The sequence below is a fragment of the Pygocentrus nattereri genome, chromosome 17 (assembly GCF_015220715.1).
Source record: "Pygocentrus nattereri isolate fPygNat1 chromosome 17, fPygNat1.pri, whole genome shotgun sequence".
In the NCBI taxonomy this organism is placed as follows: Eukaryota; Metazoa; Chordata; class Actinopteri; order Characiformes; family Serrasalmidae; genus Pygocentrus; species Pygocentrus nattereri.
Window position 1 is genome coordinate 34,255,980 of NC_051227.1, and position 232,098 is coordinate 34,488,077.

General features: G+C 40.0%; 6 protein-coding genes across 9 annotated transcripts; all 6 read right to left on the minus strand.

Annotated features, from left to right (window-relative positions):
* Positions 1 to 2,619: 2,619 nt before the first annotated feature.
* LOC108411103 (alpha-2-macroglobulin-like protein 1) lies at positions 2,620 to 23,515 on the minus strand. Its single transcript, XM_017682491.2, has 34 exons — positions 23,398 to 23,515; positions 22,587 to 22,767; positions 22,341 to 22,497; positions 22,107 to 22,159; positions 21,211 to 21,231; positions 20,922 to 21,087; positions 20,755 to 20,836; positions 20,408 to 20,525; positions 19,705 to 19,825; positions 19,493 to 19,602; positions 18,824 to 18,994; positions 18,489 to 18,746; positions 18,158 to 18,370; positions 17,870 to 18,019; positions 15,444 to 15,569; positions 15,218 to 15,311; positions 14,004 to 14,103; positions 13,375 to 13,600; positions 13,161 to 13,287; positions 12,939 to 13,060; positions 12,798 to 12,849; positions 12,611 to 12,694; positions 9,857 to 10,033; positions 9,681 to 9,756; positions 9,361 to 9,517; positions 9,192 to 9,266; positions 6,520 to 6,682; positions 6,138 to 6,328; positions 5,815 to 6,030; positions 4,772 to 4,893; positions 4,512 to 4,593; positions 4,324 to 4,392; positions 3,954 to 4,059; positions 2,620 to 3,859 (listed from the first exon to the last, which is right to left on the minus strand). The coding sequence occupies exons 1-34, from the start codon at positions 23,481 to 23,483 to the stop codon at positions 3,819 to 3,821; spliced, it is 4,293 nt and encodes a 1,430-aa protein (XP_017537980.1). The 5' UTR covers positions 23,484 to 23,515; the 3' UTR covers positions 2,620 to 3,818.
* Positions 23,516 to 27,402: 3,887 nt separating this feature from the next.
* Positions 27,403 to 55,811, minus strand: LOC108411104 (alpha-2-macroglobulin-like). The gene is made up of 36 exons (XM_017682492.2): positions 55,605 to 55,811; positions 53,455 to 53,540; positions 47,586 to 47,749; positions 46,104 to 46,284; positions 45,867 to 46,023; positions 43,830 to 43,882; positions 43,521 to 43,541; positions 43,222 to 43,387; positions 43,049 to 43,133; positions 42,552 to 42,666; positions 42,334 to 42,454; positions 42,108 to 42,217; positions 41,820 to 41,990; positions 41,505 to 41,738; positions 41,127 to 41,339; positions 40,843 to 40,992; positions 37,799 to 37,924; positions 37,491 to 37,596; positions 37,257 to 37,386; positions 36,697 to 36,922; positions 36,483 to 36,609; positions 36,261 to 36,382; positions 36,114 to 36,165; positions 35,752 to 35,835; positions 35,018 to 35,194; positions 34,844 to 34,919; positions 34,496 to 34,652; positions 34,330 to 34,404; positions 33,461 to 33,623; positions 33,108 to 33,298; positions 32,780 to 32,992; positions 30,717 to 30,838; positions 29,588 to 29,669; positions 29,419 to 29,481; positions 28,400 to 28,505; positions 27,403 to 28,311 (listed from the first exon to the last, which is right to left on the minus strand). Exons 3-36 carry the CDS (start codon positions 47,669 to 47,671, stop codon positions 28,271 to 28,273), a joined length of 4,302 nt encoding a protein of 1,433 aa, XP_017537981.1. The 5' UTR covers positions 47,672 to 47,749; positions 53,455 to 53,540; positions 55,605 to 55,811; the 3' UTR covers positions 27,403 to 28,270.
* A 4,929-nt stretch (positions 55,812 to 60,740) lies between these two features.
* On the minus strand, positions 60,741 to 88,469 carry LOC108411101 (alpha-2-macroglobulin-like). The gene is made up of 34 exons (XM_017682488.2): positions 88,273 to 88,469; positions 86,906 to 87,086; positions 86,657 to 86,813; positions 81,101 to 81,153; positions 80,864 to 80,884; positions 80,590 to 80,755; positions 80,417 to 80,501; positions 77,845 to 77,959; positions 77,641 to 77,761; positions 77,403 to 77,512; positions 77,037 to 77,207; positions 76,718 to 76,951; positions 76,393 to 76,605; positions 76,138 to 76,287; positions 72,450 to 72,560; positions 72,124 to 72,193; positions 71,295 to 71,442; positions 70,100 to 70,325; positions 69,886 to 70,012; positions 69,664 to 69,785; positions 69,531 to 69,582; positions 69,249 to 69,332; positions 68,061 to 68,237; positions 67,886 to 67,961; positions 67,592 to 67,748; positions 67,437 to 67,511; positions 65,182 to 65,344; positions 64,854 to 65,044; positions 64,557 to 64,772; positions 62,345 to 62,466; positions 62,035 to 62,116; positions 61,848 to 61,916; positions 60,987 to 61,092; positions 60,741 to 60,899 (listed from the first exon to the last, which is right to left on the minus strand). The coding sequence occupies exons 1-34, from the start codon at positions 88,353 to 88,355 to the stop codon at positions 60,859 to 60,861; spliced, it is 4,275 nt and encodes a 1,424-aa protein (XP_017537977.1). The 5' UTR covers positions 88,356 to 88,469; the 3' UTR covers positions 60,741 to 60,858.
* Positions 88,470 to 91,966: 3,497 nt separating this feature from the next.
* LOC108411100 (alpha-2-macroglobulin-like) lies at positions 91,967 to 122,590 on the minus strand. 4 transcript variants are annotated; one of them, XM_017682486.2, is made up of 34 exons: positions 122,326 to 122,520; positions 119,178 to 119,358; positions 118,924 to 119,080; positions 117,633 to 117,685; positions 117,387 to 117,407; positions 117,097 to 117,262; positions 116,924 to 117,008; positions 111,763 to 111,880; positions 111,559 to 111,679; positions 111,322 to 111,431; positions 111,048 to 111,218; positions 110,729 to 110,962; positions 110,404 to 110,616; positions 110,149 to 110,298; positions 105,191 to 105,316; positions 104,885 to 104,999; positions 104,658 to 104,784; positions 102,940 to 103,165; positions 102,726 to 102,852; positions 102,504 to 102,625; positions 102,326 to 102,377; positions 101,834 to 101,917; positions 99,972 to 100,148; positions 99,801 to 99,876; positions 99,540 to 99,696; positions 99,384 to 99,458; positions 97,268 to 97,430; positions 96,709 to 96,899; positions 96,314 to 96,526; positions 93,685 to 93,806; positions 93,320 to 93,401; positions 93,164 to 93,232; positions 92,835 to 92,940; positions 91,967 to 92,752 (listed from the first exon to the last, which is right to left on the minus strand). In XM_017682486.2, the coding sequence occupies exons 1-34, from the start codon at positions 122,409 to 122,411 to the stop codon at positions 92,712 to 92,714; spliced, it is 4,317 nt and encodes a 1,438-aa protein (XP_017537975.1). In that variant the 5' UTR covers positions 122,412 to 122,520; the 3' UTR covers positions 91,967 to 92,711. The 4 variants fall into 4 exon arrangements, with proteins under 4 accessions (XP_017537975.1, XP_037402272.1, XP_037402273.1 ...); XM_037546375.1 differs by having other exon boundaries at positions 91,967 to 92,469; positions 92,666 to 92,752; positions 93,164 to 93,401; XM_037546376.1 differs by lacking the exon at positions 122,326 to 122,520 and adding an exon at positions 122,538 to 122,590 and having other exon boundaries at positions 93,164 to 93,401.
* A 4,080-nt stretch (positions 122,591 to 126,670) lies between these two features.
* On the minus strand, positions 126,671 to 168,141 carry LOC108416863 (alpha-2-macroglobulin-like). Its single transcript, XM_037546377.1, has 34 exons — positions 167,948 to 168,141; positions 165,218 to 165,398; positions 164,974 to 165,130; positions 158,019 to 158,071; positions 155,960 to 155,980; positions 155,684 to 155,849; positions 155,511 to 155,595; positions 147,351 to 147,465; positions 147,147 to 147,267; positions 146,910 to 147,019; positions 146,628 to 146,798; positions 146,312 to 146,545; positions 145,987 to 146,199; positions 145,713 to 145,862; positions 142,748 to 142,873; positions 142,467 to 142,557; positions 142,231 to 142,354; positions 138,526 to 138,751; positions 138,312 to 138,438; positions 138,090 to 138,211; positions 137,925 to 137,976; positions 137,723 to 137,806; positions 137,077 to 137,253; positions 134,175 to 134,250; positions 133,904 to 134,060; positions 133,741 to 133,815; positions 132,951 to 133,113; positions 131,512 to 131,702; positions 131,122 to 131,334; positions 130,434 to 130,555; positions 129,994 to 130,075; positions 129,786 to 129,854; positions 127,162 to 127,267; positions 126,671 to 127,079 (listed from the first exon to the last, which is right to left on the minus strand). The coding sequence occupies exons 1-34, from the start codon at positions 168,031 to 168,033 to the stop codon at positions 127,039 to 127,041; spliced, it is 4,287 nt and encodes a 1,428-aa protein (XP_037402274.1). The 5' UTR covers positions 168,034 to 168,141; the 3' UTR covers positions 126,671 to 127,038.
* A 9,510-nt stretch (positions 168,142 to 177,651) lies between these two features.
* Positions 177,652 to 219,931, minus strand: LOC108411098 (alpha-2-macroglobulin-like). Its single transcript, XM_037546709.1, has 34 exons — positions 219,797 to 219,931; positions 216,508 to 216,688; positions 216,254 to 216,410; positions 213,980 to 214,032; positions 211,541 to 211,561; positions 211,263 to 211,428; positions 211,090 to 211,174; positions 198,364 to 198,481; positions 198,160 to 198,280; positions 197,923 to 198,032; positions 197,649 to 197,819; positions 197,330 to 197,563; positions 197,005 to 197,217; positions 196,731 to 196,880; positions 193,773 to 193,898; positions 193,491 to 193,581; positions 193,243 to 193,378; positions 189,513 to 189,738; positions 189,299 to 189,425; positions 189,077 to 189,198; positions 188,910 to 188,961; positions 188,708 to 188,791; positions 188,061 to 188,237; positions 185,160 to 185,235; positions 184,893 to 185,049; positions 184,730 to 184,804; positions 183,950 to 184,112; positions 182,487 to 182,677; positions 182,097 to 182,309; positions 181,413 to 181,534; positions 180,973 to 181,054; positions 180,764 to 180,832; positions 178,139 to 178,244; positions 177,652 to 178,056 (listed from the first exon to the last, which is right to left on the minus strand). The coding sequence occupies exons 1-34, from the start codon at positions 219,880 to 219,882 to the stop codon at positions 178,016 to 178,018; spliced, it is 4,302 nt and encodes a 1,433-aa protein (XP_037402606.1). The 5' UTR covers positions 219,883 to 219,931; the 3' UTR covers positions 177,652 to 178,015.
* Positions 219,932 to 232,098: the final 12,167 nt, after the last annotated feature.

Consider the following 232,098-nt stretch of genomic DNA (forward strand, 5'->3'; position numbering starts at 1 on the left):
CCAAATCTAAATCCAACTTGCTTTTTGAATATATCAACGGAATCATTGTAAACACGTGTGTGACCAAACATGTTTGACAAAAAAGGTCATCCAACCCAAATGGCCTTCTTTCTAGATTCCAATTCCAATGAACTTGGGACGTTGTGTAAAACATAAATAAAAAACGAATACGATTGCAAAAAAGGATTGCAAACCTTTTTCAATCTATATTCAATTGAATGCACTACAAAGACAAGATATTTAATGTTCAAACGGATAAACTTTATTGTTTTTTGCAAATATTCAGTCCTTTTGAATTTGATGCCTGCAACACGTTCCAAAGAAGTTGGGATAGGGGCGTGTTTACCACTGTGTTACATCATCTTTCCTTTTAACAACACTCAATAAGCGTTTTGGAACTGAGGACACTAATTGTTGAAGCTTTGTAGGTGGAATTCTTTCCCATTCTTGCTTGATGTACAACTTCAGTTGTTCAACAGTCCGGGGTCTCCGTTGTCGTATTTTGCGCTTCATAATGCGCCACACATTTTTAATGGGAGACAGGTCTGGACTGCAGGCAGGCCAGTCTAGTATCCGCACTCTTTTACTATGAAGCCACGCTGTTGTAGCACGTGCAGAATGTGGCTTGGCATTGTCTTGCTGAAATAAGCAGGACGTCCCTGAAAAAGACGTTGCTTGCATGGCAGCAGATGTTGCTCCAAAACCTGTATGTACCTTTCAGCATTAATGGTGCCTTCACAGATGTGCAAGTTACCCATGCCATGGGCACTAACACACCCCCACACCATCAGAGATGCTGGCTTTTGAACTCTACGCTGATAACAATCTGACAGTCCTTTTCCTCTTTGGCCCGGAGGACACAATGTCCATCCATCCATCCATTTTCCAAGCCACTTCTCTGTCAGGGTGGCGGGGGGTGCTGGAGCCCATCTCAGCAGTCATCGAGCGGAAGGCAAGATACACCTTGGACAGGTCGCCAGTTCATCGCAGGGCAGACAGACAGACAGACACAGTGGCAATTTAGCATATCCAATTGGCCTGACTGCATGCCTTTGGACTGTGGGAGGAAACCGGAGAACCCGGAGGAAACCCACGCAGACACGGGGAGAACATGCACACAGAGAGGACCCCGGACAGCGCTACCCACTGCGCCACCATGCTGCCCACACGTCGTCCATGATTTCTAAATACAATTTGAAATGTGGACTCGTCAGACCACAGGACACTTTTCCACTTTGCAAGTAAATACTATTGCAAAAGTGCGAACTGAGATGACCTGAAAATGAAGAGCCGTAACAATTGATATGCAACATGAAATCTCTCCTACACTTTGGAGAATCCCACTTTATACAATAAAAAAAATAAAAAGAGGCTTCAACATCATCTGTCAAAGTTCCAAAGCTGCAACATTACATCAAAAGCACCATATTAGACCTTTTTTATGAAAATGTTCAAACTGGCCATGAACTCCAAGCTCTGAAAGCATTAAAAGGTCTGATTAATTAATAGACACTCATTTGTCCCACAATGGGGAAATTTCTCCTCTGCATTTAACCCATCCGTGAAGTGAAACACCACATACACTCTAGTGAGCGCACACAAGCCTGGAGCGGTGGGCAGCCCAATCCGCAGCACCCAGGGAGCAGTTGGGGATTAGGTGTCTTGTTCAACGACACCTCAGTCATGTGCTGTCGGCTCTGGGGATCGAACCAGCAACCTTCTGGTCATGAGGCTGGTTCCCTAACCTCCAGCCCATGACCGCCCCAATTCATCATGACTGATGAATGCAAAACCAGCCACTGGAATCTCCTACTAAAATTAGAGAAATTATCATTTTAGGGTCTAATATATATCATGTTTTAGAATGCTTGTAAGACATGATTTATACAGCACATCATCTTTTGGTGTTACTTACGGTCCTGAAGTTTGTCCATAGACACAGAGAAAGAGGAAACAGGCTAACAGTAGCCTTTTACGAAAGTGAACCCTGCTGACAACCATGATGAAGTCTGGTCACCACCAACAAGTCAATAAGCCCAGCTGCCTGTTTAAAAGATCATTCAGCCCACACGAGATGATTAACCCTTAAATCATATGTTTTGGCTGGATTGAAAACTGATACCATAAACAAAAATATTTTCATATGTAGAAAGTTGTCATGTAGTAGAGTCCAAAACTGTTATGTTCTCTGTAAAGGATGCATTATTTTCATTAGGAAAATCAAAAGAAACATGTCACTTGACATGTTGACCAGGGGTGCCCAAACTTTTGCATATGATTGTGGGCATTATGAGCAACATATGCATGCATGACAACTGTTTTACAAAGACTTTAAGCAGTCTTTTTCAAATAAAGTGCTATCGCTGACATGCTGCAGTCCTTCCTAGATGGTTCGTTTAGCTATTCTGTGAGAAATCTGTTGCATTTTGATGTCAAAATGCAGCAGAAACCCACCTTGCAGATCTACATAAGTTACATTATTGACTGTAACTGTTTTTTTTTAAATCAGTTACTTTCTAAACATCAACTAAATGATGTAACCTTTAGAAGTGCATGTATTAATACTGTATATACCATGAGATGTTAAATGTGTGGGTTAATGAAGGCACATGACCACTGTAATATTTAGAGTTTCAATAATGTAAAAATTGCCCTCTAATTCTTTTCACGTACAGAAACACACCATGTTATCCTTGGACTGTTTACTTAATTGTTTACCTACTTCACATGTACAAACATTGAGCAAATGTTTTACTAACACATTTAGAAGAGGAGGGTTTTCTCGTAAGTGACAGCACTGTGACGGGCACATTGCAAAAGTACGGCATTAATAATTTATAGGATGTCATTAGAGTGCACTAATGTTTCTACTGATCATTTTACTGCACATATTGCTTACAAGACTCTGCATTCCTCTTATCACACAAATACACTTGGGCAGTTATGTGGGCTAGTGAAATATTTCAATCCACACACTGAATATTGTTTAAGATTATGTGTGGCAGTATTTATGGTATTGTTTTCATTTTAATTCCAGAAATTAACTGCTAAAAAGACCTTACTGTGCTGAAACACATTACAAACACTAAAATGCACTTTAATCCATGCTGAAATATATTATAAACACTAAAATGCACTTTAATCCATGCTGAAATATATTATAAACACTAAAATGCACAGTTATCGATAAACTGAAATGCATTCATTAGAATGAACAACCATTTGTCACTGTGTTTGCACACTGTGAAATTAGACCTCTGCATTTAACCCATAGTGGCACGGTGGCGTGGTGGGTAGCGCTGTTGCCTCACAGCAATGAGGGCCTTCAGGATGAATTGTTTGCACCTATGATTCAGATGACATTATGATTTAGAAATGAAGTGCAGATCAGAAAAGTGTTAACCTGGATATTGTCTGAAGTGATGAATCTTTAGACCAGGAAAAAGAACTTGCTGTACAAGTATGTAGTTACCACTACATCAGTGTCACTGCAGTACAGAGAATGATCCCCCACTCAAATAATACCTGCTCTGTGGGGGGTTTGGAGTTGACCATTAATATTAATGCTTAATATTTTCTAATTTATTACATTTAGTTACATTTAAAACAGATACATCATAAAGGAAAACATTTCACCAAAATTATTCTAACAAGATGACAACAATTTTTTTTAAGAATCCTGAGCGTTTGTATTGGAAACATTAAATTGCTGTTTATATTTATTCTGATAAAGAACATGAAAAAAGTTGCAAGTCACAATCAAAACAAACATCCATGTGTTCCCTGTGCCCTTTTTCTGAGACTGCAGATTTGAAAGCTCAATCGCAGGGGGAGGAGTACTCTGTCTCAGACTGGTCACCTGAATGAAGGAGGTATTAAAGATAAGTACAAAACAACAACAACACAGCTGCAGCTATACAGTCTTGGAACAACACAGACTTGAAAAATCTTACTTGTTTGGTAGTAATCATAGACTTTGATCACAGCTGGTTTGAGGTTCTTGACCGGAAGCACCTGTTTAAGATGTAGCTCATAATTCATAGGAATATTTCTTGGGACCTGTTGAGCACAAACCCAACAATACTATGTAAAAAATTCCTTATCTATTCTTCTTCTGGATATGGAGTTCCTTGTGAATTTAGGCTTTTTACACAAAAAGCCTTCACGTGTAGTGAATGTAGAAGACTTTCTGCCGTTCTTGAACATAATTACCACCTTTCCTAAAGCTGACCATTAAGACAAAATGCAAATATATGGCTACACATGTTGATTATTGCATATTAATGTGTCCAATAATGAATGATTATTCATCGTTTGTCTCACCTCTTTTATATACATGATAATATGATCATCTTTGGTTTCAGCTTGCTCCACAAGTTCCATATATTTCAGCTAACAAAAAGAATATTATTACTTGTTATTACATGTGATGATTTAATAATGATCTAAGAAAACAGATCTAAACTTAAATGTACATGTGTTAGTAATGTGTATGAAACACTGCTACTTACAGCACTGGAATCTGCTGTAAATCCTGATAAGATTTTGATGTCCACTATGACCATATTGGTGCTGTTTAATGTCCCATTATATCTGAAAATAAAGTTACTTCCTTCAGACATGAGCAATACTCACTACAGTAATATGTAATACTAAGCAGTAAAATAATAATAAAAAATGGTTATTATTTATAAAATGTACTATTTTTAATGTTCCTAATATTGGGTTTCTAGCTATGTACTTTTCTTGTGAATCACAAATGAATGCTTACGTGACTGTGAAGTTGACAGACAGAGTTTTTGCAAGTGATTCTGAGCAACGCCCCTCAGTCGTAGCCTTGATGCTCAGTGTACTGGTTTCAGCAGGTGTGGGGATATTGTAGAAAAAAGCCATCTGCAGTTGGAAACAGAAAACAACAGAAACAGTAAATGTAAATGGATTCACTAACACATTTCAAACAGGTTTTAGCTCCCACTACAGTACTGAGATAGCCCTTATATGATTTGAAATGACAACGCTGAATATTAATTCTAGCAAAAATACGTTACAAACACTGAAGATCTTAAAATACTTCTAGCCAGGTTGAAAATCAATAAGACTTTCTGGAAATTTTGGTTCATGGTTCATGCCTTGCAAAAATGGTATAACTTTGTTGCCACTGGCAGTTACGAATCTAATAGGACTGTGACATGGAATTCCCCAGATTTCCGTTTTTGGGCCCCTTTTATTCAAAGCCCACAAGACTGTGTACGATTTGTGTAGATGATATGCAAATATACTTGTCTTTCTCACCAAATATTACATATAGAGGTAAAATGTATGCAACACTGAGAACATAGTATGAGAACATACTACTTGGCAGCAAAGAAGAATGTCTTAGAATTAGAACACACTTTAAATCCAGGGTGACCAAATTCACTATTTTGCAATTCCAATAGACCTAGTTCTTATGTTTCTTGTATCATAACTCCTTAAAATACTAGTCTTGTTACATACTAGGTCTTATTATTCACTTAACTACTTACTTTAATGCAAACTGACTGAGCTCCTTTAATGTGGAACAGGAAGATTTTAACAAGAAGCTGGGAAATAAGAGGCTAATCTCAGCTTTGTCAGAGAACAAATATAAGCACTCCTTTGAGTGTCTCTATCCTGCTCAATGCCAGTTTCTCAGATCAATAAACGGAAGTACAGCTATTCAGCTCTGTGACTTCAGTGGTGGATTCATAGTAGTAAATGTGCTACTATGTGCCTCCCAATGTCAAACTCACTCCTACGCCCCTGAACACATACAAAGGCTATACACACACTTACCTGCACAGACACGCAGATGGAGCCCTTTACTAAAATGCTGTATTTGCCTGGAACAACTTGCAGTGGTCTCTCCTGGTACAATAACTTATTGTCCTCATTCACATCAAAGTGATGAGTTTGTTTATCTGCTGACTGCACAGTTACTGTGCTGGAGCCGTCTGAGCTGAACACTTTGGTGGAGTACAGAGCCAGAGCCTGGAGGGCCACCACTGTGTCCTGATCCAAACACAAAACCAAAAAGGAATTACACATTTACAGCTCTGACTTCTACAATGATGTGATCAGAAAAGAAAGAGTTACTAAAATGACTCAAATTTGAGTACCTGGGTGGAGGAGAAGCCTCCATAGGGATTCTGCTGCCTCACCAGCCAGGTGACAATCCTGTTAGCATAGCCTAAATCAGCAGCAGTGACTTCAGCTGTAGTGAGAACAGCCAGTAGAACATAGGAGCTGATCTCCACTGACAAGGAGTCGGAGTCATCTGATGCTGACTGAGACCAGTGAAGGGGACCACCTAAATATAATAGCACAAGAAATAAAACTTGATCAAAAAGATTACTCTATGAATTATAGTCATATCAGTTACCTGGAGATTACAAGAGAAAAATCATAACCCTATGAACATCGGTATAAGCTAAAACCATGGTACTATATTAGTACTACAATATAAGTTTAAAGGTCCATGATATAAAATATATTTCATACCTCCTGAAATGGCTACACTATCCAATTTCTTTAGCAGGTGCTCTCGTGTGTCATGCTCTTTAGCCAGACTGAAAGTGTAGGCCAGCAGTGCAGTGGTGTAGGTGTTCGTTAGGTTACCAATAGAGGACTTCAAACAAAGCAACCCTTTACTCACAATAGGATCCTTCAAAAGAACACAATAATATTAACAACAATAACAATAACAGCAACAACAATAATAATAGGTCTTCTTCTTCTTTCGGCTGCTCCCTTTAGGGTTCGCCACAGCGGATCATCTGCATCCATCTTGCCCTATCCATTGCCTCCTCTACTTTCACACCAACCATCTCCATGTCCACCTTCACTACATCCATAAACCTTCTCCGAGGTCTACCTCTTCTCCTTCTACCCGGCAGCTCCATCTCCAACATTCTTTGCCCAATATATCCACTATTCCTCCTCAACACATGTCCAAACCATCTCAACCTGGCTTCTCTGGCTTTATCTCCAAACTGCTCCACCTTCACTGTCCCTCTGATCTGCTCATTTCTAATCTTGTCCATCCTTGTCACTCCCAACGAAAATCTCAGCATCTTCATCTCCGCCACTTCCAGCTCAGCCTCCTGTCTTTTAGACAGAGCCACAGTCTCCAAACCATACATCATAGCAGGATGCACTGCTGTCTTGTAAACCTTCCCTTTCACTCTTGCTGCTATCCTTCTGTCACACATCAGCCCTGACATCTGTCTCCACCCACTCCATCCCGCCTGCACCCTCTTCCTCACCTCTTTTCTACACTGTCCATTGCTCTGGATGGTTGACCCAAGATATTTGAAGTCATCCACCTTTACGACCTCTACTCCTTGCATCTTCACCTTTCCACCTGCCTCCCTCTCATTCACACACATGTATTCCGTCTTGTCTCTACTGACCTTCATTCCTTCCTCTCCAGTGCAAACCTCCACCTCTCCAGATTCTCTTCCACCTGCTCTCTACTCTCACCACAGATTACAATGTCACCTGCAAACATCATGGTCCATGAAGCCTCCTGCCTGACCTCATCTGTCAACCTTTCCATCACCATTGCAAACAAGAAGGGGCTCAAAGGTGATCCCTGATGTATCCCTACCTTCACCTTGAAACCATTTGTCACTCCAACTGCACACGTCACCACTGTCTCACTATCCTCATACATGTCCTGCACCACCCTAACATACTTTTCAGCTACACCTGACTTCCTCATACAGTACCACAGTTCCTCTCTTAGCACCCTATCATATGCGTTCTCTAGATCCACAAAGACACAATGTACCTCCTTCTGACCTTCTCTGTACTTCATAAGGGCCTGTTGCAATTTTTCCCTGAACTGCCTGCAACCATCCTCCTCCTTCAGCTTCCACCATCTAATCTTTGGCTCTGTCTTCACTCTCTTCCTCTTCTTTGTTTCTAATCTCATTCTACAGACAACCACCCTATGCTGCCTTGCTACACTTTCCCCTGGCACCACTTTACAATCTCCAATCTTCTTTAGGTGGCATCTCCTGCTAAGGATATAATCCACCTGTGTGCACCTCCCTTCACTCTTGTATGTCACCCTGTGTTCTTCCCTCTTCTGAAAATACGTGTTCACCACAGCCATTTCCATTCTCTTTGCAAAATCTACAACCATCTGACCTTCCGCATTTCTGTCTTTCACACCATACATACCCAGCACCTCTTCATCCCCTCTGTTCCCTTCACCAACATGTCCATTGAAGTCTGCACCAATCACTAATCTCTCCCCTCCAGGGACACCATCTACCACTTCATCCATCTTACTCCAAAATTCCTCTTTCTCCTCTAACTGACAACCAACCTGTGGTGCATATGAACTGACCACATTCAAAATGACACCATCAACCTCCAACATCAGGCTCATGATCCTGTCTGACACTCTCTTTACATCCAGAACACTTCACAAGCTGTTCCTTTAGGATTATCCCTACTCCATTTCTCTTCCTCTCTCAATGTAAATATAATTTATAATTATATAAATAAGAAATAAAAAGAAGGTGCAGATTTTAGAAAAAGTTATGTTACACAAAGGCAGTGCTGTATCTGCTGTGTCTTTGTGGTAGGAGAAATACACTTAAGAGTTTGGGATGGGCAGGTCCACATTATGAAATGCTCACCCTGGATGCTCGTGATATACTTAACATCAGTTACACATAGGACCACCTTAAAACTTTTTTTTCTGATGTCTGCTTTTGCATAAAACTAAAGCATACAAAATATTTTGATTGAGAATGTAAGTTTCAACAATTAGTGTGAATAACAGGAGATCAGTCTGTCCCAGTAGGAGATAACAAATCTCGTAGGCTCCAGCAAAAAAGTCACTTCCTAGCCTATGGAAATCTTATAGACCCTTCACAAAAGCATGCTTAACTTTGATTATTCATGTGAGCATGACCAAAACCATCTCTTCTCTTTTGTGCATGGTCCCTGACAAAATAAACCTAATAATGGCATGAGTTCAACAAGGTCTGAATTTAAATCACTCAGACTGTTGACATGTACTATGTGACTTTATAAATAATGAGGCTATGAGGCACATAGGCCCACAATGAAGCATCACTTTTGCACTCTGTCTAATAATTATGATGTTTTTGCTTACCCTGTCACAAAAACTTACACAGGCTCATGAATGTCCTCACCTTCACTGTATGGCCCAGTTCAATCAACGATGCAGTGATGTAAGCAGTCATGGTCACATCATCTTTTACACCACCCTACAATACATTAGGACATTGCTCAAAACAGAAACCAATTCATTTTATAGTATGCAGAATTTGTCTAATAGGATGCATAGCCCTCAAAACTCACCTTCATCCTGTTGTTGAACAGTCTTCCCTGTCTAATAAAGCAGCCATCTGGTCCCTGATTACTTAGCAGCCAATTCTTTGCACTGTCAATGTTTTGTGGATCAATAAAGATGTAACGCTGTGCTTTTCCAAAAGTCTTCAGAACAAAAGCAGTTAACCTGGTGGTGGAGATACATTTATATCTATTAACAAAAATGTCCCTGTAGATGCAATGTTATTCAGTAATTTATACCAACTGAAAAGAATTAAACGTATAAGTTTTCTAGTCATTTGCACGTCTGCTAGCTGCATATGTCATGAGTTGATTTGGGAAGTTCTCACCATGTATTTCCATCTCCTGTTCCAAATGTGCTGTATGCACCATCATCATGCTTGTAGTTAAGTTGCCTCTGATATCCTTTGTAAAGGAAAATGTATTTTAATTCAGGTTAGTTGAAGTGTATACTTAGGGCAGATGTGACCATGAAAAGATTCTTCATTAAGAAAAGTTCTCTCACCGCTCTTAAGGAAACCAGTAGCTCTCTCACGGATGGCTGCAATGAGCTGTCCAGTGTTCTCCAGGTACTGAAGAATGTAGATGTTGGGGGCAAGGAGAGCAATGTTTTGTTCTCCACAGCCATATGGCATCTTCAGCAGTCCATCAATGTTCTTTAGTGCACGGCCCAGTATGTCTCCTACAAAACAACACAGTAATATACTAGAACACCGAGCTAAGAATTTTTTTTCAAAGCCAAAATATTTTGTCAATTTTCTCTCCAACTACCAGGGTCCCTTGAGAGATCATGTGACTTTGAACTCTCGGGGCATCAGCCTATCACAGATCTGCCTCCTTGAACTACTAATTCTTTGTATCCAAGTTTAATACTATTTTAACGGCTTGATTTTCGACTCTGAATTCTGCATTTGCCTTTTAGCTTTGTTGGTTATTTTTGTGGTCTCTGTTTTTTGGTTTGACTTGGCCTGTGCTTTGATTACTCTCTGGATGTCCCTGCTTATTTTTTAGTCACTTGCTTTTGGTGTTGACCTTGGCCTGATGTGTCACTATGAGTTTGGATTGCCTTTTCACATTTGTTTTTTTTTTTTAATGCAAGTGTCTGACTTATTTGATCCAATTAAATTACCTTAGACTTTTCTTAAATTTGTCCTTGAAAAGGTTCGAAGGAAAAATCTATGTCAGATTCATGATGTGTGAGAGCTCTGCACTCTTGAGGGTGATTAGATTCTGTTCTTACCTAAGAATAAGAAAACTTTTGGTGAATGTCAGAATCTTTGTGAAAACTATATAAGTGAGTTTAACGAAGAATTATTTTTCTAAGGACGGTTGGTGAAGGAGGCCCAATAAGCTTGTGTACTGAACTAGACATTTTCAGCGTACTTCTTCTGTTACTTTGTGTCTTGCGGTAGTAAATGACATGCTCAAACTGTCCACAAAAGGATTCTTGTTACAATTAAATAAGGAAAATGCACAGTGTGACCTTCACAAATGTATATTTCCAGCAAAACTGAAAATGATCAGTGCCACAGATGGCAAGAAGAACTGACCATGGAATTGATTGCTGCTCAGTTCTCATTAGATGCAGCTCTTTTAGTCTGCCTGACAAATTGCAAAAACTAAACATCTTTAATTTAAACTAATGTGCAAGATCTAGACTTTTAAAAAGCATGGTACAGACTCAGAATGCAAGAATAAGACAGTTCTTGGAATAGCTGTGGACAAAGTTTATACCATTGCTCAGCAGCATATAATTGTTACTGTGATTTCAAGATATCACTCAAATGTCAGCAACTATCAGTCTAACAACAAAAACTACTAAATAGAGGTCAATAGATGAGGAGCTGCTAACCTTATAGCTAAACTAGCTCTATAATTACCAACCTATTCCATTGTACTGCCCTAATTAACATTTAAAAATTGTTTTAGACACTTGCTGGTTTAACATTTACTGGGTGATTAATGTTATCCTAGGAGATGTCATCAGATGTTGGCCCTGCTCCAATGGACACAAATTCCATGCCTTTCTCATAGATCTACATGTAGATGTCACTTCAGTCACTGTTCCTAATGAGAGTTTAGCACAATTACTAGCAGGACACATAAATATATAAAATACTACAACAAAACTTGGCCCAGTCTCTATTCTCTACTATTGTCAGCCAATATGGGGAAATTCCTACAAATGCATACTTGTGGAAAGAGCAGAGTCATTTCAAACAGTTTTACAAGACTGCATGTTTATGTTCAGTTTTTATTTATGTTATATTATAAAATGACTTGTAACAAGCTTTGGAAGTTTTATATGTAGTCACCCACCTATAATTACATGCTTCAACAGCATTACTGTATCCATATTCTGAACTATGTAACTAGTCCTTATTTTGTAGTTAACTGTTGTTTCACATTCTTCACACTTTAATAAAGGCAATGTAAAAAAACAATCTCACCAATTTTCCCACACTGATAATTTTCTCACAAATGTTGGACCATCAGGCCCATTCAATTTCTGCCATTTCAAAGATTTTTACTTTTGTTCTTTGATATGCTCGTTTATTTCTAATTCCATCTGAAATGTCACCTTACCCAGTTAGTGTCCGAACCTGCTATAGGTATGATGAGCGAAGAGTTCATGCAAAAGCCTCCTTTGAATATTCTACTTTTCATATTCAGAGGAGAATAGACAGACTTGTTTGAGCCAACAGAAAGGCTATCATAACTCCAGCAACCACTCACACTGCTCAACACAGTGCTCAACACTTCAAAGCTTGAGGTGGATGGACTACAACAGCAGAAGACTACATTAAGTCCCACTCCTGGTAATTAAGAATGGGAATCTCATGTTGCAGTTGCACATTGTTTGGTCTGAAGAACTCTCACTCACTGGTGCGGGGAATGTTTTCTAAGAACACACTGGGCCATACAAAACCAACTAAGCATCCTTTGAATGCCACAGCCTTTCTGGCCAGTTTTGCTGACCACATGTATCCCTGTATGACCACAATTCAGCCATCTTCTAATTATGACAATGTGGCTGGTCACAAAGAACAAATCATCTCAGATGGATTCTATGGACATGACAATAAGTTCCACATACTTCAATGGGCTAGTCACCAAATCCGAATGCAATACAGCACCTTGTAAAATAAAAGTGTCAGATAAGTTATCCAACTGCCAGCTGACAGATGCACACAATTTGCCATAGTCAGTAGGACCCCCATCATGTCATAATTTATTTAATTTATTGGTATTTTCTTACCAAGCACTGAAACAGAAGCTCTTGTTGATCCCTTTATCACATCTTCAGGAAGACCCAGCTCCATCTCTTCTGAGACACTGTTTTCTGTGAATCAAACGGGTAGCTCAATCTTCACTGAGCAGTGCAGTATTGTTATGTCAAGAAGAAAAAAAGACATAAATCAGCAGTTAAAATATGGAAGACTTACCCTGTGGACACAGCAACCAACTCTGGCTCTGGGTCTTTTCAATTCCTTCAGCCTAAATTAGAAAATGTAATAGTAATAGCAGCATAACTATGAATGTATGAAATACTTTCTATTTAAATAGGCTATTTTAAATAGTCCTACCTGTACAAGCAGACTGCGTGTGACTGTGTCAATGCGGCCTCTCTCAAGCACACTCACAATCTCATTGTCACACACAGTCTGTGACTGTTCTGCCTCAGCACTGACCGTCACATTCAGGACCCCTAAAACACATCAAAAGATGCAGAGAGGAGTTTATTAGCACTAAAAACAATTCAACAGAAATGTGAGGTTATGTCTGAACTCGAGAGGTTCAGAACTCACCAAGCACAGAGGGAACAAGAGTCCATTTGAAGGTCTTTCTACCATTGGCACACAGACAGGATGAATACTCTCCATCAGAGGAGGCTTTCAGAGTGTAGAGTGAGGAAGGAGCTGGAGTCACTTTAACCTGTCCATAAAGCACAGGAGATCAGCTTACTGTGGATGTGAAGTGATGAGAGACTGGCGAAGACACAAAATGTTGATCTTACAGTACCATAATGCACTTGGAGAGATAGCTGAAGACAGTGGCCTTCAGCTCAAACTCCTCTCCTCGGATGATGGAGTAGGGCAGGGAGAGCTCCAGGAAGAAAGGCTGGAAGACACGAAGCTTAGCAGGAGGAGCCACTCCCAGACCTTTAGAGGACAGACAGAAAGCATCTGTCTCCCAAGTGGTGATAGTATCAGGAACAGTGACAGGAACCTGTGCTGATCCAGAGTCTCTGTGGAAAAAGAACATTTTTCAGTCAACATAATTCTGAAATCCAAAGAATGTCAGTAAAACTGCTGTAAGGTTAGCAATAGCAGCAAATGTAATGGTCAGTATCACCACTTGACATCATTTAAGACCATGAAGTACAACGTAAATCTGTCTACTTAAATAATAAATATATTAACGCCTTAACAGACCATGGGCTCACTGGCAGGCCCAAGGTTTTATTACACACTTCTATAATCTAAGAATAGCTCAACCAGTTGGCACTGAAGTCACTGTCATTACTGAATAAAAAGCATTTGTGTCAAATTAGTCTGGGAATATTTTTATATCACACTACAAAATAGTAACTGAACAAAGAACAATAAAGAAACATCAAACAATGAAACCGTTTTTGTTGATTTACTGACCCCACTTCAACAAGCTGCCATATCCAAGTTTCTGGAAAGAATTTGCGAATCGTTTCAGTGGAATCAGAAAGCCAAGAGGAACCAACCAATGGGTCATAATCTGTTGAGCGATAAACATTCATGATTAGCATACATTGAAAGTATTTCAATACATTACAGTACACTAATACCCATTACAATATTTGGATTCACCTAAAATAAGGTGTTTAAACGTATCATACAACTCTAACACTTAATGTATTTTATTACACTGATCAGAATGAACTGTAATATCATAGCTAAACTTCCCTATATTTACCTCATTTTTTACTTACTCACTTCTGCTGAGTCAAGATGAATGTACAGTAAAAACCGCAATGTTACATAAACAGCAAACATGAGAATGTGACTTAATAACAACTTGCGAAAGCCCAGTTAGTAGCACTGAAATCCATGCTCATAAAATGCAGCCAGATGACTAACTGGCTTTATGCTGTCCTCACTAGATTAAGCTAAGCAGGTCAAAAGAAAGTTACGTGGTAAACAGTACAATAATAAAAGACAGATGTCATGTTCAAGCCTATACAGAAAGACTGAGGATCTACAAAGTAACCATGTTACTTTCATGGCTATTATGAGCTTTTAAAACTAGAGCAGACAGCAAAGTCCAATATAGCATCAAGTTAACCCCACTACACTGACACTACTACAGTGAACATACAAGAAGCATGATCAAAGCACAGTTTTTAAAATAGATAAATAAATAAACAAACAGACTTTTGCACTAGATCTTGCTATATAATGGCACTGCTTTACGGTTCTGTGGTTTTCTGCCTATACTTGACTGCGTGAGATGAAATGAGTTTATTAGTGTGATTCCTTTGTGTAGGTGGACTAATGCATTTCTCTCACACAGATCCAAGCTTCTGTTGACAGACTGATTACAGACATTGGCCCACAAACATTTTAATATCCCAAAAAACAAGATTACTTCTATTTTTACTTATATGGCAGGATGTTCTAAGCATTCAACATATCTATTTTCACTTGCCAGAAGTTCCATAAATGCATCATAAAAGCATCATAAGGTGCAATAATAAGGTGAATAACAGTTGTTCATAAGGAACACTTGATGTCACTTCTCATGGTGTCGCTTATTAGAAAGATGGTGATATTTAAGCATTAATGAACATGACCTTTTAATAATAAGATGAAAAAGATGAGACGGGACATACCGTAACTATCAGTGCGAATGTACTGCATGCCTTTGTACATCAAACACTGAGGTGGTCTAATAGCCAGGTTAGTCACCATCTTCAGACCTACTCTCTGTCAAGCAACCAATGCAAGGAATACATGTTTGACATAGTTAGCTTTAAATGATGTTAATTCACTATAACATGAGTATTCATAACATTTGAACACACATATTTACTACATGATAAGCAATCAGTTACTTACCTGTATGGTAGTATAAACATAGTCTGGCCATAAATAGCGTCGAGTTCGAACATGCAAGCACTCCTGCCTATCTACAACGCTGTAAGGATAATGTGACACTGATGACACTGGCAACAGATTAAAGACCTATGGCAGAGAAAAAAGGTTACTTATTACTACTGTCTCCCCCTCCCCCCACAAAAAAAACCTCATTTACACACACAGTACTGCACAACATTTTTCAGCATCTGGAAAAAAGCAGAAAATACCATGCAAAAGTCACCTAAGCACATTAATCACGAACAAAAGGAATTGAAGCATATTTCTTAGAATAGGGGTTTTTACCTTTTACAGGGTTAAAATATTTTGTACTTTTCCCCATTTGCACTCCATACGCACTAGAATAATTCAATAGTAACTCTACTCACTTACTGAGAATACCACAAATCTGCAACCTTGAACTGAAGAAGTGCCTTAAGTTTAGCACTCACTCATCTTTTAGTTCAATCAAGACCAGCCCTCAGTAACCCGCTCACCCCACAAAAATACGTAATCGACATGAAGCTGCAGTCACACCAGACCATAGCCATGCTTTTTCTTTATGGCTATGGAGCAAAAGAAAGGCAAGCACCAATGGTCCTGACTTGCGGTAGTTTTGGGGTGAATAGTTCAATAAACGGTAAACGTTTGACAGTTAACTAATTTGTTTTTTTGCAACTGTAAGTGACAAGTAATAAAGTACTGACTGAGGAAATTCCTCCATTAAGTACTTTTAAGAAGATACTCCATCTCAGCCTTTTATTTACTGCTGGCTGACATCTCCACCTTGGTGGGAAGAAAAATTTTATGTTACTGGAAAGAAATGTTTTTCATGTACTCATGTTCTTCCACCAGCCATTCATCAAAATTATTTTGTCTGTTTTATAAAGTGTATTTCTTTACAGCACCACTCTTGCAACCCTGTGGATCCTTGTTGGGACTCTTAAGAGAGAGGATACTATTGATTAGCCAAAGCAGTTGATGGATAATAACCACAAATAATACTGCATTGTCACAAGGAGAGGTTTGGAATGGTTCAATAACCACATTGACATATGCTGGGCTGAGATGTAATGGAATAGTAGTAATGGAAATCAGTATTAAGAACACAGAAAATAAGCATCTGCGTTCAGTTTAAGTTACATTTTATAAAGGCAGTTTACAGAATACATGTAAATACTTCACAAAATGTAAAAGAAAATCATTTAAAAAAGAAACGTCAGTATGTGTCTACAAACTCCTTTAAAATTACAGCACATGTAGCAAGCATTTGTTAGCTGGACATAAAGAGGAACTCAACAAACGGCTTCTTTACAAACACTAAATATAGATAGCAAAGATGAACACATGGCCTTTAGTACGTATTTTGCTAATTTGTTGCTCATTATTTTTAATAATATTTATTGTAATATTAGTTTTTCTGGGTAAGTGATAGCTTACTGCTCAGATAAAAGATTGTTCTGAAAATGCCAGCAGCTTCTTTGTTTGATTTTGATTCTGTATATTTTCTTTCTTTAGTAACAGCTTCTCCACAGCTGCACATCTTTTCAGATAGCACTGAGTTGTCTTCTCACAGTGGAAGGATGGACAGAAATGCGTGTGGATTTTCTCAGATCTCAACTAAGAGTGGAGCTTGATCTTCTCTTCTCTCTAAAAGATGAAAGCTTTAAGTGCTGTTTATCTGATGGTGACCGTTTTGGTGGTCTTCCAGGTCTTGCATAGTCTTTAACCCATTTTAGACCCATTTTCTCTATATCTTTTTATCAATTTTTGAACTGCTTTGGAAAATCTGTTTTTGTATGTATTTTCTTTTCACTTCATTTTGACTAGAAACTAAATATATTAAAGATGGTCTTTGACTTTTGTACAGTATTGACAAGACAGAAAAAATGCAGTACTAAACACTTTCTGAATGGTTTCAATTAAAGGAAATTGTATTTAAAAATGAATAATATACCAGAGACAACAACATAAGCAGATGCATATGTTATCAAACCTAATCACCAAGGACCCTAATAGTCCACATTGTCCTTGATTCTGATGTATTGACATGGGTTGGATCAGAAATGTGGACTGTTTGGGGGGGGGCGGGGGAAAATGTGGACTGGCTTGAGAAAATTAGACTTCTGCAACTGTAATAACTAACATGACATCAGCATTACACAAAAACATGCAGCTTTTTAAATTCAAGGCTATTAAAAAGTACAAAAATGAATGTATAAACACAAGTATGATAACATGCCATTATAACAAGATATACAACTCAAATAGTTCATATTCTGGAGTTTGCATTATACATTTAATTTTCCTAGTACCAAAGCTTTCGAAGGGCACTGCAAATTAAAGCACATACTTTTTAAAGCCAAAAACCTGCGTTTGTTAAAACATTTAATAGATATGAACTTCACCTGGTCAGCATTCAGGCGCTTCCCTGGTTCCATGATGAACACACTCTGATCCACAGCACTGAGTCCACACAGTGAACCAGGATCAGCTGAGAGCTGGAGAGTGTTTTCCTCACCAGGAACTGCCTCAGTGGGAGAGAACTGCAGTGAGACCTGAAGATCACGATGGAAACAAGTTGATACAGCTTTATCTTTGTGCATGGTATTCATAAAACAGTGACTAATTGGAAGCCACCAACTATCTAGAAATATGAAAATAAAAATATAAACACCAATGTGTGCCAGTATTACCTTGTTTCTGAAGCATTTCTCCACATTAAAATTCTTGCTAGCAGTGATGATCTTCTCACTGGGCAGCACACAGTACACCAGAACCTGCACTACAGGAGCCAGACCAACATCAACAGACAGTCTGAATGAGACTTTTCCCTCTATGAACTTTTTGGATTCTTTCACTTCAACTTTCTCATATCCATGATGGACTATGGCTCCTTTAGACATGACCTGCACCAAAGAACCAAAATTCATCATACTGACAAACAAATCAACTACATTTCATTTAAAACGGTCTCAATAGAGGAAATGTGAATGTTAATTTTAGAATATATGACTATATACTCACTGTGTATATAATATCAGTACTGTAATTCTCAGTGGTTTCTCCAACAATATAGTATGTAATATTTAGGGTAATTTCAGTACCACATGGAATAGGTTCCTTTAAGCGCCCTATTGATAAATCACTCTCCGGTGAAGGGGAAATTGGACTGTTAGGTGGACTGAATATTGTAGGTGCAGGATGGAGGAGATGTATATTAACATCATCAGTTGAAAAGAAAGGCGTGTATTCATCATATCGGCCGTCTGGATAGACACTTGCCTAGATGACAATGGACAAGAATTAGTTGTAGAGATAAATAGAAATTCTCAAAAAATTTCGATAATCATACCACATACCTCTAGTAAAATCTGTGTATGAGGGTGATCAGGTGCATTAATTGTGAAGTTAGCCAGTCCATTCATATCTGTTGTAAGATTCTGAAGAAGCTTTGCAGACCAAAGTGGACCTTCCAAAAGATATACTTTTTTGTTAGGAATCAGTCTTCCACTAAAGCTTGTAACTTTGATCTGTTAATAAGTGGAAGGAGATCTGTTATCAATTTCAAAAGTGTAATGCCGCTTTACAATAATGGCAGGCAGTACAGAACAGCATGGTACAGTTACAAATCCAAACCACTCCGGCTGAGTACCTGTGTCTGTTTCCTACCACATAACAGAACCAGGAAAGTTGGCAAGTTCTCAGGTTGTGTGTTAGCGTTACCAGTAAACACAAACCACAGCAGCCATGGAGGAGCTTCAAATGGTCAATTAACTTTTACTCTGAATTTGGTTTTATATAGGAGTCCGAGACAGAGATTCTGGCTATCTAAAATTTCCCTTATTATAACAATCATTTGACTACATTGACATTTTGTGATTCTATGACGACTGCATTTGTCAAATTGCTAGCCCATACAGCAGAAATGCACCATTAGGGATCTGTAGCCATACCATACTGTACTGCTCAGTAGAGAAACACCATAAATGTAAAGAGTAAAAGAAAAGGGAATGCAAAAAAAGACTCACCGCTCCCTTTATAACTGTGTTACGTTCAAAGTTGTGTGGTACATCAACAAACACAGTTTTACCAATTTCGTAAATGAGTTGTATCTCTTCAGTTTTTACCATGGAAATTTCTTTTAAAATGAAGTGACAACATGTAAGTTATTAACTACATACAACTTAAGCTTATTTTAAATGCTTGACTGTCTATTTTCTGTCTAATGATATTCACTCACCCATTCCTTCCTCTGTCACTGTAATAGTAGCATCAAGATTATCTTTAAAAATATGTTGAAATTCAGGATTAGTGAAAGCTGACATGTTGAAGACAGCAGAGGCACAGCCAGTCTCATTCATCTATAGAGAAAAAGACAAAAAAACACACACATATATATATATATATATATATATATATATATATATATATATATATATATATATATATATATATGTATATATATATATATATATATATATATATATATATATATATATATATATTCAAAAACAATACTACACTTAATTTATCAGTTGTTTGCTTTTGCCAGACAGATGCATTTTGGTAAATTAAAGTGTTTGGCTTTGTGTTTAAGGTTTTAAAAAATACATAGGAAGTGTGATTAGCAGGTGTAAAAAAGTATGTAAGTAGCTAGAACACAAAAAGGTCCTGTACACATACATTTTCGTTAATCATGGCATGAAAAGTGTAAATATACCCTCAAAGGTTAAATGCCCTTAAGGTCCAAATATGTACCTTACATAAGCACAATTTTGTCCCCTAACTAAAAGGTATTGAACTCATACCCTTGAGTGCACAACCCCAGAGACCTGGGCGGTACCAGCCCAGTGACAGTTTAGCACCTTACTTTCTGAGAAGGAAAGAGCTGTTTCACCACAAGAGAAAACCAACTGCTTTATGTTGTTATAGTACATACACACCTGTACCGTGTTATCCAGGCATGGTGAGATCAATGAGGCATGCTCCTCACTATATGTGAAAAATGCCCGGCACACTTGCACTAGTGCTTTACCAGGTACTGGGTGTCCATAAGTGTACCTTCAAAACATACACAATCTTTGAAACGAGCACATAATAAATGGGTCAAAGCCAGATGCAGAATTTGGTATTGTATGTTTCTTTGTAGCATGAATCATCTACATGTTAAAATCAGTTAAATAGCCTAAAATGACACTGTTTCATTTTAAAGTGAGCAAACAGATTCAGTGCCTAAAATGAAGAAACTAAAGGACACTAAAGTTTCTCTACTCTTCAAACAGTCACTCACTTTGCACAAAGCTCTATCTTCAGTTCCTCTCCAACACTGTGCTGTTTTGGTGCTTTCACTGTAACCTCAAACCTGGGTAAAACTAAAAGACAAACGGAATCTGTTATTACAGTAATTGGTGCTGATTATAATCACAGAAAAGCTAATGTTCTAGAGCTGTCACTTACCGTACTTCTTCACCTTAAAGTAATGTCTGGTCTCTCTATCCCCAATGTAAGCCTCCAGTATATACAGGCCCTCAGGAGCCTCAGGATTCAGTTCGTGAGAAAGCTGCACTATGAGGCCTGTTGAGGACACATTCGTCCACTGACCGATCCTGTTACCATTATTGTCCTGTTAAACAGATATTATTTTTACTGTAAAAATAATAAGCCCTACACATTTTTTACAGATATTAATCAAGGAGTATAATGAGAAATGAAATGCATAATATACTGTGTGGATCCATCTCCTTACCTCAAGAGTCAATAGGCTGTACTATAAAATACAGTGAGATAAAAAAAATGTTTTTTAAAATTTGATTAATACAAAAAACCTCTAAAATCATTAAACACATTAAAAAAATTACCATGATTTGATAAAACACCTTCAGTACAAAGGGGATTAGTGTTCAGTTGTTTGATAATATTATGTCATTAAGTGGCACTAAGTTAACTAAAATTTTTAAGGCAGGTTTCCTGGACTTGGATTAGTAGTCGAGAAACAAATACCACTGAAAATTGATATGTGGCTCCTGAAGGTAGATCAAAGCACCAAAGTATGGTTGTATAGATGTACTGTACATTAAAAGTAACTTCTTAATATAAAAAACATTTATGAAATAATGAGATCTTGATACATGGACACAATTTAGTCAAGCTTGGGAACAAGACAATTCAATCAGGACTATGACTTATTAAGGCAAGGGAATGAGACTATGCTTTATTAAGCTGTAGTCAAGGCTTAATTATTTCATTCCCCGTGCCTTGCTAAGTCATGGCTATGCATTATTTTTATTTTTCAGGATGTCATCAGAAAGGCTCCATAATTTTACAGAGTAGAGAATGTGTCTCCATTGTCCCTCATAGAAAGTAGAGAGGAGGTAAAATCTGCACTTTTTTTGGTCCAAATGTTAGTGAATTACACAACTTTTGATGTAACATATTCTTATACAACTATCCTTTAAACAACTAAAGATGTTAATTGTATAAAAACAGGTGTGGAATTTGTTCTACCTCAGGGAGGTGTATCTAACTAAAGCCTCTCAGGGAATGTGTTTCTATAAGTCTAGTAAATCACCTTGGAAATTATCTTTTATTTATTTTTTTTAAAAATGATTTTACAGTGGTTAATAGTCAAGAAAAAGCTCTTACCTCTAGTTTAAGGGGGACAAAATTCAAATCCATAGTGACAACTCTGAAATTCACTGCATAGGAAAAATGGTGAATATCATATCTGAAACTGTACAGTCAGTATTAATTTTACTGCACTAATAATAGGATTACTAATACTAATGTACAAATATTCACTAATACTAGTGTATTTTAGTGCACAAACCAAATGGTGACAGTTAAGTGGTGAGACATATTGCAGAAATGATGGAGTACCTGTTTGGCCGGGGTTGTAGATTGGTTTATCAGTCTGAATGAATGTCAGTGGTTTGTAGGATTTAAACATAACTCTTCTTTTCTCCGTCATCTCAAAACTTTCACCTTTAACATCTACTCTGATCTCCTGCACTGATTCACCCTCAACCTGTGGAGCCTGTAGAGATCACAGTATATGTTGAGCTATTTTCCATTTTCAGACATATCAAACACTAATGCTAAAAATTAGAAATGGTGGTTTCTGACCTTAAACTTAGAGCAGCGGCGAAATTCTTCCTCCACTGTCTCCTGTAGAAGTGTTCTGTTCTGGTTGTCATGAACCAGATAAATGGTCATTTGCAGAGTCTCATTAGGCTTCAGAAGACTTGTACACAGTGTAGCCTCAGATCCAGACTCTATCACTGCAGGAAACGTCACCATGAAATACCTAAAGACAAAAAGCAGGGAGTTATGTAACAGAAACCACTGTACAAAGATCAGGGCAAATCTCATTGACTGAATCGACTGAATCATTGACTGCAAAATTGTAGACTGAGTTAACCTGAAGATGCACATGAAATACCTGTGTGCTGTGTCATGGTTGTGTTATCTGTCCTATGCTGTAATGGGGAAAACACTATAGAAGTCATGAGCTTGCTAGTCATGAAGAACACCGCAAACTCAAAGCTTCTAATAAAAAAAACGATGCTTGTATCTCGTTTTACACTCAGGAACAATAATGTCCCACAGAACTTTAATATACTAGTGCTTTCTGGCATTTATGTCATAAATACTGGCTGATAATTGTGTCCTATTCTGAGCTGCATTACTGTGGTTGCTGTGTTGATCTAATTCTACGTTGGCTGCTCAGCTGCGGTTGTGCTTGTTGTATCGTGTTCACACACTCATAATTACAACATGAAAATATTTAAATTTGCTAAAACAAAACATTCAACGCTGGTAAACTTGTGTTGAAAATAAAGCATGTCTACATAATCATCATATGGTTACATTACATTGTAACACAAAACAAGCCAGTGTTTTTTGCCACAAACCAACATCTTTTTGTATTACTTACGGTCCTGAAGGTCGTCCATAGGCACAAAGAAAGAAGAACCAGACTAACAGTAGCCTTTTACTAATGTACATCCAGCAGACAACCATGATGAATTTGGTAACCAACAGCAAGTTATGAAGTTTACCTGCCTTTTTATAAGGACATTCAGCCCACGGATTCTCTGCAAATATTTGGACCCACCATCTGATAAATGATTAACCTCTTTCAGCAACATATTACTCCTACATTTTAAAAAATGTGTGCAAATGAAGTATAACTTTTGGTGTGTGGTGTAATTCAAAAAACAAAATGCACAAAATAACAGCTAGAAACTGTTCCAAAAACATTTCCAGAATGTTACCCTGCAATGTTCTATTAATGTTTTCAGCAAGAAGCTGTTTTTTTTTTGTTCCCAGAATGTTCTTCTTAAAGGTAGAATAAAAACATTCTAAGACGGTTTAAGATTAATATCCTTACATTATGCCCTAACATTATTAAAACAATAGTAGAAATGCTGGATGGGATATCAGACTCAATTCTGTAGCAAACCCATCCATCCATCCATTTTCTAAGCTGCTTCTGAAATATCGTTCACTCACACGGTGTGGTGTCATGGTTTTAGCTGATCAATTTAATTAAAGTGGTTAAAGTCTCAATTTAAGCCTTGCAATTTAAGAAAGGATTTGGATTAGTAATAATTAGTACTAAAGGTTAAATGATAAAGTGGTATTTTGCCATCTCTAGTCAACAGTAAATGCATCATTCAACATTTCTGCATTTGGGGTTCCTCCAAGTACCATGACAAGGTAAACAAAACTATGTAGTGTAAACACAGCTTCTTAATGTATAGAATAATGCTTAATGCTTAAAGGTGGTGTTTAGCGCCTAACAATGTACTACCTGCAATGACGTTTTACCCAAACCAAATTTCAAACTTGTAAACCTTGCTGCAATTTAAATGCTTCAGTCCAATATTAAAATTAGGAAAGTTTTATCAGACTGCTTCCACAAACATTTGTGAAAGAAAGGGTCACAGTGATATGCAGTAAAAAAAAAAGAATGACTTCACCGACTTGGCAGGTTTTGACTGGCCACTATTTTCATATAAATAAAATTAATTAATAAAACATACAGAGCCAAAAATAGTACTACTCTCTCTCACCAGCTCTGCATCAACAGTAAACATGTATTTTGTCCTTACTATAAAATAATCACAAGTCAATAACATTTTTTTCTTATTCAAAGTTTTTTCCCGCAAGCTATTATAGTAATTTAGATTAATAATTGATATAAATCCTGCATAAAATTAACTTTTCAGTTGAGAAAATATATATTTACGTGTGTACAATGAGATATGAACTGGTAGTTATAATTTTGATTAGTATATAGTCATTTTTCTTTTTGAATGTGATATTTTGACTAACTAAAATAAGTGAAGTTGTCTGCTGAACTTGGCCATTTCCTCCCTTTTGCTGAAATGTTTTTAGCATTCATATGAGATGTTAAATCAAGTTAAGCTTAAATATTTGTCATTTTAACAGTTTAAGAAATAATTATTCTTTTGATAAAAAAGTGTATGCATGTAGGCCTTTCATGTATCCTGCAGCCTCACACAAACCTGCAATAGTGATTGTGGGTGTTAAAACAACAGGATAGTGTCTGGACTACGGCAGTGAATGATTCCTCTAAAATTCTTTATGTTAATTCTATACAAATTTATTTATTTACACTCACAACTTATAGATTAACCTAACAGTTGAAACACCATTCTAGTCCAGGGCAAGACACCTTTGAAGTAAATTTTTCCTACAAGTTTCTTTGGTTTTGACAAAGGCAAAATTAATATGAAAACATACATTATCATCTTCAGAGTCACCAAAATGCAATTTACACCTTGGAACTTCACAGTTTTGTCAGCTGGAATGACACTGCAAACTGTTAAGATCACTCCCAGGGAGTCAAAAGAGGTTTACACTGAATTTGTTTTATAATCACTTCTGTTTGATGGTAAAGCATTTGGGCTCAAACCTGGCTTGTTTTTTTTGCAGTCCTCTGTAAATAAATCTGAGGCCTCACCATGACTTCATAGTCATAGGACAGGAACTAGTATCATGCAGGACTTCCTCTGGCCCAGCAACTCAACGTGGCATTGATTCCACAAGTGGACAGAAGACGTCTGGAGGGATGTTGAGCCATGCTGTCTGGATAGCCACGCACATTCATCAGACCTCTCCAGTATGCTCCTCAAACCAATTCTGGACAGCTTGAGCCTGAGGGCATGGTGCATTATGATGCTGGAATATCCCATCTTTGTAGGGGCATGAAACTACCACCACCATGCACAGTGCCTTGTTGCCAACTGGGGTCCATGGCTTCATGGGTTCTATGCCACACATGAATCCTACAAGTCAGTCTGAAATCATTTGTACCATGACTCATCAAACCATGTTACATGTTGCCAGTCCTCTACGGTACAGTTAGCAACCTCACAAGCCCCATCATGGTGTTAACAGAGGCACTCTGGTGGGTCTTCTGCTCCAGTATCTCATGGAAGCTAAACCACAGTGTTACACTAGCTGTGACTGGTCTAGACAGTTTGTCCTACCTCTAAACATTAAAGTCGAATCAGCACCAAGTAATGTTCTGTACAGTACCACCCTTTTTGGGCGACTTGCTCGAATGGACTCTCATATTAAGGCAATTTATTCATAAATGTAGGCAATGCAATGCAATCCGTATGGGCTCTGGGAGGACTGACACCAACATGTTTTCATCATACACTACCTGGGCTGCATTCTGCATTGACAAAATGTAACAAACCTTTATATAAATGGAAATAGTGGTGCATTGAATTGCAACTATAGCAGCTGTGAAGGCCATTGTTTTTTATTTATTTCAAAGAATTTTCAGAGAATGGTGAAATTTAAATATGGTTTAAATATGTGCTTAATGCTTAAAATTCTAAAGGTCTTCTAAAGTCTTCAGTAGTTGTGTACACCAAGCTGTAGTGGCCACATTTACAGAGGACTTTAGAATCCATTGTGTGCAGAGCCTTTTTAACATGGCAAAGTTTATATACACATCGCTGCTGTTTGGGTAACATCTCTGAAAATGTACCTCAAAGCCAGGTGCACACCATTCTAACAAAACATTTCATTCAACCCAGGAACTGTAGCGCAATAATTTGACATTGAATGGACCCCTGGTGCAGGGGCAACTAGGGCAGCTAACGATTCGGTTCCATCTAGTGGTTAGTATGTAATGTGCACTGTAAGTGCAGTAAGTAGGATTAGGCTATGCCTACATTCATTTAACCAGAGCACAACTAGCTACCAAATAAATGTTCTAGATTTGCTGCACCTGAAATAGAATGTTATCTGATGAAGACAATCAAATTATTGTGATGTGAAGACTTCACTCAATTTTATTTGATTGCTAAAACTGGCCTCTCTATGTTCAAAGGTATTTGTGAGGGCAAACTGACAGATGACCATTTATCTGTTGAAGACCACTGTTGATAGTTCAGTCATTGTAGAGCCAAATTCATTTTATTCAAGAAGACTTCCAATGAAATCCTGGATACAGCTGTCCACAAATGCTGTACAGTATGTAGCTGAAAGACAAACCTTTGTTTGCTGGTAGCTTGTGGTGTGGCGGCATTACTACACTTATAAATGTCAAATAACTTATTTGTATTGTTAGGTTTGCTGACATCCTATACGAAGCTCATTCTAACCAACCGTCTGGATTATATCTTGTTTTGGGTTACTCTTTCTTCTCAGTTAACTACCCCATCAAATCAGGCACCTGAAAAATTGAGGCCAGATTTCTGATTCATTTCAGACTCTCTATAACACTCTATAGAGGCCTAGACACAATACTGACTGTGATGTCAGTTCACAACTGTATTTGCTGAAACACGATACACCTACTATACACCAAAATTTAATTCTTATTGGGTACCTTATTCCTCTTTGTTGGAGGATGGGAAACTAGCTCAGGCACAGGCCTCAAGCACAACAGGAAAACATGTTCAGTGTTTATTGTGAATTGCTTACATTACATGTCCATTTGCTACTGAGAAAAACAGCGGAAAATATTACATTTGAAATTACTAAATGAAATGAAAAGAATAGCATAAGCTAACATTATCAAGAATATCATTTATCAAGAACATCGCACACTTCTCAGGCATCCCATATAAGAATCTATGTAACGATTAGAAAATACATTTGTAAATTCTAGAAAAAAGGAGGTCTGAGCACAGTGGGCAGAATATAATCTATTTGTTTAATCTGGTAAACAATGAAACTTGCATAATTCTAATAATAAACTAGTTTTTTTTTTACTTTATACGCTTGTTAGCTACTTGTTTTCCTAAAGTATTAAAACGTTCTCAATTTTATTTTTGATGAAAGTCAGGCTTCATGTAGGAAGGCATTAGATTAGTGACTGATTTGATGGCATCAACAACAAGATTGTCCAATGTCTCCATTTCTTTTTCTTTTGCCAGTGGTGCATTTAGCCTTAGAGCAGTTACAACGAATTCATACATACTGGCAAAAAGGCTGTTTTTATTAGCATGACACGACTTGGTTTTACAAAGTAAGCAACAAATTTATGTGCATTTTCGTCAAAATATTGTCTGATGCATCTGGTCTATGCGTTAATACGTGTGAGCCAAGCCTGCTACTGAAATTTGCCGCAGTTTGCCTCTCACCTAGGTGAACAATACAAGTTGAGCTGAACAGCATACATGTTGTTTGAAGTTCCTCTTTATTTCAATGAAAAACAAACAAACAGAATCTTATTCCATTACCTCTGATTTAAGATAAACAAAACAAACATCTAAGCCTTTTCTGTGTCTCGTACTGCGAGGCTGCATAGTGAGTGCTCACACACAGGGGGAGGAGTACTCTGTCTCAGACTGGTCACCTGAATGAAAGAGGTGTTAAAATCAGTAAATAAAAGCAATAAAATTATAGTAATAGTGATAGAATTGTGTACCCTAGGGAAATCTTACTTGTTTGGTAGTAATCATAGACTTTGATCACAGCTGGTTTGAGGTTCTTGACTGGAAGCACCTGCTTAAGATGTAGGAAATAATTCATAGGAGAATCCCTTGGGACCTGTTGAACACACAACACATATTATAATTTCATAAAAATAATTACTTTAGTTATAGAGCACTGGTAGCAGCTCAAAGTGCTTTACAGACAGTGGATAAAGGTTAACAGCAACAGAAGAAATTGACGAGTATTATATACATATAAAAAAAAAAAAAATCAAAGAAATTGATTTCCAAATGATTCTTAAAAGTATGTACAGAGCTTGACTGTAATAAAATGCGGAATTTAGGTTTAGAGTTTAGAAGAATAATAACAGCACTTAACTGAGCATTGAAGTGCTGTTTGCAATATACTGTGCTGCATTTATATATTTTATTATATTGCACTGCGTTTTGTAGTTTACTTTATTGTTGAATGCACTGTGTATTGTAGTTTACTGTATTGTATTTTATGGCACAGAGTTCTGTGTTCAACTCCATTCCTTTTTCTCTCTGTATCTACACTGACTTGTTTCTAGCAGTATCTGAGCTCAGGACCGTCTTTTCTCTAACCTATTGGTAACTAGCAAAGATACTTTCTCTAGATAGACAAAGCACTTCTTGTAAGTCGCTCTGGATAAGAGCGTCTGCTAAATGTTGTAACTTTTCTGTATTTTACAGAAAGTACTTGCAGAAGTCCAGTATCTGCAGATCTAAGATCAGGTGTTGGAATGGAAATAACATAACATAAATATTGTCCTGTAAACGTGCTTCATGATGTCTATTGCTTTTGGGCTGTTTCGCGTGAAATGATGGGTGTTTTGTATTCTCAGTGTGGACCTGCAAAAGGTTTTCCAATTTTATGAAACATGACTTCATAAAGCCTATCAGTAGAACAAAACAACGCACTAAAAGAATATATTTATGAATGAACGATTTCTGTGCATGATTGTAAACAATAACTCAGGAGTACTGAACCTTGTCTTTTCTCTCACCTCTTTGATATACATGATAACATGGTCATCTTTAGATTCGACCCGTTCCGCAAAGAACTTTAGCTGTAGGAACATAAACATTTGAATGTAAGTAAACGTTCATAAACATTTGAATGTAAGTAAACGTTGCTACATACCAAAGAACTGGCATATATAGCACATTACTTACATCACTGGGATCTGCTGTGAATCCTGACAAGATCTTTATATCCACTATGACCATGTTAGTGCTGTTTAATTCCCCATCATAACTGAAATAAACAAGCAAAATTTAGCCACTGCTTAATAATTGCTTAGTCAATCATTTTGCACAAACAGTAATGTACTACACATGTAGAAGAAATCATCAGATTAATAACATTAAATTGGGGGCCAGGTTGCTGCAGACATTATTGGACATAGTCACCTTGTAGAAATGTTGCAGTGTTTAACTGTAATTGTTTAACAGATTCAGTTATGCTGGTGCCTAAATCTTATATTTGCAGTTGGCATTGATTTTTATTAGAATGGCTTAAAAACATTATAGGCATACTACCAAATGCACTTCTGCACTGGCTTCAGGTGCAAATTGGATGCATTCTACCTGTGTGTTATGTGCAAAACTGTTGCATGGGCCTAAGCGTGCAGTTTATGCACATGCATTTGAGGGAGAATCGTGCAGAATGTGTGAGGATCGCAGAGAGAGCAGGTGGAGATATATTTCAGACTAAAGTTTGAGCAATTTTCTCTGTAAATCTGTGTTGGAGTTACATTTTTATCAAGTAGAGTGACTGATTTGAGTATTTAACCATTTGTAAAAAGGATGTCAGTGTAACTTTCACGCTGCACCACTCTGTAAATCCACCAATGTATGTATGAACAGCTGGCACAAGCAAGCTGTAGCAGTCATGCTTCACTTAAAAAATGCAGAGGTTGTGTGTATGAAACGGGCCTTAGTGTCTCACAGGTCTACTGCTGGGAGACTACATGCAGTGGTGGCAGTGCACGCCGTGGCTAGATAGAGGCAAGGCCTCAAACACATGCCGAAAGACTATTTACCAAGAGTCCGTGTAACGCTGATCCAGTTAAAGTTAGATCCAATATTTTATTAAATTTATAGTTTATGCCTCAGCACCAATTAAGGCATTGTCAGATATGTACACAAAAAACACTGGTTTTTAGCATCAGGACCTCAAGTCCTATATTGCTCCCTAGCTCATATGGCCCTAAAGGTTTTCAGGTAATCTGGATTTATTATTCCCTAGACTCCTCACATTAGGCACATGTTGCTTGTTTCAAAATGACAAAAACATTCTTACGTGACTGTGAAAAAGAGGGTAAGAGTGTATCCAAATGATTTTGTGCAATTTCCCTCAGCCTTAGCCTTGATGCTCAATGTACTGGGTCCAGTAGGTGTGGGGATATTGTAGAAAAGTGCCACCTGCAGTTGAGGACAGAAGAGATCAACCATAGGATCAGCAAACAAAGTGTCTTTTAAAACTGCATTATGTTCCACAGACCTCATTTTTAATGTCTGATTTAATTACAAATACAGTACTTGCCAAAGCTATTTGCTCTGATCTCTTCGGATTTCTGAAATCATTTTCAGATCTCATGTCTGTGTATGGGACTTTGTCATCAAATGTTAACTTTGTTTTGTTTATCATTCAGACTAACCACCAGATGTGACCTGAAAGTAATGTGCCAGAGGTGGTATGAATAAAAACTTTAAAATGATGATACATAATGCATCTTGCTCATGCTCTGTCCTCTTCTCGCAATGATAGAGCCTTCAGTCAATACTCCAGTTCACTACAATACCTTCAGGTGGACGACCAGTGTTCTAAATAAGCTGTGACCCTATGCAAACCTGCATGGCGTCTCTGGGTTTCTCAGATGAGATGTATAACAACCTGTGATGCCCGAGTGTAGAGTGCACATGTGTGCATAAGACTATAATGAAGGCCCAGGACATTGTACTATGCACTGTGGTATTGCCCCCATCTAAGGATATGCATCTGCAGACAAGGTACAGGAGAATTTGTTGATGCTTCCTTTCAGATACTGGCAAACCTGTGGCTTCTATGGCTTGTAGCCATCACTCAAAGCAGAATGACACACTTACAGATATACTACCAGTATGTTTTAACAAAGCTCTCATGTTACAAGGTCCCTACACAACAGCTCCATTTTAGAGTCTTTTCAAGCTTAATTAAATCATATAACACTTGTCATATGATGTACTCATTGGCTCTGACAACAGGCAGAAGCTCTGCCCTTCACCTTATCTGAAGTTATTGACTAGATATTTGTGCAGGCAACACCCACAGAGTACAAGAGCATGACAATCCTCCACTGTGTAAATAATTGGTATGCCTTGAACCCACAAGGAGCAGCATCATGACGGACAAACTTGCACACCTGTAGCAGGTGTCAAGTTCAGAGTTATGCTGTATACCTGTACTCATAAGGTTAGACCTGAAAGCACTCATGCGTTGTTCGCCTTGACAGTTGCTTTGTCTTCTTTCCACTATCCCTTGTCCTGGAAACCCTACACAGGTTCAGGCACAAAGCACAGTTTTTCTACTGACCCCACGATGAACTGCCACACAATGATTCCCACTGTTCCTGCTAAAGGGTTCACCACGGCAGGTTCCACTCAGAAAGAACCTTCTGTCTTGGTAGGCAGGTTGCGGGTGGTACCCTCACGCTGGATTGTCTTCAGGTATGGCTGTCGCTGCTGGACCAAATCTGTGGCTGATGGACTATGATTCGGACTATACCAGCAATCTGCAAGATCTTCCAACATGTAAGGCCATGCATGCTCATCACTAAAAAGCTTTCTGTTCATTGTTCATATAAAAGTATAAGGTCACTGCCAATACAGTCTTCAAATGTATGTTGCCACAGGTGTAGTTTAGCAACATGGTTGATATTGTTGCTTAGGGTTGTGCAAATACTTTGATTAGGGTGCTCCTTAAAGGTTGGGATTTGGCTTTAGTGCTAGTCTTTTTGTGTGATTCAGTTTTAGGACCAGTGACAGAAGTAGATTTCACCGAAGACCACTCCACTACCGATGATTATCTTGACATCTTGGAGAGTAGCATGGATCTCTCCAGAGTGTTTCTAGATCCTGACCTGAGCTGAAAGATCTTCTGGTGAGCTTGAGCCACTTGATCATTGCCCAGCATATTCCCCCAGTTTCACAAAACTGATGTGGTCCATGGTCTCCCCTAACAAAGTGAGCTCAGGAGAGCTACTGGTGGCTTCCTCAGCTCATCATTTCTCATGGCCGTATTGGCATTTGTCATTCAGTTTGCTTTGCACCACCTCAGGAACATTACCAAACACTAGATACAAGATGCCTACTAGATACACTGACCTGCACAGATGCACAGGTGGAACCCTCCACTGAAATGCTGTATTTGCCAGGGGCTTCCTGCAGTTGTTTCTCCTGGTACAGCAACTTGTTGTCCTGATTCACATCAAAGTGATGACTCTCTTTATCTGACTTCACAGTTACTGTGCTGGAGCCGTCTGAGCTGAACACTTTGGTGGAGTACAGAGCCAGAGCCTGGAGGGCCACCACCGTGTCCTGATCCAAACACAAAAAATTGCAAGCAATTATACATTCACAACACAGATTTCTATATGCATTTTTCAAATGAAAAAAAGAAACATGAAAAAAGAGATAAAATTTATTTGAGTACCTGGGTGGAGGAGTAGCCTCCATAAGGGTTCTGTTGCCTCACAAGCCAGCTGACAATCCTGTTAGCATAGCCCAAATCAGCAGCAGTGACTTCAGATGTAGTGAGAACAGCCAGTAGAACATAAGAGCTGATCTCCACTGACAAGGAGTCAGAGTCATCTGATGCTGACTGAGACCAGTGAAGGGGACCACCTACATTTAAAGAGACCAGAGATATGATTAGGCCAAATAAGTTCAACAAGAGATAAGTGAGAAGTCATAACATAATGAGCTAAACACCATAATACCATATTGGTCATGAACTATAAAATTTCAGGATTTAACCATGTTACCAGTATTCTCATTGTTCCATACCTCCTGAAATGGCAACACTATCCAACTTCTTCAGCAGCTGTGCACGAGTTTCATGCTCTCCTGCCAAACTGAAAGTGTAGGCCAGTAGTGCAGTGGCGTATATGTTTGTTAGGTTGCCAATAGAGGACTTTAAACATGATAACCCTTTACTCACAACAGGATCCTTCAAAACAAAACACATAAGAGAAAAGAACAAAATACAAAGTTTAGATGTTTTACCTTGATACAAATTGCGTGGCATCATAGCATAAAATCGCCTCCCCGCTTTGTAATTCAGATGGACCGTTTATATAGATGACTGGGTATACCAGTGTGTGGGTATGGCTGAACTGACACTGAGATAATGTACTATTTGCACAAGAATCACTGACATGTTTGAAATGTAATGTATTAAGTCATTTGGGCGTTTATATTCTGAATTCTGAAGCTATGAGTTTCATTCATTCATTCATTCGTACAGAGGTCATAGGACTATAGAGCAAGCATCACATTGAAAATGCTGTTTAATAATTAAGACGATGTCAACCTGAAATCAAAAGTGAGTAGTTAGTCATTAGGATTTTTTTCTGGTCATATTAAGCATCATATCAACATCGATAAAAAGACAACATTTTTGTTTTCCATAATTTTCTTTCAAAATTTCTTCTAATTCTTGATTACATCATGCTTCACCTCTCCCTCCAACCACCCTAACATATCAACAGGCCAAACTGCTCAGCTACCTACTACATCTACATCAATACTACATCTACTACCAACTACATCATGGTACAGAGAGAAAATTGATCAACTTTAAAATTATGATGCATTTTGCCCATCTTCCCTATAGAATTTATGTGGATATAACACAGGCTGAACAGTGTCCTTACCTTTACTGTATGGTCCAATTCAAGCAATGATGCTGTAATGTAAGCAGTTATGGTCACGTCGTCATTTACACCACCCTACAATACAGATTGGGATATTAGTCAAAATAGAAACCACTTCATTTCATTTACTTAATACCTATAAAGTACCTAGAATCTAATAACTCACCTTCATCCTGTTGTTGAACAGTCTTCCCTGTCTAATAAAGCAGCCATCTGGCCTCTGCTTACTTATCAGCCATTTCTTTGCACTGTCAATGTTTTGTGGATCAATAAAGATGTAACGCTGAGCTTTGCCAAAGGTCCTCAGAACAAAAGCAGTTAACCTGGTAAAATAGACATATAGTATTGGATTCTATATTCAATTCAGTATTAAATTCCAAATCTGTTTGTATAATAATTGTATAACAAGTTTCAACAAAATATTGCCCTCTATAGCACCTGACAATTATTGATTTAGTTTAGGTTTTCAAAGAAACCGTATCTACTAGCTGCATGTGCTCTGAGAATTTCTTACCATGTATTTCCCTCTCCTGTGCCAAATGTGCTGTATGCACCATCATAATGCTTATAGTTTAGTTGCCTCTGATATCCTGTGTAAAAGAAAAAAATGATCCTGGTTAGTTCAGGAAGGTTGCCTCATGATGCCCAGTGTCATCACGAATAGGTTCTTTATGAAAAGATCTCTCACCGCTCTTAAGGAAACCCGTAGCTCTCTCACGGATGGCTGCAGTGAGCTGTTCAGTGCTCTCCAGGTACTGAAGAATGTAGATGTTGGGGGCGAGGAGAGCAATGTTTTGTTCTCCACAGCCATATGGCATCTTCAGCAGCCCATCAATGTTCTTTAGTGCACGGCCCAGTATGTCTCCTACAAAAGAGCACAATAATATTAGTTCATTGATCAGAAAATATGTAGTTACGCCTGGCCAGACACATATTTAAGTCTGTTTCCTGTAGAGAATGTATTAAATGATTTTCACTCAGAAAATCATATAATTTGACTGAATTTGACTATAAACAAAACAAAATCAATTTTAGCGTTGTTCAGTGATATGGAATAACGTGATCAATCAGGGCCTCCTCTATACAGGGGAGGTTGCTATGGGTTTGCCCTTCATGCTGCTTTTCTAGGCTACTAACACCATATCTACCACCATGCTGTAAGAATGACACTAATTAAGGTAAAAATGTTAAACTTTTCTTTATGGATAAAATGAAAGTAAAATCTTGAAAGTCAGCTGAGGACGCACATAGCATGACTTTTGAAGCTTGATGTTTCTGATCTCAAGCTTTTCTGAAATTGTTGTTGGCAAGGGAAGACCCTTGGCTCACTACAGTCCCAATTAATCAAAATAGTTCATTTTCAGTTGTCATTTTTAGTTACTAAAAAAAACATTATCCCTAATGTTTATTACGTAATCTTACCAAGCACTGAAACAGAAGCTCGTGCTGATCCCTCAATCACATCTTCAGGAAGAATCAGCTCCATCTCCTCTGAAACACTGTTTCCTGTGAATCAAACAGGCATATTTACTGAGCAGGACTCTGCTTCCTGTAAACTCCTTAGTGCTAATATCATCTTAACTGGTTGAGAGAGTGTTCAGTGTGTGATGCTTGCTCTACCATTTAATAATAATAATCTTTGTGCTTGAAGAAAACTCACCCTAGTCCAGTATCATGTGTGCTAGCAGAACATGATTACTGACTGATCAGTAGGAAGAATAGATGGAACAAAGATATGAGGCAAAAAAGTAACTTAAAAATTTTGATAAAAGTGTACCACTGACCCTGTGGACACAGCAACCAACTCTGGCTCTTGGTCTTTTCAGTTCCTTCAGCCTACATGAGAAAATTGTATGATTAGCTTATAAGAACATGAACAATGTTCCGTTTTTAGTGCTTTTCTTTTTTTTTTTTTTTTTTAATAGTCCTACCTGTACGAGCAGGCTTCGCGTGACTGTGTCAATGCGGCCTCTATCAGGCACACTCACAATCTCATTGTCGCACACAGTCTGTGACTGTTCTGCCTCAGCACTGACCGTCACTTTCAAGACCCCTAAAACACATCAAAAGATGCAGAGAGGAGTTTATCAGCACTAAAAACAATTCAGCAGAAATGAGAGGTTATGTCTGAACTCGAGAGGTTCAGAACTCACCAAGCACAGAGGGAACAAGAGTCCATTTGAAGGTCTTTCTACCATTGGCACACAGACAGGATGAATACTCTCCATCAGAGGAGGCTTTCAGAGTGTAGTGTGAGGAAGGAGCTGGAGTCACTTTAACCTGTCCGTGAAGCAAAGAAGATCAGCTTACTGTGGATGTGAAGTGATGAGAGACTGGTGAAGACATAAAATGTTGATCTTACAGTACCATAATACACTTGGAGAGATAGTTGAAGACAGTGGCCTTCAGCTCAAACTCCTCTCCTCGGATGATGGAGTACGGCAGCGAGAGCTCCAGGAAGAAGGGCTGGAAGACACGAAGCTGAGCAGGAGGAGCCAGACCCAGACCTTCAGAGGACAGACAGAAAGTGTCCATCTCCCAAGTGGTGATAGTATCAGGAACAGTGACAGGAACCTGTGCTGATCCAGAGTCTCTGTGGAAAAATAGCATTGAATAGCATTCATCATCAACAGAAATCCTAAACATAATCGATTTTTCAGTTTACGATATTGACTTTATTTTAAATTATACAAAGCACTCCACTATACAAGACACTATAGAAGACAAGAGTTTAAATACTTCTACAAGCCAGCAGAAGTGATTAAAGAAAATCTATGACAGCGTTGAGGCTTATTAGGGTCACTTATGAGAACAAGTACATAAAAACCAGCCTTCTATATTTTATGGCAGCTGAATTGTTTAATCATCAAATACAATAAAACACACTTAAATATAAGTGCATGAAATAATACAGCTGATTCACTAACCCCACTTCAGCAAGCTGCCATATCCAAGTTTCTGGGAAGAATTTACGAACTGTTTCGATAGGTTGAGATTCTCCCTTCATTAAACGATCTCCAAGTGCCATAGGAGAGGCCAGGGCAACTGTGTGCCGCCCTGAAAATGCACAAAACATGAACATTTAGCATATCATGCACAGTAGCTGGTAAAAGGTTTTTTTTTTTATTCAAATAAATAGCTAGCAGAAGAAATGGATTTACATCCATGACCGCCATAGACATAGCCGTGGCGATACACTAGGCCTTTGTAGATTAAACACTGAGGTTCTCTGATAGCCAAGTTAGTTGCCATCTTGAGCCCCACATTCTGTCAGAACATAAAAAAAAAATTGTTCAATATAGTAATAATTATAACATCACATGAAACATTTTTGACATGGCTGCAAATTATATTAATTCACGTTCACATATACCTCTTTACGTACTAAATACAATGATGAAATAAATGAGCATTTACACAATAATGTGTACACAAACCTTAATACTACATTTTCTAAACAATCAGTTACCTTTAGAGTATTGTAAGCATTGTCTGCCAGTGCATGCCGTCTGGGTCTAACGTTCAAACACTCCTGCACATCTTCAACTTCATAGGAATAATCTGATAATGATTTCACTGGCAACAAGTTAAAGACCTAAGACAAACATAAATGAATGTATTATTAAGTCTCAACACACATAACTGTTTATGCCCTTTGTGTGCATCATTTTATTAACGTGACTGAAAAAATTTAACTAGCAACCACACTTTCAATAGCTTCATTCAATTTTATGTGCAATGAAAACAAAAGTTTACTGCCATTGTATTAGTGCAATATTGCACTATTTAAACTAAGCTCTGTGGTATCAAGTGTTCTAGTGTAACCGAGGAAGGTGTACAAATGAACAATGACCAGAGTTGTGTTTGATTCCATAACTGAGAAAGTTGTATATCATTTTGAATGCCTCATATTGATAACCTACAACCCCAATTCCAATGAAGTCGGGACGTTGTGTAAAACATAAATAAAAACAAAATATGATTATTTGCAAATCCTTTTCAACCTATATTCAATTGAATACACTACAAAGACAAGATATTTAATGTTCAAACAGATAAACTTTGTTTTTTGCAAATATTCACTCATTTTGAATTTGATGCCTGCAACACATTCCAAAGAAGTTGGGACAGGGCCAATAAAAGACTGGGAAAGTTGAGGAATGCTAAAAAAAAAAGCCTGTTTAGAACATTCCACAGGTGACTGTCATGACTGCATATAAAAGGGAGCATCCCTGAAAGGCTCAGTCGTTCACAAGCAAGGATGGAGCGAGGTTCACCACTTTGTGAAAAACTTCGTGAGCAATTAGTCCAACAGTTTAAGAACAACATTTCTCAACGTGCAATTGCAAGGAATTTAGGGATTTCATCATCTACAGTCCATAATAACATCAAAGGATATAGAGAATCTGGAGAAATCTTGGCAAGTAAGAGGCAAGGCAGAAAACCAACATTGAATGCCCGTGACCTTCGATCCCTCAGGTGGCACTGCATTAAAAACCGGCATCATTCTGTAACGGATATTCCCACATGGGCTCAGGAACACTTCAGAAAACTACTGTCAGTGAACACAGTTCATCGCTCCGTCTACAAGTGCAAGTTAAAACTCTGCCATGCAAAGCGAAAGCCATATATCAACAACACCCAGAAACACTGCCGCCTTCTCTGAGCCCGAGCTCATCTGAGATGGTCTGACGCAAAGTGGAAAAGTGTCCTGTGGTCTGACGAGTCCACATTTCAAACTGTTTTTGGTAATCATGGTTGTGTCCTCCGGGCCAAAGAGGAAAAGGACTGTCCGGATTGTTATCAGCGCTTCAAAAGCCAGCATCTCTGATGGTGTGGGGGGCTGTTAGTGCCCATGGCATGGGTAACTTACACATCTGTGAAGGCACCCTTAATGCTGAAATGTACATACAGGTTTTGGAGCAACATCTGCTGCCATCCAAGCAACGTCTTTTTCAGGCACGTCCTGCTTATTTCAGCAAGACAATGCCAAGCCACATTCTGCACGTGTTACAACAGCATGGCTTCGTAGTAAAAGAGTGCAGGTACTAGACTGGCCTGCCTGCAGTCCAGACCGTCTCCCATTGAAGATGTGTGGTGCATTATGAAGCGTAAAATACGACAACGGAGACCCCGGACTGTTGAGCAACTGAAGTTGTACATCAAGCAAGAATGGGAAAGAATTCCACCTACAAAGCTTCAACAATTAGTGTCCTCAGTTCCCAAACGCTTATTGAGTGTTAAAAGGAATGGTGATGTAATACATTGGTAAACATGACCCTATCCCAACTTCTTTGGAATGTGTTGCAGGCATCAAATTCAAAAGGACTGAATATTTGCAAAAAACCATAAAGTTTATCCGTTTGAACATTAAATATCTTGTCTTTGTAGTGTATTCAATTGAATATAGATTGAAAAGGATTTGCAAATCATCGTATTCTGTTTTTATTTCTGTTTTACACAACGTCCCAACTTCACTGGAACTGGGGCTGTTGAAAACAGACCAAATCTCGCTGGGTTATAGAGCAACGTTTGGGTTTTTTCTATATAATAACTTATTATTCTAAAAATACTTTAAATTGTGAATACACCATCAGTTAACAGTTTGATGATTGTAATAGTCTAATCTAAAACAGTCTAAATTATTATTGAATATTGTTATTGAATTTAAAGTAACAAATAAAGATCAGTTAAAAGGGCTTAGGAATACAGATGAGGTGTAATAGCATTTTATGTCTCATAGCAATTTAGGCCCTGGTTTACTACAATCTCAAATAATGAGTCCTAATCCATGTGTGCAGTGCAGTAGACTGTGCAAGCAGTTAGTGGCCGTTTTGCAGGTTACATACAGAGAATAATTGCACAGATGTTGTGTACAAAAAGGTGGAGAAAACGTAATACTTAAAATGAGGCTTCTGTATGCGGTAAATGTTCTTGATAGCTATGGCATGTTAGATTTTCTAAAATGTGTTAGCTGAAGGGAATATGTAAAAGAACTATACCTCCACAACCCCCACCCCAAAAAGAAGAACAGAACAAGAGGGTGTGGTAAAGAGAAAAAAAATACACTAAGGGCCAGTGAGCGCAGAGGGAGCAGTTGGGGATTAGGTGCTCTGCTCAAGGGCAATTCAGTCAGTACTGTCAGTTCAGGGGATCGAACTTGCAACCTTCCGGTCACAGGGCTGGTTCCCTAACCTCCAGGCCACGACTGCCCCCACTGATTTACTAACCTGTACTATACTGCTCACTATTTTTGCATGCTTTGGAAGAAATGCCCCAAGTTGCATATTCATTAAGGCAACCACACACAACTGCCCAGACAGCATGTGGTATTTTGCTCATTTGAAAGACTCAGTTCTCTTCAGACCCTGTAGTAGATCAGCTTGCACATTTTTTGCACACAAAACCTTAGTATATCGTAAAGCTTTTAAAATGTCACCTCATATTAAAGCACATACTTTTTAAAACCAAAAACATGCGTTTGTTAAAACATTTAATACATATGAACTTCACCTCGTCAGCATTCAGCCGTTTTTCTGGTTCCAAGATGAACACACTCTGATCCACAGCACTGAGTGCACACAGTGAACCAGGCAGAGCTGAGATCTGGAGAGTGTTTTCCTCACCAGGAACTGCCTCAGTGGGAGAGAACTGCAGTGAGACCTGAGGATCATGAAGAATACATGTTTAGACAGTTTTATCTTTTTCACATTAACTAACAGATTGCATGTTGCAACTAATAATTATCCAATAAGTATTAAAAACAATGATATGAAGGAACATATGTGCTACATTACTTTGTTTCTGAAGCATTTCTCCACATTAAAATCCTTGCTAGCAGCGATGACGTTCTCACTGGGCAGCACACAGTACACCAGAATCTGCACTACAGGAGCCAGACCAGCATCAACAAACAGTCTGAATGAGACTTTTCCCTCTATGAGCGTTTTGGATTCTTTCACTTCAACTTTCTCATATCCATGATGGACTATGGCTCCTTTAGATATAACCTTAAAGTAAACAATAAAATTCATGATATTGATAGACACACACACACACACACACAATTTTATATATATATATTTATGAGAGAGAGAGAGAGAGAGAGAGAGAGAGAGAGAGAGAGAGAGAGAATATATCAATGTTAATTTTAGAATGTATGACTATATACTCACTGTGTATATAATATCCGTGTTGTAATTCTCTGTGGTTTCTCCAATAATATAGTACTTGATGTTAACAGAAATTTCGGAATCACATGCAATCGGTTCTTCTAAGCTCTCTATTGATAATTCGCTGTACACTGGACTGTATGGTGTTGCAGGTTGAAGCAGATGTATACGTGCATCACTGCTTCTAATGAAAGGTTTTTTTTCATCGTGGTATTGGCTGTCCGGATTTACACTTGCCTAGAAGATCATTAAAAAAAGAATTAGTTTCAGATAAACACAGAGTACACACATTCTCTCAAATGCTTGGTCATAGCATACCAGCAGTGATATGTCTGTTTCAGGCTCATTAGGTGCATTAATTGTGAAGCTGGCCAATCCATTAACATCTGTTGTAAGATTCTGAAGTAGCTTTGGAGACCACCTTTCACCTTCCAAAAGATACACCTTCTTGCTAGGAATTGGGCTCCCACTGAAGCTTGTAACTTTGATCTGTTGGTCAGTGAATGAAAATATGTTGTGAGTTTATCAGGTTGTTCAAAATGCTTTAATTGTCATAGCATAAGAAATGTTAGTACTAAACAAAGACTGCATGTAAAAAAGACATACCTTTCCCTCTATAACCGTGTCCCTTTCAAAGTTTTTGGGTAAATCAACAAACTCAGCTTTACCAACTTCATAAGTAATCGCAGTAGATCCAGATTTTACCTTGGAAATGTCTAGAAAAATGTGACGCAATATGCATCTTACCACATAATAATGAAGCACATTAATTCAATAAAAAGTGGGTTTTTCTGTCAAGTACACCTTTTCTACAGTGTACAGAAACACTTACCTGTTCCTTCCTCTGTCACTTCAACAGTAATGTCAAGATAATTGTCTAAATGTTGTTCAAATTCAGAACTGATGAGAAGTGACATGTTGACCACAGGAGAGGCACATCCGTTCTCTTTTATCTACAGGAGAAAACAAAAAAGCAAATACATGGCGAGAACAGTTTCATTAGTAAGTAAAAAAATGCATCTTCTAATATAGTATGAGATACATACATACCTCCACACTTTCAACCATGCACGGTGCAACCATGTTGATCTGATGATAATAGCGTTGAAATTTCCGGCACACTTTTAACAGTACTGTACCAGGCACTGGCTGTCCATAAGTGTACCTTTAAAAATACATAGTTTATAAAGTAAGTACAGTCTGTGTGTGTGTGTGTATGTACATTATATAAATATACACACACACACACACACACACACACACACACACACACACACACACACACATACATACATACATACATACATACATACATACATACATATATATATATATATATATATATATATATAGAGCAATGGTGTAGCTGAAACATCTGAACTCATTTGTTAGGAAGGGTGTTAACATACTTTCAGCCATACATTGTAGTTCTGAGTTCAAGATATGTGGTTCTGATATTTTTGACACATCAGATGTATTATTTTTTAAGTCTAAAAATTAATCTGATGAGATGAAGTTTGTGAATTATTATTGAAACCAGAACTCACTTTGCACAAACCTCTATCTTCAGGTCTTCATCACCAACACTCTGTTGTTCTGGTGATTTCAGTGTAATCTCAAACCTGGGTAAAACTGAAAGTCCAAATCAAAACTTGTTATTGCAGCAAATTACATTGGTTACTTCATCATCAACAGAAGATGTCTAAGTGATGTCACTTACCGTACTTCTTCACCCTAAAGTTATGTGCGAGAAATCCATCCCCAATGTAAGCCTTCAAATTATAAAGTCCCTGAGAAGCCTCAGAATTCAGTTGGTGAGAAAGCTGCACTATCAGGCCTGGCGAGGACACATTTATCCACTGACCGATCCTGTTACCATTATTATCCTGTTTGGATCCACAAAAGAAACTTGGATCTAATTTATTGCAGTGACAGTTAGGGGAGCACTGACCAATGTTTACAAATGTTAAAACCAAGACGTTTTCATGAAATGTGTAATAATGTGTTGGTCCATCTTACCTCAAGTGTTACTATACTGTACTGTAGAGGGGAGTCAGATTACACATAAATTTGTATTAGGAACATATGAAAACATCATACAACCATCATACAACCAAACAATCATTCAACACATTAAAAACAAGTAGAATGTCTTTGATACAAAGTGGTATGTACAACTTCATTAGGTGTTCATGAAAATGACATTGGATGTAAAACCACATAATCAGCTTTTCTGAATTTAGCGTTATGACTTACTTCTTAGCACTAAGAGGTTAAACAGATAACAATGATTTTATTAAGTAAAAAATAACCAAAAAAATCTCTTACCTCTTGTTTAAGTGGGACAAAACTGGCATTCATAGTGACAATTCTGAAATTAACTGCAAATGATAAATAAATATCACATATTGAACTCTACATTTTATAACTTTGCCATTAAAGGAATATTGCAGCATGTTTCAACCTAGTCTGATGTGTGTGCTACACCTGTCAGTTACCCTAGACAATTTCACTTAGAAAAACCTGTTAACATACAGTATAACACAACAGAAATCTCTGGAGAGTAACTGAATTTAATTACGAATCGTTTATGCTAAACATATTTAGCATAATCAACATCATGTCATGCTCCGCTATCATTCTGCCATATTGAAAGGGGGTTTATTCTTTGTTTATATGATACAAATACTTACACTCACAGCAAGAGCTAAAAGAGACTGTAAAAGTGCTGTTTCATTGTATTTATTCAGGCTTGTCCTGCTTAAAAAGTGAATCAAACAAAAAGAGTGCATCTTAACCAACTCCAAAATGACGTCAATCAACATTACACTGATTAAAAAAAAAAAAAAAAAAAAAAAAAAAAAATCTTAAAAGTCTTATTGTTGGGGCGTGGATCCATATGAAGTCCCACAACAGAGTGGAGTCATGATCTGAATATGCCTCACATACATATACATACACACACACACACACACACACACACACACACACACAACGGCATTTAGGCATTTAGCAGTGGTCAAGACAACTTACTGAAGTGCAAATCGAGCACCAGAATGGAGAAGAAAGGTAATTTAAGTGACTCTGGTCTGAGTATTTCAGAAACTGCTGATCTACTGGGATTTTCACGCACAACCATCTCTAGGGTTTACAGAGAACGGTCCGAAAAAGAGGAAATATCCAGTGAGCGGCAGTTGTGTTGACAAAAATGCCTTGTTGATGTGAGAGGTCAGAGGAGAATGGGCAGACTGGTTCCACATGATAGAAAGGCAACAGCAACTCAAATAACCAACCAAAATCTCTGAGGAATGTTTGAGGAATCACTGGATGCCCAGTTTACAAATGAATTTTCCATTTCACACAGTTAATGGCATGTTTACCTCAGCTATTGGCATATTTCAGTCAACCACTGACATGCTTACTTCAGTTACCGGCATATTTCACATGGTCTCTGGCATTTTCCACTGTAGGTAGTTACACTGCTAGCTTAGATAGTTAGGGACTTTATGGGACTATTAATATATTATATTAAAATCCATATTAGATCAGTCTAAGAGAAACCAATGTTTAAACCTCAGCTAACGGTACTAGCCTATTCAAAGCATGTCTGACCGCAGACTTAAGTTCTTGGCTAGAAAAAAAATCAGCTTTGTTTGTGAAGTTAGTTAGCCACTACATGACTTTAGAAATTTTATTCAGTAACAGTATTTTTTTTTTAAGTTGAATAATTTATACAACCCTGTTTCTAAAAAAGTTGGGACATTATGCAAAATGTAAATAAACAGAAAATGCAGGGATGTGCCAATCATTTAAACCATATGTAACTGAAAATAGAACAAAGACAACATTTCAAATGTTGAAACTAAGAAATTTTATTGCTTTTTGAAAAATGCTTATTTAGAATTTAATGCCAGCAACGCACTTCAAAAAAGTGGGGACACGGGCAACAAAAGACTGGTAAAGCTATGTAATTCACTACTTTACAATAAAATATTACTGTATTTTTCTTTTCAAACTTTTTGGTGCACAAGATGCTACTGGTTAAACACCTGCTTGAATTACTTTATGGTTGCCAAATTAAACGCAGGTATAAAAGGAAGATTCTTTGCTCTACTCAAAAGCAGCCAAGGTTGAGTAAATATCCCACAATGGCAAATTGATCACAAGACACTGTGTCATTGCATCACATTCCCAAGCCCTTTTTGAATCTATAGAGAAATGTATCAAAATGACTGTCTGTAGTACTTGACCTTGCTATGCAGTTGCAGCAGAAAGAGATTACATTGAAAAATGCTACAATATTCCTTTATGCAGTGTACTGAAAGTGGTGACACATGGAAGAAAAATGATGAAGTGATGGAGTACCTGTTTGGCCGGGGTTGTAGATTGGTTTATCAGTCTGAATGAATGTCAGTGGTTTGTAGGATTTAAACATAACTTTTCTGCTCTCCGTCATCTGAAAACTTTGACCTTTGACTTCTACTCTGATCTGCTGCACTGATTCACCCTCAACCTGTGGAGCCTGTAGAGATCACAGTATATGTTGAACTATATTCCACATTCATCAAACCTTAAAAATACCTGACAGATAATCTTTCTGACCTTAAACTGAGAGCAGCGGTGAAATTCTTCCTCCACTGTCTCCTGTAGAAGTGTTCTGTTCTGGTTGTCATGAACCAGATAAACAGTCATTTGCAGAGTCTCATTAGGCTTCAGAAGGCTTGTACACAGTGTAGCCTCAGATCCAGACTCTATCACTGCAGGAAACGTCACCATGAAATACCTAAAGGATTGATGAACAATTATCAGAGCTAAATGAAACATTACTAAGACTGTGAGTTATGTAACAAAGCGCTGTAGAAAGATCAGGGCAAATCTGAGTAATTGATTGAACTCAGAAACTATTACTATTGCAAAACTGTAGACTGAGTGGCTCAAGATATACAGGCCTAAATACCTATGAAGTCAATAGTACGGTTGTGCAACGTAAGCAAGAGCTCCTCCACTTCGGGACATACTAACTCTCTCCTGACCGACTTTGAGCAGCCTCGAAAAATAATTGGTCCGAAATACTAAGTCATTTCATATTACATCAAGCATGTTTCAAAAGTATGATCTCAATATATGAACCAGAGCTCTGAAAGTACTAAAAGGTCTGAGAAATGCAGAATCTCACTTCTGAAGTTCAGAATCTCACAATATACAAAATGAAATGTTTTACTGCTCTATATATTTAATTACACAAAAATTATAAAAGAAGCTTTTTATTTTTAGTGTTTGTTTAGTATTTCCTATAGATCATTTAGGCTTTGCTACTATAGGGGGAGTGTCATTTAATCCAAAAAGGGGCCAGAAAATGTAAACAAATGGCACCTCTAGCTTTAAACATACATTAGGTTTTCAGTTTTTAATTACATTTGGTTGAGGGCTTCAAATCTACCTTGGTACTCAACATTTTCACAAATCAAACTTCTCATAGTAGCATCACTGTAAAGAGTGGCTCCAAGACTGATAATGATCAATTTCTGTGATTTAAAGGGGAATTCCACTGGTCACTGACCTCAAAATCTTTGCCTTTGCTACTGCACAAAACATATCTATACGATCACATTATGTACAGCCATATGCAAATGCTTGAACAGCCCTGTTCCGTTGATTTTCTAGGTGAAAATAAGTTATATAACACATCCTCCAAACAAACAGACCTCTGCACATTCTACTGCACAATTACTATTTATTTGCTGAATAAATAAATATAAAATGTGGCCAATGCAAAAGTTATGGCATGTTTTATATTCCACGTTTTATTTTTTCAATATCTTACACACACACAAAAAAAAAAAAAAAAAAAAAAAAAAAAAAAATATATATATATATATATATATATATATATATATATATATATATATATATATATATATATATATATATATATACATACATTGAAGTGTGTTTTCAGTTATTTTATTATGAATTAAAAATAGATGTATTTTGAGTATTCAAACTTCTGCATATGACTGTATTATGTTTCAAAAAATAGACTACAACATTTTTTAACAGCAGATATCTTTTTGGATTACTTACGGTTCTGAGGTTTGTCCATACACAGAGAGAAAAAGGAAGCAGGCTAACAGTAGCCCTTCCCGGAGGAGAAACCCCGGGACCACCATGATGAAGTCTGGTCACCAACACCAGGTTAAGGAGCTTGACTGCCTTTTTAAAAGGATGTTCAACCCACAGGAGGTTCTCTGCAAACATTTGGACTCATCACCTCATCAATGATTAACTCTTTTGAGCAACACATTTTGGCCACACGGAAAACTGATAGCGTAAGCAAAAAACCAAATGTGTCCAAATGTAGTATTTTACGGGCAGCATTTGTTCTCTTGATCCAAAGTGGAAATTTGGAGTGAAAACAAAGGACAACTTTCTCTCCCTTTTAGTACAGAAACTGATGAATGTTATTGACAAATAGGTAATCATTACACGTGACTATAAGCATTCAGTACGATTCACAGTCAGCGAAGCATGAACAGAATCTTATCATTTGGATTTATGATGAATAGGAGCCTATATAGAGTTTAAACCTTTAGAACAGAATTGAAGCATTAAAATATAACTGTATTACTCTCGTGTGAAAAAGTAAGTACACCCCATGAAATAATTTTTATTTATGTGTAGATATATCAGTATTTGATCATCAGCTACAGCGTGTATAGATAATATAGTAATATATACATAATAGTATATTTAAAAATACAGTGAGATCTTTTTTTCTGTTGAAAAATTAAGTACAGCACCGACTTCAGGAACTGGTATTGCCTTTTTTGACAGAAACAACTTTATGTAGGCATTTCTTATAACTGTCTACCAGTTTCTGACATCTACTGAGTGAAATTTCTACTCACTCCTTTATGCATAATTATTTCAACTGCAATGCTTGAGGGGCTTCTCACGTGTACAGCCAATTTGAAGCCCCCCACAGCATTTCAACAGGATTTAGATCTGGGCTTTGAATAGGCCATTCCGCAGCCCTCCATTTCTTCCTTTGGAGCCATTCCTGGGTGGATTTACTTGTATGTTTGGGATCTTTATCTTGTTGGAAGGTTCACTTCTTCAGCTTCAACTTTTTGGCACATTCTCCTCAAGCATTCTTTGGTCTGAAAGAGGCCTTCAGGCAGCAAAGCAAAAAAACATAACATTTCCACCACCACACTTTAAAGCTGGTTTGAGATTCTTCTGTTCAACTGCAGTCTTTGTTTTTTTGCCAAATATGGCTTCTGTACTATGGCCAAACAACACTGTCTTTGATCTGGTCCTGATCTTTGCCTAGATATTGTCTTGCCCCAATTTTTTTTAAGCAGCAAATACACCATCTACGTAAAATTTGTGCAGTCTTGTTCTAATGATAGATGTGTGTACTTTGACATCCACAATAACAAGAGCTCTTTGCAGAATATGTGGTGAACGTTTGGGCTTCTTAAAGACCTTTTTTAAGCATCTTATGCTCTACTCTTGGGTTAAATTTACTGGGGAGGCCTGGCCTGGACATGTTAACAGTGGTTTTAAATCTCTATTTATAGATGATCTTCTGCACAGTGGTATGATTGATTTCCAATATTTTTGCATATCTTCTTAAAACCTTTCCCAAATTTGTAGGCATCTGCCACGTTCTTTCTGAAGGCCTCAGAGAGCACTTTTGATCTAAGCATTCACACTCCAATAACAAAGAGCAAACCAGACCAGCTTTCTGAAGTTAAAAAAAAACCAAGTTCCTCCAAGATATTCTCTAAAGGTGTTCTAGTCAGTAGCACCTAGTTTGACATATCTGAAAACATAATATATGTAGGATTGTACTTACTTTCTCCAAAAATTGCATTTCTGTTTATTTCAATTATATTAAGTTTGACATACAAGTGTATTTTTGGTGTCAGCTGTTAAATTATATCACTTTTATCTATATCAACAGTGTTTAAATGAAGACTGGATACCTGTATGTGCAAATATGCTGGATAAGTGTGAACTTTACAGGGGTACTTCCTTCTTCACATGACCGTATGTCTGCATTTACTGGCAACTGTAAATATCTATAAAAGCTTTATGAGAATGAGATGCATGCAAGCTCAAAATTGTAAGAGAAATGTGCTGCAAAATGAAGAGTAAATCTCCTTACAGTGGAATCACTGAAAAGCGACGCACTATTAAAAAGGCCTGAAATGGTGTGTTAATAAAACGCCTTCAGAGAATGAGTTATAAAATAACTTCAACTAGAGTGAATTCATACAATTATTTAGATACTGAATCTCCTGAATTGCCATATCACACAGGGTTTAGATCTAACACATTACTTTTTAAATGCCTGTTAAAAGACCTGATCTTTTGAAACACAGGATTAATACGTACCAAATGACCGCGCTGTGTGGGCTGAAATGAGTGTAGGTCACTAGCATGATATACTGATTTTTATTTTTTTTCCACGTATATCAAATTTGCCCTCTTAGACTGTTTACTTACAGAAAAACGTATGGTCACTGACCTGTATCAGTTGTACAAACTTCAAACAAACATCTCCCTCTTGCGCTTTGAGTGAGCCTTATGCATATTGAGAAAAACTCTAGGAAACCCTTCACATGAACCCGGTTACATAACATTAGCATAATCATGACATAAACTTGTCATGGCAGATGTCATGCGTCGTGACGAGCTGTCATGATAGATTATGGCAAGCAATATAACACTGGACGTCCTTTATTAGTATCTAATAAGCCTGGGATTTTAAGGGGTCCAGACACTCCTTGTCAAATGATGTCCTGTTGACTTTCTAAGTGAAAATAAGTGAACACATCGCCTACAGAGAACACACTTCTGCACATTTTAATGCACAATTACTGTTCATTTGCTGAATTTAACTTACTGGGGGGAAAAGCTGAGCTGTGTAAAAGTTATAGCCCATCTTTTTTTTTTTAATATGCTACACTTAGTAAATAAATAGAAACAATTTGTAGAAAACTGTTGTTTTTACATTTGTTCCCTGTAAAGAGAACAAACAAGGTAATCTGACCAGAGACATATTCTTGATATAGATGTATTAACCTCATCTCTTATGTTGTAAGTAGGGAAGTTTATAACAACTGGGAGGCTTAGGCAGAATACAAACACAAAGTTGCTTAATTGTGGACAAGCCAACACTCATTTGTGATTACAGGGGAGGGTCAAGGGTCTAAGAAGGGTCAGTACACAGGGAGACAACAACAGAGGTGACAAATCCATAATAACAGCCAGGAACAAAGCTGGATTCAGCAACAGAAGGTTCAGAACAGAAAAAAGGAACATGACTCAGCGCTCAGTTACCGCACCAGAGACTTAGCAATCAACTGACACAAACAATGTCCACATGTGTGACCTAATGAATCCAGGAATACGTCCAGGGAGGAGCTGGAATGTTCCAGGCTAGGTAAGTCCATGTGGACACAATGACAAAGCTACATTAAATCACTATCAAGGGAATAAAAACAAACCATATTTAATATCCTTGGGACCACGTTCTTTATGATTTAATTATGTTAATCATATTTTGCAGCCCATGTGCCAAATGCACTGCTTTGTTATCCTTCTTTGCTTCCCTGCTGTTATTAGAAGCAGCTTGGTCAAAATGTGTCACATGTAAAAATCAGTGGGAGAATGTTAAAACATGTTAAAACAGGCAGATGCTGCAATAAAAGAAAGCAAGCTCTGCTTTCCCTCAGACCCCTGCAGAACTGTACATCCACCACCAACCAACTGAACCAAGGTTCACTTGGAAAAGGTCCACAATTCATTTGTTTGGCACGCACCTATGTGTGGGTGAGGGGTTGCAGGAATGAACCGAGCTACAGAAAAAGCTTGAGAAAGTAAGTGCTAAATTGCCCTTAATCTCATGTACATCTGCATTGGCTTATTGTAATGACTGATTTCTTTGTTCGTTGTAGCCAGTTTTCCATAAATTCTGTGGGAAAAAAAACTCATCACATTCCTAAAAACATTTCTAAAAGAAATGTGGGCTGCAGAAAACTCTCAGATCTTGAGCAGCTTCTCGTTGTTACGTTTCACATCATGACTGTATTTTATATCTTAAGAGAAGACATGATACGATGACAAACACAATGACTAATGTCTATTAACGGACAGCAGGAACATGTCAACGTCTGTTTATCTTTATTGTCCGATATCACTGTGATTTTTTCTTTGATAAGATAAAAGTATGTTTTAATTTCTTTATCAATTAATTGGTATTTGCCTCCTTCTGCCATGTTACATAGCTAATCAAGTGATCAAACAGCTAGGCCATGTTCTCATTTTTGTTTTGCCTTATAATGCTCCTCCCAGCTCCACCCATCAGCTGATTTTCACCAGGAGGTCCGCTTGTTCCTAATTCTAGACCCATACACTCCAGTACTATATGGCCAAAAGGACATGGACAACTGCCCGTCACACCTATATGAGTTTGTTGGACATCCCACTCCAAAACCATGGTCATTCATAGAGTTGCCCAATGCCCCCCCTCCCCTGCCCAACAACTACCATTGCTGTAATAACTCTTCTGGGAAGACCTTCCACAATAATGTGGAGTGTATCTGTGAGAATTTTTGCCCATTTGCGAGGTCAGACGCTGATGTTGGACGAGAAGGCCTGGCTCACGCAGACATTCCGTGTTCGATGGGCTTGAAGTCTTGGCTCTATGCAGGGCACTGAAGTTCCTCCAAACCAAACTCATCAAACCATGTCTTTAGCATGAACATTAACATTCACTGGACCTAAGGGGTCCTCCTCCATCAAACAGTACTATTGGCATTATGCATTACAGAAGGTACTGCTTTCCTGGCATTCGTCAAACCCACATTTGTCCATCTGTATGCCAGAGTTATTACTCCAGAAAACATGTTGCCACTGCTTCAGATCTAGCAGGGGCAGAACTTTCCCGAATTGACTTGTGGCATCATTTTAAGTCACTGAGGTCTTTAGTACAACTCATTCTACTGCCAATTTTTTTGGTTTATGGAGATTGCATGGGTGTGGCTCAAACACTAATTAGTAAGGGTGTCCTCATACTTTTGGTCATATAAGCATGGTGGTCACAAAATCTCTGTTTGTTAGTGTGTTAGCTTCTATGTTCTCTTAGTTAGGTATACTCCTAGTCTGCTTTTGTTCTGCGTTTAACTTCTTGCCTATTTTTATCAGTTTCGTGTAATCAGTTGTTTCCTTTTACTCTAGACTCACAGAGTTACCTCTCATTAAACTGTACGTATGGGTGTATTTTCAAGATGAAACTATATTGCATTCACAGTATTTACTCGGCAAAATTTTTAATTCTATTTGCCGAATATGCATAAAATTCATGGATGGAAACCTACACACTCTTAAAAAAACATGCTACTTCAAGGGAAAAGAAAGGAAGACTCAGTTTTCCATAACATGGGCCCTTTAAAGTTCCCGCTGGAAAGCTTAACCAGTAAATAGGTCAAATCAGGTTAAAGTTCCTGCACACAGTTCCCGCAGACTAAATCAATGCTGCAGTCTGATATGTGGCTGACAGAGTGGGAGGCATCATAGTCCAAGGTGAAGGTCCATGTAAACTTTGCCTGCTACTGCTAGAGATGCTGTGGCATGACAGTTGAGAGGTTCACTACAGGAAATCTGTACCTACAACTGGAAAAATGACTTAATCTCTTATAGAAAATCAATAACGTGCAATGGTTTTACAACACTCATCCACTGATGTTCATAACGATTTGTTGTTTTTGCTTCTTTTTAATCCCAAACCCTTAACGTTTGCTACCCCAAGTCTGTGACCTTTGAAAAGGGTCAGAAACTTTAACACTGGCCAGATAAAGCAGATACAAGACAATTATCAATTGGTGCAATAAATGCAACACACACAGAGCTTTAAAGAAACACATGATCAGTGACTTCTTACCTTCTCAGGAGCTCTCACACCACACAAAGTGTCACGGCGTTCATACAAGAAAACTTTTCCTTCAATATCCCAGTGAGTCAAAACTCCTGAACACACATTAAAACATTAGAGTCAGTATCTTGGCTTGCACAAAGAACACACCAACTCCAGCAAGCAAAGTGAGAAGAGACGTGCTATAGACAGCTGAGGACGGCATGATGGGACAAATATGTGGACGCATCATGCCACGTCAGTCTCGCTGGGCCAGATGTGATCTTATAACAAGAATACACGTCTGTGGAAACGTTATTAATCTACTGCTGCTGAATTGTGGCAAAATTCACAGTAAACAGGGACATGCCCCGTTTAAAACCCACCCCAAATTCCTCAAGTGCCACAGATAAAATATTAATAACATTTTATTTGAAATATTTTATATAACATTTCTAATGAAATGCTACCATTGGCTAATATTTATTCTAAAAAAATAAAGCTTCAGGAACAGAGCTTGCTTTTGTTTTGTGTGTGTACTGAGAACTGCAGAGGCCGAATACAGCCTCAGCTTTTATTAGTAGTCCAATGCAGTCCTTTGCAGTCTGGTTTAATTCAACTGTTTTTCCCCAGCAAAAAGATGTTTATTTTTACTGTATGTTTTTATGTGTTCTCTGCAAACACAACACATCTGCACACACAATTTCTGGGGGGACTTTTCAGCCATGCTTACTTACGTTATTCATACACTAACAAACAGGCTCGTTGTCCGTCTGACAGTGTTACTGAGCGCAGCATCGCCCCCTACTTGAGTCACGCTTCCACAACTCATTTGACTGGTTTAGAAATTCCACACTCACTTTGTTCCCACCCCACATTCAGCCCAAAATAGCTTGTTCTATTAGAACTCAATTTAATTAAGAGTCAGTCATTCAAAATATTTATTTACACTGAATAAACCTAGTTAATTTACTTGGTACTGCATAGTTTTTTTGTTTTTTTTTGTATTTTAGGCTGAACAGTTTTTTTACAGTGTTGACTGGCAGTTAAAATGATTCAAATTATAATCAATATCATCAATTATATCAGCAATAACAATAAAAATGGATATTACAATGATAATGCTAATAATAGTGCACATAGCAATCCTTAGCAATATATATTTCTTTTTGTATGAGAACATCATTAATATTCAATTTAATTATGAGCTTTTGCTTTACAGCACTGATACAGTGGATAACTACTACACAGAAAATATAAAACCTAATCACACTACACAATCACATCACTCAGATATCTTACATAAAGTTAAGACAATTCATATTTAATTATTTTCAATGTAACTGCAACACTAAGCTGTTTAGCCTTATGGCCACTAGGGGGAGGAGTGCACCTATAAAACAACCACTGGCTCATGAACCTGCTGAATGCTTTCCTCTTACTGGCTCAGTGCTGAATTATCTGCATGAATTGAGGCGAGTCGAATCTACACGACGTGTTTATGGCGGCGTTTGCTTCGCAAATGACACGATACAGTTTCTAAGCACTGAAGCTGATTCGTCTGGAGAGCTGCACTCAAATGACCCTTTGTTTTAACGTGCTGGGACTGACCCCTGTATGAGACCCGGAGTACTTCAGGACAGCCACGTTTTCGGACTTTTGATGAAGAAGAGCCAATAAGTTCACATTCTTTTCACAACTGCTTTTCGTAAGGTAGCTTTTAGACGCATTAAACATCACCACCTGCACTGTGAGCAGTTCTTACTCGACAAGTTTCACACTTTACATCAAAACACGCTGAATGGCTTGATGTACACCTTACTGTTTAACCATGGAGCGGTTCTGAAAAATCGACAGAAGTCCCCTTTAAAGTACATCAGTGAAGCTCATACTACACTAAAACAGCTCTCAAACGGCATAAACGGGTAATACCTCAAAATAACGCTACATAAAATGACCGAAACCATCGCATATCCGAAGCAGTAGTTTACAGTTTACTCCACATCAGCTGGGCAGCGTCTCAAGCCCACCTAGACTGTACCTGGTAACGTAAACCGGAATCTGGAATGATATCTGGAGCTCAGGGAGCTAAGCTGTGACATGCCTGATAAGAAAAGCTGGAAAAACGCAGCAACCGGTGGACTCGAGCAGCGTCAGATCAGCTCAAAGCAAAATCTCACCTTCTGCATCCGAGTAGCCTTTAAATTAAACTGTGCCAGACGTCACGCTAAAGCGACCAGCGTACTGTGCTCACTAGTTATGGAAATTGCAGACTTTTGCACCTGCAGTGGACCAGACTGTGTTGGGTCGCTGTCTCGCCCTCCGGGTTTTAGGGAGAGCGTCGCTACACCCACCGGAGCTCGTCACGGTCTAAGAATGACAAACAGAAGCGCTTCTTAGCCCCGTGTTATTGTGAGGAAACTTCTGGAAATCTTAGCCCGAGAGGCACAAAAATGCGGAGTGGATTCGTCCTGGGACTCTGAAAAACGCGGGATGGACTTAAATGTGTTTGTTGAGAACTCTGCAGTGCTTCATCACACACAGGAGGCCTCTTCATATGCAGCCCCTCACCAATGAATCCACTCTGTTGTGTGAAGAAAGGGCTGGAGTTCATGTGCTTGACAAAAACCTGGCACACACACACACTTTCTAAGCTGCTTGTCCTTCTGGGGCACGGCGGCAGCTGGAGCCTATCCCAGCGGTCAGTAGGCGAAAGGCAGGATAAGCCCTGGACAGGTCGCTAGTCCATCGCAGGGCAGACAGACGGACGTGTACAATCACACACACACACACTCAATTTAGCATGATCGGCCTGACTGCATGTTTTTGGCCAGTGGGAGGAAATCGGAGCACCGGGAGGAAACCCACGCAGACATGGGGAGAACTCCACACAGAGAGGACCCTGGACAGGTGTTTTTACAGTTTTACAGAAGTTTACAGTCTTCTAAATGAAGCAGACCCTCCTGCGTGGCAGTTGTCTGCTCCTGAAGGACAACTGAACGATTGTGTTGGAGAAGGTAAAAATAAACAAACCGTCTAACAAATTATTTTACAAAGCAAAGATAAATGTATTCCGAGAGGAGTCAACACATTTCTGTTCATCCTGAAACTCACGCACAATGTGAAAGGCCAACAGGCATTCTTTAAAACGGTCAAAAAAGGAAAAATGACAAAAATGGACACAGGAGGTTTTGTTCCGATTCCTATACAGTTCAGAAAAGCTTTCCCACAGAATGTAATGGCGTGTTTGTATTCTACAGTCTACATTTGCATTGTTCATACAGTTTGTTCGACTGTCGATGAAGGAAAAGTTACAGACATGGTTTAAGTTTAACATGTTGGACTTTTGCATGGCCCATTTAAAATATCCATCTATCCATCCATTTTCCAAGCCGCTTCTCCATCAGGATCGCAAGGGAGGGGGGTGCTGGAGCCTATCCCAGCAGTCATCGGGCGGAAGGCAGGATACACCCTGGACAGGTCGCCAGTCCATCGCAGGGCAGACAGACTTATACAATACACACACATACACACCTAGGGGCAATTGGCCTAAATGCATGTCTTTGGACTGTGGGAGGAAACCCACGCAGACATGGGGAGAACATGCAAACTCCACACAAAGAGGACCCGGTCACCCGGCTGGGGAATCAAACCCAGGCGCTCCTTGCTGTGAGGTGACAGCGCTGCCCACCACGCCCCATTTAAAATATGTTATTATTAAAATGTATAATAGTGTTTTCTGTACAGAATGTGTAATAGGTACATTTTACAGCCATGATGTTATTTCATGATACCACATTCCCTCTCGTTTTCTATTGCTTAAATATACACACATTGAGCGCATATGTATGCAGCCATCGTAGTTCACATTGGATGTTGTTGATGAAAATTAGAAACTGTAATCACTCTTCTTTCACGTTGACCCTGCATTCATGTGATTTCACGATAACAGTGTTCATCTGTTATTCTGTGTTTTCTCCTTCCCAGGCCTCTTTCACCACATCCAGAGGGCCTCTGACTTCTCTGCCATAAAGAAGATGGAAGTGTGAGAAACCAGTAGAAGCCTGTGGTACTTCTCTATAGGCAAATAGCAGATAAGGTAGCCACACATCCCAGTCAGCTCCAGTGTCAGGCAAAGTGTCTCTAGTAAACCTAGAACCTCCTTTAGCTGTCGAGAAGTAAAATTAATGCCTTGATGAGGTAAAATCTCTTGGTACATTAACAATCTGGCATTTCTTTACTTTTCAGAGTGGAAAAACTGCAGGATATCAAGTGGCATAATTGGAAATTACCAAGGTATAGCAGCTCTTTTCCCTGGGTTCCTCTTAGTAAAGGCCCCACTACATCCATAGCCATCTGTAAAAACAGGCAAATTTATATAGCTGGAATACCTGACACTCCCTGCTGTAGTCTGTGACAGCTAGGTATTGGTGAGGCCAATAAAACCTGCTTGCTAACCTACTTTTTGGTGGGCCCATGGATCAGCATGTCCAAGTTTAAGAATTTCCTGTCTCAGTCTTTTCAAGACTACAAACTGTTCATGTTCTGCCTTAACTCTATACAGTTTATCATTCTTTAGAACAAAGCAGGTCTCCACACCACACTGGTTTTAGGGTCTCATTCTCTTTTTGTAGCCCTATATCTGTTGTGAGGGTCAGCGTTGTTAAATCTGGGTTAGTTTTTCTTCAACCACTATGTCCTTAACTTTATCTTTCCTTCTTTCTTTTTCAGAGTCCTTTCATTTAATAATTTAGTAGCTGCTTATTTTCATCTGCTGCACTCTCTTACATAGTCTGTTGTCTAGTGACTACAATTGCATCTGCATTTGTAGATCAATCAGTACTGGAATATGCCAGTATTACTGTGTAAAGATCTTTATCAACCACTCCTACATTTAACAGGTACGCATGACCTTCAATTTCAATGTTAGTTTCAGAGGTTGAGTATTTACTCATCTCCATGAACACACCTCACTTTTAGCTTGCCTGACTGACTACACTGGTTCCCAGGTAAACGTTGTCTTCTCACTCACTTCCCGCTTCCTTATGAATTCATTGCACTGCTGGAGCCTTCCTTGGCGCCATTCTTTGTTCTCAGGATTGGTTTCTGTTAGCTAGAGCCTTTAACTGCCTTCTTTGCGTGAGCCATTTTTGATGACGTATTTCAGTCATCCAGCTTTCCTGCTGCCATTCAGATGTTTTTTGCTGCCGCTGTTTGAGATTGTTGTGTGTTGTGGTAAAAACCCAAGGCTTATCTTTAAAGAGTAACTACACCCTAAGACCTTTTTTTCATTAACAGGTGAAACACACTTCTCTGTAATGATAAAATGTACCAGCCTTGCTTAAAATGTGAGTACATCTTTCCAAACTGTAAAAATATAGTTTTTATCATGGTCAGCTCCACCTCTACAGTCCCTCCAGTTCAACTCTGCTATAGGTGCGGATGACATGATTTGGTACCAGTGTTACCGCCACCTGATGACATAGCATAGGATAGGAGCATAGGAGCCAATGGGTTTCCAAGCCTTACATCACCAAGTGCAATGCAAAGCATCCAAGTCAGTAGTGTAAAGCGCCGCCGCAGGACTCTAGAGCATTCACATGAGCTCGCAGCAACATCTCTGGCTTAGAAAAACTAGGCTAAATGCCTTAAATGTTTCATCCAAATTACCTCAAGGTCATTTGTCTCATACCTGCACCCCGTACACTCACACTTACACCTATGAACATCTCCCTGCTGAGTTAAAAAAAAAAAAAGACATTCAGACACATTTTGCATCTATGTTGTGACATATTAAAATATACAAATGCCAAAAGAGACAGAACAACAATGATGTGAATGAACTATTTTACTTTCTGAATGTCTTGAATTTTTCAGGATAGCTCATATTTGGCTGTACCCTTTGTCTAGTTTCTCCTATTGTCATACAATGAACAGGTATGAGGCGCATATGACACTGAAATATGCTGAATCACTTGTTTTCTTCATCCTGTTCTTACCATCTCATCTCACCTGTGGTCTTCCTCTGGTCAGTGCTTCCTCTGTTCAGCGAAACACCAACATAGCTCTCCTGAGTTTTTAAGCAGGATTTATACCTTGTTCTTTGAATTTACCTTTAGGACTATATGTGAACAAAAAAGGCTTGTAAGTGTTAAAATCAGGACAAGTGGGTTAATTGCCTTTCACTGTAGTGAGTGGAGCTTTATTTATTGAATAACTGGACTCTCTGCATGACCACTGATTGTACTTTTTAATTGAATTTTTTATTTGTTATGCAAAATGAAGTTAGGACAGTGGTCAGCAACACTGGTCCAGGAGATCTAATTTCCTGTGAACCTGCTCCAGTGAATTATCTTTAGGTGATTGGTGCATGTTAAATGCAGGTTGGAAATAAAATCAGCTGGAAAGTAGATCTCCAGGAGGTTGATGACCTCTGATTTAGGAGATACACAGTATGTGAGTAACAGGAGATTATTGACTGAAGTTTGCAGAAAGCATTTTCCTTTTAATAACAGAACAAAAGGTTTAAGGAAATATATATATATATATATCTGCTGTCAGAACAAAACCTTGTTTCTCCAAAATGGTAACTTTACAGGAGAAGGAAAAAACATCCCTTACTTTTAATGTAAGTCAATGGAACCAGACGTTTTTCCAAGTAATTTTGGGCCATTTCTTTTGATCCATTCATCATGAAATTTACACACAATGTAAAGAGCAACAGGCACTTTTAAACTATGACACAATCTGAAAAACAACAAAAATGGACATACAAGGTTTTGTTCCAACAGCAGCAATATATACTACTCACAAAAAGTTTGGGATATTTGGCTTTCCGGTGAAATTTATAGCACTACAGTGATATTATATCATGAAAGTAGAGCATTTAAGTAGAAGCACGCCGTAGTGATTTCCTCATCTCAAACAATTTACTGAAACAAAAGCCAACAACAGTGATGGGTATACCCCAACAAAAAACGTCAATGTCTCAATAACCTGTCATGTGCCCTTGAGCATCAGCTACAGCTTGACAACGACGTCTCATGCTGTTCACAAGTCGACTTATTGTCTGCTGAGGCATGGCATCCCACTCTTCTTGAAGGGTGGCCCTCAGGTCATTGAGGTTCTTATGGGAATAAGGTCTGGAGTGCAGGCCACTCCATTTGAGGTACCCCAGTCTCCAGCAGCCGTTCCCTAATGATACAACCTCGATGAGCTGGAGCATTGTCATCCATGAAGATGAAATTATGCCCGTGTTGTTCATGCAGAGGCATATATATATATATATAAAAAGATAAAGAACAGCAACACATGAGTTGCTTGAAGATCTAATTTATTTAACCAGAAGGACGCATTCTGCTTGAGTAAAGGAACTAACATTAGTATACAGAAAGTGTTTCCATGTCTCATACTGTGAGGCTCCACAGTGAGTGCTCACACACAGAGGGCGGAGTACTCTGCCCCAGACTGGTCACCTGAATGAAAGAGGCGTTGAATCAATAAATGAAAGCAATACAATCACAGTCATAGTGTAAGAATCATGTAGCCTAGGGAAATCTTACTTGTTTGGTAGTAATCATAGACTTTGATCACAGCTGGTTTGAGGTTCTTGACTGGAAGCACCTGTTTAATATGTAGCTGATAATTCATAGGAGAATTCTTTGGCACCTGTTTTACACACAAACACCAAACTCTGCATTGAAATGCTGTAGAAATAAGCCTTGGTATTTTAAAAACTTTTTTTGAGATCTGCCATTCTGAAACATGATTCATATATTCAAACTCTTAAAGCTTTTATTTAGTTATTAAGACGTAAGACCTGTAACTACTGTCTAATTACACTGTAACTACTATGTAACTATTGTATAATTTCTGTAAGTTATGAGAGTGAGGAATTGAAGAGTGGACATACAGACGCCTTATAGGGTTAGGCCATAATATACTCAACACAAGTACACAAATGCAAATGACGGTCAATAAATTCCAAATCCTTCTGTACAAACCCACTGTGCTCTTATGTTACTGTGCCAGTTCAAACACTCAGTACTGAAGAGGGTGAAATAGAACAGATGAAAGATGGAGTTAAAAGTGCTGAAGTTGAAGAGAGTAAACTGTTTACTTCTGTTTGAATGGGAAGGTGATAATATAGTGTTTTACATTTATGTAAGCCATCTTTGTAGGAGACTCAACTGCTTGTTTGCTGTGGCAGTTGAGAAAGCATGGTGTTACAAGGTCACTTGGACAGATCACTCTCGCTATAGCCCCCCCTTGCTGTAACGCTCAGAAAGCAGCACATGCTTTATATTATGAAATGTGTCGTGACACAATTTTGAATTCAACTACACATGAAACCCCATCTTTGTAGCTCAAAGCACCTGCATTCTCACCCTTGTATGACGTATGTTACTGTGTTTTTTTCTCACCTCTTTTATATATATGATAACATGGTCATCTTGCGAATCAACCCTTTCCACAAGCGGACTGTTTTTCAGCTAAAGAAACAATGTGATAACCATAATAAGTTGCATGTATGAGACATAAGACCTGACATCCTAACATTGTATAAAAACAAAATGACTTGCATGTGTTAGAAAAATGAATATTACTTACATGACTGGGGTCTGCTGTGAACCCTGATAAGACTTTAGCATCCACTATGACCATGTTAGTCCTTTGCAATGCTCCATTATATCTGGGAAAAAAAAAAACAAGTTAGACTCTTAATTTAATCATTAATCAATAAAATTCACATGTACATCACAATCATCAGGACAGATACCACATACTATTACAGTTCCATTAACAATCAGTTGAGCCACCTTGTGGACAGCTTGCAGCTGTATGGCAATAAAAAGTACATACAGTAATGATTTTATAGTTTCCCCATAATAGATTGGTTAATAGATTGATACAATCTTACGTGACTATGAAGTTGATGGACAGAGTTTGTCCAAATGGTTTTGTACAATCGCCTTCAGTTGTAGCCTTGATACTTAATGTACTGGGTCCAGTAGGGGTGGGGATATTGTAGAAAAGAGCCACCTGCAAGTGAGGATAAAACAGAACGAATCACAGAAACAGCTTACAAAAAAAAAAAAAAAAAGATTTTATTGCACATAGTGGACACTACACAACTTTCAAAACCTCAGTATTACTACACTGCTCACACTTCTCCTGTTTATCATTTATAACCTACTGTTTATCGATGTAATGGTTAATAATGGTCACTACTCCCTGGTAATAATACCACCACTCCCTGGTGGTCTAGTGGTTAGGATTCGGCGCTGCCACGGCCCGGGTTCGATTCCCGGTCAGGGAACTAACAAACATTGGAGGGCAGTCGTGGGCTGGAGGTTAGGGATCTGGCCCTGTGACCGGAAGGTTGCCGGTTCGATCCCCAGGGCCGACAGTCCATGACTGAGGTGTCCTTGAGCAAGACACTTAACCCCCAATTGCTCCCCAGGCGCCGTGGATAGGGCTGCCCACCGCTCCGGGCAAGTGTGCTCACTGCCCCCTAGTGTGTGTGTGCTCACTAGTGTGTATGTGGTGTTTCACTTCACGGATGGGTTGAATGCGGAGGTGGTTTTTAATCCCATTTGTGGGATCAAAAAAGTATCACTTAACTTAATAAGAACAATATTTGGAGAGATAATAAAGTAATCTCAGTACAAAATTCTGCTTCACAGAAATAGATGTGAAAGGTGTGTCACATGTCAAATTGAGGCTTGAGAAGCTTGCTTTCGTTGTTGTTTATGCACCAATTTGTGCTGACAAAATAAAAAGGGCAAAAAAAATCAAAACAGTATTAGAAATCATGATAGCAAGTCAATTTGAACCATGATAGGGGTGTCCAGTTTTATCTGCAAAGGTGTGGCTGCAGCAAAGCAAGACCAAACTTGATCATTTGTTTGATGGCTGATTCACTGATCCAACTAGTGGAATCAGATGTGCTCCTGCTTGTTTGGAATGAAAACCTGCAGCCACAGCAGCCCTCAGTGGATAGAATTGGACACCCCTGATGATAGAAAGTGCTGATGTGAAAACTGTGTAAATGTATCGAGAAAATTGTGTAAATGTATTGGTTTTCAACTCCTGCACTGTCTGCTGATGTAATATTTATGTTGTAGTTAGAGATATGGGGAGATATCATGGGTGCGTGGGCAGATATTTCATGTCATTGCAAGAAACAGAAACACTTCTCAAGAGCAGCTCCTGAAGCTAACACCAATAATTAAAAATGAATGAATAGTAATAAAAATAACCATTTTAGCAGTGTTCCTTATCAGTCCAGTAGCCACACACAGACATAAAGCATGCAGGTTATTTACAATAGTAAGTGTGAGGCCATACTCATTAACTGAACTAAAGCTGATAAATGCCTAATTACATTACTTTTTTCCAAAGAAGCAGATTTCTAAAGTTTTGCTGTCAATGTGTAAAAGTCCAGGACGCTATGAAGCCCACCAGAAACGTACTTCATATTTTAACATAGTGTTTGTTGTAATTATGTCTTTTTATGGATTAAGTCTTCAAAATTAGGTAAGCAATTTCACATGTGGTAAGAAAAGAAACTGAACTGCAGGGTAAGTTCATCTTAAAAACTGCAGAAATATTACTGTTCCCATCTACAAATGATAAAGTACTTTGGTGTTGAAAATTTGTCCAAAAATTTAGCGATACAATACAATGTTAGAATAACATTTTGAGAGGGACTGTGTTTTATCCCAGGAAGGGAATGCCAGGACCCCCCTGTCCCCATGTAATTGCCATGTATGCGTGGCTGGCGATAAGGAAAAATCAGCAGTCACAGACAACTTATCACTTCTGTATCAGTCAGTATCTTCAATCAAACTGATACGTTGTTCAAGCCATAGATAATGCTGAGCAGATGCCCAGTAGACAGCATGTAAACAATATGGTGGCAGGACACTTTCTGTATGCTTTGCAAATGCTATCTATCACTAGTAACATCTGGTCACTGTGTGACTTTGTCTGTATAAAACATTCACTGAGCTTCACAGTATCTCAGACAGTCATACTGAATGACAGGAATGCAGCAACATGAATACTACTCACCAAATGGTACTTTAGCGAGATAGTCTGTTGGAGCAGACAGAGCTATACACACTGACCTGAACAGACACACAGGCGGAGCCCTTCACTGAAACGTTGTATTTGCCAGGAATGTCCTGTAGTGGTCTCTCCTGGTACAGTAACTTATTGTCCTGGTTCACATCAAAGTGATGACTCTCTTTATCTGCTGACTGCACAGTTACTGTGCTGGAGCCATCAGAGCTGAACACTTTGGTGGAATACAGAGCCAGAGCCTGGAGGGCCACCACCGTGTCCTAAATCAAATGCACAAAAATAAAGAATTACACATGCAAATGGCAACACTGAAGACATGAGAAGAACTAAAATTGGTGTACCTGGGTGGAGGAGTAGCCTCCATAGGGATTCTGTTGCCTCACCAGCCAGCTGACAATCCTGTTAGCATAGCCCAAATCAGCAGCAGTGACTTCAGCTGTAGTGAGAACAGCTAGAAGAACATAGGAGCTGATCTCCACTGACAAGGAGTCAGAGTCATCTGATGCTGACTGAGACCAGTGAAGGCGATCATCTGTAATTGAAGAGATAAAAAAGACCAATTACATTGTTTAAGTACTATAAGAAATGATAAACAACACTGCATGACACAAATACAGCCCAGCTTGTAAGGTTAAAGGTTCATGATGTAACCGTTCCATCATTCCACACCTCCTGAAATGGCAACACTGTCCAACTTCTTCAGCAGCTGCTCCCGAGCATCATGCTGTCCAGCCAGGCTGAAAGTGTAGGCCAGCAGTGCAGTGGCATAGGTGTTTGTTAGGTCACCAGTAGAGGCCTTTAAACATGATAACCCTTTACTCACAACAGGATCCTATAAAAAATATGAAACAGGGGTAGAAAAATATAGTGACAATTAAGGCTTAAGTCCTAAAAAGTCCACTCCTAAAAACTTCATGATATATTCCCCAGGGGCCCCTGCTTTAAGACTGCATGCAAATCACAGCTTCACCTGTGTAATCATAACATGGCATTCTTAGAGATTATCAATGTTCTTATCAATTCAACACGTATTTAATGAGTTCAACGTGTGAAATATCTACACTACATAACTACACTCTGCCACTGCTTGCTTACTTAACGCTGAAAGACAGCAGAGTCTACATGAATTGGTTTGAGGAAACCAGTGGAAGTACAGTCCTGTGCAAAAAAAACAAACAAAACAAAACTAACAAACAAACAAACAAAAAATGGACCAAGCCCCTAAATGGCAAAACATTAAGCTTTTGGTAGCATTAAACGAATCATTAGTCAGCAAATTAGCTCAAATTAAAGAAGGCAAGTTTATTTATATTGTACCTTTCATACACTGCTGTCATTCAGAGTGCTTCACAAATAAGAAAGCACAGTCATTTATAAAGTAAAGTAAAAGAGAACAGACATTAAAAACATGATTTAAAATGTCACGGGAATTCACTGTGATTTGCTGCTGATGAGTGCAGATAAGTCATCTCTGCCATACAGATATGAAACCAATGTAGGACCAAATTAGATTTATTCCAGAGAGTCCTACCCAGTTTCCCAGTCTATCTAAAAGAATACTATGGTCAAATGTGTCAAAGGCAGCACTAAGGTCCAAATGCACCAGAACCAGAGTTGGAGTTTAGATGGATGTCATTTAGGACCTTTACTAAAGCACTTTCCATGTTGTGATATGGGCGAAACAACTAAAGTAACTTATACTAAGTTTTTTCTGTTTGATTTCTTAAAATGTTGAAGTCTTATAGGAAAATTGCAGACAGACTTTTACAGAAAGAAGAGTTATTAGTGTTTCACTCAGCACTGATGGCTACAAACAGTTAAAAAAAACATTGCCAAGCTAGTTTGTGTTTAATGCGAGACCAAATAATCTCTATAGGAGTCTAACCAGGCATAAACATTAGTAAAAAACATTAGTATTTTTTTTTTTTTTTTTTGCTGAAGAACGCACAAAGAATCTCAACAAGACGCAGCTAGAAGCAATGATACATGTAAGAGAGATGATGAGAGGGCAAAACCTGGGTGACAACACGACTCGACAGAGGACTGAGAGTAGGTGTAGCCTGACTGCTTAATCTGGACGTAACATGGACACGCATACATATAATGACTGATGAGTTAAGCAGGACCAGGGACCGGAGATGGTCTGGCTATTGTGGTGGAGTGGAGACGTGACACGGGGACAGGAGATTCAGAGGCCACCAGAGCCGGAACTCATTTGGCCTCTTAGACTGTGGCATCCTTGACTGGTGGCTGAGTCTCCTATGGGAAGTCTTGCTGAAGGAGAGTATTCAGCTCTCAGGAGAGTGAGGTATTGTCTTCCAAAGCAAGTTTGGGAACAGTTCTGCTGGATGAAGCATTACGACAGGAATGAATATGGGTCATTAGATTAGCCATTAGCATGGGATTAGCCATGGTGGTCCAGCTAGAAAACAGAAGCTGGAGGTGGAGCACCATTCCCCCTCTTCACACCTCCCTACAAAGACTTTCTCCCGAATCATCCATTGGTGGCATAACATTCTGTAACACTCTGCTGCAGCCGAGGCAACAGGATGTATTAGTGAGCTCATTTTATTTGATTCGAGGTTTTTGACAGAAGGAGCAAGTGGATTAATTAAGACATTCAGAAACTGGGAGCAAGAATCTAAGACTCAAACTCAGACTCATGACACAGAAAATAACAAATCCAAAGCTGAGAGGCAACAAGAACAAAACTTAAACTTCAGAACTAGACTACACAAACACAGCGGCACATCACAATAATTCCATGCAATGAACACAAGTGAGACAAGAGCTATATACATCAGTGAAATCGTACGTAATACTTAAGAACTAATATTATGTTGCTTTTTGCTGAGCTTCGATTAGGAATTTCAGCTCCCTACAGATATAGACTATAATTTATACTAGATCATCAGTGATGTCACCTTGGCAGTGTTTCCCAGTTCAAGCAATGACGCAGTGATGTAAGCGGTCATGGTCACATCATCATTTACACCACCCTACAAGACATTGGAACATTACATTACTATAACATTAAAAACATTTTCAGAATTCAGTGCTGTAGTATCTAATAACTCACCTTCATTCTGTTGTTGAACAGTTCTCCTTGTCTTATAAAACAGCCGTCCGGTCTCTGCTTACTCAGCAGCCATTTCTTTGCGCTGTCAATGTTTTGTGCATCAATAAAGATGTAACGCTGTGCTTTTCCAAAGGTCCTCAGTACAAAAGCAGTTAACCTGGTAGTGGGGATACATTTGTACATGTATGATAAGTGTCTGTGTACAATAGGTTCCAGCAGCACTCAGTGATTTACAACTCGTAGTATCTTGTCTAATGGCTGAGTGTATCCTGATTTGCTTTGGGAAGCTCTCACCATGTATTCCCCTCTCCGCTGCCAAATGTGCTGTATGCACCATCGTCATGCTTGTAGTTCAGTTGCCGCTGATATCCTGCTCAAAAAAATCTATTTTATCTTGGTTGCTTCAGCAGGGTCTATTCAGGATTGCTAGTGTCATCAGTACATTTTTCATTAAGCTAAGTTCTCTCACCGCTCTTAAGGAAACCAGTAGCTCTCTCACGGATGGCTGCAGTGAGCTGTCCAGTGTTCTCCAGGTACTGAAGAATGTAGATGTTGGGAGAAAGAATAGCAACGTTTTGTTCTCCACAGCCATATGGCATCTTCAGCAGTCCATCAATATTCTTTAGTGCACGGCCCAGTATGTCTCCTACAAAACAACACAACAGAATAGTTTAAGTAAACTTTTATTATTTACATTTCAGACAAAGTAATTTTTGCACCTGGCAAAATAAATCTGACTATCTGAAATAATCCATACCCAAACCAAATAATTAAACCCTAATATGTATTATGTGCTTTGAACCATTGAGCAGGTCAGCAGTTCATGCTGTGCTGTAGTAGTGACATTGGGGCTGAGACAGGTTGCAAGTGCAAAGTGACTTTATTAAGGGCATTCCTATGGTAATTGTCATAGGAGGCAGGGGTCAACATACAGGTGGGCAGGAAAAGATGCAGATCCATAATCAGACACAACATAGAGAGCAGCAGGGGACAAAAACCACTGAAAACTAAACACAAGAAAAGGCTCAGAACGTGGGTACTGAACACAGATAGCGGGGTATATGCAGAAGTCTTAGTGAGATCAACACAAGTTGCAAGTGTGTGGGAGGGGAGGAGAGTGGGCAAACCAGAAAAATATAAACCTGTTTTGCTCGTGTGCTTTATGTATGAAAGCCTGTTTCCCAGGCAGGAGAAAAAGAAAACATTATAGTGCTATGATTGGCATGCAAACTCATTAGGTCTAAATAATGATCTAAATTATATTCTCAGAATTTTTCCACATTGAGTTCACATACTGAAAACAATGACTTAGTCATAGTCATTTAAGTAAAAAAATAAAATATTACTCACTGAGGAAAGTACATGATTACTCTGACTTTCTGTTTTCAGCTGGGGGGTTGAGCTGAAACTGAGTTATGTGCTGAGTCCATATGGAAACAGTGATACTGAACTGCATGCTTATTAACTTGTGGAGAGGATAACTTCTCAGCTCTGCACAGTCTATCAAAAGCTGTGGCATTTCTGCAGCAAAGCCACAGTTAGAAAGTGTTTAGGTAACTTCAGTAATGCAGGGACTGCACAACCTAAAGAGTTGTGAACAGACCTCTATAAGCTAATCCCTACATTTTTCATTTCCTCCCAATATCTTCTGTCTTACCAAGCACTGAAACAGAAGCTCGCGCCGATCCCTCTATCACATCTTCAGGAACAACCAGCTCAAGCTCCTCTGAAACACTGTTTCCTGAGAAACAAACAGGCAGCTTCATCTTTATTGGTCCCAGTTTGCCATCTTAACTGATAGAGAGAGTTCAGTGTGATGCTCTACCATTCAAGAATTGCCTCTGTGTTAAGATGGTCTTAGAAAACTGTGCATGCTACACCTACGTGAATATTGACTAATCAATATGAAGGGTACAAGTAATAAAGATTTACCACTGACCCTGTGGACACAGCAACCAATTTTGGCTCTTGGTCTTTTCAGTTCCTTCAGCCTATGAAAGAAAATTGTATGATTACCAAGAATAAAAACAACCATCATTTTGTGATCTCTAAAGCAAAATTTTTAGTCCTACCTGTACGAGCAGGCTTCGTGTGACTGTGTCAATGCGGCCTCTCTCAGGCACACTCACAATCTTATTGTCACACACAGTCTGTGACTGTTCTGCCTCAGCACTGACCGTCACATTCAGGACCCCTAAAACACATCAAAAGATGCAGAGAGGAGTTTATCAGCACTAAAAACAATTCAGCAGAAATGTGAGGTTATGTCTGAACTCGAGAGGTTCAGAACTCACCAAGCACAGAGGGAACAAGAGTCCATTTGAAGGTCTTTCTACCATTGGCACACAGACAGGATGAATACTTTCCATCAGAGGAGGCTTTCAGAGTGTAGTGTGAGGAAGGAGCTGGAGTCACTTTAACCTGTCCATAAAGCACAGGAGATCAGCTTATTGTGGATGTGAAGTGATGAGAGACTGGTGAAGACACAAAATGTTGATCTTACAGTACCATAATGCACTTGGAGAGATAGTTGAAGACAGTGGCCTTCAGCTCAAACTCCTCTCCTCGGATGATGGAGTACGGCAGCGAGAGCTCCAGGAAGAAGGGCTGGAAGACACGAAGCTGAGCAGGAGGAGCCACTCCCAGACCTTCAGAGGACAGACAGAAAGCATCTGTCTCCCAAGTGGTGATAGTGTCAGGAACAGTGACAGGAACCTGTGCTGATCCAGAGTCCCTGTGGAAAAGCAACACTGACTCTGTTCATCTTTAATCAACAAAATAAGTCAATAATTATATATACTTAATTCACTCCGTACCTGTAAAGTTTATTATAAATCAAATTCACACCAAGATATCACTCTTAAGAGAAAAGCTGCCTAAAAAGTTCTTAGTTTGAACCTACGTTTCTAGGGAAAGCCTTTAATTGGCTGTAGGGGACCCTCCATGTCTAGGCCTTTAAAGATCATATAATGATTTTTGTATAAAGAATTTAAATTCAATCTGTGATTTTAGTTCATTTGGTTAATAAAAGGTTCATAAAAGTATTGTAATTCTCTTATTTCATTGTTTAAATTTATTTGGAAACAAAAGGGTTAAATTATTAAAATGCCCATTGGCAAATTATTGAGTAAGGATTTTTTTTATCTGGGAGTATCTGGGAGGTATAACCAAGCAAGCTCTCCCATTAATTAGGCCTTAAGAAACCGAACTTATATAATCACTAACATAATGAGGAAATTAAGTTTTTGAAAGAAAAAAATAAAAATTAAATTCCTTAAAAATCTATCCATGGCATCACGTCTATGTTACTGCTCCAAATCATTTTTGGAACCTTTATCTTTCATAAATATGCTAGTAACATTTTTTGAGGACTGATAATCACAGCATCATTTAACAACTAAATATGACCATGCAACACAATGCATAACATCAAGGCCAAGTGAAAATATGTCTGCATGAGATACATTAGCCCCAATATACATGCTTATTCCTCAGTTATTAGTCATAGTGTTTATTCAGAAACTACTATGAAAACTACAATACATGTTTTAAAGTTAAGAGAGTGAGGAATTGAAGTAGGAACATACACACACATTACATCCTTTTGGATTAAGAAATTAACCTTAATTAGTTTATATCACATCAAAGAACACATTAAATTGAAGTACACAAAAAAAAGTAACCATGAAGTAAAGTCACTAACCCCACTTTGACAAGTTGCCATAACCAAGTTTCTGGGAAGAATTTGCGAACTGTCTCGGACCGTGAACTGTCCGTCCGTAAATCAACTAAATCATAGTCCTCCGATGTGCTATAATAGGTCGCCGATATCAGATCTTCATATGCTAAATCTTCAAGTTAATAGCAGAAAAAGACCATACATCATATATGATTATACATCACACAGCTGTCAACAGTTCTCATTGTTTATTGCATCCCAGTTACTCCCTGTCCAGTCACTGCTTATCTTATGTCTCCACTACACCCTGTCTCCCCCCTAGTCCCACCTTGTCAATCATGCTTATCACCTGTGCTTTGTTAGTCTCCTGTGTATAAGAAGCCCCTGTGTTTCTTTATGTGCCTCAGGCCTTGTGTGATTATTACTTGTTTATGTCTTTATCTCTATACTCAATTCTATAGCCTGCTCTTATGTTTTTTTTCTTGTTCTGTTTAGTCTCTTTCACTGTTTATTGTTTGCTTCTTCAGTGTTGTTGCTCATTAGAAATAAATTCTGTTCTCGCCCTTCCTTCGGCTTGCCATCAGCACTCTTTTTGAACTCCTTAAATGGCCCACTGGTGGGCCCAAAGTTTTATTACATACTTAAATCATCTAAGAATAGCTCAACCAGTTTGTATTAAAGTCCCTGTAGTTACTGAATAATAATTAAGGATTTAAAGGGGTTAAAGTTCTTGTTTATTTCTATAAATCCCCAAAAAAATGAATAAAGAATGTTTTAATAGTTATGATGTTGCCCATTAATGAAACAATTAATGAAACAATTAAGGAATAACTTGAAAAAAGTCTGGACGTACCGTAGTAATAAGGATTTACACATCCAGTGCCTTTTATAGCCAAGTTAGTTGCCATGTTCATCCCCACACTCTGTCAGATGATGAAACGTCACTATTCAGTATAGAATGCCACATGACGTGTGTGACAGTTTCAAATTGCATTGGTTTATTTTCAAATGAATTAGTTATAATTAAGTGCATTAGTTAAGAAACTTTCATTCAAATGTCTTAAAAAGAGCATTAAACTGGATGTAAAAACAGACTTGATTAGGACTAGTTAAATAACATTTGTAACACACATATTTACACAATCATTTACACCACATGTGACAAGAAGATACTGTTACCTTTAAGGCACTGTCAGCAGGATGTTTCTCTGTCCCCTGGTAGTCATAACACTCCTCTTCAACTTCAGAGACATACTCTGATACTAATTTCACTGGCAACAAATTGAAGACCTATTAATATAGAAAAAAATGCATTATAGAGCTACACTATGTGTGAGAAAAGTTTTGTGTCAGTTTTACCTGAAAGAATCGAAACTTGAAAAAAAAATTCCACATCATTGCTAATGTACTAGTGTAATTCTTAATTGTTAGTCTTTCACATCTCAGTATCTGCATGCTATGGCTCCACATTTGTCCTGACCTCACTTCTGCTTTGTCTGATGTAAAGCTACAATGAACTTTTAAATGCTAATAGCAGAGGCCACAAACACCATCTAGCAGCAAAATGAGCTCTGCTCACTCCAGTTATGGAAAAAGATACTATAAACTGAAACAGACACATACGGAGAAACATGAAACATACGGAGCGCTGCTTCAAGTTAGCCAGCCGCTAAAAACAGCTAGCCTGTAAAGATAGTGTTCTCCTACTCTCCAATACCTCACAGCTTCCTCAGTTTACTTTCGTTTAAATCAGGGCTGTAAATAACATGAACCCAATTCTTTCTTTCACTTTCATTGCTTGGGAATGCACTAATACTAAAATATGGCTTTTTGAGCTCTGTAACAACACTTTAGTTGAGAGGGGCAGATGGGATTTAATGCTGCTAAAGCTTGTTGGGATGTACAGAAAGAAGTGAGTTCACTGTAGGTCAGCACAGCTACGCCACTTATCTTGTCACTCACACTTGATCACAGGAGAACAGATCGCCAGTCACTCCACTCAAACAGGGAATGTAGCTAATGTATATTATGTTCAGTGTTTTGTCTGATTCTCTGTGCTGTGATTCCCATTTTTGTAAAGCTGCTTTGTGACAACATCAGTTGTAAAAAGCGCTATATAAATAAATTTGATTTGATTTGAAATTTGATTTAATGTAACTCCACGTTTCGTACCACGTTGAAAAACTCAGAAGTGCGCCCTCTCCTGGCGACAGCAGAGTAGTGTCGCTTTCCTTGAAGTAAAAAACTCACCAGTGCTGTCGCTAAACATGGATGTGTGAGAATAAATCGAAAGGTTTGATAAATTTTCATATCGCTCTTTCGAGGAAATGTTATATCTTACTAATTATCGTTATGGTTTTATCGCCCAGCCCTATCCACGACCCACCTGTTCTGTGGTGGTCCTGTGAGGGTCCTGACTACTGCAGAGCAGGAAGAAAGGGAAATAACAAAAAAGGCAGAGAAATCAATGGAGAGTGTTTAAGCGTAGAACTACAAAGTGCACCTTTAAGGTAAATAGAGCTGATGAAATGGACAATGAGTGCAGAATCAAGGAGGTGGGTTTAATGAAGTGGCTGCTCAGTGTATAAGGGAAATTTATCATTAAGCGAAATTGTTAAGGAAACTCTTATTGTCACCCTTGAACAGGTGGGGAGGAAAGACACCGGGGGCAGGTGTGAAGGCAGAGAGCAGATTTATTCTTTTAAACACAACTTAAATGGCTTCTCCGCCTGTCAGATTAACGTCTCGTGGACTCTTTCCGTTTGGCTCCCACTTGCGCCTTGCCAGGGTCTCCTTCTCTCTCGAAGCTCTGCCGCCTACTGAAGGGAGAGATTACTATAAGTAGGCTGGCAGAAAGAAGGCACAGGTGAGCATCGTCAGCTACTTCACCTGCTGATTCAACTGGACTGGCCCTTCTCCACACTTATATACCACCTAAGGGATTTTGTGCAATGCACTTATTTCCTGGGGAAATACTTAAGCATAAATCTAAGGTAAAATTCAGCTTAAAGTGTTTTATGGAACTGGGCACAGGGTCTTTCAGTAAGCCTTCACAGTGTTGAAGCTGTTATATCCACAAAGGGGGAGGTCAACTTTGTAATGTACAAGATTTCCCAGGAGATGGTTGTGGAATCCAAGAAAAGCTAAACAGAAAACAAACTGTAATAATAAAACAATACTGAAACAAACACGAGAACTACAAAAAATGACTGGAAACTAGAAAAGACAGGCAAATTAGAAATGGAGAAAAAACTAAACTCAAACCAAAGGCAATGCTTCAAAAAGAACTGAACTGAATGGGGAACATTCATCTTTAAAGGAAATAAGAACCACCTGTGGATAACAATGAAATGGAAGAGCAACAAAGTGGAGGTGGAGGAAGTAGCACACCAGGAATTAGGGAGGCGCGAGGGTGAAGAATGGAATATAAAATACACATGGACAAAGGCAAAGAAGAATAGCAAGAAAATCTGATACAAAAGATATGAAAAACATTACAGGACCCCCTTCTTCAACGTGCAACTCCTAATGTGTGCAAACAAATATCAAAAAGAAATGCACACTAGGAGCTAGAAAAGAAGAGGGATACAGAAAAGTACACAAACATGAGAACAGAGTTGGCAGGGACTTAGCAGAGGGCTGGACATCTATGGACTGGGGCTAGGACTTAATGTGGCAGAATGGACAGCTTGGTAGAAAATGTACTAGTTTTAAATTTTTAATTATTTTTTTCTCTAAGCTGCTTCTCCCTCAGGGTTGCGGGTGGGGGTGGGGGGGTGGGGGGGTGCTGAAGCCTATCCCAGACAGACATACACAATCACTCACACACACATTCACACCTAGGGGCAATGTAGCATGTCCAATTGGCCTGACAGCATGTCTTTGGACTGTGGGAGGAAACCGGAGAACCCGGCGGAAACCCACGCAGACACGGGGAGAACATGCAAACTCCACACAGAGAGGACCCTGGTCGCCTGGCCGGAGAATCAAACCCAGCTGTGAGGTGACAGCGCTACCCACCGCGCCACTGTGCCGCTTAGTTTTCAAACTGGTCCTCAGAGTATCACCCCTTGGTAAATGGCCAAAGTAGTTAAAGTCAGGCTCTTGAATCAATAACATGAATTTTCATAAATGAATCTTTTCAGAAATGTCAACAAACCTGAAGGTATTTGTTGTCATAGGTGGTGTATGGCAAAAAGTCTGCTTCAGTGTATTTTAAAGCATCAACTACTGCTCTTCCCCTGGCCTCTTCTGGCCAACTACGTGATATTCTGGCCATGAATGACTGGATAAGAACTAACAAGCAGATATGGGGAAACTACAGCTAGACAGACATCACTAAAGAGACTAGGCCAAATGTCATACCTATCAGCACTCATAACACCTATGCCTTCCAGTGGCCATCCATATTTTGTTGACCCTATTTTAGATTTTTAAACAGGTTACTCGTGTCCCTTGTACACTTCAATTGCACTCTCATTATCTTATCTGGCCTGCAGCATTCATGACTTTCCATTGAAACCTGTTCTCAGCTGGCATGCAGGTTCAGATGTTGCTGTCACGGAAAGGATATTGGGCATGAGAAAAAAAGAGTTCACAGTCTGAATGCCTGGATACCAATATGTACAATGGCCTGTCTTCATGAAACTTCTCAAAGTTGAGGTACTGATTTAAGATCAGATTCCTCTTTTAATTACTATGACGTTACTAACAGGAAAGGATCCTAGATCAACAGTCCTACAACAGCTTCATTAATATGGGCCATTGTCTTTATTGGTTCCTTACTAACACTAACAGTGCCTGACACAACCCAGAATACATCCCAGAAGGTTTAGAACTATAAATGTTCAGGAAATGTGAACTTTACCTCATCAGCATTCAGGCGTTTTCCTGGCTCCATGATGAACACACTCTGATCCACAGCACTGAGTCCACACAGTGAACCAGGCTGAGCTGAGAGCTGGAGAGTGTTTTCCTCACCAGGAACTGCCTCAGTGGGAGAGAACTGCAGTGAGACCTGAAGATCATGATAGTAACAAATTTATATTACTTTTTCCACAGTAATGATGACATTGTAAAATATAAAAACAAAGATATAAAGTCCTAAGTGTGTCAGTGTTACTTTGTTTCTGAAGCATTTCTCCACATTAAAATTCTTGCTAGCAGCGATGATGTTCCCACTAGGCAGCACACAGTACACCAGAATCTGCACTACAGGAGCCAGACCAACATCAACAGACAATCTGAATGAGACTTTTCCCTCTATGAGCTTTTTGGATTCTTTCACTTCAACTTTCTCATATCCATGATGGACTATGGCTCCTTTAGACATGACCTGCACCAAAGAACCAAACTTAATGACACACAACAGCCAACTGTGCTTCATGTAAAGGTGTCTAGATAGAGGGAATGTAAATATTTACTTTACAGTAACTGTACATACTTACCATGTAAATAATATCAGTGCTGTAATTCTTAGTGGTTTCTCCAACAATGTAGTACTTAATGTTTATGGACATTTCAGAACCACATGGAATCGGTTCCTTTAAGCTCTCTACTGATAATTCACTGTACACTGGACTGTACGGTGTAGCAGGTTGGAGGAGTGCTATTTGTGCTTCACTGAATGTAAAGAAGGGTTTTTTTCGTCCACGGTGTTGGTCGTCTGGATAGACACTTGCCTAAATCACAAAAAAACAGGAATTTCCTTTAGTGAAAAACAGTGTAACAGAAACTCACAGAAAATATTTGGTCATTATACTATACCATTAGTGAAATCTGTGTTTTAGAGTGATCAGCTGTATTAATTGAGAAGCTGGCCAATCCATTAACATCTGTAATGAGATTTTGAAGTAGTGTTGGAGACCAACTATGACCTTCCAGAAGATAAACCTTCTTGTTAGGAATTGGTTTTCCACTGAAGGTTGAAACTCTGATCTGTTGATCAGGGAAACACACACACACACACACAGACACACACACACACACACATTTTCTAAGCGGCTTATCCTTCTGGGTTGCAGGGGTGAGAAAAAAACATTTGTTATCAAACTGTCAATTCCAAAAAAAAAAAAGAGCACCACACAAACACAAATGAAGGTACTAATGAAAGACTGTATGTAAATCACGCACCTTTCCCTCTAAAAGTGTGTCCCGTTCAAAGTTTTTGGGTAAATCAAGAAACTCAACTTTACCAATTACATAAGTGACCTTTATAGATTCAGATTTTTCCATGGAAATGTCTGGAACAAACATAAGAAATGTTACTAAATATATAAAAATCAAATGCACATTGTTTCTTTACAGTGATCTGCTATAAGCGCGTTTCTCCCTCAGGTATACTTTCTCTACAGTGTGTGTGAAGACTCACCTGTTCCTTCCTCTGTCACTATAACAGTAACATCAAGAGAATCTTTCAAATGTCGTTCAAATTCAGAACTGATGAAATGCAACATGTTGAATACAGGAGAGGCACATCCGTTCTCTTTCATCTACAGGAGACAAACCTGGTGAGAACTGTCTCATTAGTCAGAAAAACTACTGTCATCTAATACAGTATCAGATACATACACACCTCTACAGGTTCAACCTGGCACAGTAAAATGCAACCTGGCACAGCAAAATGATCTCTACATTTCCGGCAAACTTGCATCAGAGCTTTACCAGGTACTGGCTGTCCGTAAGTGTACCTTCAAAAATATACAGGCAGAGAGAATATATACAGTACAGTACTTATCTTATCACACCCATACACATATATACTTATTTGTATACACAGTGTACATTGTTGTTTGAAAATCATACTTCAATAATTTAAAGCAGTGGTATCCAAACTGTGACAGACATTCAGGTTCTGACTTTAATCTTAATTTTATTTAATTCTGTTATCTGGCCAAATTCTAACATGAGCCAATCTTTGGATGCTAAACTGAATCAAGTCTGAGTCAAGACCAAGGCCAGAAGTGTCTGGTCTTAGTCAGAGAGAAAAAGACTGAGACCCCAAACTGCCTTTCTATCATCTCAAACCAGTCTGCCCATTCTCCTCTGACCTCTCACATCATCAAGGCATTTTCGCTCACCCAACTGCCACTCACTGGACATTTTCTCTCTGTCGTACCGTTCTCTGTAAACCCTAGAGATGGTTGTGCGTGAAAATCCCAGTAGATCAGCAGTTTCTGAAATGCTCAGACCAGCCCGTCTGGCACCAACAACTACGCCACGTGTGATTGGCTGACTAGTTATTTGTATTAACAAGCAACTGAACAGGTGTACATAATCAAGTGGCCGATGAGTGTATATATACATGTATATTATTATTATTAGGCATCTAAGCAAATTTTTAAACAATTTACCTCATCAGTTAGTTTATCACAATATACATTAGAATAAAGTCATAATATTCATAATTCAAATAAACATTAAACAACAAAAAGTAACAAGAATTTCTTGGGTCCATATTTTTCCTTGACACCTTCACAGCCGCCACAGAGACTTGTTAATATCATCAATGACATCATGAGCTCAATTTACTGAAGCACTGATTGGTCAAACCAGGAGCTGCTCTTTAACTATGTATAATTTATTATTTATAATGTATTTTGTAAAGTATATAATTCAGTAATATATTTCCTAATATATATATATATATATATATATATATATATATATATATATATATATATATATATATATATATATATATATATATATATATATATATATATATAATTTTCTAAAACAAGGTATGCAATCAACATCTACTGAAGTTAGGCCATCATGGAAGGGATCATTCAGATTCTCAACCAGCAGCAAAACATCTTTATCAATGCTCAGCCAGTTTACTTGCTTCATCTTCTTCTTCTTCTTCTTCTTCTTATTATTATTATTATTATCAATTATCAAAAGCAGCATTTTTTTGTTTGTTTGTTTCTTTGGGCTACTGAGCATAAGGCAGGCTTCTTTTGTCCTGTTCTTTGTTCTTTGTTGGGGTTTGTGTTTGGGTTATGTCTAAGTTTGCATTTTGTTAGTGTTGGTGTCTAATCTGATCAAGCTCGGGTGGCTTATGTGAATGTCTTTATTCCCTAAACTTTCATAGTATCTCTCACACTATGACATACTACTAGGTCAGGGGTGGGTAAAAATTGTACTAAAAAGAGCAGACTTTGCTGTGCTTTAAGCTTCAGCTCAGTTATAGTCACTTTTCTCTGGCAGAAACTTTTCCTCAAAAGTGGAATAGTTTCTTGTAAAACGTATCTTAACATTCGTTTTTATACAAAGCTTCTCATTCACCAGCTTCTTGTTCGAATTTTCCTGTTCCAACTTAAATGGCGCCTGAGGTGGCAGAATGTAACTGCTGCACAATTTATGGTGGAACATTAAAATTCAAACAAGACAGTTTGACAGTTTTTCTCTGCAGTGTAGACACATCAGGAAACCAGCTAGATTACTTATAAATGCAAGCCCATTAGTCTCCAAATGATCTACGTTCATCTTAAATCTTGTTCTTTGTCTTTTCATTAGCTGTGATTTAGGCATGATTTCTGTCTGCGTTGCTATGTGACCAACAGTCTGTGTGCCAATTTTCAAGGTTAAAGGTTGGTGAATTAGCATTAACTCCAGTGTTTAAAATCATTTATTGTTAAAACTGTGCTAGAATGATCCGCAGAGCTTCATTTTACTTTATTTTACTTTTACTTATTTTACTTTAAGTCTAATCCTGCCACCACAGGCCAGTAAAAGAGTGACATGTTGCTGACCCCTGTATTAGGCGTACATTAGTGATGTAGCAGCAATCTCTTATAATTAAAGGGGAAATTCACACAATTTTCAAAAATTTTGTATAATTCAATCATTGAGATGTAAACAAAGTCATTCAGAGTGTCTTGATGTGAAATAGTTAATTGCTGAGAAACACACAGACTCAAATTTCTTTATAGTGGTGGTGATGTCACAAAACCTTCTCATAAAATTGTCATAAAACAACGCCTCAAGGTATCAAGCAGCGTATTTATAACCATTTGGTGTGATACTGTAAAAGGTTTAGGACACTAAAACTGATCACCAAATAAAATAAGAGACTAAAATAAAGTGCAGTTATTTCAGTTTCTGTTTTATGTTTGTGATTCAGTCTTGAAACCATCACTCACTTTGCACAAACCTCGATCTTCAGTTCCTCCTCACCAACACTCTGTTCTTCAGGTACTTTCAGTGTAATCTCAAACCTGGGTAAAACTAAAAGTCCAAATTGAATTAGCATTGCAAACAATTGCCCAGGTTACTTCATTATCAGTAGAAAAACGAATGTAAGGCTGTCACTTACCATACTTCTTCACTTTAAACTGATGTGTGATTGACCTATCCCCAATGTTAGCCTTCAGTATATACTGGCCCTCAGGAGCCTCAGGATTCAGCTTGTGTGAAAGCTGCACTATCAGACCTTGTGAGGACACATTTTTCCACTGACCGATCCTGTTACCTTTATTATCCTGTTTGGTTCCATAAAAGATGTAGTTTATTTAACTACGATGACGGTATGAAGGCAGCACTGAACAGGGGTTAGGAAATTTGTAATACAATGTGTGGATCCATCTTACCTCAAGAGTCAGTATGCTGTACTATAAAGGAGAGTAAGACCAAGCATGAGTTTTTTGTGCTTTTGAAGAACAAAATATAAAATCATTAAACAAAAGAGTGAGTAAAACTTTACTAAAGTGCTTATGAATGCATTGTATGATGCTTTTGAGCAATTAAATGGAAATACATAAACACACATCATTCTTTCTAAATTCATTGTTTGATTTAGTTAAAGGTCACAAAATTTCTTCCCTTACCACTTGTTCAAGTTGTACAAAATCAGCATCCAGAGTGACAACTCTGAAATTCACTGTGAATGGTAAATAAATATGAGATTTTAAGCTGCACATTGAGTAACAAACATGTTTCCATTAAAGGAATACTCCAGCGTTTTTAAACTTGGACTCTCTGGGTATCTCTGGGTTGGAGCACTGCCCAGTTCCAGCCCTTAGTTCTGCTGCATCTGTAAAATAATCAGTTGCTAAAAACAATCATTTCAATGTTTCGGCCTGTACTTCTGGTAAGTCTGATAACATTAAATACACTAACAGTAAAAACAATTTGGCAGTTTACTCCTTAAAGAAAGCTCTCTGTAAGTATATGTACAATTATCTTTTCCAGAGATGAGGCTAGCATGCTGGAGGGAAGAATTTGTGGTAATATGGTATTAGTCTGGTGGTGTGGGAGGGATTTTTGCAAACTCTCCTGATTGAGCATGCATACCAGAAAGCATTATGGAGGGTGATTCTGACCTCGTTGGTCTTTATTGTGTTTTCCCAGTGTTCAAAAGTCAGGAAAAACAAGTTGATTCAATTGTTAGAGTTTAATACTGCAGTCATACCTTTTCTCCTCATGGCTTAAATAGGCCGTTTTCACATTTCCACATTTTTTTCTGCTGTTTAGTTATTTGCCAAATAGTTTAGTGTTAACATGCTGATTAAACATCTCCAACATCTCCATGGCTCATTTTGGTTATAGTTATTTTCACCAATTAATTGTTTTATTACTCTGTAGCATTAGCTAACGTTATCGTACCCTGACAGCTTATTATTATTCTGTAAAGCATTTATGTTCTTTATTCAGCTTGGACTAAGGCTGGTGTACATTACATGGCTGCTCTGTCTCCGTGCTCTGCTGTTCAAACTTGTCTCTTTGCCTGTTTCTCCACTCTTCTAGCTCTCTGATTGACTACTGTCTAAATCACTCACTGAGGTCATCTGTGCTGTCAGTTGCTTTCAATTGAGCTCCCAACATGGAAAATCACTTGCAAATCAGATTGCGAAAATTTGTTGCAAGGGGCAAACTGGGCTTAAAATTGGGCAAACAATAATGTAGTGTAGGCCCAGCCTAACACATTGTTGTGTGTTTGATGCTCCCCAACAATTCTAAATACACTCAAATTTCAACTTGGTACAAAGATAAAGACAAAGATAAAGGCGGGCACTTTCCATGCTAAGTTCAAGTGACATGAAGGCCAGTATTTCTGAGGTTAATATTATCTGTAAGGCAGTAATGAAATTTGTTTAAGTGGGCATTTGCACACTTCCTTCTCTTGTACGAAAGGGCCTATCACTCACCGCTTGTCAGTGTCTCTGAACTCCAGCTTACTGCTAGTTGGCATTATTTCTCTTACAGGAACCAGCATTCATTCACAATAGAAACTGTGAGCTCTCACTGAAGGTGAATAAATTCCAGCCACTTTGTACCGTTGCATCACTGCTGATGTGAACGAAGGGTAAATTCACATTATATAGTCCAGTGGAGAAAATATATGGGAGCTAGGCCCACTGAAAGGTGAAGGACCATCCCATCTTAGGTTTGGATGACAAGAGCTCAGGTAAGCGCCTTGGGTCCACCTGGCTTGAGCAACGCTGCAGGGAGGAGGAACCTGCATCGCAAGTCAAGGTGAGAAGGAAGGAACAGTCAGTTAACCCTTTATATGGTACTTGGCTCGTTCTCAAGCGCCACTGTGAGCTGGCTATAGCTTGAGTGAGCCTTGGGAGCAGCCAAGAGGGTCCTGGGTCTGCCTGTTCCTCCAGGTTGGTGCAGCAGTCTGCTGCCCGAGGTCCTGATCCCGTGGCCGCTACCCACGGCGAGCCCAAGCCTCTGGACCCGCCACCAGTTGCCGCACCTCTGGACCCACCTGCCACCGTGGACGTTGTTCCTCCTGTGTCTGCTCCCCGTGGGCCTCCTGTTTCTCCTGCGTCTGTTCCCCATGGGCCTCCTGTTCTGCCTGTGTCTGCTTCTGTGTCCCCTGTTTTTCTGTTCCTTCATCTTTGCCCTCCTCTGTTCCTGGTATTGTCTTGTTCCCTTCAACTGTTCGTGTTTGTGCCTGTTCCCATTCCTGTTGTGGCTCTTGTCTCTCCTTATGTTTCTATCCCAGTGTCTGTCTGTGTGTCCGTCTCTGTGCCTGTGTCAGTTTTGGCTCCTGTTCCCCTCTCATTTGTGTGGTCTGTTTTACGTTATTTCCCTCATCCTGTTGTGCCTCCAGTCATCTCTTGTTCTGCGTCATTTTTCTGCCTCCTCGTGTTGCTGTTTCTTCTGTTCCTATGTCTCCTGTTTCTGTGTCTGTGCCCTTGTCTTCTGTTCCGCGTTCTCATGTACCTGCTTCTGTGCCTGTTTCTGCTTCTATGCCTGTTCCTGCTTCTGTTCCGGTTTGTGTTACTGCTTCTGTTCGCATTTTTGCTTCGGTTCCTGCTTTTGTGCCTGTTCCTACTCCTGTTACTGTTGTTGTACCTTCTGGTCCTGTTCCATTTCCTGTGTCTGCCCCTGTGCCTGTTCCTGTGTCTGCCCTGTTTCCTGTGCCTGTTCCGTCTTCTGTTCCTTCTGTTCCGTGTTCTGTCCTTGTTTAGTTCTGCTCGTTTTTTGGTCCTTGGTGTCTGTTTTGTTTTTTTGTTTTGGCACGCTTCAGTGCTGCGTGCCTTGGTGGGGGGATCTGTCACAATTGGCCCCTCTCAGTCTCCTCATGCGCTTTTGTTTCAATTTCTTCCCAGTCTGGCCCCCTGATTGGTCCCACCTGTGTTTTCCAACTGCGCCTGGTTATCCCTGTTGGTATTTAAGCCATGTGTTTTCCTGAGTTTTTTTGTTGGTCTTTGTTTGGATGTACAGTGAGGAAAATAAGTATTTGAACACCCTGCGACTTTGCAAGTTCTCCCACTTAGAAATCATGGACGGGTCTGAAATTTTCATCTTAGGTGCATGTCCACTGTGAGAGACATAATCTAAAAAAAAATCCGGAAATCACAATGTATGATTTTTAAAATAATTTATTTGTGTGTTACTACTGCAAATAAATATGTGAACACCTGTCAATCAGCAAAAATTCTGGCCCTCAAAGACCTGTTAGTCTGCCTCTAAAAAGTCCACCTCCAATCCACTTATTATTCTAAATTAGAAGCACCTGTTTGAGGTCGTTAGCTGCATAAAGACACCTGTCCACCCCACACAATCAGTAAGACTCCAACTACTAACATGGCTAAGACCAAAGAGCTGTCCAAAGACACCAGAGACAAAATTGTAGACCTCCACAAGGCTGGAAATGGCTACGGGGCAATTCCCAAGCAGCTTGGTGAAAAAAGATCAATTGTTGGAGCAATTATTGGAAAATGAAAGAAGCTAAACATGACTGTCAGTCTCCCTCGGACTGGGGCTCCATGCAAGATCTCACCTCGTGGTGTATAAATGATCCTAAGAAAGGTGAGGAATCAGCCCAGAACTACATGGAAGGAGCTGGTCAATGACCTGAAGAGAGCTGGCACCACTGTTTCCAAGGTCACTGTGGGTAATACACTAAGACGTCATAGTTTAAAGTCATGCATGGCATGGAAGGTTCCCCTGCTTAAATCAGCACACGTCCAGGCCCGTCTTAAATTTGCCCTTGACCATTTAGATGATCCACAGGAGTCATTGGAGAAAGTTCAGTGGTCAGATCAGACCAAAATAGAACTTTTTGGTCTTAATTCCACTCGCCGTGTTTGGAGGACAAAGAATGATGAGTACCATTGCAAAAACACCATCCCTACTGTGAAGCATGGGGGTGGAAGCATCATGCTTTGGGGTGTTTTTCTGCACATGGGACAGGATGACTGCACTGTATTAAGGAGAGGATGACCAGGGCCATGTATTACGAGATTTTGTAGATGAAGATTCACAGAGGAAAGCAGGTTCACACTGAGCACGTGACAGATGTGACAGAGTCTGGAGACGCCGTGGAGAGCGATCTGCTGCCTGCAACATCCTTCAGCATGACTGGTTTGGCAGTGGGTCAGTAATGGTGTGGGGTGGCATTTCTTTGGACGGCCGCAAAGCCCTCCATGTGCTCGCCAGAGGTAGCCTGACTGCCATTAGGTACCGAGATGAGATCCCCTTGTGAGACCATATGCTGGTGCGGTTGGCCCTGGGTTCCTCCTAATGCAGGACAATGCTAGACCTCATGTGGCTGGAGTGTGTCAGCATTTCCTGCAAGATGAAGGCGTTGAAGCTATTGACTGGCCCCAGACCTGAATATGATTGAGCACATCTGGGACATCATGTCTCGCTCCATCCACTAACGGCACGTTGCACCACAGACTGTCCAGGAGTTGGCGGATGCTTTAGTCCAGGTCTGGGGGGAGATCCCTCAGGAGACCATCCACCACCTCATCAGGAGCATGCCTCATTTTGACTTGTTTTAAGGACATCACATCAAAGTTGGATCAGCCTGTCGTGTGTTTTTTCATTCATTCAGATCTAGGATGTGTTATTTGAGTGTTCCCTTTATTTTTTTGAGCAGTGTACTTATTTTCCTCACTGTTTGTTTGATTGTGTGTAGTTTGTGCTGTTTGTTTTGTGGTTTTGTCTTGTCTGCACCTCATTCTCATCGTATTGGCTCACTGACCCTGGATTTGCCCAAAATAAAACTCGCTTATCTCAGTGTATGCGTCCGCCTTCTCACTCCATGCCATATATACATATATATATATATAAGTATTTTGGCAAAGACATATTTTACTTGCAAATTAGCATATTTACTTTGGGGCCATTAACATTGAATATTTCAATAAGGAGCTCTGGTACAGAGCTTCTACTGTTTTCCATTTCCAACAACCAACTGATTAGGCTGCTGGTTGTTTTCACTGTCACATATCTAAGACCTCCAAGAGGCCCAGCTTTACATTTCTTCTTCACAAAACTGGTCCTGCCTACTGTATATCTGGTCATTAAACATGATTGGTTGATTCCTCTGTCACAACTATGCTGATGGTTAATATAACATGTTAGGTCCTCTCTCCAGCTCTTAAAGTTACAACCAATAAGAGAGCTTACTGAGCTATATCTACCTAGTTACCACACATTAAAACAATTCTTTACTGGCCTTTTTTCCACTTAACATTTGAAGAATTCAAACCTTTTGTTTGCATCCTGAACTTAACACTGAAACAAGAGTAGTACTGTAACATTTATAGAGTTTAAAAAACAAGCATGATTCTACAGAATGCAAATAAACTAAAAATGACAAAAAATTACATATTTTTAGTTCCAGAAAACATACACCCCTCCCTGCAGGCTGGGAAGGCTACCCTGTTCCCTTCTGAAATATTCACATTTTCAAATGGTCATTCACAAAAGTCATCAACTGCCCAAATGAGTTTCAACTCAACTGCAAGTTCTGTGTTCTTTTAAGAGGAAACTCTTCAAAATGATAACCATAAAATGTGATACAGCTATAACAGAAAGAGCTTACATCGAAAAATGTTATAATATTCTTTTACCAGTGTTCTTTTACCAATCATGTTCTGAAAGTGGTGAGACATATTGCAGAAATGTTGGAGTACCTGTTTGGCCGGGGTTGTAGATTGGTTTATCAGTCTGAATGAATGTCAGTGGGTTGTAGGATTTAAACATAACTTTTCTTTTCTCCGTCATCTCAAAACTTTCACCTTTGACTTCTACTCTGATCTGCTGAACTGACTGACCTTTAACCTGTGGAGCCTGTAGAAATCAGATTACATGTTGAGCTATTTTCCATTTTCAGACATATCAAACACTGATAACACCTAAAAGTAAAAAAAAAGTTTTCTGACCTTAAACTTAGAGCAGCGGTGAAATTCTTCCTTCACTCTCTCCTGTAGAAGTGTTCTGTTCTGGTTGTCATGAACCAGATAAACGGTCAGTTGCAGAGTCTCATTAGGCTTCAGAAGACTTGTACACAGTGTAGCCTCAGATCCAGACTCTATCACTGCAGGAAACGTCACCATGAAATGCCTAAAGACAAAAAGCACTAATTAAAATAAATTAATATAAAAAGACATTTAAAGTGAAACATTAAAAGACACAACTGTACAAACATCAGGGTAAAACTGAGTGCTCAACTGAAACTTGCAATCGATAGTATTGCAAAACTGTGGACTGAGTGCCTCAGACTATATAGAACACCTACATAATCAGGATTATAAGAGGCCCAAGGCAAGAATGTATTTTGAAATTCCCCCTCCAGATGAACTGGTCCAACTCATTTCAGTATTTGTAAACTTAATCTGGTTATGCTTAATCCACAAGCATTCAGCTGATTTTAGGTGTAGACCAGTGCAGAAAATGTTTTTTAATAACTACATTTTAATAACTACACTTTAGAAATAAAGAACGGGTATTGTGGCCCAATAACATTAAACATAGCTACATTTACTCAGGAACAGTTTAGTCATTCTATTCTAATGTGAAACTCTCCACCTAAATTAATCAAATGTCAATTCAACAACGTTTATCACAAGTCAGGTTTTTAAGAAACTACCATTTACATTTATGGCGTTTGGCTGACGCTCTTATCCAGAGCGACTTACAATTTGATCATTTTTACACAGGTAGGCCAAGGCGGTGTTAGGAGTCTTGCCCAAGGACCCTTATTGGTATAGTGTAGGGTGCTTGCCCTGGTCGGGGATTGAACCCCAGTCTACAGCATAGTAGGCAGAGGTGTTAACCACTACACTAACCAAAATACCGACAAAATCACATCATAAACCTATAAAGCCTAAACCTGAGTGTGCTTACTTGAAAAAAGAAATAACCAAACATAGGTGAGGTTGCCGCACAGGCCAATCCAAACCTGATGTTATTTTTAAATCGGTTTCTGGCTTTGGAAATAAGTAGAAAGCTGTCATGGTATCGAATGTTTTTCACAAGACTCCTCTTGCCCAGCATCTGACAATATATTCAAATTTAAAAACTTTAAATAAAGATTGAAAGTTTAACTTTCAATAGAAAAAAAAAGAAAAAAAGGAAACCAAACAAAACGTGTGTGTGTGTGTGTGTGTGTGTGTTTGTGTGTGAGTGTGTGTGCACTATGTAATCAAAAAAGCCATATATACAAAATAACAACATATAAATATTAAAATATGTCACAGAGCAGGCTGCTACATGTTGCACCAGCAGACATCTTTTTAGGATTACTCACAGTCCTGTTTGTCCATATACAGAGAAAAAGAGGAAGTAGGCTAACAATAATCCCTCCTGTATGAGAAATCCACGGACCACCATGATGAAGTCTGGTCACCAAGCTTGACTGCCTTTTTAAAAGGTCATTCAGCCCACAGGAGGCTCTATCTAAGCATTAAATATTTGGATTCATCATCTCATTAATGATTAATCCTTCTGAGCAGAATATTTTAGTCACACTGAAAACAGACAGCAGAGGTGGAGTCAACAAGGGGGTAGGGAGGGGGTGGTGGTCTGACTGCATAACCAGGAAACTAGGTTACCATGCCACAACACCCAAACAAACCCAGCGAGAAATCATCAGTGCTAAAGTGTAAGGAAAGAAAACTCACTTTAACATTGCTTTCATTAACTCGCTCACTTCTTCCTTTGAGTCAACGACCACTGACCAAAAGAAAAGATACCATCAAGCAAGGGGCAGAGAGCATTCAACAGATGAGAAGATGGCCATACACATGAAACAGGATAAGGAAACAGAACAAAAAGAGAGGCAATGTGACCGTAGGAGAAAATGAAGGATTTGACAGTTAAATGTGCCTCATGGTTGACTAAGCTGATCACCCTATGCTGCAGCCTTTCTGTGAAGCATACTCGGTTGAAAAAGCCATCCACCTGAATCGATAAGAAAATGTTTGTCTAAATATCGGCTAAAGGACATGACCTTGTTTTTCTGATATGTACCAAATGACCATGCTAACTGTGTGGGCTAAAATGTCTCATACTTGCCCTTTAAATCTCACTGTTTGCAAGAACTCTGCCTCAAAGACTGAAAACCAACAGAAAATGCATACAGTCACTGACCGGTTTCAGTACAAACTTTAAACAAACATCTCAGTCTTGCTCTCAGACACCCGCAGCTAACAGGTGGATAAAATTAAGCACATAGCCTTAAAGTCTCGATAGAGAAACTCTGGCAGTAGTAGCTCAGCGACTTTAAACATGGCACTGTCATAGGATGCCACCTCTGCTGAAACACCTGAACTCAATAACTAGGAGCAGTGTCCACACACTTTTGTCCATAAAGTGTATATGTACACACATAATCAGATTAATGAGTAACTACTAAGTAATGCCTTTTGGCTACACTGCAACCTAATACCATAACAGACTTTTAATCTGTAGTAAAATCAGATCCAGGCTCCAAATGCTGCACTAATGTAAGCCACATTGTACGTCCCTTGTAAATGGGCCGTCAGAAAGATCTGGATCTACCCCACTTCTGCAGTCCCCAAAAATAATGCAAAAAATGTATGATGAACACAAAATAATGAATGTTTAATAAACACAATGTGACTCTAAAAGACATGTGTGATTATTTTATGAGGTTCACAGAAATTTTATTTACTTTATTTTTAATAATTTATAATGAAACTGTAAGAAGGCTTATAAAATACACTGTTTGGTTTTTGAAAAACTGTATTCTGTCCTGTTTTGAAATTTGTGCAAAAAGCATTCATTCCTTCTGCTGGCGTGGCTTCCTCCCTTTTAATGATGCACACAAATTAAAAAGTTAAAAAGCCAGATTCACCTTTTTTGTTACAATAATACATGCGAGTAGAATATGCAGTATACATGCAGTAACATACATGCAGTGTACAAAATAGAAATGCAGTCAGTACAGTCAGTGTCTATCTTCATAGCTGGCCATAACTAAGAAAGACTCGCCTACTTCATAAGCAGAAAACTGCCAGGAGAAAAATAGCACGAAAAGAGACAGATGTATTTTGTCCATTACATGAAGAATAGATTTTATTCATATGTAGTTGATATGTTTTAGGTAGAAAAATGTTTTAGCTAATTTTCATAAGTTTAAAAACCTAAGAATATACCTTTTGATGTCCTCTGTGCTGACCACTGGAACTAACAATCTGTTTTAACATTAAATTCATGGTGTCACAGAAGGCAGGAAATTGACTGAGGCAGTTCAAATGAAAGGATAATCACACACACCCCAGTTTGGGTTAGAAGCAACAGCATGAACGCGTAGCAGTTAAATACTGTGATATTACTGCTTTCTTTTTCTTTTTGGTCCTTATTTTCATATCACCAGTATTTTAAGTTGCATTCTTAGTGATAAATGGACAACTGGAATATGTGTATGAAGACATTTAAGATAGGAATCTAATATTATTTAAATTTAAAATTTATTAGATAATCTCCTTTTATATCATTGTACATTTAAAAATGAAAACATTAAAGAGAAATTTATCCCCTTTCCTCTCCATTTATACCTCATCCCCATCATGGAGCGGTTTGCTGCTAAATGACACGACCCAAAGCTGAACTGACTGTGTGCCCTGGAAATATTTAAACAGTACATTGATGAGGACTTTGAAACCTGATGACAAGTGTTTTGAAGTTGTTGCTGGCGTTGCAGCAGGGTTTTGGTCTGATGCAGTATAGGAAACCAGAAATATGACATTAACATAATTGATTTGCGCTACCATACTGTAAAATTGTTCTGCAGCTGCACACTTGGGAACTTCATCTCTGTTGAGTTAAAAACATGTGTAACATATATTATAACATGTAACCTATTTTAGCACATAGATTACCCTTTAAAACTGTTTATAACAGCAGCACACATTGTTTGAAGGTCATATTTACTTCAGTGAAAAAGACAACAAACATCTGATTAAGACATTCACGTAATTACTATACAACATCCTGTTGTCCACTATAAAGGATTTTGGTTTTTGAACTCAGACTGGTTTTTGGCTACTCTCTGGATGTCCCGTTTGTTTGGGTATTCTTGCTCTTTGGTTCTGACCCTCACCTGTTCTGCCTACGTGCTCTGTACGTCCATCAAAACCTCAAGTAAACTTTAGACCTTGTCCTTTTATCTGCAAGCGCCTGATCTGTGTTGACATCGTAACAATTACATAAACATGGTGTTTTGAAAAAAAAAAAATCAATGACGTATTTTTTCAACTAATAGACTTTATCTTAAAATCATTGAAATTCTCAAACTAATTTTTTCTGGGTCTCACAAGGTTATTTATAAATAATGAAAATACAGTCAGTTTTATCATAACAATGAATTACTGTATAAATTCGTTGAACACAGACTTAAAAGTGATTTTTTTTTTTTGCATATTTTAGTGAACTGTCATGATTGGCCCCTCCCTTTCCTGTAAGTGTTTGTGTTTTGGCATAGTCCACATGCTTCTTTGTTTTGGTATCCGTAGCCCTGCCCCTTGTTTTGCAACTCCGCCCCTGATTGTTTTCACCTGTCCCTCGGCTTCCTGGTGTTGTTTTTAAGCCCTGTGTTTGCTCTTTGTTTTCGCTGGTCTTTGTGCTGACCTTTGTTGTTTGTAGTGTTTGATCGTGCTGTTTGTTTGATGTATGTTGGCAGAACTGTTTGAATTTTTGTTTGTTGTTTGGTGATTAGGATTTGTTTTTGTTCCTCGTCATGTCTAACTCTTGTGCAATCCGTGTTGGCTCTATGACCATGGACTGTCTCGCCCCTGATTTTGGATTTGCCCTTAATAAATCTCGCTTATCTCCGCATATGCATCTGCCTCCTCGCTCCCCGTTACATGAACAATTTCTATTTGCTAGCTACTAGAAAAAAAATGAGAGGATTTTTTTAAATAGAGGATGCATTAATCTATTTTCATATAGATAGATAGATAGATAGATAGATAGATAGATAGATAGATAGATAGATACTTTATTGACAGATTGATTTATTGATAGACATTGCAAATCAACAAACATATCATGGGAGCTGAGGTGCCAAAACTTTTGCTACGACTGTATTTGTCTCTCTTTGCATCGTTCCATCACGTTAAAGGGAAATAAACTGGAAGAAAAGGCATGTAATGTAAATATTTCAAAATATAAACATCACAAGTCTGTTAATTTAGTATATTTTCACTCATACAGGTATGTGGTCTCAATGCTGAGGATGATTAATAAACACAGTCATGACAAGAGTGCAAGTGAAGGACATTTAACCAGAGGAGCTCAAGTGGCATCTAAAACTTGAACTTAACAGAAGAGACAGAAGAAACGCTGAGTATTCAGTGATTCCGTGTTTTTTTCTCGTTTTTTTTTTTTAAATGTTATCAATTAAAAGTTCCCCTCTGATTCCGGGACCTTGATTTGCTGTACCATGCTGTGAAATCCTCTGCAGCGAAGGGGAACTTTATCTCTGTTGAGTTAAAAACATAACATATTTGTAAGAAAATTTATGTCATAAAATGTAACCTATTTTAACACATAGATTACCTTTTAAAACTGTTTATAACAGCAGCACAGCTGTTGTTTAAAGGTCATGTTTATTTCAGTGTAAAAAAAACAACAACATCTGATTCAAGTTAAGATAAAATCAGGATAAAACAAGCAACCAAGTCTTCTCTGTGTCTCGTGCTGTGAAGCTGCAGATCTGAGAGCTCACACACAGGGGGAGGAGTACTCCGTCTCAGACTGGTCACCTGAATGAAAGATATATTACATTTCAGAAGCAATACAACCACAGTCATAGTGTAAGAATCACTTATCCTAGGGAAATCTTACTTGTTTGGTAGTAATCATAAACTTTGATCACAGCTGGTTTGAGGTTCTTCACTGGAAGCACCTGCTTAAGACGTAGCTGATAATTCATAGGAGAATTCTTTGGGACCTGTTGAGCATAAAGTAGATACCATCCTGTAAAAGGCCTCCTGTTTTTGAGTAACTCTGGATATGTAAAAGGGTTTTTTATGTGCTGTTCTCAAAGATGATAATCACTTACATCCATGAAGCCTCCCGGAAGAATAAAATAGGAAAGTGCTGAATGAATGTAATTATGAATGGCTAATTACTGTGTATGAATGTCCACAGTAAGAGAGCAGTTATTCTCTCACCTCTTTCATATACATGATAACGTGGTCATCTTTGGTATCGACCCGTTCCACAAGTAGGCGGTTTTTTAGCTGAAAGAACAAAATAATTACTTCTCTGCAAGTGTTTATTAAACATGGGAATAACAAATTGTTTATTAATCTTTCAAAACGACTTACATCACTGGGATCTGCTGTGAATCCTGATAAGATTTTTATATCCACTATGGCCATGTTAGTGCTGTTTAACTCCCCATTATATCTGTAAAAAAACCCAATAATAATAGTAAATAAATGTCAGCCACTAGTTAGTTAGTCACCAAGTTAGAATCATATATAGTAATAACTGATACTACAACTTAAAATAATCACTGGGCAAAGAATTCTCCAGATATCAAATTTAGCTGTGTTTAAATAAACCTACAATGTATTGTGATGATTATTTTTTCTTGGACTAAAAAAGTATTTATCATCTACAGTTATTCCCAGTTTCCTTATATTAAGTGTAAGATGTCACCATCTTTTAATCAAAAAGGCACTCTTACTTGACTGTGAAGTTGATGGAAAGAGTGTATCCAGATGGTTTTGTACAATGTCCATCAGTTTTAGCCTCGATGCTCAATGTGTTGGTTTCAGTAGGTGTGGGGATGTTGTAGAAAAGCGCCGCCTGTGTTTGAGTATGAAAGGAATTAAACCATAGAAACAGTGAATAAACAAAATGTCTCTGAAAGCTGCAGTTGTAATGCTGGGGAGCGATGATGAGACGCATGCATGTGCTGAGGGAAGCGAGATTTATTAGGGGCAAATCCATAATCAGGGTCAAAAGGGTCCAGGGTCAGAGAGCTAACATGGATAGAACGAGGGAGAGACATTACAAAAAAGGAAAACAGGCTAAAAAACAATGGCGGCCAGCAGAACAAACAACAAACAATACAACACATACACTACAAAGACTAGCAAACAACTAGGGAAAAACACAGGGCTTAAATACAGAGACAATGAGGGTTAATAAGACACAGGTGATAAACACAGGTGGTACAATTAAGGGCAGGGTCTGGAAACAAGGGGGCAGGACAGGGAAAAAACTAGGAAGCAAAACAAAAGCACATGGAGGACTGGGAGGGGCGAATCATGGCAGCATTATGTAGCTCATTTTTAATATTTAACCACAAAGATAACATTGGTACTAAAAACCGTCACTGTAATACTGGGAAAAACAGAATATTTCTATTCTCTAAGAAACTGGAAATCGTACTTTGTCTTTAGGTTGTTGCCACATATGTTGCCTTCTACAAAGACTGATGACCATGTATTGTAGTTAATAGGGTCTGCATTTATTTTGCATGCAGCGTTTTGTGTCAAAGACTTCAGTGTTTAACACATCAAGTGTTAATCTTGTGATTGTCATTTTCTTAAAGTTTCGTTTAAAATTACCACCAGTGGTGGCATGAAAGTGATGCATCAGATACAGTATATGTTATATGATGCACTTCACCTCTGTGCTGACAAAGTGATTGGTATTTCAACTGCAAAGTGATGTTGAAATTAAATAATGAGCTCAAAGTTTCAGCTTAAATCCGAGGGCATTTACATCCAAATCAGATGAACAGTGTAGTAATTAGATCCATTTGCATACATAACCCCCCTTTTTTAGTGGCTCAAAAGTATTTGGATAATTGGCTGCTCAGCTGTTCCATGGCCAGTTGTATGTTGCTGTTAACTGCTGTTAGGCTGAAAAATCTAAATAAACCCATGGCAGCAAAAACATTAGCTGTGGCCAAACAAATTATTTCAAATAACCACAGAAAACAGCTGTTTTGAATGACAGATGAATTCTTTTCCTAGTAAAGAAACCTCCTACACAACAGTTGGCCAGATAAAAAGCACCCTGCAGGAGGTAGGTGTGTCCAAGTCAATAATCAAAAGAAGACTTCACCAGAGTAAATACAGAGGGTTTATGATAGGATGATAATCATTGTTAAGCCTGAAAAATAGGAAATCCAAATAAAAGTTTGCCAAAACTATTTTAAAAAGCCAGTACAATTCTAAAACAACATTTGATGGACAGATGAGATGAAGATTATCTTGCTCCAGAACAATTTGAGAAAGCACACTACCTCATCTGTCAAGCATGGTGGAGGTAGTGTTATGGCATGGGCATGAAATCTAAAAAGTGTAAATCATCAAGTCTGATGAGCATTTACAAAGTGTTTAAATAATGCTATGTTTACAAAGCAGCCAACTTTTTATAGCAGCTAGCTAGTTCTCCAGTTCCCTCACATTTTAGGCTAAAGTTAGTTAGCTAAAATGTTATTACACTGTGAAATTAAATTGGCACAGTGTTTTCATAGGAAGGGTGATTACACTGAGAGAAATCAGAATTCATTACTGGAAAAAATGACTCGAAAGAGACCATGTTAGCTCCATGCTCTATATGGAGGATATGGAGAAAAATATCTCAACGCAGTGGCAGTTGTGCAGAACTTTCTTTTGCTTTGCTCTACTAGTGCCAGAATCAAACTGCATGTTACATTGCTGTGAAAAAGTTATTGTCCCCTTCCCAGTATCCACTTAAATTTTTCAGATCATTAAACTACATTTAATATTAGACAAAGATAACCCAAGTAAACACAAAATGCTGTTTATAAATGATTGAATGTCCGCCCATTAGCTTGTGACCTAAAGCTCAAGTACAGCTGGGTTATGCGGCAGGACAATGATCCGAAGGACACAAGCAAGTCCACATCTGAGTGGCTCAAAAGAAACTAAATTAAAGTCTGACGTGGCTGAGTCCAATTCTAGAATTGAATAACAAATGATCCCATTGAGATGCTATGGCAAGACCTTAAAAAGACTCATCATAAGTTATCGCAAATGTTTAGTTGTAGTTGTTACTGCCAAGGACCTCACAACCTGTTATTAATCATTTAATTACTATCAACTGTTAATCACATGGGTAATATAGATTTTGAATACATTTCTATCTTCAATAAATCAATTAAAAACTGCATTTTGTGTTTACTTGTGTTGTCTTTATCTTATATTAAAATGAGTTGGATAATCTGAAATATTTAATGTGACAAATCAGCCAAAACAGAAGAAATGGGGTGGGGCAAATAGTTTTGTACAACGCTGTGTGTCATTCGTTCACCTGTTCATACAAGACAAACTGACCTGGACAGATACACAGGCGGAGCCCTCCACTGAAATGCTGTATTTACCAGGAACCTCCTGCAGTTGTTTCTCCTGGTACAGCAACGTATTGTCCTGATTCACATCAAAGTGGTGGCTCTCTTTATCTGACTTCACAGTTACTGTGCTGGAGCCGTCTGAGCTGAACACTTTGGTGGAGTACAGAGCCAGAGCCTGGAGGGCCACCACTGTGTCCTGATCCAAACACAAAACCAAAAATGAATTACAAATATTGACAACACAATACTGCTTTCTATATTATATATGCTTTCTATATTATATATCTATATATCTATATATTTATATATATATATATATATATAAAACATGACCAGAAAAGAAAGAGTTAGAAATAGAGCTGAAATTTATTTGAGTACCTGGGTGGAGGAGTAGCCTCCATAGGGATTCTGCTGCCTCACCAGCCAGCTGACAATCCTGTTAGCATAGCCCAAATCAGTAGCAGTGACTTCAGCTGTAGTGAGAACAGCCAGTAGAACATAGGAGCTGATCTCCACTGACAAGGAGTCAGAGTCATCTGATGCTGACTGAGACCAGTGAAGGCGACCATCTATATTAAAGAGCACAAAATATATACAAAATATAACTCAAATAAGCTTAATCTAGAGATAATAATAGGCGATTCATAATCATATGAGCACAAGACCAGAGCATTATAGTTATAGTGAATGTGTCTTCACGTTTTAGATCTTTTATATCCATAATTGGTAGTAAAGTGACTCTAGGTTTAAATAAAAAAGCAGTGATGTCACATTCTTCTTCTGTGAAGAGGTGCTGAGCAGAAATCTAATTATTGTCTGACTCCTGTAGACTCATGTAGAGTTTTACCATTATCTGATTATCAAGTGCATATAAACACATTGAACAAAATCTTCCACACCCTCAATAACATTACCAGTTATTCAAATCATTCCATACCTCCTGAAATAGCAACACTATCCAACTTCTTTAGCAGCTGCTCTCGAGCATCATGCTCTCCAGCCAGACTGAAAGTGTAGGCCAGCAGTGCAGTGGCATAGGTGTTTGTCAGGTTGCCAATAGAGGACTTTAAACACAATAATCCTTTACCCAAAACAGGATCCTGAAAAGAAAATATATTGCAAAAACTTTCATGAAAAATAACTAGTTTAAAACTTCTCAGCAACACATCTCAAAAAGTTGGCACAGGGCCATGTCTACCATTGTGTAGCATTGTGTAACAGTCTGTAAATGTCTGGGAAGTGAGGAGACCAATTGCTGGAGGTTTTGGAGAACTTTTGGAGGAATTTTGTCCCATTCTTGTCTGATGTAGTATTCTACCTTTTCAACAGTCCTTGTTCTTTGCTGGATTTTTCTTTTCATGATTCATGATTTCTTTTCATAATTCATCATGATTTCCAAATGTTTTCTATTGGTGAAAAGTCTGGACTGCATGTCGGCCAGCTTAGCACCTGGACTTCTCCTGCAAAGCCATGCTGTTGTGATGGATGCAGTATGTGGTTTAGCATTGTCTTGCTGAAATATGCAAGGCCATTCCTGAAAGAGACATCATCTAGATGGGAGCATATGTTGTTCTAAAACTTGTTCAACATTGATAGTGCCTCTCCAGATATGTCAGCTGCCCACGCCATAGAAACTAATGCAACCCCATACCATGAGAGATGCAGGCTTTTGAACTGTGCGCTGATAACAAGCTGGATGATCTTTCTCTTAAGTCCGCAGGACACAGTGTCCATGTTTTCCATAAAGAAATTCACATTTGATTCATCTGACCACAGAACAGTTTTTCATTTTGCCTCAGTCCATTTTAAATGAGCTTTGGCCCAGAGAAGAAGGTGGCATTTCTGGACTGTGCTGACATCTGGCTTCTTCTCTTCATCAACTAGTGATACAGCATGATACAGCTTGATACAGCTTTATCGTACATTTGTGGATTGCACAACGAAGTGTGTACACAAACAATGATTTCTGGAAGTGTTCTTGTGTTACTATTCCCATGCAGTGATTTCCATTTCAGAATCATGTTTGTTTTGAATGCAGTCCTGCCTGAGGGCCCAAAGATCATGAGTATCCAATATTGACCGTCAGTTTTGTCCCTTGTGTTAAGGGATTTCTTCATTCTTCTTTTGATGATATTATGCAATGTAAATGATGGGATACTTCCACAATTTTTAGACGTTTTTTTGCTTCTAAGAGACTCTGCCTCTATAAAACGCTCTTCTTATACCCAATCAACTGAGTTACTTGCAAAGTGCTTATTTAGCTGTTTTTTTATTTTATTTTATTAGTGCCACTTACTTTTACAGGCTTTTTCCCCCTTCCCAACTATTTGCGATATGTTGCTGCAATCAAGTTCTAAATCTATATTTTTCATTAAACGGAAAAATGTCTCACTTTCAACATGTGATGTGTGTTATATTTTCTACTGTGAATAAAATATGGGTCGACAAGATTTGCAAATTATTGCATTCTGTTTTTATTTACTTTTTTACATTTTACACAGTGTCCCAACTTTTTTGGAATTGGGGTTGTATAATAGACTTTTTGCCTGTAATCTGCATTAAATCTTTTTCAAAGCCAAATGAAGAAGAGTTTGCAGAACTGTTGCAATAGTTTGCAGAACTGACATCTTTAAAGCACACTCTGTCCATCTGCAAAAAACCCAGTGTAAACAACAGGTTTAGCATAGAGGGCTTTATACTCTGTGTCTCCCCCTGAAGCTCTATGTATAGGCAGTGTAAAAGAACAGATAACAGATTTGGTTTTCTCAGGAAAGTCAAAATCTGGCTGTAAATAACTTTTGGAAACTGAATGTTTTAATCTGGATTTTTGGACGCATTAAAAAACGTTGCCGTAAAACTGTCGGAAGTGAAGTTTCAGCACTAATACTGCTTAACAATGAAGAATCTCAAGAAAAAAAAAATAAGGAAAGGGAATAACAACCACTACAGGAAAAAAAGCATAGAAAACAAGAAAATCAAACAAATTCCAGCACCTCCATATGGAAAATAGTCATGTATGGTCATAATGTACATACGTTGGTCAGTGTCCTTACCTCTAACGTATGGCCCAATTCAAGCAATGATGCAGTGATGTAAGCAGTCATGGTCACATCATCATTTACACCACCCTACAATACATTGCAAAGCCAGTCAATATAGAAACCAATTCATTTAATTTACTCAGTACTTAAAAAACCATCTAATAACACCTTCATTCTGTTGTTGAACAGTTTTCCTTGTCTTATAAAACAGCCATCTGGTCTCTGCATATTTATCAGCCATTGCTTTGCACTGTTAATGTTTTGTGGATCAATAAAGATGTAACGCTGTGCTTTGCCGAAGGTCCTCAGTACAAAAGCAGTTAACCTGGTGGTAAAGATAGATCTGTATTGATATTGAACATATCCTAAAACGATTATTTGTGAAGTATTTTTGTTGCATCTATCAGCTGCATGAATGAACTGTCTCACCATGTATTTCCCTCTCCTCTGCCAAATGTGCTGTAGGCACCATCAACATGCTTGTAGTTCAGTTGTCTCTGATATCCTGTTTAAAGGCAAATGATTTTTATCCTAGTAAGTTCAGCAGCTCACACTCTACTCATGATGAGTAACATTAATCATCAAGATAAGATCTCTCACCACTCTTAAGGAAACCCGTAGCTCTCTCACGGATGGCTGCAGTGAGCTGTCCAGTGTTCTCCAGGTACTGAAGAATGTAGATGTTGGGAGAAAGAATAGCAATGTTTTGTTCTCCACAGCCATGTGGCATCTTCAGCAGTCCATCAATATTCTTTAGTGCACGGCCCAGTATGTCTCCTACAAAAAGGATTTGCTTATCATAGAAGTTATTAATTCATAACAATTACAATTATTTTTGCACAAAAAAAAATACACATGCAGTTCATGAGCATTTTAGACCCCACAATAACAATGCCAGCGTACACCTGATTAATTAAAACTAATTAAAAATAATGAAAACTAATTCGATTAAAATTAAATCCATCCTTCGTGGCTAAGGCTTAAAGTCAAATTTTCTTCTCCATTTAATGGCTACTGCCACTTTCGGCCCACAGTCGTCCAAAACGGCCACACACATGGAGAAGTTGGCTCAGTGTTAAGGTACAAGCAATTTAACTCAATCACTTTGAATAAAACATTTCTTCAGTCAATGTATTTGTTGAATAAAACCACTTTAACTGCTTGTTATCATAAATGTAGTAGTGTATAGGTGTAAAGACTTCAACTGACAATGACAGGATTTTACTAAATAATTGCAAAGATAAACATTAGGCTTTAAGTAGATCATATGCAGCTTTAAACAGTAAGCAGTGACAGAGTAGTTATCTACTATAATCTAATATAATGTGGCCAATACCGCTAGATATTCAGTTTTAGGCTATAAAGCACTAATATGCTGATGAGCCAACTATTTCAATCTAAGTAGGAATTTCAACTCCACAGATGGTGGAACTGGTGAATGAAGAACGTTCCTGACAGCTCTTTTTATTCCTTTTTTCCTCACAGTCAAAAGTAGCCATGAATTGTTGTGAATGGTAAGTTAATGTTCATCATATCGTCATGATTACCAAACATTTAGTCTCAAATCTGGTGCAGCAGGTATAAAAGGCTGTACCTGTCAGAGAGTTTTAAATGATTGCTTTTGGACATTGAACAGTATAAGCAGACCAGAGGAACGTTAAAACAGAACAGGACGATTTGAAGCCAAGTTGAGTAAAAACAAGATATGTCATCTTGATTTTTTAAAAAGATAAACCATAAAAAAAGATAGTTAACACTAAAAATACTAAAACATGATTTTGTTATTTTGATTCTTTCATATCGAAACCTTTAAAATTAAGCTAAAAATCAAAAATTCTATTTCTATTAAACTGAGTTTTTCTGATATTGTCACGATTGGCCCCTCCCAGTCCTGCCCATGTGTTTGTGTTTTGGTTTAGCCCAGGTGCGTTTTGTTTTGGTCCAGCCCCCTTGTTTCATGACTCCACCCCTGAATGTTTCCACCTGTTTCCCACCTGTCCCTCGTTTACCCTGTTGTATTTTAAGCCCTGTGTTTGCCCCTTGTGTTGACTGGTCTTTGCTTGAATCTCTGTCTGTTTTGTTTGGATGTTTATGCCTGTGTTCATTTGGTCATGTCTGTCTCTCCTGCTCTCCGTATTGACTATTTGAACCTGGACCGTTTAGACTATGACCCTGGATTTGCCCATAATAAATCTCGCTTATCTCTGCATATGCGTCCACCTCCTCGCTCCCCTTTACATATATGCATTATCATCAATGTTGACTCATCAGTCCTAATAAAATACACTAGTAAGCACTAGTCGTTTGGAACAAGGTGAACCAGCTCTTACTGTTCCAAAACCAATCATTTGTGTACAATTCATTTAGTGCAATGTTCATCTGAAATGAGCTATTATAAAATCATGGAATCACAGAAATCTACTGTTTAGTCATTCTTCATCTTTAATTCTGTCTGTCCTTACCAAGCACTGAAACAGAAGCTCTTGCTGATCCCTCTATCACATCTTCAGGAACAACCAACTCCAACTCCTCCGAAACACTGTTACCTGTGAATCACACAGGCAGCTTCATCTTTCCTGGGCAGTAATAAATGTTATGTATGATAAGAATGTCAGTAGTAAGCATGTAATATAATAATACAATAATAAAATATCTTTTTTATAGGGCACTTTTCATACCAGTGGCAGCTTGAAGTGCTTTACAGACAATAATAGAAGAAACAATGAGCGTTAATTTTAAATAATTAAAAGGAAGACACAGATCAATTTAAAATGCTAAATACATAAAGATCTAGAATTTTAATTAAATGCTGAGTTAAAGAGATTTATTTTCAAGTGTTTCTTAAATGTATTTTACAAAAGGTATTTGCAGAAGACCCGTATCTGCACATGTAAGATCACATGCAAGATTACGTTTCTCATAAAAATCAAACAGCTAAAATGTTCAGGACTGACCCTGTGGGCACAGGAACCAACTCTGGCTCTTGGTCTTTTCAGTTCCTTCAGCCTACATGAGAAAATTGCATGATTAAGTGATAATACTACCACTACTACTACTGCTACTACTAACAACAACAATAATAATCCTCAAACTTGCCAATGAGTTGTCTAAAACTATGTTTAATAGTCCTACCTGTACAAGCAGGCTTCGTGTGACTGTGTCAATGCGGCCTCTCTCAGGCACACTCACAATCTCATTGTCACACACAGTCTGTGACTGTTCTGCCTCAGCACTGACCGTCACATTCAGGACCCCTAAAACACACCAAAAGATGCAGAGAGGAGTTTATTAGCACTAAAAACAATTCAGCAGAAATGTGAGGTTATGTCTGAACTCGAGAGGTTCAGAACTCACCAAGCACAGAGGGAACAAGAGTCCATTTGAAGGTCTTTCTACCATTGGCACACAGACAGGATGAATACTCTCCATCAGAGGAGGCTTTCAGAGTGTAGAGTGAGGAAGGCGCTGGAGTCACTTTAACCTGTCCGTGAAGCAAAGAAGATCAGCTTACTGTGGATGTGAAGTGATGAGAGACTGGTGAAGACACAAAATGTTGATCTTACAGTACCATAATGCACTTGGAGAGATAGCTGAAGACAGTGGCCTTCAGCTCAAACTCCTCTCCCCGGATGATGGAGTACGGCAGCGAGAGCTCCAAGAAGAAGGGCTGGAAGGCACGAAGCTGAGCAGGAGGAGCCACTCCCAGACCTTCAGAGGACAGACAGAAAGCATCTGTCTCCCAAGTGGTGATAGTGTCAGGAACAGTGACAGGAACCTGTGTTGATCCAGAGTCTCTGTGGAAAAGTAACACTTGCACTTAGGTTATCAGCAGGTCTTAAGTAACACACATTCTTGAGTTTATAACATGTATAACCTTTTTTTTAAACCCCAAAAAGCACACCACTGTAAAAGTGCTTGAAGAAAATTCACAATGAAAATCAACAGGTACAAATTTAACCTAATAACATAGAGTTGGTCACTTGTAGAGGAGTTTGATGAAGTCAAACCTCTACGTGTTGCACACATGACAACACAAACAAAACTGACTAGCTGCATTGAGTAACTGTATTTAGGGAGTTTCAAACAGGATGTAATGGTTTTGGTGAAGTATTATTTGTATTGTTTAATTTTGCTTATATGTTTATTATTTCTTTTTTTCAACATCAAATTCTTTGTATTTCTCCTATGGTGTATTGTTTTTGTCACGATTGGCCCATCCCAGTCCTGTACATGTTTGTTTTGGTTTATTCCATGTGCGTTTGTTTTGGTGTTCCAGTCCTGCCCCTTGTTTGGTTACTCCTCCCCTGATTGTCTCCACCTGTTTTTCACCTGTCCCTCGTTATCCCTGTTGTATTTAAGCCCTGTGTTTGTACTTGGTCTTTGCTGGTCTTTGTATTGGTCTTTGCTTGTTGTTTGCTTTGTTTGTATCGCTGTCTGTGTTGTTAGTTGTATTCTGGTTTTTTCGCGTCTGCTCCACGATATCTCTGTATTGGCTCAATGACCTTGGACTCTTTTGACAATGACCCTGGATTTGCCCTCAATAAAAGTCGCTTTCCTCTGCACATGCGTCCGCTACCTCACTCCCCGTTACAGTTTTATTTTTCCTGTTTGTCTTCTGGTTTTGCGTTTATTTCCAACATATTATCATTAAGCTGTGGTATGTTCCATTTCTGGTTGGTGGGGATGGGAGGGAGTACCTGTATAAGAGGGTCCAGCTCTCATTTTCAGAGCTTCACTCTGTTGATTCAGCTTTGTGAGCATGTATCTTGTATTTAGTTCTATTTGACTTTAGACTTATTCCTTTTTGTTGGCCTAAGTTGTTTGTTTCAGTACTTCTTGTAAACATACAAAGAATACTTCTTTTTTTGTGTGTGTGTGTGTGTGTGTGTGTGTGTGTGTGTGTGTGTGTGTGTGTGTGTGTAAATAATGTTGGGCAGGTTTATACTGGACTTTGGAAACTGAATCTATAAAAACTGAAACCACCTGAATTATATGTGCTCCCTCAGCATCCTCAACAGAGTACCTCATAATATTTTGTTCAAATCATTCAGCCCTAAATCCAATGTAACCCAGTAAACTCTCTGCTTATTATTCAGTTAGTATTATGCTTACTATTCAGCAACTGCTATAAATATTCACATCTTCTATGGAACTAGCAGTGTCTTTGGAAGATGAAGGGGCCAAGAAACTGGTGCATTAACCTTTGTTATTTTTTCACAATTTAATTGTTTAATTGTTATAAAACACAAAAATTAAGATCATGAAGTAATTTGCTGATTTACTAACCCCACTTCAGCAAGTTGCCATATCCAAGTTTCTGGGAAGAATTTGCGAACAGTCTCAATACGTTCAGATTCAGATTCAGAGGGTGAGTCAATCACACGCCGTGCTACAGCATAGATTCTGTGCTGTCCTTAAAATTCACAAAAACATGAACAGTCAGCATACCTTATGCAGAAACTGCTGAAAGTTGCTGGATATAGCAAGAAAAAGAAATGAATGTACAAGCATACCCTTCAACAGACGTTCGAGATCAAGACCACGAAAGCGGCTTTTATACCATAGTCCATAGCGCAAGCATTCCGGCTTTCTAATAGCCAAATTGGTCGCCATCTTGAGCCCCACACCCTGCCAGATAATGAATGTCATGAATCACCATCTTTAGTTCCAAATAACCTTAATTCACTTTAGCATTTACCTCTTCTAGTAATAAATGAATGTTGGTACTGGCTTTAGATTTGATTGTGATTGTCTAGTGTATTAACATTTGTACACAGTTATTTACACAAGCATTTACACTACATTTGACAAACCGTTACCTTTATAGTGCTGTAAGTGTGGTCTATCCGTGCAACCTGTCTGGGTCTAACATGCAAACACTCCTGCGCATCTTCAACTTCACGGTTATAACCTGACACTGATTTCACTGGCAACAAGTTAAAGACCTAAGACAGACAAAAATTTATTGATTATTATCAAATGTCTTTTGCAAAAAGTCTCAAACACATAAAACCATTTTTGTATATTTCACATTGATATTGTATGAAGGGTTTAGCTATAAAACACATTAGAGGCCATTATATCCTTTTAAGAATTTTCATTTTTCATGATGTTATTTTATGCTGTTAGGAGTGAGTTTTACACATAAAAGACATCAGTGACAGATTATGAAAACTGGAATTTTTTTTTTAATTATCTGCATATCTGTCCAAAAAACAAAATTGTTACATATACATAACATCTTGGAATGAAACACTTCATTCATACACACACATACATGAACACACACACACCTCTGTATCTACACTCTTTATCAATTTTATCATCTTATCTTACCATATATGAGCACTTTGTTGTTCTACAATTACAGACTGTAGTTCATCTGTTTCTCTGCACACTTCGTTTAGGAGATGCACAGATAAGTCAACTAGTTGACTTGTTGTCTTTAGTGCTTGCCGCCGATGCTGTGAGGTTGATGGTGATAAGTCACTGATCACATGATGACATTATGATTCTATGACACTACGACATGGATACATTAGAGAAGACAACAGGTAAGGAGTTTGGTGATTTCCATAGGCTTGTTGGAAAGGGCGATTACAATAAAAAATGTCTTGTGATTTTGTAGAGGCAGCGTAACGCATTATAATCCTGTAAAGTTTGATTCCTTTAATTTTCCCTGAGTTGCAGCGTTATAAATTTCTCTGGCTCTCCAGACCCCTGCTGTAATCGAGCACCTCGACAAGGCCACCTAGAGTATGCCTAACATGGATATAAATTTGTGAGATTCCAAGGTCCACATATCCAGTCCTCTGAAGGCTAACAATGCACATCACATTCTATTTACCTGTGTAGTAAGTGTCAATTTAAAAAAATCTCAAGTAGTGCAACCCCTAACTTTATTAGGCCCCTTTTAACCTGTTCTTCAATAATCAGGTTGTGTTAGTGTGTGTTAAATATCTCACTGTCACTGTTGGACTGAGAAGAGTCAACCTACCAAAAATTTCCAACCCACAGCATCCTGTGGGCAGTGTCCTGTGATCACTGATGTTGCAGGCATTCATTTCAAGAAGGACATACAAATTACACTAAATAATTACAAAAAATAAATATTTTTGTACCAGAGAATTACCCACATACTGTTTCAGTGATAAAATAGGTAACTGAGGTTGCTGGTGGAAGTGTCAGGACTACTTCTATTTAAATACAGGTATAAGGGGAATTATATAGTTCACTATACTTTCTGTTTTTTTGCAGTGCATAAAGTTCTTCTGGATACCAATAAGGAATACTCTGTTGATGGCTTGATAGCAGACGCTGTGAAATAAATATGAAGTGAATATGCATTTCAGAGTTCATGTTGTATTCCAGATTAGTCTCAGACGACACAGTTAATTTGACACTTGACATAACCTTACAAAATAAGCATGACCGCTGGTGGAACAGAATAACAGGGAAAAATCGTCCATTTAGGTGCATTTAGAAAGCTATCTAACTCTCCAACTATAAACAGTAGACACACAAAAATAAACACAAACATGGCCCATAATTACTCCCATACTGCTGCACACAGATTTGGTGTTGGTGGCAGTGTCATGAATGGTAGCTTAGCCAACTCACAAACCAATACAGCTAACTTAGCCTAATCTGCTGGTTAATGCTGGTTAGCGTTGTTTTATTTTAATGTTTCTGAAAGTATCTTTGTGAAGTACCCAGGCAGTAGTATTGGTCAGACATTTGTCCTGACATTTATGTATGGCTGTGCTCTCACAGAAATTGTTCTCAAAAGTGGTTTGCTGATTGTTTGCCACTATTCATAACAGTTTTCATTATCAAAAAAACATCTAAGCACTGAAATAAGTATGTACTAGTTCCCATGGTTACTTGTCTGCATGTGTATAGCCACATCCTCTGCATGGCGAGGCTTTAGAGACAGGGCCTGAAATAGAGGGGCTTAAGAGACATGGCCTGAAATAGAGAGGCTTTTCAGACTATGCCTGAAATAGAGGGGCATTAGAGTTAGGGCCTGAAATAGAGGGGCTTTAGAGCCAGGGCCTGAAATAGAGGGGCTTAGAGACAGGGCCTGAAAACAGAGGGGCTTTAGAGCCTGGCCCTGAAATAGAGGGGCTTTAGATAGAGGGCCTGAAATAGAGGGGCTTTAGAAAAAAGGCCTAAAATAGAGGGGCTTTAGAGCCCAGCCCTAAAAGAGAGGGGGTTTACAGACAGGATCTGAACCAGAGGGGCTTTAGAGACAGGGCCTGAAATAGAGGGGCTTTAGAGAAAGGGCCTAAAATAGAGGGGCTTTAGAGCCCAGCCCTAATATAGAGGGGCTTTAGAGACAGGCCCTGAAAAAGAGATGCTTTAGAGAAAGGTCCTGAATGAAATGGGGTTTAGAGACAGGGCCTGAAATAGAGGGGTTTAGAGACCAAACCTGAAATAGAGGGGCTTTAGAGACAGGTTGTGAACCAGAGGGGCTTCAAAGACAGGGCTTTAAATAGAGGGGCATTAGAGTCAGGGCCTGAAATAGAGGGACTTTAGAGCCCAGGCTTGAAATAGAGAGGCTTCAAAGCCCGAGCCTGAAATAGAGGGTCATTACAGAACAAGCCTGAAATAGAGGGGCTTTAGAGACATGGCCTGAAACTGAAGGGGTTTTAGAGATCAGCCTGAAATAGAGGGGCTTTAGAGACAGGGTCTTAAACTAAGGGGCTTTAGAGACAGGGCTTGAAATAAAGGGGCTTTAGAGACAGGGATTGAAATAGAGGGATTTTAGAGACAGTGCATGAAATAGAGGGGCATTACTGAACAAGCCTGAACCAGAGGGGCTTTAGAGCCTGGGCCTGAAATAGAGGGGCTTTAAAGACCAAGCCTGAAATAGAGCAGCTGTAGAGACATGGTTTGAAATACAAGGGCTTTAGAGAAAGGTCCTGAACGAAATGGGGTGTAGAGACCAAGTCTGAAATAAAGGGGCATAAGTGAAAGGGCCTGAAATAGAGAGACTTTAGAGACCAATCCTGAAAAAGAGGAGCTTTAGAGTCAGGGCCTGAAATAGAGGGGCTTTAGAAACAGGGCCTGAAATAGAGAGGCTTTACAGACAGGATCTGAACCAGAGGGGCTTTAGAGACAGGGCCTGAAATAGAGGGGCTTTAGAGAAAGGGCCTAAAATATAGGGGCTTTAGTGACAGGCCCTGAAAAAGTGATGCTTTAGAGAAAGGTCCTGAACGAAATGGGGTTTAGAGACAGGGCCTGAAACTGAGGGGTTTTAGAGATCAGCCTGAAATAGAGGGGCTTTAGAGACAGGGTCTTACACCGAGGGGCTTCAGAGATCAGCCTGAAATAGAGGGGCTTTAGAGACAGTGCATGAAATAGAGGGGCATTACTGAACAAGCCTAAAATAAAGGGGCTTTAGAGACATGGTCTGAACCAGAGGGGCTTTAGAGCCTGGGCCTGAAATAGAGGGGCTTTAAAGACCAAGCCTGAAATAGAGCGGCTTTAGAGACATGGTTTAAAATACAAGGGCTTTAGAGAAAGGGCCTGAAACAGAGGGGTTTAGAGTCAGGGCCTGAAATAAAGGGGCTTTAGAGGCAGTGCCTGAAATAGAGGCCATTACAGAATAAGCCTCAAATAGAGGGGCTTTAGAGACATGGCCAGAAATTGAGGGACTTTAAAGACTAAGCCTGACATAGAGGGGCTTTAGAGACATGGCTTGAAATAGAAGGGCTTTAGAGAGAGGGCCTGAAATAGAGGGGCTTTAGAGAAAAGGTCTGAAATAGAGGGGCTTTAATGACAAGGCCTGAATTAGCTGGGTTTTAGAGATAGGGCCTGAAATAGAGGGGCTTTAGAGACCAAGACTGAAATAGAGGGGCTTTAGAGACATGGCTTGAAATAGAAGGGCTTTAGAGAGAGGGGCTTTAGAGACATGGCCTAAAAGAGTGAGGCCTTAGAGAGAGAATGAAATAGAGGGGCTTTAGAGTCAGGGCCTGAACCAGAGCGGTTTTAGAGACAGGGCCTGAAATAGAGGAGCTTTAGAGACCAAGCCTGAAATAGAGGGAATTTAGAGTCAGGGCCAGAAATAGAGGGGCTGTAGAGCCCTGGTCTGAGAGATAGGGGCGTTAGAGCCCGGATCTAAAATAGAGGGGCTTTGGAGACAGGGTCTGAAACTGAGGGGTTTTAGAGACCAGCCTGAAATAGAGGAGCTTTAGAGACAGGGCCTAAGCACAGCAGAGGGAGAGAGAGGGTGAGTGACCAGGAAATTGTACTTCTTCAGTTATTCAAGAAAAGACCTCTCTCTTCTTACTCCAACCTACTGCAGCTAAAAAGAATCAAATAATTTAATACCTTTGGTGCTTCCTCCATTTTAGATATGCCGTGCTGCTCTATGAAACTGCTCACAATGTCATTCTTTAAAATGAATGCCTTTTGTCTGATGTATACTGTGTGCCAAAAAATATGCACTTCAGAATCTTGTATTTATTTGCACTTCCATGCACAAGTCTAAAACCAGGGCCATGCAGCTGGAATCTCTGCATACCAACAAACTTTTCAGATGAACTGCTCTGCTCTGCTCAGATGATCACTGCTCTGCACATTTTAGTGCTTTCCATGCTATAATACACCCATTTCAGCTGAGTGAGGGGTTGTTAATGAGCACATTATTTGGATCACATGTTTATGGATCAGCCAAGTGATAAACCCAGCATAGGAGGCTTCAGAACCAGGGTTGGATTAGATTTTAGCATGTGTTAATATTTTGTGCTGTACAACTAAATCTGTACTTCACCTCGTCAGCATTCAGGCGTTTTCCTGGCTCCATGATGAACACACTCTGATCCACAGCACTGAGTCCACACAGTGAACCAGGCTGAGCTGAGAGCTGGAGAGTGTTTTCCTCACCAGGAACTGCCTCAGTGGGAGAGAACTGCAGTGAGACCTGAAGATCATGATGGTAACAAATTTATATTACTTTTTCCACAGTAATGATGACATTGTAAAATATAAAAACAAAGATATAAAGATCCAAATATGTCAGCATTACTTTGTTTCTGAAGCATTTCTCCACATTAAAATTCTTGCTACCAGCGATGATGTTCCCACTAGGCAGCACACAGTACACCAGAATCTGCACTACAGGAGCCAGACCAACATCAACAGACAATCTGAATGAGACTTTTCCCTCTATGAGCTTTTTGGATTCTTTCACTTCAACTTTCTCATATCCATGATGGACTATGGCTCCTTTAGACATGACCTGCACCAAAGAACCAAACTTAATGACACACAACAGCCAACTGTGCTTCATGCAGAGGTGTCTAGATAGAGGGAATGTAAATATTTACTTTACAGTAACTGTACATACTTACCATGTAAATAATATCAGTGCTGTAATTCTCAGTTGTTTCTCCAACAATGTAGTACTTAATGTTTATGGAAATTTCAGAACCACATGGAATCGGTTCCTTTAAGCTCTCTACTGATAATTCACTGTACACTGGACTGTACGGTGTAGCAGGTTGGAGGAGTGCTATTTGTGCTTCACTGAATGTAAAGAAAGGTTTATTGTATCCACGGTGTTGGTAGTCTGGATAGACACTTGCCTAAATGACAATAAAACAGGAATTTCCTTTAGTGAAAAACAGTGTAACAGAAACTCACAGAAAATATTTGGTCATTATACCATACCATTAGTGAAATCTGTGTTTTAGAGTGATCAGATGTATTAACTGAGAAGCTGGCCAATCCATTAACATCTGTAGTAAGATTCTGAAGTAGTGTTGGAGACCAACTACGACCTTCCAGAAGATAAACCTTCTTGTTAGGAATTGGTTTTCCACTGAAGGTTGAAACTCTGATCTGTTGATCAGTGAAAGAACATTTGTTGTAAAATTGTCAGTTTCATAAGTGAGCACCACACAAACACAACAAATGATGGTTCTAATGTATGTAAACCACGCACCTTTCCCTCTAAAAGTGTGTCCCGTTCAAAGTTTTTGGGTAAATCAAGAAACTCAACTTTACCAATTAGATAAGTGACCTTTATAGATTCAGATTTTTCCATGGAAATGTCTGGAACAAACATAAGCATATTACTAAATATATAAAAATCAAATGCACATTATTTCTTTACAGTGATCTGCTATAAGTGTGTTTCTCTCTCAGGTATACTTTCTCTACAGTGTGTGTGAAGACTCACCTGTTCCTTCCTCTGTCACTGTAACAGTAACATCAAGAGAATCTTTCAAATTTTGTTCAAATTCAGAACTGATGAAATGCGTCATGTTGAATACAGGAGAGGCACATCCGTTCTCTTTCATCTACAGGAGACAAACCTGGTGAGAACTGTCTCATTAGTCAGAAAAACTGCTGTCATCTAATACAGTATCAGATACATACACACCTCTACAGGTTCAACCAGGCACGGTGAAATCCTGGCAGCACCCCGATCAAAATTACGTTTAAATTTCCGGCAAATTTGCACCAGAGCTTTACCAGGTACTGGCTGTCCGTAAGTGTACCTTCAAAAATATACAGTTTTAAACTAGGCAGGGAGAATATATACAGTACAGTAATGATCATATCACATATATACATTCATATACACAGCGTAGATATTCAGTTAAAATATACAACCCCAATTCCAAAGAAGTTTGGACGTTGTGTAAAACATAAATAAAAACAGAATATGATGATTTGCAAATCCTTTTCAACCTATATTCAATTGAATACACTACAAAGACAAGATATGTGATGTTTAAACAGATAAACTTTATAGTTTTTTGCAAATATTCACTCATTTTGAATTTGATGCCTGCAACACGTTCCAAAGAAATTGGGACAGCGGCGTGTTTACCACTGTGTTACATCACCTTTCCTTTTAACAACACTCAATAAGCCTTTGGGAACTGAGGACACTGATTGTTGAAGCTTTGTAGGTGGAATTCTTTCCCATTCTTGCTTGATGTACAACTTCAGTTGCTCAACAGTCCGGGGTCTCCGTTGTTGTATTTTGCGCTTCATAATGTGCCACACATTTTCAATGGGAGATGGGTCTGAACTGCAGGCAGGCCAGTCTAGTACCCACACTCTTTTACTATGAAGCCACGCTGTTGTAACACGTGCAGAATGTGGCTTGGCATTGTCTTACTGAAATAAACAGGACGTCCCTGAAAAAGACGTTGCTTGGATGGCAGCATATGTTGCTCCAAAACCTGTATGGGGCCTTTACAGATGTGTAAGTTACCGATGCCATGGGCACTAACACACCCCCACACCATCAGAGATGCTGGCTTTTGAACTTTGCGCTGAAAACAATCCAGACAGTCCTTTTCCTCTTTGGCCCGGAGGACACAATGTCCATGATTACCAAAAACAGTTTGAAATGTGGACTTTGCGTCAGTCCAACTCAGATGAGCTCGGGCCCAGAGAAGCCGGCGGTGTTTCTGGGTGTTGTTGATATCTGGCTTTCACTTTGCATGGCAGAGTTTTAACTTGCACTTGTAGATGGAGCAACGAACTGAGTTCACTGACAGTGGTTTTCTGAAGTGTTCCTGAGCCCATGTGGGAATATCCGTTACAGAATGATGTCGGATTTTAATGCAGAGCCGCCTGAGGGATCGAAGGTCATGGGCATTCAATGTTGGTTTTCTGCCTTGCTGCTTACTTGCAGAGATTTCTCCAGATTCCCTTAATCTTTTGATGAAATTATGGACTGTAGATGATGATAATCCCTAAATTCCTTGCAATTGCACGTTGAGAAATGTTGTTCTTAAACTGTTGGACTATTTGCTCAGGCAGTTGTTCACAAAGTGGTGAACCTCGCCCCATCCTTGCTTGTGAACAAGTCTTTCAGGGATGCTCCCTTTATACCCAATCATGACACTCACCTGTTTCCAATTAACCTGTTCACCTGTGAAATGTTCCAAACAAGTGTTTTTTGAGCATTCCTCAACTTTCCCAGTCTTTTGTTGCCCCTGTCCCAACTTCTTTGGAACATGTTTCATGCATCAAATTCAAAATGAGTGAATATTTGCAAAAAACAATAAAGTTTATCTGTTTGAACATTAAATATCTTGTCTTTGTAGTGTATTCAATTGAATATGGGTTGAAAAGGATTTACAAATCATCATATTCTGTTTTTATTTATGTTTTACACAACGTCCCAACTTCTTTGGAATTGGGGTTGTATACATTATTTGCAATGGTTCCCAAACTGTGGCACACAAACACGTTCTGATATTAATCCTGATTTACTTAAATCTTTTTTTTTTTTTTTTTTTTTTTTTGCCTGTCTTGTCTGGCAGATTTGCAATCAGAATTATGGTCAGACTGCGTTACTGTGCCAAACAGATTTACTTTTCCAAAATGAGCACTATAGATTATAGGCTCATTTTGTCAGTGTTTCTTTTTCTTTATTTATTTTTTAATTATTTGATTTTATTTTGTTTATACATTTGATATTTTAATGAAAATGTGTTAGCATCATGCCAGACTTGACAGGCCAGGGGAATCTGTAAAGAAGGGAGAGGAGAGATAAGCAGGGGGGTGGGGGTGGGGGGGTAAAAAAGGGAAATAACATAAGGGCAGAAAAAAAGAAAAACACAGCGCAAATGCCACGGCGATGGTTCACCAACTGCTGCTCCTGAGAAAAGAGAAGAAAGTGTACCTGAGACATACAGCACTTGGAAATACTGCACAAATGACTGTGATGTATGTGTATGTGAGTGTGTGTGTTTGTGAGTGCAGTACAGTATAAATTTGTCACAAGATGCACTCAATATCGGGGGCAGAAAGCTGCGACAACATCCCCCCAGAGGCACAGACGCCCACACCCACCCAACCATACAATGCCACATGACTGGCACCGCCATACAGGCCACCCTCCGCGGCGGGGGCGGCGGGGGCCCGGGCAGCAACCCCAGAACGCCAGGAATGCCCCCGGCCCAGCCCCTGTTCCCCGGTAGGGAGCAGGAAACGGGTGAGGGATGACCTTCCCACCCTTCCACCTCCAGTGAAGTGTTGAGTGCAGGAGTTGGTGTATATGAATGTGGGGTAGTGTGGGATACTATGCTGTAGTTAAAATTGGGGGGACAGGTGTGTGGGCAAACATGGGCTAAGCACCGGGCCACTGGTCTGCAGTGTCCATCTACACCGTCCCCTCAAAAGCCCTGAATGTCTAAAGTGCAGTAAAAACTGAGGGACAGACAGTCGTCAGGAGACGAGTGAGGCTATGACAGCGGGTCGACCTCATTGACCCCCGGCAACATGCCTGCCCCCAGGATCCTAAATGTATGAGTACTGTGTGTGTTTGTGTGTGTTTGCTTGGGTGGGGGAGTAATGTATGTATGTGTGTGTGTGTGTGTGTGTGTGTCTGGGGGTGGATGGAGGGGGGGGTATGTAGGTCCAGAGGCAATGATCCTCTGGAAGAGGAGAGCCAGCTGACTAGCTGGCTCATGAGGCTCCGCGTTTCACTGTCCCCCCGCTCGAGGCAGGATGAGGTCGGCCCGGGGAGGTCACGGAGACACCCTACGCCGCCACCCCGCCCAAGCCCCCACCTCCCCCACCGCAGAGAGCAGCCCGCCCAGCAACACCAACCACACAGCACCACATGCCCATGCGAACGCGGGCGTCCACACAACCCCCCCCCCCCCCCCCCCCCGCACACACCCCCGGACCCACACACAGCCCCCCCCCGCACACACACACCCGTCCCACATATACATCTACCCTCATGTGTACCCACACATTCAAATCTTTTATCTATCCAAGCAGTTACATACATTTGCCATCTACTAATACTGGGACTCCCACTAAACATGAGCAAAATAAGATGAAAAAAATGTTTATTTACTTTTCCTTTTGATCTTTCACTCAGAATATTAGCAAAGAATAATTGTTTATTTAGTGTATAAAGAATTTTAATTAAATCTATGTGTGCCACAATTGTTGGTACCCCTAAAAACACTTAAGAGTGAAATGTAACTAAAGTAAAGTTCTGTTCATGTTTCAAACTTCACCTGAGTAATGAGGAACCCTTCAATGGTCGGCCATTACTTCACTGACAATTTCATTGTGGGATATATATGTGATAAAACACAGGCCAAATGCCCTGATTCCTTGATTACTATGAGCAGACCAGCGACCAGGGAAAACGACAGAGATGTGTGACAAAATGTTGTTGCACAAATCAAGAAATGGCTACAAGAAAATAGCTAAACAGTTGAAAATGCCCATTTCACCTTTCAGGGCAATAAGGATTTTCAGGACCGTGTTCTGTGGTCAGATGAGACCTAAATAGAGGTTCTAGGCAACAAACACCAGAAGTGAGTTTGACATGGACAAATACAGCCATGCAGAAAAGTACCCCATCCCCACTCAGACGTATGGTGGTGGATCTGTGATACTATGAGCTGTGAGGGTATTTTTCTTACAAAGACCCTGGACAATTTATTCAGATACATGAAATCATAGACTCTATAAAGTACCAGCAGATATTAAATCAAATCCTGACTGCCTCGACCAAGAAGCTTAAACTGGGCCACCCTTTATCCTGGCAAATCATACTGTTAAAACACTAATGCCCTTTGTAACAGTACATCTAATGATACAGTGATGGCTGTATGTATATCTGTGACTAAAGCTTTATACATGAGTGATGAGTGAGTGCAACATTTGTAATTAACAGCACATAGCAAACCCAAAAGTTAGTATTTTTATTAAATGTAATTACAGGAAAATTCCACAGATATTTCAAAATTGCTGCATAATTAAATGGCTAAGATGTCAAAGTCATTAAGAATGGTTTGATGTGAAATGCTCTAGTTTTGCTTTATGAATTTTGCCTAGAAAACATACTGTTCATGGTGGAGTTACATGCAAGGCATTACAAGGCAAAATAGAAACATTTTTTTAGATTTTAGATGTTCTACAGACATGTAAATATCAGTAACAAGTCAGTGTCACCATATTATCTATTTAAATTTTTGTTTAAAAACATAGTGCTGTTGCTAGAAATAAAGAGTGGGAAAATATGCTATAATTTTTTACTCTACCTGTCAGGATTGATGTTCTAAATGAATGTACTTCTGAGCTGGCATGCCTTGATACTACTTAAATGTCATGTGTATAAACATTTATGACATACAGTATTAAGGGTCTTATTATGCAGCTGGAGGGTTAATGTGTTTTTGGCTAGTGTGGTTGGTTAGTGTAGTGGTTAACACCTTTGCCTTCTATGCTGTAGACTGGGGTTCAATCCCCGACCAGGGAAAGCACCCTACACTATACCAATAAGGGTCCTTGGGCAAGACTCCTAACACCACCTTGGCCTACCTGTGTAAAATGATCAAATTGTAAGTTGCTCTGGATAAGAGCGTCAGCCAAATGCCGTAAATGTAATGTCAGAGGGGAAACTGGACTGTATAAAGTTTGGGAACTGCTGCTTTAAAGCAAAAGGCTTCACTGACACACACAAAATCACTAATCAGAAGAGACTAAAATAAAAGACAAAATTTCTTTTTTCTGTCTTATGTTTATGATTCAGCCTTGAAACCATCACTCACTTTCCACAAACCTCGATCTTCAGTTCCTCCTCCCCAACACTCTGTTCTTCTGGTCTTTTCACTGTAATCTCAAACCTGGGTAAAACTAAAAGTCCAAATAGCCTTGTTATTGTATTACATTGCACAGCTTGCCTCATTAACAGTAGAAAAAGTAATGTAAGGCTGTCACTTACCATACTTCTTCACTTTAAAATGATGTGTGATTGACCTATCCCCAATGTTAGCCTTCAGTATATACTGGCCCTCAGGAGCCTCAGGATTCAGCTTGTGTGAAAGCTGCACTATCAGACCTGGTGAGGACACAGTTGTCCACTGACCGATCCTGTTACCTTTATTATCCTGTTTGGTTCCATAAAAGACACTAAATTTAATTTCATTGACAGTATAAAGGAAGCACTGAGCATTGCTACATATGTTAAAAACCAGTAAGATTCAGGAAATATAATGTGTGGATCCGTCTTACCTCAAGTGTCAGTACACTGTACTGTAAAGAAGAGTTAGTGTAAAGGAGAGTAAAATCACCAAACTTAGTAAAAACTAGCAGGATGTCTTCAACACAATTCTACAACTGGTGCAACTTTACTGTACAATGCTTATGCGAAATGAAACAGAAATGCATAGGACAGGATTTAACCAACTAAAAACACACAATAACTCTTTCTAAATGTATTGTTTGATTTAATTAAAAGTCAGACAAATGCTTTCTTACCTCTTGTTTAAGTGGGACAAAATTAGCATCCACTGTGACGACTCTGAAATTCACTATAAATGATAGATATCAGATTTTAGACTGCACAAAAAGTAACACATACTTTTCCACTAAATGAGTATTCCAACATTATTCAAGCAAGTCTCTATATCAGAGTGGAGAACTCAGTTCAGTTTCAGCCCTCAGTTCTCTGCATCTGCTCCATCTGTTGATTCTGTTACATTGTGCAAAAAATAATTCCAGTGTTGTCTGCCTGTAGAAAGGCTGCTGACGTTAAATATACTTAGAAGCTTTGGGGCAGTGACTGAGCTCTATCAGTAAATGTTTACTCTTTCATAAATTCATCAGTTAAGTTGTAAATCTGTAGTTTGCTTTTTAAAAATGGGACTAGTTTCTCAGAGAGAAGAATTCATGGCAATATGGTTTTAGTGTAGTGAGGTGGGGGGCATTTTACAGGCTCCTGTGTGATTTAGCATTAATACCAGAATCATTAAGGAAGAAGAAAATAACCTCAGCTGCTCCTTATATGTTATATGTGTTGATCCAGTGTTCAAAATTTGAATAAATAATCATAAGAACAGCTTCATTCCACTGTGAGCTGTACTTTGAGTTCACATTGTACAGTTACATATTTCAGATATGTATCCACAGAATTCAGCAAATAACATTATTATTACAGCCATATGCAAAGCCCTGCTCTTTACATACTTTGTGGATTTTTATAAGTGAAAATAATGTAACATCTTCTGCAGGGAACCAATTTAAATATGGTATTTTTGTTCGTTTTACTGCATAATTTCTACTTATTATCAGAGATTGGGGTACAGACATGATAAACAACACAGAATAAAGGGACAATATGCTTCAGACGCTAATAAACAATTCAAACAACAAGAGAACACAATACAACAAACAAAGACCAGCAACAAACCAGAACAAACATGAAGCTTAAATACAACAGTGATAACGAGGGACAGGTGGATAACAGGTGGTAACAATCAGGGGCAGAGTCTGGAAACAAGGGGACAGGACCGGGAAGAAACAAAACAAACGCACGTGGAGAGGACTGGGAGGGGCCAATCGTGACATTTAGCATTACTCAGAAAATCAACTGAATAGGTAATTTGCTCAGGGACATTCAAACGTTCACAAAACTCATCACAACGATTAGCATATTATATGTTACCTACAGCTGCAGCAGACAGAGATTAGGCGGAAAGATGCTGGAATAGTCATTTAATAATGAGCTAAAAGTGGTGACAGACTGGAGAAATGAGAAATGATGGAGTACCTGTTTGGCCGGGGTTGTAGATTGGTTTATCAGTCTGAATGAATGTCAGTGGGTTGTAGGATTTAAACATAACTTTTTTTTTCTTTGTCATCTCAAAACTTTCACCTTTAACATCTACTCTGATCTCCTGCACTGATTTACCCTCAACCTGTGGAGCCTGTAGAGATCACAGTATACATTGAGCTATTTTCCATTTACAGACATATCAAATGGTAATAAACGCCTGAAAGAAAAAAAAACTGACAGTAACTGACCTTAAACTGAGAGCAGTGGTGAAAGTCTTCCTCTACTGTCTCCTGTAGAAGTGTTCTGTTCTGGTTGTCATGAACCAGATAAACGGTCATTTGCAGAGTCTCATTAGGCTTCAGAAGACTCGTACACAGTGTAGCCTCAGATCCAGACTCTATCACTGCAGGAAACGTCACCATGAAATACCTAAAGACAAAAAGCAGTTACTGACAATTCAGAGATTTCAACTGAAGCATTACTGAAAGAGTCAGTTAAGTAAAGGAACCCTCTGTACACAAATCAGGGCAAAACTGAGTGAACAACTAAATACATTCATTCATCATCTTATGATGTTTTTACTTCGTGTTCATCCAGCTGATATACACAGATAAGCCACAACATCACAACCGTCGTCTCCTCATTTCCACACTTCAAGCTAAAGTTTACCACACAGGCGCACTTTATAGTTTCACAATTACAGACTGTGGTCCATCTGTTTCTCTATACATTTTGATAACCCCTTTCACCCTGTTCTACCCCCACAGGATCACCACAGTGCAGGTATTATTTGGGTAGGTGATCATTCGCAGCACTACAGTGATAGTGTGTGTTGCACTGACAGGAGTGGATCAGACACAGCAGTGCTACATGGTTTCTGCTCTGTAAACACCATCATAACATTAGTAATAATATTTGTAGTCTGGTTGAAGACGAGGGGTGTGACCTTGATAGGGTGTGTTCCTTCATACAGTCACACTGTGAATCAGTGACACTGGTTTAATGACCAATGAAACCAACCACTGTATCCATTAAGAAAATCCCAGTCACTGTCACTGTCTCTTCCAGGTCCCTTTCACCTTGCCCTTCCAATCCACTGTCCAGTCCTGTGTCCCATTCCTTGTCCGGTTCCATGTCCAGTCCTCTGTATTTAGTCCTTCCTTTTTTCCTTTTCCTGGCCCCTTTGCCCCAACTCCTACTACAGATTTGGTTCCTTCCATTTGTGGTTCGTTTTCATACCTCTGGAGCTGGTCAGGTTCTGCATTGATTTGTGTTTGTATGCTGCATAGTCATAAGTCTGTGGTTGTTTTGCTTGCATTTTTGCTCAGTGTTTTGTTATCCTACTAAATAATACCTAAACATGTTCATGAGTGCTGCATCTAATGCCTCTCCTTCAAAAAATTTACACTTTTTGTACTTTTTCACACACTACCAATTAAATGTTAAATCACATGATTTATAGTGTTAGTTGTTTTTGTAAGGGAGTAAATTTTATTTTTATAGCATTTTTAAAACAAAAGTGATTTACAATAAAATACAGTCCTCTTAGCAATAAGAGTAAGAAAATTGATAACAATCCTATGAAAATAATATAATTACAATAATTATTTCATTTGTCTTTTGTCTGTGCTTACTATAATGAAGTCGTGATGAATGTTATTACTGAGAAGCTAGAAAGCTTTGAACAGATGATCTAAGTGTCTTTGCGCTATTGACTGGGGACAACGGCTTGTAAATGTTCTGTAGGGACACAATACTGGTTTGCAGTCAGCTGTGGGAGGTGTGGCCATGCAGAGTAACATGTACAGAACTTTCACAGTTAATGTAACCATAATGCACAGATGTATAAGCTACCCATGCCATGATCAGTAATACACCCCTATAACATGACAGACCTTGACTTTTTAACTTTATGCTGGTAACAAATTGGATGGTCTTTTTCTTCTTTGACCTGGAGAACTCAAGGTCCATTATTTCCACAAAGATTCATCAGATCACGGAACACATTTCCAGTATGTGGAGTGCCGTCTGAATGATTGAAGATATGTTGTGGTTTTCAGCCTTTTCCTTTATTCAGAGGTAGTCAGGTTGCTGTGAATCTTTTGATGATAGTTTATTCTACATTAGAGGGTGAATTGCTCATAGAATGACATTGTTCTGAAACCAATTATTCACTGACACATTGTTTGACAAAGTGGTTAATCTCGACCTTTCCTTACTTATAAAGAACTAGGCTTGATGCTCCTTTTACACTCACGCATGACTGCATCACCTATTTATGCACCTATTAGATTAAAAAATAAAAAATAAAAAAAAACATAACACTCATTCTCTTAAATTGAACTGTTTCTACGTTTTTGGAACTTGTTAAAGGCATTTCAGATGGACCATACATATTTATGAAAAACAATGATGTTGATAAGGTAAAACATAAAATATCTTTTCTTTGTACTGTTTCGTTTAAATACAAGTCAAAAGGGATTTACATATTACTGTTTTCTGTTTTTATTTGTGTTTCACATGCACAAACAGGTGACATTTCAGTTTTTAGTATTAGCTAAATATAGTGATGAGCTTTTTACACCCTACCAGACTTCCCTGTCCTCAGTAGTGCAGAGAGCATTTCTGAAACTTTAAATTCTAAGCTTTAAGAAAATGACAATATTAGCATAATGGCCTAACAATAATAAAAGTAGTTACATTTTTATAAAGGGCAAAGGGGCATCATGCTCAGTTTAGAGCTAGTTTATGCATTATGTCCATTTCAGTTAATCAAATGTCTAAATGGTGCATTCACAGGTCAAGACAATTTTATCATCTTCTCCATACAATGAGATCATTTTACAAAATTGACATAAATATAAATAATATAAACCTCATATCAAGATTGTGCCTACTTCACTGAAATGAAAGAAAGTACTTGAATATGACCAGTCATGAAGTTACTGCACAAACAAATGCAATGTTGACATTCTATATTTTTACTTTTTGGCTTTGGAAATTAGTAGAAATCTCCCGGGGTATCAGGTGCCTTTAACAGTCTCCCCAGGCACATCATTTGGTGCATTATATTTAAATATCTTCACAGAAATTGATGATGTTCAGCAGGGTATTGGGAGATAACAACAGTTTCTAAGCAGTGGTTGGAGAACAGAGGCAGGGTTTGGAATTGGTCAATTACACACTGACAACACAAGAAGTAGAGCAGGTTTAAAAGAGCACCACCACCCCCACCCCCTCCCCCAAACCCGGGGTCTGTATACAAGTGCATACCGTGATGTAATGACACCACTACCACATAAAGCATAACTATATAATCCCAACATACTACAATACATATGTATAAGAAGAGGCTACTAGATTTTTCACCACCAGACATCTGTTTTGATTACTCACGGTCCTGAGGTTTGTCCATGCACAGAGAGAAAGAGAAAGGAGGCTAACAGTAGCACTTCTCGTACGAGAAACCCACGGGCCACCATGATGATGTCTGGTCACCAACACCAACACTTGTTGCTTCTTCTCTTTTTATCGTTACTGTCCCTTTGCTGCTGTAACACTGAGAATTTCCCCTGTTGTCGGATTAATAAAGGATTATTTTATCTTACCAGGTTAGGAAGCTTGACTGCCTTTTTAAAAGGTCGTTCAGCCCACAGGACATTTGGAGTTATCATCTCGTCAATGATTAATCTGTTTAAGCAATATATTTTGGCTACACTGAAAACTGATAGCCTGAGCAAACTATTCAAATCAGAGGCGTTTTTCAGAGGCCAGCAAGGGGGGGGGTGGGGTTGGGGGGTTTGGGTGGCGGGGGTGACTGGATAATGAAGAAAATCACACAAAATGGCAAGAAATGGATGATCATAAATCAGCAGCTCTGCAGAGAAAAGAAAACAAGAGCTCACTTTAGCACTTTAGCTGTTTCTCAAACATTATTCTCATCTGAGTTTCTGTTATTTTCATTAAAGCTCCCCAACCCCCACCTTCTGTGGGTCCCACTACTAAAGTTTGCCCCTCCATGTACAAGTGTAGCTCTGCCACTGGTCCAAATCTACTGTTTTTTCAGGCATTATTTACCATTTGATGCAAAGTCTGTCCATTCAACAGCCATCTAAGCAACTCTGCCAGGCATTTATTCCCAGTCATTCAAAACCAGACCCACATCTTTTTGACTAGGAAAATCCTATAAACCACAAACTAAAAGCGCAATTAACATTTCAAAAACACATTTGAAACCACTGGTGAAATCTACCAAAAACAACATAAACAGTGTGTAGAGTTTGGCTGCAATAACACACAGAAGCAATTTCAGCTTGTTGTGGCTTCTGTGAATGCACATATCTCAACAACAAAGGAGTGCTTCCCCCCTTTGCAACTTCACCAGCAAGCCGATTCACTCTTTTGATTGGAGGACGGGACTTTGCCCATAAATAGGCATCATGTTGAACATTTCCTGTGTCCTCCTTCATAATGTCTCTAATACTCTAATATAACTTTCTCCCTCTTTTAATAATACTCAAGCTTATGAAAGTTACTGACAATTCCATAAGCAATATACTGTGTGTCAGTTTAAGCATTCAATACTATTCATAGCCAGTGAAGCATGATCATTATATTAAGCTATGGCTCATGACTGATTAAAACCCAAAATAATGTTTGAACACAACCAAATTACATCAGTAAAATATAAGAAATTGTGTTATGTCTGCATTTGTTGACAGTCATATACACTATATTGCCAAACGTATTCACTCACCAATCAAAATCATTGAATTTCCAATGACCAATCACTTCCATGGCCACAGGTGTATAAAACTAAGCACCTAGGCCTGCAGACTGCCTCTATAAACATTTATGAAAGAATGGGACACTCTCAGAAGCTCAGTGAATTCCAGCATGGTACCATGAAAGGATGCCACCTGTGCAAGTCAAGTCCAGTTGTGAAATTTCCTCACTACTAAATATTCAACAGTCAACTGTCAGTGGGATTATAACAAAATAAAAGCAATTGGAAACGACAGCAACCATGAAGTGGTAGGCCACATAAAATGACAGAGCGGGGTCAGCAGATGCTGAGGCGCATAGTGTGCAGAGGTCACCAACTTCCAGCACAGTCAAACACTACAGATGTCCAAACTTCATGTGGCCTTCAAATTAGCTGAAGAACAGCGTAGAGAGCTTCATGGAATGGGTTTCCATGGCCAAGCTGCTGCATCCAAGCCGCAATGCAAAGCATTGAATGCAGTGGTGTAAAGCACCACCACTGGACTCTAGAGCAGTGAAGATGTGTTCTCTGGAGTGACAAATCATGCTTCTCCGTTTGGCTATCTGATGGATGAGTCTGGATGAGTTTGGTGGTTGCCAGGAGAACAGTAGTTGTCTGACTGCATTGTGCCGAGCTTGATGGAAGGGGGATTATGGTGTGGGCTCATTTTTCAGGAGTTGGGCTTGGCCTCTTAGTTCCATGAAAGGAACTCTTAATGCCTCACCTAACCAAGAAATTTTGGACCATTGTCATGCTCCCAACTTTGTGGGAACAGTTTGGGGATGGCCCCTTCCTGTTCCAGCATGACTGCACACCAGTGCACAAAGCAAGCTCCATAAAGACATGGATGAATGAGTTTGGTGTGGAAGAACTTGACTGTCCTGAACTCAACCTGATAGAACACCTTTGGGATGAATTAGACCTCACAAATGCGCTTCTTTATTCCCATAAAGACACTCCTAAACCTTGTGGAAAGCCTTCCCAAAAGAGTTGTTATTATTATTATTAGTACACATCTCTAATTATATTATACATCGCACGCTGTGTTTATTTTCTGGGGTAATATGAGTATTTGGTCACATCTAATTTACCGCTTTCTGTTTTTTTTGTATTTTACAGACAGAACATTTTTCCTCCTGGAATGTCATATCCTGTAGGGTTTTGATCTAATATCACTGTATAAATGTGCGGAAGGATGTGATCTTCTGAGATCCAGGATTAATATGTACTGAATGACCACTCTAACTGTGTGGGCTGAAATGAACTCAGGTCATTATTTGAGTTTTTGTTCAAGAATGTCAAATTTGCCCTTTTACTCACATCATTTACAGGAACTCTCCCTCTTTGACTGATTACTTACGTAAGGTTACTGACCTGTGTCATCTGCACAAATGTCAAACAAACATCTCTCTCTGGCACCATGAGTGATCAGAGATCAATCGCCTGCTCATAAGTGAAAGGGAACTGATGTATTGTAGGTCTGCAGCCTTAATGTTTCATTCATATGACTGGGTTTCAGTTAAAAGGCTACTAAGTAATGCAACCTTTCAATTTCTATTCATGATCATGTGGATCATGTTTATCAATGTCTGCATTTATTCTATAAAACACCAAATCATAAGAGCAGATCTTGATACCAAAAGGTTCCACGTGGCAATTTTGTCAAAAATTAGTCTGTATTTTTTTTAAATGAAAGGTTCCTGCTTGAAAATCACTTGCTAAGTCAGAGTTATAAGGTTATATCTGCAGTGCAGTCAGTGAAGCTAATGAATTTCAGGGGACCACTCAAAATTCTCTTTCACTCATGTCATCAAGCTTAGATGATGGCCGAAAGTGGCCAGGTAAAAACAGTATAAATAGCATAAACAAGATTAATGTGTGTTTTCCATTACATATGAAATACCAGTAGGTTTTATTCACATTCACATTCAATTGTAGACAGATGTCAGTTTCTATGCAGGATATGAAGTGGAATAAACTGCTGTTTAAGTACTAAAATACTAGTACTACATTAGCTACAGTTAGCTAACGGAAACGTTTAATGATTTGAAATACAAATCATATCATAATTCAGAATAATGTTGTTTATTGTAAGTTACTTTACTTTTAACTCAGATTTAATGTGCTGTTCTGCAAACAAGATGACTAAAAATCATGCTAACCTACTGTTTCAAAAAATTCAATAAAGTTACAGGTTCAGGCTTAAATAAGTACATTTGATTTATGGATACTTTCTATTTTTTAATGATGCAGCTAGTAAAGTTAACTCAAACAGCTCAATAATTTTCAATAATTTCAATTGAGCTCATAGTGCTCTACTTTTTCGAGTTCTGTTTAATCTTCTAGTTAGTTTAACTTGAATCAGCCATAACTTTACAGCCTACAATTACAGACTGTAGTCCATCCGTTTCTCTGCATACTTTTTTTTTTAGCACTTTTTAACCCCATTCTTAAAGGGTCAGGACCCCTACAGGACCTCAGAGCAGGTATTATTTTGGTGGTGGATCATTCTCAGCACTGCAGTTACACTGACATGGTGGTGGTGGTGTGTTAGTGTGTGTTGTGCAGGTACAAGTGGATCAGACACGGAGGTGCTGCTGAAGTTGTTGAACACATCCAGCCATTAAAGAACAGTGTGCAAGGGTGTTAAGAAAGTATGCAGAGAAGCAGGTGGATTGCATTCTGTAATTGTACACCTATACAGCAAGTAGAGCTGATAAACTGGACAATGAGTATATAAACAAGGAGTAGAAATAAGGCAGTTTCAGTGTTGTGGCTGATCGGTGTACATACTGCATTCTACTTTTAAAGAACTGCTTCACTATTAAACTTTGTGGATTGTTTACGTGTGTGTGTGTGTGTGTGTGTGTGTGTGTGTGTGTGTGTGTGTGTGTGTGTAAAACTCATTTCACAGACGTTCCAACAGAAAGAATTTCTCTTCAGAATTTCCCTCAGATAATGAGAAAATGATCACTATTCATGTTGTTAAAACAGTGAGCTTAGTTTATTTGGCTTTCTTGTTAAACACTTTTGCTACTTCTCTGGTTCAAAGCCCTTGATTTATTCTACCATACTGTGAAATCATTGTGCACAAATTTGACCTCTGTTGTGTTTAAAAAGCCTTGAGCTGACTGTCACTCAACTTTTTAAGGTATGTTGAATATTTCAGCACATAGACTACCCGTTAAAACTGTTTATAGCAACATCACGTGTTGCGTCAAATTCATATTTCTTTCAACATAAAAGAAAAAGAATCATTTAATTGAAGATAAAATAAAATCTGAGTAAAACAAGCAACCAAGTCTTCTCTGTGTCTCGTGCTGTGAAGCTGCAGGTCTGAGAGCTCACACACAGGGGGAGGAGTACTCCGTCTCAGACTGGTCACCTGAATGAAAGATGTATTAAATTTCAGAAGCAATACAACCACAGTCATAGTGTAAGAATCACATAGCCTAGGGAAATCTTACTTGTTTGGTAGTAGTCATAGACTTTGATCACAGCTGGTTTGAGGTTCTTGACTGGAAGCACCTGTTTAATACGTAGCTCATAATTTATAGGAGAATTCCTTGGGACCTGTTGAGCACAAACCAAAAATGCTCCATCATTTGTTGTTTGGACAGTTTTTGGTCCAATTCATTGTAAAATTTAGCCTTTTTGTGTTTTTCTGTCAATGTGAAAATGAAAGATGGTCTTCCATTATCAATGATTATGAATATGAAAGAAGGTTTTTTATTGGCGATTTATCAATGATTACGAGTTTTAAAACCTAGAAGGTTCTGTGTTACAGAAATTTCCTATGACATGTCAAGATGAGATTTTTTTCACAAACTCATTTAACAGAATCATATCTTAATTTAGGAATTACATCTTACAGAATCTTATTTTAAGTAAGGAAATTGTAAATTACAGAATCGATACACGTTCAGCTGAAACGTAAATACATAATCAAAACAATATCAAATGTAAGTTAGTTAGACAGCTACCATTACCGTGTCACGATTGGCCCCTCCCAGTCCTGTCCATGTGCGTTTGTTTTGGTATCTGTAGTCCTGCCCCTCGTTTTCTAACTCCGCCCTTGATTTTTTGCACCTGTCCCTCGTTTTCCCTGTGTACTTAAGCCCTGTGTTTGGCCCGGTGCTGGTCTTTGTTTGAATCTCTGTGTTTGAAGTGTTCGATTCTTGTTTGAGGCTCTGTTCCTTTTTGTCCTTACTGTCCTCCAATCTCTACGTGTTGGCTATATGACCCTGGACTGTCTTGACTATGACCCTGGATTTGCCCTTAATAAATCTCGCTTATCTCAGCATATGCGTCCGCCTCATCGCTCCTCGTTACATACCGATATATAAAGTAGCAAAACAAAACTAAAGTCTGAGAAATTGGAAGTTAGAACACTGTGACGAAGCCCCTGTTCTGTTTAACTGGGTGTTGCTGCTCCCAAAATTCCACCCAAAGTCTTTAGCTGCCTTGCATAACGTTATTCCTCCTAAAAAATAGCCACGTGTTCAGTTCTGTCTCTTCATTATTCACCCTCATCACTGTAATATTTTAACTTGGTTTTGCATCACCATTAACCCACCCAGACAATGAAAAGAAACAGGGGAGAACGCACCTGCATGTCCAGGATCATCATCATGCTAGGTATTGTGAACTTGTGATGCTGCCTGGCACAGCTGCTTAAAATTGATTAAAAACTGAAGTTAAGCCACTGCTGGGGTTTATCCTAAAGTTAGGACCTTATTTCAGAAATTTAGTCTAGCTAGGACATTTCTGTAATACTGTTTTTATTTATCTGGATTTAGGATAAGATTATGAACTTATGGGCTATTATTCTGTAATAGCTACTGTCTTAAATCCCCATCAGTAGCTGTCTCCTAAACTAATACACATCTACCTTTATGTGCATATCTTTGGTTGTTTGGTAACAGACATAATTATTTACCAAACTGATTCGAGTTTATTTAGGATTTCTTAACTCGAGATAAGATGTGTAAGATATAATTCTTAAATTAAGAGAAGATTTGCTTCTGCATTATGAACTTGTGAAAAAGCTTAACTTGGCCTGTCAGATCTGAAATTAAATGAATGAAAGATGACTCATCTCTATCCAAAGCTTGCAACATATACACACTTGCGAAAAGATTCAGCATGAAACTTTATACATTTTTCTGCCGCTCTGCTCCCAACTACAAAGTCCCAACTGAAGTGGAAATATCAGAGCCAACCTATGAGGAGCCTGGCCACTTCCTAAAACAGGACTACTGGGGGTGAATGGACATAAATGGCTAAAAACAGAAGGGTTTTTTTTTTTAATAAAATAAATTATAAAATAAAAAAGCGGAAGGTTAAAATAGTTTCTAATAATTTGCCCTGAACTTTTCTTTAATTTTAGAAAGTAGAAGGATGTATTGCACTAAAAGCTAAGAAATGCCACTTGTATGTTTCTTTTTTTCTAAAGCAAACTGGTTTTGGGCTTCAAGACTACTGCAGCATTATTACTACTAGGTGCTGCTTGGTTGAAGAACAAAGCAGCCCATTGGCTATTCATGTTCATTGATGTCATTTACGTAGAAGAGGCATCAAGTTCAAAACCGTTCAAAAGTGTAACAGCAGTGTTAAAGTATTTTATGCCCTTTAGTACTCATGAAATTATATTCTTTTACATTAAAAATGTTTAAATATTTATAAACTATGATTTTACTCAAATGTTCTATATGAACTGGACTCACTTGGGAGCTCCCTCTAGCGTTTGAGAAACCTGGAATACATCGCAGAGGGGTAATTCTCCTCCCTACAAGCTCTCTGGAAATATCACTGTACACATTGGTTAGCAAATGACCTGCACTACAGACTGTACCTACCTCTGGGTGTGTATAGAACACTAGGTGGAACAAACTGTAATCTGCACTAATCACTACTGTCTTTTCAAAATAAATAAAAAGCCTTGTGCATCTGGGAGTTGTTGCTTTTTTCCTGTACTGAACTTATACCAGACACTGGTGTCCAAACTGTGATGTGAACCAAACCTTGACTTGTGTGTACTGTTACACCCCTGCTCTGTATGAATGTCCACAATAACTGTGGAGTTTCTCACCTCTTTCATATACATGATAACATGGTCATCTTTGGAATCGACCCGTTCCACAAGTAGGCGGTTTTTTAGCTGAAAGAACAAAATAATTATTACTTCTATAATAATTATAAAAATAATTACTTCTCTGCAATGATTTATTAAACATTCGAAAAGCAAATTTAAAGTAATAATTACTGCATATGTGTAACAAACTTCCAGGACTACTTACATCACTGGGATCTGCTGTGAATCCTGATAAGACTTTTATATCCACTATGACCATGTTAGTGCTCTTTAGAGCCCCATTATATCTGTAAACAAATACATAAATAAAACACTGTTAGGTGGTTAGTTACTCGCTACATTATTGTTATATATTGTTATTACTGTTTCTACAATATAAACATTATAAGACCATATTCAGTTATTGATCTAAGAATTCTGCACATATCAAATTTAGCTCAGATGCCAGACTGCTACAGGCAATTACTGGAGGTTGGAGCTGTCTTTTAGACATGTTGCCATGCTCAACTGAACTGTAATTATTTATTATTATAATGTAATTATTCTGTCTTTGACTAAAATCATTTTCTTCCCATCATGTAAAGTTATCATCCCCAGCATTAAGTTTAAACCATTTTTGTCTTTTATTAAAAAATGCACTCTTACGTGACTATGAAGTTGATGGACAGGGTGTATCCAAATGATTTGGTACAATTTCCATCGGTTTTAGCCTCGATGCTCAATGTGTTGCTTTCAGTAGGTGTGGGGATATTGTAGAAAAGTGCCGCCTGCATTTGAAAGCAAAAAGAGACCAAACAAAAAACACTGAATAAACATAGTGTCTCTTAACCCCTTTAATGGCCAGGCCCCACTCGCAGACTGAGTTTCATTATACAATTCTATAACCAAAGAATAGCTTGACAAGTTTGCACTGAGATCCCTGCAGCTACTGAATAATAAGCCTAAGTATGTAATAAGCCTGAGATTTTAAGGGGTTAAAGCTGCATAATGTAGCTCATGTTTTATATTTGTAATTAACTACAAAGAGGCCTGCAAAAGAAACATTTGTTGTAAAAAAAATAAAATAAAAGTTTTGCTTGGCTTGAGTTTTTAATATATATGACCTAATTTGCATGTGGATTGTTTGGCTCGTGCTTTACAATTTGCATAGCACTGTTATTTCAGAGGTTCATGAACAGCTCTCATTGTGGTCTGTAGTCAGCTGTAAAATCCAAAAGTGTGAATATTGTTATCAGCCAGTTACATGAAACCAAGGGTGGCCAACCAGATTTTCTGGTGTAGCCAGTCCCACCCTAATTCCCCCTCTTCACCACTGCATACTAGACACACTGACCTGCACAGACACGCAGGTGGAGCCTTTCACTGAAACGCTGTATTTGCCAGGAACGTCCTGTAGTGGTCTCTCCTGGTACAATAGCTTGTTGTCCTGATTCACATCAAAGTCATGACTCTCTTTATCTGACTTCACAGTTACTGTGCTGGAGCCATCAGAGCTGAACACTTTGGTGGAGTACAGAGCCAGAGCCTGGAGGGCCACCACTGTGTCCTGATCCAAACACAAAAACAAAAAGGAATTACACATTTACAGCTCTTTTATTATATTACACATTTACAGCTCTTTTATTATATTATACATTTACATTTTTATGTATATTTATTATGTGACCAGAACATTTTGAGAAAAAGGAAGAATTGGGAAAAGGGCTGAAATTTATTTGAATACCTGGGTGGAGGAGTAGCCTCCAAAGGGGTTTTGCTGCTTCACCAGCCAGCTGACAATCCTGTTAGCATAGCCCAAATCAGCAGCAGTGACTTCAGATGTAGTGAGAACAGCTAGCAGAACATAGGAGCTGATCTCCACTGACAAGGAGTCAGAGTCATCTGATGCTGACTGAGACCAGTGAAGGCGACCATCTGTATAAAAGAACACAAGATAACTCAAATAAGCTCAATCTAGAGATAATAATAGATGAACCATAAGCCTGTGAGCCCAAGACCACAAGATACACAAATAATACGATCATTATTGGATTCAAGTGGTCGTATGAATGGCATACTCTGATTTCTTAGATTGGATTAAGGCTGAAGAAATAAAATAAAGAAACTTGGATTTTATCTCAGTAATCTGTTTTTTTTTTTCAGCGCATTACTTAATTTCAGTTTTCTTAAGTTGTGCATGTGCGCAAACTGAGGGAACAGCAACAGCAAAGTAGAATTTCACCCAGCAACAAAGCAACAAAATACTTTTGGAGTGATCCTGAAACAAATTACATGCTTGACAAAATGAAGAATTTATATATTGCTCCTATTCTAAATGAATTATATTCATACTAACAAGTAACAAATTCACATTTAAAAAAAACTGTGGCATGTTTGAATTTTACATCATGTCCTTCTTCTGTGAGTAATTGTGTAGTCAAGACACCTAGAAGTGAGTCTGAGACAAGATTGAGATCTGGACATATCAAGTCCTAGTCGAGACCAAGACAAGACTGAGATCTCATTAAGATTTTCTTCAGCCTCATATTGAGTTCTCTGAAACTGCCAAATTCATCTCAGTGGGTGAGTGTGAAAAAGACGATATGTGAAATCTTGTGGAACACTGAAGATTTGGTGGTTGCTTGTGTGGGCTGTGAGGTGCAAAAGTTTAGGACCCTCTGATACAGAGAAGGGACTGTTTTATTTTGTTCAAAGACATTGTTGATATTAAAATTAAATTAAAAAAATTCAGTTTTCCTAACCCCAAGACTGAGTTTATGGTCTCAACACTCAAGTACTACGACACTGTCTGTGAGTTTATTGCAAAGCAGAAATGTGATTATTGCCTGATTCATTTACATTTACGGCATTTTGCTGACGCTCTTATCCAGAGCGACTTACAATTTGATTGTTTTACACAGGTAGGCGAAGGTGGTGTTAGGAGTCTTGCCCAAGGACTCTTATTGGTATAGTGTAGGATGCTTACCCAGGCAGGGGTTTGAACCCCAGTCTACAGCGTAGAAGGCAAAGGTGTTACCCACAACACTATCCCAAATTCACAAAGCTTACATTTAAACACGTTAAACAGATTATTGACAAAATCTGACTTTCTGCACCTATCGGATTAAGTGCATGTAAACACATACAGTTACTCAATGACTATTTCTTGTAATGATTTCATACCTCCTGAAATGGCAACACTATCTAACTTCTTCAGCAGCTGCTCCCGAACATCATGCTCTCCAGCCAGGCTGAAAGTGTAAGCCAGCAGTGCAGTGGCATAGGTGTTTGTTAGGTTTCCAATTGAGGACTTCAGGCATGATAATCCTTTACTCACAACAGGATCCTACAATCAAAATGTAAATTAGAGTGCAGAAGAAAACTCAGTGGTTTGAAAGTCTTTCCATGGCTCAGGTGTTAAGACACACTGTACAATAATAGAGTGAAAAATCACTTCCCAACTTTGTAATCCATATGGACCATTTAAAGAATGTTCTGATTTACGGACCCTTGTGCGCTCTGGTGTTGAGCAGCTCAGTTGTATTTGCTAAGTCTACTTAACAAACAAGCTAAGTACCTTCATCAATCAGTGGCATCAAAATGTCAAACACTCTGGCAATTTCTCTGCAATTTATTTCCTGGAAGGATCATCGAGATCCCTCCTTTTCTCCTCTTCCATGGCAGAGATGCATTGACAATAGAAATGAGGAGGTCGTCAAATACGCCAGCACATCGCACTCTCCCAGCTGGGATAGACAGCTTTAATGATTATATTGGGAGTGTTTTGGTTTTATCATTGCCACTCTCTTCTGTTGCTTGCTTTGAGGGCAAGAGTAATGGTCATATGATTGTAACGTAAGCATCACACTGAACACACTGGCCTATAATTATGATGTGTTAGTCTGTCCTCCCTATAGAATTTAATCCTGTGCATGTAAGGTCATCATTTACACAGACTGATCAGTGTCCTCACCTTCACCTTATGGCCTAATTCAAGCAACGATGCAGTGATGTAAGCAGTCATGGTCACATCATCATTTACACCACCCTGTAAGGCATTAGAACATTACTCAAAACAGATCTCAGATCATTTCAGTTACTGAGTACCTTAAAAAACCTCACCTCCAAAAACCCACCTTCATCCTGTTGTTGAACAGTCTTCCCTGTCTTATGAAACAGCCATCTGGTCTCTGATTACTTATCAGCCATTTCTTTGTAGTCTCGATGTTTTGTGGATCAATAAAGATGTAACTCTGTGCTTTGCCAAAAGTTCTCAGGACAAAAGCACTTAACCTGGTGGTAAAAACAGATCTGTGTTGATATTCATATCTTTGTGTATATAATGGTAACTGAAAATGATCATTTTTTGTTACATCTTCCAGCTGAAAACTGGCTTGACTTTCTCACCATGTATTCCCTTCTCCTTCGCCGAAAGTGCTGTATGCACCATTGAAATGCTTGTAGTTTAGTTGCCTCTGATAACCTGTCAGGGCAAATGATTTTTATCCTGGTCAGTTCAGCAGTTCACAGTCTACTCACGATGGCTAAGGCCAGAAACATATTCAACGCAAGTACACGAGTGCAAATGACAGCACTCAGCAAACACACTGCAAACGCTCAGTTCTTCTGTACAAACTCACTGAGTTCTTACATTGCTGCGGTGGTTAAAACACTCACTACTGAAGGGAGCGTTAGAGGACAAACCAGTGAGCAATCTACTGTCATTCCAACAGCCTCAACAGCTAGGCTTGGCCGTCACTATAGCACCCTCTGCTGTAATGCTCAAAATGCAGCTCATGCTTGCCTAAATAGTTTCATAGTTTCAAGTTTATTTGTCATTTGCACAACATGTCAGGATATTTATGCACTGAAATGCTTGTGGTGAGGCTCAGGTAATCAGTCTACAGAAAATAAGTAAGTAAGTAAAAAAAATATATGTATATATATATATATATATATATATATATATATATATATATATATATAAATGTATAAATATGTAAATACAATAAATATACACAAAATGTAGAGAAAATATACACAAGACATAGAGACAGTATACATTTTAAAGTGACTTGAGTGACTGTGTTGTGGTTCTTTAAAGTGGCTTAGTGTTAAGCTGTTATTGTCCATAGCAGAGATGATATGATACAAAGTGACTGACTGAAAATGGTAGTTGAGGAAAGACCCACAGCTTCACAGCTAGTTCAGAAGCCTGACAGCCTGTGGGTAGAAACTGTTCATTATCCGGGTTGTTCTAGTCTGGATGCTGCGGAATCTGCTGCCTGATGGCAGGATGGTGAACTGAATAGTTAACATAATGGGTAGTTGCTGTCTGAACAGATGTTTTTGATCTTCCTGAGGCAGCTGGACTGGTAGGCGTCCTGCAAGGCTGGTAGTTTGTTGCCTATGATGGCTTCTGCTATCCTCACCACTCCTCTAAGGGCCTTGCGGTCGCAGGCGGTGCAGATGCTGTAACAGACAGTGATGCAGCCTGTGACGATGTTCTCTATGGTGCACCTGTAGAAGTTAGTGAGGAGAAGAGGAAGAAGAGATGCTGACAAGCAGATCTCACAATAGTGTTGGTGTGGTGGGTCCAGGTGAGGTCATCAGTGATGGTTAGGTGTTCCTTGGAGGTGTACGCCAAAGAACTTCACACTGCTGACTCTCTCCACTTCGGCTCCATTGATGAACAGGGGAGAGTGACCACCCCTCTGCTGTTTTCTGTAGTCTACATTCATCTCCTTTGTTTTGCTGATGTTGAGACAGAGATTGTTATCATGGCACCACTCTGACAGAGCGCTGACCAGTCTCTGTAGGCTGTTTCATCTCCATCAGTGATGAGGCCTAGGATGGTGGTGTTATCAGCAAACTTGAAGATGATATTAGATGTGTGTTTGGCTACGCAGTCATGTGTATACAGGGAGTACAGGAGGGGGCTGAGCACACATCCCTGGGGAGCCCCTGTGCTCAGAGTCAGTGTGGAAGGGAAGATGTTCCCAACTTTCACCACCTGGGGTCTGCTCATCAGGAAGTCCAGTATCCAGTTGCACAGATGAGAGTTCAAACCCAAGTCTGTGAGCTTAGGAATGAGTTTGGCAGGGATGATTGTGTTGAATGCTGAGCTGTAATCTATGAACAGCATTCGTACATATGTGTTCTTTCTGTCCAGGTGTGTGAGAGCAGTCTGCATCATTAGTGCAATGGCGTCTGTGGATCTGTTGGAGCGGTATGCAAATTTGTTAGGGTCCATGGTGGCTGGAAGTGTTGAGCAGATTTGAGCTTTGACCAGCCGCTCGAAGCACTTCATAACTGTAGATATCAGTGCAACAGGGCGTCATTCAGGTAGGCATTCAGGCAGGTGACAGAGGATTTCTCTGGGACTGGAACAATTGTGGCTTCCTTAAAGCAGTTGTGAATCACTGACAGTTTTAAGGAGAGGTTAAAGACGTCAGTGAAAACCTCAGCCAGCTGGTTGGCACATGCTTTATGTACCCAGCTGTGGATGCTGTCAGAACCGGGTGCCTTGCGTGGGTTAACTGCCCTGAAGGATCTAACAACCTCAGACAGGGGAATGGCTAGAGCATAGCTCTCCTCATCTACTGGGAGTTTCTCAGTAGGTGAGGTGTTAGCTGCCTCATAATGAGCATAATGAGCATTGAGTTCATCTGCAAGTGAGGATGTAGGCCCCTATCACAGATCACACCTACTTTGTTGTCAGTGATGTGGCCACTCCACATATGTCTGAGATCAGAGCCAAGATAGTTAGATTCCACTCTGTCCCTGTAGCTCCTTTTGGCCAGCTTGATGGTCCTTTGAAGGTCATATCTGGCCTTCTTGTAGCTAGCTGGGTCACCAGAGTTGTAGGCAGCAGCGCAAGCTCTTAGTTTGGCTTGAACCTCAGCATTGATCCAGGGTTTCTGGTTGGGAAATGATCTGATATTGATGTTTGGTAGAATGTCTTCAGTGCATTTACTGATGTAGCTTGTGATGGAGTCACATCACAGAACATCATCCAATCTGTGGATTCAAAGCAGTCGTGAAGTGTGAAGATGGCCGCCACACTCCATTGATAGACTTATCTGAGCACTGGTTTTGCCTGTTTAAGTCTTTGTTTGTATGCGAGCAGGAGAAGAATAGAGGTGTGATCAGCTTTGCCGAAGGCAGGACAGGGGAGGGGTTTGTAACTGTCCTTGATTGCGGTACTATGTGTGAAACCTTGTCTGAATAGCTTGAACCATCTGTGTTCATGCCCTTGCAGGAAGTGTGTATTAAGTCTAAGATTCTTCATGAATATAAGATCTCTCACCACTCTTAAGGAAACCAGTAGCTCTCTCACGGATGGCTGCAGTGAGCTGTCCAGTGTTCTCCAGGTACTGAAGAATGTAGATGTTGGGGGCGAGGAGAGCAATATTTTGCTCCCCACACCCATATGGCATCTTCAGCAATCCATCAATATTCTTTAGTGCACGGCCCAGTATGTCTCCTGCAAAAACAGTACAACAATTTTAATTACGTACTCAGACAAATGAAGCACCCAGGAAAATATATATGCTGTATATATAAAATCCAGACCAAACTATTAAATTAAATGAAGAATTAATCAATATTTCATGTGTGAAGCCTCAATTCTACAAAATATCTCCTCCATGGGTATGGTTCAAACTAAAATTTAGACATTATTACTGTAAGTGACACTGGTTCAGTGCTCTCTCAAGTTTTGTTTACAAATACCTCTGCCCAACATACACCTGACAAATCTTTGTCCACTAGGAAACATGATTAAGCTGTGTTTCACTAAGTCGTAGCTCAGTGAATTGCTCAAGACCAAGTTCTCCAACTTTGATGGCATGGATAGCATGAGGTCTATTTAGAAATCTTTGATTCTACAGATTCATGATAGAAATCCAATTTTATGTTACAAAATTCTTCATTCTTCATTCTTAATTTCTTACCAAGTACTGAAAGAGAAGCTCGTGCTGATCCCTTGATCACATCTTCAGGAAGAACCAGCTCCAGCTCCTCTAAAACACTGTTACCTGTGAATGAAATGGGCAGTTCCATCATTCCTGAGCAGTATAGTATTTAATTTTTACAGTATTAAGCATGTAAAGCAGGTATAAATGAGTTTAAAAAAATTAAATGTCTAGAACAGACCCTGTGGGCACAGCAACCAACTCTGGCTCTTGGTCTTTTCAGTCCCTTCAGCCTATGTGGGAAAATTAAATGTTCAGATAATAATAATAATAATAATAATAATAATAATAAAAAAAGAAGAAGAAGAAGACTCAGAATCCATAAACTTGACAGTTTATTTCCTACCTGTACAAGCAGGCTTCGTGTGACTGTGTCAATGCGGCCTCTCTCAGGCACATTCACAATCTCATTGTCACACACAGTCTGTGACTGTTCTGCCTCAGCACTGACCGTCACATTCAGGACCCCTAAAACACATCAAAAGATGCAGAGAGGAGTTTATCAGCACTAAAAACAATTCAACAGAAATGAGAGGTTATGTCTGAACTCGAGAGGTTCAGAACTCACCAAGCACAGAGGGAACAAGAGTCCATTTGAAGGTCTTTCTACCACTGGCACACAGACAGGATGAATACTCTCCATCAGAGGAGGCTTTCAGAGTGTAGTGTGAGGAAGGAGCTGGAGTCACTTTAACCTGTCCATAAAGCACAGGAGATCAGCTTATTGTGGATGTGAAGTGATGAGAGACTGGTGAAGACACAAAATGTTGATCTTACAGTACCATAATACACTTGGAGAGATAGCTGAAGACAGTGGCCTTCAGCTCAAACTCCTCTCCCCGGATGATGGAGTACGGCAGCGAGAGCTCCAGGAAGAAGGGCTGGAAGACACGAAGCTGAGCAGGAGGAGCCAGACCCAGACCTCTAGAGGACAGACAGAATGTGTCCATCTCCCAAGTAGTGATAGTGTCAGGAACAGTGACAGGAACCTGTGTTGATCCAGAGTCCCTGTGGAAAAATATCACTGACATATCATACATATGGTCATACATATTGGTCAGTTAATAACATTTAACTTTTTTAAATCACAAAGAGCACACCACTGTAAAAGTGCATAAAGACATGTACAAGCTAGTCAAAGTGCTTGAAGAAAATAAATTTAACCTAATAACTCAGAGCTTCTGGCCTGTAGATGAGTTCAGTGCAATCAAACCTCCATGTGCTGCACACATGACAGCACAAACAAAACTGACTAGCAACCTAGCACATTACACCCAGCATTCAAGCCTCAAGTGAGAAAAGTGGATATAATTGTCTTAACAGCCAGAAAAACAGGCCTGGACCTCAATATAAAGAAAATAATCACAAGTTTATATCACAGTCACAACATTGCTCAAAAAAAATTAACACTGTATATTGTGGTGTCATGATTTAAATCACATTAGCACTGCTTACCACATGTCAGCCACAACATACAGATGGTAATTTTAAAACATACACACAAACTTTTGGATTTATAATGAGGTGAGGGGGAGATCTATTCAGATAACACAGTGCTGTAGAGAAGCGTACTTGCCTGAAAAGGTGAATGTATAGATGGAGTTTCAAACAGGGTGTAATGGTTTTAGTGAAGCATTGTTTGTATATTTATTGATTTATTGGTTTGTTGATTTATTGATTTATTTTGCTTGTATATTGTTATGTTATGTTCTTTGAACAAAGACATGCAGGCTTCTGGCATGTCTGGCATGTCACCATTTCCCTGGTGGAAGTCACTGAGGTAGTTGGCAAGCTCTTCAGTAGCAAGGCACCGGGTGTGGATGAGATTTGTCCGGAGATGCTTAAGGCTCTGGATATTTTGGGGCTGTCATGGCTGACATGCCTCTGCAATATTACATGGACCTTGGGAACAGTACCCTTCGACTGGCAGACCGGGGTGGTGGTCCCTATTTTTAAGAAAGGGGACCAGAGGGTGTGTGCCAACAATCAGTGTATCACATTGCTCAGCCTCCCCAGGTAAAGTCTATGCCAAGATGCCGGAAAAGAGACTTCGAACGATAGTTGAACCTTAGATTGAAGAACAATGAGGATTCCGTCCTGGCCCGTGGAACAACAGACCAGCTTTTCACTCTCTCATGGATTGTTGTGGGGGCATGGGAGTTTGCTAACCCAGTCTATATGTGTTTTGTGGACTTGGAAAAGGCTTACAACCGTGTTCCACAAAATGTCTTGTGGGAGTTCCTCCAGGAGTATGGGGTGCCAGGGTTACTACTCCGGGCCATTCAATCTCTGTAATCCCGGAGTGTTCGTATACTCAGCATTAAGTCAGACTCTTTCAGTGTTAGTGTTGGATACTGCCAGGGTTACGCCTTGTCTCCACTCCTGTTTTGTGATATTCATGGACAGGGTGTCAAGGCGTAGCCGAGGTCAGGAGTATTATGGATGAGGCCGAAGGGTGGTGTCTCTGCTATTTGCAGTTGACAATCTTTTGGCTGGATTACATGGATGGCTTCAGCGCTCACTGGAGCGGTTTGCAGCTGAGTGTGAAGTGGTTGGCATGCAGATCAGCACCACCAAGTTTGAGTCCGTTGGCCTAGCCCGGAAAAGGATGGCATGCCCACTCCAGGTAAAGGACTTGCCCCAGGTGAAGGAGTTTAAGTATCTTGGAGTTTTGTTCACGAATGATGGGAAGAGGGATCATGAGATTGGCCACAGGCTGGGACAGGCGGCAGCACAAATGCGGTCACTGTACCTGACTGTAGTGGTGAGCCATAAGGCAAAGCTCTCTGTTTACTGGTCGGTCTACATTTCAACCCTCACCTATGGTCATGAGTTGTGGGTAATGACCAAAAGAATGAGATTGCAAATACAAGCAGTGGAAATGAGCTTTCTTCGCAGGCTGGTGGGCTACACTTTACTTGATAGGGTGAGGAGTTAGGTCATCTGGGAGGAGCTTGGAGTAGAGCCACTACTGCACCACATTGAGAGGAGCCAGCTGAGGTGGTTTGGGCATCAGATCCAGATGCCCCTGGATGCCTACTGGTGGGCGTGTACCAGGCACAGCCTACCTGGATAAGACTCCGGTGTCATCCTAAGACCTGCTGGAGGGATTATAACTCCAAGTTGGCCTGAGAGCGACTTGGGGTCCCTGGGAATGAGCTGGAGGAAGTTGCAGGGGATAGGGTCATCTGGGATTCTCTGCTGTCCCAACTGCTACTGGGACTCTATCTTGGCTAAGCGATTAATAATGATGTTTTTTTCTGGCCTTGCATTTATTTACAACATATTAGTATTAAGCTCTGGTATGTTCCATTGATGGTCAGTGGGGGTGAGAGGGAGTACCTGTATAGGAGGGTCCAGCTCTCATTTTCAGAGGTTCACTCTGACTCTGTTGATACAGCTTTGTGAGCATGTATCTTGTATTTAGTTATATTTGACTTTAGACCTATTCCTTTTTGTTGGCCTAAGTTGGTTGGTTCAGTCCTTCTTGTAAATATGCAAAAAAATATTTTTTACAATCAATAATATTGATCACGTTTATACAAAAACTGAAACCACCTGCGTTCCCTGTGCTCCCTAAAGACCCTTGACACAGTACCTTGTAATATTTTGTTCAAATCGATCAGCCCTTATACCAACATAACCCAATAAACCCTCGGCTTATTATCTCTTTAAGGCACAGTGGTCACTGTGAGAACCCACTTTGTTATTTCTCATTTCTCAAATTTGTATTGGTGGTTAAATAGAGAACCTTGAATAGGGAACCTTGGAACAGTTAAAAACGTAGAACATAGGAAGTGATGTAAGAACTGTAGTTTTTCTGCAAACCTGGGTTTGCATGGTTGTTGGAGCCTGTTCAAAACTGCTTACCAGGTGATCCAGGATTACAAACCATATATATCAAGGGAGAAGCACAAATCTGAAGCTACTCATCTCACTGTGTAAAGCACATCAAATTGCATTGCACACAATGGATGTGCACAGAGTGCAATGTTGGGCTGTGCATCAGCCAGACAAAGAACTGATTTTATCTTTGTCACAAAAACTGAAACAAAATAAAATCAGAGAGCAAGCTGAGTATTAAATGAAAAGGATAAATGACAAAGTCAGCGCCACTTGTGCGCAGTGGTTACTCAGAAAAACCACCTCAGAAATGACCATTGACCTTGAACCTACAAATTCTCACCCAAAATCTATTTGAGTTTAATGTTTTGTAACTTGATCATATCAACAAATCTGGTATTTTGTAATAAATTCTGCATGTGTGCCTGAAAGGGTTATTCAGTTAGTATTATGCTTACTATTTAACAACTGCTATAAATCTTCGGTATCTTCCATAGAACTAACAGTGTCTCTTGAAGTCTCTTGAAGACATCAAGAAACTGGTTTATTAACCTTAGTTTTTTTTCCTCGTTTTAATTGTTTAAATAGCAAATGCAATAAAACACAAAAAATATGATCATGAAGTAATTTGCTGATTCACTAACCCCACTTCAGCAAGTTGCCATATCCAAGTTTCTGGGAAGAATTTGCGAACTGTCTCAATGGGTTCAGGTTCAAATTCATGGTAGGCCAGCAGATTTGCAACAGGAGGGACGAATGTGTTCCATACTTAAAATTCACAAAAACATGAACAATCAGCATACCTTATGCAGAAACTACTGAAAGCTGCTGGATATAGCAAGAAAAAGAAATGAATGTACAAGCATAACCTTCAACAGACCTAGATAAAGACGATGATACTGAAGACGTCTGTAGAGCAAGCATTCCGGCTTTCTAATAGCCAAATTGGTCGCCATCTTGAGCCCCACACCCTGCCAGATAATGAATGTCATAAACCACCATCTTTAGTTCCAAATAACCTTAATTCATTTCAGCATTTACCTCTTCTAGTAATAAATGATTGTTGGTACTGGCTTTAGATTTGATTGTGATTGTCTAGTGTATTAACATTTGTACACAGTTATTTACACAAGCATTTACACTACATTTGACAACCGTTACCTTTATAGTATTGTAAGTGTGGTCTATCCATGCATCCCGTCTGGGTCTAACATGCAAACACTCCTGTGCATCTTCAACTTCATGGTTATAACCTGACACTGATTTCACTGGCAACAAGTTAAAGACCTAAGACAGACAAAAATTTACTGATTATTATCAAATGTCTTTTGCAAAAAGTCTCAAACACATAAAACCATTTTTGTATATTTACTTGATGTAAAAATGTATTTGCTGAATAGCAATGTGAATAAACTCATCGTTTACGGAACAGTATAACCTCAAAAATCACCTTGATATTGTATGAAGGGTTTAGTTATAAAACACATTAGAGGCCATTATATCCTTTTAAGAATTTTCATTTTTCATGATGTTATTTTATGCTGTTAGGAGTGAGTTTTACACATAAAAGACATCAGTGTCAGATTATGATTAATAGCACCAGACAACTACAACAAACAGATGCATAACATCTTGGAATGAAACACATAATACATGAATACACACATATACGTGCACACACACACACACACCCTTGTATCTATAACTCTCAATTTTATCAGCTCATCTTACCATATATGAGCACTTTGTTTTTCTACAATTACAGACTGTAGTTCATCTGTTTGTCTGCACACTTTGTTTAGGAGATGCACAGATTAGTCAACTAATCGACTTGACTTAAGTGCTTGCCGCCGATGCTGTGAGGTTGATGTTGATAAGTCACTGATCACATGATGACATTATGATTCTATGACACTAACAACATGGATACATTAGAGAAGACAACAGGTAAGGAAATTGGTGATCTCCATAGGTTTGCTGGAAAGGGTTTGTGAAGCTCGACCAGTCCGACCAAGTGGTTGGTGTAGTGTAGTGGTTAACACATTTGCCTTCTATGCTGTAGACTAGGGTTCAATCCCCCACCTGGGTAAGCACCCAACACTATACCAATAACAGTCCTTGGGCAAGACTCCTAACACTGCCTTGGCCTACTTGTGTCGCTCTGGATAAGAGCGTCAGCCAAATGCTGTAAATGAGTAGGGCTGCTTTCTAACACTTCTCTGCCAATCTACAGTGCTTTTAAGATCAGATATTGAATCTCCTTTTCTCCAGTTTCCCAATGATTACAATAAAAATGTCTTGTGATTTTGTAGAGGGGGCATAACGCATTATAAGTTTGAAGTCAGTTACTTCTATTTTCCCTGAGAATAGTTTCCCATTCTGTGGGCAGTGTCCTGTGATCACTGATCAAGGACCAACATCTGACCAACATTTTTGAAATGTGTTGCAGGTATTCATTTTGGAACGTGCGTGTGAAATATAGTTTATAAGTGCAAAAAAATGAATCTTCTCTTTGAGTTATGAAACAAAAAGTAGGTAATTGGCATTGCTGATGGAAAGTGTCATAACTAATTTTGTTTAAATATGACTGCTTACAGAGTTCATTTTACAGTTGACATCACCTTACAAAGAGGGCATGAACAGTGGTGGAACAGAGGAATGGTGAAAAATCTTCCATTTAGGTGCATTTCGCAAGCTATCTAACTCTCCAACCATAAATAGTAGGCACACAAAAATAAACACAAACATGCCACATAATTACTCCCATACTGCTGCACACAGAGTTATAACACACAAGTAGATAATTGGTGTTGGTGGCAGTGTCATGACTGGTAGCTTAGCCAACTCACAAACCAATACAGCTAACTTAAACTAATCATGAAACAATAAAAGCACAGGTATCCTAACTGACTGCATGATCTTACAGTCTCACTTTTATGTAGTTATGTATTCCCCACATGGGAATAGCTAAAAAGAAAGAATTAGACAAAGCCTGATAAAAAACAAGGGTAAGCTTTGGAGCAGATTTACAGATGTAGAGGGAGCTTCAAATCCAACGACGAGTCACATTTCTGATTGATTTATGATTTGATTTTTTTTAATTAACCCCAAAGCTATGATGGAAAGAGTAACACTCCGTAACACATGTCATGTTACTATGATGTTACAGCCAGGCTAACGTGAGCTTGTTTTCCAGTGCTATTGCTGCTGGTTAGAGTTGTTTTATTTGAATGCTTTTGAAAACATCTTTGTGAAGTTTCCAAGCAGTCCTACTGGTTTGATGTTTGTCTTGATATTTACATGTGCCTGTGCTGTCACAGCTAATTGTTCTCAAAAGTGGTTTGCTCATTATTTGGCACTATTCATGACAGTTTTTTATTATCAAACAAACATCTAAGCACTGAAATAATTATGTGCTAGTTGCCATGGTTGCCTCTGCGAGGCGGGGCTTTAGAGAAAGGGCCTGAAATAGGGGGCCTTTAGAGACAAGGCCTAGCACAGCAGAGGGGGAGGGAGAGGGGGAGCGACCAGGAAGTTGTACTTCTTCAGTTATTCAAGAAAAGACCTCCCTCTTCTTACTCAAACCTACTGCAGCTAAAAAGAATCAAGTAAATTAATACATTTGGTGCATCCTTCATTTTGGATCTGCAGTGCTGCTCTTTAAAACTGCTCACGATGTCATTCCTTAAAATTAATGCCTTTGGATGAAAATCTGCCAAAAAACACACACTTCAAAATCTTGTATCTATTTGCACTAACATGTACTGGTTTAAAACTAGGGGCATGCAGTGGGAATCTCTGCACAATAATGAGCTTTTCAGATGAGCTGAAAAATATTCATGTTACTCTTTTTTAAATGTTTTTTTATTATTCAATAATTTTGTTGACAAAGAGTGTTTGACAGCCCTGCCTCCGGAGACCCACTGCTCTGGACATTTTAATACTTTCCATGCTATAATACACCCGTGTCAGCTGAGTGAGGGGTTGATAATGAGCACATTATTTGGATCACGTGTTCATGGATCAGCCAAAATGGTAAAACTCAGCATGGGAGGCTTCAGAACCAGGGTTGGATTAGATTTTAACAGGTGATATTGTGTTCTGTATGAGTAAATCTGAACTTCACCTCGTCAGCATTCAGGCGTTTTCCTGGCTCCATGATGAACACACTCTGATCCACAGCACTGAGTGCACACAGTGAGCCAGGCTGAGCTGAGAGCTGGAGAGTGTTTTCCTCACCAGGAACTGCCTCAGTGGGAGAGAACTGCAGTGAGACCTGAAGATCATGATAGTAACAAATTTATATGACTTTTTCCACAGTAACAATGACAGAGTGCAAGCCACCAATTATCCTAAAATATAAAAACAAAGATATAAAGTCCTAAGTGTGTCAGTGTTACTTTGTTTCTGAAGCATTTCTCCACATTAAAATCCTTGCTATCAGCGATGACGTTCTCACTGGGCAGCACACAGTACACCAGAATCTGCACTACAGGAGCCAGACGAGCATCAACAGACAGTCTGAATGAGACTTTTCCCTCTATGAGCTTTTTGGATTCTTTCACTTCAACTTTCTCATGTCCATGATGGACTATGGCTCCTTTAGACATGATCTGCACCAAAGAACCAAACTTAATGACACACAACACCCAACTGTGCTTCATGCAGAGGTGTCTAGATAGAGGGAATGTAGATATTTACTTTACAGTAACTGTACATACTTACCGTGTAAATAATATCAGTACTGTAATTCTCAGTTGTTTCTCCAACAATGTAGTACTTAATGTTTATGGAAATTTCAGAACCACACGGAATCGGTTCCTTTAAGCTCTCTACTGATAATTCACTGTACACTGGACTGTACGGTGTAGCAGGTTGGAGGAGTGCTATTTGTTCTTCACTGAATGTAAAGAAAGGTTTTTTGTATCCACGGTGTTGGTAGCCTGGATAGACACTTGCCTAGATGACAAAACAGGAATTTCCTTCAGTGAAAAACAGTGTAACAGAAACTCACAGAAAATATTTGGTCATTATACTATACCATTAGTGAAATCTGTGTTTTAGAGTGATCAGACATATTAAATAAGAAGCTGGCCAATCCATTAACATCTGTAGTAAGATTTTGAAGTAGTGTTGGAGACCAACTACGACCTTCCAGAAGATAAACCTTCTTGTTAGGAATTGGTTTTCCACTGAAGGTTGAAACTCTGATCTGTTGATTAATGAAAGAACATTTGTTGTAAAATTGTCGAATTCAATAATGAGAACCACACAAACACAACAAATGAAGGTACTAAAGAAAGACTGCCTGTAAAACACTCACCTCTCCCTTTAAAAGTGTGTCCCGTTCAAAGTTTTTGGGTAAATCAAGAAACTCAACTTTACCAATTACATAAGTGAGCTTTATAGATTCAGATTTTACCATGGAAATGTCTGGAACAAACATAAGCATATTACTAAATATATAAAAATCAAATGCACATTGTTTCTTTACAGTGATCTGCTATAAGTGCGTTTCTCCCTCAGGTATACTTTCTCTACAGTGTGTGTGAAGACTCACCTGTTCCTTCCTCTGTCACTGTAACAGTAACATAAAGAGAATCTTTCAAATTTTGTTCAAATTCAGAACTGATGAAATGCGTCATGTTGAATACAGGAGAGGCACATCCGTTCTCTTTCATCTACAGGAGACAAACTTGGTGAGAACTGTCTCATTAGTCAGAAAAACTACTGCCATCTAATACAGTATCAGATACATACACACCTCTACAGGTTCAACCAGGCACGGTGAAATCATGTCACCCGGATAAAAATCATGTTTAAATTTCCGGCAAACTTGCACCAGAGCTTTACCAGGTACTGGCTGTCCGAAAGTGTACCTTCAAAAATATACAGGCAGAGAGAATATATACAGTACAGTAATGATCATATCACATATATACATTCATATACACAGTGTAGATATTCAGTTAAAATATATACATTATTTGCATTATGCATTATTTTAAAGCAATGGTTCCCAAATTGTGGCATACAAACAGGTTCTGATATTAATCCTGATTTACTTTCATCTGCTATCCAGCCAAGCAGTTACATACATTTGCTCTCCACTAATACGGGGACTCCTACTAAACATAAGCAAAATAAATTGCAAAAAAAATCAATCACTCATCCTTTTGGTCTTTCACTCAGAACTTTGTTGGCACCACTAAAAATGCATAAGAGTGAAATTTAACTAAAGTAAAGTTCTGTTAATTCACGCTCACCTGAGCTATGAGGAACACTTCAATGGTCAGCTGAAACTGATGATTTCACTGGGGGATATATATGAGATCAAACGCAGGCCAAATGCCCTTATTCATTGATTAATATGACCAGACCAGAAAGAAAACAGCAATGATGTGTGACAGTGTTGTTGAGCCGCACAAATCAGGAAATGGCTACAAGACTAAACATTCCCAATCTCAGGACAATAATTAAGAAGTTTCAAACAACTGGAAATGCAAAGAAGTGAGGAGTATAATTCCAGTGCACAAAAATTTCAGAAATTAGTTAGGTATATAACCACATGTTTTTTTTTGGGGGGGGGGTTTGGGGTGGGTTGTCAAACGCTACTGAACTTTCAGTGAGACTGTGTTCTGTGGTCAGATGAGACCAAAATAGAGGTTCTAGGCAAGAAACACCAGAAGTGAGTTTCCATCCATCCATCCATTTTCTAAGCCGCTTCTCCGTCAGGGTCGCAGGGGGGGTGCTGGAGCCTATCCCAGCAGTCTTCGGGCGGAAGGCAGGATACACCCTGGACAGGTCGCCAGTCCATCGCAAGGCAGACAGACAGACACAGACAGTCACTCACACACTCACACCTAGGGGTAATTTAGCATGTCCAATCGACCTGACTGCATGTCTTTGGTCTGTGGGAGGAAACCAGAGAACCCAGAGGAAACCCACGCAGACACAGGGAGAACATGCAAACTCCACACAGAGAGGACCCCGGTCACCCGGTAGGGGAACAGAAGTGAGTTTGATGTGGACAAGTACAGAAATATAGCCATACTGAAAAGTACCCCATCCCTACTCGGAAGTATAGTAGTGAATCTGTGATACTGAGAGGGTGATTTTATTACAAAGACCCTGGACAGTTTATTCAGATACATGAAATCCTAGACTCTATCAAGAACCAGCAGATATCAAATCAAAACCTGACTGCCTCGACCAAGAAGCATAAACTGGGCCACAGTTTATCCTGGCAAATCACACTGTTAAAACACTAATGCCCTTTGTAACAGTACATCTAATGATAGTGATTGCTGTACGCATATCTGTGACTAAAGCTTTATACATGAGTGATGAGTGAGTGCAACATTTGTAACTAACAGCACATGGTAAACCCAAGCTCTAATTTTTAGGTATTTTATTTTAGATTTATTATTAATGTATAATTGGCTCTGCTGGAGAATTAGAAATTTCACTCATTTATAGGTTACTGTTGCACGCATGAAAAAGTCAGTATCTTTTATTAAATGTCATTACAGGAAATGTCATTACCCTTCCTGATCACGAGTCCCCACCTGGCGGCTGTGCAGTTGGAGTTTGTCCTGGTGCATAAGAGGTCATCTTAATGCAAATTAAAATTGCAGAGAGGAAAACTGACTGTTGTGTGTGCTTATGCACCAAACAACAGGTCAGAGCATTCAGCCTTCTTGGCGTGAGTCAGCGGGGCTCAGGAAAGGGCCTAGCCTACAGACTCCATAGTCTTGTTGGGAGACTTCAATGCTCATGTTGGTAATGACTGAGAGACTGGGAGAGGCATGATTGGGAAGAATGGCCTGCCCGATCTAAACCCGAATAGTGAATTGTTATTGGACTTCTGTGCCAGGCATGGATTGTCCATAATGAACACCAAGTTTGAACACATGGATAATCTTAACTGTACATGGTACCAAAGCTCCTTGAGTCAAAGGTCAATGATCAACTTTGTTGTCGTTTCATCTGACTTGGGACCATATGTTCTAGACAGGCGAGTGAATTGAGGTGCTGAGCTGTCAACTGATCACCATCTGGTGGGGAATTAGATCAGATGGCAGGGAAGACTGAAGGTCAGACCCGGGGGACCAAGCAAATAGTGAGGGTGTGCTGGGAATGACTGTCAGAGGCCCCTGTTTGGAATGATTTTAACTCTGGACAACTGTCCGACGACTCAGGAATGGTCAGAGTGGCTTTGCCCAAGCTGTATTCGGCAGGGGTGGAGAAACTCTGACTACAAATGAGGATATTGTTGGTCGAAGGAGTACTTTGAGGAACTCCTTAATCCAGGAGACATGCCTCCCTCACGGGAGTCAGGGCCAGATGCTTCTGAAAGTGTCAAGCTCCATTTCCCTGGTGGAGGTCATTGGGGTAGTTGGTAAGCTCTTCAGTGGCAAGGCACCGGGGATGGATGAGATTCGTCTGGAAATGCTTAAGGCTCTGGATATTGTGGGGCTGTCATGGCTACATGCCCCTACAATACTGCATGGACCTTGGAAACAGTACCCTTAGACTGGCAGACTTGGGTGGTGGTCCCTAGTTTTAAGAAAGGGGACCAGAGGGTGGATGCCAACTATCTGTTTATCATACTGCTCAGCCTCCCTGGGAAAGTCTATGCCAATGTGCTGGAAAAGAGACTCCAACTAATAGTTGAACATCAGATTGAGAAGAAACAATGCAGATTCTGTTCTTGCTGTGGAACAACGGACCAGCTTTTCACCCTCTCACAGATTGTTGAGGGGGCATGGGAGTTTGCCAACCCAGTCTACATGTGTTTTGTGGACTTGGAGAAGGCTTATGACCGTGTTCCGCAAGATATCTTGTGGGAGATCCTCCAGGAGTATGGGGTGCCATAGTGAGAGCTGTGTTCGTATACTCTGCATTAAGTTGGACTCTTTCAGTGTTAATGTTGGACTCCACAAGGGTTGTGCATTCTCTCCACTCCTGTTTGTGATATTCATGGATAGGGTGTCAAGGTGTAGCCAAGGTCAGGAGGGCATTATGTATGGAGGCCAAAGGGTGGCGTCTCTGCTATTTGCAGACAATGTGGTTCTTTTGGCTGAATTACATGGTAGCCTCCAGTGCTTACTGAAGCGGTTTGTGAAGCGGTTGGTATGCGGATCAGCACCTCCAAATCTGAGTCCATGGTCCTAGCCCGGAAAAGGATGTCATGCCCACTCCAGGTAAGGGGAAAGGACCTACCCCAGATGGAGGAGTTTAAGTATCTTGGGGTCTTGTTCACGAGTGATGGGAAGAGGGATTGTGAGATTGGCTGCAGGCTGGGACAGGTGGCAGGAGTAATGCGGTCACTGTACCAGACTGTAGTGGCGAAGAGGGAGCTGAGCTATAAGGCAAAGCTCTCTGTTTACTGGTAGGTCTACATTCCGACCCTCACCTATGGTCATGAGCTGTGGATAATGACAAAAAAGAATGAGATCGCAAATACAAGCGTGCAGAAATGAGGTTTCTTCACAGGCTGGTGGGCTACACTCTATTTGATAGGGTGAGGAGCTTGGCAATCTGGTAGGAGCTTGGAGCAGAGCCATACCAGGCATGGCCTACCGGCATAAGACCCCAGGGTCGTCCTAGGATTACATCTTCAAGTTGGCCTGGGAGCGGCTTGGGGTCCCTGGGAATAAGCTGGAGGAAGTTGCAGGGGACAGGGTCTTCTGGGATTCTCTGCTCTCAAGTCAAGTCAAGTCAAGAGGCCTTTAGTCAAGTCAAGTCAAGTCAAGTCAGGGGGAGGTCTTGTATTAGATGAGTTTTTGTGAGTTTAAAAACCTGATCGCTTGTGGAACAAGTTACAGAGTCTAGCAGTGGTGGCACAGATACTCCGGTACCTTCTGCCAGACGGCAGCAGTGAAAAAAGTCCATGTGAGGGATGGATGGGGTTGTCCACAATGCTAGTGGCTTTCTGTATACAATGTTTGGTGTAGGTTTCTATGATGGAGGGCAGAGAGACCCCGGTGATGATCTCAGCCATCCTCACTATACACTGTAGGGTCTCGCGATCCAAGGCAGTGCAATTCCCAAACCAGATGATGATGCTCTCTGGAATCCCCCTGTAGAACATGGTGAGGATCAAAGGGGAGAGATGTAGTTTTGTCCACATTCAGAGACAGGTAGTTGGTTCGGCACCAGTACGTTAGCCACTGCACCTCCTCTCTGTAGCTGACTCATCATTCTTGCTGATCAGACCCACCACAGTCGTGTCATCAGCAAACTTGATGATATGATTTGAGCTGTACTTTGCCATACAGTCATAAGTCAGTAGAGTGAACAGCAGTAGACTAAGCACAGTGCCCTGATGGGCACCGGTGCTCAGTATGGTGGTGCTGGAGGTGTTATTACCTATGCTGACTAACTGTGGTCTCAAGGATCCAGTTACAGAGGGAGGTGTTCAGGCCCAGCAGGCTCAGTTTTCCAGTCAGCTGCTGAAGAATCATGGTGTTGAATGCTGAACTGAAGTCTATGAAGAGCATTCTGACATAGGTGTCTTTATTGTCTAGGTGGGTGAGAGCCGGGTGGAGTGTGGCAGAGATGGCGTTGTCTGTTGAGTGGTTGGGGCAATAAGCAAATTGCAGTGGGTCCAGTGAAGGAGGAAGCTGGTCTTTAATGTGCCTCATGACAAGCCTCATGACAAGCCTCATGAAGTACTTCATGATGGTGGGAGTAAGTGCAATGGGATGGTAGTCATTGAGGTAGGACACTGGAGACTTCTTCGGCACGGGGATGATGGTGGTCTTGAAGCACATTGGAATGACTGCAGTGTCCAAAGAGATGTTGAATATGTCCGTGAGAACATCAGTCAACTGTTCACTGCATTCTCTCAGCACTCTGCATGGTATGCTGTCGGATCCTGGTGCTTTTTGTGGGTTGACTCTGTGTAGAGTTCTCCGCACATCAGCAGTGAACAGACACAGTACCTGTTCACTTGGAGAAGGTGTGGATTTCCTTGCTGTTGTGCCGTTCTGTGCCTCAAATTGAGCATAGAAGTTATTAAGGGCATCTGGAAGGGAGGCATCACTGTCACAAGCAGATGGAGATGACTTGTAGTTGGTCATGGCCTGGATGCCCTGCCACATGCGTTATGTGTCAGCAGTGTTTTGAACATGATCGTGGATTTTCTTTGAGTAGGCATGCTTGCCTCTATGATGGCCTGGGAAGGCTTGACTCTTGCCACCCTGAGGCTTGCTTTGTCCCTTGACTTGAAAGCCTTGTTGCGGGTTCTCAGCAGCATACGCACCTCTGCAGTCATCCATGGTTTCTGGTTGGGGTGAGTTGTGACGAGTTTGGAGGCAGTAACATCACCAATGCACTTGCTGATGTAGCCAGTCACTGATTCTGTGTACTCCTCCAGGTTGATGGAGTCACCTGTAGCTGCTGCTTCTCTGAACATCTCCCAGTCATTGTGCTCAAAACAGTCCTGAAGAGCAGAGATAGCTCCTGCTGGCCAGGTTCTCACTTGCTTCTGGTCTGGTTTGGCACATCTGTTGAGTGGTCTGTATGCTGGAATGAGCATCACAGAGATGGGTTCCGAGTAGCCATAGTGGGTGCAGGGCTTGGCCCTGTATGCGTCAGGGATGTTTGTGTAAACAAGATCCAGCACATTAGCCCCATGGGTTGCAAAGTCCACATACTGGTAGAATTTAGGGAGTACTGACTTCAGATTAGCATGGTTGAAATCACCAGCAACAATAAAAATTCAGTCTGGGTGCATGTTATGGAGATCACTGATAGCATTGTACATCTCATTCAGTGCGGCATTAGCATTTGCACTGGGAGCTATATACACCGCTATTATATACAGCGTACTTAGCTCTCTAGGCAAATAAAATGGCCTGGATCTGACAATCGCAAACTACACCAGCGATGAGCAGTGACTAGAGACTAGTGCTCTGTTTTCACACCATTCAGTGTTGATGAAACACACAGTCCCCAACTCGAGTCTTACCGCACAGCTCAGCGTCTCTGTCCACACAGAAGCACAACAGTCCGTCGAGCTGAACGGCTAAGTCCGGAGTGATGGAACAGCTGGTCGTGTGGGGTTAGCCATTAGCCTAACACGCACCCCAGCTCGTTTGCCTCGCTTCCTCCTCCTCACGCATTGCTTTCAGCCTGCAGGCTCACATAGCGCTGTAGCAGGCCTAGCTCATGCAGCTCTTCCAGCAGTTGGTTTATGAGCAGAGATTATGGCTGATTTCTTAGCTGTAGCAGGCTCTGACATTGATAGATGCTGGTGCTGGTTGAAGTAGCCATGAATACTGGTTTTGGTCGGGTTACACGACAGACAGTAAACAAAAATAGCCAAAAAGCTAAATTTTGTTGTTCCTGAAGTGGTCAATGCAGCTACTTGCCACACCACCAGAACCAGAACTGCGACCCTATCTGGAATAAGCGACCCTAATTGGAATAAACAGTTAACGATGATGATGATGATTAAATAAGCAAGGCCTTCTCTGAAACAGACATTGTCTGGATGGCAGCATATGTTGCCAAAATGTGTATATATTGTTCAGCACTAATAGTGCCTTCATAGTGCCAGTCCCAAATGCCATGTGAACCAATGTACCCCTATACCATCATGGATACTGGCTTTTAACAAGCTGAGTGGTTTTTAGCCCAGAGGACATTGTCCATGATTTCCAATAACAATTTCAAATGTTAATTCGTCGGACACACTCCACTTCCCTTGAGTCCATTTCAAATGAGCTCGGGCCCAGAGAAAGTTGCAGCATTTCTGGGTTCTGTTTATATATGGTTTCTTCTTTGCATTTTAGAGTTTTAATTAGCATTTGGGCATGCACTGACAAACTGTTTTCATAGACAGTGGTCTTCACAAGTTTTTTCTGAGCCCATGCAGTGATTCCTTCCACAGAATCATGTCCGTTTTAATACAGTGCTCCACGAGGCCCAAAGATCACAGCCAGCAAATAATGGCTTTTGGACTTGTCCCTTGCATACAGAGATTTCTCCAGATTCTCTGAATCTTTTAATGTCATATGTACTGTAGATAATGAAAAGCAAAAGTTAATTGCTATTTTATGTTGAGAAATGTTATTTTTGAATTGTTACCCTATTTGCCTGTGCAGTCTTTCACAGAGTATATATTGTCTTTAAAGCATTTTCAATTAAACACTGGGTTTAAATGATTTGCACATCATTGCATTTTGTTTTTATTCATATTTTTCACAGCGTTTTTGGATGCTTTTTTGGAAATGGCGTTGTACTACTAAGATTACTACTACTACAGTTACTACTACTGATGCTACTACTGTTACTGCTGCTACTACTGCTACTATTATTACTACTACTACTACTTGGCAGCTCAAAGTGCTCCACAGATAGGTGAATCAGTGTCACCGTGCTATTTAGGAAGTCATTGTTTTGAGAAATTAAAACTTTAGTTTAAAGAATGCTGCTTATAGAAATAAAGAAAGGGAAAATATGCTATTATTAATTTTTTTAATTGCCAGGACTGGAGTTCCAAATGTACTTTGTTTCCATTGGAAGTCAAATTAATCATACTGACAACTGCCTGTGCTGTTGCATTTGGGACAACATATGAAGAAAGTTATTTCCTCCTCTGTATTCCTGACCAGCTCCTATAAGTGAACCACTATAAAACCTTATCAGCACCCCAAACATTTATTTTTTCACCTGGTGTGTTGTCATCACATCATAAACATGTATGACATTAAGGGAAACTGGTCTTATTATGCAGCTGGAGGGTTAATGTCAGAGGGGAAACTGGACGGTATAAAGTTTGGGAACTGCTGCTTTAAAGCAAAAGGCTTCACTGACACAAACATACATCACTAATCATAAGAGACTAAAATAAAAGACAAAATTTCTTCTTTCTGTTTTATGTTTATAATTCAGTCTTAAAACCATCACTCACTTTCCACAAACCTCGATCTTCAGTTCCTCCTCCCCAACACTCTGTTCTTCTGGTCTTTTCACTGTAATCTCAAACCTGGGTAAAACTAAAAGTCCAAATAGCCTTGTTATTGTATTACATTGCACAGCCTACCTCATTAACAGTAGAAAAAGTAATGTAAGGCTGTCACTTACCATACTTCTTCACTTCAAAATGATGTGTGATTGACCTATCCCCAATGTTAGCCTTCAGTATATACTGGCCCTCAGGAGCCTCAGGATTCAGCTTGTGTGAAAGCTGCACTATCAGACCTGGTGAGGACACATTTGTCCACTGACCGATCCTGTTACCTTTATTATCCTATTTGGTTCCATAAAAGACACTAAATTTAATTTCCCTGAAGCACTGAGCATTGCTACATATGTTAAAAACCAGTAAGATTCAGGAAACAATGCGTGGATCCGTCTTACCTCAAGTGTCAGTTCACTGTACTGTAAAGGAGAGGTAGAGTAAAGGAGAGCAAAATCATTAAACTTAGTAAAAACTAGCACAATATCTTTAATACAAATAAAGGGGGTAACTTTATTAAGTGCTTATGAAAATGACACTGTAAAATGCTTATGAAAAATTAATAAATACATAAGGGTTTATCCAACTGAAAACACACAATCACTCTTACTGAATTTATTGTTCGATTTAATTAAAAGTCACAAAAATATAAGCAAAATTCTATAAATTTTATATTCTATAGTTGTGATGCTGTGTAAAATGTAAATATGTTAATAAAGACCGAATGCGATTATTTGCAAATCTCATAGACCCACATTTGATTCCCAATAGAACACATGAGATGTTGAAAGTGAGATATTTTACCATTTCTTGAAAACCATTTACTTGTTTAGAACATGATGGCAGCAAAGCATCTCAAAAAGTAGGGACAGGGCCGTGTCTACCATTGTGTAGCATTTCGTCTTCTTTTAACAATAGTCTGTAAATGTCTGGGATGCAAAGAAACCGATTAGTGGAGTTTTGGGAGAGGAATGTTGTCCCATTCTTGTCAGATTTTTTTTCAGTTTCTAGCTGCTCAACAGTCCTGGGTCTTAGCCAATTTTTTTGTTTCATGATGCACCAGTAGTTTTCTATTAGTGAAAGCTCTGGACTGCAGGAAGGCAAACTCTTCTTACGTGAAGTCATGCTGTTGTGATGGATGCTGTATGTGGTTTAATGTATTCTTGCTGAAATATGAAAGCCTTCCCTGAAAGAGACACTGTCTGGATGGGAGCATGTGTTGTTCTAAAACCTTTATATACTGTTCAGCATTGTTAGTGCCTTTCCAGATGTGTTCAATTCATAGGCACTAATGCAGCGCCAAACCAGCAGGGATGCAGGCTTTTGAACTGTGCGCTGATAACAAGCTGGATGGTCCCTCTCCTCTTAAGTCCACAGATCACGGTGTCCATCATCATCATCATCATCATCATTAACCGCTAGTCCAGATAGGGTCATGGTAGCAGTTGAGCAAGCAGAGAATCCTAGACGACCCTGTCCCCCCGCAACTTCCTCCAGCTCATTCCCGGGGACCCCAAGCCACTCCTAGGCCAACTTGGAGATTTAATCCTTCCAGAGTGTCCCAGGACGACCAAGCTTCTCATTCTATCAAATAGAGCGTAGCCCTTCACCCTACAAAGAAAGCTCAATTCCGCCACGTTTCCGCCAGTTTCAGCTGCAGGGGCCTAGGCCACCAAGGGCCTCCTTGCAATCTCCCACTGCCTATACGGCACTGCACTGCTCCCCCATGCTGGAACTTGCGGGTGGTGGGCCCACATGGTCTCCCCACGTTGCCTCTTCAGGCTGAGCCCGGCTGGGTTACGTGGGCTGCCTGGCCACCAGGTGCTCGCCGAGGAACACTACCCCCAGGCCTGACTCCAGGGGTAGGTCCCGGTTACCCTCTCCCAGACAGAGCAGTTTTCCATTTTGCCTCAGTCAATTATAAATTAGCTTTGGCCCAGAGAAGACAGCGGCTTTTCTGGATCATGTTGACATCTGGCTTCTTCTTTGCATAATACAGCTTTAGCGTGCATTTGTGGATTACACAGCAAACTGTGTTCACAGACAATGATTATTGGAAGTGTTCATGCAGTGATTTCCAGTTCAGAATCATGTCAGGTTTTTAATGCAGTGCTGCCTGATGGCCCGAAGATCACATGCAATCAATATTGACCATCAGCCTTGCCCATTGCATACAGAGATTTCTCCAGATTCTCAGAATCTTTTGTTGATATTATGTACTATAGATGGTGGGATCTCCAAAGGCTTCACAATATATATTTAGGAATATTTCACTGAAATTGTTCCACAGTTTTTAGTTGCAGTTTTTCACTGGTGAACCTCTGCCCATCTTTGCTTATGAGAGACTTTTCTTATACCCAGTCATGAGAGTTAGTTGCAAATTACTCCTCCAGCTCTTTATTAGAAGTACATTTTACACAGCGTCCCATCTTTTTTGGAATTGAGGTTGTACTTTCTTACCTCTTGTTTAAGTGGAACAAAATTAGTATCCACAGTGACCACTCTGAAATACACTGTAAAGGATAAATAAATATTTTAGACTGCACAAAAATAAAAACAAAGCTTTACTATTAAAAGAATATTCCAGCCTTTTTCAACATAGTCTTTATCTTAGGGGTGGAAAATTCAGTTCAGTTTCAGCCCTCAGCTTTCTGTATCTGTTATCTGCAGTCAGTTACCACAGAACAATGTCATTGTGTCTGCCTGTAGAGAGCCTGCTGACATTAAATCCATCCTCCTTGAGCCTGGGGTCGCGCATGACATGTTACACACTTATAACAGAAGCTTTTGGGCAGTTGCGGAGTTTTATCAATAAATGTTTACAGTTTTCTGAATTCTTCAGTCAAAAGTATTTTTAAATGAAGCTTTGAATCTGTATGGTTTGCTTTTTAAAAACGGGACTAGTTTCTCAGAGAGAAGCTGTTATTTATATGTAACATGTAGTGAACATGTAGTGTTTAAAATTTGAATAAATATGTATATGTGGCCCGTAGTAATATAGCAAACCCGACTACGCCACCTGGGGAATTTCACCCCAGGACATCTGTCAATCTAAGCCAATAAAGGCACCTAGACACACAGGTAAACCTGAATAAATATCCAGAGATGTGGATTGAGGTAATCGGAAAGGTTTATTCGCAACCCACCTATAAAATCATTAATTTATTAATATTATTTAAAAATTTAGCAAAGACACAGTACAGAAGAAAACAAAAAAACATAATAAAGAAATATGAAAGCTCCAAAGAACTGGGATACTGGCCGGGGGTGTCCAATTACAGGTGGCCTAGACCTGTCTGTATTCTAAAGTCTCCAATACACACACCCACACACACGCAAGCAAAAGTGCAGTGCACGTGAACTCACACCACAGCAAGTAAGGTGCCAAACCACGAGTGAACAGACAGAAAGGGGGCATCCAAATGTCCTATCAAAAGAAGAGACACAATTAGAATTTCACAATTGCTCCGACTACTAGACCCACAGGACACCCCACAGCCAACGATGTTTTCCCAAAAATAACAAATAATACTTTAAAAAAAAACAATCCCACACTAAACCAAACACTGCTACCAAAGTAAATAAAACAGTAAGTCAATTAAAACAGAAAAACACGACATAAGGCCATCAATCGATAACCAAAAGCAAAATATCATCTGTTCAACTAGAACAAAACCACCAAGAAGCAACTTAAACAACAAGCAAAAGTAAATAAAAATAAAAAGAGAACGAAATAGAAAAGCAAAAACCCAACCAAGCAGCGTAACAAACGCTGCAAAACAGACACAGCAAAACAGCAGCGACTCCAATTTCACTATGTAGGTATTAAAATATTTCTTCGTTCCAATCACCAGGCGCCACCCGGACTGGTCACTGGCGACGCTCACACAGGACCTTCGGCTGTTGCTATACACAGCTCACACCCTGTTAGCTGTTGCCCCAATCCACATTACACCTACAATGAACAGACATTAGCAGTATAAGCTACCAGTACCCACCAAACTATGCGGAATACCGCGTACCTACCTACGGATAAAATGCAGTGAAGCCACAACAAACGGCTACAGCGTTTAAGCTGTTTCCGAGAGCACTGCGCTAACACACTGTCGACATAGAATGGGGAGAGAAGCTTTCCTAGACCAGCACACTTGCATAGGGACATTACCCATTAATGCTAAACCACAAGCCAAAGTAGCACCACCTTTAGGAGCAACCTACCGTTCGATGACCATCAGCCAAGTCACAACAGACCGGAGCAAAGTGAGGATATGCCTACACCCAGTACCATCGTACATCTATATATGCTAAAGCTAATGCTCACACCTAATTGTATCCACCTGGCGCTTCCATAAAAGGCGGGGGGGAGACAACGCATCACCTTGACTATGGTTGCTGTCACAACACACTCATAGCCAGGCACGGGCTTCACTGGCTACATTCTACCCCCACATTTTGTGGCAGCGTCCCGCAGACAGACCAATCCCATACGAACACAACTGACCATGGTCTAAAATATACCTGTGTCCAATTGCTCAAGCCAGAGACCTGAGAAGGTGCAGTCCCATTACCCCCCACTGACACTGGCAAATGATAGAGATTTCGGTGCTGGCCGGCATTGGCCCGAGGTGTCCGTCGCCTGGCCTCCAACTGAGGGCTGCATGCTTCTGTCAGGGACACAGTGGACCCTACAGCACCAACTACTACACTGGCCAGGGGGCTTACCTCCACAGGATTCCCTACAGTTGGATCAGTGTGGGAAGGCCGAGAAGGTCTAGGCGGATCCTGAGCAGTACCAATGACAACCCACTGCCCTGGATCTTCTCCCCACCTTTGATCACTCTCCACCCCTAAACTTGGGTTTACCACCTGAGGAACCACTACAGGTGGACTCTGAGGGACTGGCTTCAACATCACTCGATGTACTTGTTGCACTCTGTCAGGGTCTTGCAATGGGGACACCACCATATACCACCCCACCAGGTTCCGGTGCCCTCACTACCTTATGGACAACTGCACTCCAAGCATCCTGGAACTTATTACGCCCTCGAACAGAGTTGTCCCGCACATAAACTAACTGTCCCACTTCCAATGGGTTGGGCTTCACAAACTGGTCATAGCGTTCCTTCCTACGTTGGGCTGCAGCTTACAGTCTTTCACTGCCCCTTCAAAAGCCACTTGAAGGCGCCGCTGATGCTCCTCAACCCAGTCACAGATTCCCCCACCCTCTACTGCCTCTGCTCTACCTAGCAGAAAATCTATTGGGAGCCGAGGCTCCTGCCTAAACATCAGAAAATGAGGAGATTCCCCTGTAGGCTGATGAACAGCAGAGTTATACCTGAACACAAGCTGAGGCAAATAATCAGGCCAGCGGGTTTTCTGCTCATGGGACAAGGTACGTAACAGGTTATGCATTGTGCGGTTAAACCGCTCGCATTGGCCATTACCTTGAGGGTGGTAGGGGGTAGTATGAGTCTTCTGGACCCCGTAGAGATCACAAAGTTGGTGTACAAGAGCACTCTCAAAACTCTGACTCTCAGTCGGAATGCAAACGGGCTGGAACCCTATACCGATAAAACCAGTCTTTAACCAGTACACTTGCCACCATAGATGCCCTCTGATCACGTGTCGGTACAACTAGAGTAAACTTAGAGAAAACATCAGTTAACACCAAAACCTGTTCAGTGCCATCCCTAGCAGGTTCTAGGAAGGAAAAGTCAATAGCCACAACCTCATTTGGCCTTGAAGCTAACAGGTGCCCTAAAGGGGCCCGGGGCCTCACTTGTGGGGGCTTGGCAAGAGTACACCTCTCACATTTCTGACACCATTGTTTAATATTACTAGCCATCCCTGGCCAGTAACATCTTTCTCTTACCAATCTGGTGGTGCGCTCTACACCTTGGTGGCCAAAATTATCATGGAGTTGATGTAAAACCTCCTCCTGTAAACTTTCAGGGAGTAACAGCTGAAAAACCTCTTCTCCCCCTTCTGGTTTGAGTATTCTACGGTGCAACAGTCCATCAACAGCAACTATTCTCTACCACTGACACAAAAGACCTTGCGTTCGAGCAGGTAACCCTTCCTGGACTAATCGACTGGGCAACCTCTGCTCCTGCCAGAAGGGTAGAAATGCACCAGTACCCAAATCAGCCTCTTGTAGTTGCTTCAACTCAGCAGGGTTACAAGAGGGAACAGCAAAGGTTGCATACTGAGCCACTGGTTGTGCTTCAACTCTCCCCATAGCCTGCTGTTGAAGAGTGAACGGTAAGGACAACCCTCCTGTGGCTGGTTCCAAAGGCACCGCTAAAGCCGATGAACACTGCCGGGATAATGAGTCTGCATTTTTGTTTGTTTGCCCTGGCCGATACCGAACAGTATAATGGAATGCCGACAACTGAGCCACCCACCGTTGCTCGGTGGCCCCCAACTTGGCAGTATCCAAATGGCTCAACGGATTGTTGTCTGTCCACACCACACACTGCTGGCTCCACAGGTATTCCCTAAACTTTTCAGTCATGGCCCACTTCAGACCCAGAAACTCAAGCTTCATTGAGCTATACCTTTTCTCATTGGGGTGAAGGCTACGACTAGCATAGGCAATTGGGCGGACTCGACCATCCTGCTCCTGAGACAATACCAAAACCAAAACCAAACCAAAAACCAAAAGCAAAATATAATCTGTTCAACTAGAACAAAACAACCAAGAAGCAACTTAAACAACAAGCAAAAGTAAATAAAAATAAAAAGAGAACAAAATAGAAAAGCAAAAACCCAACCAAGCAGCGTAACAAACGCTGCAAAACAGCAGCGGCTCCAATTTCACTATGTAGGTATTAAAATATTTCTTCGTTCCAATCACCAGGCGCCACCCGGACTGGTCACTGGCGACGCTCACACAGGACCTTCGGCTGTTGCTATACACAGCTCACACCCTGTTAGCTGTCGCCCCAATCCACATTACACCTACAATGAACAGACATTAGCGGTATAAGCTACCAGTACTCACCAAACTATGCGGAATACCGCGTACCTACCTACGGATAGGTGCTGCTCCAGCACAACCAAATTACAGGAGTGATAAAATGCAGTGAAGCCACAACAAACGGCTACAGCGTTTAAGCTGTTTCCGAGAGCTCTGCGCCAACACACCGTCGACACAGAATGGGGAGAGAAGCTTTCCTAGACCAGCACACCTGCACAGGGACATTACCCATTAATGTTAAACCACAAGCCAAAGTAGCACCACCTTTAGGAGCAACCTACCGTTCGATGACCATCAGCCAAGTCACAACAGACCGCAGCAAAGTGAGGATATGCCTACACCCAGTACCATCGTACATCTATATCTGCTAAAGCTCACACCTAATTGTATCCACCTGGCGCTTCCATAAAAGGCGGGGGGGGGGGGGGGGGGGGACGACGACAACGCATCACCTTGTCTATGGTTGCTGTCACAACACACTCGTAGCCAGGCACGGGCTTCAATGGCGACACATAAGAACAGCTTCCTTCCACTGTGAGCTGTACTTTGAAGTCACATTGTACAGTTACACATTTCAGATATTTACCTACAGAATTCAGCAAATAACATTATTATTACAGTCATATGCAAAGTTTAAACAGCCCTGCTCTTTACATACTTTGTGGATTTTCTAAGTGAAAATAATGTAACACATCTTCTGCAGGGAACCAATTTAAATAGGGTATTTCTGTACATTCCACTGCATAATTTCTATTTATTTGCTGACTTTATTATACTTATTTATATTATACTTATATATATATATATATATATATATATTTCTCTCATTTTATTTTTAATAGTTTGTATTATTACTTTTAATTTGTATTATTACTTTATTAGTCTCTTATCTTCTTTTGATCTTAATTTTAACCTCAAGTTTTATTTTTATATATTTTTATTTTTTATTCACTGTTATTTTAAATTTTCTTTTAATTTAAAATGATTAAATGTAGTTTAATTATTATTTTCTTTGTCATGTCAATCCCTGTTTTTGTAAATGCTTGGCTACATTGAAAATGAGGGCTGCCCTCAATGTACTTCCGAGTCAAAATAAAGGTTGATTGATTGATTGATTGATTGATTGATTGATTGATACTGAGGAAAACAAAACACACAAATATAAAATGTGTCATTACTTTTGCACAAGCAACATTTTAGCTTTTATTTTATCTAATAATTTAAATTCAGCAAATCAACTGAGCTTTAAAATGTGCAGACATGTGTTCTCTGCAGAGGATATGTGTTTAGCATTACTTAGAAAATCAACTGAATATGTAAATTTGACCAGGAACATTCAACCTTTCACAAAACTCATCACAGTGATGAGCAGATTATTCCAAATGAAGCATCTGTGAGGAATCCATTGTAGAAAAACTGTAAAAATAGATTCTCCTTCAAAGTTTCTGTTTTATTCCTCATGTAAAACTCAATTTCTGTGCTCATAAACTTTCCTCGCTCTGTTTGTGGGCGTGTCCTCACACCAGTGCATTAGACGCGTCCAATGCACTGGTGTGAGGGCACCTTCAGAGTCTTTTAGTGCCCGTCCACCATCGCTAGAGTGACAGATTTCAAGTTTATATTATGGTCCATAGTTCTTTATTGTGTGTTTTCTACATAAGCCAGTATTTATCTCATCATTTCTGGAAGGATTCTTTATTATAATAGTATTTGTTATTATAAACAGCTGATAGTGAACACCCAGTGTACTAAAACAGTGCTTTATTTGCTGGAATATTAGCCATATTGACCCTGAACAAAAAACTCAAAGGTTTGGCTGCTGTGACAGTCTGTCACATGCAGGTTTAGCAATCTGCATGTATCCTACAGGTGAGAATATCAGGAAAAATAAGTCCACTGCTCATATACTGTATCACTGCAATAAGCCATGTAATGAACAATCATCAAAATTCTTATATTTTCAACTCACAGACATTTTATTCTAAAACTTTCTAATTGACATCTAAGCTGTGAACTGATTTTCTGAATAGATACACACATACACACACACTTTCTAAGCCGCTTCTCCCTCAGGGGGGGAGTGGGGGAATGCTGGAGCCTATCCCAGCGGTCATTGGGCGGAAGTCAGGATAAGGCACAGGAATAGATACAGTCAAAAAAAAAAAAATCAGGCACTTGGTAAAAGTTTGATCAAAATATGTCCAGTTTCATAAAAATATCAAACTTCTGTGGGCATTTACAACTCAGCTGATCACATATTTGAGAAGCCACATGTCTTTTGAAAAATATATATATAACATGGCTGTTTCATATATTTACTAGAGTTACAACAACTGAAAGAGGAACTGACAAAAAAGGGGGGAAAAAAACACACCTAATAGTGGTAGGCCCCTAATGAACTAAAAGTGGTGACAGAAATGAGAAATGATGGAGTACCTGTTTGGCCGGGGTTGTAGATTGGTTTATCAGTCTGAATGAATGTCAGTGGGTTGTAGGATTTAAACATAACTCTTCTTTTCTCCGTCATCTCAAAACTTTCACCTTTAACATCTACTCTGATCTGCTGCACTGATTCACCCTCAACCTGTGGAGCCTGTAGAGATCACATTATATGTTGAGCTATTTTCCATTTACAGACATATTAAATGGTAATGAAAGAAAAAAACTGACAGTAACTGACCTTAAACTGAGAGCATTGGTGAAATTCTTCCTCCACTGTCTCCTGTAGAAGTGTTCTGTTCTGGTTGTCATGAACCAGATAAACGGTCATTTGCAGAGTCTCATTAGGCTTCAGAAGACTCGTACACAGTGTAGCCTCAGATCCAGACTCTATCACTGCAGGAAACGTCACCATGAAATACCTAAAGACAAAAAGCAGTTACTGACAATTCAGAGATTTCAACTGAAGCATTACTGAAAGAGTCAGTTAAGTAAAGGAACCCTCTGTACACAAATCAGGGCAAAACTGAGTGAACAACTAAATACATTCATTCATCATCTTATGATGTTTTTACTTCGTGTTCATCCAGCTGATATACACAGATAAGCCACAACATCACAACCGTCGTCTCCTCATTTCCACACTTCAAGCAAAAGTTTACCACACAGGCGCACTTTATAGTTTCACAATTACAGACTGTGGTCCATCTGTTTCTCTATACATTTTGATAACCCCTTTCACCCTGTTCTACCCCCACAGGATCACCACAGTGCAGGTATTATTTGGGTAGGTGATCATTCGCAGAACTACAGTGATAGTGTGTGTTGCACTGACAGGAGTGGATCAGACACAGCAGTGCTACATGGTTTCTGCTCTGTAAACACCATCATAACATTAGTAATAATATTTGTAGTCAGGTTGGAGACGAGGGGTGTGACCTTGATAGGGTGTGTTCCTTCATACAGTCACACTGTGAATCAGTGACATTGGTTTAATGACCAATGAAACCAACCACTGTATCCATTAAGAAAATCCCATTCACTGTCACTGTCTCTTCCAGGTCCCTTTCTCCTTGCCCTTCCAATCCACTGTCCAGTCCTGTGTCCCATTCCTTGTCCAGTTCCACGTCCAGTCCTCTGTATTTAGTCCTTCCTTTTTTCCTTTTCCTGGCCCCTTTGCCCCAACTCCTACTACAGATTTGGTTCCTTCCATTTGTGGTTCATTTTCATACCTCTGGAGCTGGTCAGGTTCTGCATTTTTGTACTTTTTTTGATTTGATTTATATTGTTAGTTGTTTTTGTAAGGAAGTAAATTTTATTTTTATAGCATTTTTAAAACAAAAATGATTTACAATAAAATACAGTCCTCTTAGCAATAAGAGTAAGAAAATTGATAACAATCCTATGAAAATAATATAATTAATTACAGTAATTATTTCATTTGTCTTTTGTCTGTGCTTACTATAATGAAGTTGTGATGAATGTTATTACTGAGAAGCTAGAAAGCTTTGAACAGATGATCTAAGTGTCTATGCGCTATTGACTGGGGACAACAGTTTGTAAATGTTCTGTAGGGACACAATACTGGTTTGCACAGCTGTGGGAGGTGTGGCCATGCAGAGTAACATGTACAGAACTTTCACAGTTAATGTAACCATAATGCACAGATGTATAAGCTACCCATGCCATGATCAGTAATACACCCCTGTAACATGACAGACCTTGACTTTTTAACTTTATGCTGGTAACAACCTGGATTTTCTTCTTTGACCTAGAGAACTCAAGGTCCATTATTTCCACAAAGATTCATCAGATCACGGAACACATTTCCAGTATGTGGAGTGCCGTCTGAATGATTGAAGATATGTTGTGGTTTTCAGCCTTTTCCTTTATTCAGAGGTAGTCAGGTTGCTGTGAATCTTTTGATGATAGTTTATTCTACATTCGAGGGTGAATTGCTCATAGAATGACATTGTTCTGAAACCAATTATTCACTGACACATTTTTTGACAAAGTGGTTAATCTCGACCTTTCCTTACTTATAAAGAACTAGGCTTGATGCTCCTTTTACACTCACGCATGACTGCATCACCTATTTATGCACCTATTAGATTTTTTATAACCATAACACTCATTCTCTTAAATTGAACTGTTTCTATGTTTTTGGAACTTGTTAAAGGCATTTCAGATGGACCATACATATTTATGAAAAACAATGATGTTGATAAGGTAAAACATAAATGATCTTTTCTTTGTACTGTTTCGTTTAAATACAAGTCAAAAGGGATTTACATATTACTGTTTTCTGTTTTTATTTGTGTTTCACATGCACAAACAGGTGACATTTCAGTTTTTAGTATTAGCTAAATATAGTGATGAGCTTTTTACACCCTACCAGACTTCCCTGTCCTCAGTAGTGCAGAGAGCATTTCTGAAACTTTAAATTCTAAGCTTTAAGAAAATGACAATATTAGCATAATGGCATTATAATTAGCATAATATTAAAAGTAGTTACATTTTCATAAAGGACAAAGGGGCATCATGCTCAGTTTAGAGCTAGTTTATGCAATTTTATCATCTTCTCCATACAATGAGATCATTTTACAAAATTGACATAAATATAAATAATATAAACTTCATATCAAGATTGTGCCTACTTCACTGAAATGAAAGAAAGTACTTGAATATGACCAGTCATGAAGTTACTGCATAAATAAATGCAATGTTGACATTACATATTTTTACTTTTTGGCTTTGGAAATTAGTAGAAATCTACTGGGGTATCAGGTGCCTTTAACAGTCTCCCCAGGCACATCATTTGGTGCGTTATATTTTAAATATCTTCACAGAAATTGATGATGTTCAGCAGGGTATTGGGAGATAACAACAGTTTCTAAGCAGTGGTTGGAGAACAGAGGCAGGGTTTGGAATTGGAATTTTTCACCACCAGACATCTGTTTTGATTACTCACGGTCCTGAGGTTTGTCCATGCACAGAGAGAAAGTGGAAGGAGGCTAACAGTAGCACTTCTCGTACGAGAAACCCACGGGCCACCATGATGATGTCTGGTCACCAACACCAACACTTGTTGCTTCTTCTCTTTTTATCGTTACTGTCCCTTTGCTGCTGTAACACTGAGAATTTCCCCCGTTGTGGGATTAATAAAGGATTATTTTATCTTACCAGGTTAGGAAGCTTGACTGCCTTTTTAAAAGGTCGTTCAGCCCACAGGACATTTGGAGTTATCATCTCATCAATGATTAATCTGGTTAAGCAATATATTTAGGCTACACTGAAAACTGATAGCCTGAGCAAACTATTCAAATCAGAGGCGTTTTTCAGAGGCCAGCATGGGGGGTGGGGGGTGGCGGGGGTGACTGGATAATGAAGAAAATCACACAAAATGGCAAGAAATGGATGATCATAAATCAGCAGCTCTGCAGAGAAAAGAAAACAAGAAAGAGCTCACTTTAGCACTTTAGCTGTTTCTCAAACATTATTCTCATCTGAGTTTCTGTTATTTTCATTAAAGCCCCCCAACCCCCATCTTCTGTGGGTCCCACTACTAAAGTTTGCCCCTCCATGTACAAGTGTAGCTCTGCCACTGGTCCAAATCTACTGTTTTTTCAGGCATTATTTACCATTTGATGCAAAGTCTGTCCTTTCAACAGCCATCTAAGCAACTCTGCCAGGCAGTTATTCCCAGTCATTCAAGACCAGAACCGTATCTCTTTGACTAGGAAAATCCTATAAACCACAAACTAAAAGCGCAATTAACATTTCAAAAACACATTTGAAACCACTGGTGAAATCTACCAAAAACAACATAAACAGTGTGTAGAGTTTGGCTGCAATAACACACAGAAGCAATTTCAGCTTGTTGTGGCTTCTGTGAATGCACATATCTCAACAACAAAGGAGTGCTTCCCCCCTTTGCAACTTCACCAGCAAGCCGATTCACTCTTTTGTTTGGAGGACGGGACTTTCCCCATAAATAGGCATCATGTTGAACATTTCCTGTGTCCTCCTTCATAATGTCTCTAATACTCTAATATAACTTTCTCCCTCTTTTAATAATACTCAAGCTTATGAAAGTTACTGACAATTCCATAAGCAATATACTGTGTGTCAGTTTAAGCATTCAATACTATTCATAGCCAGTGAAGCATGATCATTATGTTAAGCTATGGCTCATGACTGATTAAAACCCAAAATAATGTTTGAACACAACCGAATTACATCAGTAAAATATAAGAAATTGTGCTATGTCTGCATTTGTTGACAGTCATATACACTATATTGCCAAACGTATTCACTCACCCATGAAAATCATTGAATTTCCAATGACCAATCACTTCCATGGCCACAGGTGTATAAAACTAAGCACCTAGGCCTGCAGACTGCCTCTATAAACATTTATGAAAGAATGGGACACTCTCAGAAGCTCAGTGAATTCCAGCATGGTACTATGATAGGATGCCACCTGTGCAAGTCAAGTCCAGTTGTGAAATTTCCTCACTACTAAATATTCCACAGTCAACTGTCAGTGGGATTATAACAAAATAAAAGCAATTGGAAACGACAGCAACCATGAAGTGGTAGGCCACGTAAAATGACAGAGCGTGGTCAGCAGATGCTGAGGCGCATAGTGTGCAGAGGTCACCAACTTCCTGCACAGTCAATCACTACAGATGTCCAAACTTCATGTGGCCTTCAAATTAGCTGAAGAACAGCGTAGAGAGCTTCATGGAATGGGTTTCCATGGCCAAGCTGCTGCATCCAAGCCGCAATGCAAAGCATTGAATGCAGTGGTGTAAAGCACCACCACTGGACTCTAGAGCAGTGAAGATGTGTTCTCTGGAGTGACAAATCATGCTTCTCCGTTTGGCTATCTGATGGATGAGTCTGGATGAGTTTGGTGGTTGCCAGGAGAACAGTAGTTGTCTGACTGCATTGTGCCGAGCTTGATGGAAGGGGGATTATGGTGTGGGCTCATTTTTCAGGAGTTGGGCTTGGCCTCTTAGTTCCATGAAAGGAACTCTTAATGCCTCACCTAACCAAGAAATTTTGGACCATTGTCATGCTCCCAACTTTGTGGGAACAGTTTGGGGATGGCCCCTTCCTGTTCCAGCATGACTGCACACCAGTGCACAAAGCAAGCTCCATACATGGATGAATGAGTTTGGTGTGGAAGAACTTGACTGGCCTGCACAGAATCCTGAACTCAACCTGATAGAACACCTTTGGGATGAATTAGACCTCACAAATGCGCTTCTTTATTCCCATAAAGACACTCCTAAACCTTGTGGAAAGCCTTCCCAAAAGAGTTGTTATTATTATTATTATTACACATCTCTAATTATATTATACATCGCAAGCTGTGTTTATTTTCTGGGGTAATATGAGTATTTGGTCACATCTAATTTACCGCTTTCAGTTTTTTTTGTATTTTACAGACAGAACATTTTTCCTCCTGGAATGTCATATCCTGTAGGGTTTTGATCTAATATCACTGTATAAATGTGCGGAAGGATGTGATCTTCTGAGATCCAGGATTAATATGTACTGAATGACCACTCTAACTGTGTGGGCTGAAATGAACTCAGGTCATTATTTGAGTTTTTGTTCAAGAATGTCAAATTTGCCCTTTTACTCACATCATTTACAGGAACTCTCCCTCTTTGACTGATTACTTACGTAAGGTTACTGACCTGTGTCATCTGCACAAATGTCAAACAAACATCTCTCTCTGGCACCATGAGTGATCAGAGATCAATTGCCTGCTCATAAGTGAAAGGGAACTGATGTATTGTAGGTCTGCAGCCTTAATGTTTCATTCATATGACTGGGTTTCAGTTAAAAGGCTACTAAGTAATGCAACCTTTCAATTTCTATTCATGATCATGTGGATCATGTTTATCAATGTCTGCATTTATTCTATAAAACACCAAATCATAAGAGCAGATCTTGATACCAAAAGGTTCCACGTGGCAATTTTGTCAAAAATTAGTCTGTATTTTTTTTAAATAAAAGGTTCCTCCTTGAAAATCACTTGCTAAGTCAGAGTTATAAGGTTATATCTGCAGTGCAGTCAGTGAAGCTAATGAATTTCAGGGAACCACTCAAAATTCTCTTTCACTCATGTCATCAAGCTTAGATGATGGCCGAAAGTGGCCAGGTAAAAACAGTATAAATAGCATAAACAAGATTAATGTATGTTTTCCATTACATATGAAATACCAGTAGGTTTTATTCACATTCACATTCAATTGTAGACAGATGTCAGTTTCTATGCAGGATATGAAGTGGAATAGACTGCTGTTTAAGTACTAAAATACTAGTACTACATTAGCTACAGTTAGCTAAGGGAAACGTTTAATGATTTGAAATACAAATCATATCATAATTCAGAATAATGTTGTTTATTATAAGTTACTTTACTTTTAACTCAGATTTAATGTGCTGTTCTGCAAACAAGATGACTAAAAATCATGCTAACCTACTGTTTCAAAAAATTCAATAAAGTTACAGGTTCAGGCTTAAATAAGTACATTTGATTTATGGATACTTTCTATTTTTTAATGATGCAGCTAGTAAAGTTAACTCAAACAGCTCAATAATTTTCAATAATTTCAATTGAGCTCACAGTGCTCTACTTTTTCGAGTTCTGTTTAATCTTCTAGTTAGTTTAACTTGAATCAGCCATAACTTTACAGCCTACAATTACAGACTGTAGTCCATCCGTTTCTCTGCATATTTTTTTTTAGTCCTTTTTAACCCCAATTTTAAAGGGTCAGGACCCCTACAGGACCTCAGAGCAGGTAATATTTTGGTGGTGGATCATTCTCAGCACTGAAGTTACACTGACATGGTGGTGGTGGTGTGTTAGTGTGTGTTGTGCAGGTACGAGTGGATCAGACACGGAGGTGCTGCTGAAGTTGTTGAACACATCCAGCCATTAAAGAACAGTGTGACATGCATTCTGCGAAGGAGCGGAACTTCATCTCCCAGAGTGCTAGGGGAGACCACATGATCAATCATGTGATAGGGGACTCGGCCTTTGAAAACTCCAAACCCCAAGATTCTCAGACAGGTCACATGGTTTCCCCATGCACCTATCAGCGCTCTCAGTCGCCGGATTATTGAACTCTTCACCTGATGCTCATCCCCTGCTAATATTTAAGCAGGGACTCAGGTTGAGAACTTCGCAAAGTATTGTTTAGACAATCACTGAGCGTTCCCTGATTCTGCTATTCTGTAGATTTTGTGTATCGAACCTTGGACGTATTTTCCCGTGTATGATTTGTGTTTTTGCCCCTTGGATACTGTTGCCCTGTTTCGGATGGTTTCATGTTATCGATTACTGGACTGGATATTATACTGTGAGTTGTGTTTTACCCTTTGGACTGAGTGGAAGATTAAAGTCTTCGCACTTCATCTACGAGCGTCTGCCAATCTGTCTGACCGTCACAGAATACTTCGCCACTATGCAGACGGCAGAGAAGGACGCTATCCAAAAGGCGCTCTCGGAGCAGGGACAACTCTTGGGACAACATCAGCTTGTTCTCTCAGGAGTAACACGGCCTTTGGAATCCCTGAGTAATCAACAGTCGGAACAGCAAGCTCAGCTGGTGCAGCTTGTGAATAGCATCAAAGAAATGTCCAGTCACTTCCGCGCCACAAATCTGACTGATCAGACGGCGGTGCTCACACATACTTCCCCAGCCGCTGCTACTCCACTAACTACATCCCGGTTAGTAAGCCCGATAAATTTTCAGGCGATCCGGATCAGTGTAGAGCTTTCCTGTTACAATGCTCAGTGTTTTTTGATAATTCACCCGTCGCTACAGACCAAGCAAAAATATCGTTTGTGGTATCAAGACTAGCTGGTAAAGCATTAGACTGGGCTACTGCTAGCTGGTCCTCGTTTAGTTACTGGACCTATGCACAATTTTTAAAAGAATTCAGACTCGTTTTTGATCACCCCTATGAGGGAAAAGTTAGTGGAGAACGTTTAGCCCAGTTACGACAGGGATCACATTCTGTGGTAGAATACTCCTTAGAGTTCAGAACTCTCGCTGCCAGCAGTGGCTGGAATGAAGCTGCCCTTTTGGTGACATTTAGGCAAGGACTGAAACCAGAAATCCTTAATGAACTTGTTAGCAGGGATGAAGATTTAAGTTTGGATCAGTTAATATCGTTGGCAATAAAGCTAGATCACTTATTGAACTCCCGTAAGAAGAAAGTTTCAGGAACCCCAAAAGCACATCTCACCATCTCCACCCCTGGAAAGCACGCAGAGTTCACTTTGCGTGCTAATGTGGTGAGTATACCCACAAAGGGGTTGGTCTCCAAATCTGTTCTACTACCGGTGCGGTTGTGCCTTCACCATAATGATATTATCGTTTCAGGATTGATCGACTCAGGAGCTGAGGGGAATTTCATCAATACTTGGATTGTGAAGAAGCTACAGATCCCTGTATAAAACCTACAACAGACCCTTAAAGTTACTGCTTTGGATGGCGATCCTGTGGGGCCTAGCCCCATCACCCAGGCCACTATCCCCATCAAAACGCAAGTCAGTGCCCTCCATTCTGAAAACCTATCGTTTCTCATATTGGAGCAATCAGATTTTGAAGTGATTTTGGGACTTCCATGGTTGGAGAAACACAATCCTACAATTTCCTGGACAGAGCGTACTGTAACAAAATGGTCAGACTATTGTGTGCAAAATTGTATTGGTATGCCGTCCCTTTCTCTCAGGTCCACAACCATTGAAAGCCCTGATTCGAATTCTACGTTTAGTATTCCTTCTGAATATCTGGATTTAAAGGAAGTGTTCGAAAAGAAAAAAGCCACCCAACTGCCACCCCACAGACCTTATGATTGTGCCATTGAACTGGTTTCAGAACCAACACTGCCCAAAGCCAGAATATATCCCCTAACGCAGGAAGAACAAAAAGCTCTGGATGTGTATATCAATGAAGCTCTGAAACAAGGTTTCATCAGACCTTCCACCTCCCCGATAGCCTCAAGTTTCTTCTTCATCAAGAAGAAAGATGGGGGCTTAAGGCCCTGTATAGACTACCGAGCACTCAATCAGATCTCTAAGGCCTACCCATACCCTTTGCCTTTAGTTCCAGTAGCACTAGAACAGCTCCAAGATACGCAGTACTTTACCAAACTTGACCTCCGGAGTGCGTATAATTTGGTAAGGGTGAAAGAAAGTGATGAATGGAAGACTGCCTTTGTGACCACTAGGGGGCACTATGAATATTTGGTTATGCCTTTCGGACTCTCTGTCGCCCCCTCTGTCTTCCAGACGTTCATAAATGATGTCCTTAGAGACATGTTAGGTAAATTCGTGATAGCATACCTTGATAATATTTTGGTATATTCTCCCTCCTGGGAAACCCATGTATCCCACATCAGAGAGGTATTGAAAAGATTGTTGAAAAATAACTTGTTCCTAAAAGGAGAGAAGTGTGAATTTAATTTGCGTTCGGTCACGTTTCTGGGGTATATTATTAGTCCACAAGGAATTGTTATGGACGATCACAAGGTTGAAGCAGTATTAGATTGGCCACAACCCAAGTCTGTAAAGGAGTTGCAGAAGTTTTCGGGATTCTCCAATTTTTATCGTAGGTTTATTAGAAATTTTAGTACTATCGCAGCCCCTCTGACCTCTTTGCTAAAAGGAAATCCCAAGAAATTAGCCTGGAATGAGGATGCAGAAAAGGCATTCCAAAACCTTAAAAAGGCCTTTACTAATGCCCCGGTGTTAACACATCCGGATCCAGAACAGCCATTTGTGGTAGAAGTAGATGCTTCAGAAACAGGAGTAGGGGCTATTCTATCGCAGAGGACCGGGTCTCCAATGAAGTTACACCCCATTGCGTTCTATTCCCATAAGATGTCCCCAACGGAGACGGGATTACGGAATCGGGGATCGAGAATTATTAGCCATTAAACTAGCACTGGAAGAATGGCAACACTGGCTAGAAGGTGCCAATCATCCATTCACGGTGTTAACTAACCATAAGAATTTAGAATATCTTAGGACAGCCAAGAGATTGAATGCACGACAGGCTAGGTGGTCTTTGTTTTTCTCACGTTTCCAATTTAGCATAACCTATAGACCGGGGACCCGCAACACAAAAGCCGATGCTCTGTCTCGGAAGTTTTCCACTGGAGGTATTCTGGACCCTGAAAAACGGTCACATCCGATTCTTCCCCCAGAAGTTAGAATCTCATCCATTCGTTGGAGGATAGATGAAGAGATTGAGGAGGCCCTATCACAGGTTACTATACCTGAGCAGTGTCTCCCAGAGAAACTATATGTTCCCCCATCTTTCCGAGCAGAGCTCATCACATGGGCACACTCCTCTTTGACATCAGGGCACCCAGGTGAGACTCGGACACAGCAACTCTTGGTCAATAGATATTGGTGGGAAACCATGCTCCAAGACATTCACACCTTTGTGGCATCGTGCTCCATTTGTGCTCAATGTAAAACACCAAACACGTTACCAGCAGGTAAACTGTTACCCCTACCGATCCCTAACAGACCATGGTCGCACATAGCTCTGGATTTTGTGACAGACTTGCCCAGATCGCAGAATTTTACCACTATTATGACAGTGGTAGACCGATTTTCTAAAGGAGTAAGGTTTATACCCTTTGAAGCCCTTCCTAGTGCCTTTCAAACTGCTGAAACTTTATTCCAGTTAGTGTTCCGGTTTTACGGGATCCCTGAAAACATAGTCTCCGATAGAGGACCACAGTTCACGTCTAAGGTATGGACTGCATTCTTTGAACACTTGGGGGTTTCACTTAGTCTAACCTCGGGTTACCATCCGGAATCCAACGGACAATGTGAACGGGTCAACCAGGAGCTGGGGAAATTCCTAAGGCTCTTCTGTCTAGACAACCCAGTAGACTGGTCAAGGTATTTACTCTGGGCGGAAATGGCACAGAACTCCTTAATCAGTTCTGCTACAGGTTTAACGCCTTTCCAGTGTATTTTAGGCTATCAGCCACCTGTCGCACCATGGACCGGAACCCGAACGGATGTTCCAGCAGTGGACAAGTGGATGAAGAGAAGTGAACAAGTCTGGGAGCAGACACATCAAAGAATAGAAGGAGCCATCCGCCGACATAAGGAACAATCAGACAAGCATCGAGGGCCAACTCCTACATACGAACCAGGGGATCGGGTGTCGTTGGCCACCAAGAACTTGCGACTAACTGAGGGAAGTTGTCGCAAGCTGTCTTCCAAATATATAGGTCCTTATAAAGTAGTCAAGAAAATTAAAGAAGTTACCTACAAATTAGATCTACCCTCACTGTCTCGTATGTCTAACTCCTTCCATGTCTCTCTTCTCAAGCCTGTGGTTACAGGTCCATTAGACGAGGAGACGCCAGACGCCACACCCCCGCCACCGGAGTGGATAGAAGGAGAGCCAGTGTACGTGGTTCGGAGACTGCTGGATTCACGCAGGCGTGGCGGACTTTTACAGTACCTCGTTGACTGGGAGGCCTACGGCCCAGAAGAAAGGACCTGGGTGCCGGCCCGAGACGTGCTGGACCCGGGCCTCGTCAGGGACTTTCACAATCGGCGTCCAGACAGGCCGGCACCCCGTCAACGAGGTCGCCCACGTGGGGGGTTCTCTTGTTCACTGCCTGCCCGTTTGCGGTCCAGGAGGGATGGTTCGGGGTTACTCCGATGCTCCGGTGATTCTGGTTTGGTTCCTGTTCCGGGGTCCGGTGGTGGTGGGAATGGTCGTCCTGGTCATCCCCGTCTTCAGGTCCGCCCGGACTCTTTGGGGGGGGGGGGTGCTGTCATGCATTCTGCGAAGGAGTGGAGCCCAGAGTGCTAGGGGAGACCACATGATCGATCACGTGATAGGGGACTCGGCCTTTGAAAACTCCAAACCCCAAGATTCTCAGACAGGTCACGTGGTTTCCCCATGCACCCATCAGCGCTCTCAGTCGCCGGATTATTGAACTCTTCACCTGATGCTCATCCCCTGCTAATATTTAAGCAGGGACTCAGGTTGAGAACTTCGCAAAGTATTGTTTAGACAATCACTGAGCGTTCCCTGATTCTGCTATTCTGTAGATTTTGTGTATCGAACCTTGGACGTATTTTCCCGTGTATGATTTGTGTTTTTGCCCCTTGGATACTGTTGCCCTGTTTCGGATGGTTTCATGTTATCGATTACTGGACTGGATATTATACTGTGAGTTGTGTTTTACCCTTTGGACTGAGTGGAAGATTAAAGTCTTCGCACTTTATCTGCGAGCGTCTGCCAATCTGTCTGACCGTCACACAGTGTGCAAGGGTGTTAAGAAAGTATGCAGAGAAGCAGGTGGATTGCATTCTGTAATTGTACACCTATACAGCAAGTGGAGCTGATAAACTGGACAATGAGTATATAAACAAGGAGTAGAAATAAGGCAGTTTCAGTGTTGTGGCTGATCAGTGTACATACTGCATTCTACTTTTAAAGAACTGCTTCACTATTAAACTTTGTGAATTGTTTACGTGTGTGTGTGTGTGTGTGTGTGTGTGTGTGTGTGTGTGTGTGTGTGTGTAAAACTCATTTCACAGACGTTCCAACAGAAAGAATTTCTCTCTAGAATTTCCCTCAGATAATGAGAAAATGATCACTATTCATGTTGTTAAAACAGTGAGCTTTATTTGGCTTTCTTGTTAAACACTTTTGCTACTTCTCTGGTTCAAAGCCCTTGATTTATTCTACCATACTGTGAAATCATTGTGCACAAATTTGACCTCTGTTGTGTTTAAAAAGCCTTGAGCTGACTGTCACTCAACTTTTTAAGGTACGTTGTATATTTCAGCACATAGACTACCCGTTAAAACTGTTTATAGCAACATCACGTGTTGCGTCAAATTCATATTTCTTTCAACATAAAAGAAAAACAATCATTTAATTGAAGATAAAATCAAATCTGAGTAAAACAAGCAACCAAGTCTTCTCTGTGTCTCGTGCTGTGAAGCTGCAGGTCTGAAAGCTCACACACAGGGGGAGGAGTACTCTGTCTCAGACTGGTCACCTGAATGAAAGATGTATTAAATTTCAGAAGCAATACAACCACAGTCATAGTGTAAGAATCACATAGCCTAGGGAAATCTTACTTGTTTGGTAGTAGTCATAGACTTTGATCACAGCTGGTTTGAGGTTCTTGACTGGAAGCACCTGTTTAATACGTAGCTCATAATTTATAGGAGAATTCCTTGGGACCTGTTGAGCACAAACCAAAAATGCTCCATCATTTGCTGTTTGGACAGTTTTTGGTCCAATTCATTGTAAAATTTAGCCTTTTTGTGTCAATGTGAAAATGAAAGATGGTCTTCCATTATCAATGATTATGAATATGAAAGAAGGTTTTTTATTGGCGATTTATCAATGATTACGAGTTTTAAAACCTAGAAGGTTCTGTGTTACAGAAATTTCCTATGACATGTCAAGATGAGATTTTTTTCACAAACTCATTTAACAGAATCATATCTTAATTTAGGAATTACATCTTACAGAATCTTATTTTAAGTAAGGAAATTGTAAATTACAGAATCGATACACGTTCAGCTGAAACGTAAATACATAATCAAAACAATATCAAATGTAAGTTAGTTAGACAGCTACCATTACCGTGTCACGATTGGCCCCTCCCAGTCCTGTCCATGTGCGTTTGTTTTGGTATCTGTAGTCCTGCCCCTCGTTTTCTAACTCCGCCCTTGATTTTTTTGCACCTGCCCCACGTTTTCCCTGTGTACTTAAGCCCTGTGTTTGGCCCGGTGCTGGTCTTTGTTTGAATCTCTGTGTTTGAAGTGTTCGATTCTTGTTTGAGGCTCTGTTCCTTTTTGTCCTTACTGTCCTCCAATCTCTACGTGTTGGCTATATGACCCTGGACTGTCTTGACTATGACCCTGGATTTGCCCTTAATAAATCTAGCTTATCTCAGCATATGCGTCTGCCTCATCGCTCCTCGTTACATACCGATATATAAAGTAGCAAAACAAAACTAAAGTCTGAGAAATTGGAAGTTAGAACACTGTGACGAAGTCCCTGTTCTGTTTAACTGGGTGTTGCTGCTCCCAAAATTCCACCCAAAGTCTTTAGCTGCCTTGCATAACGTTATTCCTCCTAAAAAATAGCCACGTGTTCAGTTCTGTCTCTTCATTATTCACCCTCATCACTGTAATATTTTAACTTGGTTTTGCATCACCATTAACCCACCCAGACAATGAAACAGGGGAGAACGCACCTGCATGTCCAGGATCATCATCATGCTAGGTATTGTGAACTTGTGATGCTGCCTGGCACAGCTGCTTAAAATTGATTAAAAACTAAGCTAAACTAAGTTAAGCCACTGCTGGGGTTTATCCTAAAGTTAGGACCTTATTTCAGAAATGTAGTCTAGCTAGGACATTTCTGTAATACTGTTTTTATTTATCTGGATTTAGGATAAGATTATGAACTTATGGGCTATTATTCTGTAATAGCTACTGTCTTAAATCTCCATCAGTAGCTGTCTCCTAAACTAATACACATCTACCTTTATGTGCATATCTTTGGTTGTTTGGTAACAGACATAATTATTTACCAAACTGATTCGAGTTTATTTAGGATTTCTTAACTCAAGATAAGATGTGTAAGATATAATTCTTAAATTAAGAGAAGATTTGCTTCTGCATTATAAACTTGTGAAAAAGCTTAACTTGGCCTGTCAGATCTGAAATTAAATGAATGAAAGATGACTCATCTCTATCCAAAGCTTGCAACATATACACACTTGCGAAAAGATTCAGCATGAAACTTTATACATTTTTTTGCCGCTCTACTCCCAACTACAAAGTCCCAACTGAAGTGGAAATATCAGAGCCAACCTATGAGGAGCCTGGCCACTTCCTAAAACAGGACTACTGGGGATGAATGGACATAAATGGCTAAAAACAGAAGGGTTTTTTTTTTTTTTTAATAAAATAAATTATAAAATAAAAAAGCGGAAGGTTAAAATAGTTTCTAATAATTTGCCCTGAACTTTTCTTTAATTTTAGAAAGTAGAAGGATGTATTGCACTAAAAGCTAAGAAATGCCACTTGTATGTTTCTTTTTTTCTAAAGCAAACTGGTTTTGGGCTTCAAGACTACTGCAGCATTATTACTACTAGGTGCTGCTTGGTTGAAGAACAAAGCAGCCCATTGGCTATTCATGTTCATTGATGTCATTTACGTAGAAGAGGCATCAAGTTCAAAACCGTTCAAAAGTGTAACAGCAGTGTTAAAGTATTTTATGCCCTTTAGTACTCATGAAATTATATTCTTTTACATTAAAAATGTTTAAACATTTATAAACTATGATTTTACTCAAATGTTCTATATGAACTGGACTCACTTGGGAGCTCCCTCTAGCGTTTGAGAAACCTGGAATACATCGCAGAGGGGTAATTCTCCTCCCTACAAGCTCTCTGGAAATATCACTGTACACATTAGTTAGCAAATGACCTGCACTACAGACTGTACCTACCTCTGGGTGTGTATAGAACACTAGGTGGAACAAACTGTAATCTGCACTAATCACTACTGTCTTTTCAAAATAAATAAAAAGCCTTGTGCATCTGGGAGTTGTTGCTTTTTTCCTGTACTGAACTTATACCAGACACTGGTGTCCAAACTGTGATGTGAACCAAACCTTGACTTGTGTGTACTGTTACACCCCTGCTCTGTATGAATGTCCACAATAACTGAGGAGTTTCTCACCTCTTTCATATACATGATAACATGGTCATCTTTGGAATCGACCCGTTCCACAAGTAGGCGGTTTTTTAGCTGAAAGAACAAAATAATTATTACTTCTATAATAATTATAAAAATAATTACTTATCTGCAATGATTTATTAAACATTCGAAAAGCAGATTTAGAAGTAATAATTACTGCATATGTTTAACAAACTTCCAGGACTACTTACATCACTGGGATCTGCTGTGAATCCTGATAAGACTTTTATATCCACTATGACCATGTTAGTGCTGTTTAGAGCCCCATTATATCTGTAAACAAATACATAAATAAAACACTGTTAGGTGGTTAGTTACTCGCTACATTATTGTTATATATTGTTATTACTGTTTCTACAATATAAACATTATAAGACCATATTCAGTTATTGATCTAAGAATTCTGCACATATCAAATTTAGCTCAGATGCCAGACTGCTACAGGCAATTACTGGAGGTTGGAGCTGTCTTTTAGACATGTTGCCATGCTCAACTGAACTGTAATTATTTATTATTATAATGTAATTATTCTGTCTTTGACTAAAATCATTTTCTTTCCATCATGTAAAGTTATCATCCCCAGCATTAAGTTTAAACCATTTTTGTCTTTTATTAAAAAATGCACTCTTACGTGACTATGAAGTTGATGGACAGGGAGTATCCAAATGATTTGGTACAATTTCCATCGGTTTTAGCCTCGATGCTCAATGTCTTGTTTTCAGTAGGTGTGGGGATATTGTAGAAAAGTGCCGCCTGCATTTGAGAGCAAAAAGAGACCAAACCAAAAACACTGAATAAACATAGTGTCTCTTAACCCCTTTAATGGCCAGGCCCCACTCGCAGACTGAGTTTCATTATACAATTCTATAACCAAAGAATAGCTTGACAAGTTTGCACTGAGATCCCTGCAGCTACTGAATAATAAGCCTAAGTATGTAATAAGCCTGAGATTTTAAGGGGTTAAAGCTGCATAATGTAGCTCATGTTTTATATTTGTAATTAACTACAAAGAGGCCTGCAAAAGAAACATTTGTTATAAAAAAAAATAAAAGTTTTGCTTGGCTTGAGTTTTTAATATATATGACCTAATTTGCATGTGGATTGTTTGGCTCGTGCTTTACAATTTGCATAGCACTGTTATTTCAGAGGTTCATGAACAGCTCTCATTGTGGTCTGTAGTCAGCTTTAAAATCCAAAAGTGTGAATATTGTTATCAGCCAGTTACATGAAACCAAGGGTGGCCAACCAGATTTTCTGGGGTAGTCAGTCCCACCCTAATTCCCCCTCTTCACCACTGCATACTAGACACACTGACCTGCACAGACACGCAGGTGGAGCCTTTCACTGAAATGCTGTATTTGCCAGGAACGTCCTGTAGTGGTCTCTCCTGGTACAATAGCTTGTTGTCCTGATTCACATCAAAGTCATGACTCTCTTTATCTGACTTCACAGTTACTGTGCTGGAGCCATCAGAGCTGAACACTTTGGTGGAGTACAGAGCCAGAGCCTGGAGGGCCACCACCGTGTCCTGATCCAAACACAAAAACAAAAAGGAATTACACATTTACAGCTCTTTTATTATATTATACATTTACAGCTCTTTTATTATATTATACATTTACATTTTTATGTATATTTATTATGTGACCAGAACATTTTGAGAAAAAGGAAGAATTGGGAAAAGGGCTGAAATTTATTTGAATACCTGGGTGGAGGAGTAGCCTCCAAAGGGGTTTTGCTGCTTCACCAGCCAGCTGACAATCCTGTTAGCATAGCCCAAATCAGCAGCAGTGACTTCAGATGTAGTGAGAACAGCTAGCAGAACATAGGAGCTGATCTCCACTGACAAGGAGTCAGAGTCATCTGATGCTGACTGAGACCAGTGAAGGCGACCATCTGTATAAAAGAACACAAGATATAACTCAAAACAATCTAGAGATAATAATAGATAATAAATAAGCCTGTGAGCCCAAGACCACAAGATACACAAATAATACAATCATTATTGGATTCAAGTGGTCATATGAATGGCATACTCTGATTTCTTAGATTGGATTAAGGCTGAAGAAATAAAATAAAGAAACTTGGATTTTATCTCAGTAATGTGTTTTTTTTTTCAGCGCATTACTTAATTTCAGTTTTCTTAAGTTGTGCATGTGCGCAAACTGAGGGAAAAGCTTTCCTCACAACAGCAAAGTAGAATTTCACCCAGCAACAAAGCAACAAAATACTTTTGGAGTGATCCTGAAACAAATGACATGCTTGACAAAATGAAGAATTTATATATTGCTCCTATTCTAAATGAATTATATTCATACTAACAAGTAACAAATTCACATTTAAAAAAACTGTGGCATGTTTGAATTTTACATCATGTCCTTCTTCTGTGAGTAATTGTGTAGTCAAGACACCTAGAAGTGAGTCTGAGACAAGACTGAGATCTGGACATATCAAGTCCTAGTCGAGACCAAGACAAGACTGAGATCTCATTAAGATTTTCTTCAGCCTCATATTGAGTTCTCTGAAACTGCCAAATTCATCTCAGTGGGTGAGTCTGAAAAAGACGATATGTGAAATCTTGTGGAACACTGAAGATTTGGTGGTTGCTTGTGTGGGCTGTGAGGTGCAAAAGTTTAGGACCCTCTGATACAGAGAAGGGACTGTTTTATTTTGTTCAAAGACATTGTTGATATTGAATAGTAATAGAAAAAAATTCAGTTTTCCTAACCCCAAGACTGAGTTTATGGTCTCAACACTCAAGTACTACAACACTGTCTGTGAGTTTATTGCAAAGCAGAAATGTGATTATTGCCTGATTCATTTACATTTATGGCATTTTGCTGACGCTCTTATCCAGAGCGACTTACAATTTGATTGTTTTACACAGGTAGGCGAAGGTGGTGTTAGGAGTCTTGCACAAGGACTCTTATTGGTATAGTGTAGGGTACTTACCCAGGCAGGGGTTTGAACCCCAGTCTACAGCGTAGAAGGCAAAGGTGTTACCCACTACACTATCCCAAATTCACAAAGCTTTGCTATCATCTGATTACCCAAGTACATTTAAACACGTTAAACAGATTATTGACAAAATCTGACTTTCTGCACCTATCGGATTAAGTGCATGTAAACACAGTTACTCAATGACTATTTCTTCTAATGATTTCATACCTCCTGAAATAGTAACACTATCCAACTTCTTCAGCAGCTGCTCCCGAATATCATGCTCTCCAGCCAGGCTGAAAGTGTAAGCCAGCAGTGCAGTGGCATAGGTGTTTGTTAGGTTTCCAATTGAGGACTTCAGGCATGATAATCCTTTACTCACAACAGGATCCTACAATCAAAATGTAAATTAGAGTGCAGAAGAAAACTCAGTGGTTTGAAAGTCTTTCCATGGCTCAGGTGTTAAGACACACTGTACAATAATAGAGTGAAAAATCACTTCCCAACTTTGTAATCCATATGGACCATTTAAAGAATGTTCTGATTTACGGACCCTTGTGCGCTCTGGTGTTGAGCAGCTCAGTTGTATTTGCTAAGTCTACTTAACAAACAAGCTAAGTACCTTCATCAATCAGTGGCATCAAAATGTCAAACACTCTCTGCAATTTATTTCCTGGAAGGATCATCGAGATCCCTCCTTTTCTCCTCTTCCATGGCAGAGATGCATTGATAATAGAAATGAGGAGGTCGTCAAATACGCCAGCCCATTGCTCTCTCCCAGCTGGGATAGACAGCTTTAATGATTATATTGGGAGTGTTTTGGTTTTATCATTGCCACTCTCTTCTGTTGCTTGCTTTGAGGGCAAGAGTAATGGTCATATGATTGTAACGTAAGCATCACATTGAACACACTGGCCTATAATTATGATGTGTTAGTCTGTCCTCCCTATAGAATTTAATCCTGTGCATGTAAGGTCATCATTTACACAGACTGATCAGTGTCCTCACCTTCACCTTATGGCCTAATTCAAGCAACGATGCAGTGATGTAAGCAGTCATGGTCACATCATCATTTACACCACCCTGTAAGGCATTAGAACATTACTCAAAACAGATCTCAGATCATTTCATTTACTGAGTACCTTAAAAAACCTCACCTCCAAAAACTCACCTTCATCCTGTTGTTGAACAGTCTTCCCTGTCTTATGAAACAGCCATCTGGTCTCTGATTACTTATCAGCCATTTCTTTGTAGTCTCAATGTTTTGTGGATCAATAAAGATGTAACTCTGTGCTTTGCCAAAAGTTCTCAGGACAAAAGCACTTAACCTGGTGGTAAAAGCAGATCTGTTCATTCATATCTTTGTGTATATAATGGTAACTGAAAATGATCATTTTTTGTTACATCTTCCAGCTGAAAACTGGCTTGACTTTCTCACCATGTATTCCCTTCTCCTCTGCCGAAAGTGCTGTATGCACCATTGAAATGCTTGTAGTTTAGTTGCCTCTGATAACCTGTCAGGGCAAATGATTTTTATCCTGGTCAGTTCAGCAGTTCACAGTCTACTCACGATGGCTAAGGCCAGAAACATATTCAACGCAAGTACACAAGTGCAAATGACAGCACTCAGCAAACACACTGCAAACGCTCAGTTCTTCTGTACAAACTCACTGAGTTCTTACATTGCTGCGGTGGTTAAAACACTCACTACTGAAGGGAGCGTTAGAGGACAAACCAGTGAGCAATCTACTGTCATTCCAACAGCCTCAACAGCTAGGCTTGGCCGTCACTATAGCACCCTCTGCTGTAATGCTCAAAATGCAGCTCATGCTTGCCTAAATAGTTTCATAGTTTCAAGTTTATTTGTCATTTGCACAACATGTCAGGATATTTATGCACTGAAATGCTTGTGGTGAGGCTCAGGTAATCACTCTACAGAAAATAAGTAAGTAAGTAAAAAAAATATATGTATACATATATGTATATATGTATATATGTATTATATATATATATAAATGTATAAATATGTAAATATAATAAATATACACAAAATCTAGAGAAAATATACACAAGACAGAGACAGTATACATTTTAAAGTGACTTGAGTGACTGTGTTGTGGTTCTTTAAAGTGGCTTAGTGTTAAGCTGTTATTGTCCATAGCAGAGATGATATGATACAAAGTGACTGGCTGAAAATGGTAGTTGAGGAAAGACCCACAGCTTCACAGCTAGTTCAGAAGCCTGACAGCCTGTGGGTAGAAACTGTTCATTATCCGGGTTGTTCTAGTCTGGATGCTGCAGTATCTGCTGCCTGATGGCAGGATGGTGAACTGAATAGTTAACATAATGGGTAGTTGCTGTCTGAACAGATCTTTTTGATCTTACTGAGGCAGCGGGACTGGTAGGCGTCCTGTAAGGCTGGTAGTTTGTTGTCTATGATGGCTTCTGCCATCCTCACCACTCCTCTAAGGGCCTTGCGGTCGCAGGCGGTGCAGATGCTGTAACAGACAGTGATGCAGCCTGTGACAATGTTCTCTATGGTGCACCTGTAGAAGTTAGTGAGGAGAAGAGGAAGAAGAGACGCTGACAAGCAGATCTCACAATAGTGTTGGTGTGGTGGGTCCAGGTGAGGTCATCAGTGATGGTGAGGTGTTCCTTGGAGGGGTACGCCAAAGAACTTCACACTGCTGACTCTCTCCACTTCGGCTCCATTGATGAACAGGGGAGAGTGACCACCCCTCTGCTGTTTTCTGTAGTCTACATTCATCTCCTTTGTTTTGCTGATGTTGAGACAGAGATTGTTATCATGGCACCACTCTGACAGAGTGCTGACCAGTCTCTGTAGGCTGTTTCATCTCCATCAGTGATGAGGCCTAGGATGGTGGTGTTATCAGCAAACTTGAAGATGATATTAGACGTGTGTTTGGCTACGCAGTCATGTGTATACAGGGAGTACAGGAGGGGGCTGAGCACACGTCCCTGGGGAGCCCCTGTGCTCAGAGTCAGTGTGGAAGAGAAGATGTTCCCAACTTTCACCACCTGGGGTCTGCTCATCAGGAAGTCCAGTATCCAGTTGCACAGATGAGAGTTCAAACCCAAGTCTGTGAGCTTAGGAATGAGTTTGGCAGGGATGATTGTGTTGAATGCTGAGCTGTAATCTATGAACAGCATTCGTACATATGTGTTCTTTCTGTCCAGGTGTGTGAGAGCAGTCTGCATCATTAGTGCAATGGCGTCTGTGGATCTGTTGGAGCGGTATGCAAATTTGTTAGGGTCCATGGTGGCTGGAAGTGTTGAGCAGATTTGAGCTTTGACCAGCCGCTCGAAACACTTCATAACTGTAGATGTCAGTGCAACAGGGCTTTAGTCATTCAGGTAGTCATTCAGGCAGGTGACAGATGATTTCTCTGGGACTGGAACAATTGTGGCTTCCTTAAAGCAGTTGTGAATCACTGACAGTTTTAAGGAGAGGTTAAAGACGTCAGTGAAAACCTCAGCCAGCTGGTTGGCACATGCTTTATGTACCCAGCTGTGGATGCTGTCAGAACCGGGTGCCTTGCGTCGGTTAACTGCCCTGAAGGATCTAACCACCTCAGACAGGGGAATGGCTAGAGCATAGCTCTCCTCATCTACTGAGAGTTTCTCAGCAGGTGAGGTGTTAGCTGCCTCATAATGAGCATAATGAGCATTGAGTTCATCTGCAAGTGAGGACGAAGGCCCCTATCACAGATCACACCTACTTTGTTGTCAGTGATGTGGCCACTCCACATATGTCTGAGATCAGAGCCAAGATAGTTAGATTCCACTCTGTCCCTGTAGCTCCTTTTGGCCAGCTTGATGGTCCTTTGAAGGTCATATCTGGCCTTCTTGTAGCTAGCTGGGTCACCAGAGTTGTAGGCAGCAGCGCAAGCTCTTAGTTTGGCTTGAACCTCAGCATTGATCCAGGGTTTCTGGTTGGGAAATGATCTGACATTGATGTTTGGTAGAATGTCTTCAGTGCATTTACTGATGTAGCTTGTGATGGAGTCACATCACAGAACATCATCCAATCTGTGGATTCAAAGCAATCTTGAAGTGTGAAGATGGCCGCCACACTCCATTGATAGACTTATCTGAGCACTGGTTTTGCCTGTTTAAGTCTTTGTTTGTATGCGGGCAGGAGAAGAATAGAGGTGTGATCAGCTTTGCCGAAGGCAGGACAGGGGAGGGGTTTGTAACTGTCCTTGATTGCGGTACTATGTGTGAAACCTCGTCTGAGTAGCTTGAACCATCTGTGTTCATGCCCTTGCAGGAAGTGTGTATTAAGTCTAAGATTCTTCATGAATATAAGATCTCTCACCACTCTTAAGGAAACCAGTAGCTCTCTCACGGATGGCTGCAGTGAGCTGTCCAGTGTTCTCCAGGTACTGAAGAATGTAGATGTTGGGGGCGAGTAGAGCAATATTTTGCTCCCCACACCCATATGGCATCTTCAGCAATCCATCAATATTCTTAAGTGCGCGGCCCAGTATGTCTCCTGCAAAAACAGTACAACAATGTTAATTATGTACTCAGACAAATGAAGCCCCCAGGAAAATATATATGCTGTATATATAAAATCCAGACCAAACTATTAAATGAAATTAAGAATTAATCAATATTTCATGTTTGAAGCCTCAATTCTACAAAATATCTCCTCCATGGGTATGGTTCAAACTAAAATTTAGACATTATTACTGTAAGTGACAGTGGTTCAGTGCTCTCTCAAGTTTTGTTTACAAATACCTCTGCCCAACATACACCTGACAAATCTTTGTCCACTAGGAAACATGATTAAGCTGTGTTTCACTAAGTCGTAGCTCAGTGAATTGCTCAAGTCAAAGTTCTCCAAATTTGATGGCATGGATAGCATGAGGTCTATTTAGAAATCTTTGATTCTACAGATTCATGATAGAAATCCAATTTTATGTTACAAAATTCTGAAATTCTTCATTCCTAATTTCTTACCAAGTACTGAAAGAGAAGCTCGTGCTGATCCCTTGATCACATCTTCAGGAAGAACCAGCTCCAGCTCCTCTAAAACACTGTTACCTGTGAATGAAATGGGCAGTTCCATCTTTCCTGAGCAGTATAGTATTTAATTTTTACAGTATTAAGCATGTAAAGCAGGTATAAATGAGTTTAAAAAAATTAAATGTCTAGAACAGACCCTGTGGGCACAGCAACCAACTCTGGCTCTTGGTCTTTTCAGTCCCTTCAGCCTATGTGGGAAAATTAAATGTTCAGATAATAATAATAATAATAATAATAATAATAATAATAATAAAGAAGAAGAAGAAGATTCAGAATCCATAAACTTGACAGTTTATTTCCTACCTGTACAAGCAGGCTTCGTGTGACTGTGTCAATGCGGCCTCTCTCAGGCACACTCACAATCTCATTGTCACACACAGTCTGTGACTGTTCTGCCTCAGCACTGACCGTCACATTCAGGACCCCTAAAACACATCAAAAGATGCAGAGAGGAGTTTATCAGCACTAAAAACAATTCAACAGAAATGAGAGGTTATTTCTGAACTCGAGAGGTTTAGAACTCACCAAGCACAGAGGGAATAAGAGTCCATTTGAAGGTCTTTCTACCATTGGCACACAGACAGGATGAATACTCTCCATCAGAGGAGGCTTTCAGAGTGTAGTGTGAGGAAGGAGCTGGAGTCACTTTAACCTGTCCATAAAGCACAGGAGATCAGCTTATTGTGGATGTGAAGTGATGAGAGACTGGTGAAGACACAAAATGTTGATCTTACAGTACCATAATACACTTGGAGAGATAGCTGAAGACAGTGGCCTTCAGCTCAAACTCCTCTCCCCGGATGATGGAGTACGGCAGCGAGAGCTCCAGGAAGAAGGGCTGGAATACACGAAGCTGAGCAGGAGGAGCCAGACCCAGACCTTTAGAGGACAGACAGAATGTGTCCATCTCCCAAGTAGTGATAGTGTCAGGAACAGTGACAGGAACCTGTGTTGATCCAGAGTCCCTGTGGAAAAATATCACTGACATATCATACATATGGTCATACATATTGGTCAGTTAATAACATTTAACTTTTTTAAATCACAAAGAGCACACCACTGTAAAAGTGCATAAAGACATGTACAAGCTAGTCAAAGTGCTTGAAGAAAATAAATTTAACCTAATAACTCAGAGCTTCTGGCCTGTAGATGAGTTCAGTGCAATCAAACCTCCATGTGCTGCACACATGACAGCACAAACAAAACTGACTAGCAACCTAGCACATTACACCCAGCATGCAAGCCTCAAGTGAGAAAAGTGGATATAATTGTCTTAACAGCCAGAAAAACAGGCCTGGACCTCAATATAAAGAAAATAATCACAAGTTTATATCACAGTCACAACATTGCTCAAAAAAAAATTAACACTGTATATTGTGGTGTCATGATTTAAATCATGTTATCACTGCTTGCCACATGTCAGCCACAACATACAGATGGTAATTTTAAAACATACACACAAACTTTTGGATTTATATTGAGGTGAGGGGGAGATCTATTCAGGTAACACAGTGCTGTAGAGAAGCGTACTTGCCTGAAAAGATGAATGTATAGAGGGAGTTTCAAACAGGGTTTAATGGTTTTAGTGAAGCATTGTTTGTATATTTATTGATTAATTTGCTTGTATATTGTTATGTTATGTTCTTTGAACATCAAAGACATACAGGCTTCTGGCATGTCTGGCATGTCACCATTTCCCTGTTGGAAGTCACTGAGGTAGTTGGCAAGCTCTTCAGTGGCAAGGCACCGGGTGTGGATGAGATTTGTCCGGAGATGCTTAAGGCTCTGGATATTTTGGGGCTGTCATGGCTGACATGCCTCTGCAATATTGCATGGACCTTGGGAACAGTACCCTTCGACTGGCAGACCGGGCTGGTGGTCCCTATTTTTAAGAAAGGGGACCAGAGGGTGTGTGCCAACAGTCGGTGTATCACATTGCTCAGCCTCCCCAGGTAAAGTCTATGCCAAGATGCCGGAAAAGAGACTTCGAACAATAGTTGAAGCTTAGACTGAAGAACAATGAGGATTCCGTCCTGGCCCGTGGAACAACAGACCGGTTTTTCACTCTCTCACGGATTGTTGTGGGGGCATGGGAGTTTGCTAACCCAGTCTATATGTGTTTTGTGGACTTGGAAAAGGCTTACAACCGTGTTCCACAAAATGTCTTGTGGGAGTTCCTCCAGGAGTATGGGGTGCCAGGGTTACTACTCTGGGCCATTCAATCTCTGTACTCCCGGAGTGTTTGTATACTCAGCATTAAGTCAGACTCTTTCAGTGTTAGTGTTGGACACTGCCAGGGTTATGCCTTATCTCCACTCCTGTTTTGTGATATTCATGGACAGGGTGTCAAGGCGTAGCCGAGGTCAGGAGGGCATTATGTATGGAGGCCGAAGGGTGGTGTCTCTGCTATTTGCAGTTGACGTTCTTTTGGCTGGATTACATGGATGGCTTCAGCGCTCACTGGAGCGAATTGCAGCTGAGTGTGAAGTGGTTGGTATGCAGATCAGCACCTCCAAGTCTGAGTCTGTTGGCCTAGCCCGGAAAAGGATGGCATGCCCACTCCAGGTAAGGGGAAAGGACTTGCCCCAGGTGAAGGAGTTTAAGTATCTTGTAGTTTTGTTCACGAATGATGGGAAGAGGGATCATTAGATTGGCCACAGGCTGGGACAGGCGGCAGCAGTAATGCGGTCACTGTACCTGACTGTAGTGGTGAAGAAGGAGCTGAGCCATAAGGCAAAGCTCTCTGTTTAACTGGTCGGTCCACATTTCAACCCTCACCTATGGTCATGAGTTGTGGGTAATGACCAAAAGAATGAGATTGCGAATACAAGCAGTGGAAATGAGCTTTCTTCGCAGGCTGGTGGGCTACACTTTACTTGATAGGGTGAGGAGTTGGGTCATCTGGGAGGAGCTTGGAGTAGAGCCACTACTGCACCACATTGAGAGGAGCCAGCTAAGGTGGTTTGGGCATCAAATCCGGATGCCCCTGGATGCCTACTGGTGGGGGAGTACCAGGCACAGCCTACCTGGATAAGACTCCGGTGTCATCCTAAGACCTGCTGGAGGGATTATATCTCCAAGTTGGCCTGAGAGCGACTTGGGGTCCCTGGGAATGAGCTGGAGGAAGTTGCAGGGGATAGGGTCATCTGTGATTCTCTGCTCTCCCAACTGCTACTGGGACTCTATCTGGACTAAACGATTAAGAATGATATTTTTTTCTGGCCTTGCATTTATTTACAACATAGTATTTACAACTTAGTATTAAGCTCTGGTATGTTCCATTTATGGTCAGTGGGGGTGGGAGGGAGTACCTGTATAGGAGGGTCCAGCTCTCATTTTCAGAGATTCACTCTGACTCTGTTGATACAGCTTTGTGAGCATGTATCTTGTATTTAGTTATATTTGACTTTAGACCTATTCCTTTTTGTTGGCCTAAGTTGGTTGGTTCAGTCCTTCTTGTATATATGCAAAAAATATTTTTTACAATCAATAATATTGATCACGTTTATACTGAGCTTTGGAAAATGAATCTACAAAAACTGAAACCACCTGCGTTTTATTATTTTATTATATTTTGTTCAAATTGATCAGCCCTTATACCAACATAACCCAATAAACTCTCGGCTTATTATCTCTTTAAGGCACAGTGGTCACTGTGAGAAGCCACTTTGTTATTTCTCATTTCTCAAATTTGCATTGGTGGTTAAATAGGGAACCTCTACATTTTCTGAAAATGTTTAATGTTGTTCTTGGAACAGTTAAAAACGTAGAACATAGGAAGTGATGTAAGAACTGTAGTTTTTCTGCAAACCTGGGTTTGCATGGTTGTTGGAGCCTGTTCAAAACTGCTTACCAGGTGATCCAGGATTACAAACCATATATATCAAGGGAGAAGCACAAATCTGAAGCTACTCATCTCACTGTGTAAAGCACATCAAATTGCATTGCACACAATGGATGTGCACAGAGTGCAATGTTGGGCTGTGCATCAGCCAGACAAAGAACTGATTTTATCTTTGTCTCAAAAACTGAAACAAAATAAAATCAGAGAGCAAGCTGAGTATTAAATGAAAAGGATAAATGACAAAGTCAGCGCCACTTGTGCGCAGTGGTTACTCAGAAAAACCACCTCAGACATGACCATTGACCCTGAACCTACAAATTCTCACCCAAAATCTATTTTAGTTTAATGTTTTGTAACGTGATCATATCAACAAATCTGGTATTTTGTAATAAATTCTGCATGTGTGCCTGAAAGGGTTATTCCGTTAGTATTATGCTTACTATTCAACAACTGCTATAAATCTTCGGTATCTTCCATAGAACTAACAGTGTCTCTTGAAGTCTCTTGAAGGCGTCAAGAAACTGGTTTATTAACCTTAGTTATTTTTCACATTTTAATTGTTTAAATAGCAAATGCAATAAAACACAAAAAATATGATCATGAAGTAATTTGCTGATTCACTAACCCCACTTCAGCGAGTTGCCATATCCAAGTTTCTGGGAAGAATTTGCGAACTGTCTCAATGGGTTCAGGTTCAAATTCATGGTGTGGGCCCATCACACGCCGTGCAAAAGCCACAGGAGTGAAGAGTCTGTGCCGTTCTTAAAATTCACAAAAACATGAACAATCAGCATACCTTATGCAGAAACTACTGAAAGCTGCTGGATATAGCAAGAAAACGAAATGAATGTACAAGCATAACCTTCAACAGACCTAGATGAAGACGATGATACTGAAGATGTCTGTAGAGCAAGCATTCCGGATTTCTAATAGCCAAATTGGTCGCCATCTTGAGCCCCACACCCTGCCAGATAATGAATGTCATAAACCACCATCTTTAGTTCCAAATAACCTTAATTCACTTCAGCATTTACCTCTTCTAGTAATAAATGATTGTTGGTACTGGCTTTAGATTTGATTGTGATTGTCTAGTGTGTTAACATTTGTACACAGTTATTTACACAAGCATTTACACTACATTTGACAAACCGTTACCTTTATAGTGCTGTAAGTGTGGTCTATCCATGCATCCCGTCTGGGTCTAACATGCAAACACTCCTGTGCATCTTCAACTTCATGGTTATAACCTGACAATGATTTCACTGGCAACAAGTTAAAGACCTAAGACAGACAAAAATTTACTGATTATTATCAAATGTCTTTTGCAAAAAGTCTCAAACACATAAAACAATTTTTGTATATTTACTTGATGTAAAAATGTATTTGTATATAAATGTTTATTATCTTTTGCTTCATCATTTAAGAAACAGTATAACCTCAAAAATCACCTTGATATTGTATGAAGGGTTTAGTTATAAAACACATTAGAGGCCATTATATCCTTTTAAGAATTTTCATTTTTCATGATGTTATTTTATGCTGTTAGGAGTGAGTTTTACACATAAAAGACATCAGTGACAGATTATGATTAATAGCACCAGACAACTACAACAAATAGATGCATAACATCTTGGAATGAAACACATAATACATGAATACACACATACGCGCACACACACACACACACCCTTGTATCTATAACTCTTTGTCAATTTTATCAGCTCATCTTACCATATATGAGCACTTTGTTTTTCTACAATTACAGACTGTAGTTCATCTGTTTGTCTGCACACTTTGTTTAGGAGATGCACAGATTAGTCAACTAATCGACTTGACTTAAGTGCTTGCCGCCGATGCTGTGAGGTTGATGTTGATAAGTCACTGATCACATGATGACATTATGATTCTATGACACTAACAACATGGATACATTAGAGAAGACAACAGGTAAGGAAATTGGTGATCTCCATAGGTTTGCTGGAAAGGGTTTGTGAGGCTCGACCAGTCCGACCAAGTGGTTGGTGTAGTGTAGTGGTTAACACATTTGCCTTCTACGCTGTGGACTAGGGTTCAATCCCCCACCTGGGTAAGCACCCAACACTATACCAATAACAGTCCTTGGGCAAGACTCCTAACACTGCCTTGGCCTACTTGTGTCGCTCTGGATAAGAGCGTCAGCCAAATGCTGTAAATGAGTATGGCTTCTTTCTAACACTTCTCTGCCAATCCACAGTGCTTTTAAGATCAGATATTGAATCTCGTTTTCTCCAGTTTCCCAACGATTACAATAAAAATGTCTTGTGATTTTGTAGAGGGGGCATAATTCATTATAATCCTGTAAAGTTTGAAGTCAGTTACTTCTATTTTCCCTGAGAATAGTTTCCCATTCTGTGGGCAGTGTGCTGTGATCACTGATGAAGGACCAACATCTGACCAACATTTTTGAAATGTGTTGCAGGTATTCATTTTGGAACGTGCGTGTGAAATATAGTTTATAAGTGCAAAAAAATGGAATATCTTCTCTTTGAGTTATGAAACAAAAAGTAGGTAACTGGCATTGCTGATGGAAAGTGTCATAACTAATTTTGTTTAAATATGACTGCTTACAGAGTTCATTTTACAGTTGACATCACCTTACAAAGAGGGCATGAACAGTGGTGGAACAGAGGAATGGTGAAAAATCTTCCATTTAGGTGCATTTCGCAAGCTATCTAACTCTCCAACCACATAATTACTCCCATGCCACATAATTACTCCCATACTGCTGCACACAGAGTTATAACACACAAGTAGATAATTGGTGTTGGTGGCAGTGTCATGACTGGTAGCTTAGCCAACTCACAAACCAATACAGCTAACTTAAACTAATCATGAAACAATAAAAGCACAGGTATCCTAACTGACTGCATGATCTTACAGTCTCACTTTTATGTAGTTATGTATTCCCCACATGGGAATAGCTAAAAAGAAAGAATTAGACAAAGCCTGATAAAAAACAAGGGTAAGCTTTGGAGCAGATTTACAGATGTAGAGGGAGCTTCAAATCCAACGACGAGTCACATTTCTGATTGATTTATGATTTGATTTTTTTTAATTAACCCCAAAGCTATGACGGAAAGAGTAACACTCCGTAACAAATGTCATGTTACTATGATGTTACAGCCAGGCTAACGTGAGCTTGTTTTCCAGTGCTATTGCTGCTGGTTAGAGTTGTTTTATTTGAATGCTTTTGAAAACATCTTTGTGAAGTTTCCAAGCAGTCCTACTGGTTTGATGTTTGTCTTGATATTTACGTGTGCCTGTGCTGTCACAGCTAATTGTTCTCAAAAGTGGTTTGCTCATTATTTGGCACTATTCATGACAGTTTTTTATTATCAAACAAACATCTAAGCACTGAAATAATTATGTGCTAGTTGCCATGGTTGCCTCTGCGAGGCGGGGCTTTAGAGAAAGGGCCTGAAATAGGGGGCCTTTAGAGACAAGGCCTAGCACAGCAGTGGGGGAGGGGGAGCGACCAGGAAGTTGTACTTCTTCAGTTATTCAAGAAAAGACCTCCCTCTTCTTACTCAAACCTACTGCAGCTAAAAAGAATCAAGTAAATTAATACATTTGGTGCATCCTTCATTTTGAATCTGCAGTGCTGCTCTTTAAAACTGCTCACGATGTCATTCCTTAAAATGAATGCCTTTGGATGAAAATCTGCCAAAAAACACACACTTCAAAATCTTGTATCTATTTGCACTAACATGTACTGGTTTAAAACTAGGGGCATGCAGTGGGAATCTCTGCACAATAATGAGCTTTTCAGATGAGCTGAAAAATATTCATGTTACTCTTTTTTAAATGTTTTTTTATTATTCAATAATTTTGTTGACAAACAGTGTTTGACAGCCCTGCCTCCGGAGACCCACTGCTCTGGACATTTTAATACTTTCCATGCTATAATACACCCGTGTCAGCTGAGTGAGGGGTTGATAATGAGCACATTATTTGGATCACGTGTTCATGGATCAGCCAAAATGGTAAAACTCAGCATGGGAGGCTTCAGAACCAGGGTTGGATTAGATGTTAACAGGTGATATCGTGTTCTGTACGAGTAAATCTGAAGTTCACCTCGTCAGCATTCAGGCGTTTTCCTGGCTCCATGATGAACACACTCTGATCCACAGCACTGAGTGCACACAGTGAGCCAGGCTGAGCTGAGAGCTGGAGAGTGTTTTCCTCACCAGGAACTGCCTCAGTGGGAGAGAACTGCAGTGAGACCTGAAGATCATGATAGTAACAAATTTATATTACTTTTTCCACAGTAACAATGACAGAGTGCAAGCCACCAATTATCCTAAAATATAAAAACAAAGATATAAAGTCCTAAGTGTGTCAGAATTACTTTGTTTCTGAAGCATTTCTCCACATGAAAATTCTTGCTACCAGCGATGACGTTCTCACTGGGCAGCACACAGTACACCAGAACCTGCACTACAGGAGCCAGACGAGCATCAACAGACAGTCTGAATGAGACTTTTCCCTCTATGAGCTTTTTGGATTCTTTCACTTCAACTTTCTCATATCCATGATGGACTATGGCTCCTTTAGACATGATCTGCACCAAAGAACCAAACTTAATGACACACAACAGCCAACTGTTCTTCATGCAGAGGTGTCTAGATAGAGGGAATGTAAATATTTACTTTACAGTAACTGTACATACTTACCATGTAAATAATATCAGTGCTGTAATTCTCAGTTGTTTCTTCAACAATGTAGTACTTAATGTTTATGGAAATTTCAGAACCACATGGAATCGGTTCCTTTAAGCTCTCTACTGATAATTCACTGTACACTGGACTGTACGGTGTAGCAGGTTGGAGGAGTGCTATTTGTGCTTCACTGAATGTAAAGAAGGGTTTTTTTCGTCCACGGTGTTGGTAGTCTGGATAGACACTTGCCTAAATGACAATAAAACAGGAATTTCCTTTAGTGAAAAACAGTGTAACAGAAACTCACAGAAAATATTTGGTCATTATACCATACCATTAGTGAAATCTGTGTTTTAGAGTGATCAGATGTATTAACTGAGAAGCTGGCCAATCCATTAACATCTGTAGTAAGATTCTGAAGTAGTGTTGGAGACCAACTATGACCTTCCAGAAGATAAACCTTCTTGTTAGGAATTGGTTTTCCACTGAAGGTTGAAACTCTGATCTGTTGATCAGTGAAAGAACATTTGTTGTAAAATTGTCAGTTTCATAAGTGAGCACCACACAAACGCAACAAATGATGGTTCTAATGTATGTAAACCACGCACCTTTCCCTCTAAAAGTGTGTCCCGTTCAAAGTTTTTGGGTAAATCAAGAAACTCAACTTTACCAATTAGATAAGTGACCTTTATAGATTCAGATTTTTCCATGGAAATGTCTGGAACAAACATAAGCATATTACTAAATATATAAAAATCAAATGCACATTGTTTCTTTACAGTGATCTGCTATAAGTGTGTTTCTCCCTCAGGTATACTTTCTCTACAGTGTGTGTGAAGACTCACCTGTTCCTTCCTCTGTCACTGTAACAGTAACATCAAGAGAATCTTTCAAATGTCGTTCAAATTCAGAACTGATGAAATGCGTCATGTTGAATACAGGAGAGGCACATCCGTTCTCTTTCATCTACAGGAGACAAACTTGGTGAGAACTGTCTCATTAGTCAGAAAAACTGCTGTCATCTAATACAGTATCAGATACATACACACCTCTACAGGTTCAACCAGGCACGGTGAAATCATGGCAACACCCCAATGAAAACGACGTTTAAATTTCCGGCAAACTTGCACCAGAGCTTTACCAGGTACTGGCTGTCCGAAAGTGTACCTTCAAAAATATACAGGCAGAGAGAATATATACAGTACAGTAATGATCATATCACGTATATACATTCATATACACAGTGTAGATATTCAGTTAAAATATATACATTATTTGCATTATGCATTATTTTAAAGCAATGGTTCCCAAATTGTGGCACACAAACAGGTTCTGATATTAATCCTGATTTACTTTCATCTGCTATCCAGCCAAGCAGTTACATACATTTGCTCTCCACTAATACTGGGACTCCTACTAAACATAAGCAAAATAAATTGCAAAAAAATCAATCACTCATCCTTTTGGTCTTTCACTCAGAACTTTGTTGGCACCACTAAAAATGCATAAGAGTGAAATTTAACTAAAGTAAAGTTCTGTTAATTCAAGTTCACCTGAGCTATGAGGAACACTTCAATGGTCAGCCATGACTTCACTGATGATTTCACTGGGGGATATATATGAGATCAAACGCAGGCCAAATGCCCTTATTCATTGATTAATATGACCAGACCAGAGAGAAAACAGCAATGATGTGTGACAGTGTTGTTGAGCCGCACAAATCAGGAAATGGCTACAAGAAAATAACTAAACATTCCCAATCTCAGGACAATAATTAAGAAGTTTCAAACAACTGGAAATGCAAAGAATCTCAAACGCTACTGAACTTTCAGTGAGACTGTGTTCTGTAGTCAGATGAGACCAAAATAGAGGTTCTAGGCAACAAACACCAGTTTGTTTCTATCCATCCATCCATTTTCTAAGCCGCTTCTCCGTCAGGGTCGCGGGGGGTGCTGGAGCCTATCCCAGCAGTCTTCGGGCAGAAGGCAGGATACACCCTGGACAGGTCGCCAGTCCATCGCAGGGCAGACAGACAGACACAGACAGTCACTCACACACTCATGAGAACATGCAAACTCCACACAGAGAGGACCCCGGTCACCCGGTCAGGGAACAGAAGTGAGTTTGACGTGGACAAATACAGAAATGTAGCCATACTGAAAAGTACCCCATCCCTACTCAGAAGTATAGTAGTGAATCTGTGATACTGAGAGGGTGATTTTCTTACAAAGACCCTGGACAGTTTATTCAGATACATGAAATCCTAGACTCTATCAAGAACCAGCAGATATCAAATCAAAACCTGACTGCCTCAACCAAGAAGCATAAACTGGGCCACAGTTTATCCTGGCAAATCATACTGTTAAAACACTAATGCCCTTTGTAACAGTACATCTAATGATAGTGATTGCTGTACGCATATCTGTGACTAAAGCTTTATACATCAATCAATCAATCAATCAATCAATCAATCTTTATTTTGACTCGGAAGTACATTGAGGGCAACCCTCATTTTCAATGTAGCCGAGCATTTACAAAAACAGGGATTGACATGACAAAGAAAATAATAACTACATTTAATCATTTTAAATTAAAAGAAAATTTAAAATAACAGTGAATAAAAGATAAAAGTAGATAAAAAATATAGAACTTGAGATTTTAAATGGTAAGAAATTAAGATCAAAAATAGATAAGAAATTAGTAAAGTAATAGTACAATATCAGAAATTTTAAAAAAGTAATCATAAAAACTTAAAATAAAATGAGAGGAAATAAATAAATAAAAAGAGATAAAAAAAAAACTAAGGAGAACTAATACAAAAATAAAAGTTACAAATAAATATAATTAAGTAAAACAGGTACAGGCTGTCTGTAGGTGGTTTGATATTAAAAGTTTAAAATGACTGAGTGACACCAGTGACCTGAGTTTTAGTGTTTCCTGTAGTGAATTCCAGCTCACTGGTGCACTGTAACTAAAAGCAGATTTTCCCAGTTCAGTAAAAACTCTTGGTACCTGGCAGCTGATCCAATTACTAGAGCGAGTCTGATAATTACTGTTATTTGTAATCATTAATGAAGTGATGTATTCTGGCAAATGACCGGAAAGTGTCTTATAAATAAAAATCAACCAATGTGTTTCCCTTCGTACCGTTAAAGAGGGCCACCCAACTTTTGCATACAGCTCACAGTGGTGAGTTCTGTACGGATCTCCAATGATGAACGATGGGCAGAGCGATACACGGGGTCCAGTAATTTGAGAGAGCTGGAGGGAGCATATTTATAAATAACGTCACCATAGTCCAGCACTGATAGTAAAGTTGCTTCAACTAGTCTTTTTCTTGCGTGCATGGGGAAACAGGACTTATGTCTATAAAAATAACCCAGCTTCTGTCGGCATTTACTGACTAGTTTATCATCCAGGCATATGCCAAGGTATTTATATACCGTGACTCTCTCAATAGTGGATCCTGCCAGGGTAGTAATATTTACAGCACTAAAATCAGTATTAAAAGATCTGGAAAACAGCATGAACTTAGTTTTCGTGGCATTTAAAACTAGTTTGTGCTTATATAACGCCACCTGCAGAGCATTAAATGAGCTCTGTAATTTTCTTGTTGCAGCATGAATAGAATCAGCTGAGCAATATAAAATCGTATCATCTGCATAAAGGTGAATTTTGCAGTCTGAGGTTGAAGCAGAGGTAGCAATATCATTTATGTAGATATTAAATAAGACTGGACCCAAAATTGAACCTTGTGGTACACCTTTAGATACAGATACCAACTCTGATTTATAATTATTCAATGCCATACATTGATTTCTGTCAGTGAGATAGTTTTGGGTCCAGTCCAGCGCAGTTGCATCAAAGCCAATCTTTTCTAAGTTCTGTAAAAGAAGAGTGTGATCGAACTGTGTCGAATGCTTTTGTTAAGTCAATAAAAACAGCTGCACAATGTTTCCTCTTGTCTATGTCTGAATAAAGATTGTTTAAAACCAGTGTCGTAGCAGAGATAGTGCTGTGACCTTCTCTGAAACCAGATTGATATTTAGATAAAACAGAATTTTCATGAAGAAATTATTTCAATTGCTGGTTTACTAGAGATTCTAACATTTTTGCTAAACACGACAGTTTTGAGATTGGCCTATAATTATTCAGATCTGTTGTCTCACCACCTTTATGCAGATTAATTACATGAGCTGTTTTCCAGACCCTGGGAATTCTGCAAGATAAAACTGAAAGATTAAAAATGTATAAAATGTATTCTAAAATAATCGGGGCTGTGAGATGCAATAAAAAGGGGTCTAGCCCATCTTCTCCAGTGGCTTTTCGTGGATTAATTTTAGCCAGAGCATTAGCAACTAAATATGGAGAAAATGGCTGGAGTGAGAAAAGACCATGCGTTCTCGAAACAGTAGAGCTGAGATCAGTTTTATTCAATGGGTTTGTGCTATTCTTATCAAAGATGTGGCCGGCTGCAGCAAAATGTGAGTTAAAGGCTTGACATATTTCCTTCTCGGCAGAAATCAGCTGATCGTCAACTAAAACACTTGTTGGAAAAAGGAGGGAATTATTTTTTAGAGAATTTACTATTTTCCAGAAGTTTTGAGGGTTTCTAGTGCTGGTGGTTAAGCTGAGGTAATATTCGGATTTAGCTTTTCTAACAGCAGAGGTACATTTATTTCTCAGCTGTCTAAAGGTAAGCCAATGGTCTCTCTCCCCTGAGCGTCTAGCAGTTGACCAAGCTTTACTTCTGGCCTTAAACAATGAGGAAACCTCACCCGTAAACGAGGGACTTGATCTGTCTCTGATTCTTGACTTTTTGAATGGGGCATGTTTGTTTACCACTGTTAGAAAAGTTTTACTGAAGTGGTTTAGTGATCCATCAACATCTGAGATTTCTAGTGTAAGGTGGATTTCACTCATTGCTAAGTCAGAAAGGAAAGCTTGCTCATTAAAATTATTAAAATTTCTTCTAACCACCAACCGAGAGCCTGTTTTTTTTGTGCAACTGTTTCTAATGAATCCGATGGGACAATGATCACTTATGCCAAGTTCAAAAACTCCTGAGGCAGTAATTTTGTCGGCTTTATTGGAGAGTATTAGATCTATCAGGGTTGACTTGGTGGGTTCTTTCAGATTTGGGCGAGTCGGTTCATTGATTAACTGTTAGGTTAAGATTGCCACATATTTCCTTTAAGTGATCGGATGCATTAGAAAGCCAGTTGAGGTTAAAATCACCAAGGACCAGCAATTCAGAAGCACTAAATTTGGATAAAAGATCCGCTAATTCCTCGACTGCAGAGTGTGGGGCAGAGGGAGGCCTGTATATCCCAATTAAAACAAAAGAGTTATTTTTTTCCGAGTGAAACCTGGAGGGCTAAAAACACATAACATTTTTCTTTAGATACTGCACATAAAACATTAGCTTGTAAATTTACACTGGTATAAATAGCAACTCCCCCTCCCCTTGAAACTCTGTCTTTTCTATGGAGGATAAAATTATTTAAAGCTATATCTTCATCAGTGGTACAGTGTCTAAGCCAGGTCTCTGTTAAAACGATTATATCAGGATCAGACTGTGCAGCCAGGATTTTAAGATGATCCATTCTATCTTTTTGTAGTAGGCTTCTAATATTCAGATGGATCATACCTAAACCTTTTCTTTTCTTAAAACTCTCAAAACTACTCATTGGGTTATCAGTACAATTTTCTTGGGGGTTTATGGAAATTAGGGATGGCTTAATGCTGATGAGATTATCGCGATTAATAAAAACATTAAAATTATGAGGATTCTTGGTATTTCTTGTAAAAATGCTGGTCCTAGGTCTCCTACTATTAATGACTACTGGTATAATTGAGCTTGCATTGTAGGTCTTGAGTTGTCATTTCAAATTAAAAACAGAGTAAAACATATTATGTCCTAAAATCTGAGCACCCAGCCTATTGGGATGAATCCCATCAGATCTATAGAAGGAGGGGCGGTTCCAGAAGAGGTTAAAATTGTCTATAAAAGTCAAACCTTTGGAAAGGCGGGTATTCTGAAGCCAGGTATGAAGGTTTAAAAGTCTACTAAAATGACCTGAGCCTCTTCTTAGTGAAGGAATTGGTCCAGAAATAAAAAACAGATTTACCACAGTCTTGTATGGAGGACAGCAGGCACGTGAAGTCCTTTTTTAACAGTTCTGTGCTCTGGCTTCTGATGTCGTTACATCCCACGTGGATTATTATCCTCTCCACTGAATGGTGTTTTCTTAAAAGACTGGGAAGCTGCAGCGTAATGTCAGAGACCTTTGCACCAGAGACTGAGTGGACAGCAGCTGAGCGATGCTGAATGTTCCTGACGATCGAGTCGCCAACTATGAGGGTGGTTTGTTGAGGCCTGCGGGCCTGTCGCGGGGGCAAACGATGCGGTCGCGGCTCGGTGATCAGTGGTGTTTGATCGGCAGTTTCTTGTGGGGGTTCAGGCTGATCGCTCAGGTTGTGGGTCTGGGAGGGAGCTTGGCCGGATGGTCTTCTGGAGGTGGGGATGTCCCTCGGAGCTAAACCACAGTTCTGCAGGTCAGGTGCGGCCTGCTGCCCGGTGGAGTTTTTGGATGGAGCGGGGGTGAAGTTGATGGCTGGAGAGCTCACTCTGATGGGTGTTATTGGAGTGGCATCATCCAGCTCTTCCAGTACGGAGAACCTGTTGTTTATACAGATCTTCCTAGTTGTCGGGTGGCAGGCGAAGCGCCTACCATCCCGCGAACGTCCACCTGCAACGGACCATGGCTTGGCCTGGCTCGGCGTGGGGCAGTACACCTTCGCGGCCTTAGGCTTAGCTCCGAGTCGAGGCCAGTGCTCCTCATCCCCCGCAGCCGAAGCAGCCGCTTGAGGTAGACTGCCGTCTAATCCAGCGCTGATCGCCTGAGATGTTGCCATCATAGAGTCAAGGAGATCCTCATCGTCTTTAATCTGGTGGAGCACCGAGATTCTTCCCTCAAGTTCCACGACCTTCTGTCTCAGCCACAGACAGCTACTACAACCAGCTGGAGAGCTGAGTGGGGCCATGTCTTTAGACAGTCCGGTAGGTTAAAAATAAATAAATAACAAATTAAAGATAAATAACTAAAATTAAAATAAATAAAATGTGATTAATAGTTAACAGGCTAGTCAGCCTCGTGCTCTCTCGGTCGCTCGCTCTGACGTGCTCTCTCGGTCGCTCGATCTGACGTGTGTGATACATGAGTGATGAGTGAGTGCAACATTTGTAACTAACAGCACATGGTAAACCCAAGCTCTAATATTTAGGTATTTTATTTTAGATTTATTATTAATGTATAATTGGCTCTGCTGGAGAACTAGAAATTTCACTCATTTATAGGTTACTGTTGCACGCATGAAAAAGTCAGTATCTTTTATTAAATGTCATTACAGGAAATGTCATTACCCTTCCTGATCACGAGTCCCCACCTGGCGGCTGTGCAGTTGGAGTTTGTCCTGGTGCATAAGAGGTCATCTTAATGCAAATTAAAATTGCAGAGAGGAAAACTGACTGTTGTGTGTGCTTATGCACCAAACAACAGGTCAGAGCATTCAGCCTTCTTGGCGTGAGTCAGCGGGGCTCGGGAAAGGGCCTAGCCTACAGACTCCATATTCTTGTTGGGAGACTTCAATGCTCATGTTGGTAATGACTGAGAGACTGGGAGAGGCATGATTGGGAAGAATGGCCTGCCCGATCTAAACCCGAATAGTGAATTGTTATTGGACTTCTGTGCCAGGCATGGATTGTCCATAATGAACACCAAGTTTGAACACATGGATAATCATAAGGTCATCATAATCATACATGGTACCAAAGCTCCTTGAGTCAAAGGTCAATGATCAACTTTGTTGTCGTTTCATCTGACTTGGGACCATATGTTCTAGACAGGCGAGTGAATTGAGGTGCTGAGCTGTCAACTGATCACCATCTGGTGGGGAATTAGATCAGATGGCCGGGAAGACTGAAGGTCAGACCCGGGGACCAAGCAAATAGTAAGGGTGTGCTGGGAATGACCGTCAGAGGCCCCTGTTTGGAATGATTTTAACTTTGGACAACCGTCCGACGACTCAGAGTGTCGGAGTGTCTTTGCCCAAGCTGTATTCGGCAGGGGTGGAGAAACTCTGACTTCAAATGAGGATATTGTTGGTCGAAGGAGTACTTTGAGGAACTCCTTAATCCAGGAGACATGCCTCCCTCACGGGAGTCAGGGCCAGATGCTTCTGAAAGTGTCAAGCTCCATTTCCCTGGTGGAGGTCATTGGGGGTAGTTGGTAAGCTCTTCAGTGGCAAGGCACCGGGGGTGGATGAGATTCGTCTGGAAATGCTTAAGGCTCTGGATATTGTGGGGCTGTCATGGCTACATGCCCCTACAATACTGCATGGACCTTGGAAACAGTACCCTTGGACTGGCAGACTTGGGTGGTGGTCCCTAGTTTTAAGAAAGGGGACCAGAGGGTGTCTGCCAACTATCTGTTTATCATACTGCTCAGCCTCCCTGGGAAAGTCTATGCCAATATGCTGGAAAAGAGACTCCAACTAATAGTTGAACATCAGATTGAGAAGAAACAATGCAGATTCTGTTCTTGCTGTGGAACAACGGACCAGCTTTTCACCCTCTCACAGATTGTTGAGGGGGCATGGGAGTTTGCCAACCCAGTCTACATGTGTTTTGTGGACTTGGAGAAGGCTTACGACCGTGTTCCCCAAGATATCTTGTGGGAGATCCTCCAGGACTATGGGGTGCCATAGTGAGAGCTGTGTTCGTATACTCCGCATTAAGTTGGACTCTTTCAGTGTTAATGTTGGACTCTGCAAGGGTTGTGCATTCTCTCCACTCCTGTTTGTGATATTCATGGACAGGGTGTCAAGGAGGGCATTATGTATGGAGGCCAAAGGGTGGCGTCTCTGCTATTTGCAGACAATGTTGTTCTTTTGGCTGAATTACATGGATGTCTCCAGTGCTTACTGAAGCGGTTTGTGAAGCTGTTGGTATGCGGATCAGCACCTCCAAATCTGAGTCCATGGTCCTAGCCCGGAAAAGGATATCATGCCCACTCCAGGTAAGGGGAAAGGACCTACCCCAGATGGAGGAGTTTAAGTATCTTGGGGTCTTGTTCACGAGTGATGGGAAGAGGGATTGTGAGATTGGCTGCAGGCTGGGACAGGTGGCAGCAGTAATGCGGTCACTGTACCAGACTGTAGTGGCAAAGAGGGAGCTGAGCTATAAGGCAAAGCTCTCTGTTTACTGGTAGGTCTACATTCCGACCCTCACCTATGGTCATGAGCTGTGGGTAATGACCAAAAGAATGAGATCGCAAATACAAGCGTGCAGAAATGAGGTTTCTTCACAGGCTGGCGGGCTACACTCTATTTGATTGAGGAGCTTGGCAATCTGGTAGGAGCTTGGAGCAGAGCCATACCAGGCATGGCCTACCGGCATAAGACCCCAGGGTCGTCCTAGGATTACATCTTCAAGTTGGCCTGGGAGCGGCTTGGGGTCCCTGGGAATAAGCTGGAGGAAGTTGCAGGGGACAGGGTCTTCTGGGATTCTCTGCTCTCAAGTCAAGTCAAGTCAAGTCAAGAGGCCTTTAGTCAAGTCAAGTCAGGGGGAGGTCTTGTATTAGATGAGTTTTTGTGAGTTTAAAAATCTGATCGCTTGTGGAACAAGTTACAGAGTCTAGCAGTGGTGGCACAGATACTCCGGTACCTTCTGCCAGATGGCAGCAGTGAAAAAAGTCCATGTGAGGGATGGATGGGGTTGTCCACAATGCTAGTGGCTTTCTGTATACAATGTTTGGTGTAGGTTTCTATGATGGAGGGGAGAGAGACCCCGGTGATGATCTCAGCCATCCTCACTATACACTGTAGGGTCTCGCGATCCAAGGCAATGCAATTCCCAAACCAGATGATGATGCTCTCTGGAATCCCCTTGTAGAACATGGTGAGGATCAAAGGGGAGAGATGTAGTTTTGTCCACATTCAGAGACAGATTTGGTTCGGCACCAGTACGTTAGCCACTGCACCTCCTCTCTGTAGCTGACTCATCATTCTTGCTGATCAGACCCACCACAGTCGTGTCATCAGCAAACTTGATGATATGATTTGAGCTGTACTTTGCCATACAGTCATAAGTCAGTAGAGTGAACAGCAGTAGACTAAGCACAGTGCCCTGATGCTCAGTGTGGTGGTGCTGGAGGTGTTATTACCTATGCTGACTAACTGTGGTCTCAAGGATCCAGTTACAGAGGGAGGTGTTCAGGCCCAGCAGGTTCAGTTTTCCAATCAGCTGCTGAAGAATCATGGTGTTGAATGCTGAACTGAAGTCTATGAAGAGCATTCTGACATAGGTGTCTTTATTGTCTAGGTGGGTGAAAGCCGGGTGGAGTGTGGCAGAGATGGCGTTGTCTGTTGAGTGGTTGGGGCAATAAGCAAATTGCTGTGGGTCCAGTGAAGGAGGAAGCTGGTCTTTAATGTGCCTCATGACAAGCCTCATGACAAGCCTCATGAAGTACTTCATGATGGTGGGAGTAAGTGCAATGGGATGGTAGTCATTGAGGTAGGACACTGGAGACTTCTTCGGCACGGGGATGATGGTGGACTTGAAGCACATTGGAATGACTGCAGTGTCCAAAGAGATGTTGAATATGTCCGTGAGAACATCAGTCAACTGTTCACTGCATTCTCTCAGCACTCTGCCTGGTATGCTATCTGATCCTGGTGCTTTTTGTTGGTTGACTCTGTGTAGAGTTCTCCGCACATCAGCAGTGGACAGACACAGTACCTGTTCACTTGGAGAAGGTGTGGATTTCCTTGCTGTTGTGCTGTTCTGTGCCTCAAATCGAGCACAGAAGTTATTAAGGGCATCTGGAAGGGAGGCATCACTGTCACAAGCAGATGGAGATGACTTGTAGTTGGTCATGGCCTGGATGCCCTGCCACATGCGTTGTGTGTCAGCAGTGTTTTGAACATGATCGTGGATTTTCTTTGAGTAGGCATGCTTGCCTCTATGATGGCCTGGGAAGGCTTGACTCTTGCCACCCTGAGGCTTGCTTTGTCCCTTGACTTGAAAGCCTTGTTGTGGGTTCTCAGCAGCATACGCACCTCTGCAGTCATCCATGGTTTCTGGTTGGGGTGAGTTGTGACGAGTTTGGAGGCAGTAACATTACCAATGCACTTGCTGATGTAGCCAGTCACTGATTCTGTGTACTCCTCCAGGTTGATGGAGTCACCTGTAGCTGCTGCTTCTCTGAACATCTCCCAGTCATTGTGCTCAAAACAGTCCTGAAGAGCAGAGATAGCTCCTGCTGGCCAGGTTCTCACTTGCTTCTGGTCTGGTTTGGCACATCTGTTGAGTGGTCTGTATGCTGGAATGAGCATCACAGAGATGGGGTCCGAGTAGCCATAGTGGGTGCAGGGCTTGGCCCTGTATGCGTCAGGGATGTTTGTGTAAACAAGATCCAGCACATTAGCCCCATGGGTTGCAAAGTCCACATACTGGTAGAATTTAGGGAGTACTGACTTCAGATTAGCATGGTTGAAATCACCAGCAACAATAAAAATTCAGTCTGGGTGCATGTTATGGAGATCACTGATAGCATTGTACAGCTCATTCAGTGCGGCGTTAGCATTTGCACTGGGAGCTATATACACCGCTATTATATACAGCGTACTTAGCTCTCTAGGCAAATAAAATGGCCTGGCTCTGACAATCGCAAACTACACCAGCGATGAGCAGTGACTAGAGACTAGTGCTCTGTTTTCACACCATTCAGTGTTGATGAAACACATAGTCCCCAACTCGAGTCTTACCGCACAGCTCAGCGTCTCTGTCCACACAGAAGCACAACAGTCCGTCGAGCTGAACGGCTAAGTCCGGAGTGATGGAACAGCTGGTCGTGTGGGGTTAGCCATTAGCCTAACACGCACCCCAGCTCGTTTGCCTCGCTTCCTCCTCCTCACGCATTGCTTTCAGCCTGCAGGCTCACATAGCGCTGTAGCAGGCCTAGCTCATGCAGCTCTTCCAGCAGTTGGTTTATGAGCAGAGATTATGGCTGATTTCTTAGCTGTAGCAGGCTCTGACATTGATAGATGCTGGTGCTGGTTGAAGTAGCCATGAATACTGGTTTTGGTCGGGTTACACGACAGACAGTGAACAAAAATAGCCAATAAGCTAAATTTTCTTGTTCCTGAAGTGGTCAATGCAGCTACTTGCCACACCACCAGAACCAGAACTGCGACCCTATCTGGAATAAGCGACCCTAATTGGAATAAACAGTTAACGATGATGATGATGATTAAATAAGCAAGGCCTTCTCTGAAAAAGACATTGTCTGGATGGCAGCATATGGCCAAAATGTGTATATATTGTTCAGCACTAATAGTGCCTTCATAGTGCCAGTCCCCCATGCCATGTGCACTAATGTACCCCTATACCATCACGGATACTGGCTTTTAACAAGCTGAGTGGTTTTTAGCCCAGAGGACACTGTCCATGATTTCCAATAACAATTTCAAATGTTAATTCGTCGGACACACTCCACTTCCCTTGAGTCCATTTCAAATGAGCTTGGGCCCAGAGAAAGTTGCAGCATTTCTGGGTTCTGTATATATATGGTTTCTTCTTTGCATTTTAGAGTTTTAATTAGCATTTGGGTATGCACTGACAAACTGTTTTCATAGACAGTGGTCTTCACAAGTTTTTTCTGAGCCCATGCAGTGATTCCTTCCACAGAATCATGTCCGTTTTAATGCAGTGCTCTCAGAAGGCCCAAAGATCACAGCCAGCAAATAATGGCTTTTGGCCTTGTCCCTTGCATACAGAGATTTCTCCAGATTCTCTGAATCTTTTAATGTCATATGTACTGTAGATAATGAAAAGCAAAAGTTAATTGCTATTTTATGTTGAGAAATGTTATTTTTGAATTGTTACCCTATTTGCCTGTGCAGTCTTTCACAGAGTATATATTGTCTTTAAAGCATTTTCAATTAAACACTGGGTTTAAATGATTTGCACATCATTGCATTTTGTTTTTATTCATATTTTTCACAGCGTTTTTGGATGCTTTTTTGGAAATGGGGTTGTACTACTATGATTACTACTACTACAGTTACTACTACTGATGCTACTACTGTTACTGCTGCTACTACTGCTACTATTATTACTACTACTACTACTTGGCAGCTCAAAGTGCTCCACAGATAGGTGAATCAGTGTCACCGTGCTATTTAGGAAGTCATTGTTTTGAGAAATTAAAACTTTAGTTTAAAGAATGCTGCTTATAGAAATAAAGAAAGGGAAAATATGCTATTATTAATTTTTTTAATTGCCAGGACTGGAGTTCCAAATGTACTTTGTTTCCATTGGAAGTCAAATTAATCATACTGACAACTGCCTGTGCTGTTGCATTTGGGACAACATTTGAAGAAAGTTATTTCCTCCTCTGTATTCCTGACCAGCTCCTATAAGTGAACCACTATAAAACCTTATCAGCACCCCAAACATTTATTTTTTCACCTGGTGTGTTGTCATCACATCATAAACATGTATGACATTAAGGGAAACTGGTCTTATTATGCAGCTGGAGGGTTAATGTCAGAGGGGAAACTGGACGGTATAAAGTTTGGGAACTGCTGCTTTAAAGCAAAAGGCTTCACTGACACAAACATACATCACTAATCAGAAGAGACTAAAATAAAAGACAAATTTTCTTCTTTCTGTCTTATGTTTATAATTCAGTCTTAAAACCATCACTCACTTTCCACAAACCTCGATCTTCAGTTCCTCCTCCCCAACACTCTGTTCTTCTGGTCTTTTCACTGTAATCTCAAACCTGGGTAAAACTAAAAGTCCAAATAGCCTTGTTATTGTATTACATTGCACAGCCTACCTCATTAACAGTAGAAAAAGTAATGTAAGGCTGTCACTTACCATACTTCTTCACTTTAAAATGATGTGTGATTGACCTATCCCCAATGTTAGCCTTCAGTATATACTGGCCCTCAGGAGCCTCAGGATTCAGCTTGTGTGAAAGCTGCACTATCAGACCTGGTGAGGACACATTTGTCCACTGACCGATCCTGTTACCTTTATTATCCTGTTTGGTTCCATAAAAGACACTAAATTTAATTTCCCTGAAGCACTGAGCATTGCTACATATGTTAAAAACCAGTAAGATTCAGGAAACATAATGCGTGGATCCGTCTTACCTCAAGTGTCAGTTCACTGTACTGTAAAGGAGAGGTAGAGTAAAGGAGAGCAAAATCATTAAACTTAGTAAAAACTAGCACAATATCTTTAATACAAATAAAGGGGGTAACTTTATTAAGTGCTTATGAAAATGACACTGTAAAATGCTTATGAAAAATTAATAAATACATAAGGGTTTATCCAACTGAAAACACACAATCACTCTTACTGAATTTATTGTTCGATTTAATTAAAAGTCACAAAAATATAAGCAAAATTGTATAAATTTTATATTCTATAGTTGTGATGCCGTGTAAAATGTAAATATATGTTAATAAAGACCGAATGCGATTATTTGCAAAACTCATAGACCCACATTTGATTCCCAATAGAACACAATAACACATATGAGATGTTGAAAGTGAGATATTTTACTATTTCTTGAAAACCATTTACTTGTTTAGAACATGATGGCAGCAAAGCATCTCAAAAAGTAGGGACAGGGCCGTGTCTACCATTGTGTAGCATTTCGTCTTCTTTTAACAATAGTCTGTAAATGTCTGGGATGCAAAGAAACCAATTACTGGAGTTTTGGGAGAGGAATGTTGTCCCATTCTTGTCAGATTTTTTTTCAGTTTCTAGCTGCTCAACAGTCCTGGGTCTTAGCCAATTTTTTTGTTTCATGATGCACCAGTAGTTTTCTATTAGTGAACGCTCTGGACTGCAGGAAGGCAAACTCTTCTTACGTGAAGTCATGCTGTTGTGATGGATGCTGTATGTGGTTTAGTGTATTCTTGCTGAAATATGAAAGCCTTCCCTGAAAGAGACACTGTCTGGATGGGAGCATGTGTTGTTCTAAAACCTTTATATACTGTTCAGCATTGTTAGTGCCTTTCCAGATGTGTTCAATTCATAGGCACTAATGCAGCGCCAAACCAGCAGGGATGCAGGTTTTTGAACTGTGCGCTGATAACAAGCTGGATGGTCCCTCTCCTCTTAAGTCCACAGAACACGGTGTCCATCATCATCATCATCATCATTAACCGCTAGTCCAGATAGGGTCATGGTAGCAGTTGAGCAAGCAGAGAATCCTAGACGACCCTGTCCCCCCGCAACTTCCTCCAGCTCATTCCCGGGGACCCCAAGCCACTCCTAGGACAACTTGGAGATTTAATCCCTCCAGAGTGTCCCAGGACGACACTGGGGTCTTGTCCCGGTAGGCCGTGCCTGGTACACCCCCACCGGGAGGCATCCAGGGGGCATCCAACTAAGATGCCTGAACCACCTCAGCTGGCTCCTTTCAATGCAGAGGAGTAGCAGCTTCACCCATATGACCAAGCTTCTCACTCTATCAAATAGAGTGTAGCCCTTCACCCTACAAAGAAAGCTCAATTCCGCCACATTTCCGCCAGTTTCAGCTGCAGGGGCCTAGGCCACCAAGGGCCTCCCTGCAATCTCCCACTCCCTATACGGCACTGCACTGCTCCCCCATGCTGGAACTTGCGGATGGTGGGCCCACATGGTCTCCCCACGTTGCCTCTTCAGGCTGAGCCCGGCCGGGTTACGTGGGCTGCCTGGCCACCAGGTGCTCGCCGAGGAACACTACCCCCAGGCCTGGCTCCAGGGGTAGGTCCCGGTTACCCTCTCCCAGGCAGGGTACCTGAATTTTTGTGTGTGTTGTGCATGGTGGGGTTTTGGATCGTGTTAGTCTGGGTCTTCACTCCAGACCTCTTCGCCCTGGGAGACCCTTCAAGGAGCATATTGTTCCTGACAACAGCTCTGAAGAGCCCTAGACCACACAAGCCCTTCAGCCGCAACAAGGCCCCATTCCAGGAAGGGATGTCCATGGTATCCACAAAGAATTTGAGATTTTGATTCATCTGACCACAGAGCAGTTTTCCATTTTGCCTCAGTCAATTATAAATTAGCTTTGGCCCAGAGAAGACAGCGGCTTTTCTGGATCATGTTGACATCTGGCTTCTTCTTTGCATAATACAGCTTTAGCATGCATTTGTGGATTACACAGCAAACTGTGTTCACAGACAATGATTTTTGGAAGTATTCATGCAGTGATTTCCTGTTCAGAATCATGTCAGGTTTTTAATGCAGTGCTGCCTGATGGCCCGAAGATCACATGCAACCAATATTGACCATCAGCCTTGCCCATTGCATGCAGAGATTTCTCCAGATTCTCAGAATCTTTTGTTGATATTATGTACTATAGATGGTGGGATCTCCAAAGCCTTCACAATTTATATTTAGGAATATTTCACTGAAATTGTTCCATAGTTTTTAGTTGCAGTTTTTCACTGGTGAACCTCTGCCCATCTTTGCTTATGAGAGACTTTTCTTATACCCAGTCATGTGAGTTAGTTGCAAATTGTTCCTCCAGCTCTTTATTATAAGTACATTTTACACAGTGTCCCATCTTTTTTGGAATTGAGGTTGTACTTTCTTACCTCTTGTTTAAGTGGAACAAAATTAGTATCCACAGTGACCACTCTGAAATTCACTGTAAAGGATAAATAAATATTTTAGACTGCACAAAAATAAAAACAAAGCTTTACCATTAAAAGAATATTCCAGCCTTTTTCAACATAGTCTTTATCTTAGTGGTGGAAAATTCAGTTCAGTTTCAGCCCTCAGCTTTCTGTATCTGTTATCTGCAGTCAGTTACCACACTTATAACAGAAGCTTTTGGGCAGTTGCGGAGTTTTATCAATAAATGTTTACAGTTTTCTGAATTCTTCAGTCAATAGTATTTTTAAATGAGCTGTACTTTGAATTCACATTGTACAGTTATATATTTCAGATATTTATCTACAGAATTCAGCAAATAACATTATTATTACAGTCATATGCAAAGTTTAAACAGCCCTGCTCTTTACATACTTTGTGGATTTTCTAAGTGAAAATAATGTAACACATCTTCTGCAGGGAACCAATTTAAATAGGGTATTTCTGTACATTTCACTGCATAATTTCTATTTATTTGCTGACTTTATTATACTTATTTATATTATACATATATATATATATATATATATATATATATATATATATATGTATATATATATATTTCTCTCATTTTATTTTTAATAGTTTTGTATTATTACTTTTAATTTGTATTATTACTTTATTAGTCTCTTATCTTCTTTTGATCTTAATTTTAACCTCAAGTTTTATTTTTATATATTTTTATTTTTTATTCACTGTTATTTTAAATTTTCTTTTAATTTAAAATGATTAAATGTAGTTTAATTATTATTTTCTTTGTCATGTCAATCCCTGTTTTTGTAAATGCTTGGCTACATTGAAAATGAGGGCTGCCCTCAATGTACTTCCGAGTCAAAATAAAGGTTGATTGATTGATTGATTGATTGATACTGAGGAAAACAAAACACACAAATATAAAATGTGTCATTACTTTTGCACAAGCAACATTTTAGCTTTTATTTTATCTAATAATTTAAATTCAGCAAATCAACTGAGCTTTAAAATGTGCAGACATGTGTTCTCTGCAGAGGATATGTGTTTAGCATTACTTAGAAAATCAACTGAATATGTAAATTTGATCAGGGACATTCAAACTTTCACAAAACTCATCACAGTGTTGAGCAGATTATTCCAAATGAAGCATCTGTGAGGAATTCATTGTAGAAAAACTGTAAAAATAGATTCTCCTTCAAAGTTTCTGTTTTATTCCTCATGTAAAACTCAATTTCTGTGCTCATAAACTTTCCTCGCTCTGTTTGTGGGCGTGTCCTCACACCAGTGCATTGGACGCGTGCACGCGCATCCTGCCGAGCACGATGAAGAGATGCGCGCGCACCTTCAGAGTCTTTTAGTGCCCGTCCACCATCATTTCAAGTTTATATTATGGTCCATAGTTCTTTATTGTGTGTTTTCTACATAAGCCAGTATTTATCTCATCATTTCTGGAAGGATTCTTTATTATAATAGTATTTGTTATTATAAGCAGCTGATAGTGAACACCCAGTGTACTAAAACAGTGCTTTATTTGCTGGAATATTAGCCATATTGACCCTGAACAAAAAACTCAAAGGTTTGGCTGCTGTGACAGTCTGTCACATGCAGGTTTAGCAATCTGCATGTATCCTACAGGTGAGAATATCAGGAAAAATAAGTCCACTGCTCATATACTGTATCACTGCAATAAGCCATGTAATGAACAATCATCAAAATTCTTATATTTTCAACTCACAGACATATTATTCTAAAACTTTCTAATTGACATCTAAGCTGTGAACTGATTTTCTGAATAGATACACACACACACACACACACACACACACACTTTCTACACTTTCTAAGCCGCTTCTCCCTCAGGGGGGGAGTGGGGGAATGCTGGAGCCTATCCCAGCGGTCATTGGGCGGAAGGCAGGATAAGGCACAGGAATAGATACAGTCAAAAATAAGTAAAAAAAAAAAAAAAAAAATCATCAGGCACTTGGTAAAAGTTTGATCAAAACATGTCCAGTTTCATAAAAATATCAAACTTCTGTGGGCATTTACAACTCAGCTGATCACATATTTGAGAAGCCACATGTCTTTTGAAAAATATATATATAACATGGCTGTTTCATATATTTACTAGAGTTACAACAACTGAAAGAGGAACTGACAAAAAAGGGGGGAAAAAAAACACACCTAATAGTGGTAGGCCCCTAATGAACTAAAAGTGGTGACAGAAATGAGAAATGATGGAGTACCTGTTTGGCCGGGGTTGTAGATTGGTTTATCAGTCTGAATGAATGTCAGTGGGTTGTAGGATTTAAACATAACTTTTCTTTTCTCCGTCATCTCAAAACTTTCACCTTTAACATCTACTCTGATCTGCTGCACTGATTCACCCTCAACCTGTGGAGCCTGTAGAGATCACATTATATGTTGAGCTATTTTCCATTTACAGACATATCAAATGGTAATAAACGCCTGAAAGAAAAAAAAACTGACAGTAACTGACCTTAAACTGAGAGCAGCGGTGAAATTCTTCCTCCACTGTCTCCTGTAGAAGTGTTCTGTTCTGGTTGTCATGAACCAGATAAACAGTCAGTTGCAGAGTCTCATTAGGCTTCAGAAGACTCGTACACAGTGTAGCCTCAGATCCAGACTCTATCACTGCAGGAAACGTCACCATGAAATACCTAAAGACAAAAAGCAGTTACTGACAATTCAGAGATTTCAACTGAAGCATTACTGAAAGAGTCAGTTAAGTAAAGGAACCCTCTGTACACAAATCAGGGCAAAACTGAGTGAACAACTAAATACATTCATTCATCATCTTATGATGTTTTTACTTCGTGTTCATCCAGCTGATATACACAGATAAGCCACAACATCACAACCGTCGTCTCCTCATTTCCACACTTCAAGCTAAAGTTTACCACACAGGCGCACTTTATAGTTTCACAATTACAGACTGTGGTCCATCTGTTTCTCTATACATTTTGTTAACCCTTTTCACCCTGTTCTACCCCCACAGGATCACCACAGTGCAGGTATTATTTGGGTAGGTGATCATTCGCAGCACTACAGTGATAATGTGTGTTGTGCTGATATGAGTGGATCAGACACAGCGGTACAGCTCGATTTCTGCTCTCATACAATTATTCAATTACAAGCATTTGTGTTTTGTCTGCGCATACTATAATTAAGTTATGATGAATGTTATTACTGAGAAGCTAGAAAGCTTTGAACAGATGATCTAAGTGTCTTTGCGCTATTGACTGGGGTCAACAGCTTGTAAATGTTCTGTAGGGACACAATACTGGTTTGCACAGCTGTGGGAGGTGTGGCCATGCAGAGTAGCATGTACAGAACTTTCACAGTTAATGGAACCATAATGCACAGATGTATAAGCTACCCATGCCATGATCAGTAATACACCCCTGTAACATGACAGACCTTGAGTTTTTAACTTTATGCTGGAAACAACCTGGGTGGTCTTTTTCTTCTTTGGCCTGGAGAACTTAAGGTCCGTTATTTCCACAATCAATAGTAGGATTCATCAGAGCACATTTCCAGTATGTGTCAGTACATTTCAGATGAGCTCACACCCAGAGAAGCTGGTGGCTTTACTGAATGTTGTTGACATATGTCTTCTACTGTGCAGAGCACAGTTTTAACTTGCATTTGTGGATGCAGCAACAAGTGATGTTCATTGACAACGGTTTGATGAAGTTCTTCTGAGCCCATGTAATGATATCCATCACAGAAGAATGCTGGTTTTTGTGCAGTACTGTCTGAATGATTGAAGAGCAGTTGTGGTTGTAAGCTTTTTCCTTTATGCAGAGGTTTCTCTGAATCTTTTGATGATGATATAAAATGTAGAGGGTGAATTGCTTGTAGAATAACATTGTCACGAACTGCTTCACATGAGGGGCAGGAGTCAAGTGCAAGTTTAATTCCTGATGCAAGGTAGGTAATAACAAGCAAAGGGTCAGAAATCCAAAAAAGCAGGCCAACGAAAGCAGACGAACTAAAGAGGGCAAATCCAAAAGAGTAATCAAAAACAAACCAAAAGGCAAGGTCAAAACGCCAGAAAACCAAATCATAAACATAAACGCTCAGAAACGTGGACACACCAAACAAGACTTCGCAATGAGCACCTGCAAACGCAGGGTATATATACACAAGATGGCAGACTAAAGAGGTCAAAGGATCAAGAGATGCCTAGTATTCGGGAGACAGTGACCTCCTGTGGTGGGGAGGAGAATGGCAGGTGGCAGATGTGACAAACATTGTTCTCAAACTGATGTCTCAGGCATTTAAAAAGGACAATGCACATTTATGAAAAACAATGATGTTGACAAGGTAAAAAAAAAAATCTTTTCTTTGTACTGTTTTGTTTAAATACACTGCTTTTTGTTTTTATTTGCATTTTACAGATTGTCCGAAGAGATTTTGGAGATTTACACATGAAATATAAAACTTAAAAGATGTCTAAACAACATGCACATACAGGTGTCTTTGTATCAGTGGACATTTCAGTTTTTAGTATTTGCTAAATATAGTGATGAGCTTTTACACCCTACCAGACTTCCCCGTTCTCACTAGCGCAGAGAACTTTTCTGAAACTTTAACATCTACACTTTAAGAAGATGACAATATAAGCATAATGGCCTAACAATACTAAAAGTAGTTACATTTATATAAGGGGCATTATGGTCAGTTTAGAGCTAGTTTATGCATTATGTCCATTTCAGTTAATCAAATGTCTAATTAAATGGTGCATTCACAGATCAAGTCAATTTTATCATCGCTATACAATGAGATCACTTTACAAAACTGACATAAATATAAATAATGTAAACCTCATAGCAAGAGTGTGACACCACTATGACACCACTACCACATAAAGCACAATCACAACATACTACAATACATATGTATAAGAAGGGGCTACTATATTTTTCACCAGCAGACATCTGTTTGGATTCTCCCCGACAAAGGTTGCTAGGAACATGGGGGTTATGGTAGATGACCAGCTCTCCTTTACGCACCATGTTGCCTCGGTGGCTCGGTCCTGCTGCTTTGCGCTGTACAACATCAGACAGATACGGCCATTTCTAACACATCAAGCCACCCAACTCTTGGTACAAGCAGTGGTCATCTCACACCTCAACTACTGCAATGCCATACTAACGAGCCTCCCGTCCTGTGTTGTAAAACCACTGAAGATGGTTCAGAACGCTGCAGCGTGTCTGGTCTTTAACCAACCAAAACGGGCGCATGTGACCCCACTGCTCATTGAGCTCCACTGGTTACCGGTTGCTGCTCGTATCAAATTTAAAACTCTTATGATTGCCTACAAGGTGTTAACAGAGCAGGCTCCTTCCTACCTGCACTCGCTCCTAAAGGCTTACAGCACCGCCCGGCCGCTGCGATCCTCCAATGAACGTCGCTTAGCTTTGCCAAACATTCACACAAAGCAATCGAGACTGTTCTCATACTTGATTCCCCAATGGTGGAACAAGCTACCTTCCACTGTCAGAGCAGGGGCGTCCCTCGCTATTTTTAAGGATCTCCTGAAGACAGCTCTTCAGGGAGCACTTGCTCTAATCGCCTCTTGCAAACTAACCACTACCAACCTCATCTCCTTCTTGCCCTCCTTCCCTTCTCTACCCTGCTATTACCCTTTGGCCTCCTTTAAGGCCTGACTATGTTTGTTCTATGGACCTCATTATTTGTAAGTCGCTTTGGATAAAAGCGTCTGCTAAATGTAATGTAATGTAATGTAATGGATTACTCACGGTCCTGAGGTTTTTCCATGCACAGAGAGAAAGAGGAAGGAGGCTAACAGTAGCAGTTCCCGTGCGAGAAACCCACGGGCCACCATGATGAAGTCTGGTCACCAACACCAGGCTGAGAAGCTTCACTGCCTTTTTTTAAGGTCATTCAGCCCACAGGAGGTTCACCTCAAACATTTGGACTCCTCATCTCATTAATGATTAACCTTTTGAGCAATACATTTTGGCTACACTGGAAATGGACAGCATTGGCAAAACTGTCCAAATCGGAGGCGTTTATCAGAGACCAGCAGTGGGGTGGGGAGTGACTGCATAATGTGGAAACTCACATGAAATGGATGGGCATAATTCAGCTGCTCTGAATAGAAAAGAAAACAAGAAAGAGCTCACTTTAGCTGTTTCTCAAACGTTATTCTCATCTGAGTTTCTGTTATTTTCATTAAAGCCCCCCAACCCCCACATTCTGTGGGTCCCATTACTACCATTTGCTCCCCTTGTGTGGTAGAGCAGCTTTGTCCCTGGTCCAAATCTACTATTTTTTCAGGCATTGTTTACCTCTTTGATACAAAGTGGACTTTTGAAGCGAAAACAAAGTATAACCAAAGTCCTTATAGGAAAGTCTGTCCACTCAACGGCCATCTAAGCAAGTTTGCCAGGCACTTATTTCCAGTCATTTGAGACCAGATTCATATCTCTTTGACTAGGAAACTCCTAGGAAAAATCACAAACTACACACATTTGAAACTGCTGGTGAAATCTGAAAAAACAGCTTAAATAGTTTGCAAAGTTTCACTGAAATAACACACAGAAGCAGTTTTTAGCTTGTTCTGGCTACTGTGAATACACATCTCCACAACAAAGGAGAGCTTTCCCCCCCTTGGAACTTAACCAGCCAGCAGTTTGGCTCTTTTGATTGGAGAGTCAGACTTTCCTGCTTTTAAATGTGTCTAATATAATCTCTTCCCTCTTTTAATAATACTCAAATTGATTAATGTTACTGACGGTTCCATAATCAAGCATTCAATACTATTCATAGTCAGTGAAGCATGAACAGACTCAAACTATGGCTCATGACTGAGAAAGACCCAAAATAATGTTTAAACACAACAGAATTAAATCAGTTTGTGACGTGTGTCCATCGCCTGGGCCCCAGTGAAAGACACGAGAGCCTGTGGGAAGGCAGGACCTGAACACCAGGTGGTGATGAACCCCGGCAAGGACGGCGGGAAGAGAGCCACCAGTAAATGGGGGATGGCGCGCAAATCCCAAACGCCACTGAGGGACGTGAGTGACGGCGGTAAGATGACATCGACTGAAAAAGAGGGGATGACGGCAACGAGAGGCAGAAAAAAGGGAAAACCCATCGCTCCACTCCACTCCAATCTACTCCACCTCATGTTCGATCCAGGTGGACAAGCTGCTGCGCAGGAGCAGTGACGAGAAGGCGAAACATCGAACTCTCATTCCCTCTCGGCTCAGGTGCTCACTGAGACGTCCGCCTCCCGCTGTCACTCGCATCCCTCGGCAGAGGTTGGGATTTTTATGCCATCCCCCACTCACTCACAGATCTCTCCCTGTTACTGCTCGCTGTTAGGGCCCCACCTTCCCACAGGAACTCTCCCTCTTAGACTGACTACATACACAAGGTTACTGGCCGATTTTATTTGAACAAACTTCAAACAAACATCTCTCTCTGGCATTTTCAGTGAGCAGAGGTCAACTACCTGCTCATAAATGGAGGAGAACTGGTAAATTGTATTAATGCTTAATTCATATGATTAGATTTCAGTTTAATTGGCACTAAATAATGCATGCTTTCAATTTCTATTAATGATCTTGTGGATTGAGTTTATTACTGCATTTATCCTATTAAACACCAAATCATTAGAGTAGACCTCAATAGTAGAAGGTTCCATGTGGCAGTTTTGCCAAAAATTAGTTATATACACAGTTTTATTTGGTTTTATTTACTTGAGACAATGGAAAAGTCCAGAAGCAGGCCTGGGTCGATACCAGTACAGCATAGATGATCACAAGCGTGATCATCTCAGCAGGCAAACAAAGACACGAGGGTAACCCAATATTCAGAATAATCAAAACAAGCAAAAGGGTCAAAACCAGTCATCTGAAATCAGGCAGGCAGGTACAAAAGGGCAAGGCAAAAATCCAGGTCAAATACAACAGGCAAAGGGTCATACATGAATACAGAGACAGGCAATCAAATTGAACGCTCAGCAAGTTCATAAATGAACAATACCTCGCAAAGATCACTAGCTAAAGCCCGGGCTTAAGAACTATTCTGAACAAGTCACATGATCACCTATCACAGGTGTAGCGAGTCAGTAATCTGGTGATTGTGATCGGAGATAGGGGCGTGGCCGATCATCACCAGACACCTGACCTCCCATAGTCTCCTGGGTAATGAAGTCCAGAGTCACGTGTGCTTCCAAAATATATTGGGAGACGAAGGTCGCATCACTGAGAGGATCTGTCCGCGGCATGACGGAAGCTAATGAACTTAGGGGAACCAAGCAAAACTCTCTTTCACCCATGTCATCAAGCTTGGTTTAAAAGAGATTAATGTACAACCCCATCTCCAAAAAAGTTGGGATGCCTGTGCAGTCTGTAAATACAAATATAATGCAGTGATATGGAAATCAAGTAAACCATATTTTAAAGGACAGTACTACAAAGACAACATATGAATTGTTGAAACTGAGAAATTTTATTGATTTTTGAAAAATATATGCCTATTTTGAATTTGATGCCAACAACACATTCCAAAAAAATGGGACAGGGACATGTTTACCAGTGTGTTTTATCACATATTCTTTTAACAACACTCTGAGCATTTGGGAACTGAGTTCAGTTGCTGGAGTTTTGAAAGTGAAATGTTTTCTTGTTCTTGTTTGATACAGGATTTCAGCTGATCAACAGTTCAGGGTCTCCTTGGCCGTATTTTTCATTTCATAATGCACAAAATGTTTTCAGTGGTGACAGGTCTGGACTGCAGGCAGGCCAGTTTAGTGTCTGAACTCTTAATACGGAGCCATGCTGTTGTAATACATGTAGAATGTGGTTTGGCATTATCTTGCTGAAATAAACAAGGCCTTACCTGAAATACACATAGTCTGGATGGCAGCATATGTATCTATTGTTCAGCATTAATGGTGACTTCATAGATGTGCACATCCCCCGTGCAATACAATGCAAAACTCCTATACCATCAGGAATTACTGGCTTTTGACTGTGCACTGATAACAAGCTGAGTGGTCTTTAGCCCAGAGGATTTCCAGATGATTTCTAAAAACAATTTCAAATTTTGATTTGTTGGACATTTTTCACTTCGGCTTAGTCCATTTAAATGAGCTTGGGCCCAGAGAAGGCAGCAGGGTTTCTGGTTCCTGTTCATATATATGTAGTTTCTTTTTTGCATTTAAGAGTTTTAACTTGCATTTGTGGATGCAGTGATGAACTGTGTTCATAGACAGTGTTTTTCAGAAGTGTTTGCGTCCATGCAGTGATTTCCACTACAGAATCATATCTGTTTTTAATGCAGTGCTGCTTGAGGGCCCAAAGATCACAGCCAGCAAATACTGTTTTTGTCCCTTGCATACAGAGATTTCTCCAGATTCTCTGAATCACTTAATGACATTATTATTATTGTTGCACTATTTGATCACTTCTGAAAGACTCAGCCTCTCTGAGATTCTCTTTTTGTACTCAATCACGTTACTGGCCTGGTGCCAATTAACCACCAGTGTTTTTTTTAACATTACACAACTTTACCAGCATTTTGTTCCAACTTTTTTGGAACATGTCTTATTCTTCTTCTTTTGCCTGCTCCCTTTAGGGGTCGCCACAGCGGATCATCTGCCTCCATCTTGCCCTATCCACTGCCTCCTCTACTTTTACACCAACCATGTCCATTGTAGGTTCTTACTGTCCTTATTGAAGCTTTAGCTTGACGCTCGTCAGACTCCCTTGTATCAAAAACACTCCAAAAATAAATCCACGAGTCCACTTCTTCGTTTTAACTATTTACTTGAAAACTTAACACAACATTACAAAAACATAAAATATTTCCAGTAAAAGATTCTTTTAAAGTTCAACGGAGCCTGGGAAGGGCGAGGTCAAAAAACTATTGCGCTCCAATCTCCTTCTGATTCCTACTGACCACGCTCCCCTGGCATGTCAACATCACCCCCAAATCGTGGGTTTTTAATTGTCACAATAAAAGTCAGATCTTAATTACACAATATCAATGGACTGTACATATGTAAATAGTATTTTAAATCTTTATAAATCCTTTTGAATCATGAAATTACAAACAATATTTATCTTACCCATGAATTTGCATCCTTTTAAATAAAAAAAAAAAAAAAAAAAAAATATTCTAACCAAAATAAACTGCATTTAGGCTCCTACATTTACGGCCCCTAATTGTTATCAATGCCTTGAAACAATTACTCAAAACTTAAATCACAAGGAGCCTAATACTACAATTACACATTATCTTAATCTGTAAGTCAAAACTGTATAACATTTTAACTTAAGTGCATAACTAAATCACTCATTCAGCAATGAAAAGGATACGTGAAAGTCCATTAATCAGTCTCTGACTCCTGCAGCAGGACCAGCTTAGTTACTGGTCGCAGGAGCTCGTTTGTCCGGGTCTTGACCTTCACCTGCCGAACGAAACCCCTCCAGTCTGGAAGAGCCTCTGTGATCCTTCCAAGCGGCCAGGAGTTTCTGGGCGATGTGTCGTCGATGATCAGCACCACGTCGCCGACGGTGAAATTCCTCTCAAGCGTTGACCATCGCTGGCGCTCTTGGAGCTGCATGAGGTACTCCCTGCACCAGCGCTTCCAGAATATGTCCGTGAGGTACTGGACCTGTCTCCATCTGCGGTTTGTGTACTGATCGTCCTTGCTGAACACTCCTGGAGGCAGCTCAGGCTTGACTTTCAGTAACAGGAGGTGATTAGGGGTTAAGACCTCCAAATCATTGATGTCCGAAGACGCCTTGGTAATGGGCCTACTGTTTATGATGGCCTCCGCTTCACACAACAGGGTGTGGAGGCTTTCCTCGTCCATTGTCTGCTCTTTCACTGTGGTGTTCAGAATCTTTCTCACAGAGCGGATGAGCCGCTCCCAGGTTCCTCCGTGGTGGGAGCCTGTAGGAGGGTTGAAGTGCCACTGTACACCTTTCTGTTGCAGGTGCCTTTCGATCTTGCTTATGTTCCACTCACGTATCATTTTCCTCATCTCGCTTTCAGCTGCTCTGAAGTTCGTCCCGTTGTCTGAATACATCTCTCTGACTTGTCCTCTTCTTGCTAGGAATCTTCTGATTGCGTTCAGACATGCATCAGTGTCAAGCGAGGACGCAACTTCCAAGTGCACTGCACGAACTGCGAGACAAGTAAAGATGACACCGTATCTTTTTACATGTCCTCTTCTTCTTTTCACCAGAAATGGGCCGAAGTAGTCGAAGCCTACCCGCGTGAATGGAGGATCGTCAGGCAGGACTCTGCATGTTGGTAAGTCTGCCATGAGTTGCTTGCCAGCTGTGCCATGCAGCTTCTTGCAGTCGACGCACTTGGACAACATTCTCCTGATGGCTCCATTTGCTCCAGGGATCCAGAATCTCTGTCGCAACTGAGCCAGCATGTGATTCCTTCCTGCATGTGCTGTTACTTCATGAATTTGTCTAAGAACGAGCCTTGTGACGTGCGAGTCCTGTGGCAAGATGACTTGCTGCTTGCAGTTATCTGGAAGCGCAGCACGGCTCAGCCTACCTCCTACTCTTATGAGTCCATCTTGCAGCACTGGGTTCAGCTTACGAAGTGAACTGCTTTTCTTAACTCTTTGTTGTTCTTTTAGCATTTCCAGATCTTCTTGGAATCCGTTCTTTTGTGCGTACTTCACAATTTCTGTCTCTGCTTTTGTCAAATCTTCACAGATAAGTTTTGGTACTTTGTAATCTTTCTTCAATCTGTCCATTCTTTCCTTGTTTGACAAGTTTGGTTCTTTATTTTTGTTTTCCTTCAGATCTTTTAGCAGATCTTTCAATTTCAGGTACCAGGCTACAGCGCGCTTCAGCTTCGTCCAGGATGAGTAGTACGACATCAGCTGGTCTAGCGGGTCGTTGAGATCTTTCACTTGTATAGTATGAGATTGAACCCTTTTGACCTCTGGGTCATCCATGTTGATCATTCCCGGATCTGGATTCTTCGGCCACTGGTCTTCCTCGCAGCGCAGGAATTCAGGTCCGGAAAGCCAGCTTTCACATTTCAAGAACGCTTCAACCGCCAGGCCTCGGGACACGTGATCCGCCGGATTCAGGCTGGTATTGACGTACCTCCATTGTGAAGCCTGAGAGTGCTGTAGAATGGCTGACACCCTATTGGCCACGAAAGTCTTGAATCTGGAGCTTTCACTGTTCAAGAACTTGAGCACAACTGTGCTATCCGTCCAGTATACTGAGTCGTGGAGTTCCAATTGAAGCTCTTTCTTCAGCAGCTTGTCCACCTTGACTGCAACTGAGGCCGCAGTTAACTCCATCCTCGGTATGGTCGGGGATTTCAAGGGCGCTACTCGTGCCTTCGCCATCATTAAAGAGGATTGGGTCTCTCCAGCTGAGGAGCGCAGGACAAGGTAACTTGTGGTTCCATAAGCGTCTTCACTTGCGTCAGCAAAATGGTGTAGCTGAGCGAAGACCGGTGCACCAAAGGTCTCTGATTTGATGCATCTGTCCACGCCAAACACCTCTAGCTGTTGCAAGTCTGACGTCCACTTTGTCCATTCCTTGATCACATCAGCTGGTAGGCTGTCATCCCAGCTGTACCTTTGGTGACATAGATCTTGCAGAATTCTTTTGGCGGGCAGTACCACTGGAGCAATGAACCCCAGAGGGTCAAAGATGGAGCTCAGGAAGGAGAGCAGGCCTCTCCTGGTGTGCGGACGCTCTTTGAGGTTGATCTTGATCTTAAACTGATCCGTCTCGGCACACCACTGGATTCCCAGCGCTCGCTCCATTGGCAAACTGTCCATGTTCAAGTCGAGATCTTGAAATCCTTGTGCTCGCTCATCCTCAGGAATTGAGTTGAGTAACTTCCTGCTATTGCTTGCCCATTTGGTTAGCCGAAAACCACCTCTTACCAGCATGCCTCGTAAGTTGGAGCACAGAGTGACTGCTGCATCCTCATCAGCTACTGACTTGAGGCAGTCGTCCACATAGAAATTTTTCTTCACTGTGGTGGCAGCTTCATGCCCAAAGTCATCTTCAAGATCAGTTGCACACTTCTGCAGTGCGTAGGTCGCAACACTCGGTGACGAGGTTGCACCAAAGATGTGCACCTTCATCTTGAATTCGGCAAGCTCGTTCTGATGATTTCCTTCCGGCCACCAGAGAAATCTGAGTAGATTTGTATCTTCTTCCTTCACTGCCACTTGATAAAACATGGCTTCCACGTCTGCCATAACAGCGACACTTTCTTGCCTGAACCGTGTGAGAACCCCAACTAGCGAACTTGTCAGGTCTGGTCCCTGTAGAAGCTGTTGATTCAGCGACGTTCCTCCATAGCTTGCTGCGCAATCGAAGACAACGCGCAGCTTGCGCTTGACTGGGTGTCTGACTCCGTGATGGGGCAGATACCATGTGCTTCCTTCAGTCGGTTCGCATTCAGCTCTGTCAATTTGAACTGCGTAGCCTTTCTTGACAATGTCTTCCATGAATGCAACATACTCTGCACGGTAGTCTGTGTCTTTAATGAATCTTTTTCTCAAGTTCAGTGCACGTTGTTCTGCGACTGATCTGTTGTTGGGCATGCACAGTGATTTGTTTCTCAGTGGAAGGCAAATACTGTAGTGACCATCTTGCAATTGTGCAGACTGAGACACCATGTTCATAAATTGGTGGTCTTCTTTTGACATTTCAATGTCTTCACTCAGACCTGCATCGGGAAAGTCCAGCTTGAATTGCTGATGCCAAAGCTCTTCTAGCCTGGCTACTGAGATTCGGTTAGCTGTAACTGCAGGCGACCTGGTTCTCAGTCCGTCATTGCCTCCTTTGAGAGGACCGTTAACTGTCCAGCCTAAAGCCGTTCTTACAGCATAAGGGCCTTCATCCACGCTGTTCACCACCTGAAGCGGTTCCATGGCCTTGGGGATGTTAGCTCCGATGAGCAGACCTACTTCTGCTTCAACGGCTGGAAGCTTCACCTCCTTTAGGTGAGGCCACCTACTGACATCCTCTTGGCGTGGGATATTGTCCTTTGTCACAGGAATGGCCTTCTGGGAAAACACCTCCGAAAGTTCAATAAACTGGTCACCTTCCAGGTTACTGATTTCCAGTCCTGTTACTATACGCGTGTTCACCACGGACTCATTCCCCATGGTTCTCAAGGAGATGCTTGTGCGGCGTCCATTCAGGTTCAGCTCATTTATTAGTGACTCAGTAGCAAAGGTAGCGGAGCTGCCTGGGTCCAGAAACGCGTACGTGGTCACTATCTTGGTTCCTTTCTGTGCCTTGACCTTTACCGGAACTATGGACAGGAAGCAATCTTCTTTACCGGCCCCGGTGACGGTACATACTTCAGTTGCTTGAACAAGAGCGTTTGTCACAGCTTGCTCATCTTTACTTTCTTCGTCTTTCTTTGTTTCGTCCTTTGACTCTTTGAATGTGATGTGTAATAGAGTGGGATGTGGACGAGCACATTCTTGACATTGAGCCTTCTCTGTACAAGTGTTGCTCATATGGCCATGTTTCAGGCATGCGAAGCACAGCCCTTTGCCCTTTAAAAACTCTATCTTTTCCTTGTGTGGCTTCTTTTTGAATCCTTTGCAGACTGAGAAACTGTGATGATCTCCGTTGCAGTATAGACATCGTTTCCCATTAGCATCCACTGATTTTGTTTTGTTAGATGTTGAGCTTTCGCCTTCTTTCTTGTCTTTGTTTTCTGCAGACGAAGCAACGGATGTTGTGAAAACTTTCTTGGATTTGGCCATGTCTTTGTCTTGTGCTTTTGGTTTCTGTCGAACTGAATCCTTTGTGTTGGTGGTGGTGTTGTCCTTTATGTTCCCATAGAGAGGGTGCAGTAAGTACTTGACTTGTTTGTTTACAAATTCAACAAAATCCTTGAACTTAACTCTTTTCTTTGTTTTCTCTTGCAGGTCACAGGCGTATTTTCTCCAGGATTCCTTCAGTTTGTAGGGTAGCTTGCTAGCTAATGCCTTGATGCATACTGCATTGTCCAAGTCTTCCATGTAGCTAATGTCTGCCATTGTGTTTGAGCAGCCAGTCAGGAACAATGCAAATGACTGTAGTGCAGCGCCATCTTCTGGTTTAATTGTCTGCCAGTCCATGGCCTCCTTTAAGTATGCCTCTGCAATCTTGTAGTCATCACCGAAGTAGTCTTGCAACATTTGTTTTGCTTTGGCATATCCTGTTGAAGGTGGCATGTGAATACAGCTTTTCACCAACTCGTGTGGCTGTCCACTTGTGTACTGCAGTAAAAACTGCAAGCGATCACTTTCATCCTCAGTGCGGCTTTCAATGCCATGTTCAATGGATCTAATAAAGGATTTATACTCCAATGGGTCTCCTTTAAATGTTTTAATCGTGAGATCGGGAAGTAGAGATGCTTTGTGGTTCTTCACTAAGTATTCGGTCACATTGGCCTGTTGTGTTATGGCTTGGCACAAACTATCCAGCACAACTGTGTCATTTCCTTTCTTTCTTATATCCATTACATTTCCGTTTGATTTAATAGGCAAGCTCTGTTTAAAAGAATCATGTTGGGAATAATTCAGTACCGGTGTGACAGGTCTTGGCAGTTGTGGAGCACTTTTCACTGACATTTTTTCATCTGGCGCCTCAGACCCACCAATGCTCACATCATCCTGCTCATCTTCATATTTTTGTAGAACTTGTAACTTAGCATCAGACTCAGCTAATTTTGTTTTAATTTCATGCAGCTCTTTCTTGGCTTTAATTTTCCTTTGTTGAGCCTCAAGCTCTGCTTCCTCCTCTTCAATGGCCATTTTTTCCATAACCGCATCTGCCTTAGCTTTTAGTGATACATGCTCAAGCTCTGCTTGCATTTTCATTTTGGAGGAAGATGACTTTACAGTAGAATGTCGTGAACTAGACCTTTTTGAACGGACTCATCTGTTATCAGCTTGCCCTGCATCACATTCACGTTCCTTAGCCTGCTCAGTACGTTTCATGACTTCTGACATCCAATTTTCACATCTCCAAAAGAAATCATTCATTGAGGCTTGTTTGGGCTCAAAATACTTCGTTTGATTTCCCAAAAATTCTTCCTCACTCATGTATTGCTCCAGACTAAAGTTTAAGTCGGAGAATTCGGTCTGTAAAGCACTGAAATCGACACGCAGCTTATTCTTAACGAGGTCGGCGTTCGTATCGTCCGCCATTAATTCCTCAAAATGCTTAATCATGCTAGTAAGCTGGGCTAGCTTGCCCTTACGCGCATTCAGTATCCTGGCTTTATGATCTTCCATTCCTTTTTCTGTCATCTTTACAACTCTTTTCTGTTCTTGCTGTTGCATGTTAGCTTAAATGTTTCACATCCACATGAATTAGCGAACTTTTAAGCATGTAGCTTTCCAATGCATTCCACTTAGTCATTTATTAGACGTCTTTTTTGAATCTTAACTGACACACGGCCAATCCGTCACAGTTTTCAACTTACAGTTGTCGTTTTCCCTTCGAATGACAAGTCTCCAAATCCGTGCAGGGGTGTTCTACTTTCGTTGTCCCTCTTATCTAGTCCAGTTTTTGTATCCAGTAGTCCGTGAAGAGCAAGTTTTTTGACTGAAATGTAGGTCCTTACTGTCCTTATTGAAGCTTTAGCTTGACGCTCGTCAGACTCCCTTGTATCAAAAACACTCCAAAAATAAATCCACGAGTCCACTTCTTCGTTTTAACTATTTACTTGAAAACTTAACACAACATTACAAAAACATAAAATATTTCCAGTAAAAGATTCTTTTAAAGTTCAACGGAGCCTGGGAAGGGCGAGGTCAAAAAACTATTGCGCTCCAATCTCCTTCTGATTCCTACTGACCACGCTCCCCTGGCATGTCAACATCACCCCCAAATCGTGGGTTTTTAATTGTCACTATAAAAGTCAGATCTTAATTACACAATATCAATGGACTGTACATATGTAAATAGTATTTTAAATCTTTATAAATCCTTTTGAATCATGAAATTACAAACAATATTTAGCTTACCCATGAATTTGCATCCTTTTAAATAAAAAAAAAAAAAAAAAAAATATTCTAACCAAAATAAACTGCATTTAGGCTCCTACATCCATGTCCACCTTCACTACATCCATAAACCTTCTCTGAGGTCTACCTCTTCTCCTTCTACCCAGCAGCTCCATCTCCAACATTCTTTGACCAATATATCCACTATTCCTCCTCAACCCATGTCCAAACCATCTCAACCTGGCCTCTCTGGCTTTATCTCCACACTGCTCCACCTTCAATGTCCCTCTGATCTGCTCATTTCTAATCTTGTCCATCAGTGTCACTCCCAATGAAAATCTCAGCATCTTCATCTCCACTACCTCCAGCTCAGCCTCCTGTCTTTTAGACAGAGCCACAGTCTCCAAACCCTACATCATAGCAGGATGCACTACTGTCTTGTAAACCTTCTCTTTCACTCTTGCTGCTATCCTTCTGTCACATCAGCCCTGACACCCGTCTCCACCCACTCCATCCTGCCTGCACCCTCTTCTTCACCTCTTTTCTACACTGTCCATTGCTCTGGATGGTTGACCCAAGATATTTGAAGTCATCCACTTTTATGACCTCTACTCCTTGCATCTTCACCTTTCCACCTGCCTCCCTCTCATTCACACACATGTATTCCGTCTTGTCTCTACTGACCTTCATAGACATATCTTTCAAAACACAATAAAACTTCAGTTTCAACATTTGACATGATGTCAGTACTATTTAATATAGGATTTAAATGATTTGTATGTCGTTTCATTTTGTTTTTATAGTTAAATATTGCACAGCATCCCAACTTTTTTGGAAATGAGATTGTGTATTGTCCATTATATGAAAAATAGTTTTTATTCACTATTTGTAAGGGGGAGCGAGGAGGCGGACGCACACGCTGAGATAAGCGAGATTTATTAGGGGCAAATCCAGGGTCGTGGTCAATACAGTCCAGGGTCAATGAGCCGACACGTACACATTTAGGGTATGACATGACAAAGACTTGAATCAACACAAACAAAGACCAGGTACAAAGGTACAAAG

Bases quoted from the DNA above. Each gene is read 5' to 3' on its own strand.
- LOC108411098 (XM_037546709.1), bottom strand. From the start codon at position 219,882: ATGGTGGCCCGTGGGTTTCTCGCACGGGAACTGCTACTGTTAGCCTCC. The intron at 198,482-211,089 runs GTGAGTGATGGT...ATATTTTTGAAG, and splicing joins AAGATCGAGGTTTGTGGAAA to GTACACTTTCGGACAGCCAG. The intron at 184,805-184,892 runs GTGAGTTTTTGG...AATGCCTTACAG, and splicing joins TGTTCAACAACAGGATGAAG to GGTGGTGTAAATGATGATGT.
- LOC108411101 (XM_017682488.2), bottom strand. From the start codon at position 88,355: ATGGTGGTCCGTGGATTTCTCATACAGGAGGGATTATTGTTAGCCTAC. The intron at 69,786-69,885 runs GTGAGTTCTGAA...GATGTGTTTTAG, and splicing joins TCTTGTTCCCTCTGTGCTTG to GGGTCCTGAATGTGACGGTC. The intron at 69,583-69,663 runs GTAGGACTAAAA...TTTCTTTCATAG, and splicing joins CACGAAGCCTGCTCGTACAG to GCTGAAGGAACTGAAAAGAC.
- LOC108411103 (XM_017682491.2), bottom strand. From the start codon at position 23,483: ATGGTTGTCTGCTGGATGTACATTAGTAAAAGGCTACTGTTAGTCTGG. The intron at 22,498-22,586 runs GTCAGAAACCAC...TGATCTCTACAG, and splicing joins GCCGCTGCTCTAAGTTTAAG to GCTCCACAGGTTGAGGGTGA. The intron at 13,061-13,160 runs GTGAGTTCTGAA...GATGTGTTTTAG, and splicing joins TCTTGTTCCCTCTGTGCTTG to GGGTCCTGAATGTGACGGTC.
- LOC108411100 (XM_037546375.1), bottom strand. From the start codon at position 122,411: ATGGTGGCCCGTGGGTTTCTCGTACGAGAAGTGCTACTGTTAGCCTCC. The intron at 119,359-122,325 runs GTGAGTAATCAA...TTTTGTCTTTAG, and splicing joins CATGGACAAACCTCAGGACC to GTATTTCATGGTGACGTTTC. The intron at 111,881-116,923 runs GTGAGTGATGGT...ATATTTTTGAAG, and splicing joins AAGATCGAGGTTTGTGGAAA to GTACACTTACGGACAGCCAG.
- LOC108416863 (XM_037546377.1), bottom strand. From the start codon at position 168,033: ATGGTGGCCCGTGGGTTTCTCGTACGAGAAGTGCTACTGTTAGCCTCC. The intron at 155,596-155,683 runs GTAAGTGACAGC...TTGGACTTTTAG, and splicing joins TTTTGAAGTGAAGAAGTATG to TTTTACCCAGGTTTGAGATT. The intron at 127,080-127,161 runs GTAAGATTTCCC...TCTTTCATTCAG, and splicing joins CTATGACTACTACCAAACAA to GTGACCAGTCTGAGACGGAG.
- LOC108411104 (XM_017682492.2), bottom strand. From the start codon at position 47,671: ATGGTGGTCCCGGGGTTTCTCCTCCGGGAAGGGCTACTGTTAGCCTGC. The intron at 43,542-43,829 runs GTAAGAGATTTT...TCCCCTCTACAG, and splicing joins TTGTCCCACTTAAACAAGAG to TACAGTATAGTAACACTTGA. The intron at 41,340-41,504 runs GTGAGTATATAG...GTTTACTTTAAG, and splicing joins ACACGGATATTATATACACA to GTTATATCTAAAGGAGCCAT.